At 48.0% G+C, this 276,087-nt stretch overlaps 6 protein-coding genes and 1 long non-coding RNA gene across 8 annotated transcripts in view; 2 read left to right on the forward strand and 5 right to left on the reverse strand.

The window, feature by feature from the left end:
* The window catches only part of LOC133349604 (uncharacterized), a 10,130-nt gene extending 6,627 nt beyond the window's left edge, over positions 1–3,503 (reverse strand). Inside the window, exon 1 of the long non-coding RNA XR_009755964.1 lies at positions 509–3,503. This is a non-coding gene — a long non-coding RNA (uncharacterized LOC133349604). The remainder of the gene's footprint in view (positions 1–508) is intronic.
* A 56,549-nt stretch (positions 3,504–60,052) lies between these two features.
* On the reverse strand, positions 60,053–145,623 carry LOC133349554 (calcium-dependent secretion activator 1-like). The gene is made up of 27 exons (XM_061563117.1): positions 145,455–145,623; positions 140,758–141,129; positions 134,993–135,106; positions 130,186–130,515; positions 129,619–129,699; positions 116,153–116,395; positions 113,082–113,203; positions 105,950–106,061; positions 104,741–104,880; positions 95,153–95,219; positions 93,741–93,849; positions 93,150–93,344; positions 91,135–91,268; positions 89,770–89,957; positions 88,139–88,240; positions 86,865–86,928; positions 84,895–85,039; positions 82,676–82,800; positions 80,576–80,732; positions 79,191–79,332; positions 75,698–75,853; positions 73,609–73,747; positions 72,966–73,043; positions 71,291–71,374; positions 67,012–67,119; positions 66,458–66,562; positions 60,053–64,051 (listed from the first exon to the last, which is right to left on the reverse strand). Exons 2-27 carry the CDS (start codon positions 141,115–141,117, stop codon positions 63,911–63,913), a joined length of 3,741 nt encoding a protein of 1,246 aa, XP_061419101.1. The 5' UTR covers positions 141,118–141,129; positions 145,455–145,623; the 3' UTR covers positions 60,053–63,910.
* A 5,318-nt stretch (positions 145,624–150,941) lies between these two features.
* Positions 150,942–175,170, reverse strand: WDR3 (WD repeat domain 3). Its single transcript, XM_061563118.1, is given in 27 exon segments — positions 150,942–151,939; positions 153,152–153,245; positions 153,814–153,942; positions 154,144–154,187; positions 154,881–154,931; positions 155,469–155,561; positions 156,180–156,245; positions 156,569–156,619; positions 158,411–158,545; positions 159,790–159,901; positions 160,298–160,398; positions 160,597–160,653; positions 161,639–161,789; positions 162,078–162,163; positions 163,091–163,192; positions 163,945–164,038; positions 164,234–164,461; positions 167,645–167,755; positions 168,826–168,923; positions 169,869–169,970; positions 170,090–170,287; positions 171,425–171,503; positions 171,850–171,968; positions 172,265–172,513; positions 173,810–173,845; positions 173,847–173,996; positions 175,142–175,170. Coding segments are annotated over 26 exon segments (2,886 nt in total). The 5' UTR covers positions 173,982–173,996; positions 175,142–175,170; the 3' UTR covers positions 150,942–151,774.
* A 1,005-nt stretch (positions 175,171–176,175) lies between these two features.
* Positions 176,176–181,930, forward strand: SLC35E3 (solute carrier family 35 member E3). The gene is made up of 6 exons (XM_061563121.1): positions 176,176–176,947; positions 177,085–177,474; positions 178,423–178,533; positions 179,547–179,705; positions 179,950–180,032; positions 181,255–181,930. The coding sequence occupies exons 2-6, from the start codon at positions 177,091–177,093 to the stop codon at positions 181,442–181,444; spliced, it is 927 nt and encodes a 308-aa protein (XP_061419105.1). The 5' UTR covers positions 176,176–176,947; positions 177,085–177,090; the 3' UTR covers positions 181,445–181,930.
* A 1,656-nt stretch (positions 181,931–183,586) lies between these two features.
* On the reverse strand, positions 183,587–220,782 carry DDX20 (DEAD-box helicase 20). 2 transcript variants are annotated; one of them, XM_061563120.1, is made up of 12 exons: positions 219,310–220,782; positions 219,153–219,198; positions 210,072–210,166; positions 200,501–200,669; positions 199,997–200,111; positions 197,976–198,118; positions 196,470–196,608; positions 195,428–195,486; positions 194,022–194,104; positions 192,379–192,484; positions 188,271–188,372; positions 183,587–187,294 (listed from the first exon to the last, which is right to left on the reverse strand). In XM_061563120.1, exons 1-12 carry the CDS (start codon positions 219,394–219,396, stop codon positions 185,799–185,801), a joined length of 2,640 nt encoding a protein of 879 aa, XP_061419104.1. In that variant the 5' UTR covers positions 219,397–220,782; the 3' UTR covers positions 183,587–185,798. The 2 variants fall into 2 exon arrangements, with proteins under 2 accessions (XP_061419104.1, XP_061419103.1); XM_061563119.1 differs by having other exon boundaries at positions 219,153–220,782.
* Positions 220,783–224,460: 3,678 nt separating this feature from the next.
* TSPAN12 (tetraspanin 12) lies at positions 224,461–251,855 on the reverse strand. Its single transcript, XM_061563122.1, is given in 8 exon segments — positions 224,461–228,614; positions 228,616–228,861; positions 232,519–232,662; positions 232,955–233,062; positions 233,363–233,431; positions 244,101–244,236; positions 245,041–245,123; positions 251,688–251,855. Coding segments are annotated over 8 exon segments (993 nt in total). The 5' UTR covers positions 251,754–251,855; the 3' UTR covers positions 224,461–228,473.
* MDM1 (Mdm1 nuclear protein) lies at positions 251,073–274,336 on the forward strand. Its single transcript, XM_061563123.1, is given in 17 exon segments — positions 251,073–251,125; positions 251,314–251,410; positions 251,668–252,099; positions 254,512–254,566; positions 258,680–258,732; positions 258,734–259,057; positions 259,059–259,169; positions 260,315–260,449; positions 261,100–261,221; positions 262,217–262,319; positions 264,221–264,259; positions 266,702–266,880; positions 267,379–267,711; positions 268,354–268,472; positions 270,932–271,042; positions 271,679–271,861; positions 274,066–274,336. Coding segments are annotated over 15 exon segments (2,376 nt in total). The 5' UTR covers positions 251,073–251,125; positions 251,314–251,410; positions 251,668–251,715; the 3' UTR covers positions 274,191–274,336.
* The last annotated feature ends 1,751 nt before the right edge of the window (positions 274,337–276,087 follow it).

A 276,087-nucleotide genomic window follows, 5' to 3' on the forward strand; every position in this document is an offset into this window, starting at 1 on the left:
GGCCAATTTTTTGTGGTCACTCTTTTTTTAATGGCCATTCTTTTTTAACCGGTCACTTTTTTTTATGGCCACTCTTTTTTTAACCGGTCACTTTTTTTGATCGCCATTCATCTTTTTTACCAGCCAATTTTTTTCACTTTTTTATGACCACTTTTTTTTTTACCAGTCAATTTTATTTTTGCTGGTCTCTTTTTTTACGGGCCACCTACCTCCTCCTCCACCGCCTCCGCTTCCGCCGCCTCCGCCTCCACCACCGCCTCCACCGCCTCCGCCTCCACCGCCGCCTCCGCCGCCTCGGCCTCCACCGCCGCCTCCGCCGCCGTCGCCTCCACCTCCGCCGCCGCCACCTCCTCACTTTGTGTGATGGCCAGTTGTTTTTTATTGACCAATTTTCTTTTGACTGGTCTCTTTTTTTACGGGCCAATTTTTTGTGGTCACTCTTTTTTTAATGGCCATTCGTTTTTAAACGGTCACTTTTTTTACGGCCACTCTTTTTTTAACCGGTCACTTTTTTTGATCGCCATTCATCTTTTTTACCAGCCAATTTTTTTTCACTTTTTTTATGACCACTTTTTTTTTTACCAGCAATTTTTTTGTTTAATGGCCACTTTTTTTTAACCCGTCACTTTTTTTGATGGCAATTTATCTTTTTTAGCGGCCAATTTTTTTACTTTTTTTTACGACTTTTTTTTTACCAGTCAATTAAATTTTTTTACTGGTCTCTTTTTTTTATGGGCCACCTACCACCTCCGCCGCCACCGCCTCATTTTGTGTGATGGCCAATTATTTTTTCATTGATCAATTTTTTTGACTGGTCTTTCTTTTTTTACGGGCCAATTTTTTGTGGTCACTCTTTTTTTAATGGCCATTCTTTTTTAACCGGTCACTTTTTTTATGGCCACTCTTTTTTTAACCGGTCACTTTTTTTGATCGCCATTCATCTTTTTTACCAGCCAATTTTTTTCACTTTTTTTTATGACCACTTTTTTTTTTACCAGCAAATGTTTTGTTTAATGGCCACTTTTTTTTAACCCGTCACTTTTTTTTATGGCAATTTATCTTTTTTACCGGCCAATTTTTTTACTTTTTTTTACGACTTTTTTTTTTACCAGTCAATTAAATTTTTTTACTGGTCTCTTTTTTTTATGGGCCACCTACCACCTCTGCCGCCACCGCCTCACTTTGTGTGATGGCCAATTATTTTTTCATTGATCAATTTTTTTGACTGGTCTTTCTTTTTTAACGGGCCAATTTTTTGTGGTCACTCTTTTTTTAATGGCCATTCTTTTTTAACCGGTCACTTTTTTTATGGCCACTCTTTTTTTAACCGGTCACTTTTTTTGATCGCCATTCATCTTTTTTACCAGCCAATTTTTTTCACTTTTTTTTATGACCACTTTTTTTTTTACCAGCAAATGTTTTGTTTAATGGCCACTTTTTTTTAACCCGTCACTTTTTTTGATGGCAATTTATCTTTTTTACCGGCCAATTTTTTTACTTTTTTTTACGACTTTTTTTTTACCAGTCAATTAAATTTTTTTACTGGTCTCTTTTTTTTATGGGCCACCTACCACCTCTGCCACCACCGCCTCACTTTGTGTGATGGCCAATTATTTTTTCATTGATCAATTTTTTTGACTGGTCTTTCTTTTTTTACGGGCCAATTTTTTGTGGTCACTTTTTTTAATGGCCATTCTTTTTTAACCGGTCACTTTTTTTATGGCCACTCTTTTTTTAACCGGTCACTTTTTTTGATCGCCATTCATCTTTTTTACCAGCCAATTTTTTTTCACTTTTTTTTATGACCACTTTTTTTTTTACCAGCAAATGTTTTGTTTAATGGCCACTTTTTTTTAACCCGTCACTTTTTTTGATGGCAATTTATCTTTTTTACCGGCCAATTTTTTGACTTTTTTTTACGACTTTTTTTTTACCAGTCAATTAAATTTTTTTACTGGTCTCTTTTTTTTATGGGCCACCTACCACCTCCGCCGCCACCGCCTCATTTTGTGTGATGGCCAATTATTTTTTCATTGATCAATTTTTTTGACTGGTCTTTCTTTTTTTACGGGCCAATTTTTTGTGGTCACTCTTTTTTTAATGGCCATTCTTTTTTAACCGGTCACTTTTTTTATGGCCACTCTTTTTTTAACCGGTCACTTTTTTTGATCGCCATTCATCTTTTTTACCAGCCAATTTTTTTTCACTTTTTTTATGACCACTTTTTTTTTACCAGCAAATGTTTTGTTTAATGGCCACTTTTTTTTAACCCGTCACTTTTTTTTATGGCAATTTATCTTTTTTACCGGCCAATTTTTTGACTTTTTTTTACGACTTTTTTTTTACCAGTCAATTAAATTTTTTTACTGGTCTCTTTTTTTTTATGGGCCACCTACCACCTCCGCCGCCACCTCCTCACTTTGTGTGATGGCCAATTATTTTTTCATTGATCAATTTTTTTGACTGGTCTTTCTTTTTTTACGGGCCAATTTTTTGTGGTCACTCTTTTTTTAATGGCCATTCTTTTTTAACCGGTCACTTTTTTTATGGCCACTCTTTTTTTAACCGGTCACTTTTTTTGATCGCCATTCATCTTTTTTACCAGCCAATTTTTTTCACTTTTTTTATGACCACTTTTTTTTTTACCAGTCAATTTTATTTTTGCTGGTCTCTTTTTTTACGGGCCACCTACCTCCTCCTCCGCCGCCTCCGCTTCCGCCGCCTCCGCCTCCACCACCGCCTCCACCGCCTCCGCCTCCACCGCCGCCTCCGCCGCCTCGGCCTCCACCGCCGCCTCCGCCGCCGTCGCCTCCACCTCCGCCGCCGCCACCTCCTCACTTTGTGTGATGGCCAGTTGTTTTTTATTGACCAATTTTCTTTTGACTGGTCTCTTTTTTTACGGGCCAATTTTTTGTGGTCACTCTTTTTTTAATGGCCATTCGTTTTTAAACGGTCACTTTTTTTACGGCCACTCTTTTTTTAACCGGTCACTTTTTTTGATCGCCATTCATCTTTTTTACCAGCCAATTTTTTTTCACTTTTTTTATGACCACTTTTTTTTTTACCAGCAATTTTTTTGTTTAATGGCCACTTTTTTTTAACCCGTCACTTTTTTTGATGGCAATTTATCTTTTTTAGCGGCCAATTTTTTTACTTTTTTTTACGACTTTTTTTTTACCAGTCAATTAAATTTTTTCACTGGTCTCTTTTTTTTTATGGGCCACCTACCACCTCCGCCGCTACCGCCTCACTTTGTGTGATGGCCAATTATTTTTTTATTGATCAATTTTTTTTTGACTGGTCTTTCTTTTTTTACGGGCCAATTTTTTGTGGTCACTCTTTTTTTAATGGCCATTCTTTTTTAACCGGTAACTTTTTTTATGGCCACTCTTTTTTTAACCGGTCACTTTTTTGATCGCCATTCATCTTTTTTACCGGCCAATTTTTTTCACTTTTTTTATGACCACTTTTTTTTTTACCAGTCAATTTTATTTTTGCTGGTCTCTTTTTTTACGGGCCAGCTACCTCCTCCTCCGCCTCCACCACCGCCTCCGCCTCCACCGCCGCCTCCACCGCCGCCTCCGCTGCCTCTGCCACCGCCACCTCGGCCTCCACCACCGCCTCCGCCGCCGCCGCCTCCACCTCCTCACTTTGTGTGTGTGTGTGAGTCTGAGAGTGTGTGTGTGAGTCTGAGAGTGTGTGTGTGAAGCTGAGAGTGTGTGTGTGTGAGTCTGAGAGTGTGTGTGTGTGAGTCTGAGAGTGTGTGCTTGTGAGTCTGAGAGTGTGAGATGTGAGTGTGTGTGCGAGTCTGAGAGTGTGAGAGTGTGTGTATCTGTGTGTGAGTCTGAGAGTGTGAGGGTGAGTGTGTGTGTGTGAGTCTGAGAGTGTGAGAGTGTGTGTATGTGTGTGTGAGTCTAAGAGTGTGAGAGTGAGTGTGTGTGTGTGTCTGAGAGTGTGATCGTGTGTGTGTGTGAGTCTGAGAGTGAGTGTATGTGTGCGAGTCTGAGAGTGTGAGAGGTGAGTGTGTGTGAGTCTGAGAGTGTGATCGTGAGTGTCTGTGTGAGTCAGAGAGTGAGTATGTGTGTGAGTCTGAGAGTGTGAGAGGTGAGTGTGTGTGAGTCTGAAAGTGTGAGTGTGTGTGTGAGTGAGAATGTGAGCGTGAGTGTGTGTGTGAGTCTCAGAGTGTGAAAGGTGAGTGTATGTGTGAGTCGGAAAGTGTGAGAGTCTGAGAGTGTGAGAGGTGAGTGTGTGTGTGAGTCTGAAAGTGTGAGTGTGTGTGTGTGAGGCAGAGTGTGAGCGTGAGTGTGTGTGAGTCTGAGAGTGTGAAAGGTGAGTGTATGTGTGAGTTGGAAAGTGTGAGGGTGAGTTTGTGAGTGTGAGCGTGTGTGTAAGTCTCAGAATGTGAGAGTGAGTGTGTGTGAGTCTGAGAGTGTGTGTGTGTGAGTCTGAGAGTGTGTGTGTGTGAGTCTGAGAGTGTGAGAGTGAGTGTATGTGTGTGTGAGTCTGAGAGTGTGTGTGTGAGTCTGATAGTGAGTATATGTGTGTGTGAGTCTAAGAGTGTGAGAATGAGTGTGTGTGTGAGTGAGAGTTTGAGTGTGAGTGTGAGTCTCAGAGTGTGAGTGTGTGAGTCTGAGGGTGTGTGTGTGAGTCTGAGAGTGTGAGGGTGAGTGTGTGTGTGTTTGTGTGAGTCTGAGAGTGTGAGAGTGTGTGTGTGAGTCTGAGAGTGTGAGAGTATGTGTGTGTGAGTGTGTGTGTGCGATTCTGAGAGTGTGAGAGTGTGTGTGTGAGAGTGAGAGTGTGAGTGTGCGTGAGTGTGTGAGTCTGAGAGTGTGAGCGTGAGTATATGTGTGAGAGTGTGTGTGTGTGAGTCTGAGAGTGTGAGAGTATGTGTGTGTGAGTCTGAGAGTGAGTATATGTGTGTGTGAGTCTAAGAGTGTGAGAATGAGTGTGTGTGTGAGTGAGAGTTTGAGTGTGAGTGTGAGTCTCAGAGTGTGAGTGTGTGAGTCTGAGGGTGTGTGTGTGAGTCTGAGAGTGTGAGGGTGAGTGTGTGTGTGTTTGTGTGAGTCTGAGAGTGTGAGAGTGAGTGTGTGTGTGAGTCTGAGAGTGTGAGAGTATGTGTGTGTGAGTGTGTGTGTGCGATTCTGAGAGTGTGAGAGTGTGTGTGTGAGTCTGAGAGTGTGAGTGTGCGTGAGTGTGTGTGTGAGTCTGAGAGTGTGAGCGTGAGTATATGTGTGAGAGTGTGTGTGTGTGAGTCTGAGAGTGTGAGAGTATGTGTGTGTGAGTCTGAGAGTGAGTATATGTGTGTGTGAGTCTAAGAGTGTGAGAATGAGTGTGTGTGTGAGTGAGAGTTTGAGTGTGAGTGTGAGTCTCAGAGTGTGAGTGTGTGAGTCTGAGGGTGTGTGTGTGAGTCTGAGAGTGTGAGGGTGAGTGTGTGTGTGTTTGTGTGAGTCTGAGAGTGTGAGAGTGAGTGTGTGTGTGAGTCTGAGAGTGTGAGAGTATGTGTGTGTGAGTGTGTGTGTGCGATTCTGAGAGTGTGAGAGTGTGTGTGTGAGTCTGAGAGTGTGAGTGTGCGTGAGTGTGTGAGTCTGAGAGTGTGAGCGTGAGTATATGTGTGAGAGTGTGTGTGTGTGAGTCTGAGAGTGTGAGAGTATGTGTGTGTGAGTCTGAGAGTGAGTATATGTGTGTGTGAGTCTAAGAGTGTGAGAATGAGTGTGTGTGTGAGTGAGAGTTTGAGTGTGAGTGTGAGTCTCAGAGTGTGAGTGTGTGAGTCTGAGGGTGTGTGTGTGAGTCTGAGAGTGTGAGGGTGAGTGTGTGTGTGTTTGTGTGAGTCTGAGAGTGTGAGAGTGAGTGTGTGTGTGAGTCTGAGAGTGTGAGAGTATGTGTGTGTGAGTGTGTGTGTGCGATTCTGAGAGTGTGAGAGTGTGTGTGTGAGTCTGAGAGTGTGAGTGTGCGTGAGTGTGTGTGTGAGTCTGAGAGTGTGAGCGTGAGTATATGTGTGAGAGTGTGTGTGTGTGAGTCTGAGAGTGTGAGAGTATGTGTGTGTGAGTCTGAGAGTGAGTATATGTGTGTGTGAGTCTAAGAGTGTGAGAATGAGTGTGTGTGTGAGTGAGAGTTTGAGTGTGAGTGTGAGTCTCAGAGTGTGAGTGTGTGAGTCTGAGGGTGTGTGTGTGAGTCTGAGAGTGTGAGGGTGAGTGTGTGTGTGTTTGTGTGAGTCTGAGAGTGTGAGAGTGAGTGTGTGTGTGAGTCTGAGAGTGTGAGAGTATGTGTGTGTGAGTGTGTGTGTGTGTGCGATTCTGAGAGTGTGAGAGTGTGTGTGTGAGTCTGAGAGTGTGAGTGTGCGTGAGTGTGTGTGTGAGTCTGAGAGTGTGAGCGTGAGTATATGTGTGAGAGTGTGTGTGTGAGAGTGAGAGTGTGAGAGGGAGTGTATGTGTGTGTGAGTCTGAGGGTGAGAGTGAGTGTGTGTGTGAGTCTGAGAGAGCGAGTGCGTGTGTGAGTCTTTGAGTGTGAGTCTGAGAGTGTGAGAGTGAACGTGTGTGTGAGTCTGAGAGTGTGAGTGTGTGTGTGAGAGTGAGTGTGTATGTGTGTGAGTGAGTGTGTGAGTCAGAGAGTGTGAGTGTGTGAGAGTCTGAGAGTGTGAGAGGGAGTGTATGTGTGAGTCTGAGAATGTGACATTGAGTGTGTGTGAGTCTGAGAGTGTGATAGTCAGTGTGTGTGTGAGTCTGAGAGTGTGTGTGTGAGTCTGAGAGTGAGTGTATGTGTGTGAGTCTGAGAGTGTGAGAGTGAGTGTGTGTGAGAGTCTAAAAGTGTGAGAGTGAGTGTGTGTGCGTGAGTCTGAGAGTGAGTGCATGTGTGTGTGAGTCTGAGAGTGTGAGTCTGAGAGTGTGTGTGTGTGTGTGTGAGTCTGAGAGTGTGACAGTGAGTGTGTGTGTGAGTCTGAGAGTGTGAGATGTGAGTGTGTGTGTGAGTCTGAGAGTGTGAGATGTGAGTGTGTGTGTGTGAGTCTGACAGTGTGTGTATGTGTGTGTGAGTCTAAGAGTGTGAGAGTGAGTGTGTGTGAGTCTGAGAGTGTGTGTGTGAGTCTGAGAGTGTGTGTGTATGTGAGAGTGTGTGTGTGTGATTTTGTGAGTGTGAGAGTAAGTGTGTGTGTGAGTCTGAGAGTGTGTATGTGTGTGTGAGTCTAAGAGTGTGAGCGTGAGTGTGTGTGTGAGTCTCAGAGTGAGTGTATGTGTGAGTCTGAGAGTGTGAGTGTGTGTGTGAGTCTAAGAGTGTGAGAGTGAGTGTATGTGTGTGTGAGTCTGAGAGTGTGAGAGGTGAGTGTGTGTGTGAGTCTGAGAGTGTGTGTATGTGTGTGTGAGTCGAAGAGTGTGAGTGTGTGTGAGTCTGAGAGTGAGTGTGTGTGAGTCTGAGAGTGTGTGTGTGTGTGTCTGAGAGTGTGTGTGTGTGAGTCTGAGAGTGTGTGTTTGTGAGTCTGAGAGTGTGAGATGTGAGTGTGTGTGCGAGTCTGAGAGTGTGTGTATCTGTGTGTGAGTCTAAGAGTGTGAGAGTGAGTGTATGTGTCTGTGAGTCTGAGAGTGTTAGGGTAAGTGTGTGTGTGAGTCTGAGAGTGTGAGAGTGTGTGTATGTGTGTGTGAGTCTAAGAGTGTGAGAGTGAGTGTGTGTGTGTCTGAGAGTGTGATCGTGTGTGTGTGTGAGTCTGAGATTGTGAGAGTGAGTGTATGTGTGCGAGTCTGAGAGTGTGAGAGGTGAGTGTGTGTGTGAGTCTGAAAGTGTGAGTGTGTGTGTGAGTGAGAATGTGAGCGTGAGTGTGTGTGTGAGTCTGAGAGTGTGAAAGGTGAGTGTATGTGTGAGTCGGAAAGTGTGAGGGTGAAAGTCTGAGAGTGTGAGAGGTGAGTGTGTGTGTGAGTCTGAAAGTGTGAGTGTGTGTGTGAGGCAGAGTGTGAGCGTGAGTGTGTGTGTGTCTCAGAGTGTGAGAGTGAGTAAGTGTGTGTGTGTGTAAGTCTGAGAGTGTGAGAGTGAGTGTATGTGTGTGTGAGTCTGAGAGTGTGTGTGTGTGAGTCTGAAAGTGTGAGAGTGTGTGTGTGAGAGTGAGTGTGTGTGCGAGTCTGAGAGTGTGAGAGTGAGTGTGTGTGTGAGTGTGAGAGTGAGTGTGTATGTGTGTGAGAGTGAGTGTGTGTGTGAATCTGAGAGTGTGAGAGTAAGTGTGTGTGTGAGTCTGAGAGTGTGAGAGGGAGTTTATGTGTGTTTGAGTATGAGAGTGTGACATTGAGTGTGTGTGTGTGAGTCTGAGAGTGTGATAGTCAGTGTGTGTGTGAGTCTGAGAGTGTGTGAGTCTGAGAGTGAGTGTATGTGTGTGAGTCTGAGAGTGTGAGAGTGAGTGTGTGTGTGAGTGAGAGGGAGTGTATGTGTGTGTGAGTCTGAGAGGGTGAGAGTGAGTGTGTGTGTGAGTCTTAGAGTGTGAGTGTGAGTCTGAGAGTGTGAGAGTGAGTGTGTGAGAGTCTGAGAGTGTGAGGGTGAGTGTATGTGTGTGTGAGTCTGAGAGTGTGAGGGTGAGTGTATGTGTGTGTGAGTCTGAGAGTGTGAGAGTGAGTGTATGTGAGTCTGAGAGTGAGTGTGTGTCTGAGAGTGAGTGTGCGTGAGTCTGAGAGTGTGAGCGTGAACGTGTGTGTGAGTCTGAGAGTGTGTGTGTGTGAGTCTGAGAGTGTGAGAGTTTAGATTCCAAAGAACACAGGATGAGATGTTACTATCCTTTGTGCAAGCACTTCCAAGAGTTCATGAACAGTGAGCCTGGTGAAATTTGGGGAGCGCATCGTCAGTAGTGACCCTTTGGTTCCTAGGGTGTTTCGGCCTTTCATACTATACACCCTCCCCAAAGGCGGCCAGCGACAGGGTGATCAATCCTACGCTTGCGTCCCATTCCCAATTAGTCATAGGAGTTGCCTTGTTGTTGGTAGCCAACATCCCATGGGACTATGCATGGCAGGGGCGTCCTCCTCCCTGAGTCAAGCATTGTTGACTGCATACCTCCTGGCCCTCTCACTTTGGGGCCCAGCTGGGGTCTTTCCTCTTCATCCAGAGCCACTGACTGCTGCCTTCTGCCGCCTCCGATACAGCTCTGAGAGTGTGAGAGTGAGTGTATGTGTGTGTGAGTCTGAGAGTGTGTGTGTGTGAGTCTGAGAGTGTGAGAGTATGTGTGTGTGAGTCTGAGAGTGAGTATATGTGTGTGTGAGTCTAAGAGTGTGAGAATGAGTGTGTGTGTGAGTGAGAGTTTGAGTGTGAGTCTCAGAGTGTGAGTGTGTGAGTCTGAGGGTGTGTGTGTGAGTCTGAGAGTGTGAGGGTGAGTGTGTGTGTGTTTGTGTGAGTCTGAGAGTGTGAGAGTGAGTGTGTGTGTGAGTCTGAGAGTGTGAGAGTGAGTGTGTGAGAGTCTGAGAGTGTGAGGGTGAGTGTATGTGTGTGTGAGTCTGAGAGTGTGAGGGTGAGTGTATGTGTGTGTGAGTCTGAGAGTGTGAGAGTGAGTGTATGTGAGTCTGAGAGTGAGTGTGTGTCTGAGAGTGAGTGTGCGTGAGTCTGAGAGTGTGAGCGTGAACGTGTGTGTGAGTCTGAGAGTGTGTGTGTGTGAGTCTGAGAGTGTGAGAGTTTAGATTCCAAAGAACACAGGATGAGATGTTACTATCCTTTGTGCAAGCACTTCCAAGAGTTCATGAACAGTGAGCCTGGTGAAATTTGGGGAGCGCATCGTCAGTAGTGACCCTTTGGTTCCTAGGGTGTTTCGGCCTTTCATACTATACACCCTCCCCAAAGGCGGCCAGCAACAGGGTGATCAATCCTACGCTTGCGTCCCATTCCCAATTAGTCATAGGAGTTGCCTTGTTGTTGGTAGCCAACATCCCATGGGACTATGCATGGCAGGGGCGTCCTCCTCCCTGAGTCAAGCATTGTTGACTGCATACCTCCTGGCCCTCTCACTTTGGGGCCCAGCTGGGGTCTTTCCTCTTCATCCAGAGCCACTGACTGCTGCCTTCTGCCGCCTCCGATACAGCTCTGAGAGTGTGAGAGTGAGTGTATGTGTGTGTGAGTCTGAGAGTGTGTGTGTGTGAGTCTGAGAGTGTGAGAGTATGTGTGTGTGAGTCTGAGAGTGAGTATATGTGTGTGTGAGTCTAAGAGTGTGAGAATGAGTGTGTGTGTGAGTGAGAGTTTGAGTGTGAGTCTCAGAGTGTGAGTGTGTGAGTCTGAGGGTGTGTGTGTGAGTCTGAGAGTGTGAGAGTATGTGTGTGTGAGTGTGTGTGTGCGATTCTGAGAGTGTGAGAGTGTGTGTGTGAGTCTGAGAGTGTGAGTGTGCGTGAGTGTGTGTGTGAGTCTGAGAGTGAGTATATGTGTGAGAGTGAGTGTGTGTGTGAGAGTGAGAGTGTGAGAGGGAGTGTATGTGTGTGTGAGTCTGAGAGGGTGAGAGTGAGTGTGTGTGTGAGTCTGAGAGAGCGAGTGTGTGTGTGAGTCTTTGATTGTGAGTGTGAGTCTGAGAGTGTGAGAGTGAGTGTGTGAGAGTCTGAGAGTGTGAGGGTGAGTGTATGTGTGTGTGAGTCTGAGAGTGTGAGAGTGAGTGTATGTGTGTGAGTCTGAGAGTGTGAGAGTGAGTGTCTGTGAGTCTGAGAGTGAGTGTGTGAGTGAGTCTGAGAGTGTGAGAGTGAGTGTATGTGTGTGTGAGTCTGAGAGTGTGAGATGTGAGTGTGTGTGTGAGTCTGAGAGTGAGTGTGTGTGTGTCTGAGAGTGTGAGAGTGAGTGTGTGTGTGTGAGTCTTGGTTACCTAGAGTGTTATACAGGTAGGAACAACAGGTTCCACACTGCCTACCAGGGATTATGTGTCTGTCTGTCTGTCGTGCATATCCCGAATTCCGCCCACCCATGCACCCCCCCACCGAACACCAAGCTACGCCGCAATTGGTTGACGATGTCGGGGAGGATGGGGGGGAAGGGTCAACATGCCCACTCATCCAACTGCCCCCCCCCCCCGAACGCCGCGCTGTCCGACCAAGTTCCTTACTGTCCACTCCGAAGGAACGTGTTTAAAGCTTAGCCAGAGATAATAATCTTCCATAAGAGGGCACACGCACGCCGTCGCACACCATTGTTCCAAGACATTATGTTAAATATATATGTATAATCTTGCCGATGAATCTATTGACGTATACTTTTGCCTTTGGGGTATAATAATTTGTTTTTATTGCCTTTCGTATGAATATCATTGCATGCCTGTTTTAAAGACTCTACCTGTCGCTGGATATGCTCGCGTTACTCCGTGGAATTAATTGATTGTTCTGATTACCCAGTTTGACAACGTAATCACTGAGGGTTAATTGCACGGATCAATAAGGAGAACATCTCCAGGAGTACTGTGTTAATAATTCCAAGCATGAAAGTTCGCATATTAGAGTGTTATATTTTTGTTTATAATTAAAATTGCTTAACACAGAAGTGTTTGAGTGTTTCTTTCCTAAGTTCATGCATAACATCTTATTTATTAGAACGGTATCCTGCGTTGAGATATGAATTTGGAGACCTAACATAACACACTAAGATATCTAACCTATATAATTAATTTTACAGGTAGGAACAATATGTTCCACACTGCCCACCAGGGATTTTTTGTCCGTCTGACTGTCGTGCATAAATAACTATCTTAAATATTAACGTCACTTTTTGTCTTTCTGTCCGTCTGTCTGTCTGTCTGTCCGTCTGCGTACGCTCGCTTCCGGGGGATTTAGCTCTCGGACCGTGGGGTTCGCCGAGATTAAATTTTGCAGGTGGGCACGCCCCCGGCCCCGCGGCAAACTTAGGTATTTACAATTTTTCGTCTCTAAACTTTAAATCGGACCGATTATCTATTGAGTGCGATTTCTCTTTATTTATTTACTATTGCCGACCAGCACGTAACGAAGCACGCCGTTGCGCATGCGGGAAGGCGGTTGCCCCTGGCAACGGGCGGTTGGTCCCTGGCAATGGGCAGCAACGCTGTCGCTGCGGGGTGGACGCCATTTTTTAATCCCGTTAAAAATATGCGCACGCATTAACACGCGACTCTGAGGTAAATTCATCAAAGTTTCACGTCCTCTTCACTCCCCCCCCACCCCAATGTGTGCAATTACTATCATAGGGTCGGTAGAAAATAAAATTATAGCGATTAGACAGTATTATTGATCGCACAAAAATTATGGATATCGAACAAAAAATCCTTGACAAAGGGAAACCCTCACAATTCGAGAGAAGGGATGGAGAGATACATATGCAAACAAAAACATGTGAGGCTGACAACTTCACAGATAGAGGGAGGAAAAATGTTAAAGTAAAGTCAACAGGACATGCTTCACTAAGGGCAGAGGCAAAAACTGAAGGGAAATGGCAACACGAGCGACACGGCACTGGGTGCGCACACAGAAAATGCACACCGCTTAATCATGCCCGACACAGTACAGATCAAAGTGACAGATTGCCTGATGATGACTTGTTTGATGATGACGCTGTCGGCAATCAACTTTCGGAATACCTATTCACCAGTAAACCCCTTAAATTGATGGACAAGGCTCTAGTTAGAATTCCCGATTTTGATCCACACAATAAGTCCATGGATATATACACACATATCGCAACAATAGAAGAGGAGGCAATGATTAGAGGGCTGAGGAGACGGGATGAAAAAGCGAGTTTGTTGAAACGGAGCTTACATAAAGAATCTATCCCATGGGTAAAGTCACTGCCACACAAGGTTAGAAATGATTTTAAACAACTGAGCCTGGCAGTGATTCGGAAGTTTGGAGAATATTCGACACTCACTGAGGGGTTTTATGCTGTAAAATCGATGACCCAGGGCATGGACCAAGATCCACGTGACTACCTCGTCCAATTTAAAAGAGCGTATTACGCAGGCGATGTGAATCAATACCACGAAGGAGATAAAATGTTCAAAATTATGTTTTTTGAATCCTTGAGCCCAGAGATTACAGAAAGGGTGAGAATGGTTTTGAATCCAGAAACCGCATCCTTACGCCGCATAGAGAGCAAGGCGTACATGGCATGGTTATACAGAGCTAAGAATCATAATTCGGATCCAGAACACAGGGAGAGGGATAAGGAACCCAGCCTCTCAGAGAGGAATAAAAATCACCGAGCAGTCCCACAATGCAGGACGGAGCAAAAACGCACGCACACATGGCAAAATAACCCAGAGAGAGGTTGGCACGAGAATGAGAGCGGCACAAAGCCGAACCTTCAGAGGAATCGCAGGAGGGGGAGGTTCAGAACAGAACCATACCAACACCCCATGCCACGACACACACAAGATCAAAATTACCCACAAAGATGGCGAGGTAACAATCCAGGAAAAATTTGGCACCCAAATGGGAGAAATACTGGGCCAAAAATGTACGAGAATCGCAGGAGGGAGAGGTTCAGAGCAGAACCATATCAACACCCCATCCCACGACACACGCAAGGTTCAAATTACGCACAGAGATGGGAAGATAACCACCTAGCGGGAAGGTGTTACACAGACCGCGGAGGTATGGATGCGAACATTCAGGAGAATCGCAGGATGGGAGGTCAAACACAATCGATCCAATTCCGACCAATTCCTCCACCGGCTATACCAGGAGGGAATAGAGGAATAACACAGAATGTGGTCCAAATACGTGATGAACCATCCACAGTGATTGAGAGCAGGCAGCCCATACGCGCCACGCACGCTGAAGTTTTGTTAAACCCTGAGCTCATTGGGAAATACAAGCAGGCTGCAAATGACAGGGCTGAATTGAAGTGTGATCGAACAGTGGATAACAGACAGCAGAGACAAAGAGAGAACACAGAGACACGCCCTGAGGAGCGCAGGCGTGAGCCTTTGAATGAAAAATATCCAAGGGAAACCAAAATCTATGCGGATCGGAGTGCTAAAATGGAGACGAATGTTCATGACATATCAGGAATGGTGTTGGAATCTAACACACTCGTAAAAACAAAGAGGGCAACATTACGAGGCACAGAATTAAGTCGACACACTGACTCGGCAAATGTGCATGTAATCGCAGAGAGAGCGAATGCCACGAACCAAGTGTCAAAGTGGGTCGTGTGCGCGAATTCTGGTTACGTGCAGCACAATTTTTCACCACACACTCCCACGACGCGAGAGAGTGAGAGAGGAAACTACAAAAACGAACCCGAAAACCGTGATCAAATTATCAAAGTGATAAGTGGTAAACCAGGCAACATGAGGAAGGTAACGCATAAATGCGTTCGAAACCGCTACCTAGCGTTTCCCAGGATTTAACAAAAACAAAAATTAATGTTCGTCAGAGTTATGATGTATGAGAACCGATGTAACGCAATATCGATGTTAACGTGTTGTTATATTCTTTGCTTAATTCAAATGTAACCAGGATTTAACAAAAACAAAAATGAATATTCGCCGTAGTTATGATGTATGAGAACCATGTAACTGATGATATCGATGTTTTAACGTGTTGTTATTTTCTTTGCTTAATTCAAATGTAACCATGTTAAGCAAAAACAAAAATGAATATTCGTCGGAGTTATGATGTATGAGAACCAATGTAACGCAATATCGATGTTTAACGGTTGTTTATTTTCTTTGCTTATTTCAGATGTAACCAGGTTAAGATTGTAATACGTGCACGCGCGTCGTAAGAAATAACTGCCGAGAGTAAGGGCGGCTGATGGGATTCATGACATAAAAAGGGGGCATTACTTTGTTTGAAAATTCGCCAGTGGCCAAATCGACCCCTGATAATTTTCAAACGGGCGGACTGTTGTGTATGTACCCCCTTTTTATTTTTTTTAATATTATTTTTTTTAAGAATTATTCTGCCATCATATATATTGTTTTTTTAATAGACACGGGGCAACGTGGAACGAACACGCCCCCACACTTCCACAGATGCGCGCATACCTCAATTCAAAGGAAAGACGGCATGAAAGAGGGTAATCAAGGTCATAAACTCCCCGAATTTCACACAAGAGGAACAAGGGAGGGGGGAATGGCAGGCAGGGGGGTCAGCAGGACATCCTTTTAAAAAAAAAAAAACCTCAAACCAGGCACCATAGAGGAAGAGATAATTATATTCTGAACAAAGATAAGCCGGGATATCAGATTAAATAATCACAAGAAGTCAAATAATAAGTACGGAATTAAAGTAGAAGAGGAATCAAGGGCGGAGAAGGCTCTCAAAATTAACCAAACACAACAACCCATGGGAAGCGAGCAACACGGCCGTCTTTGTCTTTCCGAGAGGATCTCCACACGCAGGCACAAAGCTAGGAAATGACACCCATAAAGGGGGCAATGGCTCAAAGGAAATTAACACGTCTTCGAAGATCAATAAATAAAAGCATGCGCCGGGTGCTTCCACCGTGGAAACAACCGTCTTTGTCTTCCCACAACACGGACAGGAAAAAAATTGCACACGCGAGGAAATAACATTTCCATGAGAGATCGGGTCACGATGAAACATCGTGAACACGGTTTCGGCATAACTGTGCAGATGGAACCAAGCAGCAAATAAGTTGCATTTCAACTTCCAAACCAAAACAACTTAAGCTGTGTGAGACAAAAGATATGATCCCCGAGCAAGGGAGAGAACAATTAAGCTCGCTTAACGCGTAGGTTTTCGCGACAAATATTATTCAGTAACAAAACATGGATTCGAATGTTTTTTTTATATATAACTCGACGCGAATCATCGGTCTGGCTAATGGATAACTTCGGTGGCGCCGTCACGAGGCACCCCCACCCCTTTCTTCCAGAACGACACAGCTGTGTCTTCAAAGCTAATAAACACACGGACAAACACGCACGCGAAACACACGGACGGACACACACACAACGAACACAGATGGTTCAGCCCACAGGAGGGTTTTATGACAGCCTTTGAACAACTCGGGAAACTGAGTGGAATTTCCAGATATAAACCGAAGAAAAATCCATTCAAAGCAGATCTCGTCCGGGCTTCGGCTCCAACACAGATCATCCGGGCCACGAGCCCATCTCGTCGCCTGGGCTTCGGCTCCACCACATATCTTCACGAGCTCCGGCCTACATCTCATCTCGTCTCCGGGCTAAGGCCCCACCAGAGTTCTCCAGGGCGACAGCCATCTCTCCTCGTCGCCGCCAACGAAGAAGCTCCTGTCATTCAGAATGGCGAGGTTCGCGGAGTAGCGACGCGTAGCTACAAGCCGAGGTCTGCACCACCTGAGAAGAATCGCTACCCTGAGTCGCAGAGCTGCGAGTGAAGCCAACAAAGACGCCAACGTCCACCCTGCCACGAACGAAGCATCGCTCCTCGTCAGAGTGACGACCAGCGAACAACCCGCAGGAAAGGCGGAGATCGCTGAACGAGCGCCACCGTGCGCCACCGTGCGCCACCTTGCGCCACCGTGCGCCACCGTGCGCCACCTTGCGCCACCGTGCGCCACCTTGCGCCACCGTGCGCCACCGTGCGCCACCTTGCGCCACCGTGCGCCACCGAGCGACAACGAGCGACACCCGGATCGACCAGCATCAACCAAAACCGACTCGTCATCCCGCCGTGGAGAAAAAGAGTCAAAGTCTTCTGAACGAGCGCCGCCGCTCATCTCACAGCGGAGAAAGTCTCAGCTGCCGCTCGCACAGACAGCAGAGAGGTCGTATCGCTCCCCACATACAGACTCAAGGAAACAGAGAGAATCTTGTCAAACCGGTTCCTTTGTCAAAGAGTCTCGCTGAAGAATTAATTAAAACAGAGTCAGATTAGCTCTCCCGCAACACGCCCTCACCCACCAGTATATACATACACTTTCGCCTCTTGGGTATAATAAGTGCTATATTGCCGCCATAGGAAGTGTGTCATGCTTGTTTTCAAACTCGACCAGTCGCCGATTGTGATCGATACATGGGCGAACTAATGAGATGCCTGGTAGGAAAAGTAGAGGTTACAATTGATAGAAGTGTTTTTAGTCATTCAATTCGTTAAATGCATAAGTGTTTATTCATTCATTTTAGTCAAATGCATAAGAGTTTTCGTTATTCATATTGCATAATTGCATAATTTCGCAACTGCATAAGTTTTGTCGTTCATATTAGTTAATTGCATAATCTTGCCCATGAATTATTGACGCATGTTTGACCTGCATGATAGAATGTCACGTGTTTGTTAGAATAAAATTGTTATCACAGAAGCATATCGAGTGTTCTTTCCAAGTCCATGCAAAACTGTCTTATTCATAAGAGCTGTTACCTGCGATGAGATATGAAAATGGAGACCTAAAATATTATAACACACACTAGGATAATCGGTAAACGTTTAATTGATGATAATCGTGTTATCCTGATTGATATAACTCTGGATAAACGAAGCTGAGCCTAATTATCACAACTGCACACATTAACATAATCGCAAGCATCCGCATAATTACTACGATTATCTCCGTGATTATCATAATTTATGCATATAATTACACGCATTATCATAATGTATGCATATTATTACACACATTAACATAATTAATGCGATTTGCACATTTTTTGGAAAATTATTAATTTTTATTATTTTTATCAAATTTCATAATCCAACACATACAACAGACCGTCACAGCCGGATTAGCTGCATCAAGTGAGGCAATGATTCAATATGTAATCCCTGCTGTCATCATAGGTAAAAATATATACACCTTCACCACTCTCCCTCACCACTCTCCCTCACTCACCATCATCACTCACCCTTAACACTCACTATCACTCACTATCACTCACCACTCACTATCACTGACCACTCACCACTCACACTCACCCTCACCACTTACCCTCACAAATCACCCTCACCACTATTCCTCACTACTTACCCTCACCACTCTCCCTCACCAATCACCCTCAAGCATACTTTGCGACACGTAAGTAAGTTTTTAAAATGGGAATAGGGTGAGTGGTGGTGGTGAGGGTGAGTGTTGAGGGTGAGTGGTGAGTGGTTAGGGTGAGTAGTGAGGATGAGTGGTGAGCATGAGTGGTGAGCATGACTGGTGAGGGTGAGTGGTGAGGGAGAGTGGTGAGGGAGAGTGGTGAGGGAGAGTGGTGATTGGTGAGGGTGAGTGGTGAGGGTGTGATTGGTGAGGATGAGTGGTGAGGGTGAGTAGTGAGGGTGAGTGGTTGTTGTGAGGGTGAGTGGTTGTTGTGAGGGTGAGTGGTAAGAGTGAGTGGTGAGGGTGAGTGGCGGTTGTGAGTGGTGATTAGTGAGGGGTGAGTGGTGAGGGTGAGCGGTGAGGGTGAGTGGTGAGGGTGAGCAGTGAGGGAAAGTGGTGAGGGAGAGTGGTGATTGGTGAGGGTGAGTGGTGAGGGTGTGATTGGTGAGGATGAGTGGTGAGGGTGAGTAGTGAGGGTGAGTGGTTGTTGTGAGGGTGAGTGGTTGTTGTGAGGGTGAGTGGTGAGGGTGAGTGGCGGTTGTGAGTGGTGATTAGTGAGGGGTGAGTGGTGAGGGTGAGCGTGAGTGGTGAGGGTGAGTGGTGAGGGTGAGCAGTGAGGGTGAGCAGTGAGGGTGAGTGGTGATTGGTGAGGGTGTGATTGGTGAGGATGAGTGGTGAGTGGTCAGGGTGAGTGGTGAGGGTGAGTGGTGAGCGGTGAGGGTGAGTGTTGAGGGTGAGTGGTGAGTAGTGAGGGTGAGTGGTGAGCGTGACTGGTTAGTGGTGAGGGTGAGTGGTGAGGGAGAGTGTTGAGGGAGAGTGGTGAGGGAGAGTGGTGAGGGTGAATGGTGAGGGTGAGTGGTGAGGGTGAGTGGTGAGGGTGAGTAGTGAGTGGTGAGGGTGAGTGGTGAGGGTGAGTGGTGATTGGTGAGGATGAGTGGTGAGGGTGAGTAGTGAGGGTGAGTGGTTGTTGTGAGGGTGAGTGGCGGTTGTGAGTGGTGATTAGTGAGGGGTGAGTGGTGAGGGTGAGTGTGAGTGGTGAGGGTGAGCAGTGAGGGTGAGTGGTGATTGGTGAGGGTGTGATTGGTGAGGATGAGTGGTGAGTGGTCAGGGTGAGTGGTGAGGGTGAGGTGAGGGTGAGTGGTGAGGGTGAGTGGGGAGCGGTGAGGGTGAGTGTTGAGGGTGAGTGGTGAGTAGTGATGGTGAGTGGTGAGCATGACTGGTGAGTGGTGAGGGAGAGTGGTGAGGGAGAGTGGTGAGGGTGAATGGTGAGGGTGAGTGGTGAGGGTGAGTGGCAAGTGGTGAGGGTGAGTGGTGATTGGTGAGGGTGTGATTGGTGAGGATGAGTGGTGAGTAGTGAGGGTGAGTGGGGAGGGTGAGTGGCGGTTGTGAGTGGTGATTAGTGAGGGGTGAGTGGTGAGGGTGAGGTTGAGTGGTGAGGGGAGGTTGAGTGGTGAGGGTGAGTGGTGAGCGGTGAGGGTGAGCAGTGAGGGTGAGTTGTAATTAGTGAGGGTGTGATTGGTGAGGATGACTGGTGAATGGTGAGGGTGAGTAGTGAGGGTGAGTGGTGAGCGGTGAGGGCGAGTGGTTGTTGTGAGGGTGAGAGTGGTGAGGGTGAGTGGTGAGCGTGAGTGGTGAGGGTGAGTGGTGAGTGGTGATTGTTGAGGGTGTGATTGGTGAGGATGAGTGGTGAGTGGTGAGGGTGAGTGGCGGTTATGAGTGGTGATTAGTGAGGGGTGATTAGTGAGGGGTGAGTGTTGAGGGTGAGTGGTGAGTAGTGATGGTGAGTGGTGAGCATGACTGGTGAGTGGTGAGGGAGAGTGGTGAGGGAGAGTGGTGAGGGTGAATGGTGAGGGTGAGTGGTGAGGGTGAGTGGCAAGTGGTGAGGGTGAGTGGTGATTGGTGAGGGTGTGATTGGTGAGGATGAGTGGTGAGTAGTGAGGGTGAGTGGGGAGGGTGAGTGGCGGTTGTGAGTGGTGATTAGTGAGGGGTGAGTGGTGAGGGTGAGGTTGAGTGGTGAGGGGAGGTTGAGTGGTGAGGGTGAGTGGTGAGCGGTGAGGGTGAGCAGTGAGGGTGAGTGGTAATTAGTGAGTGTGTGATTGGTGAGGATGACTGGTGAATGGTGAGGGTGAGTAGTGAGGGTGAGTGGTGAGCGGTGAGGGCGAGTGGTTGTTGTGAGGGTGAGAGTGGTGAGGGTGAGTGGTGAGCGTGAGTGGTGAGGGTGAGTGGTGATTGTTGAGGGTGTGATTGGTGAGGATGAGTGGTGAGTAGTGAGGGTGAGTGGTGAGGGTGAGTGGTGAGGGTGAGTGGTGGTTATGAGTGGTGATTAGTGAGGGGTGATTAGTGAGGGGTGAGTGGTGAGGGTGAGCGTGAGTGGTAAGGGTGAGCAGTGCGGGTGAGTGGTGATTGGTGAGGGTGTGATTGGTGAGGATGAGTGGTGAGTGGTCAGAGTGGTGAGCGGTGAGGGTGAGTGGTTGTTGTGAGGGTGAGTGGTGAGGGTGAGTGGCGGTTGTGAGTGGTGATGGGTGAGTGGTGAGTGGTGAGGGGTGAGTGGTGAGCGTGAGTGGTGAGGGTGAGTGGTGAGGGTGAGTGGTGAGAGAGTGGTTAGTTTTGAGGGTGAGTGGTGAGGTTGAGTGTTGAGGGTTAGTGGAGAGTGGTGAGTGGTGATTGGTCAGTGGTGATTGGTGAGGATGAATGGTGAGTAGTGAGGGTGAGGTTGTGTGGTGAGGGTGAGTGGTGGTTGTGACGGTGAGTGGTGAGGGTGAGTGGTGAGGCTGAATGGTGAGGGTGAATGGTGAGAGTGAGTGGTGAGGGAGAGTGGTGAGGGTTAGTGGTGAGGGTGAGTGGTGAGGGTGAGTGGTGAGGGAGATTGGTGAGGGAGATTAGTGAGGGAGATTGGTGAGTGGTGAGTTGTGAGGGTGAATGGTGAATAGTGAGTGGGAGTGGTGAGTGGTGAGGATGAGTGGTAAGGGTGAGTTGTGAGTGGTGAATGGTGGGGTGAATGATGAGTACAGTCAATATGCACTGCTGTAATCATAGCAGGTACCACCACCACAGAATGTACTGCTGTCATCATAGCAGGTACCACCACAGTATGTACTGCTGTCGTCATAGCAGGTGCCACCACACTCGGTATGTACTGCTGTTATCATACCAGGTACCACCACCACAATATGTACTCCTCTCATCATAGCAGATACCACCACAGCAGTATGCACTGCTGTAATCATAGCAGGATGCACTGCTGTAATCATAGCAGGTTCCACCACAATATGCACTGCTGTAATCATAACAGGTACCAACACAGCAGTATGCACTGCTGTAGTGATAGCAGGTACGACCTCAGTCGGTATACACTGCTGTAGCGATAGTAGATACTGCTATCGAGTTGGTAGATACCCTTTTGGCCCCGCCCCCCTCCCTCCCGATACGTTCCATTCATTGGCTACCACATTCTGATGAGCTCCCCCCCCACTCCTCCCCCCTCAACTCGCTTTTAAGGGATTACATCTTGAATCATTGCCTCACTTGATGCAGCTAATCTGGCTGTGACGGTCCCACCTGATGACGGAGACTTGTGTTGCCTCCGAAACGTCGTGATCTTTATTTTATTTTTTATTAATTTTGATGTTTAACCTACGTGACTTTACCGAAAAAACCTAAGAATATGGTAGATACCGCTATAGTAAATACTAAAACAGTCAGTATATACCACTAGTCAGTCAATACTGCTACAGTCAGTATATACTACTATACAGTCAGTACATACTACCACGGTGAGTAGCTACTAGAGTCAGTAGATACTATTATATAGTGAGTAGATACTGCTATAGATTTTGTAGTTACTACTATAGTCAGTGGATACAACTATAGAGTCAGCAGATACTATACAGTTAGTCGTTACGAGTATATAGTTGGTAGATACTACTGTAGGCCCAGTAAATACTACTATGGTCAGTAGTTATTACAGTCACTAAATACTACTACACAGTCAGTAGCTACTACTGGCTCAGTAGATACTACGGTACAGTCAGTAGATACTACTACAGAGTCAATAGATACCACTTCCTCTGTTGTATGTAAGGTGTTGTTAGTATATATACCTACGAGGGTAAAGATATTTTTTGAGGGGGGGGGGGGGAGACCACAATTTTCAGAAACCTTTTGACATCAACTATTTACCCCACACTTTCTACAACTTTTTGGACTTGTGAAAGCCTCTTATATATTTGTTGGTGGAGAAATGTACAAACAGCCCACCGGGCTTTGACAATACCTTAGTATCTGTATATATATGTAAGGTTTTTAATAAATATATTTTTCACCCGGGCAAAGCTGGGTACTTCCGCTAGTGTAATATAAATAGCTCTTTGATTGGTGGAGACCTACTGCCGGGTACGGAGAGGGGAGGTGCCTAAGGGAGGAGGGTCAGGGGAGGGGCCTAAGGAAGGGGGGAGTCAGGAGAGAGGCCTAAGGGGGGGAGGTCAGAGGAGGGGCCTAAGGATATGGGGGGTGGTCAGGGGAGGGTCCTAAGGATATGGGGGGGGGGGGGGTCAGGGGAGGGGCCTAAGGGAGGGGGGGTCAGCGGAGGGGCCTGATGGAGGGGGGGTCGTGGGAGGGGCCTCAGGAAGGGGGGGTAAGGGGAGGTGCCTAAGCAAGGGGGAGGGGCCGATAGTTAAGGGGGCTGGCTACCTGGCTGGCTGCCTGGCTACCTCAAGCCAAGTTATCTTTTATACAGGTAGGAACAACAGGTTCCACACTGCCCACCAGGGATTATTTGTCTGTCTGTCGTGCATATTTGTCTGTCGTGCACGAATGCGCTGTCCAACCAAGTTCCTACCTGCCCACTCCGAAGGAACGTGTTTACAGGTAGGAACAATGTTCCACACTGCCCACCAGGGATTTTTGTCTGTCTGACTGTCTGTCGTGCATAAATAAATATATAATACAAACAGCTCTTTGATTGGTAGAGACCTACTGCCGGGTACGGAGAGGGGAGGGGCCTAAGGGAAGGGGGGTCAGGGGAAGGGCCTAAGGATATGGGGGGGGGGGGTGGTCAGGGTAGGGGCCTAAGAGTGGGGGGGTCAGCGGAGGGGCCTGAGGGAGGGGGGTAAGGGGAGGTGCCTAAGCAAGGGGGAACCGATAGTTAAGGGGGTTGAGGATGTCGGGGAGGGTGGGGGGAAGGGTCAACATGCCCACTCATCCAACTGCCCACCCCCCCCGAACGCCGCGCTGTCCAACCAAGTTCCTACCTGCCCACTCCGAAGGAACGTGTTTGTCTGTCTGTCTGTCCGTCTGTCTGTCCGCGTACGCTCGCTTGCGGGGGATTTGGTTCTCGGTGGGGTTCGCCGAGAGAAAATTATGGCCGGGAGGCACGCCCCGAGCCCTGCGGTGGAAATAGGGATTTCCGTTTTTTCGTTCCTAAACTTTAAAGCGGTCCGATTATCGATTTAGTGTGATTTCTCTTTTTTATTTATTTACGTTTGCCGACCAGTGCGCGACGAAGCACGCCATTGCGCATGCGCGAGACGCCAGACTCTGTCTCTCCAGCCACCCTCAGGCACTGCGCGGACCAGCTGTCTCCAGTGTTCACCAACATCTTTACCACCTCCATGGAGACATGTCATGTACCAGCCTGTCTCAAGTCCTCCATCATCATTCCAGTGCCCAAAAAGCCAAGGCCAACAGGATTAAATGATTACAGACCCATCGCCCTTACCTCCGTGGTAATGAAGTCTTTTGAGCGCCTGGTCCTGGCACACCTCAAAGCCATCACAGACCCTCTACTGGACCCCCTTCAGTTTGCCTACAGAGCCAACAGGTCTGTGGATGACGCAGTTAACATGGCCCTCCACTTCACCCTACAGCATCTGGACTCCACAGCATCCTACGCCAGGATCCTGTTTGTGGACTTTAGCTCGGCTTTTAACACCATCATTCCTAGCCTGCTTCAGGACAAGCTCTCCCTGCTGAACGTGCCAGACTCCACCTGCAGATGGATCACAGACTTCCTGTCTGACAGGAAGCAGTGTGTCAAACTGGGATCACAAGTTTCTGCTGCCAGGTCAATCAGCACCGGATCTCCTCAGGGCTGCGTCCTTTCACCCCTGCTATTCACCCTGTACACCAACAGCTGCACCTCCAGTCACCAGTCCGTCAAACTCTTGAAGTTTGCGGACGACACCACCCTCATTGGGCTAATCTCTGATGGGGATGAGTCTGACTATAGGAGGGAAGCTGACAACCTGGTGACCTGGTGTAGCCAGAACAACCTGGAGCTTAATGCTCTTAAGACCGTGGAGATGGTTGTGGACTTCAGGAAGAATACAGCCCCACTCACCCCCATTACCCTGTGCGACTCCCCAGTCACCAGTGTTGAGTCCTTCCGCTTCCTGGGCACTATTCTTTCCCAGGACCTCAAGTGGGAACTGAACATCAGCTCCCTTATCAAGAGAGCTCAACAGAGAATGTACTTCCTACGGCAGCTGAAGAAATTTAATCTGCCAAAGACAATGATGGTGTGCTTCTATACAGCCATCATTGAGTCCATCCTCACTTCCTCCATCACCGTCTGGTACGCTGCTGCCACTGCCAAGGACAAGAGCAGACTGCAGCGTATCATCCGCACTGCTGAGAAGGTGATTGGCTGTAATCTACCAACCCTTGAGGACCTGCACACTTTGAGGACCCTGAGGCGAGCAAGGAAGATTGCGGACGATTCCTCGCACCCTGGATACTCTCTGTTCCAGCTACTCCCCTCTGGCAGAAGGCTGCGGTCCATCAAGACCAAAACCTCACGTCATAAAAACAGTTTTTTCCCATCCGCTGTTGGCCTCCATAACAAGGCCAAGGGCTTAAAATGACTTTTACACTTAAAATGACTGTTACACTTACTATAACATTTTATCTACATAATTACACCTTTCCATACTTACAACGTGTAATCTTATTTGTATTTTAAGATTGTTTAATACGGCTAATTAACATTTTACATTTCGCATTTTATAAGGTCTACTTATTCATAATTTTAAAGATTTTAGCCCTTTAGTATTACTTATACTTTGTAACGTTAGTATAGTTAGAGTGTATACCTTTTATATAAGTTAAGATTCCTACCTGTTCAATGTATGCACCGTCCCACCATAGTGAATTCCTTGTTTGTGCAAACTTACATGGCGATTAAAACCGTTTCTGTTTCTGTCCTGACCGAGGGTTGCCCCTGGCAACGGGCAGCACGCCATCGCTGCAGGGCGGACGCTATTGCTCATTCCCGTTCCAAATGCACAAAATGTACACGCGACGCCGAAGTAAATTCATCAAAGTTTCACGTCCTCTTCTCTCCCACCCCAATGTGTGCAATTACTATTATAGGGTCGGTAGATAATAAAATTATAGCGATTAGACAATATTATTCTAGCGGGGGGGGGGGGGGGGGGGGAACGGCCCAGCACCCAGCCTCGGCTGGCTGGGCAATCTAGGCGAGACCGGAGGCTCTGCACGGTATTAGGCCTCGACACCCCACACTTGTCAGGCGAAGATTTTGTGCTATAAACTCGACATACCCAGCGTTGCCCGGGGGGAAAATACATTCAAAATCTTCTTAAAACTTTAAAACATAACATAGCAATGAAAATAAAACTCTGTAATTAAAAATTTTAAACCTCACGCTCACCCTCACCACACCCCTCAATGCTCATCAGTCACCCTCACCACTCGTGAACACGACACACTCGTGAACGCGACACAAACACGATCATAACATAGGGACATAAACGAACTGTTGACCGTCGGTCGAGTCTTCGCGCCGGCATTCCTAGCAACGGCTGGCCATAGCAAGTGTTGTGGTAAAGCGGTGTGGTCGTGGTGGAAGTGTACAACGTGTTAATAGTCGCGTGGTATAGTGCAGTCGTGAGGCGGCGCGCAGTTGAACCTACTTGAAATTGATGTCGCCTTAAATTTGACCACAACCGCACCTGCTCCCCGCCACTCATCGGACGTCAGTCGTCTCGACTCTCGGTAGACGCGAAAACCGCGTGCGTGCGGCGAGGCTGAGAGACTTCGCGCTGCCGCCGCGACCGTGCCGATTCGTTGCTTGGCGGTGACATTACCCGCGCGTGACGTAATAAGGGGGCGTGGCTAGTCACGCACCCGACTTCCCCCGCGCGTGACGTAATAGAAAACGGGGCGTGCCCAAGCACGCCCCGGACCCAGTCGGTCGATTGACCGTTGGTCACCCGCAGCGTGACGTAATAAAAGGGGCGTTCCCTTCCTTAACCGCGCGTGACGTAATAAGGGGGCGTGGTTAGTCACGCACACCTGACTTCCCCCGCGCGACATAATAGGAAAAGGGGCGTGGTTAAGCACGCTCCCTTATTACATCACCCGCGCGTGACGTAATAAGAAAAGGGGCGTGGTCAAGCACGCCCCCTTATTACATCACCCGCGCGTGACGTAATAAGAAAAGGGGCGTGGTCAAGCACGCCCCCTAATTACATCACCCGCGCGTGACGTAATAAGAAAAGGGGCGTGGTCTTCCTTCACGCCCATCGACGCAAAGGGGCGCTGGAGCCACTAGAAAACGTTGGAGCGGAACCACACAAGTAGACGTAACACAAAAACACTAGACCCCGTCGGTCGATTGACCGTTGGTCCAGCCTTAGCTGCGGCGTCCCTAACAACGGCCGGCCATACCAAATGGCCTGGTTAAGCGGTGTAGAGCACAAGTCGCAGTGGTAGCGCAATTTCACCTACTTGCAATTAATGATGTAGCCTTCAACTTGACCTGAATCACACTCACCCGAATCTGCTCCGCCACTCGGATGGCTGTCGTCTCGAAAGTCGATAAGAGCTTGAAACCACGTCCGTGCGGCAAGATGACTCCGTGCTGGGAGACTTCGTGCTGCCGCCGCCACCGCTGCCGCCACTTGTTGTGCCTTTAGTTGCTAGGCGACGCGTGACGTCGTAAGGAAGGGGGCGTGGTGAACAGAGGCCACGCCCATCGACTCGCGCGATGGTCACGTGGCCGCTTATGAATGCACTACCGCCATTCACCACTAGATGGCGGTGACCATAACCATGGCGCTTGTGTAATGCTAAGTGCACTTGGCCAAGCGAAGTGTTCAAGATCCGCTGGCAGGTTACAGAAACATACCCAGGTGCCATGGGCTGAGATGACTGACTGGAAGATGCACCGTGGTCACAACTGCTAACCTTCTGGGTTATAGCCGTATAGCGCTCTGCTAGTGGTCGCTGGAGGGCGACTGCCTCCCAACTCCACAGCAGCGTCCTTCACGAACTTCCTACAGTGGCCGATCTTGACATCGCTGGTACCAGTAATCGGCAAGTCCAATCAGCTCCGCATTCTTCTGTACCACTGTATTCCATCTCCCTAGTATGTGCCACACCCGTTTAGCCCTATCCGGCCAAACAGAAGCTGGCATGCGGTGGCTAGGTATGCAGGCGACATGTCACCGATGAAGTGTCCAGATCTTTCAAGGTTCTGCGAGTTCCTCGCACAATCCAGTCTGGTTAAATCCAGAATAGATCGTATGGATAGCCTGAATGTTTAAAAGTAGCGCAATGTTCCATTAAGAGGGCTACACGTTTCACAAGCATAGAGGGCATAACTGTGACCGAGAATTCCCGGAGTATGTATCAATAAGCCAGGTAGCTTCTACATAGCGTTACACAGCTGATGAAAGGATGTCGCTCGACTGATTCAGCGAGACCTCGGCTGCCAAACCAGAGCTGGTCACAAGCACACTGCCCAAGTACAGAGACTTATCTACTCTCCCCACAACTATCTCATCACTTGAGTTAATGGAGGGGAGCATGTGATGACATAAAATACTCAGGCCGGTGCTTTGTTTTTGTGGGGCCAATGGTAAGGCGCTATTTCTGAAGTAGCATGCTCCAGGTTCAGCAGCAGGATCTGCAACTCTTTCTCAGTGGGCAGCAATTGCCAGATAATGCGCATACGTATGGTTGACAGACATGCAAAGATTCTCCCAACTCGTGTACTGTACCACTAGGACTGCACAAAACATGATCTTATATTAAATACAATTTTGTACCAAATTGTGTTGCCTTTAAGGACTTGCCTTATTCAAAAGCAGTCAAATTCACTAAGGGGTTGCACAAAACTTTCAAGATGCAAACCATAGGATATTGATACTATTTGAAAAAATGCAAACACGTTGGAATGTATCACATAATCCACATCCATAACTCTTAATAATTTGTTAATACTCAACTGAAAGTCTGCACTATTGACTTTTTAGGATGAATTTGAATATCCTGACAGCAGGTTGCTGGACGTATGTTGAACGTATTTCGCACCATTCATATCCAACCATGCTTAATAAGTGCCGGGAAAGAAGTAGAAAAAGCAGTTCTAAATAATGTTAGTTAATGCTGGAGCTCCTGGATGTAACATCTTTCAAAAACAGATATCTTGAGCCGTCATCATCCTCTTCCACACAGAACAGAATGAGGGAATAGTGCGTGAGCAACATCTTCCATTTTTAAACCATGAGACTTTCTTTAAAGTAGCCATCACAGTACACACGTGTAGGGACTGTGTTGGATACCGTCTCCTTTACTAAACAGATGCTCCCTGCTTCCCCATCTCAGTCTCTCCACTGTCAAGTGGTTCAGGTGGACAAGCCTCTGAAGGAACCGGAATGACGCAAGGGTCACACGTGCAGCTGCACCGAGCCCTGCTGCAGTGAACATGTGAGCCCTCGTCTGCAGACTGGCTGCTCAACACTTTTAAGATGTCCGGCGCTTGCTGTACACCTGTGATCACGCCAATCATGCGGGTTCCAAGGGTGAGGGGATGGGAGCGATCGCATCCCCCTTGAGACGCCAAAATTGCTATTCTATTGTTAAAAAGACCCAAATATTTTATTGATATTTACCAGTAAGACATGTTTTAAGCAGCTTAAAATGTCGGCACTACCGTCTCTCTCCTTACGAAGTTTATAGACCCGCCTCTGCACTACTGTGCACTGCAACTCTATTCCAGTGTTGTTGCACTGCAAGGCGTCATTCAGTTGGCAGGCAGTAACATCCAGACGTCGCTGCTGGGGTTCACTCGACACGCGGCTCATGTGCAGCGCGTGTGGTCCTCGGTGGAGAATGTGGGTCTGGGACAAGTCCGTCGTCCACATCTTCACAGAAGAGGAATACTGTTTGGAATCTTGAGACGTCCACATACGAATCTGCCAGCATCACAAAACAAATATTGGCGAGGAGTCAAATTCCATCTTTGATCACAAATTTTCTTTTGAAATGTGAAATTAAGTACATTTAACTTAGCATTGTTTTAGTGTAAGTGCTCATCTCAGAAATATCAACATGCAGCCGATTGCTCGCACCACTGCCGGCAGAAGGAACTCAACTGGGGGAGCTCTGGAGAGCTCCTCGAGGATTATAACTTATCTTTCAAGATGGCCAGGCCTCTTGGAAAGGAAGTACCCACACTTTACCTCACCACATGCGTATTGCCGATCAACTCGTTGCTGGGTGGACAGGCACCGTGAATTTAGGAAACTTGCTTTCACCTTTAGGTCAACTCAGCCTTATATTAGTCTGAACCTATACTAGGTCTCCCCTAGGTCAAATCAGCCTTAAGTTAATACAAACCTATATTGGCCCTCCCTTATGGTTTACTTTGGATAAATACAAGGCACAATTAGTATAACTAATACTCATAACCATACTATCCCTACCCCTAAATCTATTCATAACATTTGCTCCTGTCTATAGCCAGGTTACACTTCATATGAAAGTGTATGTGCTTGGATTTTAGATGTAAATTTGCAGCATGGGTCTTGCAACGTTGTGATGTACTCAGTGGGGAGAAAACTCGCCACACAGGAAGTTGTCCATGGTGGAAATGGAACGGTGAGATGGGCTGTGTGCAGGGGACGGGTCCTGGCATCACAGGACAGTGCAGGGTGGTAAGTAGCCTTGATCAGTGACCATCATGGCTGCTGATTGAGAGCATACAGTAATGTTTCACGACGGATGACCACAACATTTTTTTCTTCATAGTAGAGTTTTGTTATGGATATAGTGCAACAAAACATTCCGTAAGAATAATCTTCCTACAATATATACATTGCAAGCAATAATTAAACATGACATTCACTTATTTGGTACAAACTTATTTTGTGTTTAAACAGGAAAACATTTCATTTCAATGTGTTTGTTTGCAATCTGTTCCCTTTGAATATACGTGTGAAAATGAACCAAAGAAAGCCCACAGAAACCACAGGATAACACTCAAGCGAAGTCATTCAGTACTACGTCGCATATCTGACTTGCTGGGGAGTGTGGTATAGGCAGATCGGTGAAACCTTTGGATATGTAACAGAACATGCATATGCAATGACAGTCAAAACATGCAAAGATGCTGCACTGGGTGTGGCCGGTGAATTGATCAGGACGGATATGCAACATACTCCGTCAAGCATACTTGCTGTACCAAATCCTACAGGTACCATCCCATCACCCTGCAGGCGCGTGCCCCCAGCAAACACGATAGCTCCATCTCCACAAAATCCACCTAACCTCAACTACAAACCACTGGTTCACAGGCTCATGTCACAGTGGTTATCATGGTGATTTACCCAGCAAAGCGTCATTGAGCACATTGACTATTTTTCAGAAGAGTCTTGCCAGGTTTACACAGGAGGGGGTTACGATTGCTATGTACATCCCCAATTGAATCATTCAGGCACAATTTCTCATGAGAATAACATGGCTCATGATACTGCCACACAATGGCCTAACCTTGCGAATGACGTCATGGGATCTTTAATGTCCACTCTGAAGCAGACTGAGTGTATGTTTACAGCTAATAAACTCGCAGTATTAAATCCGAGCGGCCGCTGGATTCTAACCGTGCACCTTCGTAATAAGCGGCAAACGCACGACTGCTAGGTGGCCACCGCCCATTTGATGATTTTCGACCTCCCATTATCTCTCCATGAAATAAAAAAAAATAACTTTGTTGACGTTTGTTTTCGTCACTAATTTCACGAACCAAATGAACCGTGGCCCGGTGAGTGTCACCGGAGCGCAGTGGCGACAAATGAGGTCTCTGCCAGAAGCGCGGAGCGCGTCCCGTGAGCCAGGCCGGCTCCAGTGCGGTCACTTTCCTCACGAAGCGAGACATCTGCACCATCTCGTTCAACAACACCTAAACGCACGTGCACACAAGCACACAGATAGTGACCCTCGTTTAGAATTAAATACTGGAGGGGGCTGCTGTGGTGCAATGCCTAGCACGCTGGCCTGGCAACAGCGAGGTTGCTCGTTTGACCCTCTGGCACAGCAGTTGAAACAAATGGTCAAGTAATCTTAAATTCCCCTGCCTATCTACCAAGCAGTAAAACATCTGACCAGTGTGGAAGAGTAGACCAAATACTTTGTAAAGGGGCTCTCACACGAGCATCCTCTTGTGGAAATTATTTCTGCCAGCAGAGGCATGAGAAAAAGAAACGTCATGACTGTGCCACATCTCCACAATCCCAATTGTTTTGGCAAAGTGTTCAAAGAATGTTGCTAATTAAAAAGGTTGCTTATGTATTTAACACATGGGTGTTTAGAGGCCAGAGCACCGAACTGGCACCACCGAGTACCTGAGTTCGAGTCCAGGCAGCTGCCTGTGATTAAAGCGGGTTCTCAAATCGAGTGAATTAATGGTCTCAGTCCGGTCGTCAATGACTGCACAAAATAACGCATCATATTACTATTAATTCTGCACGACTAACATTACTCTCATATGAGAAACGGGTGGGCAAGTCCTACCCTTTACTATGTGGACGAAAGGTCAATTAAAGGGTACAAAGTAGCTGTTACATCAGATTTATTGGGCTATGATCTAAAACAAGGCTAGTATTGCTCTGTAAGACACGAATGAATACTTGGGGACCCATGACATGATAGCGAGAGCACAATCGCGGTAAATTGGGAAAATATGGAAAAAAAATGCAGGTTTACAAATAAAAAACATTGCGGGTTTATTACCACTACAGTGGCTTCTCGGCATTGAGCACGGAGGTGGTGTGGATGTGGGGCTCAAAGTCATCTCCTACCGTCCTATTTCACGAAAAAGTGGAAATACAGAGTACTAGTCAACAGACGTCTACTGCCATTAATATCAACAAAAAATATATAACACGCACATTTGCATGAAATTGTCCACGTCTCCAACATGGCCATGATGAACCCAGTGAGACAGTCAAAGCTGGGGACAGCATGAAGAATCTCAGCACTGTTAGATCAGTTTCTCTGACAAAGACACTGACCCAGAAGCATGTACACATACAAAGACACCACATATAGCCTCTACGAAACTTTTGGAACAAGTGGTGTTTGCAAGAACCCATGAAGTCCGGTTGGCATACTAGGAGCTGGGTAGTCAGCACCATGCCCGGCCGCCTTTGTCTCCCAAGTGGTTATGTTTACACACCGCACCAGGTACTGATTTCAGGTTGAGTCGACATAGAGGAGGCCGAAGACCGGTTCCGATAATCGTTACTGATACTGGCCATGAGCGGGACCGAACTCGAGTCACCATTTTCGTAGTGCAGCTCGCTAACCGCTACAATACCACTCCCCACCACTACACACATACGTACACACACACAAAACAAAACACAAAGAGTCACAGTTTATACAGACTGCCTGGCACATGCCAGGCAAGTGCTGCTATTTGGAGCCGAGTCTACATATAGGAGACTCGAATTGGTTCAGATATCACTCACCACTGATGCGAGCCATGGCACGAAATCAAACTTGGGTCGTTGGATTTGTAGCCACTAGCGTCCTGCAACACATTTGCCAATTTCTACACACGTACACTCAAACCCCTGAAAAAAAAACAGAAAATACCAGGGATCCAGTAGGAGGTTTTTACCCTTTTAAACTGGTACAAAACTGACACCTTTATTCAAGGCATCATGTTTGCAATAACCACAACACAAGTAGTCAAAAAAGCAAACAAATAGAAGCAACTCTGATAATGATAATATGCACTGTCCTTGAAGTTGATTGGTCCACACCCGAGACAGCTTTCTTTAGAGCCTAGTCCCCATTGGTGTTCGACCAGATGACACCAGAAGGCGTACAACCCAAACACAGTGCAATATCAGAGTATTGAGAGCTCGGGGTAAGCATTTTTTGCTTTTTTGACTACTTGTGTTGTGGTTATTGCAAACATGATGCCTTGAATAAAGGTGTCAGTTTTGTACCAGTTTAAAAGGGTAAAACCCTACTACTATATTTTGCCACTGGTAAAAGAGATCTCATAGTGTAAATGCTTACCCCGAGCTCTCAATACTCTGATATTGCAATGTGTTTGAATTGTACGCCTTCTGGTGTCATCTGGTCCAACACCAATGGGGACTAGGCTCTAAAGAAAGCCGTCTCGGGTGTGGACCAATCAACTTCAAGGACAGTGCATATTATTATCATTATCAGAGTTGCTTCTTTTTGTTTGCTTTTTTGACTACTTGTGTTATGGTTATTGCAAACATGATGCCTTGAATAAAGGTGTCAGTTTTGTACCAGTTTAAAAGGGTAAAAACCTACTACTATATTTTGCCACTGGTAAAAGAGATCTCATAGAGTACCAGGGATCCAATGTCAGGTCTCAACAGTGCCAGCATAGTGTCTCTGCCTCTGGCCATTGTAAACTATTTCAGAGCAACAGGTAGATACCCCTCATAATCCAGGATCTCAGCAGTGCTCATCACTTCATGTAGGACATAGCCATTCTGATTGCCCTGAACCACACAACCAACTTTTCTTATTCTAAGCAAAACGTTCCATTATTGCAAGGGGTCAGCTGCTTCTATTTCCTTTCTCCACGAGCTTCCATTCCATGCCTCTTTTCTCGTCATATCCACCGTCCTCGTGTCACCGCAGCCTCCCATCTCCCCCTCGGTCGCCCTCTACTCCTTTTGTGCTGCATCGGTAGCATCTCCATAGCACCTGTCCCTTACACCTTCTTTGTCTCTTCTCAACACAAACCATCAAAGTCTCACCTCTCTAACCTTCGTGATAATCTCAATAACCCCGAAGGCACATGATCACTTCGTCACATTAAAACAGGAGGCAATATGGAGAAACTGCACCTGTAAGATTCACGGTGGTGCAGTTTGGCAGCATTGGTGAAGAAACCGGACACAATGTACGGAGTTGGCATCTCCTGCTCATGCAGAGAGTGGAAAACAAGACACGCAACACACACATTGGGAATAGTGACTAAAATCCAATTCTTTGGTTCTTTCAGTAGTCACGTAGGTAGAAAAATAAAACAAAAATAATATATCACGACGTTTCGATCGCAACACAAGCACTGGTTCAGCAGTGCCACTGCAGTATTATTTTTTCCGCCTGAGGACGACTGCTTGTGTTGCGATCGAAACATCGTGATATATTATTATTTTTCTGTGAATTTTCTACCCACGTGAGTTTACCGAAAGAACCAAAGAGTATCGATTCCTGCAGTCACGAAAGCTTCAAATCAAGATTAAAATCCAATTATCTGTGATTACATTTTTGCCTTATCTGCATTTGTCCACAGGTAAGAGCAGATAATGAGAAAGTTGGCAATGTGAGAAATATCCTGGGTCAGCTGGGGATTTAATGAAGATAACTCTGCAAAGAAAAATGGAAAGGAAACGGGGAAGAGGGAGGCACTGATCAGTTGGTGGCAAAATGTGAACAGTTAGACGGGACTCTCCATGAGAGAGCCTCAAGATCACGAAAATTGAAGAGCATCGTCCTTGGGCATCAACCCTCGGTTATGACGATGACAAGAGATGGACAGGAGAAATGAGATAAGAGTTGTCATGCAACATTTCACATTATAATTGGTTTTGCACTTCAGCCAGGCGGAGGTGGCGCAAGCCTGTGATCCAGTACTGTGGAGGCAAGAGTTGGTAGATCACACAAATGTTTGTTTAAATGCAGCACAGCACAAATCTTTATGCCACCTGTTCCATCTGTATGGGAAGGAATGTTGCACTCCTCCGCACTGAGAGACTGATCTAGCCAACCGTACTAAAGGAAAGTGTGCTAATCTAAGGTGAATTGCGAACAAAATTACGACGAACGGTTACAAACCACTGCATTGACAGTTGGGAACCCAGGTAACTGCAACTGGTAGTCAACCCGGTATGTTTACCTGTGACACTTGGATCGGACTCGCACGAGTTCAGCCCGTGAGCCTGTCACTCCACGTGGTCTCAAAGTGCCCCTAGCCTGGGCAGAAGCATACATCGTCGGGAAGTCATCTGTACTTGTAGAACATTTCTCAGAGATAGTTACATCCCTCCATGGTTAGGACGGTGCTCGTGTACTTGTGGTTGAAGAGCTTTGGAATTTCTGTATTAAAAGTAGAAAGTAATGGTGCAGTTCTACAATTACTTGCTCGTGTCACTGCTGGCAGAAGGGTCTCCACTAGAGAGACCGTGCAGTGGCTGGTGCACCAAGCAGTGGCGAGGCCTTTGTGTTCCTGAGGTTGGTGATGATCAGTGTTGATTTCGTGAGCATTTCACTCTTTTAGTATTAGTCTACAATAACCTGCAACATTTTAGTCAACCCATCATCTGTTTTATTTAGTCATTAAAATAAATATGCCAACTAAAATAAATCCACAGAATAAGACTTGAGGTAAATTCCACAGGTTTTTGGTAACCAACAAAATTAACGCTCATGTTGATACATCAGAAGCCACCGACTACTTTTGGTCAGAGTTGACCTACAATCAGAATGGGAACAAAGCAGCATGGGTCAGTATAACCATAGCACTGAAACCCAACACCGCCTGCTCATCACATGCAATAGCACGGTATCGATACTTGCATTTTAAAGCCACGCTAGCATCAACCACACACAATCAACTCAAACCTCTGCATTAAGAGGAGCAGATGTAATAATAATCCTCAGCTCTTCTCTCTTCTTCTGAATTTGCCAAGAAAAATATATAATACCATGTGTACGTATGTATGTTTAACTTCTTTTGCACCATTCAAAGTCAACTGTGCTAATCGGAGGTGTGGTAATTGAAGGTGAATTGTGAATAAAAGTATGAAATAAAGAAGACAATTAGGGCAGGAGAGAGTGTTTTTGGAATATCGATTTGATCATCAACAACAGCATAACAAAGTGCCTGAATAATAAAGGTGGTTTTCAATCGGTACACATTACCCACTGTGACAAAGATCAGAAAACAATGAGACTAAGCTGAAACGTATGCAAAGAACAGAGTTGCATTCTTGGGATTGCAGTGAAAGACAGATAAGGGAACACGTGAATCAGGGACAAACACAACCAGATCAATCTTATTGTATGTATGTACAACTTCTTTCGCACAGTATAAAGCCATCCACGCTAATCAAACTGTTAAGAAAAGCAAGAGGGGGCTTAGGCTGGACACCACTCGATGGGATGATAGCCGATGGACAAAACCGGTGCCGGAATTGCAGCCAAAGGAGAAAGCAAGGGCAAGACAGAGCGATGAGATTAGTTCAAGAGCGCGATTGATTGTGGCAGCGCACAGGGCAATGAGGGATGCCGATGGCATGGGGATCTGTTCATTCAGCAGTGCAGATACCAGGGCTGATGTTGACAATTTGCATTACACATACAGTACATTGACGATTAAATTTAATACAGAGAGTACAGCTGTTCTATTATTGTCAATCTTAGCTCATTACACTGAGGTTAAAACTTTCCTTTATAAATAAGGTAAATGGTTCCAACTTTCTCAGCAGCCCAGGAGGAATATTGGTGTACAGTGTCCATTCATGGGCTTCATAAAATATAATGGCATAGCGGACACAAAAAACTAAACTCAATGAACCCTTGCACAGCGCTCACTAAACACTATACCAGGGACCAGAGTGCATTAGACACATTGTTTAAGGGAGGATGAGATACAATCCTGAAATATATGATTGAAGCCACTGCTGGGTGAAGAGGTGAACGGTCTATGTGTGGCAGTGAGATAGACTCGGGTGAGTAAGTGTGGGTAGAGAGGTGAGTATGAGAGTGAAATAGACCAAGGGGAGTGAGCAAGCTGGCGAGTCGCGAGCGAGGCGTGCGTGTGCAGCGTCGCTCTCACCCTTGCGTGGGTCGGGCACGACGCTGTGGCTGCCACTGCAGGAGGTCGTCCACCCCCACGCATAGCTCCATCGTGTGGCTGGCAAAGATAGTTGTCACCGATGCTGGCCGTGAGCGGAAATCCACCTACACCCTACACATACACAGACCGGGTTGTGATTCAAATGGATCCTCAAGTTGTATTGATTTTATGGTCTCAGCCCAGCCACCAATGATTTACATCGAGACCCAGTGAGTCACACATGGCACCCATAGGATCAGAGAGACACACAGACTTCCACTGAGTTGTGATTAAACCTGGTCCTCAATTTCTGTGAGTTGATGGTCTCAGCTCGATCACCAATGACTTACGTAGAAAACAAGACTATTCTGGATATACAATGACTCCTCTACTTAGCCTGGCACCATCAGTAAACCCCATGGCACCTGGGTTTCCCCTGTGACCTCCTGCATCTAGCCTGGCACCATGAGTCAACCCCTTGGCACCTAGATATGTAATGTGACCTCCTGCACATAGTCTGGCACTATCAGTCAACCTCTTGGCACAAGGGTCTCACCAATGACCTCCTGCACCTAGCCTGGCACCATAATTAAACCCCTTAGCACCTGGGTCTGTCATGAGACCTGCTGCACATAGCCTGGTAACATCAGCTAACCCATAACACCTGGGTCTGTCACGAAACCTCCTGCACCTAGCCTGGCACCATCACTCAAACCCTTGGCACCTGGGCCTGCAGAATGACCTTCTGCACCTTGCCTGGCATCATCAATAAACCCCTTGGCACCTGTGTCTGTCCAATGACCTACATTAAGCATGTCATAATCAGGCAACCTAAAGTACCTGGGTCAATCATGTGAGCTGCAGCACATAGCCTGGCATTTTCAGCAACCCCTTGGCACCTGGGGCTGTCCTGTGACATCCTGTACCTAGCCTGGCACCACCAGTTAACACCTTGACACCTGGGTCTGTAGCGTGACCTCCTACACATAGCCTCACACAATCTATAAACTCCATGGCACAAGGATATACCAGTGACATCCTGCACCTAGTCTGGCACCATAAGTCAACCCCTTGACACCTGGGTGTGTCCCATGATATCCTGCACATAGCCTGGCACCACCAGTCAACCCCATGGCACAAAAGTCTGACATGTGACCTTCAGCACCACTTTTCTTCCTGTACCCTCTCATCTCACTGTACCCCCCTCCACACACTCACCTGTCTCTCATCTCACTTTACTCCCCTCCACAAAGTAACTCGTCTCTCATCTGTAAAATCTCACTCTTGTCCACTCACCTGCCTCTCCCCTTTCATTCCACTCTAGTCAACACACTCACCTGCCTCTCCCCTGTTCTCAATCTACTTCCCTCCACAAACTCATCCGTCTCTCCCAACTCACTCTACTCTACTCCCCTCCATACTAACCTGTCTCTCCCCTTTCATCTCTCTACGCCCCTCCACACATTCACTGTCGCTCCCCTCTAATCCTACTCTACTCCCTCCACATACTCTGCTGCCTGTCCCCTCTCATCTCAAGCTACTCAACTCCACATACTCAACTATCTCTCCCCTCTCATCCCATTGTACTCCCCTCCACAAACTCACGTGTCTCTCCCCTCTAATCTCACTCTAGGCTACACTCACCTGCCTCTCCTCTTTCATCTCACTCTACTCCGATCCACACACTCACCTGTTTCTCCCCTCTTCTCATTCTACTCCCCTCCACAAACTCACCCGTCTCTCCCCACTCATCTCTCTCTACTCCTCTCCACACACTATCCTGCCTCTCTCCCCTCTCTTCTAACTGTACTCCACTCCACAAACTTACCTGTCTCTACCCTCTCGTCTCCCTCTACTGAGCTCCAGACTCACCACTCTCCCCTCATTTCAATGTACTCCCCTCCACACACTATCGCTCCTCTTGAACTCCCCTCTACGCCCCTTCACACAATCTGCTTCCTCTGTCCACTCTCATCTCACTGGACCCCTCCACACAATCCGCTGCCTCTCCCTTTTCACCTCCCTCGACGCTACTCCACACACTCACCTGTCTCACCCTCACATCCCAATCTACTCCCTTCAATAAACTCACCTGTACTTCTCCTCTCATCTCACTCTACTGACCTCCACACACTAAACTGCCTCTCCCCTCTCATCCCACTCTACTCCCCTCCACAACCTCAGTCACTAACCTCTCATCCCACTCTACTCCCCTCACACACTCCCCTGCCTCTCCCCTTTCACGTCACTCTACTCCCATCCACACACTCAGCTGTCTCCTCCTTTCATATAACTCTAGGCCACTCAGCTGTCTCTCTTCCCTCTAATCTCACTCTAAGCCACACTCAGCTGTCTTCTCTCCTTTCACCTCGCTCGACTCCACTCCCCACACTCACTGTCACTCCCCTCTCATCCCACTGTACTCCTGTCCACACACCAACATGTCTCACCACTCATCTCACTCTAGGCTACAATCACCTGCCTCTCCCCTTCCATCTTACGCTACTCCTCTCCACACACTGACCTGTCTCAACCTCTCATCCAACTCTACTCCACTCAATAAACTCACTCGTCTCTCACGCTACTCCCCTCAACAAACTCACTTGTCTCTCCCCTCTCGTCTCACTACTCAGCTCCACACTCACAAGTCTCTTCCTCATCCCAATGTTCTCCCCTCCACACACTCAGTCACTCCTCTCTCATCCCACTGTACTCCACCTCCACACACTCATCTGCCTCTCCCCTTCCATCTTACTCTACTCCTCTCCACACACTCACCTGTCTCGCGCCGATCATCTAACTCTATTCCCTTCCACACACTAACCTGTTTCTCCCCTCTCATCTCACTCTAGGCCACACTCAGCTGTCTCTCTCCCCTCTCATCTCACTCTAGGCCACTCACCTGTCTTTCTCCTTTCATCTCATTCTACTCCTCACCCCACACTCACTGTCACTCCCCTCTCATACCACTGTATCCCCTCCACACACTCCACTGCCTCTCCCCTTTCATCTCACTTTAATCCCCTCTCCATACTCACCTATCTACCCCTCTCATCCCAATCGACTCCCCTCCACAAACTCACTGTTACTCATTCTTTGGTTCTTTCGGTAAAGTCACGTATAAAGAAAAAAGAATAAATAAAATAATAACATACGACGTTTCGATTGCAACACAAGCAATCATCATCAGGTATAATGAAATAGCGACATAAAATCTAACCAGAAAAAATTATAGACAGACATATAAGCAGACAGATATCACCAAGATACACACAGCGGGCAACACAGGTACAGGGAGGGGTGATCGTCTCTGTGGGGTGGCCTTAAATAGACAGAGGGGGGCGGAGGCAGCGAGAGGGAGGGGTTAGAGACAAAATTTACATGTCAATGAGTGCAACAAAAAGGAGTGAGCAGGCTTAGGGGGAGAAAGAGACACACTAAAATTAAATAACCTAGCAAAGTATCGAAATGTTATGTAAAACGACACAGAAAGTCGGTCAACACACAATTAACGCATAGCCTGGTCGATTACGTATTTCAAACATTGCTAAGTTAGAATTTAAGTGTGAAAATTTCAAAGAAAGACAAAACATAAAAACAAGAGAAACGGAGACAAAGCAGAACCTAAGAACGACAAAAAACGAGTGTAGACAGAAAAAATTACACTAAATAAACAGGCAGAGAGAGAGAATAAAAACCCAGAGAGAGAGAAAAAAGGTAAACTTGGAACTTCCCCGTAGAAGTGGTTCAATCTTAACTTTGGAGCTTTCGTGACTGCAGGAATTATTCTTTGGTTCTTTCGGTAAAGTCACGTATAAAGAAAAAAGAATAAATTAAATAATTACATACGACGTTTCGATTGCAACACAAGCAATCATCATCAGGTATAATGAAATAGCGACATAAAATCTAACCAGAAAAAATTATAGACAGACATATAAGCAGACAGATATCACCAAGATACACACAGCGGGCAACACAGGTACAGGGAGGGGTGATCGTCTCTGTGGGGTGGCCTTAAATAGACAGAGGTGGGCGGAGGCAGCGAGAGGGAGGGGTTAGAGACAAAATTTACATGTCAATGAGTGCAACAAAAAGGAGTGAGCAGGCTTAGGGGAAATTTTCACACTTAAATTCTAACTTAGCAATGTTTGAAATACGTAATCGACCAGGCTATGCGTTAATTGTGTGTTGACCGACTTTCTGTGTCGTTTTACATAACATTTCGATACTTTGCTAGGTTATTTAATTTTAGTGTCTCTTTCTCCCCCTAAGCCTGCTCACTCCTTTTTGTTGCACTCATTGACATGTAAATTTTGTCTCTAACCCCTCCCTCTCGCTGCCTCCGCCCCCCTCTGTCTATTTAAGGCCACCCCACAGAGACGATCACCCCTCCCTGTACCTGTGTTGCCCGCTGTGTGTATCTTGGTGATATCTGTCTGCTTATATGTCTGTCTATAATTTTTTCTGGTTAGATTTTATGTCGCTATTTCATTATACCTGATGATGATTGCTTGTGTTGCAATCGAAACGTCGTATGTTATTATTTAATTTATTCTTTTTTCTTTATACGTGACTTTACCGAAAGAACCAAAGAATAATTCCTGCAGTCACGAAAGCTCCAAAGTTAAGATTGAACCACTTCTACGGGGAAGTTCCAAGTTTACCTTTTTTCTCTCTCTCTGGGTTTTTATTCTCTCTCTCTGCCTGTTTATTTAGTGTAATTTTTTCTGTCTACACTCGTTTTTTGTCGTTCTTAGGTTCTGCTTTGTCTCCGTTTCTCTTGTTTTTATGTTTTGTCTTTCTTTGAAATTTTCACACTTAAATTCTAACTTAGCAATGTTTGAAATACGTAATCGACCAGGCTATGCGTTAATTGTGTGTTGACCGACGTTCTGTGTCGTTTTACATAACATTTCGATACTTTGCTAGGTTATTTAATTTTAGTGTGTCTCTTTCTCCCCCTAAGCCTGCTCACTCCTTTTTGTTGCACTCATTGACATGTAAATTTTGTCTCTAACCCCTCCCTCTCGCTGCCTCCGCCCCCCTCTGTCTATTTAAGGCCACCCCACAGAGACGATCACCCCTCCCTGTACCTGTGTTGCCCGCTGTGTGTATCTTGGTGATATCTGTCTGCATATATGTCTGTCTATAATTTTTTCTGGTTAGATTTTATGTCGCTATTTCATTATACCTGATGATGATTGCTTGTGTTGCAATCGAAACGTCGTATGTTATTATTTAATTTATTCTTTTTTCTTTATACGTGACTTTACCGAAAGAACCAAAGAATAATTCCTGCAGTCACGAAAGCTCCAAAGTTAAGATTGAACCACTTCTACGGGGAAGTTCCAAGTTTACCTTTTTTCTCTCTCTCTGGGTTTTTATTCTCTCTCTCTGCCTGTTTATTTAGTGTAATTTTTTCTGTCTACACTCGTTTTTTGTCGTTCTTAGGTTCTGCTTTGTCTCCGTTTCTCTTGTTTTTATGTTTTGTCTTTCTTTGAAATTTTCACACTTAAATTCTAACTTAGCAATGTTTGAAATACGTAATCGACCAGGCTATGCGTTAATTGTGTGTTGACCGACGTTCTGTGTCGTTTTACATAACATTTCGATACTTTGCTAGGTTATTTAATTTTAGTGTGTCTCTTTCTCCCCCTAAGCCTGCTCACTCCTTTTTGTTGCACTCATTGACATGTAAATTTTGTCTCTAACCCCTCCCTCTCGCTGCCTCCGCCCCCCTCTGTCTATTTAAGGCCACCCCACAGAGACGATCACCCCTCCCTGTACCTGTGTTGCCCGCTGTGTGTATCTTGGTGATATCTGTCTGCATATATGTCTGTCTATAATTTTTTCTGGTTAGATTTTATGTCGCTATTTCATTATACCTGATGATGATTGCTTGTGTTGCAATCGAAACGTCGTATGTTATTATTTAATTTATTCTTTTTTCTTTATACGTGACTTTACCGAAAGAACCAAAGAATAATTCCTGCAGTCACGAAAGCTCCAAAGTTAAGATCACTGTTACTCCTCTCGAATCCCCCTCTACGCCCCTCCACACATTCTGCTTTCTCTTCCCTATCATCCTACTCTACTCCCCTCCACAAACTCACTGTTACTCCTCTCGAATCCCCCTCTACGCCCCTCCACACATTCTGCTTCCTCTTCCCTATCATCCTACTCTACTCCCCTCCACAAACTCACCCATCTCTCCACGCTCATATCTCTCTACTCCTCTCCACACTATCCTGCCTATCTCCCCTCTCATCTAACTCTACTCCCCTCCACAAATTCACTTGTCTATCCCCTCTCATCTCACTCCACTCTGCTCCACACTCACCAGTCGATCCCCTCATCTCAATGTACTCCCCTCCACACACACTCACGAACCTCTCATCCCATTGTACTCCCCTCACACACTCCCCTGCCTTTCCCCTTACACCTCACTCTACTCCCCTCCACATACTCACCTGTCTCCCCCTCTCATCCCAATCTATTCCCTTCAACAAACTCACCTGTACCTCACCTCTCATCTCACTCTACTGACCTCCACACACTCAACTGCCTCTCCCCTCTCATCCCACTGTACTCCCCTCCACAACCTCACAGTCACTAACCTCTCATCCCATAGTACTCCCCTCACACTCCCCTGCCTCTCCCCTTTCACGTCACTCTACTCCCATCCACACACTCACCTCTCTCCCCCTTTCATATAACTCTAGGCCACACTCAGCTGTCTCTCTCCCCTCTCATCCCACTCTACTCCACTCCACAAACTCACCTGTTTCCCCCTCTCATCCCAATCGACTCCACATCACACACTCACCAGTCTCTCCCCTCATTTCAATGTACTCCCCTCCACACACTCACTGTCACTCCTCTCGAATCCGCATCTACGCCCCTCCACACACTCGGCTTCCTATGTCCCCTCTCATCCACTGTACTCCACTTCCACACACTTCCCTGCCTCTCCCCTTCCATCTTACTCTACTCCTCTCCACACACTCACCTATCTCTCCCCTCTCATCCCACTACTCCTCACAACACTCTCCTGTCTACCCCTCTCATCCCACTGTAATCCCCTCCACACACTAACGTGTCTCTCCCCTCTAATCTCACTCTAGGCTACACTCACCTGCCTCTCCTCTTTCATCTCACTCTACTCCGATCCACACACTCACCTGTCTCTCCCCTCTCAGCCCACTCGACTCCCCTAAAAAAACTCACGTGTCTCTCCCATCTCATCCCACTCTACTCCGCTCGACACTCACCAGTCTCTCCCCTCATTTCAATGTACTCCCCTCCACACACTCAGTCGCTCCTCTCGAATCCCCCTCTCCGCCCCTCCACACACTCTGCTTCCTCTGCCCCCTCTCATCCACTGTACTCCACCTCCACATACTTCCCTGCCTCTCCCCTTCCATCTTACTCTACTCCCCTCCACAAACTCACCTGTTTCTTCCCTGCGAGTTCGCGTTGCATTGTAGCCATGCCAGCAGCCCCGAGACCGGCGCGCAGTTCCAGGTAGGAAAGTGGCGCCGCTGGTGTTAAGTTCCCGCCACACTCGCCGCGCCACAGCTGGGTGCAGACCCCAGCTGCGCTCTGGGGGCGGGGGGCAGACACAGAGAGAAGCAGACGCTCGCAAATTGATTCGCTGCTGGGTGGACGATGTGGCAGCGCATCGAGGTGCAGCGGGGGAGCACAGGAGGGAGGAACAGGATCATGATCAACCCGAGCAGACTCCCACCACAGGGAGTTCATGGAATATTCTTGATTCCTCACGGGATGCGGTTGTTCTTGCTCTATTTCACCCTTGCAAATGCGTCCAAGCTCCTCTCTCGAGTCCTCATCTGGTGACATAAAATCAACTCTGGGACACTTAAGAATCGTATCTGGTTCACAGGTGTGTTTCTGGGTCGTGCCGCAAGGCGTGGTTCAGCACGATGACCGACGTCTTGCTCCACGTGTTGGGAGCTCGTGCAGGAACTGTGGGGAAGGTGGTGTTGGTGGGCGGAGACAGTCAGGGTGGGACGGCTTCACGACAACAGCTAACCTCCCCCTTGGAGTAGCGAGACAACATACGATGAGGACGCCCGTCTCCACGGCTACGTCACTCTCCATCGTAACAGCAATGCCAGTGATTTAACTCGGACACCGTGAGACGGGTGCTGCCACACTTGTATGTTTTACGACAAATTCCATTACTCGTCACAGATTAGCATCATGTGGGATGAAACCGGGAGAAAACCTGCCAAGTGTAAGTGGAGATAAGATGCTGATATTTAGGAATCCACTGCACACGTATCACGTGTCGCTGTGCACCACCTGCCTTTCCCGCACGCGTTCTGGGAGTGGCCAGTGAGCCGGTGGCTCTACGCGCCGGTGACGAACGTGCAGATAGACTCCCTACCACCAGGGGGTCCTGGTCCTGTAACAACAACAAACACAAAGATTCCCCCATAGCCTCAATGCTACGTTGGAGCAAGTGCTGAGTTGAAACCACGTGCTGAGTCTGTATGTTTTGCAGAGTGTAGAGTGTGAGCGAGTATATGTGTTTGGGAGCGTGTCCGAGTGTGTGTGTGTGTGATAATGTACAAGTGTTTACGAGTGGGGAGCAGTAGCGTAGTGGTGTGAACCCAGCGAACTGAGTTCTATTCCTGCTCACGGCCATTATCAGTGACAAATATATAAACCTGTTCCGGGCCTTCCCTAAGTCAGCCTTAAATGAGTACAGGCAGTCCCTGGGTTCGGGAAGACCCGACTTATGGAAATCCGACTTTATGAAAAAGCTCCGATAAATGTAAAAAAAAAATTAAGATGCGGAAATGTTTGCATAAGTTACGCAAGCGCAAATAGTGCAGCGCGGTGAGGTTGCGGATGAATACCGCGGAGCGACGCATAAGGCACGCCGCCTTATGCCTCACTCCACCAAAACGCCTCCCTTCACCAAGCCCAAGCTTCACCAGGATTATGGTCAATTTAATTGTTTTGTACCATTACGTAATTGTTTGATATCTATGCTTTGAACTATCTTTTTCCCCCATGTTTCTATTGTTAGGTTTTTACTGTATTTACTGTGTGTGCATGTGTGTGCCTGTGTGTGCATCTGTATGTAAAGTCTAGGCCTAGCCTAATGCACGGTAAAAGAACATTCGGAAGTGACTGCTTTCTAATAACAATTTTTATTAAAATGTTTCGTTGTATTCATAAACAATTGGATCCAGTACATGTTCCATTAGTTTAGTTATGGGTAGTGTTATTCGATTAAATGAAAAAATCATAGCAAGTGCAGAGTAAATTTTGATTTAAAGCTTTCGTGACTGCATGGATTCATATTCTTGGTTCTTTCGGTTCTTCACCTGAGGACGGCTGCTTGTGTTGTGGCCAAAATGTCGTGAGAATTTTATCTTATTATGTTTTATTTTTTATTATTTCCCTTCTACGTGACTTTACTGAAAGAATCAAGAATAAGTGCAGAGTATGTACAGCAATAGAATATAGGTAGCAATAGAAAACAGATGACAGCGCAATACAGTCCGGAGAGAAAACAAACTAGTATTCGGGTAGGGGAGGCACAACTATTTTTGGCTATTGGATTTTATCTTTATTTTAGGGTAAAATTGTTCAGTTACCGACATACGGAAAATTCGGGTTACGGATCGTTCTCAGGAACATAACCCTTCCGTAACCCGAGGACGACCTGGACCTGGCAGCACTGGGGAGACTAAGCCAGGTGTGGTGCTGGCCACCCACCCTCTCGTGTGATGTGTCGGCCTTCATAGGTGCTCTCGAACAGCACTTTTCCCAGGTAGCGTTTGTCTGCAGATTGCCCGATATGATATAATTACAACTTTCTGGACCACAGAGGACGAGTGCTGCAGGATTGGAAGGATACCTTAGTGGTCCCCCTATATAAGGGGGACCCGTACTACCAGAGCATCTTCCTCCTCAGTGTGCCGGGAAAGGTCCTAGCAAAAAAATGTTCAACATCGCCCTCTTGCCAAACACACTGAGGAAAGGCTTGCAGTGCCCCAGTGTAGTTTCAGGCGGGGCGGTCTGCATGGACACAGTATTCTCTGTCCGTCAGCTATAGCAGCAGCAGATGCAGCCAAACCAGCTCCACTTCTCAGGAAGAAATGCGAACTTGGCTTCCGATGAGGTGGACTCGCCGTGTTCATGATGCAGGTGGCGTCCACCTCCGTGAAAACAACCCCTCAGTGTATATTGGCAGCAGTAGTAGAGGAAGGCACGCCATAAAGAAGTGCGCGTTACAGAGGGGAGCATAGAAATTGCTATAATAGTTTATTCTAGTCATGAATAATGTTACCATCTTCGAAATATTATCGTTGTTTATAAAGTAGAATGCAATGTTGTTTATGTTATCATAGTTTATTGTTCTAGTCAATGTTAACGTTAGAAAGGTTGTCAATCTTGATATACAAGAATGCAATGTCGTTAATGTCGATTTAGTTCATAATACAGTTGACTCGATTACCCGCATGCGATTTATCAGATTTGAGGATTAACCACGCACCTGATATTTACACAAATTAATAACTCATGAATGTTTCCCTTAATCCCAAATTAATAATCTAAAAACAGTGATACACTTATTCATGAAAATGTTTATTACAAGTCACGTGCTTAAACCGAACAACTATGTGCTCCGGTTAATCCGAAATCCACGTGATCGCCGCTACAGTACAGTAGTTGCATATCTTTACAACAGTGGGTGGAGTGTGATTGATTTTGATTGGCGTGGCCATGCTTCTGTCCACTTAGTGGGCCGAGTCTTCTGCGCGGGAGCAGGAAAGTTATCACTGAGCATGCGCATCATTCGGTCGATCGTTATCATTCATTCTAAATCAAATACTTTTGTTCATTAACAAACTCAATTTCCTTAACTTAAACATCATTACTGTTTTTTGGCAAAGAGATCCAAGTAAAGTAAAATTGATATTTTTGGATGATCCACAATTTTGAATTATCCGCGGCTGTCCTCATCAGCATTAGCACAGATAATCAAGAGGCTACTGTATTGTAATATATGTTACCATTTATCAATGTTGATATGGTAAAATGCAATGTTAATGGGGGAGAACATACCAACTCCACACGCTCTCTTATACCCACTCTTATATTCACTCACTCACACTCTTGCATACTCACACTACAGAATAGCGGGCGAACATACAGAATTCACACGCTCTGATACTCACTCGCACACACACACGCTCTTACCAAATAAATACATACATTTTGAAAATGTAAAGGTGCAGCCCTAGAATTGCTTGCTCACGTCACTGTTGGTGGAAGGGGCCTCCAGTTGAAGGAGCTCTAGTAGAAGGAGCTCTAGTAGGAAAGCCCTGATCCAGCAGTACATTGAAAATCGCTGTAAATAGAAATGTGTGGCACCCATGAAATCATAGAAGTCATGTTACCGGCTTCCTGGACGACCTGGGACAGCTTTTCCCTGACACTCCCCAACGGCTCGCAGTTGACGACGCACTGACAAACGAGTGAATATACTAATATAGTAAACCTTCTCTATTCACGAGGGGTACAGCCGTCTTAAAAAGTCGAGAATCCAGAATTCGCAAATGTAGAAATCTTGTTCAACAGGAAAAATGGGATAAGTTCTTGATACGAGAAGATAGCACTGGGGGGCACTAGCCGCAACACTTTCCCTGATTGCATTCGTCTTATTCTTAATGGATCTCACAGTCGACGCCAAAATGTCGCCCCATCACAAACGTACTCTCGAGTGCTAAAATGATAACTGTGTATTGTTAGCAAACACCTGCATCTCCCAAGGAGTCGTCCACATGAATTCCTCACCATCTCCATTGTCATCAAATCATCATCATGAAAGGGAATAAAAAAACATTGTCATTCATATTTTATTATTTATTGCAGTCAGTGTTATTAAACTTTTACCATTCCCCCTATGTTCACTCGTGCCAGGAATGTAACCCCATGTTTCCTGTTGAACAAGGTTTCTACATTCGTGAGCGTTTTCAAGAACATAACCCTTGCGGGTTGAGAGGGTTTACCGTCGATATTTTATCTTGGAAAAAACCAGTGTTATTGACGAATGCGTCCATGTATTTGTTGTTGTGCTTGTCAGCTTGTGTACCACTGCCAACGTAGAAACACCAAGTCATTTGCTGTGCGGTGTGTAGATGAGACCAAACAGTCGGTGTGGTAGACCAAATTTGTTAACATGGGTGAGGGAATGAATCCGACTGCTCACCTTTCATTTAATCATCGATTGTGCATTTCATATAGTGTACCGTCAAAATACACGACTGCATTCTTCTTCAGGGTCATTTTCAGTTATGCGACCCAACTGTGTGGGATCGTTTTGCATAATTTCATCGATTTCAGGCTCACATCCTTGCAGGTCAATGCCGCGCAAAGAACACATTGGAATTTCAAACGTATTTGTGCATTCCATGTAGCCTTGGGTCTCATAAAGCCATCCTCATTGTCAATGTGATGGTAATGTCTGTCACTAATGGCTTCTCTAGGCCAGTGGTTCGCAACCGGGGGTACGTGAGGTGATTTATAAATGTGTGAAATTACAGCATACATGAGACTCACTGGTGAATAATCACGTATGAATCTGCCAAAAGATAATCACGACGCTAACATTTAAATCCATATCGTAACTTAAAACAATATAAAATACCTTTCTAAATTCATTCATTATAAACAATGTTGTTTCCAAAAGTAACCAGAGAGCGCGAACAAATGACGTCGTTGACTTTTTATTCGCTTACAAGTTACTGGCTAGTTAGAAGAGATATCTCACAAAATGGAGAACTGGTTAACATATCGTGTGGCCATTAGTCAAACATTTATTTCTCAGAGCCATGATGGGTCAGGCAAGTGAGGGTAATCGGCTGAAACACAATTCTACAAGAAGACTAATAGTAGCCAGAGAAGGTTGAGAACTACTGCTCTGACAATCGGGTAAATATTTGCCCGACGGACGCGAGGATGACAACACAATGGGGAGGTTAACACGAGGCAGTTTATATTTTGGACATTCGCTAATCCATGTATATAGTTTAAAGTGAAATCTTTGGAAGGCTTTATACCCACGTCATATTGGGCACTTTATTTTACCATTCTGAATGCCATAAGTCACGCTCTTAAAATAAATATCAGCACGGAGAGGAGGGTAGAGCGAGCAGCCGATTGCAAACTGGACGTCTCGTAGTTCCATATTTTTAAACGAATCGAGACAGAATATATTAAAATCTACGAACAAAAATATGCAAAAGACACTTAAATTGACGACTTAGTTAAGTTTGACTTTTAAACGCTTAACACTTTTTTCGAGAGAGAAAAGTGCTCATTTTGCAAAATAAACATTGAGTGAACCTAACGCACAAATCGATTCTGTGATATTTCCACGAATGTTAGTACAGTCGTATTTTTACCGCCAAAATATTGTACACGTGAATTTTACTCAAACTTGCGGCTACCAAAAGTGTAGCCCTTAAGCGTCGGGCACAAAGAAAAGAAGAAACTTGTCTTTGTGCGATATAAAATATATGTAACACAACAATAATATAAGTATAGTAAAGAGCTCACTTACCCACCGCTGTTGTTTGAGGGCTGGCAGAGTTTGCGATGGCGGCCCCGCCCGCCGATCCTCGGGTGTGGGTGGGGTGTCTAACACCACGCCCGGCCGCCTTTGTCTCCCCGGTGGCGATGTTTACACGCCGTACTAATTTGATGCCGAGTCGATCTCGGAGTGTCCCAGGACCACTTCGTACAATCGCCACCGGTGTTGGCCGTGAGCGGGAGTCGCGAGTCGCTCCCCACGCGCCGCCATGACAGTGCTGCTACCGCCACGTGGCCCCCACCACGTGGCCCCACCTGGGTCACGTGTTCAGGCGGCGTGCGCAGGGCACCGCCTCACGACGATCACGTCGTTGTAGCGTAGCGCCCCTTGCCAACACGCCACGCGTTTGATTGATCGGTCTCCGCTTGTTTTGGGAACATTTTCTCGTGTTGCGAACAAATTGGGCTAAATTCAAATTGCGGGTTCTAGCAGATTCTAGTGAAGAACGCTCGTTAAGCGAGACGCGCCTGTGGTTGGAAAACGAAACGACGTGAAAGCAAATATGCAATGAAACCACAAATATACAAATGAGCGATCTAATCACAGCATCCGTGAGAGATAGTGTGTGGAAGATGAGTTTGTTGAAGTTGAGCTGCCGGCTCCACTCAATTTTCAAAGTTTCTTTCAGACGACGAAATTGACCAGTGCCCCCACTTGGGCGAAGACTGACCACCTCAGCTGCCTGGAAGCACACTTCGCAACCAATGTCCCTGATTTTGACGTGAAAAGGTGTGATTGGGTACAAAAATAATTTCAATGCCCAGCCTAAAACAATGGATGTGACCGCAGCTGAAACGAAACTCATTGAAATGTCACGTGACAAGTTTTTTCCTCACGGAAAAGAAAGAATCCGCAAAACCCCGACATTTATCGCGTGCATTTTGTAAGCATGTAGTGTACACGTGAGAGAGCGCACTGACTTTGGATGTGACAACTGAAGAAGGTGGGATGTGCAATGTCAGCCACACCGCAAGATTTTAAGAAACTGTGTCGCATGACTCAAGCCCACGCGTCTCACCTGGTGAGTCCAAATTATTGCTTCATCATTTCTTTATCCAAAATTGTAATATTAGTTGTTCTGCAATACCGAAACATAATGAACGTACATAATATCCTGTCACTTGAAATGTTTTTTGTTTATTATTATTGGTTATTGTCCAGTTTAAGAGGAATTTTGTATTAAAACAGGGTCATATTGGAAAATTGTTTGGAAAGTGCTGCTATACAATGCGGTTAAATTGCAATCTTGAGAATCTAATATTAGTGTAATTGATCAAAAATTTCAAGTTTATCTGTGCAGAGTCCCAAAAACGCCAAGCGTCCAGCAACAAACAGCACCATCATATGTCAAAGGAAAGAGACCCACGTGAGTATTGAACACTGATGGATAAAATCATAACAAACCGCAGCCAATCGACAGCATACAGGACAACCATCCCAGACACTTGAGGTAACATTTTGTAATTGTATTTCTCTTGAACAAGAGTAACACGTAATATTGTGAAACACCTGAGCCAGATCTCTTCTGAAAAAGATCTACATAGCTCAATGGGCCTCACCTGGTAAAATAAAAAGTTTATAGTTTTAGTTTTTATAGACTACCTCGATAAAATGTCAATGTTTTCCTTACAGAGTCTTGGAATGTGGTTGAATTGCATTGTATTGTATCTGATAGATACCAATTACAATACTGCATTTGATGGAATGGATGAATCTAAGGTTTACACTTAAACGGATGGACCATTTAACATGGTACAGGAAACCAGATTGGCCCTGGCTTACTGGTAATTCTGGACAAACCGTTGCTGACATTGTGCTAGAATGCTACACTGAAGGTCGGAGGTTTATAAAATAAAATCCATTGTGTGGAAATGCAGAAGTGGTGGTTCCATTGAGTCCCCCTTCCCAAAGGAATGTGGAATATTGACCACCTTGCTGAGAGCTGCATACTGAATGGAATTTCACCCCATGCTCGTTTGGAGCAGCAAGACTCATATTTTTCAGTTTATGGCAAAATACGCTTTTATTTACAAATGCAAACATTACAGCTCATTTGCCAGTCCACTGCTGTAGAAGGGCCTCCACACACCGTGTCGGTCATTTGGGTTGTTCGACCATACTTTACCATGCTGCTCGGTATGGGTTGGGGGTGGGTACAGGATCTGTTCAGATGTCACTTGTCACCGATGTCAGCCATGGCCAGGAATCAAACTCAGATGGCACAGTGCATAAACCACTGCATCATCACTACATCCATTATCTTTGACCCTGCTAAAGGTAAAAACAATTGCTATAACGTGTTTTTGTTGCAGCAGGAAACCATGAATAGTGAATACTATAAAGACAAAATCGGTAGCACACGGATACCTTGAGTTTGCTATTTCGCAGGTGAGTTCATTGTCACATTCTGTTTGATATGCCGTTGTGACACGCACTTGCGAGATCATATGAATTTGTTTTACTGAAATCATGTGTTTTTATGGTGAATTCCTTATTTAGATCCCACCCTGCCCTCAAGCTGGGCGATAGGTCTTCATCTTCCTTCGCATGGCTAATGTAGACGCAGAGCAACAACTGCAATCTCACATTCAGGTGGTCAAGCCAGACAACCGCGCCAAGAGCAGTGGAGTGTATCATCATCATTGAGATGTCCCTTTCGTATTTGTGGATCGGGCGTTGCATCATTGTATGGTGTACGGTCTGTTCTGGATGACCACAGTCACACACTACTGGGGAGTTTTTCATTTTCCACTTGTGCATCAGGTATCCGAATCTACTGCCGTGGTTTGTGCAGTGAATACAGTTTAGGGTGGGCCATGAGCTTCGTGGAAGATCAAACCCAGGGATCTTCTTGCGTTGGCTCTTTCACAACAAGGCGGTGTTGGTGGGCGATGGTTGAGGGGCATGTCGAGTATGCGAGTCTGAGACTACGAGCGCAAGACTTGAAACGCCTCCTCATGGTACATGCAGGCAGTAGTGGTGCTGGCCTATTTGGTGGCCCCGAGCAGAAATAATTTTGCCCCCACCCCTTTCCTATCCATAAACTCATTGTGAGACGACAGAAGAGATAATGACAAGAGACGAACGATATGGAAGATGTAGCAGTTTTATATTGATTCGCTTTTTTAATATTCCTTCGAAATTGAAATCGAGCTTAAATTTGGTCGACCTCTAGTGTCCTGAGTTTGAGACCCTGCATGATTATACAGTCTGCTCTCCTGTAACGCAGTAGTTGCGTTCCTGAAGAACACCACGTTATGGAAAATCGCGTTACAATAAATAATGTACAGGGTGCTTCAATTTTTTTTTATACTTGTGAGAATTTGCAGCAATACCACAAGAAATGCGCCTCCGGGCTCTGGAGACCACCTGGAGAAGATTCTAGGCATGTGTTGACAATGATGGCGAACAAGTGGAGACTCTTTGACTTTTTGAAGCTATTAACGTACATTTGTTTTTATCATGTTACAGTGTATTATCCGTTCTTTATCCCGTAAAAACGATAGTCCCATATAAGTGTTAAAAAAATGTTGAAGCACCCTGTACAATATAGGGTAAGCCACGGTCTGCGATAACACGTGATGTGCGTACGCAGGCTAAACAAAGACTGAGGTGTGTGGGTAGCATCAAGAGCATCCAGCAGCATCCCACCTTGTGACGCTACACCGAGGTAGCCTTACAACTGCTTATTCCTACTCGCGCAACGTAGTTCTGTTCACTCGATCGCCTTATAACCAATTCGCATGCGCGTTATAAAAATGTGTTCCCTAATACATTAATCGAATTATATCCAATTCGCCTTATGAAAACACGCAGCATTACAGAATAGGGGTTGCGCAATCAGAGGGGAGGCTGAGCACGTCCTGCCTCACCTCTCGTCTCTTCCTGTATTTGCAGCGGAGCTCCGCAAATTTGGCGATTTTGACTATAAAAATGATTGGAATCGTACAGAAATTACATTTATAACACAGATCAGTGGAAAATGAAGTGTTTTAATTGATTCTTTTTTTTTCGTAACAGCTATTTTCATTGGAGTATGACAGGTGAGGCTCTGCCTCGCCTGACCGCACGTCCCTGCGCTACACGCACATACAAGTGTATTTTGTTTTACATTGAGATATGCTGTATATATGTTGTTGATCCTTGTTATGGAGGTGGTTTTATTGGAGACTAAAGAGAAGCCATTAAGTTTCAACAGCTCTCTGTGCCACCCCGCCCTCTATAACCCTATCCATTGTACGAATTTACAAGAGTTTGCCATCACATGCCAAGCTATTGTAAATGATAGAATAGCTAAGCAGATTTATCAGGTAAAAAGTATTTGTATTTTTTAATATAATATAAACTACTTTAGTTTTCAAAAGACTCCTTGTTAATTGAATTTCGTGGAGAGTATAGAAACAAACATACATCAAAGCATACAGATTAGCCGCGTATAGAGTATATGCTCTCCAGTTGGCCAGTGGACCTCCACTAACCGATACATTTCAAATAAACCACCCCACAGAAACAATTACGGCGTGTTTCAAGGTACCTACTGAATTTCCATCTGACTACACAGCACGATAGCATGATGCATAAAAGAGCCATTGTTATCACGTCTCACATGCCGACTGCAAATACTTTTTTTCGGAACATTTTCACCTCGTGCACATCACTGTTTATAATGTGAATAAACACAAAAAGTTCAAAACACGGTTCAAAACAATTACAAGAGCACTTTAAACAGGAGGAAAAAACCTCCAGCCTGCCCTGATAAGTCCAGTATGCCCGATACCTTCGATGCCCCTTGGAACTGCTGCCCGGAGTGTCAAAATATCGCAATGTATGATGCAAGGGAGGATGTGGAATAAAATATTTTTTTAGGAATAAAAATTTGGGACAAAAAAGAAATGGTCAAATATCCTAAAGCAGTGTTGTTCACGAGGAATGTTTAACCATACTTCACTCAGCTTGTCAGTGCGGTTTAACAAAGGGGGCATCCAGGACCAGTTCAGATACCACTCCGCACTGCTTTTTAGCAGTGGCCGGGGATCGAACTTACTTCGCTAGGTTCACAGCACAATGCACAAAAACCACCGCACAGTCCATCCACCCCCATCTTCGATAAACAAGGGCGTTGGGTTTATAAACTTGTATAGCTCGATTTAAAAACACGACCCAACGCAAAGGAGCGGAGGAGGCTCGCGCGCGACTCGTGTTCGATCCCCGCTCACGGCACGGTCAGTGGTGCCAATTCTCGTCCTCCAAGAGGTCCTGCTCGATGAGGACGTCCTCGTGCTCTACGAGGCTGCCCTGGCTGATGCACGTGGCCACCGTGGAGGGGGTGCTGATGTGCGGCTCGCTCGCGTGCAACACGCGCCGCCGGCGCCTCGCCTGCAAGGTGCGCGGGTGCACACAGTGCGTCCCGGGAACCCCGGGGCCTGCCACGCGCGTTCATGGTGCACGCAGCACACCGATGTTAGCCTCTCGCCGCACTACCACCATCGTATCGCAGTCATCTACGGTTGGCCACGTACGGTGCGAAAGAAGTTCAACGTACGTACATCTCTACTATCCTCACCACTGCCATCATTGCAAAGATGCTCACCGCCATCGTCGTCAGCCAATTCCTATCGTCCGTTCTCACCACCCCCATGATTAGGCAGCCAATCTCATAATCGTCATCCATCATCATCAGTTGCGTAACGCTGTGTGGAAGCTACCTGGTCTGTCGCTCTGGCAGGAAGCTTCAGGTCTTCTCGGCCACAGTCATTCCCTCCCTTCTCTACGCTTGTGAACCGTGGACCCCCCTAATGGAACATCTTCGCCGGTTAGAAACATTTAGGCTGGCCTGCCTACGATCCATCCAGCAGGTTTGGCTGCGCCCTGCAGCCCGCATGCCCAGCCACCGCATGCCTTAACAGCTTTTGTTCGGCTGGATCGTGGAGGCTAAACGGGCGCGGCATGGGCTAGAGAAGAGATGGAGTGATATGGTACAGGATGATGTGGAGCTGAATGGACTTGCCGATAACTGCTACCAGTGCTGTCAAGATTGGCCTCTGTGGAGGAGGCTCGTGAAGGACGCTACTGTCCAGTTGGAGGTAGTCGTCCAACAACAACAGAGGGCGGAGGAGCGACACTCACAACAACAAGCGGAGCACCCGGTGGCTAAAGCACAGTAAGTTGGCACAGTAGGGGCACATGTGGTGCATCAGCCAGTTGTCTGTCGACCTGTCGCATCTGAGTCTGCCCTGTCACCTGCCAGCGGGCGTTCGACACTTCACGTGGCCTCAAGGTGCGCATAGCCTGGCATAGCCTGGCATAAGCGTCGTGGTGACGTCACCGCCACTTAGTGCCGAATGACGGTTGTTATATGGTATTGATATTTTTTACACTTTTCATGATTTTTCTATCTACGTTACTTTACCGAAAGACACAATGAATGTAGATAACTGTTTGTTTGCAGACAACTAATTTTTCTATTCCTTCTAGATTTGAAGCTTTCGTGACTGCAATGATTCATATTCTTAGGTTTTTTCGGTAAAGTCACGTATAGGTAAAAACATTAAAAAGTAAAATAAAATAAAAATCACGACGTTTCGGAGGCAACACAAGCTTCAGTCTTCAGGTGGTACCGTCACAGCCACGACAGCTGTATCAAGTAAATGAGAGATTGCAGAAGCTACCACTCCGTTTATATAATGGTTGGAGAAGGTGGTGGGGCAAGGGCCGCATACTTTTATTAATATGGTAAGGTGAGGCTTAAGACTAAGAATAGACTGCATAACAAAGGTTGAGCCTTTGTTATGGAGAGGTGCGGTTTGTGACTCAACCTGTAACAGGGAGACCACCACTAAACATGGTAAAACTGTGCTGGTTGTCTGTCAAATAAGATTGGCAAATAAGTGTAGTTAAATCTTTTTTGCATGGTTAATCACATCTTTCCAATGATTACTCAGTTTGTAACCGTCATCACGGTTGAAATTATGTCTGTTTGTATATTTGTATGGCTTCGTGTACAAACCTTTGATGGTAGCCAGGAGGTTTGCAGAGAACCTTGGTCTCGGAAAATACAATTTCATGAGAGCCCACCGAGTTGTAGCAATGATCGGCAATGGCCGAAGAATCAGTTCTGCCGTGTTTCAGATCTGACTTGTGCTCGCGGACACGATCAAAAACATGACGTTTCGTTTCTCCAATGTAGCAATCACCACAAATGCAACTCAATTTGTAGACTCCAGGATACTGTAAGTCAGGAACGACATCCTTCACAGATGGAATCAAATCACGGATTTTATGCACTGTACTGAATCGCACTTGGATCTTATGTTTGTTTAGAATTTTGGAGATCTTTTTGGTCACGCCTGCTATGTATGGCAACGTGATAGTTTTGGTCGGAGTTTCATGTGGCTGTTTCTGTATGGTGGGAGAAACAGCTTGGCGGATAGTGCGGTCAGAGTATCCGTTCATCCTGAGGGCCCGATGTACATGTCTTAATTCACCGGCCAGGTGGTGTTGGTCAGAAATGCCATGGGTTCTGTGGTATAGCGTTTTGATGAGAGAATTATTTTGAGATGGGTGGTGGTGGGAATCCGGTTTCAAGTAGGAATCTGTGTGGGTGGCTTTCTTGTAGACAGAATGTCCCAAGGATCCGTCAGGCCTCCTCTCAAACAGAATATCCAAGAATAGTAGTTTACCGTCTTTCTCCACTTCCATGGTGAATGTGATGGATGGGTGTCTAGAATTGATGTGGTCCAAGAAGTGGTTCAATGCTGGGAGGCCATGTGGCCAGATGACGAAAGTGTCGTCCACATACCTCTTCCACAAGGAAGGACGCAGGGTGGATGTCTGGATGGCGTCTGATTCAAACTTTTCCATGAACATGTTGGCTATAACTGGTGACAAGGGGGAGCCCATAGGGGTACCCTTATTCTGTTTGTAGAAGGTGCCATTCCAGGTAAAATAAGTGTTGGTGAGGCAATGCCTAACCAGCGCAGGTACATCAGAATTCAATTCATGTTGGACTAAGTACTCAATTATTGTTAGGGTGTCCGGTACTGGGACTTTGGTGAACAAAGATACTACATCAAAGCTGACGAGGATGTCATCAGGAGATAGTACCATGTCCTTAACCATAGAGACTAATTGGGTTGAGTTGAGTACTGCCGAAGAGGTCTTGCCTGTGAAGGGGAGCAGAGTATCTGATAGAAAACGGGCTAGTTTGTACATAGGAGAGTTTATCGTCGACACGATGGGTCCGTAGCGGGGTGCCTTCTTTATGGATTTTGGGAAGACCATAGAGTCTGGGAGGTCTAGCCGCCGATGGTTTTAGAGAGGGACGTTTGCTTGGTTCGATTAGGCAAGTTGAACTCGTGATGATACTGTTGGTTTTTGTCGTTAGGTTTTTAGTGGGATCGTTTTTAATTTTGGAGTAAGAAGGTCCAGGATTTTGTTGTTGTATGAATCTTTAACCATGATGACCGTGGCATTGCCCTTGTCTGCCGAGCGGATGACTATATCATCTCTCTTTTTTTTTAGGTCCGCGAGTTCAGAGCGTTCGTTTTTGCTGATGTTACTAGTGGGTTTCTTAGCATTCTTAAGAATAATAGCTATTTCAGCTCTTGCCACATCCGCATGGATGTGTCCTATGCCTCTGAGGGCTACATCAATCTGAGAAATCATATCCTCTACTGGTATATATTTAGGGGTGACGGCGAAATTTAGTCCTTTGGCCAGTACCGTTTTTAGATTGTCAACTCATGTACACAGAAACCTGGTATTTAAAAATCACCTTGCAAATATTCACATTTTCGTTTGTGTGCTCACAACTAATAATGTATTTATACCTTGCTCTGCGTTGATATATTTGTTATTGTGTCAAATCACGTTGATAGAAACCTAGTTTTTAAATAATCACCTGGCAAATATTACAATAATTGTTTGTGTGCGGACAAATAATATTTCTGTTCCTTGCTTCTTCCGCTAAACTCATGTACATTGAAAGTGTGTGTAAGTTGACCGGTTATTGCTTTAATAGACCTCTTTATTGCTTAAACGTTTGTAAATGGAATATTTTTCAGTGCAGTAAAACTCTGGCTGGCCGCACTAAAAGTGGGGAGCCCTCGTCCAGCGAGGTCAGCATTCCGGCTGGCCGAGATATCAATAAAATCTACATGGAAAAAAAACAATACGCAAAGATGTAAGTGAATTACATACATATATGCATATTTGCGCACCCGCTCGCTCGCACCCGCCTGCTCGCTCGCACTCGCCCGCTCGCACCCGCCCGGTCAAGAAATTTGAATTTCCACGCTTGTAGGACAGACCAGGGGGTACAAATGCACATCGATAAATTGCCTCAGACAATTTTTCTTTTTAATTGCAGGTATTTTATTTATAAAATAATGTTAAACAGTATTCTCATACACTAACCACACCCAATATTCTGCAAGATAAAAAAAAGTATTAAAATAATTTTATTTCAATTCAATGCAAAAAAAAATCTAATTTACCTTTTACATTGATGGAAATTCCAATGCAAGTGCATGAAGTTTGATTTGTAAGCTCTTAACAGCACCTGAATGACACCAACTAGAAAGACATGGACATTTACAACCATTCAAAGAACTGCATAGTGCCTGTATTATACTCATGACTCGTGGGCTGGAAAACCACTGTGAATACACTGGGCATTCACATGACTCCAGTATCGTCTGAAGGTTAGGTGCTCAATGTATGATTGCATAATAGCTTCAATGGCAAAGCAAAGGAAGGCAATACATTCCATAGATATGGTCGATGGTGGTTGAAGGCCGAGGACCAAATCCATCACTAATCTCTAAAGCCGCCCGTGGTGGCTGAACACACCGGGTAAATCGCTCCTCTTCCGATTCCCATTCGTGGCCACGGCTGGTGCGTTAAACGCTGGAGATCATACACAGTTTCATCATTGACTTGGACTGTTTGTTAATTCAGCTGCCTTAACTACAGAACAATTAGACATCACCATGGCACTGCGCAGCTTGACCTAAGAGACGTTTGCAGAACGCTTTGTCGATGCACTGCGATATGATGCAGGTCTCCCCAAGCATGAATTTGTAATAGATGCGACTGGTTTATTAATTGCAACTTCTACTTTCCGATCACAAACAATACCTAACACCACGTGCACGTGGACATTAAAGTGCACAATCTTCACGACAGTTAGTCCAACAAGTAGTCCCAGGAGGGGAAGATTATTCCAACACTCTAAACACTAATACATTTAACAAGACACTTAAATACAGTGATCTGAATATGTATATTTTTGCTGTGTGTCAAATGTACATAAAAGTCGACACTACTGTACACGCATTAATGCGTACATTCTACTCGCACTGAGAACACATTTTTACCAGGCTTACCAAAACGTCTCTCTGTATAGAACCACTCGCCCATTTTTGCCAAGTTCGAGCAGTGTCCCTTATGCGAATGATGTGAACAAATCCCACTAACGCACCCACATAAAACCATAATTCTCTAATAAAAAACACATTTGCAACATTGCAATGTCACGTTTACATGTTAAAATATTCATGTTTAAGTGCAGGGATCCTCCTGTTTTGGCACCTTTTTCCTGTCATCTCTTTAATTCCCAAAAAGACTCAACACACATTCGTCATTAACACTGGCCTTGAAAGGAAGAATACATACCTGTCAACGCCTTATTAGTGCCTACCTTATTACAGACCAATTCAGACCTTATTGGTCACCCGGTGCCTTTATAATTCTCAACGTTCATCTTACAACGTCCCATCACAAGGGAGAAATACAAACAGACAAAAAAATGCCCATATTGAAATGGCTGTACGCCATATTGAACCTGAAAACTCAATTTTCCTGTACAAGAATACGGGTAAACTGTATGGATTGACAGGTATGAGAATATACAATATTTGGCCCTTCATCATAGCACGGGCACCACTGTCCAAAACTAAGCCTGTGATATATTTGTTTTTACATTGTTATTAACGAATGTGTTGAGTTTTTTCTATATTGCTTGTGAACCACTGCCAACACAGCAGAAGCAGCAGCAGCATCACCAAATAATTTCTCAACATTACCAGACACTTCTTCCGCCTTGCTGAACAGGTCAACAGAGCAGTCTGTACTGGGCAGACGTTCAAACGTTCACCCCTTTAGGCAGCGATTTAGGGACGAATGCTGCCAAGGCTGGGCACAAGGTAGAGTAGCTAAAAATATTCCAATCAATGAAGAATATTCCACGACAGTCTTTAAAATCATGATGCAATTGTATGCAAATATACTAAAATGTCAGGTGAAATACTGAGGCTGAATTAATAAGCTGCATGTTATTGCAATGGAAATGTCTACGATGATAACGACTCGAGTCTTTAATCAATCACGCTAAAAAAGGTACTAAACTGCTTTGAGTCCGTGAGCCCAGACCAGGTATTTCACTCGTCGGTGCCAACTAAGGTGGCATCGATTAAGTGGTTCCCATTTCTCTAGGTGGCCAATGGCAGTGAATTGCGCGATGACCATTTTACATGAATGTGATTATGAATAAATGCACCTCTCGTATTGGCCATATAAACAAATGGGTACAAAATACATTTTTTCTACCTCGTGGAACCGATTTCTGCTCTGGCCCATGGGCTACATTTGCACACACAGCCTATTTGCGGAAAGTATGATGTTAAATTCAAGGAGTAAATATCACTCCCTTGGGAGGGTTGCCTATTAAGTTGGAAACACAACCGCAGAGATTGAGAAGTGTGTGCACATCGTCTCGGCAGATCATGATGTTTCCTATTGACCAACAACATTCCCATAATTATATATAAAAGCGTTCAATCCCATACAACATGAAAACAGTGTGTAATCAATTACATTAAAATGGCAAATAATATCGACTTTGTAAGAAAATCCACAGTTTTTAAGTGCAAAACTTACGATGTGCGGGAGGCGGCAGTGGTACGTTTTAAATGATCAATAACCTACTAAAGGTCATCGGCACTCGCTGAACGTAATCATGGGTGGCTATAGACTTGGCAAACACGAACCTCATGGAGTACCTGACTGGGAAGTCCCAGCCTTCTCTCTCCCACGACAACTACGGACATCGACACACAGAGCTTGAGCGCAGCGTGGGAGATGCGAGTCCATCTTCCACAAACGGGCGATCACAGAATTGCTGTACTGTGACTGCGGTGAAGGCCAAACCGTCAAACACATCACCGACTAATGCGCCATCCACGTGCACCTGACCGTGGTCACTGCAATCCATGCAGCGTCTCACACCTCCTTAGATTGGTTGAAAAAAATTAGCATGCAACTATAATGTTTAAAAACGGTTCCTTTTCCCTCCTGCCATAGGAAATATAGAGAGACCTATTAAAAGTTTAGCATGAAGGTGCTAAAGGATTGAATAGTCAGTGCTGCCAAAGTTTTGATAATACGATGAGGTAAGAGTCGGCATAACTTGGTTATGTGACTCGTGGCAGGTTAGTCAGTGGGTACGGGGGTAGATTGTGGACGATTGTCGAGTTTTATAATGTCGTGAGCTATAAATCAGGCGGTGTCACCCTGAGATACAAAATGTATTTCATTTTTAAAGAATACAACTTTTATGAAAACCAAAGGATTATTCTTACAGTTCCCATGACGTAGCTTCAGCTACTTTTCAAATGTAGCATCTGGGATGACATTGGTATTATAAGAGGCCAGCATTTGCATAGTAACAGTGCAGGAATCCAACTGTGGTTGTTGTAAGTGGACCAGTGGTTAGTGTACCATGCGTCAGGTTAATACACATTGCCTCTTGTAGACACTGGCTAGTGTGGGGTAGGTGTAGAAGGCGAGGACAGCGATACGGCGTATGTTGAGGTGGCGACGCTAACCCAGCTATAGCGCGTTGCTACATGTCCGCTGTTTCACGGTGGACGTTAAAGCTCCCCTGGTGTCATCGAGACGAGTAGGCATGGCGTCAAGGTCCAAATTTGGCCAATTCAAAATAATCGCCCCCTCCCCCCAAACACTAAAATGGGATACAGAGAGATCATCACCACCCACCGGCACCGCAGACTAATTCTCGATTGGCAGGCCAGGTATGCGTAAAGCACTGTGAAATGGCCCCAGCATAAACGGCGGTCTACCAAAAAAAGGAATCGCGATCCTTGTCATTGTGTTGTGGGTGGTAGAAACTGGTTGGTGTGATGCTAGTTAGAGTCGTGAGAACTGTCATCCTGCACGGCCATGGACGTCTCCTCCATGATGAGCCGGTTCTGCACATCCACATGGTTCGTGCACTTGAGATATTTTTCCGGGACGCCCTGCAGCTGGAAGTCCCTATACCCCATCTGTGCGGAAACAAATTTCACGAGCGACGTTGCATGAAAGTGTCTGCGAGCTCTTCATTGAAACTCCCATATCTTTTATTAAAATGGCTTGCTCTCTTTAGTATTTTCAAACATCTCACTTTTTATTGGTTGTTCCGCCTTTCCATGCATAGTGCCTTCAAAACGATTGTTTAAGGGTGCTTTATAAATTTAAATTATTATTAGATGGCTTTTCCTGTAGTTATTAGATATTTACTGACACTGCGAGTGTATTATCATTGTATTGTTATCGTAGTGTGTTCTTCATTCTATCTTGCAAATAAAGTCATGGCTGTTATCTTCAGTTTTTAATGTATTTCTGTTGTATTTTATTTATACTTGTTAGTATAGTTTATTTAATTCTTTATTTTTATATACAGTGCTTTGATATATTTTGATGCGAAAGAGGCACTTTATAAAATAAAGTTAATAATTATTATTGTTGTAGAAACAAATTTACAGAATAGTAATTCAATGGCATGTGTTTCATGATGGATTGATGCCGAATTCGCTGGACAGACACAAACCCCACAGTTAACGTGACCAAATGTACCACTTAAACAGGACATGTACCAACTTAAACAACGGCATTTACAAAAAAATATATAATCTGCCAATTCTGAGTGGATATTTTACCCTATAATGCGGCAAACAGCTTTGTGCCAAGTGTTTTGGTAGAGCAGGCGTAAGGTTGGGAGGTGAGCGGCGGTGGGGGGTCGCACAGATTTGTAAAACACTAAAAAGTCCGTGAGGTAGTCTGCAGATCGCAGTAGAGCAAGTGGATTCATCTATCGGTACCGCCCTTTGTGTGTTATCCCCTCTATTGCAAGGGGTTTCTCTCGGTACTCTGGTTTTTATAACGTGAACATTTCCCTTATAAAAGGAATTATCTAAACATCTAAATGCAGTACCATTCCAAAAAAAACCTCATTGAGGCATCCTGGATGAGTCAATTACATTACTTATAGATTATTGTACACAAAACCTTGATATTACATTGAGTTAAATTGCCAACACACACCTGTGCCCGTTTGCCTGACGAACTTGTTTAGTACACGTTACAGTGTAGAATAGAAGATGTATTTTAAAACTATTAGAATATGACAAAGTCTGAAATAACTTAGACGACACCTGATGCCTGAAAATGGCATTGACTTGGCTGTGAGTGGCCGAGTGGCCTATTTCCCCAACCCTGACTACTCTTCAGTACTATAATGGGCTTTCAGACTCATAACAAAGAGTGTAAATAGCACAAATAAATGATTCATACTTGACATTTAGGTTTCATACACGTCACGATCTTGCCAATTTTTGTGGGAAGACCCTCCACAACCTAACACGGCCAAACAAATTCAACCGTCGTGTTTAACAACGTGCCGATTATTATTATTATTTTTAGCTCAATTCTCACTGCCTCTGAGTCGAAGGACGTTATTAACCAGGTAAAGTCTTAACTGACTGTGATGTTTCCATCCTACCTGCCTATGTCAGCTGTTATTTCCGACTCTCTGTGTGTCTTTATATCTCTCTCTGTGCATCTCTCTCCGATCTCTACTCCAGTGACCCGGGTGCTGCTGCAGGGTCCGCTTCCTGCCCTACCTCTTCCCCCCTTCTCTCTCCCCCCCTACTGCTGAGGCCGATATAACCTCGTTCCACGGCAGATCTCTCGACTACTTCAGCAGTTTTTTCTTGCTGTGGTTGTCCCACCTGATGACGATTTCTTGTGTTGCGATCGAAACGTCGTGATCTATTATTTTTCTACCTACGTGACTTTACCAAAAAAACCAAAGAGTATGGATTCCTGCAGTCACGAAAGCTTCAAATCAAGATTTAACGAGATTGCTAATTAGGGATGACTTTCTGCTTGAACCAGCATGAAGCATCTTCAGGTATTCATATTTTGGACATCTATATTTTGAGACGTTAGGAAATGTAGGTTTGACCATATCACTGCCTGCATACGCTTTTATTGCTATCTTTCAGACGGGGCGCTGTGGCGTTCGTGGAAATGTGCAGATTAGAGTACAAGCAGTAGCATCAGATTACAGGTAGAAGCAGTAGCATCCGATTATGGGTACAAACAGTAGCATCAGATTACAGGTAGAAGCAGTAGCATCAGATTATGGGTACAAACAGTGCATCAGATTACAGGTAGAAGCAGTAGCATCAGATTATGGGTAAAAACAGTGGCATCGGATTACAGGTAAAGCAGTAGCATCAGATTATGGGTACAAACAGTGGCATCAGATTACAGGTAGAAGCAGTAGCATCAGATTACGGGTACAAACAGTGGCATGAGCAATGACCAGGCCCCCACCCCCCACCTCCTAATCTCCCCCCCCTCAACCCCCGTGGTGGGGAATATGGAGTAGACGAGTCATCACTCACCCTTGTCATGCTGTTCAGGATCTTTAGTTGATGAGGGTGGAGTTGCATGTCTTTTCTCTCCTTCAGCCACTGGTCTATTGCTCGAACATTGCTGATATACCAGTCCTGGCAATGGGCAAAACGAAACGTGCTTTCATTACTCTTTCACGCTGAAATGAAGCATTTTAGCGACTGTTTACATTCACGGTCAAGTTTCATTTGTTTACCCAGGTTCGACCTTCAAGAGACCAGGAGGAGTGACGTAGCATTATGTACGCTTTGTTATCTGGACATGAAATATCAACAATTTTGAGTTAGGATAGTTTATCAAGTAAAGTGGTATGTTTACCCATTGTTTTGGCTTTTCAACAAACCAGTTACGTTGAAAAGGAAGCACAATTTTGGACAATTCTTCGACGTTGCACTGAAGATTACACCCGGCATCATCAGGTGTTAACAAGAGCTCAGCTCTCAACATTATACCTCCACGATCCAACCCCAAATAAACGATAAAGCTGAAACTGTACTTTGTTCTTTGTAGCAAGAATAAGTCGCAGATTTGTTGTCACACTTACCGTACATATCTGTTGAATGTAATCGTCTTCTATAAGCTTTTCACGAAAGATCTCCTGGTTCTGACGCACGAACGTGACGTAGGAGTCTGCCAAATCCATTCCCGGTTTCTGAAAATCATAAAAGGGACCAATTTTAAAGTTGAATGTCACACGGCTCGCTGTGAAGCAAGCAATGTAAGGTGTGCTGCACAGAATACTAAAGCATCTGCACCCGTTCGGGCTAGACATGACCACTGGGATGCGGATGTATGCCGGGAAATGCTTTGTACGCCAGTGTGAAATTGATTACGCTGCTCTCGCGACGCAGTCAACCAAACTTGACACTTTTTACGTCAGTATAGTTGGTACGGAAATAATGATGAGTTTTTCGCGACCAATATTATCCATAAGAGTTTTTTGGGTTGGATCTCGTAAATTTATCATTAAACCCGCCACCACCCGACACAGCCAATTAGTAAGGAATTGTCACGTAAAGAAAACATGCCACATGTATACGTGACAAACCTTTTAATTCTTCACCTTGTAATGTGCACAATGGTTTTCACTCACTCTCCACAAGTGGAGGAACGCAGAGGCACAAGGAACCAGCAGACAAGGGGGAAGGCAGCGGCCAGGCAGTGAGCCGACGGTAGCAACTGCCCAGCTCTGCCATCCCATGGAAATCAAGATGTTGTCAGCTTATTAATGATGAGTGTTTACATCAGAATCTTTATTTAGACTGTAGGAGGAATCCGATGAGCTATGAAGCTCTTTTTCACAGATGTCCAGTAGGGACATGGGGTCCGAAAGTTACAACAACCGGAGAAAAATACAACAGGAGTGCAAAGTATAGGAAAGGTAAGCAAATTACTACAAAAACTTTTTCTTTTAAAAAGTAAGGCCCATTGAGCTATTAGCTGATTTTTCAGAAGCAACCTGGCCACAAATGATCACTAAACAAGCGATCATTCATTTCTAAACATCTTGAGCCACTTACATATTTTCAGCCAATAAACAAGTCTTTTTCACCTAATTAAAATCCATGCGAGCAAGGGTGCAACACTCTATCCCAATCAGACCGAACATGGTGAAGTTCACATTGTTGCTGTACTGCCTTCTCTTCGCGAGTCATAATATGAGCACCTCCTCGACGCCCACAATAAAGGAGTCTCACACTGTCTCTGCTCAATCCACCAACTCTTCCATCCACAGTGCTGAAAATGTCACTGATAACTCAATATAAACACGATGGGATAACAATAATAATGGTGACGTGGCACACACTGGGAAACCGCCAGGAAAAAAGCCTTGTTATGCATGACAACACCAAGGCTCAGTAATTTAGCAGATTTATTACAAATATGTAATGAGCGACTTCCGCGGCACGTCGTGTAGAGGGTACTTCATTTATTCTTACACGGGCACAACACAGGCCAACCTTATCTTCGTCACTCTGAGTACAACACTTAGATATTAGCATCTCTCCTGGCTACACACACATGGTGCGGTTCCACCGTCCAAACTCGGCTACACCACTGGCTGGCAGTGTGACGAGGTTGATGGAATCCCGCAGGAGATCTTCCATGTGGCCGGACGACGGAGAGAGATGACGTCGAGCAGCGACGCAGTCCGGACCCAAGAATCCACACACGAACCCCGAGCCCTGGTCCACCCCCGCTGCTTGTATCTCCCCAGGCGCGGCTAGGCTCCGCCTCTGGCCATACCCTATCGTGGAACCTTCGAGCAGCTTCCCGGAGCATCTCGGCCAACCCGCCTATTACCTTTACCCCAGATACCTCTCCTTTTCAGATTTAATGTTGTCTTAGCCGTGCCCGTACCCGTGCTTCCCTTTTCCAGCAAGCAGGTGTCATCACGTCATTACAAATATATAAGCTCCTTTTCACTGAGTTGATGGTTATGCTGTCTACCATGGCTACTGTTCCCATGAACTTCACTCATTGATTCATTCAGCCGTGTTGCAAGTCTATCAGACTGTTTCTTCTCATCAATGTTGTAATCAACCAACACACTCACTCCCTTACCTACTTACCCACCCACTCACCACACTGCAGATCACAACACCCTCACTCCCTTACCGACTCACTCAACCACCCACCCACTCACCACACTGTAGGTCACAGCAACACAACAACAACAACCGCCATTCACCACTAAGTGGCGGTGACGTCACCACGACGCTTGTGCCAGGCCAAGTGCACCTTGAGGCCACGTGAAGTGTCGAACACCCGCTGACAGGAGGTCACAGGGCAGACCCAGGTGCCACGGGTCGACTGACCGAGATGACCGAGATGACTGGCTGATGCACCACCTGTGCCCCCTACTGTACCAACTTGCTGTGCTTTAGTCACCCGGCGCTCCGCTCGTTGTTGTGAGCGTCGCTCCTCCGCCCTCCGTTGTTGTTGGAGGGCGACTGCCTCCAACTGCCCAGTAGCGTCTTCACGAGCCTCCTCCACAGAGGCCGATCTTGACACCGCTGGTACCAGTCATCGGCAAGTCCACTCAGCTCCACGTCCTCCTGTACCACATCACTCCATCTCTTCTCTAGCCCGTGCCGCGCCCGTTTAGCCCCCTCGATCCGGCCGAACAAAAGCTGTTTAGGCATGCGGTGGCTGGGCATGCGGGCTACATGACCCAGCCAACGCAACCTTGCCTGCCGGAGGAGCTCACCGATGGGACTTTGCCCAGATCTTTCAAGGATTTGTGGGCTCCTCACACAATTCAGCCTGGTTAAACCCAGGATGGATCGTAGGCAGGCCAGCCTAAATGTTTCCAACCAGCGAAGATGCTCCATTAGGGGGGTCCAAGTTTCGCAAGCGTAGAGAAGGGAGGGAATGACCGTGGCCGAGAAGACCTGAAGCTTCGTGCGAAGCGACAGACCAGGTAGCTTCCACACAGCGTTACGCAACCGATGAAAATATATTGCCGCTCGACTGATTCGGAGTGAGACCTCTGCTGATAAACTGGAGCCGGTCATAAGCACACTGCCCAGGTATGGGAAACTCTCCACTCTCTCCACAACTGCCCCATCACCGATTGGGAGTTGTGGGGGTGGAGTGTCCGATGGTACAAAATACCCAGGCAGGTGCATCGTTTTGGTGGGACTGATGGTAAGGCTCCACCTCTTAGTGGCACGCTCCAGTCTCAGCAGCAGCGTCTCCAACTCCTCTTCTGAATGAGCAGCTATTACCAAATCATCGGCATACATAACATGGCTGACTAATAGGGAGCCATCCCTTGATCGTACCCGGGCGTCGATCAGCCTCCCATTATATCTGTACCAAATGGAAATTCCCCCGGTACAGCTATTGAAGCCTTCACGAACTACGCAGTCGAAATAGATGTTAAATAAAGTGGGGGCCAGAGGACATCCCTGTCGCACCCCAAGGTGTACAGGGAAAGGCTCCGACTCCCGGCCACGTAGTTTTACCCGGGCCCGCTCACCATCATGAAGGTCCTTAATGATCGTGAGCAGAGGGTCAGGGACTCCGAAAGCACGAAGAACAACCCAGAGCCCAGGCCTACTGATGGTATCATAGGCCTTGACCAGGTCAATAAAGCAGAGATGTAGGTCTTGTTACCCACACTCACTCACTGACCCACCCACTCACCACATTGGACTTCTTCTCTCACACTTTGGAATTCCCTCCGATCATCCATTTTCCCAAACTCTCATAACATTGCTCAATCAAAGAAATGTGTTAACCGTTATCTATTACAACGTTGATAGTGCTGTTTGACACTGGATATTAGCTCACTAGACTAAACTCTGTTAATAACAATGTTTATGACATAAATACAGAGAACTGTTCACAGGTGATCTGCCAGTGTAGGCTTCACACGTTTACTGACTGAAGCTGATCCATGCAGCTGGGTCACATACACAAACATATTTAAATGGCTGAAACACTGTCCGTGAAAAAAAACACGCTGAGACGCACGCTTGGAATTATAGTGAGAGACAGAAAGAGGAACACATGGATACAAAATTAATAAACACAAAGCAGAGATGTGGAATTGGCTGTGAAGGATAGTTCGTAGACTCATGGGGCAGGGCTCATCATCGCGAGAAGGGACGATGATAGATGGATGACACTGGTGGCGAAAAGGCAGCCAAAGGAGAGAATGTAGCTATCGGGACAACGACGGTGGAGGTGGAGCGACGGGAGAAAGTTCACGTGCAGGAGTGAGATGGATGGTGGCTTTGCGAGATCATCAGAGATGGTGATAGCATGCAGAACGCCTTCATCCTGCAGCGGATAGCACTGGCGTTGCTCCCTACCGTGAGTGAGAGGAGCGTGCTCAGGAACGTCCCCTCGTCAAATCGCGCCAGCTTCTTCAGAACGCCTTTCAGAACGGCCACAAACTAGGAGCGGAAACAAAGACAAAGATCTCCCATATAGCATTAGCAGACTGTTGGGGCAAGTACTGTTTAGCGGGCTCCTATGACGGCAGGCACGGTACACGAGGGGGTGGGGTGGCCAGCACCATACCGGACCGCTTTTTTATCCCCATAGGCGATGATTTTACACACCGTACCAGATACTCATTTGAGGCTGAGTCAACCTAGCAGAGGCCCAGGACTGGTTCAGATAATCGTCACTGGTGTTGGCTGTGAGCGGGAATCAAACTCAGATCGCCAGATTCACAGCACAGCGCGTTAACTGCTTACACTACCGCCGAAACACACACGCTACACACAGACATATGCTACACACACATGCTAAACATACACACAGCCGCTGTGGTGCCACCATCACCACTGGGTAACGGCTCACGACTCTCACAGCCATGCGTCTGTAAACTACCATCCAAGTGCACCGCGTGACATCATATAATTATTTTTCATTTCGCAGCTATATGCAAATGAAATGAACAGATCGACAATTTTATATGGTGTCAACGTTCGGTCACATACGCATGCCATAGCTCTCATAAAACTACGCATGCACAGCCTAGACAGGAAGCACTCGACCATGATAATAAACTGCTTGCTCAGAGGCTGAAGTGGTTGGTGAAACGCTGGAGGATACACCAGTGTCTGTACTTGAGCCATGAGGATTGTATTAAGATTGTAATTAACGGTCCCATCTCGCATTATTAACGATCCCATGTGACGTAATTCCATTGGAATGATTACCTGGATTTAAAGCAGTGTACACGTTCTTTTTAAATCAAAGTTTAATTAAGCACGTTTTCAAATTTGTTACTTATAATTATAAACACATACCTGTAAACCCATACGGTTTATCCATAATCGTGTACAGGGAAATTGAGTTTTCAGGTCCATACAGCGTACTGCCGTTTTAATACGGGCAACATGTTTTCGTCTATTTGTTTGTTTATCCTTTGTGATGAGACTTTGTAGGATGAACGTTGCGAATTATAAGGGCACGGGGTGACCAATAAGGTCTGTAATAATGTAGGCCCTGATTAGGGGTTGAAACGTCTACAATAATCACTATTCACAGGGGCATGTGGCTCGTCGGTCGAGCAAGTGGAGACTCCCGAGTCCACACCGTTCCTCTTGGGTCGGTGTAATAAGTACCAGAGGTCAATAGCTGCGTGTGCTGTCTCGTCTCGCCCCTGCCATAGCGACGTGGGGATTTTGTCAAAACTGACTCGGTGCTGTACACGTGCAATGAGTCCACCAGACGAAGATTGAGACGACACAACTCCTCGTTATTTTCCGCACGAGCTCACGCCACGTGCAAACACTCCACTCCGAATCCCACCAGGAAGCGCCACAATCGCCCTGCCTCATCCGGTGATGTCACCACTTTCTACCTGGGCATTCTTTTTTTTCCTGACATCATCTTAACAGTAACCTGGGATCCAGTGGGTATTTCTACCCCCGAATTCCGTGAGTATTAACACTAGACATATAAGATGAGCACAGTGCCACGTGCTCAGCTGAGCAGGGAATCGCTTTGGAAGGTCTTATTTGATTGCAGTACCTTATCAATGAGCAGGGCGCTGACTTCCTTCCGCGTTTTCCGAATCTCGATCTCAGCTTTGGAGTGGCCAGGCAGCTCCTGTTTGAGAAATGAGGGAACTCACCCATGGGCTCATCGCTCACAACAGACTGTAAGATACCAATACACCGCGTCACGCAGCTTATCAAAACCCAAATAAAAAAATCGTAAACTATGTTAAAATTACAACGACTCTAGATGTATAATTTTCAAACACTTCCCAGTTACAATGCACAATTTGGCATTGTATGAATATGAAGCTAAAATGAAAAAAAAACCTCTCGCGACGTCACTCTTGTGATGTCACTCTCACTAGCGTGGAGTCAATCTCACTAGCATGGAGTCACTCTCACTAGTGTGGAGTCACCCTCACTGGTGTGGAGTCACCCTCACTGGTGTAGGAGTCTCAGACACGACGTTACTCTAGAGACGTTACTCTAAAGGCGTCACTCTCGCGGACGCGGCGTCGCTCTAGGTGCCTCACCGTCGCGACACATTGATGCTCTCACGAACGCCGCGTCACGTTCCCAAACCGTACGCGCAAAACTTTGTGAACGTCGCGGCCCCGCACCCGGGGGAGGGGGTGTGGGGAAGCGGTGACACAGCCCCTGGTGCGTGGCCGAACCTCGACGTGGCAGCACAGCTTGGAGCTCTGCTGCGTCGTGTCGATGAGCACGTTGAGCATCGTGCAGAGCGCGTCGTTCACCCTGAGGTCCGTGGACGCGCTCAGTTTCTTCACGCGCACCTGAAACGCCTTGCTCGTTCTGATTCGGGGGGGAGAGGCGCAAGGACAATGGGGGGGGGGGGCGCTCTGCTTAGAGCGCTCACGCAGCTTCACAATCACTCAAGTTTCCCAACTTTCTGCAAGTGATGAGGAAACATAATGATACATAAAATCCATAATAAACCACATCCTCAAGTTGTACAAATTGTAAATGTTGCAGCGGATTTACTCTCCACCACACAGATGTGCCGAAATAGTAACTAACTGGCACGTTTTGTTCACGTGACAAACCTTCCTAATTGGCTGTCAGGTGAGGACGGGTTAACTCATATTTACGCAATCTAACCCAAAACACCTTTATTATGGATAATATTGGTTGCGAAAGCCTACTACTACATGCAGGAAGGTATGACTCCCATTATGCCTTGCATGCCATGTGACCACCAAATTGCAAAATGCTCTCAGCCTTGTCCAGACCTCCAACCCCAAGAGAGGTGAACATGCAGCCGTTTGATTGTGAAGACCACCAACTCAAAGTATTATTCTTTGGTTCTTTCGGTAAAGTCAAGTCGATAGAAAAATGATTAAAAAAAAAAATAATACTTTTAAAAAACACGAATGTAGATTGTAGCCTGGTTTTTAATCAGAGTGTACTGGCAATCTATAATGTGGACTGTAGCCTGGTTATTAAGTTTGGTGAGTGTACTGGCAGCCTATAATGTAGAGATGTAGCAATGGTTACTAAACTGAGCTCACTCAGCAATGGTTATTAAACTGAGCTCACTCAGTTTAATAATCATTGCTACAGTCTACATTATAGACTGTCAATATGCTCACCAGCTTAATAACCAGGCTACAGTCTACATTATAGACTGCCAGTACACTCACTAAGGTTAAGAACCAGGCTACAGTCTACATTATAGACTGCCAGTATGCTCACCGAGGTTAAGAACCAGGCTACAGTCTACATTATAGACTGCCAGTACACTACCAGGCTACAGTCTACATTAGTGTTTTTTTTGTTTTTTTATTTCAATTTGTATTCACTTTATTTTTTTACTATCTACGTGACTTTACCGAAATAACCAAAGAACATAAATTCCTGCAGTCACGAAAGTTTTAGGTCAAAACCAACTCAAAGAGTTGAAAATGTGTCTGTCCCATCAGGCAGCAGTGAAACAGGGGACAACTGTACACCAGTCTTGACCTCAGCACCCATTAGTAGAGTATAGCCGGCAACGTCCACTGCTGCCTTGTGCCTCTGGGAGCCCATAGATGGAGAGGGCTTTACCTTTACACCATGGGGGCCACCAGTCGTACTCATCTACAGGCAACAGTCACTCTAAACTAAACGATTTTTATGTTATTTTCATTTTGCCAGGTAAGGCCCACTGAGCTATATAGCTCTCTTCAGAAGTGAGCTGGCAACAAATGATAGCCCCATGAAGTGGCTTATCATGTGGAAATTTATAGCAGCCAAATGCATTCAACGCATGTTGATTCTAAATGTGGAGGGAAAAACTGGAGGACCCGGAGAAAAATCCACGAGACCATGGGGAGAACATGCAAACTAGAAATATACAGGCGTAAGTGTCGGGATCGAACCCATGACCTCCTGTATACCAACGATATATTTAGCATCTTGCCACCGCGGCACCCTCAAATCCACCACTCTGTGTAAACGATGACATTGATTACTGTACTGTTTAGTACGTTTATTTTAACAAGGATGAACCAGGAGACAGTGGGGTGATTTGCTACATGAACCATGCACCAGATGTTTTGATGCGCGTTTAAAGGTATTTGATAATAAAGTAGCTCAGGTGCAAAGCTCACCAATTTGCACATCCCATGCCACCTTAAGCATGTTATTCGCAAACTAATGTTGGTTGCTGTTGACCTTCTCAGCGCAATGAAATGTGATATATTTATTTTTAGAATGCAGACGATGTGGCGTTTGCTCATTTTATAGCATGACCAATGGACTCACCGACTGACACAGCAGCCAATCATTTCGTTAGCCATGAGCTTCAGGCGCTGGTCCATCTGGTAGGAGAACTGCACCTCTGGCCACTTTAGGTCCTGGATGAAGGCCTGCAGAGCATTCAGCTTCCACAGGAGTTCGTTGGAAGTTGCCGAGCCACCCCTGCAATGACACAAAACAACATTCACCAATGTAAAATTCCGTGGTAGTATCTAACAACATTTTGGTAACTTACTTTAAGACAATCTAGTTTTGAAGATTTCGTGACTGCAGAAATCCATACTCTTTGGTTCTTTTGGTAAAGTCATGTAGGAATTGAGACAGATGCCATCCAGACATCCACCCTACGTCCTTCCTTGTGGACTAGATATGTGGATGACACGTTCGTCATCTGGCCACATTGGCCTACCAGCACTGAACCGATTTCTCGACCACATAAATTCCATACACCCGTCTATAAAATTCACCATGGAAGTGGAAAAGGATGTCAAGCTACCATTCCTGGATGTTTTGATTGAGAAGAGACCTGATGGCTCGGTAGGACATTCGGTCTAGAAGAAAGCCACACACACGGATGCCTATCTAAAGCCTGACTCTCACCACCATCCAGCCCAGAATAATTCCTTCATCAAAACACTACACCATAGGGCCCGTTGCATCTCCGACCAGCACCACCTAGCCAGTGAGTTGGAGCACGTACACCAAGCCCTCAGGATGAACGGATACTCAGACCGTACAATCCGCAAAACTATCTCCCCAGCCATGCAGAGATAACCTTCTGAAGATCCAACCAAAACCATCACTTTACCGTACATAGCAGGGCTTACCAAAAAGATTTCCAATATCTTAAACAAACACAAGATCCAGGTTCGTTTCAACACAGTACACAAAATCCGTGATTTAATCCCATTTGTAAATGATGTGGTTCCTGACATGCAATACCCCAGTGTCTACAAACTAAGCTATGTCTGCGGCAGTAGTTACATTAGGGAAACTAAGCGACATGTCTCGGACCGCGTTCATGAACACAAGGCAGATCTGAAACACGGTAGGACCAATACTTCTGCCGTTGCAGATCATTGTTTTAATGTTGTGGGCTCACACGAAATAGATTTTTCCAAGACAGAGGTACTCTGCAAACCTACCGGGTAACTTCAGAGATTTGTTCCTTAAGCCATACAGATATATAAACACAGACACAACTTCAACCGAGAGGATGGGTACAAACTGAGCAATCATTGGAAGGGCGTTACTAACCAGGTAAAGTCTTAACTGACTGTGATGTTTCCATCCTACCTGCCTATGTCAGTTGTTATTTCTGACTCTCTGTGTGTCTCTCTCTCTATGTCTCTCATGCTCACATGTCCTTTGCATTGCACTCTCATGCCTTTGGATTGCACTCTCATGCTCACATGTCCTTTGGTTTGCACTCTCATACTCACATGCCCTTTGGATTGCACCCGTTGGGTTGCACTCATGCCTTTGGATTGCACCACTCTTCGATTTTACATTAACATGCTAATATCTCACATTAACATAGCCACTTCCGTGCCATCATTGAGGAGGCCGCTCTCCCATCTTACAGTTCCATGCTAATTTCCCACATTAACATCATGCTAATCTCTCACATTAACATAGCCACTTCCGTGCACTCGTCGGTGGAGGCCGCTCTCCTCCTATCTTACAGTTAAATCGAAAGTTACATGCTAATTTCTCACATTAACATCACCAGCCCCGGCCACTTCTTTATGACCCTTGGGCTACACCCATTTCAAACCTTTTAAAACAGTCTGCCTCAGCAGCAGACAAAGCTTTCACACCTGATGACGGACGCTTGTGTTGCGCCCGAAACGTCGTGATTTATTTTATTTTATACCTAGATGACTTTACCGAAAGAACCAAAGAGCATGGTTTACTTTAGTACAGTATACGGAGATTTTATAAAAGTAATAACAACAATAGGTATGCTTGAATAATAATATATATAGCCTCTCCCCACCAAAGCAGTATAAATGGGTACACCTCAATTAATCAATCAATAAGTTGTGTGAGGTGGGGTAAAGCGTGGCTACTCCAACCTCTCCCAAGACATCAGACCACCATGTAAAAGTAGGCCAAATATCCTCTAGTGTAGCTCTATAGAACTCCCTCTAGTGAAGGCCCTTCTACCAGCAATTGCACCAGTAACAAATGGCAACCCTGCACTTTTATCTCCGGTCTTGAGAACCCTATGCACATTACTGTTGGCCCACTATCAAGCTTCATCTGCAGAAGTGCAAATATCCCGATTATCGCTATCCCTTGGTCAGGAACGTCATGCCCATCATCCAGAGGCAGTGTCCTGAAGGACTGGGTGTCGTGTATTTTGACTGGAAGGACCACGGTCCTGGAACTCAATGACTTTCTGTTCCCTCAAGCTTTTGGTGAAATGATGTGTGTCTAAAAAAGTAAAAATTGTATTACATAACTTATCAATACCACCTTGAGTCCACAAAACAAGAAACACCACAACAATGCTTTAGCAAACGCTGTAATGGTGTCATGATATAATGTTTGGTCAGCAACACACATATAAAAGGCAGACAATACATCTCCTTCAATATCTGCCACTCCACATAAAAATTATATTTTACACATCCCCTCAACCACACGGCTTTCTGGGAGTGCATAATTTCAGCTGTATAGGTTCAATGCAATAAAACTTTGGACCGGTTTTGATTATTCAGCCATACAAACTTCATGAGCACTGGAGCATGGCACACCAGCTTGGTTGCCCTATGTGTCGGAGTTGCCGAGGTTGTGAGGAATGTGTTTTGGATACTTGTATAACCTACGCACAGATGTATATAGATTCGTATCTCATGATTTTGCAAGCCTATCACAAGCCTATTTCCTGCACCTCTGATTAGCACGGTTGGCTACGTACGGTGTGAAAGAAGTTCAACATACATTCACGGAGCATTGCATGAGTGGCTCATCTAATGTACTGAGTATGTGCAAAGACAAAACAGAGATAAACAAAGACTATGAGGAAGAAACATAGACAATGAGAGAGAGGGATAATCAATCAACTTAAAAAAACATTGATTTATGGGTCAGATTGTATAAGTAATATGTGTGTCGCAAACCCTCCTACACCTGAACAATGTAGCAATGTATTACTGCTTCACGCGACAACTTTATTGACCTCATTAATTGGCTGTCGGGTGAAGGAGGGTTAACGACACACATTTTACTTACGGCAATCCGACCCAGAAATCAACTTGTGAATCATAACATTGGACGTCAAAAAAACCCTGCTACGTCTTAAATGACGAAGACAGATGAGATGTGCTCACTCGATGAAAAAAGCTCGAGGGGTGTAAAAGATAAACGGAGTAAAGGGACGAATGGTGTGAGGTTGAGACACACAGAGCAGCGTGAGAGGTTTTCAAAATAGCAGCAACACAGATGCACGGAGGTGGGGGGGCACTGGAAAGGGAAAGGGGGGCTCCCTCACTGGACGAGCGCCCACGTCTCCTGGGCGAAGCCGCTGTGCACGGACTGCGCGATGGAGGCCTCCATGAGGTCCACGTAGCGCACCACCATGGGGGAGAACTTGGCCTGCACATCCTCGTGGAACTTGCCGTTGTTGAGCGACGCTGCGGCACAACGCGTCAGTGTTCACGAGTCAGCGAGTTCCCCCAACAGCGCTGAGGGGGCCGAACCTCAATAACACTGCTAGAGGTGTGGATAGAAAACGTTTAGCGACATGTCTCTGAACGTCAACAGAGCAAGGAGCATCCTAATAAGACTAGTTGTAATTACCGGTGAAACGTTGTTCTCGAATTGTAAATGCTGTAGGTTTACTCTCCAACACACACCGGTGTGCTGAATGAGTAACTAATTGGCACGTGCTGTTTACGCGACAAACCTTATTAATTGGCTGTGTCGGGTGGTGGCGGGTTTAACGACACATTTCTATTTACGCAATCTATTGGTCGCGAAAGCCTCCTCCTTCTACTACTACTCTGTGTTAAACAGAGCAAGGAGCAGCAGAGTGCGGAGTTCACAGAAACGTCCACGATGGCTGCGAGGCGCGTCAAGCAATTTACGTGAATGTTGTCTCTCTCTATCTCACTACGTGCCACGTCCTTTCAGAACGACATCGGCGAATGTGGCCTCCTTACATTTTGCTCTCTCCAAGATTCTACACCAAGAACTTTGCATTAGACACCCCCAGTTGCATCCAATTGCTCAAATTGCTTATGTAACCTAATTCGAGGTCTTCCCCGGCTTGTGGTACCGATAATTATCCAAGTTAAAAACATTTATATTCAGTCTCCAGTTTTCTTATTACATGTCCAAGAAATGTAACTTGCCTTTCTCTAATTATTCTTATGAATGTTCTTGTTGTACCTGCTACCAATTATGTACGTTGAACTTCTTTTGCACCATGCTAATGTTTTAATTATGACCAAACACGGCAAAGTGAACCACATGGCTGGCTCATCAAATAGTCAATGTGTAGCTGCTGTGAGCGAAGAAGCGATGAGGTACATTGCATGACGACATGGCCAGGCAACACAGCGGCTCTGGCCGTGGAGACGCCCTCCTGGGCTGTCGTGAGTTTTTTTATTTTATTATGTTTTATTATTATTTTATTATTTCCCTTCTACGTGACTTTACCGAAAGAACCAAGAAGATAGATAAAAGACTTTCGAGTCTCTTTCAGGAGGAGTGAGTACTCAATTCAGAGAGCACAGCAACTACTAGAGCACCACGGCAGCGTGCCTGAAAGGCAATTTTAAGCCTTTTTAATTATCAATGACAAAGGTTAAAACTCAAATCGTACAACCATGAATGTGTCTACCAGATGAGTGTTCATGTCTCTGCTTTACATACGGGTTTGCCTGAGGTAGTCGTTAAGAAGCTGGAAGAGCAGCAGGGCATCCCAGTTGTCTTCTGGCTGCTTATCCAGCACATCATCCATGTCCACGGAAAACAGCTTCCAGAACATCTCGGCGTGTTCCTCAAACAGTTCACTCGCCAACGCAAAAGCCTGCACAGCAAGAGGGGAGTGAGTAACACTGAATGACCAAGTTAACTTCATGAGCATATTCCCCGCATCGCTATCCTCCGGAGATCGCAACCACCACCCTAAGACCTGACATGGTGCTCTGGTCCCGTTCGCTCAAGAAGGTCTTCATCATTGAGCTCACAGTACCCTGGGAGGACTCAGTAGATGAGGCTTATGAGCGAAAACATCTGCGCTATGCAGATCTAGCTGCCGAAGCACGGCATCATGGCTGGAACACAGAAGTCCGACCAGTGGAGGCGGGCTGCAGAGGTTTTGTGGCAACATCTACAACCAGACTGCTTAGAGACCTGGGAATTAAGGGCCAGAGCCAGCGTTCGGCAATCAGAGCTGTATCGGAGGCGGCAGAAGGCAGCAGTCAGTGGCTCTGGATGAAGAGGAAAGACCCCAACTGGGCCCCAAAGTGAGAGGGCCAGGAGGTATGCAGTCAACAATGCTTGACTCAGGGAGGAGGACGCCCCTGCCATGCATAGTCCAATGGGATGTTGGCTATCAACAACAAGGCAACTCCTATGACTAATTGGGAATGGGACGCAAGCGTAGGATTGATCACCCTGTCGCTGGCCGCGTTTGGGGAGGGTGTATAGTATGAAAGGCCGAAACACCCTAGGAACCAAAGGTTCACTACTGACGATGCGCTCCCCAAATTTCACTAGGCTCACTGTTCATGAACTCTTGGAAGTGCTTGCACAAAGGATAGTAACATCTCATCCTGTGTTCTTTGGAATCCGCAAACCACAAACAGTTTTTTAAATCTGTAAATGAGAAAATCCCATTGCAACAGAAATTAGAGTGCAGGCTCGGAAATAAACCGTACGTTTCCGACAACATGCAAACGTGTAAAAAGCACACGTCCTTTGTGAATTATGCAAAAAACATCAGAGTTTCCTGAATAACTGCATTGTGGTCCTCTCATATTAGGGCACCATCCAAATAAATTTGAGCAAATGTGACTGACTGACGGGCATGTGGAAGTGGGGAGAAATTTGAGTGTGGATGTAGTAGAGACTGGGCGTGTGTGGTTCTCAGAGGCAGACTATGCAGCAGTGAGCATTGGTAATGATACTCAACTGGCAACCAGCCCACAGTTGTTTGACACTGCATTACTGCTGCTGTCAGTCGGTCACATTGGCTCACGTTTATTTTGATGGTGACCTAAGACAAGAGGACCACAACGCTGATGGATTTTTCAATAATGTGCGTAATTGACAAAGGCTTTCTTTACAACCAGTTTATATTTCTGGAAAACTTGTTCATGAAAGTCGTCGTCGTCGTCATCGTCATCGTCGTACCCCCCCCCCCCCCAGTGCTGCTAGTTCTGTCCTTTTCGGTCATCCTCATCCTCGCAGCGGCTTTACGATACCCATCGAACAAAGACAATCACTGCATCGCACACTTTCAGATGCGCTTATGTGGCCATCTGGAACACTCTAGGAAGTCACTGGAGCTATGCATTTTAAAATCTAGATAAAAAACTAATTTCTTCCAAATGGCCTTTTGTGTTTAGTTTGTTGTCCTTCCCCCACACCTCTGATTGACTACATATGGTGATGTGAAATAAGTTCAACATACATACATGCATGTGGAGTCGTCTCTGTGCTGAATGATGAGTCACATGGGCAGCTGCACCCAAGACATCCTTCCTTAAAAGTTCATCTCAAGTGTGGCATTTATATATCTATTCATCCCAGAGTAATTGAGTCAAAGTCAATATGGCCATCGTTAACAGTGAGATTAAACAACATCTGCAAGCCCCTTCAATTTGGTTGTCTTTCTGTTATGACGCAGGAACACAGAATGGGCCAAAATGTATCTGTTTACAATCGAGAGTTAGGGTAGCTACAAGTGTACAGATATTTTGTTTGTTTGTGGGAGTACGGGCGCGGTGGGCAGGCTGTGGTTCCCACCTCCGCGTGGTAATCGTCGTTCTGCTGCAGCACGTCGATGCACAGCTCGGCCAGGTTGATGAGCCCCTCCAGCTTCTTGCTCGGAGTGTTTTCCTCCTCCCCTTCCTTCCCCTCCAGGGAGTCGACTGCAAGAGGCAAGACGCACGTTGCATTTTACAGCTTTGCTGGGTGAACCCAATGTTGCCCATGTCCAGTAAGGGGTAAAGGTGGAGCCCTGCGATTGCTTGCTCACGCCACTGCTGGCGGAAGAGCGGCCTGATAAGCAACGTTTATGATCCCCCATTCGGCCCTATGAACCGCAGGGGTGGTCAGTACTGTCACTGGGCCCATTGGTAGCGTGTTTGCCACATATTATTGCAGAGGTTCACCGTTACAATCAGACGGCCACCCTGGTTTTTTTTAGTGCGGGTGTAATAATAACAACCATGAGACTACTACGCACCCAAGATTCCCCTGATGTAATTCGCAAGAGTAGGCTATCGTGTGCCGGCGTTAGGGTCCACATTTGCCAAATTCAAGGATTACACTGAAATTTTCTCAAGGAGTATACATGGCAACCGCCCTCTGCTGGCAGACTACGGCTCCAGGCCACTCTTGCAAATGAGCCTCATCCTGGTCTCCCGAGTTCCCACCTGGTTAAACAAAATAAATTTTACTAACTTAACCTATTGTATGTATGTTGAACTTCTTTCGCACTGTACGTAGTGAACTGTGCTAATTGGAGGTGTGGGGGAAGGACAATATACTAAACACAAAAAGCCGTTCGAAAGAAATGTGTTTTCAATCTAGATTTTAAATTGCCTACCACCAGTGGCTTACTAATATCAGAAGGAAGAGAGTTCCAGACGGCCGCAGAAGAGCACACAAGGAAAATTGGTTTCGCCAGAACACAATTCACATTTGACTTTGTCTATCCAGTGCTGATAATCACACACAGCACCAGGTGATAAATTAAGGTTAGATAGGCCTAGGGGGATCAGCGAAAAGGTTTGGAATTTATTTGTCATGAATGCTAGGCTTGGCCTGGACTCGCACTGAGTGAGCTGAGAATGTTCGATTATAAGTTAAACATTGCACCACCACCCTGCGCATACACACACAGGGTCAATTCGATAACACGGATCGTCTACATCCTCACTTGAAGACTGCATGACACGCACATCACTACAAACTAATGATACTGGAGTTGTGGTCACAGACAGCTCAGGAGCATGGAAGAAGTTTTGTAGTTGGGGTGGGAGGCCACGTTGAGTAGCCTGGAAGGCCTAGGAAGGATACTAATTGAGGAAGGCACAACAATATGATTTCCCAGGCCAAAAATCTGTGACAGGGGGTGGGGCACCGCCCTTCTGAGCCCTATGGCCCCACACTCATATGAGAGCCGATCTGCCCAATCCTGTAACCGTCACGTACCCTTAGTTACATGACCCACGATCACGGAAAACAAAAACTAGTGATTCGTAGATGATTCTTGAGTTAGGCCACATAACAATCTGGCCACATTCGTATTCACCCTTTCCCTGTTCTTATAAACCCTTTCCCATTCCGATGACATACGTGTACATCAATTTTTCTACCGACCCCGTTCCGATGACGTACACACGTACGTAGAATCGTAAGTAAAAGGCCATGCGGGAGGGCATGTGGCACAATTTGTTGCCAGCTATCACAGAGTGTGGTCGTGTCGCGACAGTTCTATGCAGTGAGTACAATGTCTTTTAAAAACAGCAACGCCACGCCTCTGTAAATAACATAAACGCTAACCACTTGTATGTTCAGCAGTGAACGGGACCCCACCCTGTGACTTGCAGTCGTCTCGAAATGGGAAAGGGTGAAAACCCTCTACCACCCGACGAAGAAAAAAAATTGCCACCTGTAGAAGTGGCTAACTATCGAACAAAGAAGGTCACTGCATCGGGTGCTTTCAGACGAGCTTCTGTGGCCATCTGGAACGCTCTTCCTTCCAATATCTTGAAGCCACTAAAGCTATGCACTTTCAAATCTAGATTGAAGACTCGTTTATTTATAACTGATATTTCTGTTAAGTTTGTTGTCGTTCCCCCGCACCTCTGATTAGCACAATTGGCTACGTATGGTGAAATTGAAGTTCATAATATGTACAAACCTAAGTTACACAGTTGCCCTATGTTGGTAACCAAGACATTTCTGCTCATTGCTGTGCTCGGGCAGGTTAGAGGGTGACGGTTTGGGCACGTTACCAGTCGGGTCGGCTTGCTTATCTTCGATCTGTGCATACTCCGACAGGCGGGTGTAATTGACGAACGCCGCATTCTCCAGGCAGCTTCTCAGGACGGCCTCCATCTCGGCAGGAGGAACCGTGGTGGCCATGTCCTTCATCAACACCTGCACGGAGCCGCAAGCACACCACATGCACACGTGCCCGCGGGGCATGCAGCTTCCAAAGGTAATAGCCCAACGCGCGTGGCTGTAATTGGTTAATTCGGGCAGTGAACTCGTAACCCTCGCATTACAATCATTTATAGTAATTGTATTACCTAACTTTCTTTCATTTATTTAAAGATGGCATCTTGTGACTGAAACTTGACGAGTCTCAAGGAGCCCACCTGTATTATCGCGCTGTGGAGACAAGGACTGGCGCATCACTTACATTTTTGAACCTGTGAGGTGGTCAGGATATGGTAGTACAGCAAGTGGGTTCACGAGTCTGACTACCTTTCAAGGGTATTTCCCCCTTCACACAAGTGTGTTTTTGTCTGGGTACCCTGGTTTCTTCTCACACAGTAAACACTCCTTAGAAAATAATTGTCTACACAACCCAATGCAGGAACCTTCTGAAAATGAATCTCAAATCCAGGAGAGGTTTTCTTCAAACGAGATATAAAGGCTTTCACAACAAATATCATCCATAATATAGGTTTTTTGGGTTAGATCGCGTAAATATGTGTCGTTAAACCCACAACCACCCAAATTAGTAAGATTTGTCAAGTACAGAACAAGCCAATTCGTTACTAGTACAGCACACTGGTGTGTTGAAAACTATTGTAAATGTTGTGGATTTGCTCTCCAACACACCGGTGTGCTGTACTAGTAACGAATTGGCTTGTTCTGTACATGACAAATCGGACTAATTTGCTATCGGGTGTTTGTGGGTTTAACGACACATTTATATTTACGCGATCTAACCCAAAATAACTATATTATGGAAATATAAAGGGTTATCAATCAGTGTAATTGTAACGGATGGACATTGATTGTCGTGATGGTTCGAACACCGTATTTGCAATGCAGAGGTCGCCTGTTCATTTCAATTTCCCGGCACGGCAGTTGGATCAGTGGTGAGAGACTCCTAAATCCTTCAGCCTCTGTCCACCCAGCAATATAAATTGGTGCACCACCAGGGCTACCTGATTGGCAGGTCACGTGGTGGGGTTAATGGTGGGTACCCTTACCTCTTCCAACACTTCTGGTCAAATGCGCTTTAGAGGGGCTCGCTGTCAAGCACCCTCTCGTGAATTATAATGAGAAAAAAGTAATGGGAAAAAATAAGAGGTTTTACCATTTCTGGCACTAAGAGAGGTCCCATGGATATAAGGAGGTAATTGTAAGACTGCACCCTAATCTTTTACATTTGAACAATAAACATTCATCTCAGCCATTTAAGAATTAATATACAACTATCCTGTGCCACTTATATTGCCATTTTAATGTTGTACGTTTACTCTTGTAAGTTTGCAACGAGGGCTCACAGGCTTCTCGGGGATATATGACCATACTTCACCGCGCTGGTCACTGCGGATTGGTGAAGGCGGGATGCCTAAACATTGGAGCGTGGGACAGTACAACAACAAGATTTGATGCAATGCCCTCTCGGGAACATAACACCCACAGCGCCCTTACTGTGCATGGTGGTAGCTACCCAGGCTCAAAAATACTTAGCTTCCGAAATGTGACAACAAAAGCGAGTACATTGCGGGTGACTCACAGAGTCAAATGACGTAACATTGCACTCGTCACAGCCCCGGCAATTACAATTCTTGCGGTCGCCTTGCCCACGATAGGCGGCAAATGAGCAAAGGAGATTTATCTGCGAGTGAGGAGCACGGCTTCAATAGTGGTCGCCCGAGACAAACACGCTGGCTGGCTGTGTGCTCCCGTGCACGAGCAGAGCGCAGTGCCCAACGTTGCTCCGATGGGTTCACGCTCTCACCCGCTCCAGCAGGGAGATGGTCGCCTTCAGAGCACCCTCCGGTCTTCCAAATGGGAAGCAGTACCTGTGTGCAACAGCAGGAGTGCGCCCGAGAGACTGTCATCGCCGCTCCTTCTGAAAACATTTCGCCGGCCCAAAGTGTTCAAGCAGTGGTTCTGACTCCACTCGCAATGACTCCCCCAAAGTCCAGATTTCAACATCAACAAAATCATTCGTGGTAAGCAGCCCACGTTGGGGGGAAGCGGTGATGCGGTGGTCACCACGCAGCGCTATCAATCCGGTGACGAGTTGGATTGTAATCCCAGCGACCTGTGAAATCTGAACCGATCCTGGGCCCCTCGACCTTCACCACCCCACCACACTGAGAAGCATGGTGACATATGGTCAAACATCCGAACGTCATTGCAACAGATTGACAAAGTGTAAATATATACTTTTAGTTTGTTGTCCTTCCCCACACCTCCGATTAGCACAGGTGGCTATGTACGGTGCGAAAGAAGTAAAAAATACATACATAGCAGACTGTCCAACTGAACAATCCAATTTATCAACTGTACAGAGCCAAAACACAATCAAATACTACCTTGAGGACAATATGCAGTAGTAATTGGGCAGACTGGTGCCTGCCATAGAAATGTGGAATTTAGATAATTGGTTTAGGACTGCCAACAGAGCTTGACCAGGGTGTTTAAAGCTTATGTGAGCATGAACACAGCAACTCTTGTTAATACACTTGTACACGCCTATTAAACAACATCCACGAGGTAAAATGTATTTTACAATGTGTTTATGCATGAGTAATTCATATTATAATTGGTTTTTTACCCTTTTATCTGGCAACAAAACTGACACCTTTTTTTTACAAGGAGTCATGTTTGCATTGACCACAATACCTGCGGTCGGAATGCAAACAGAAACACAACTCTGATAATGTATGCACTGTCCTTGAAATTGATTGGTCCACACCCGAGACAGCTTTTCTTAGAGCCTAGTCTCACATGGTGTTGGACCAGATGACGCCAAAAGGCGCACAACTCAAAGACAATGCACCATCAGAGTATGAGAGCTCAGGGTAAGCATTTACACCATTGGAACCTCCTTTGCCAGTAGCTGTACCATTCCCGTTCTGCTGTAATGTGTGCGGATGCCGAATTTATTGAGGGTGATATTGGCATGTAATATAAAGATCAATCAGTTGATTCGTATCGAGCAGCGTTAAGAACATCACAGGGCTGCATAGTGGGAGTGTAGACCGTGTGTCAGGCGGTGCGAACCTGAAGTGAGCGATCTGGTTCTCCAGCAGACTTCTCAGCCGGCCTCTCAGTTCATTGTAACGCTCCATCTCATCCACAGTCACAGAAGAAAACCCGTCTGGCCTGCGGCACAACATATAAATGTATTATCAGCTTTACGAGTAACATCGTTTTTTCTAATATAAATCTTCCTCGATGTTATCCCAGTTGTGTTATCAGCATCATGTCGTGAGATGCAGCATCAATTTGAACAGTTCGCAGAGTAGGTAAATCCTTCCATGGTATGATGGAGCAACATCCCTTCAAGCGGTCCCCTGTTCGACGCAGTAAGGGGCAGCACTTTCCAGCACTTTCCTGTCCTGATACTAAAGGTCGTCGCACGGCAGTCCAACCTATATTTAAATTTTCAGAGCTGAAATTTATCAAAACCAAAGTTAATGTGATCGTCTTTTTGATTAGTCATTGGTGATAGGGCTGAGACCCATCAACTTACTACACTTGAGAACACGGTTTAATCACAGGCAGTGGTTAAAGCCTTGATTCGAACCCAGGATTCAGAGGCGCCGGCTCAGTGTTCTGACCTCTAAGAAGCCCGGCCACATCCTGCAGCGATCGTTTTTCAATGACCAAATATTTTGTCCTGAAGTGCAAAACATATTTTTGTGCCATTTATATGAATCATCATTCACAAAATGCTTCAAGCTAAATGATTATTTTTATACATCTGCATGTAAGTAGAAGAGTATTACACATCTTACACAGGATTGCATGGCACTGCATGTTCTTCCACGCTCATTGGCAAGAGTGTCAGTCATAGGTACAGCTGTGTTGGACTGAATCACCACCAGGGGTATCGTATTATATCGCATTGTCCTGTTTTACAATAACTTTTTCCACAATTGCCGTTTCACTATAATATATGGATTGATATTAGAATTCCGATTTGTAGTTTCCAGTCTCATTTGAAAACGTTTCATCTCGAGAAACTTCACCTGGTTACAACAGACTATATGACTGGAAATCATATTTCTAGACGAACACAGATTATCAAACATCTATTCTTTTGCCCTTTCGAGCATATTTCTCCTCCGGATATCAATTTTAAAATGCCTGCTATACTGTACACGCACGCAAAACCTGGGAAATTGTGCAGCCCTGCAATTGCCCAGTCGTGCCACTGCTGGCAGAAGAGCCTCCACCAGTGCGTGCTCTATAGGGCCTATATAGAGTATGTTGGCCTACTCTTCCACGCTGAACACACAGTCTAGGAAGAGGTGGGAGTAACCACACATTACCCCACCACACGTGACCTGCTGCGTTAAACCCATTTGTACTGCTGGGGTGAACAGGCGGAAGAGTTCAGAAACCTTTCCCATTTGCTTCAAGTGTCACGCCGGGGGGTTCGGAGCGGCGACCTCTGTCTGGACTCACCATCACACCGCGTAACCTACTCAATCAACGAGAGCAATTCACTGAGCTGAGCTCAGGGGCTGATCTAGAAACTTCCCAACGGTGGGTGGGGGGCGGTTCTCAAAATATCAAGCTTTGTTATATAGGGCCCCGCATTAATAAACAAACATTCAGCATGTTTTCTACGGTCAATATCGATAAAACACCAATTTTTCAGATCCACCAGCTGCTGCTGACCGGACCTGTTGCCGAACACGTGAGAAGCACAGAAGGCGAAGCTGTAGTGAAGCAGCGTGGGGTCGATCATGGTGCCACTCTCGGCCTTCTCCAGCAGGTCGTTGAGGAAGCACAGGTGCCGGTGGCAGCCACGCACGCCGTAGCGGGCGCAGTACTCGTCCAGCACGAACACCTGCCCTGGGCTCAACCAGCCCTGCCATTCAACACGCACCTCCGATTTAGCACGGTGGGCTACGAACGGTGTGAAAGAAGTTCAATATACACATATACAACCACACACACCCTGCGTAGTGCATACACAGAGTCATTAATCAGACAAGTGACTACACAAGGGCAGCAGGGTGGCACAGTGGTAACACTCGTGTCTCACAGCAGAATCTCCTGGGTTCGATTCCCGACTCAGGCGCCTTTCTGTGCGGAGTGTCCGCACCTTCAATTATCACAGTTGACTACGTATGGTGCGAAAGAAGCTGAACATACATACACACATATACGAGAGTTAATGTCCTCTCCCTGTTCTGCATGGCTTTCCTCAGGGTTTTCGTTTCCTTTCATAGCTTTTAACAAAACATACAATATAAACGGTTTCGGCTAAACATCCTCCCCATAAAATGCACTTGCAAATTACTCAATTGAGATTACACCGAGCAATTCTCGCCCCTGACTGCAAAATACTTCACAGGACCCTCCTATGAAGTTTTCATCCAGTGAAGTGTGTACTGAAGGGTTACATGTATATGTATGTTGAACTTCTTTTGCACCATACGTAGCCAACCACACTAATCGGAGGTGCGGGGGAAGGACAACAAGTGGGATAATGACAGAATTACACTGCACGATATACACTTATAGACCTTTTGCCCCCCCCAAAATGCCGGGGCAAATCAGAGTGCCTTACATATGATAAATTATTTAGGTCTCATGTTTTTAAACATTCGAATGGGCACCCCCAGTGGCAGCTGTCCCTGCTACGTGTATGAAGTTTTAAAACCTACCACTTGTAGCACAAGGTATCTCGGCACCTGGCCTGCAATCAGACAATAGTCTGCCAGTAGGGGGGCGACGCTGCTGTGTCGAATCCCAATTGAGTAATCTGCAGGTAATTTGCGAGTAATTTATAGAATTTGGCAAATTTCGACCGTGACGCTGGCCCACAATGCAAGACTCATTTCGAATATCATGGGATTTTAACAGCCACTGTGAAGCAGACGGCGCATAGTATTTTCTTATTTATACACTCGCAGGATTAACCAGGGCCTCCTGCCAAATTCGAAACCGCCAACCTCTGCAACAAGCAACCAACGTGCGACTGCTGGGCTGCTGCGTCACCGCCCCCCCAATTCACGCGCGCTTCACGCATTGCGACTTGCTAGGCAGGAGATGGAGTCGCTGAGTCGGTGTTCGAGGGTGCTTCGCTGGAGCTGCTCAAAGAAGGAGTCGTGGTCAAAGTCGCTGGGGTTGGCCCAGATCAGCTCTTCGATGCCGTACTTGGAGGCTCGATCAGCTGTGGGTGTACCAACACAAACCATCTGCATTTCAGTTTGGGTGTGTGTGGGTGTGTGTGCATGGAAAAGTGCCAATGCACTGGGTTTATTTCTAGTCAGCATATAGCTCAGCTGGTAAACCGGCAAGCTCCCAATGATGATTTACTCACCTATGCCCAAATGTGCCAGAACTTGTCAGATCTAAACCGAGAGTACCGAGTGTCATAGGGATTGGCTTTGAGGTGGGGAAGAGATGGCAGTAAAGTCATTATTTTACAAATCTATTTGTGCAGGTTTTTGTGTGTTGCCTCCTTATATGTGTTTGATTTGTCCAGGTACTCGGGTTTCCTTCAACATAGCATAATAAACCAAAACATGGAATTGGCCAATACTTCCCGTTGAGGACTTCCTGAAATAAAAACAAGTCTCGATGCATAGTGAGGCTTCTCTGGGTACGTGGAGGGCAATATGTTGGGTTTAGCAGTTGCAATCAGAGTGTGTATGGTCTGGCAGCGGCCACAACACGAATGATCAGCTGTTTTCCCCGAGTTCCAGCCATGCAGGGACGCATCCTCACCGGCTGGTTCCACCTCCTCACGAATTACTCCTGATGAAGTTTTAAAAGCTACTACTTGTATCTAGACATGTTTTGCAATTTTTAAACAATATATCTCCCACCATTTAGAATGCATAGCAGTATATAATATATTATTGAATAGCACTCAAATCAAGTTCACGTAATTATTAGATTCCAGACAATTTCAACTCCTAAAGAGCACACCACAGTAATGACAGGACTCACTGACAGGGTGGGGCACCACAAGATTTTCAGCAAAGCAATAACATCCACTCATCCATTACGAGCCAATCACTGCAGTGCAAGGACTCTGTGTGATGAGAGAGCTCTGTCAAAGCTTCACTGCACATGTGTCTATATACCGAGGCACAGTGCTGGTGAAGGACAATATTTGTATATCAGAGGCCACAGGCCCTCATCCTAGAGAAGGAGCTCACTAGGATCAGTCCCACACTCCAGGTATTCCCAGGAATCCACAACAATGGACCTAGTCAGTGCCATGGTTCCCTGGAATTGGGCCAAAGGTACAATAAACTGAAATTTCAACACCAAGTCTAATGTCTGCATTGAACTTTCATTACGTTTGCGTGGAACAGCCCACATGAACCTATGTATGTAATTCCTAATACCTATTACGATAAAGTAACTACGGTCTACACGTTTGCATTTACTGTAGAAGCACGTTGTGGTCGTTGCCCTATGGAGAGGGGGCACAACCACGGCCCCCCGAGACATCCCCACACCGGCTGGGGATTGTCCATGGCCCGTGCTCATTCGAGCAGCAAGAGACACTGGCTTCAACGTTTTATATCATGCTCATTATTTACAGCTAATTTGTAGAATATTAAACCTGTACTACAGTTAAATGGTCGAAGAGAAATTACCATGTCACTGCGTGGCTGCGTAGTTCCCACAGGGAACACGGGGGTACAAAGGGGGAACAATGGGGAAACAGGTATGTATCTGTCCATAAATACTTAAGTTCAAGTTTATTTTGTTTAAGCAGGTGAGAACTCAAGAGACGAGGACAGTCTCGCTTTTGAGAGTGGCCAGGGTGAGCTGGGCATCGCGTGGATTTTTATCCAGGTCCTCCGGTCTTTCCCCTCCATATTTAAGAATCAACATGTGTTTCAAGTATTTGGCTGCTATGAATTACCAGGTGATGATACGTCATTTCATAGAGTTATCATTTGTAATGGCCAGGTCGCTTCTGAAAAATAACTACATAGCTCAGTGGGCCTTACCTGGTAACATAATTAAAATAGTTTAAAGTTTATTCTACAGTGGGCGTGGTGACGGCGAGCGCCGTGTTGAGTTCACGTGCATTCTGACGGCAGCAGCGTCCCTCCGGGTGCACTCAGCTTGCCGCCCTGGGATGGGTGTAGGGGCTTGTGAGACTGTCCGGTGGCACGGCAGAGCGCCTGCACCCACAGCACGCAGTCCTGATCGTCGTCACTCGCCAGGTGCAGGGAGTCACCCTCCTTCACGGCGCGGAAGAACGCACGCCCTCCAGTCACGTCTGCGGTGAACGTAAGGCGCGACGTACAAATTAAAATAAAATAAACACAGCAAGGTACTCAATAGGGATTGCACAACAGCAATCATTGCCCAGCTGACAGGCTGCTGGCTGCTGGCCGATAGCTACTGGCTGCTGGCTCTTGACTGATGGCCGCTGGCTCCTGGCCGCTGGCTCCTTGCTGCTGGCTGCTGACTGCTGGCTGCTGGCTACTGGCTCCTGACTGCTGGCTGCTGGCTGATGGCCGCTGGCTGCTGGCCGCTGGCTGCTGGCCGCTGGCCGCTGGCTGCTGGCTGCTGGCTGCTGGCTGCTGGCTGCTGCTACTCGGTGCGATGTGGTCGTGATTCCCCATGGCAGCCGTGGGGCTCCACCACGGGGGCCGCACCGCAGTGGCGTTACCTGCAAGGGGCTCCGTGTAGTCTACGGTGAAGCCGTCCGTTAGCATCAGCTCCTGTGGCTCCGCCTTGCGCTCACGGTAGCTGCAGATGGCGAACGTGCATTGGCTGACCTGGAAGCAGTCAAACGACGGAATGATGCACTTTCTCCCCTCTAGGGCTCATGGTGGCAGTCTTACGAAATCATTTCAAATACTGTGATTGTTACTTTTCTCGGGTCTCGTATCAAACCGCCTTATATCGCCAGCACACATCACTTGTGCATAGGGCCCAGTTATCCAGATTGCCTTGTATCAGGCTTCATAGACTGGAATGTGGCTATGAGCACTCTGCTTTGGCACCAGTTTTGGAACCAATTTTCGCACCAGTTTTGGAACCAATTTTGCCATCGGTTTTGGCACCAGTTTTGGCATGGGTGCCAGCCCTCCTGCACACGACCGCGGAGCTGCACAACAATCGACCATGCGCATAATCGACGACTGCCCCTCAACGGCGGCGACAAGAAGGGGCAGAAAGAGAGAGCGAGAGTTGATTCAAGTCCATGACATGAAAATCGAGCATTTGAGAGATGCTGATATTAAGAGTTTGAGAGATGCTGATAGTGAGCGTTTGAGAGATGCTGACAGCGAGAGTTTGAGAGATGCTGATTGCGAGCATTTGAGAGATGCTGATATTGATCATTTGAGAGATGCTGATATCGATCATTTGAGAGATGCTGATATTAAGAGTTTTAGAGATTCTGATATCGATCATTTGAAAGATGCTGATAGTGAGTACTTGAGAGATGCTGATATTGAGCATTTGAGAGATGCTGATATTAAGAGTTTTAGAGATTCTGATATCGAGCGTTTGAGAGATGCTGATATCGACCATTTGGGAGATGATGATATTGAGTGATTGAGAGATGCTGATATTGAGCATTTGAGAGATGCTGGTATTGAGTGATTGAGAGATACTGATATCCAGAGTTTGAGAAATACTGATATTGAGCGTTTGAGAGATTATGATATTGCGCGTTAGAGAGATGCTTTTTCGAGCGTTTGAGAAATATTGATATGCAGCCGTGATAGCGAACTCAAAAGGAAGACGAGTATGGAAAGAAACACTTCACCGCAGATGCTCCATCGCTATGAGGAACACAACTTGCTACAGCGGGTAAGAGGGTTCTCTGCTGCATGCCGGCACGCTGAGCTGCTTGCATTGCCTCGACGAGGAACCCATTCATTTAGGGCAAACACAGTTTAGGAGATTCGCGTAAGTTCAGTACAAACTTAGCATCAACATGGGTAGACATTCAAAATGCAGATGCACTGAGGCAAAAATAAACGGGAGAGCAGTCAGGTTTAACCTTAATACATCTCCGTTGTAAAAAAACAAAAACATTCACATGACCCTGTGCATTCACACGATCCTTACCTGCACCAGGACAAAATATCTTTTCTTCCATTTTTTCCAAACATTTTTCCCTTGGGCCCATAAATATCTACAAGCAGGAAAGCACAACAATAATTAGGCGCAATACAATGTGCAAAGTCCAACCTTACGGTAATCGTATACCCATGCGTGCATAAATGGTTAAGGACGACGGTAGCCATCAAACCGCATGCAATTGTAACTTTTGAGAACTATTTTATTGAATATCAACAATTTTTTAAATCCAGGAATATTAAATCACGCGGCATAAGTTTAGGAAAGAGACTACACTTGCGATAAGCATACTACAACTCACACTACCACACAGCAGCGTCCTTACAGTGTGCTCTGCGGGAGGTGCATGGAGCACAATAATAATAATAATACATCACACGCACAAAACACACGTGCAGTGCATATAAAGTCGGAAGAATTAATGATGAATGCATGACACTGAGTCGTTCAATTTCACCTGATCATGAGTACATGGAACAAAATACAGAAGCAGACAAAACACCTTCAAATATCTGACCCTCCACGTAAAACAGCAAAGTATTTTCTTGACACATCCCACGAGTCGCACATGGCCTTCTTGGAGTGAATAATATCAGCGTTGGTTCAACACAAGCACCACTGGACCAATTTCGATACACACAGTGTCTCATCAGCAGAATCAGGATTGCTAACATCAATTTCGGTGAACAGAAAGATGTTTATCGGCAACAGCCTCTCCGTTAGATATGGGTCCTAATTCGCCGGAAAATTACATTTATAACACAGAATAATCACTCACGTCATTGACTGCTTATTATTTTGTTACTTATATTCTCCATAATGATGCTAATTATTAAGTACGTGGAGTTGTCAATGCATTTTAAGTTGTACGAGTGATTGGGACGGCTAATGAATATGTAGCTGGGAACACAGTGCCTTGTGGTCAGTCGTGAGGAGGGCTCATGCATGAGTGTGAATGTGAATGGGGATCGATTAATAAATCCATTCCTACTCTTAACCCTGCCCTCTGATTGGCTTATCAGGAAATTTCTACATGCCATGCGTTCCTACCTGAACCTTGAGAACAGCACGGTGACGAGATGTTAACTACCTCACCTGGCATACAGGAGTGTGTAGGTACAATCCCTACCCTGCCGCCTCTATATTTGGAGTTTGCATGTTCTCCTTGTGGTCACGTGGATTTGATATCTGTCCTCCGGTTTTTCCCTCCACATTTAGAAACATCCCTTTAAGAGTATTTAGCTGCTATAGATTTCCACAATATTTTTTCCTGCCTCAACAGTCCACCTGCTGTACTTTTTTTACCTGAAGACGATTGCTTGTGTTGCGATCGAAATGACGTGATTTTTATTTTTATATCTACATGACTTTACCGAAAGACCCAAAGAGTATGAATTCCTGCATTCACGAAAGCTTTAAGTCAAGATTTATTTCCAGAAGATAAGCCACTTTATTGGGCTATCATTTGTAACTAGCTCAGTGGGCCTTACCTGGTAAAAATAAAAGTTTAGTCTTAATAGAAATAGGTCGCACATTGTACAATAGGGGGTCAGTGTTGTACAATGTTTCAACAATTGCAATCACTGTGCAAATTAATGCAGGTTACACGTGTTACCCCTGCGCCACCCGGCTGCCCTAACTGATGATCATATCAGTGGAATTACGTGAATGGTGATCAAAAAACCTTGGTCTGGTGATCAGGGTGTGCACGTCGTTTGAAATGCGTAAAGCACAGCCCGCTGGAAACTTGCCAACCAGCAACCATCTAATCAAGCATGATGTCATTTTAAATCTATATTAAAAACGAATTTCTTTAGAACTGCTTTGTGTTTCGATTTAAAGCTTTCGTGACTGCAGGGATTCATCTTCTTGGTTCTTTCGGTAAAGTCACGTAGAAGGGAAGTAATAAAATAATAAAAATAAAACATAATAAAACAATTCTCACGACGTTTCGGCCACAACGCAAGCAGCCGTCCTCAGGTGAAACAGCACACATGCTTGGAGCATATATAAGCTGGGTTGGAAGGGGGGAAAAGAGCGCCTTGATAAAATAATATGCATATCAAGAGGAATTTAGCATATTTATGGGAAATGCAGGTATGTGATTAGTACTACTCATGCCCGTGCATTATGCAGGATTAGCAGCATCAAAGGGAAGGGATATGGGAAATGCAGGTATGTGATTAGTACTACTTATGCCCGTGCATTATGCAGGATTAGCAGCATCAAAGGGAGGGGATAGGGGTAGCATTGATAAAGGGAAGGAGTGTTAATAGTATGTAGCTGCAGTAACTAAAACCACCACGTAAACAACTAAAGTATAAACTACATAGTATCATCAGTATACTAAATATACTCTACAATAAGCTGAGTTACTAACAGTAAGTAATACATTACAATTCTACGTCGTAAAAAAAAAGATATGATATGCTTCCATCTAAACTTTATTCTCTTACATACACGAGTCTACACCGTACTATATACTGCCATAGACAAACCCAACATTAAATTATATACTGTATTGCTATAAACCACCTTATGCATTGTAATATTGCACTATGTATTATTCTACCCACCCTAATGTATATCACACTGCTGTATATTGACTATACAATTACGATACTATATATTACTTTGTACATTGTATTAAGCATATAAATGTTATACTATTTGTTATTATACACTGTACCATCGACCGTCGTGTGAAAGGTACTAAGAGGAAGCAACGAAATATGTCAATGGGTGAGTAGTGGTGGAAACTTGCAGCGGAGCAAAGAATCCATTCCCTGCAGAGAATACAATGCCAGTGAGTGGAACGTGGTCTGAAAGTCACCGTAAACGTGAACACAATCAGTTAAGATCCAAAATGGTTTATTACGTCCTTCCAATGATTGCTAAGCCAGAATCCATCTTCTCGGTTGAAATTATCTCTGTGTTTGTATATGTGGATCGCCTCATGAACGAATCTCTCATGGTAGCCAGATGGCTTGCAGAGAACCTCTGTCTTGGAGAAGTCAATATCATGTGAGCCTACTGAATTGTAACAGTGATCTGCCACGGCTGAGGTGTTTGTCCTACCGTGTTTCTTACAAACTGGCTCGTTTTTTGTCTGAAATCCTACGGCCTTTCACTGGAAAAACCACCTCTGCGGTACTAAACTCTACTGACCTGGTATCGACAATCAAGGGGATTTCCCTGTCCCCAGACGACCTGCTTGTCAGTTTTGATGTGGTTTCCTTATTCACCAAAGTTCCTGTACTTGACACCATTGAAATCATTGAAGACTTGGTTCATCAAGGACTGAACGCTGGGGTACCCTCCCTGGTGAGACACTGCTTAACCTATACATACTTCACCTGGAATGGAACTTTCTACAAACAAACTGAGGGCACCCCAATGGGCTCCCCCCTATCTCCGGTTGTAGCCAACGTGTTCATGGAGAAATTTGAGACTGACGCCATCCAGACTGCCACTCTACGCCCGACCTTATGGAATAGGTACGTAGATGACACTTTTGTCATCTGGCCACATGGCCGGCCTGCTCTAGACCAATTTCTCGACCACATCAATTCCATACACCCAGCCATCAGATTCACCATGGAAGTCGAAAAAGATGGCAAGCTACCCTTTTTGGATGTCCTAATTAAAAGGAGACCTGATGGTTCAATGAGCCACTCTGTCTACAGGAAAGCCACCCATACGGATGCTTACCTAAAACCGGATTCCTACCACCATCCATCCCAGAAGAATTCCCTCATCAAGACTCTATACCAGGGGTCCTCAAACTACGGCCCGCGGGCCACATGCGGCCCGCCGAGGACATTTATCCGGCCCGCCGGGTGTTTTTGCCGCCGCTGCCTGTCTGTTACTTTTTTTCTACATGAGATGGACGGTCATTGGTGGAAGAGGGAGAGGGGGCGGAGTTCCCCCCAATCAGACTGCATTGATGGGCAGTGCAGTCTGTGTCTCTGTGTGGGCATCGTTATTGCTGGTATATTGTTTTTGTAGCGCTGTATATATATTGGTATTTTACTAATAGCAATTTTGACTCCCTAGGAAACAATGATGTCAAGAAAGAGAAAAATTGACTCGGAGTGTAGGATATTCAAAGAACAGTGGACTTATGATTACTTTTTCATGCAGTACAAGGAAAGAGCTGTGTGTCTGATATGCCAGAATATAGTGTCTGTGTTCAAAGAATACAATTTACGTCGACACTATGAAACTCAACATAAAGATACATATGATTGTTTGGTCGGAGAAGTGAGAAAAGATAAAATATTAAAACTGAAAAATACATTAACAACTCAGCAAAATACTTGTGAAGCAGAAGCAGCTAAATATTTCATCACTACGAGCAAGTTTTCAAGTTGCCAAGCTAATAGCGTGCACTGGCAGACCATTCGTGGAGGGAGAATTTGTTAAAGAATGCCTTCTTTCTGTTGCTAAAGAGATGTGTCCAGAGAAGGCCGATTTATTTAGTACAGTGAGTCTTTCAGGACCTACAATTACACGGAGGATTGAAGAAATGGGAGACAATTTGCATCAGCATTTGCAAAACTCCACAAAAAAACTTTCCTATTTTTCCTTGGCACTCGACGAAAGCAATGATGTTCGTGATTCTGCACAACTTCTAATTTTTATTCGTGGGACGAATGACTATTTCGAAGTCACAGAAGAGCTTGCTGCACTGCAAAGCATCAAAGGAACAACTACAGGAGAGGATATCTTTCGATTTAAAGCTTTCGTGACTGCAGGGATTCATCTTCTTGGTTCTTTCGGTAAAGTCACATAGAAAGGAAGTAATAAAATAATAAAAGTAAAACATAATAAAATAATTCTCACGACGTTTCGGCCACAACGCAAGCAGCCGTCCTCAGGTGAAAACCAGGTCTGTCGAGGAGACAGCGTCTGAATGAAACAGCACACGAGCTTGGAGCATATATAAGCTGGGTTGGAAACGGGGGAAAGAGCGCCTTCACAAGAATTTGCATATCAAGAGGAATTTAGCATATTTATCGGAAATGCAGGAATGTTATTAGTACTACATATGCAGCACGGGCTCCAAGCTCGTGTGCCGTTTCATTCAGACGCTGTCTCCCCGACAGACCTGGTTTTCACCTGGGGACGGCTGCTTGCGTTGTGGCCGAAACGTCGTGAGAATTATTTTATTATGTTTTATTTTTATTATTTTATTACTTCCCTTCTACGTGACTTTACCGAAAGAACCAAGAAGAGAGGATATCTATGAAAAGGTTTGCCAAACTGTGAATGGTTTGGAGCTGAACTGGGCTAAACTAGCCAGTGTGACAACCTATGGTGCTCCTAGCATGGTGGGGTCTAAGAAAGGAGTAATTGCTCGCATTAACCAAGAGATGGACAAACATAACCATTCTCATCCAATAGCCATACATTGCCTCATCCACCAACAAGCGCTGTGTAGTAAATCACTGAAGTGAGACTCTGTTATGAAATTTGTGGTATCTTGTGTTAACTTCATTAGAGCTCATGCACTAAACCACAGAAAATTTCAGGAATTTCTGTCCGAGCTAAATGTTGACTATGAAGACGTTCTGTATCACACAGAAGTCCGTTGGCTGAGTCGAGGGAGAGTTTTGAAACGTTTCTATGACTTACTTCCACAGATTACAGCTTTTTTGCTTTAAAAAAACAAAGAAGTACCAGAGCTCAATGATGCAGAATGGAAATGGCACTGCCTTTCTGACAGATGTAACAGAGCTACTCAGCAGTTTCAATGTGCAACTTCAAGGAAAGGGGAAGCTCATCTGTGATATGCAATCACATGTCAAAGCATTTGAAGTAAAATTAGGCCTCCTCATCAAACAAGTGAAGGAGGAAAACTTCTGCCATCTCCCTACAACTCAAAATCTGTTAGCGGAAAAACGATTGGTTGCATTCCCAAACAAAACATGTGTGGATTCACTGGAAAAATTGCAAAAGGAGTTCCAATTTGGATTTAAAGAGCTTCATCTCCATGAACAGGACATACAGCTTTTCCGCAACCCATTTTCTATTGACATTTAAAATGTGGATACAATTTACCAAATGGAACTGGCTGAACTACAGATTTGTGACTCTCTGAAAGACGCATTCAAGTCAAGCAGCCTTCATAATTTCTATGCATCTCTCCCCTCTGAGACATATCCTCATCTCAGGAACCATGCACTCAAAATGGCAACCATCTTTGGCAGCACTTATGTCTGTGAACAGACTTTTTCCAGAATGAAACATTTGAAATCTCCAACCAGATCTAGACTAACGGATGCACACTTGCATAAACTTGTTACGACTAGCAGTGTCAAATATGGAACCGGACATTGACCATCTCATTAGCCAAAAGCAGGCCCATAGTTCCCATTGAAATACTGGCAAGTTTGTTGATTTAACTTTACTTGTTCTTCATTTTAAATATTGTATTTGTTCCCGTTTTGTTTCTTCACTTCAAAATAAGATATATGCAGTGTGCATAGGAATTTGTTCATAGTTTTTTTTTTAACTATAGTCCGGCCCTCCAACGGTCTGAGGGACAGTGAACTGGCCCCCTGTTTAAAAAGTTTGAGGACCCCTGCTCTATACCATAGAGCCCAATGCATATCCGACCATGAACACATTGCCAGTGAACTCAAACACGTACGCCAAGCTCTTAAGGCTAATGGTTACTCCGACTACACAATCCGCAAAGCCATCACTCCAACCATCAAGAAGGATCCTGTTGAGGAGCCTTTAAAGACCATCACCTTACCCTACATTGCTGGGGTCACAAAAAAGATCTCCAAAATCCTGATTAAACACAAGATCCAGGTCCGATTCAACACAGTACATAAAATCCGTGATCTGGTACCGTCTGTAAAAGATGTGGTTCCAGACATACAGTACCCTGGCGTCTACAAACTAAGTTTCCTCTGTGGTAGCAGTTACATTGGAGAAACCAAACGACATGTCTCGGACCGCATCCGTGAGCATAAGGCAGACCTGAAACACGGTAGGACAAACACCTCAGCCGTGGCAGATCACTGTTACAACTCAGTGGGCTCACATGATATTGACTTCTCCAAGACAGAGGTTCTCTGCAAGCCATCTGGCTATCATGAGAGATTCGTTCATGAGGCGATCCACATATACAAACACAGAGACAATTTCAACCGAGAAGATGGATTCTGGCTTAGCAATCATTGGAAGGACGTAATAAACCATTTCGGATCTTAACTGATTGTGTTCACGTTTACGGTGACTTTCAGACCACGTTCCACTCACTGGCATGGTGCAGTGTGCAGAGTAATGTATGGTGTCGTAATTGTACAGTAAACATATAGCAGTATGATACACATTAGGGTGGGTAGAATAATACATAGTGTTATATTAAAATGGATAAGGCAGCAACTGCAGCAGCAGCAGCAAGTGCAGCAGCAGCAGCAAGTGCAGCAGCAGCAGCAAGTGCAGCAGCAGCAACTGCAGCAGCAGCAGCAACTGCAGCAGCAGCAGAAACTGCAGCAGCAGCAGCAACTGCTGCAGCAGCAGTAACTGCAGCTCCCTTTGATGCTGTTAATCCTGCATAATGCACATGCATATGCAGTACTAATCACATTCCTGCATTTCCCATAAATATGCTAAATTCCTTTTGATATGCAAATTCCTTTGTCAATGCGCCCAGCTTATATATATGCTCCAAGCTCGTGTGCTGTTTCATTCAGACTCTGTCGCCTCGACGGACCTGGTTTTCACCTGAGGATGGCTGCTTGCGTTGTGGCCGAAACGTCGTGAAAATTATTTTATTATGTTTTATTTTTATTATTTTATTACTTCCCTTCTACGTGACTTTACCGAAAGAACCAAGAAGATGAATCCCTGCAGTCACGAAAGCTTTAAATCGAAACAGTACATAAAATCCGTGATCTGGTCCCGTCTGTAAAAGATGTGGTTCCAGACATACAGTACCCTGGCGTCTACAAACTAAGTTGCCTCTGTGGTAGCAGTTACATTGGAGAAACCAAACGACATGTTTCGGACCGCATCCGTGAACATAAAGCAGACTTGAAACACGGTAGGACAAATACCTCAGCCGTGGCAGATCACTGTTACAATTCAGTGGGCTCACAGGATATTGACTTCTCCAAGACAGAGGTTCTCTGCAAGCCATCTGGCTACCATGAGAGATTCGTTCATGAGGCGATCCACATATACAAACACAGAGATAATTTCAACCGAGAAGATGGATTCTGGCTTAGCAATCATTGGAAGGACGTAATAAACCATTTTGGATCTTAACTGATTGTGTTCACGTTTACGGTGACTTTCAGACCGCGTTCCACTCACTGGCATTGTATTCTCTGCAGGGAATGGATTCTTTGCTCCGCTGCAAGTTTCCTTCACTACTCACCCATTGACATATTTCGTTGCTTCCTCTTAGTATCTTTCACACGACGGTCAATGGTACAGTGTATAATAACAAATAGTATAACATTTATATGCTTAATACAATGTACAAAGTAATATATAGTATCGTAATTGTATAGTCAATATACAGCAGTGTGATATACATTAGGGTGGGTAGAATAATACATAGTGCAATATTACAATGCATAAGGTGGTTTATAGCAATACAGTATATAATTTAATGTTGGGTTTGTCTATGGCAGTATATAGTACGGTGTAGACTCGTGTATGTAAGAGAATAAAGTTTAGATGGAAGCATATCATATCTTTTTTTTTACGACGTAGAATTGTAATGTATTACTTACTGTTAGTAACTCAGCTTATTGTATATTATATTTAGTATACTGATGATACTATGTAGTTTATACTTTAGTTGTTTACGTGGTGGTTTTAGTTACTGCAGCTACATACTATTAACACTCCTTCCCTTTATTAATGCTACCCCTATTCCCTCCCTTTGATGCTGCTAATCCTGCATAATGCACGGGCATAATAAGTACTATTCACATACCTGCATTTCCCATATCCCCTCCCTTTGATGTTGCTAATCCTGCATAATGCACGGGCATAATTAGTACCAATCACATACCTGCATTTCCCATATCCCTTCCCTTTGATGCTGCTAATCCTGCATAATGCACGGGCATGAGAAGTACTAATCACATACCTGCATTTCCCATAAATATGCTAAATTCCTCTTGATATGCATATTATTTTGTCAAGGCGCTCTTTCCCCCCCTTCCAACCCAGCTTATCTATGCTCCAAGCACGTGTGCTGTTTCATTCAGACGCTGTCGCCTCGACAGACCTGGTTTTCACCTGAGGACGGCTGCTTGCGTTGTGGCCGAAACGTCGTGAGAATTGTTTTATTATGTTTTATTTTCATTATTTTATTACTTCACTTCTACATGACTTTACCGAAAGAACCAAGAAGCTGAACTGCTTTTTGTGTTTAGTTTGTTGTCTTTTCCCCCGCACCTCCGGTTAGCACGGTTGGCTATGTGCTGTGGTGCGAATGAAGTTCAACATGCATACGTCACCGTTTCATCTGATATTGCAGCGGCAACAGCAACTCGCTCAAGAGAAATTCAGCGAGGCTAGAGATGGAAAGACTCTCCTCACCCACTGTGCTTCATGTTCTGCGGCTTGTCCATGCGCAGGCCCAGTTTTATCTTCATCCCCTGGTCCACGCTGTTCTTGGGCACCGCCAGAGCATGCAGCTCATTGACGCGAGTGGCTGTGGCCATGGGCTGAAGGATCACCTGCCAGTGGAAACACAGCCTGGTTAGGACTTGCGCCGAACATATCGGTGGCCCTCTTCAACGTGGGAAGATAAACTCCAGCGGAAAGTTAAACATTCACCGATGTTTTACTGCGACTGATTAAACACCATAAAGGAATATTACATCATAAGTTTAACACTACACCGCATGACTAAACAAAACCTTTAAAAAGCCGGAAGTTGTCATGGATCAATGCTACTGATGCTAATGCTCCTGCCATAGCTTCCCTTTCTTATGCTCGATCCGACAGCTGTTGCATAGTCAACATCGACCTTCGATGCTTGTTATTACAATGTGTCCCGCCATCTGAACTTAAGTCTTGATCACATCGGTTGTGACTTCCTTTTCCTTATTACATCATCATTGCTTTCCATATTTCGTTTCAACCGTCCCTGTTGTGGTTTAACCATATGTCAATCTTTTGGCTGGGAGTACAACACGCTCCAGGAACAGAAAGTCACAATACCATCTTGGAAGTGAATTATTCGGACTTCCTGGATCTTGTCCTTAAGATACTTGGCATAGTTTCAAATGAAACGTCGCGGATCTAATTACTGAATATGGTTGTGATAATTGGACTTCCACTCAACAGTAAGTGAGCTGATACAATAATAAATGGCACATTAAATGCTTGGTCTCGTGATAATTTAATTTAGTGGCTATGTTAGGTGAAAGAGGGTCTTACGATAGACATTTTACCAGATCATGAGGTGACATAATAAAAATACATCGATCATGAATCACAAAAACTTGCTGCAAAAACGTATATGTTAAATGTACAATGTTACCCCGCACTAACACAAAACCTGACCTGAGATTAAACCATCATGAGAGCTTGACCCTACTGATGCTACATCGTTACAATCGCAATATACACATGTTATTTACCATAAAAAGTATTCTGCGTGATCCAAACACGAATTAGTATTTGATGGCAAGAAATATATTGTCTGATAATCTACCAGGATCCGAGTTCGAAACTGGCATTCATGAATGTAATGCCACATGCAGGAATGGAACTGCTTTGCAGTCTGAATGCCAGACTCACCCGTCCCAGCTCCTTGTCCTCCAGGGCCAACTTTCTACTGTTCACTGCAAACAACTTCACCTTCACCAGGGGCAGAGGGACATTGATCCTGAAATCCCCCTGCGTGTCCCACCTGCAGCCACACCACAGCCACGACAGGTGAACACCCGGACACTGCCGTGCACACCTTGACACGTTAGGTGCGATGTGTGAGAGTGTGTACATAGCCAACCGCGCTAATTGGAGGTGCAAGGAAGGACAACGGTGAGTATTTGTGTGATAAGTATGGACATTTGACATTACAGCAAATACAATTATATTAAAATTCCTCTTTCAATGTGGAATGGTAACGAATGCGGAATTTTTGATGAGAGCGATGTCTTTCGGATTTAATTTTTTCAGATATAGTGTCCTGGAATGTTTAGGCCCAATTTCATATTTATTTAGTATTTCCAGATTTAAATGTGCTAAGTTTAAATAACTTTCATTGTTTCCGCACTACATTTTATCCCCTTAAGAATTGTAAAAATCGATAATTGAATGTAAAGTGTGAACATATAGTTCCATCAGTTACACAATTTTACATTTTAATTATGCAAGTGAAAGTGACGTTAAATATATTGTCAAAATAGAATCACGTGACGGCACTGTGGCAGGAAGGGCAAAGGAGCGACGCCACGGGACATCACATTTCGGATTATTCCAAAACTACTTGTGATCATCCGAAGTTCAATTGTTAGGCCAGATTTTTGGACAACCTGGAAATCGAAAATATGTAACAAAATTTTTTACGCGTAAGGCACTGTGCATGAAAAGGGCAAAGATAAGTAAATAAATAATGCTAGAGCCAACGAGAATCAAAATTGATGTGGAAATGTTTTTTTCAAAATATGGGTGTTTAGTGGGGACTTAAGAGATATCAAACTCCCTTGTATGTCAATATCTGCACATAGGAGCGCAGTGATGCAGTAGTTAGTGTGCTGTGCCATGAACCTGAGTTTGATTCCCTGCCCCGGGTAACATCAGTGGTGAGTGATCTCCAAACCAGTCCTAAACACTCACTTCCCCAACCTGCCCTGACCAGCGTGATGAAGTACGGTCAAACAACCCTCCCATGACCAATAACAGCATGGAAATACCTTCATTCAGCGGTGGATTTACAAGGACTGTGTTATGATTATTATTATATTAGCTCACAACAGAATACATTATAAACAAAGACAATTATTCATGTCTAATGATTATTAATACCAAAATAATAGATAATTGTACGAATGTGAAAACTGTAATGTTTACATTTCATGAAAAACAGTCAACTCACATTCTGCACTACAGGGACTCCTCTACTTACGAACATTCGACTTACTAACTTTCAGAGATACGAACAAACCTGTCCGTATGTCCAGTTGCCTGTTCGGACCGAGAGTCGTAAGTTCAACCACCGCGCAATAGATGGTGGTGGTGGCATCTACGTCTGCAGAACATGAAAACCAGTGGCATCTATTCTAGATTTGAAGTTGCTTATAACCCCCCCATGGCCCATCCTGGCTCCTCCCCCCTCCCCTTAACCAGTATATAAGGTCGTGTCTCTTAGAGCTCTCTTCACTTGATACAGTAATTTTGCTGTGACGGTTCCACCTGAAGACGGAAGCTTGTGTTTCCTCCGAAACGTCGTGATTTAATGTATTTGTTTTCTTTTTTAACCTACGTGACTTTACCGAAAAAAACCAAAGAGTACAGTGGCATCTACATCTGCTAGTCCTTGGGCCAGACCAGCTATCGGTACCGCCAAAGGTAGCAAAACTTCAATGGTGCCATTTTATTTGTTACACCAACAGAAGTAAAATAATACATGATAACCTTTCCAAATGAGCAGCTGTTTAATTTTTCTCACAGGAAACCTGTTTTTGCACCTATCGCAATTACACTTAATTGCCCGGACGTTACAAATAAAACATTCCAACACCTCTGCTGTTAATTAAGACAATAAAACAGGACCCTGTGGGGTGGGCTGGTAGGAACGAATAACCAAAGAATATAAACATAATGTATTATTACACTTGTTTAGCCAGGAAAGCCCCACTGAGTCTAAAGGTGTTTCTAGGGTCCTGCCAAGTGTTTGCAGTAGGGGGCGATGTTGCTACACCTAATCGGACGATACGAAGGGAGAGTTTGAGGCCTACTTCTAGGCTTTAGGCCTAGCTGTAGGCTTTAGGCCGCTGTGAGTTAATTTTTAATTTAAATGTTTTAATTATTTATGTAAAAGCTTTAAATGTAAATGTTTCTATTTAAAAACATCAGGGAATGTAACAGTGTTAAACATTAACTCCCTTTCACACACGCGCGGGTACGATACGAAGGGAGAGTTTGAGGCCTAGTTCTAGGCTTTAGGCCTAGCTGTAGGCTTTAGGCCGCCGTGAGTTAATTTTTAATTTAAATGTTTTTATTATTTATGTAAAAGCTTTAAATTTAAATGTTTCTATTTAAAAGCATCAGGGAATGTAACATTGTTAAACATTAACTCCCTTGCACACACGCGGGGGTATGATACGAAGGGAGAGTTTGAGGCCCAGGTCTAGGCTTTAGGCCTAGCTGTAGGCTTTAGGACGATGTGAGTTAAATTTTAATTTTAAAGTTTTAATTAAAAGCTATCTCAGGGAATTATAAGGGAATGTTACACTTGTTTAGCCAGGAAAGCCTCATTAATTTAAATATTTTAATTAAAAGCTATCTGAGGGAATTATAAGGAAATTTTACACTTGTTTAGCCAGGAAAGCCTCACTGAGTCTAAAGGTTTTTGTAGGGTCATGCCAAGTGTTTGCAGTAGGGGGCGATGTTGCTACACGGACGGATGGACGGACAAACGGACGGACGATATAATCTATTGTAGGCTGGTCCACTTCGTTCCTACCAGTATAATTTACAAATAGATGTTGTCACCAAGGCATGCATTTCTTACATATTATTGCATTTATTCACGCTTGTTCTTCAATTTCAGTGACTTAGTTAAGTCTGGAATAGATTGGCGCTATCCGTTTTCCTTCTGTTTCTAGCAGCTCGGAGTTCCACGATGCCTTACCACCATAGGCCTCTATGGAGATGGTGTCCTCAAGCTGCCCCTCACCAGTCTAACCGAGGAATTCAAGTGTGCAAAAACCAGGCTCCAGATGACACTGAATGAATCTCGAGATCCAGTGGTGAGCAACAACGCGCCGACCTTGGCAACTGGGCGCAAATGGAGGCCAGGAAAAGCAGTCCAGGAGGCAACAGCAGCCCTCAGACATGCTGACATTGTGGGTCATGTTCAGCAAGGGAGAGGAGGCCTTGGGCTAACTAGCCGTGCTGCTTGGAGTAAGGCCACTGCACCAGAGCGGCGGAAGATGGTAGTGCAGGAAGTACGCCATCAGGAGGAGGCTGCAAGGTGGGCCAAGGCAGTCTCTCTTGCCAAACAAGGACAGTGGACTCGATGGGACAGTGTAGAGAAGAGGAAAATCAGCTGGAAGGATCTGTGGGCCACGGAAGCGAGGCGGTTGAGCTTCTCCATCAGAGCAACATATGACATCCTTCCAACACCAGTTAATCTTCACCAATGGTATGGTGAAGATCCGGACTGTGCCCTCTGTTCCATGCCAGCCAACCTCAGGCACATTCTCACAGGGTGTAAAACAAGCCTCACCCAAGGACGCTACACTTGGCGTCACAACCAAGTCCTTAAAAACCTTGCGTCCACCCTAGAGGACAAGCGAGCTGCCACCAACTCCCTACCACCCCCAGCAGCATCACACCCCTTACGGACGACCTTTGTCCGCGAAGGGGCTAAACCACCGAAGAGCGGCTCTACACCAATAGAGCGAGACCAGCTGCGCTTGGCCCGCGACTGGAAAATGCTAGCTGACATTGGCCGGCAACTTGTGTTTCCTCCGGAGATCGCAACCACCACCCTAAGACCTGACGTGGTGCTCTGGTCCCGTTCGCTCAAGAAGGTCTTCATCATTGAGCTCACAATACCCTGGGAGGACTCAGTAGATGAGGCTTATGAGCGAAAACATCTGCGCTATGCCGATCTAGCTGCCGAAGCACGGCATCATGGCTGGAACACAGAAGTCCGACCAGTGGAGGTGAGCTGCAGAGGTTTTGTGGCAACATCTACAACCAGACTGCTTAGAGACCTGGGAATTAAGGGCCAGAGCCAGCGTTCGGCAATCAAAGCTGTATCGGAGGCGGCAGAAGGCAGCAGTCAGTGGCTCTGGATGAAGAGGAAAGACCCCAGCTGGGCCCCAAAGTGAGAGGGCCAGGAGGTATGCAGTTAACAATGCTTGACTCAGGGAGGAGGACGCCCCTGCCATGCATAGTCCCATGGGATGTTGGCTACCAACAACAAGGCAACTCCTATGACTAATTGGGAATGGGACGCAAGCGTAGGATTGATCACCCTGTTGCTGGCCGCCTTTGGGGAGGGTGTATAGTATGAAAGGCCGAAACACCCTAGGAACCAAAGGGTCACTACTGACGATGCGCTCCCCAAATTTCACCAGGCTCACTGTTCATGAACTCTTGGAAGTGCTTGCACAAAGGATAGTAACATCTCATCCTGTGTTCTTTGGAATCAAAAGCTGATGATAATTTCCTGGCAGGTGAGGAAAGTACTGGTGGTTCTGTATTATTTCTGTTCAGTAAAGATATCTCAAGTGCTAACTTTACCCTCAATGTATTGTTAATGTACCTGTTAAGATTATTAGTTAAGGCCAGGTACTACAGGCAAAAAATAATTATTTTTGTTCAGTTTTTTTTTTGCTTCTATAAATTGTGAACTTTCATAACATGCACACAATTATTACCAATAACTTGATTATTAAAATCAGAAAAACTAACTATTTATAACTTCGAAATAGTTAGTTTTTACGATTTTATAAAAACTTCGCCAAGTAAACAAAGCCTTAAATTAGCGTTTTTTAGCATCTTTCATCGCAATTTGTCTCCGCATTTTAAGAAATAACCTAGTTGAATTGCATATCATTGAAAAGCTTATTCTCTGGAGCAGATGTCTCGCTTAGTCATATATGGCTATTTACCTTGCTTTCATGGCAATACGAAGGAGAACACAAGTAGAACTCTCAAATCTCATTGCTACGAGAATCACAATTCCAGAACTGGCATTGCGATATTCTCAAAATTACATTTTGCATGCCGAGTTTAACAACTCATGTTTCCTAATAGGTAAAGCCACATCATTCTACATACTGCTTCCTACTTGGAATAGCTAGAAATGTTCAGACGGATTTTTTGATATATTTTGTCATTTTCATTTTATGTGGTATTATATCTTTTAAAAAATTGGCGAAAATCTTGTTTTCTAACATGTGTGAAGTGTATTTTAACATCATTAACTGAAAGAACAATATTTTGACAAAAGCCTCTGTAGATTACCAACCGATAAGTTATTGATCACATTAAAACAAACCAAAAAGATCTGACTTCATCTACTAAGTCAATATTGTGTTTTATATAATATGCAAATTTGTGCATATTTAATGAGATAACACCTAATATGCATAAATGAATGGGGGGAAAGTCACAATACAAAAAAAACCTTAAATTTGGGTGTATATTCATATGGTCATTTTTCATTCTGATTAAAGGACAGGAATTTTTGTTTGCCTATTCACCTGTAGTACCTCCCCTTAATTTAGTTAAGATTAGTTCAAATTAATTTTACCCTTAATCAATGTTAGTTTTGCTTTTGGGTTGTAACTCTCTGCTTCTGACAATGTCTAACCAAAGTACTGACGGATTAATTCAGGTTTTGCACCAAAGTAATGATGATTTCTGATTGTACTGTATGGTGCAGGTGAAAATTGACTGAATATGGCCACCGGTGAAACAAGCAAGTAACAACCCACTACCAAAGCGACCATGGTTGGAGTGCATCATCAACTGTTCTGATGATACAGATAAGCTGGTGTCACCACAAAGTGTTGACTCCTGGAGAACTCTGCTCAGGGCAGCTCAGATACGAAATCATGCACCAGTTTTGGAACTGGCAAAAGAGATTCCAGAAATCTACTACCACAGAAAGTGTCGCAGTATCTTCACTATGAAGAAAGTTCTTGATGGCATCCTTGAAAAAGAAAAGCAAAGTGCCAGTGGCTCTGCTGAAGAGAAATAAACTAAGAGAACAGCTCGACATGCCCCAAACACGTCGAGGACTTATGACACAGAGTGCATATTTTGTCAGAAAACCAACAAATATGCCAAGAGAGAGAATATGAGCAAAGATCGGGAGTGCAGCCACAAATAAAACGAACAGCAGAATCCTTGCCATTGAGTAGAAACCTTGTAGTAGCTGAAGGGCACTACCACAGGCCATGCTCTCCACTGCACACCAAAGATGAGGTTTCCAAAGAAGAGGTTGCCAGCAATGAAGATAATGATGCTGCAGCCCAGTACGAAGCTGCTGTGAATCAGTCATATAATGAGCTGTTCCTCTTCATCAGGGTGGAGCTTTTTGGCAATCCTCAAGTGATGATAATGACTGATCTCACTTCTAGACTGGTTTCTTCAATGAACTCCCTAGGCATTGTCCAAGTCAAGGAATCAACCAAGAAGCACATAAGGCAAAAGCTGGGGAGTGCGTTTGCTGGAGCCTTGCACATCTTCCCTAATGGGAAAGGAAAACTCCTCCTCTATCCAGATAGCCTGTCTATGAGGGAACGCTTTTTTTATGCCCAACTTTATAAATTTCAATTACATTCTGTGGAGCCATTCCAATGATTGTAGGAAGTCGCTGGTAAGCATAAAGCAAAATTCAAAATCACACTTACTATGGATTTGAGAAATCCTCACAGAAATTACTAATTAATTGCCCTGCCAATTTAACAGTACATCTATGCATATAATACTATTAATTAAATTCTTGTAGTGGAGCAGTGTCAATGATGAATGTGGTGAGATCGTTTTTGATATGAAAAAGAGGAATTTGCTCATAAAAATAACAATAAGAGTAGTCTGTCCAGGAAATTAAGCATTTTCAGAGGTCCCTGCTTGTGCTGAGATTTTCCTTGCCGAGAGCTGCAACATAAGCTACAGTGCAGGGGGACACGGATGCAAGGAAACGTGTGGTTAGATTCAAGAAAGGAGAGCACATTTATCTTACTTTGGTGTGGAAGCTTCGGCCTGCTCAGTCTGCAGCTTCTCCCCTCCCTCTACCTCCATGGTGCAGTACACGGTGCGGTTGGCTGTGAGCGACCGCAAGCCCAGCACCTCCATCACCACCACCTTGCACAGCAGAGGCACACACCGTCCAAGTACAGCGTCGCAAATCCTTGAGACACTGCGCCAGGAGTGAATGGGCCATCACCCATGGTAGTCGGAACAACTCTCGGCATCCCTTCCGCAGTGAACGTCCCGGGCCCACTAACGCGGCGGTTTCCCATAGCAATCCAGATACTTCACGTGCAAAGTTGAAGGTAATTTGTTTATAACTAAATTCCACCTTATTTTATTACATTTTGCACCATGTTTTTATAATAGCATTGAGTTTGCATTTGTTAGTGCAATGGTAACAATCTGCCTTTTCATGAAACCTACTGTGAGTGAACAGCAGAAGCCAAGCATGAGCGGCATTACTTTGTTGTATGGATATACAACCCAACGCCCGCATTCCTGTTTGCTCAAAGGGAAAGTGTTTTGCGATAAGTAATTCGTGCTGCTGTGCTTTGCACCGGTTTGAAAAAGACTCTCATCAGCTGTTGACCCAGGTCACCCTTAAAAAACGAGACTTTTTGTTATCTCCATTGGTCCTCACCTGGTGAAATGAAGTCTATTGTTCATTATCACCCATGGGATTACATCAGAACATTTCAGAATATATCTTTATACTGGAGGAATCTGATGAGCTACAACGCTTTTTTTTCACAGACGTCTAGTACATTGAAAGCAGCGTATAAAAATCAATCGTTATACGAAACTATGCTCTCACCATCTATGGATTCCTGCTTCACCAACCAGCGTGGTGAAGTATGGTCAAATATAACACCATGACCGTACGGCATGGGGAAACCCTTATACAGCAGTGGATTGACAAAAGGGCTGTAACATGTATATGTTAAAGTATCAGTAATTCAATAAACACTGGGCAATCTCAGAAAGATGGTGTATGTATGTATGTTAAACTTCTTTCAAACCGCACGTAGCCAACCACTCTAATATTATGTTGTTGTAGCAACAAGCAGATAGACTAACACTTAGTAATTCTGTTATGCTAAAAAGACAAATTTATAGACATTATAGCTGTGAACAAGTTAAAAATAATAATTCATAGTTTAGTGAATTTGGTATTCATGCAAATATTATAGCGTGAGGCTATCGTGAACAAAGATGCTACTGTATGTGGAACATAGTCCACAATAGTTTCACACTAGGGGGCAATGTTGCGATGTGTCATCCCAACTGAGTAAACGGTGGTGCAATTTTTTCAAATTTGGATCGTGAAACCGGCACACAATTGCCGACTCGTTTTTTAATAACGTCAGGGGATCCTTGACGTCACGGCGAAAACCATGCAAACCGCAAGTGCACAATGGCTGGGCCACGTCACCGCACCAAAGATCTGTCACTTTCTACCTTCGCTGACTTGGCGGTAATTAGCACTGCCCCCCACTGATTAGCCCACAGTTGGCTACATCCGGCACAGAAAAGTTCAACATGCACACGTGTCGTGGTTCAGCGCGCGCATATTCGGGAACGACTACATGTCCGCGCTGGGTGGCCAGAAGAGGCGGTTGGTGAGCATCATTGGGGGGATGTAAGAGCAGCTAAGGTCAGGACGACCGTTGGGGTAGTTCTGTTGGGATAAACAAGGGGGAAGGTGGACCGGGATTTGATAAGATCAGTATCCACCAATCATAGAGGGTCCTCTAGAGAATATTCTGGAAGGGGTCGCGAGGAATATATAAGACGGGCAAAACGAGCCTGGGAGTTGAGTTGATGAAGACAGAAGATGACAGAAGCTGAAGCCGGACCCGCCAAGCTAGTTAGGCTGAGAGTAGTCCTGTGTGGACCTGGGCAGGATAGAATAGGGTCGCTAGGGGTAAGCGCAGTACGTCGGCAAGCTTGACCCCCTGGGCTGCCGTGGTGTCAATCCGCTGAGACAGCGAGACACGGCAGCCGGGAGGGGTGAAATGGGGCGAGTAGAGAATAGGATAGGGAAGGAGAGTAGGGAATAGGATAGGGAAGGAGAGTAGGAAATAGGATAAGGACGCGGTGAGTGAGGGAGCGAACGAGCGATGGGCGGTGAATCCTCGGCTTAGCTAACAAGTGTTATGTAACGAACTGTAATAAAGTGGCCCGGACAGAAGGCAAGAAATCGTCCGCCTATATTTACAACACTACATGTCTTGCCTCACGGCAGATGTGGAGCGTACGTTCACAGGAAGTTCCTGTTTTTTTATGCTAATTTTGGTCACGTGACCAGGAAGTTACGATTTTAGATTTCCACTGTACCACGCGGGCGTTGGCCATTACACAGATAAGTCAAGATGGCGGCACGCATCGCATCTCAGTGAGACCACAGCCGCACTTGTCCATTGTGGGAGCTTAAGAAGCATTGTCTGTAAGTTGTTTATATTCCTATAATATTGGCAATGCTGTTGTAATGTTGGAATGACCGTTATAGTGATGTAAATGCCTTTATGGTGCCGTTAAGTTGTTGTAGTAAATACGAGGCCTAGTTAGTAACGAAGCCTGCGACTTTCCTTATTGTGGATGTTACTTGTGATTTAGTAGGTTGAGTCAGACTTGTGCCTATGTTTGCGATCCTGAGAGTAAAGATGACGAAGTATCTCATCCACAGTTTAGTGTTATGTGTAATGCTGTACATTTGGGGTACAGTGAGATGAATACACGATGTGCCTGTATGCAACGCACCGGCTTGTGCTTTGTCTAGTTGTTCAGTGGTAATGTAGGGGCCCGGTCCATCCAGGATCTATTGTTATCTAAGACAATGTTCTGATGCTGTGGTGTTCATTGTGTTGGTGTTTCCGGATTATAACAGATGCTGTATCTGTGTTTTCTCACCAGTTTTACCTTGTTACAATCAATAAATGACGATTAGAGTTGGACGTTCATCTTGGCTCCGAGGGTTTATTGAACGCAAGGTTATCTACTCGACTAGCGGTGCAAGGCAGCGCACAGCGAGGCCGAGATACTACACATGTACCTACGTACCTCGAGGGTGAATGACAGTGCAATCTCGGACTTGAGGAGGGCGCTGCGCGAGTCCTCCCCGGGGTCCAGCAGGGATGAGGGGTAGTAGCGCTTGAGCGGCTTCTGCAGGCGGCCCGTGTCGCCGTGGCCGCGCGACACGGGCAGGCTCTCCAGGTTGGACACCAGGAGGTTGATGCTGGAGCGCTGCTCGCCCACGTACGTGCTGCTCGAGTCGGCGCGGACGAAGGCGGGGAAGTCTCTCCGCTGCTTTCACAAAGGCCACACATGTGGCACGGTGTAGGGGTGTCACAACAGGGTTTCCATACTGACAAGACAATTTGGCGCCAGAAACTGGCACAACACAGAGCATCAGTGTCGTACAACCCTGGCTCCAGTTTTTGGTGCAAGTCTTTATTGTCTGCAAACTTTTAGGGGGCAATGTCACAAATAAGAAATTGTGTTGATAAAAGGGATTTCCATGGATTGGCTTGAATGATGTGTAGGTCATGTTATCAGAACTCAGTGGTAAAAATGTATGGGGTGTTCTCTAAATAATGTGAGTGGATATAACGCATTCCGCAGTTAGTAACAGTGTTTCTTGGGGAACTGCAATTGCAGGGGAAACTAAAACATTGCACTTCCAATGTTGAAAACTTGAACAGCGTGCAAAGCAACGGTGACTTTTTATCTACTCTGAATTAGCGAGGAATTGCACAACCACAGTATACATTGGACATTTGCAATGCAACGGGATGGCTAAAAACACTGAATCTACATAAACCCCTTGCTTCATGCCTTGCGAGTTGGGGGGGGGGGTGAGAAAAGTAGTGCGGCGCAAAGTTGCATCCACGTTGAGTGAAGTGAAACGCGGAAGAGTCAGTGAAACAAATAGCGGTGACTTGGCGGCCGAGGAGTAACGATGCCCAGTGGTAGCGTGGTCCAATGGTAGCGTAGCCAGGCGCTTGGCCCGGCCCAGCGGTGATGCGGCTCAGTACTGGCACAGCCCAGCGCTAGCACAGGTGATGCGTCCCAGCGCTAGCACGGCCGAGCGGTGATGCGGCCCCGCGCTAGCACAGCCGAGCGGTGATGTGGCCCAGCACTAGCGTGGCCCAACGGTGGTGTGGCCCAATGCTAGCACGGCCCCGTGGCAGCACGGCCCAGCGGTGACATGGACCAGCGGTGATGCAGCCCAGTGCTAGCACGGCCCAGCAGTGATGTGGCCCAACGCTAGCATGGCCCAGTGGTAGCACGGCACAGCGATAGCATGGGCCCAGCGCTAGCGTATACGCTGCTTGTTGCAAAGGGTTCGTGGTGTAAATGCAGCAGGCCACCCTGGTTATTACTGTAGGTGTATTAACCGCAGACACACTACGCGCTGTCTGCTTCGCAGTGGACAATAAAGATATCCTGGTGTCATTCGAAATGAGTGGGCCATTGTGTGCTGCCGTCACGCTCCAAATTGGTCAAATTTGATCAATGACAATTGGAATTACACACAACAACATCGCCCCCTACTGGCAGACTATGTTCTTCTATGAAACACAGCACCTTCCTTCGTGATTGTCCTCCACTGTAAGAATGGTACGAATACCAAATAGATTGAACTATTATTATTGCTATGAATGAAATACAGCTGCGTAAGGGGCGGCCCGGGGGCAAGTGCCTGGTAGAGCTCCAAGGTATGAGGCGGAAATATAGAGAGAGTGGCCAATACGTGAGCGACACAGGGGGAGGAGGCGATGGGTGGTGGGCCGCGTGCGTGCCGCCACGCTCGACTGCACAGGACGAGTGGTAACCGCGTCCATTGATCCTGCTGTTTGATGTTTACCTCTATGTTGTTGTGATGCGTAAGCCACAAAGACGCACGCGACAAAGATCCCCAGTATAGCCTTAACAGACTATAGGAGCAAGTGCTGTTAGCAAGCACCTATGAAGGCTGGCACAGCACACGAGGGGGTGGCGGGTGGCCAGCACCAAGCCCGGCCACCTTTGCCTCCCGAGTACCGATGTTTACACACCGCACCAGGTACTCATTTGAGGCTGAGTCGACCTAGGGGAGGCCCAGGGCCGGTTAAAAAAATCGTCACTGGTGGTGGCCGCGGCATACATCTAACTCAGGTTACTGGGTTCGTAGCGCTGTGCACTAACTGCGACACTACCGCTCCCCAAAGACGCACACGCACACACCCTCACCATGACCTTTCACGTGTGGATGCATGCATATTTTTCTTTTAAAGTAAAATAAGGTTTAGTAGCAAAGGGTATTCCCCATCATCAGCAGCTACCATCAATCCACTGCTGCATGGAGGCCTTGAAAAGCCGCCACCATCTCTCTCACAATGCTTCAATGCTAACAATCAACCCAGCACCTGCACACGTAACGAGGGCATCGCTCCGCACCCCTGCTGGATGTGTTCATGGTCAATTCCCATTCCTTGGCTGCCACTCCGTCACTGTTCTTGAACCTAGGCCATCACATGATTCCTCCAGAATAAATAAATATTTTTACTCTTTGGTTCTTTCGGTAAAGTCAAGTAGAAAGAGAAAATAATAATTAAATGATAGCATACAACGTTTCGAACGCAACACACGCAATCATCATCAGGTACAAATGAAAGAGAAAACAAACCTAGTAAACTTATAAATATAATGTAATACAATACAGATAGTCGGCTAACATAACAGTCAACAGGTTTGAAATGGGTGTGGCCTAAGGGTCATAAAGAAGTGGCTGGGTCTAGTGATGTTAATTTAACATTATAAATCGAATGCAATACAACACAGATAGTCGGCTAACATAACAGTCAATTTAAGAGAGAGACAGAACCGGAGACACATAGACAGACACATAAGCAGAGAGAGATAACACAGAGACACAGAGAGACACACATAGGCACACAGAGAAACAACGCCTCTGTGTCGAGGCCTTAAATAGAGAGAGAGGGGGGCAAAGAGAGAGGGAGGGGGGTAGAGAAATGTCAATGAGAGACTTGGCGTAACTGCAGGAAATAAGAGCAACAAAACGAGGGGAGACAGAGAGAGAGAGAGAAACCACACTAAATCAAACAAACTTAGTACAATTTGGAAATGTAATGCAATGCAACACAGACTCGGTCAACACACAATTAACGCATGGCCTGGTTGGTTACGTTCTTCCAAGGATTGCTAAATTAGAAGTTAAGTATAAAATTTGAAATAGAGACAAGACACAGACACGGAGACACAAAGACAGACACACAGGCAGAGAGAGACAACAGAGACACAGAGAGAGAGAAAACAAACTTAAAACCTCCACGGAGAGGTGGTTCAAACTTGATTTGGCTTTCTCTGTGTGTCTATGTGTGTGTCTCTGTGTGTGTCTGTGTTATCTCTCTCTGCTTATGTGTCTGTCTATGTGTCTCCGGTTCTGTATTTTATCTCTCTCTTAAATTGACTGTTATGTTAGCCGACTATCTGTGTTGTATTGCATTATATTTCTAAGTTTAGTATGTTTGTTTTCTCTTTCATTTGTACCTGATGATGATTGCTTGTGTTGCAATCGAAACGTCGTATGCTATTATTAAATTTATTATTTTCTCTTTCTACATGACTTTACCAAAAGAACCAAAGAGTAATTCCGGCAGTCACGAAAGCGCCAAATCAAATTCTAATTTTGATTCTGATCTCTCCCAGCGACGTGTCCCTGCCAAGCCCACTTACTTTTCTTCACAGTTACAATATGAATCCTGCAGTCACGAAAGCTTTAAATCAAAAAGTTACAATGGTGTCTTTCACCTGCAATACATTATCTTATTCACTTCTCTTGATTTCATTTCCAACACCCATCTCTCTACGCTTCCTTGCACACTTTTTCGTTTTTGTTATATCCTCTTTGTTACTGCTCAATGAAGTGACTTATGTGGAAATATATAGCAGCCAAATACTCTAAATGCATATTTCTAAATATGGATGGAAAAATCGGAGGACCCGGAGAAAAATCCACGTGACCACGGGGAGAGAGACAAGCAAACTCTAAAGGATCGAACCCACGACCACCCCCATACCAAGCGATGTAGTTAACATTTCACCACCATGGTGCCCAAGATGGGTGACCTAAATGTATAAGGAATACCAGGTACAAAAATAAAATGTAAAATAATAATGATAGAAATGCAAAGTTATATATTTTGGATATGTAATGAAAAAGCAAGACTGAATTTAATGTTTTGACTGGTCCCACAAGAAGGCAGAATAGAAAATTCAGTGCATAACACACATCGAGAGAGAAGCAATGTAAACAGAACTTGTGTTACAACACTGGGAGGACATAAAGTGAACACACAACAGCAGTTAAAATCACCTCCGCACATTATTGTCTAGCAAAGGAGAGGAGGGAATGAGGGCTGATGTTTCACACAGACACACGTGTGTGTGTGTGCACCAGCGGCGACCACACGCCAGCAGTCTATGGAATGTGGCCAGGTGGACTCGCCTCGGTTGTCCTGCCAACACAGTCCGGTACGAAGAGCGAAATGTCACACCTACCTCCCAGACATTCACGGCATACAGAAGGAGCCTGCTACTATTATTAGTAGTTTCCAGAACACGATGAGAATTCTCGAGATATGTGACACGCAAACACATTCCTGCAGAGGGAGCTGGTAGGAACGTTGGGTTGCTCGGTCAATGGCCAGGGTCAACGGCGGCGTGGTGTATTCCGCAAATATGCCCACTGTGAGGGCGGGCACAAGCTGGCGTGAGTAGGTTAAACGTTGAGTTTTATAAGGGGACCACGGGGTGACCAGCCCCTCCCCACCCAGCCCCACCCCTCCCACCCCCCACCCAGCCCCTCCCCACCAGAGGTCGCAATCGGGTACCCGATACCTCCCTCCCCACCCAGCCCCTCCTGGTGCGGCCGGGTACGGGTACGGTAGGCCGTGAGTCACTGGTGAGTAACCGTTTGTCACTCATTTCCTAACGTCTTGTCTCTTCTCACAACTCAAGTTCCTAGAATCAACCCACCCGCGCCTGCAACATGGCTTCATCCCAGAGGTCGCAATCGGGTACCCGATACCCGTACCCTACCCGATACCCGGCTACCCGTACCCGGCCTCCCGTACCCGGCCGGGTATCGGGTACGGGTACTGGTACCCGTACGGGTACACGTACCCGTACGGGTACTGGTACCCGTACCCTACCCAGCCGGGTACGGGTACCCATTTGCGACCCTGGTGCGGCTGGGTACGGGTACGGGTAAGGAATCAAAACTCGTTTGCGACCTCTGCTCCCCACCCACCTCCCACATCCCCTCCCAGCCCCTCCCCACCCAGCCCCTCCCTCCCCACCCTCTCCTCTCCACCCAGCCCCACCCCTCCCATTTTTGGATGCACGACGGACGGACACAATAATCCCCTGTGGGCTGGTGTAACCAGGAGGTTCCTACCAGTACGAAAACATTTAAATATTGTGCTCCTGATCAATTAAAATGTCTGTCTTATTTGGCAAGTTTGCAAGATCAACATTTGGCCACTGGCAATTGTGCAACATCAGAGACTTGGACAGGTTTTCATCATCGTAAGCACTCAAGTATTTAACCTGTAATGTAATAGCCAAAACATTTCAACACATTTACAATATTGTATAACTGGCTCTTACCACCACCATCAATCAGTAATAATGATTCAATAATAACACCGCCTCTTCTTTTCTTTGGAACAGAAGGGGATGATTAATCGTTGTATTTAAGTGGTAGAACAGCGTTATTGAAGTTGGTGACGATGCATTTTCAGCTGATGCCTATCCAGATAAACATAAGCTCTCAACGTAAATTGAAATGTTTCCCACAGGTAGCGTTGATCATTGCTGTCTCCCATTGATTCCGTTCTGGAGACACAGGAGGGCATTTGTGTGAAATAGTTTCTGGATATAGTTGCAGCAGTCTGAATAAGAATGTTACATGTGAAACAGGAAAAATTCCAACTTCCAAAGTCAAATATTTAGTTATTTATTATTAACTAGTGGGAAGTACCCGGCATTGCCCAGGGGAAAAATATATTTCAAAACTTCTGTTAAAATCATACCAGATACTTACACAAATACTAAGCTATTGTGAAAACCCGGCGTGCTGTTTGTCTGTCCATTTGCCCATCAGCAAAATTATAAGAGGCTTGCAGAAGTCCAAAAAGTTATAGAAAGTGGGCGGTAAAAAGTTGATCTAAAAGGTTTTCGAAAATTGTCGACCCCCCACCCTCAAAAAATATTTTTACCCCCGTGTGGGCATATATACCTACACAGCCTAAATACAATACAGCGAGTAGTATCTAGTGACTCTATAGTAGTGTAGTGTCTTGTAGAATCACTCAGACTGACACGTTGTAACAAGTCACCTGCTTACACTTCATTAGCCTATTCTTGCACCAGTTGTAGGCACTCATATCACTGTCGCTACGATCACTTCTGTTTACCAATTCCCACTCTTATCTACGCTACACCTCACTAACCTGCACACAGCAATCTCTCGCTCTCGGCAGCTCCACACTCAAGGCTCCGCACACAGCAGCGCTCACACAGAGACTTGCACGCAGCTTCGCTCACACAGAAGCTTCCACACAGCTTCACTCACACAGAGGCTTCCACACAGCAGCGCTCACACAGAGGTTTGCATACGGCAGCGCTCACACAGCCGACACGTTCCCTCAGACCCACTCACTAGTCTGACTCAGGTGGGGGTATCAACCATCACCCGCCCGGCGACTTGTGAGGATTGAGGTCCGTTCCCGGCTCGAGCGGCAGCGGCGAGACGTCTTCTCTCTCTTGTCCCCAGCAACACGAACTCTCGCTCCGCTCTCACGCACCTCCATATATCCCCCTCCCAATTGTCCAGCTCCTCCCTTGTGTCTCTTTAGGGCCACACAGGCTGGCGCCTGTCAGGCCATCAATCACCCCTTACCGCAGTCTCCCTGGCAACAACTCTGGTGTCAGCTTGCAACCCCGGCCAACCCCGTCTGCACCCGATTCTCCCCTTAATGAAGTGGAGGTTTGCTCGTGCAACCACACGCGCACTTGCCTGCCCATGGTTGCCCTCGGCCAACAGTGCACACCGCGTATTTTACCACACTACAGTAGTATCTGGCTCTACAGTCGCATCTACTTACTCTATAGTAGTATCTACTGACTCTATAGTAGTATCTGCTGACTCTGTAGTTGTACAGTGAGGGAAAAAAGTATTTGATCCCCTGCTGATTTTGTACGTTTGCCCACTGACAAAGAAATGATCAGTCTATAATTTTAATGGTAGGTTTATTTGAACAGTGAGAGACAGAATAACAACAACAAAATCCAGAAAAACGCATGTCAAAAATGTTATAAATTGATTTGAATTTTAATGAGGGAAATAATATTTGACCCCTCTGCAAAACATGACTTAGTACTTGGTGGCAAAACCCTTGTTGGCAATCACAGAGGTCAGACGTTTCTTGTAGTTGGCCACCAGGTTTGCACACATCTCAGGAGGGATTTTGTCCCACTCCTCTTTGCAGATCTTCTCCAAGTCATTAAGGTTTCGAGGCTGACGTTTGGCAACTCGAACCTTCAGCTCCCTCCACAGATTTCCTATGGGATTAAGGTCCTTAATGTGCTTCTTCTTGAGCCACTGCTTTGTTGTCTTGGCCGTGTGTTTTGGGTCATTGTCATGCTGGAATACCCATCCACAACCCATTTTCAATGCCCTGGCTGAGGGAAGGAGGTTCTCACCCAAGATTTGACGGTACATGGCCCCGTCCATCGTCCCTTTGATGCGGTGAAGTTGTCCTGTCCCCTTAGCAGAAAAACACCCCCAAAGCATAATGTTTCCACCTCCATGTTTGACGGTGGGGATGGTGTTCTTGGGGTCATAGGCAGCATTCCTCCTCCTCCAAACACGGTGAGTTGAGTTGATGCCATAGAGCTCCATTTTGGTCTCATCTGACCACAACACTTTCATCCAGTTGTCCTCTGAATCATTCAGATGTTAATTGGCAAACTTCAGACGTGCTTTCTTGAGCAGGGGGACCTTGCGGGCGCTGCAGGATTTCAGTCCTTCACGGCGTAGTGTGTTACCAACTGTTTTCTTGGTGACTATGGTCCCAGCTGCCTTGAGATCATTCACAAGATCCTCCCGTGTAGTTCTGGGCTGATTCCTCACCGTTCTCATGATCATTGCAACTCCACGAGGTGAGATCTTGCATGGAGCCCCAGGCCGAGGGAGATTGACAGTTCTTTTGTGTTTCTTCCATTTGTGAATAATCGCACCAACTGTTGTCACCTTCTCACCAAGCTGCTTGGTAATGGTCTTGTCGACCATTCCAGCCTTGTGTAGGTCTACAATCTTGTCCCTGACATCCTTGGAGAGCTCTTTGGTCTTGGCCATGGTTGAGAGTTTGGAATCTGATTGATTGATTGCTTCTGTGAACAGGTGTCTTTTATATAGGTAACAAGCTGAGATTAGGAGCACTCCCTTTAAGAGTGTGCTCCTAATCTCAGCTCGTTACCTGTATAAAAGACACCTGGGAGCCAGAAATCTTTCTGATTGAGAGGGGGTCAAATACTTATTTACCTCATTAAAATGAAAATCAATTTATAACATTTTTGACATGCGTTTTTCTGGATTTTGTTGTTATTCTGTCTCTCACTGTTCAAATAAACCTAACATTTAAATTATAGACTGATCATTTCTTTGTCAGTGGGCAAACGTACAAAATCAGCAGGGGATAAAATACTTTTTTCCCTCACTGTAGCTACTGACTGTACAGTAGTATATACTGAGTCCAGTAGTAGCTACTGACTGTATATTAGTATCTACTTACTGTAGTAGTAACTACTGACCATAGAAGTATCTACTGACGCTACAGTAGTAACTAACTCTATCATAGTAACTTCTGACTCTATAGCAGTATCTACTGCCTCTATAGTCGTATCTACTGACTATGTAGCAGTATATACTGACCATAGTGGTATCGACAAACTGTCGTATATATACCGACTCTATAGTAGTATCTACCGACTATAGTAGTAACTACTGACCTTACAGTAGTATCTACTGAATCTATAGTAGTATGTATTTACTCTATAGTAGTATCTACTGATTATAGTCATAAAACCAAACGGGTTTCCTTAAAACCTTCTGCTGCTAGACCACCCAGACTATATGGCTTACCAAAAATCCATGAAGAAGGTACACCCCTTCGTCCCATCATCCCATCGTCTCCACCATTGGTTCACCCACCTATAAACTGGCTCGATATCTGTCTGAGACCTTGCAGCCATTCACTGGTAAGACCGCCTCTTCTGTTCTTAACTCAGCTCACCTGGAATCCCCAATTAAATACATCTCACTTGTCCCCAGGTGATTTACTCGTTGGTTTCAATGTAATTTCTATGTTCACCAAAGTTCCTGTGCCCGATACCATTGCAATAATTGAAGATTTGGTCCAACAAGGACTGAATACTGACGTACCAGCCCTGGTGAGACACTGCCTCACCATTACATACTTCACATAGAATGGAATATTCGACAAACGAACTGAAGGCAACCCAATGTGTTTTCCATTATCTCCGGTTGTGGCCAACATTTTCATGGAAAATTTTGAGATGGACGCCATCCAGGCATCCACTCTACGTCCGTTCTTGTGGAAGAGATACGTGGATGACACGTTTGTCATCTGGCCACAACCACATCAATTCCATACACCCAGCAATAAAATCCACCATGGAGGTAGAAAAGGATGTCATGCTACCTTTCTTGGATGCCTTAATCAAAAAGAGACCAGATGGCTCATTGAGCCACTCTAAGGAAAGTAACCCATATTGATGCCTACCAAAAACCTGATTCCCACCACCATCTATCCCAGAAGAATTCCCTCATCAAAACGCTACACCATTAGAGCTTCGACCATGAACACCTGACCAGTGAACTCAAACACGTACACCAGGCTCTCAAGGCGAATGGATATTCTGGCTACACAACCCACAAAGCCATCACCCCAACTGTGAGGAAGGAGCCATCTGAAGATCCAATCAAAACCATCACCTTGCCTTACATCGCAGGGATAACCAAAAAGATTTCCAAACTTGAACAAACACAACATCCAGGTCCGATTTAACACAGTGCATAAAATTCGTGATCTGATCCCATCTGTGAAGGACAAGATTCCTGACATGCAATATCCCGGCGTCTACAAACTAAGCTATATCTGCGGCAGCAGTTACATTGGGGAAACTAAATGACATGTCTCGGACTGTGTTCGTGAGCATAAGGCAGATCTGAAACACGGCAGGATCAATACTTCTGCCGTGGCTGATCATTACTTTAATGCGGCTGGTTCACATGAAATTGATTTCTCTAAGACGATGGTACTTTGCAAGCCGACTGGCTATCACCAAAGATCAATTCACGAAGCCATCCATTTCTACAGACACACACAATTTCAACCGAGATGACGGTTAAAAACTCAGCAATCATTGGAAACATATCATCAACCACTTTGGGTCATAACTTGATTTGTGTTTTCTTGTCAACCTCTACTGTCAGCAGTCTGGATGTGTGTAGTGAGGTGCAATACCCCCCCCCCCCCCCATATCTCTACTCCCCCCCCTCTCTCCCCCTATCTCTAACCCCCCCCCCTCTCTCTCCCCCTATCTCGACCCCCTTCCTCCCCCCATTGTCTACTCCTACATTAGCACTTTCTGACTTACGCCACGCAGCTTTCCTTCTCCCAGCTCTCATCCCCGCCCGCTCACTTTGGAAACCCTTATAAGCAGTTGCATTTGGAGGCTTGCCCCCTCTTTTCTCTACGCCTGATAAAGACCGCTTGTGTTGCGATCCAAACGTCGTGGGTTTTTTGGTTTTATTATTTACAAAAAAATCATAATTTTTTTATTTTTATTTTCTATCTTTGTGACTTTACTGAAAGAACCAAGAATATCTAAAGTAGTATCTGCTGACTCTATAGCAGTATGTGTTTACTCTATAGTAGTATCTGCTTACTCTACAGCAGTATCTATAAAACTACAATAGTATCTACAGACTCTATAGTGGTATATACCAACTCTATAATAATATCTATCGACTCTATAGTAGTTAGCTACTAACTTCACAGAGTGCCGTGGTGAGGCCTAGTCCCGTGCAAAGCCCCCGGCCTCGCCTAGATTGCCCAACCAGCGGAGGTGTCACTTTCGCAGGCATAGTATCTAAGGACTATAATAGTAGTATCTACCGACCCTATAGTAGTAAGTGCACACATTGGGGAGAAGAGGCCATTACACTGTGAAGAATTTACCTCAGCGTTGTGTATTTTTAATTGTATTTTTTACGCGAATGAGAATTCCCCCCCACCGATCACGTGTGTGCGTTGCTAGGGCAACCACCACGCAGAGCCAGCTTTCTCGTGCATGCGCAGATGCATGCTCTGGTGCCACCCTGTGTTTATAAAAGTGAATACTTTGTTAATTTAACTAATTTAAACTTGACAGATGTGATATACGAATAGCGCTTTTTCGTCCCGGGGCATACGGCGTGGTATCCATGTACTTTTCCGATACGTAAACCCCACAGTCTGTCAGTTTAAAACGTCTCCAAGGTAACCGCACAGACAGACGGACAGACACACACACACAGACAGACAAACAAAAAAATACTTATATAGGTAAGATAATAGTTATTTAGCCGGGAATACTTTACTGAGTCTCAACTCTTTTTTAAGCGGGTCTTGCCAAGTTTTCTCAGTAGGGGGCGATGTTGTTGGGCAATTATTGTGATACTTTACTTTTTTTTACAGCTATGGGAGTAAACCGGCGAAACTCGGAGGAAACCCATGCAGAATTGGGGGAGAAAATACAAACTCCACACAGGAAGGCATCCAAGTCGGGAATTGAACCCAGGTCCTTCTTGCTGTCAGGCACGAGTGTTACCACTGCGCCACCACCCTGCCGCGTTTCCACACTTCACTGAGGCTCCACGAAATGGTCAAAAGCATGAAACACAAGCATGAAACACATGCTTTTCTAAAAGCATGTGTTTCATTCTAGATTTGAAGCTTTCGTGACTGCAAGGATTCATATTCTTAGGTTTTTTCGGTAAAGTCACGTAGGTAAAACATCAAAATTAATGAAAATAAAATAAAAATCATGACGTTTCGGAGGCAACACAAGTCTCCGTCATCAGGTGGGACCGTCACAGCCTGATGACGGAGACTTGTGTTGCCTCCGAAACGTCGTGATTTTAATTTTAATTTTATTTTCATTAATTTTGATGTTTTACCTACGTGACTTTACCGAAAAAACCTAAGAATATGAATCCTTGCAGTCACGAAAGCTTCAAATCTAGAATGAAACACATGCTTTTAGAAAAGCATGTGTTTCATGCTTGTGTTTCATGCTTTTGACCATTTCATTCCAAATCGTAATTACAAGTGGGAATTCCCAGAATTCATTAACAAAACTGTGATTTGTCACCTGGATGTTTGAGAAAACTAAATGTCGGACCTTCATTGAGTTGCACCATTAATAGGGAAGCAGAATATGAGAATTTATGAAGATGACGCAATCAGCTCTCTCCCATTTGGCAACAGTGACTAGAACATTGAACTCCGTTTTTGGGTCCAAATTATGAGATAAGTCCTGCCCATAGCATCACGCTACCTATCTTATCCTGTTAGACTGATGAGATTCTGCGAAGTCCACTATGGCTGTCAGTAACCTGGTACCAGGGCATTGCAATTTTATTTCGGTGATTAATAAAATATTTTAACTACTTGTTTATTTTTTTGCAATTTATTTTTAATACAATAATTTATCGATATAAAAGTTTGCTATCTTCTTCATGCACAAATTATCTACACGTAAAAGGTTTATATCAAATGGTAGTCCTGATGTCTGGGTGACACGTGGACATCACATCAAACCACGAGCACACGTTGTTGTTGTTGTTTAAAACAAAATCACGATTTAAAAATCCCCATTTTACACACTCGCCTGTTGCAAAAGAAGCCACAGTGCCCCTCCATTAACACTGCCACATCACAACCTCCCCATCACCATCCTCACGGCCAGCGATCCCCACATCACAACCTCCCCATCACCATGCTCATATCCAGCGATTCCCACCTCACAACCTCCCCATCACCATCTTCACATATAGTGATCCCAACCTCACAACCTCCCCATCACCATCCACACCCCTAAAGCCAGTGATCCCCACAGATTGTTACACTTAGTGACCGGTGGCTCGATGGTAAATGATTCACTCCACCAATCTCACCATTCAGGGTCGCAATTTTATACAGAATAGATTTTTGTTTGCTTTGGTACTGCCTTTTCGATTGTATGGTTTGCAGTGTGGTCAGTATTTGGTTGTGCGGTTTTGCTTTGAGTGGATAAGAATTGTTGATGATGATCATGATAATAATGATGCACACAGACACGCATCACAATGAGGCTCTGGTAGGTGGGTGGGGGGGGAAGGGGTCACCAACCTTAGCGATCAGCTCCACCACCTTCTGACGCTGGTCCATCTCGCGGCGGATCTGGGCTACCTGCTCGTCTGGGTGATCCAACTGCACAGAGAGAGGAGACCAGACAGGAGGCCTCGGTGGTAAGCAGTGGGGTAACACCCCCTAAGTGGGTGACAGTGCAACTGAATTATCTGGGGACAAGAAAACAAATTGGCAGCAGTGATTCCTGCTCAAAGGAGCATTGAAGCATTGGTGCCATTCTCATGCTTGCAGACCTGCTAAGCCAGTGGTGGAAATTCCACAGGAGTTTGTCTATCGTTCAAAAAAATCTGTTGGGAGTCCCCACAAACTGGAACCAACTTTATCGACCCCGAAGTGATGATGGGCTGAGTCAACCCCCAATCAGCAGCTCACTCTACCGTCGAGCCAGCCGTACACGTGGAGCAACGTGCCAAGTCAGGTGTTGTGCAGTGACCGTACAATACAGCTTAAGGAATACAGCACACATGGCAAACGTTCAACATTTATTTCCAACCTCTGAAGAAGAACAACTACTCCTTCCTTATTCAATCAGAAACTCCTACTCACCTGGCTGGCATTAAAGATGAGCTGGTGCTCCAGCTTCTTGATTCCCAAGATGTGCTGGAACATCTCATACAGCTGATCCTTGCTGAGGATGAGATCCGAGAAGCTGCTGGCTGTTATCCGTGTCGACGGCCTCGGTGCCTCATCACCCATGAAGATCTTGTCAAACTTTGTCATCCAGGAGCTCAGCACGGTCTCCTTGGTCAGTCCCGCAATCTCGGGCATCTGACGAACGCGCTTCTCAATGTAGTTCTTGAAGACTTCCCTGAAGTCGTTGGCGGACCAGCCACCGCTCTGCACGATGCGCGCCACGCGGTCGCTCTTCAAGTAGTCCTGAAGTGGCAGGTCACAGTAGCGGGGGGGGGGGGGTCAACCTCAGCTGGTAAAGTCCCCACAAGGTCACGCAAAAAGCAAGCCAACATCAACACACTCACGTGCTTCACCAGTGAATGTACAAGGATCATAAATGTTTTGCAGATAACCACGTAAATATAGACAATTAGTAAGGTTTGTCACGTAAACAAAACATGCCAATTAGTTACTACCGTATTTTCCTGCATATAGCCCGCATACGCATATAACCCACAGGCGTATATACCCTGCAAAAATAGCGTTTTGTGTAAAACAAATTTCAGATAGTCCGCATCGTCATATACCCCGCATGCATTCATATCTTTAAGGTCGTTACCGCAGCTTAATTCCATCATATTACTACAAAGTTTACATTTGTAATACATTGCACTATCAATTGTTAACATTAAAATCATAACGTGCACAAAGAAAACAAACTAACCGGAAACGAGTGAACTTAAAACAGTAAATAAGTAACAAAAGTAAATATCCAAGAAATAAGTAACACATAACTGGTAGATAAGTAAGCGTACTGTTAGGCTTACCAGCATTCGACCTCATCATATTACAGCTACTGGACCGGTAGTTACCCCTGTACAGTTTTAGCACTGGTAGATTGCGCACTGCGCAGACAACAGCGGCACTACGGTAACACCATTGCCTCCTGGCAACAAAGCCATTGGAAGTTTGAAACAAAGCTCAGCCAATAGCAGCGGCCTATGCTGTTTACAGGCCATTACGTTTGGTTACTGCTCTATTCATATTCATATCTAGGGTTTGGCCGCCATATGTTTAATTTATGGGCAAATGTAAACATTGTACAAAAAATTCTAATAATTTAAAACGTGATAACACGTGCAATTTTTGTGTTAGTGGTTAATTCAGCAATGCTTTAGTCAAAGGTAAGTGTTGCATAGTGGATAGTCCTACCATGACATGTCACACGTGAAAAATATTTTTGGGATAGCCCGCACCTCCATATGCCCTGCAGGGTCTTGTTTCGTTTGTAAAAAGTGGTCTACCCTGCGGGTTATATGTGGGAAAATACGGTAGTTTAGCACACCGGTGTGTTGGAGAGTAAACCTACTACAACATTTACAGTTCGAATTCCGTGAAATTTCGCCAATAATTCCCACCAGCCTCATCAGGCGACAGCCAGAGTTGTGGAGAAATCCTCCTCCTGTTTTGGTCTTAAACAGAGGAGTAAATGTGATGTCGTCACTTGTGAGCCAATCAGGTGTGAAGACCAGACAGGGGGGGGGGGGATTAATATATGTGTAGGACTTGAGTTATAGCGCGCCACGCATTCCCTTCCACTGTTGCTATGCGAGCGAGCAGAGTACAGTGGGGTGTATGTGAGGACATGGTTGTTGTTGTGGCATTAGGTGAGAGGGTCGTTAAGCGTTGAGACAGGTGTTCGGGGTAGCCGGGGGGACACAGGCCAGCGATTGGCTAAGAGGGTAATTGGTTGTTAGCTGGCGTCGCTCTGGCAGCAATAACAAGGTCACGTGAGACCGGGGGCCAGAGGGCGAGTGATAAGCGGGAGGTTGAGATAATTAATGGGGATTAATTGGTGTGGGGATATAAGCCACAGCGCGTCGGAGAGAGGGTCTTCTTGTCTTGGTCGGCGTCTTGGATGGAGCTGCAGTGACGGTGCCCGGGGAATCGCAAAGCAGGCGGTGGCGGTAGTAGAGCAGAGACAGAGTGGGTTAGCGGCGACAGACGGAGTAGAGTATAGAGAGACAGTGATAGCGAGAACGCAGTATGCGAACAGGGGTAGCCATGCATCTGAAGGATGCAGTGTAGAATAGCAGGGGAGTCGACAGACCTAGAAAGAGAGAGAGAGACGCGGAGGAGACGCGGCGCGGCGAGAGAGAGAGACGCGGAGCGACGCGGAGCGGAGTGAGGGCACGGAGAGACGCGGAGCGGTGGCGCTGCAGAGAGAGACGCGGAGCGGAGTGACGTCGCGCCGAGACGCGGAGCGGTGGCGCGGCGGAGGTGGACTGTTGAGCGGAAAATAAAGAGAACAGAAAGAAAGCCGAGTACGAGTCCTACATATGCATATAAATTACAATGGATATCCATTACCGGTTGTGTTATTCATAGGGTAAGCAACATACACCATGAATGCACACCATTTCATGCATATCCTGCCCTTTTTAGGTGCAAGAAATCACAAAACCCTCTATTGGCTGCTCACAGTTAATCACGATCGACGTATAGTGGCCTGTATAGGCATGCAGTTAAACAGTGTATTACTTGATAATTCGCTTCCAAGCACCACTAAGCCTGTAGCTATTTGAATGGTTAAAATGATTTTATTTCTCTCAATTTCGATAGATTCTCTAATTAGTCTTGGCTAGTAGTAGCTAGTTTTGCACGGAACTTCAACATTATCAAAATAAATTGAGTGTCCTTGTTGGCACGAGTGTTCTGCCATTGTGGACAGGTGTGTTTGGGAGTATTTAATATACCTTTGGTGTTCCTTTAGCCTGATGCTGATCATTTGCTACAGGAGCAATTAATCCGGGACACACCTTCTGCTGATAACTTTAGTAATATATTTATCCCTTTCTTTAAGACAAAATCAGGAGGATTTCTCCGCAACTCTGGCTGTCGCCTGATGAGGCTAGTTGTAATTACTGGTTAACCGGCTTACTTGAATTGTAAATGTTGTTGTAGATTTGCTCTCCACACCGGTATGCTGTATTTGTAACTAATTGGCATGTTTTGTTTACGTGACAACCCTTACTAATTGTCTGTCGGGTGGTGGTGGGTTTAATTATGCATTTATATTAATGTGATATAACACAAAAACCTCTATTATGGATAATATTGGTCGTGAAAGTCTACATGTTAAACTGGTAGAAACCTATTTTTGGTTCTTTCGGTAAAGTCACGTAGAAGGGAAATAACAAAATAATAAAAACATAATAAAAATTCTCACGACGTTCCGATTGCAACACAAGCAATCATCATCAGGTGTGAAAACTACAGCAATAATTTTTTTGGCTGAAGTGGGAGAGATGCTGTGAGAAGGGGTTTTATAAGTTAGAGAGGGGGGAGGAGCAAGAAAGGGGGAAGTAGGGGGAGGGTAGCGTTACGTGGTGGGGGGGGGGAAGTGGGCGGGGCTAGAAAGGAGCAAAAAACAAATGCCACTGCAGCAAAGCCAATGAAAGACAACAAAGCAACAGTAGCAGTACTGCCAAACGCTGGGGATGCAATTAACTCGGCAGAATAGATTAGTGCTCGGTAAATATGATGGAACAACCATAGACAGTTAACGTTTTTACCTGGTTAATAACATCCTTCCAATGATTGCTCAATTTGTATCCATCTTCTTGGTGAAGTTATGTCTATGTTTATGTATCTGGATGGCTTCATGGACAAACCTTTGATAGTAGCCAGAAGGTTTGCAGAGCACCTTAGTCTCATTACACTATTATACTATTTACTATTATACAGTCTACTATACACCATACCATTGACCGTCACGTGAAAGGTACTAAGAGGAAGCAAAGAAATATGTCAATGGGAGAGCAGTAGAAGGAAACTTGTAGCGGAGCAAAGACTCCGATCCGTGAAGAGAATACAAAAGCTATATAGTCAATGCCAGCGAATGGAATGCGGTCTGTACAAATAATAAATAGTATAATAGCGTAATGAGACTAAGGTGCTCTGCAAACCTTTTGGCTACTATCAAAGGTTTGTCCATGAAGCCATCCAGATACATAAACATAGACATAACTTCAACCAAGAAGATGGATAGAAATTGAGCAATCATTGGAAGGATATTATTAACCAGGTAAAAACGTTAACTGTCTATGGTTGTTCCATCATATTTACCGAGCACTAATCTAACCTTACTAATTGGCTGTCGGGTGGTGGCGGGTTTAACGACACTTTTTAACATAACGCAATTTAACCAAAAAAACCCGGTATTATGGATGATATTTGTCCTAAAATGTTTGTCAGGCAGAATATGGTTTCATTGATGTGTGGGAGGTGTAGTTTAGCGGTTAGCATGCTGCGCTACAAACCTGGTGACCCCGAGTTCTCTTCCCGCTCACGGCCAACACCAATGACAATTATTAAATCGGTCCTGGGCTTCCCATGGTCGTTTCAGCCTCTAATGAGTACCTGGTGCGGTGTGGAAACATCGCCACTTGGAAAACAAAGGTGGCCATGCCTGCATTCATGGGTGATTCCTAACAGCACTTACCCCAACAGTCTGTTAAAGCTATTTGTCTTTTTGGTTTCCCTCTTCAATACTAGGAGCTGGGCCATGACAACGCCACAATTTATATTTTTTAAAGATTCGACAAAAAATGCTAAAATGCTCTTTTAATCATAGCTCTCCTGTGCTAACTCATTATTATCTGTGGGGTGCAGCTGATAAACACATTGTTCCCCAGAGAGCGGCTTCTCCTATAAAAGTGCATATTTACGGAGAACATACCTCGTAGTAAAACTTGACAACGCTGACAAATGCTTCGTCGGTCACGATCTGGGAATCTCCTTGCAGGAAGATGGTGAAGCGCTCCTTGATGGACATGAGCTGCTGCTTGTTCACCTGCAATATTAATGCGCCACACACTGCTGCCATCACATCACAGCCATCGCACCTCCGATCAGCACAGTTAGCTACGTACGGTGCGAAATAAGTTTAACGTAGATATATACTACGATGCGAAATTCACAGACCGAGAGCCGCGACTAAGACTTCATTCAGGTGTGAGCATAAACTGTTTCCACCCAATTCAGTGAGAGAGTGGCCAAACCAGCAGGAAATAGCAATCGGCAGTTATTATTGCACTTTCAGGAGGGTCTTAATGCTGTTTTAGGAGGGTCCTGGTAAATTTTCAAAGGAGGGGGTAAGGATTGCTTTGTGTGTTTCCCAATTAAGTAATTTACAACTGATTTTTTTGCGTGGCAAATTTGGACGATGATGCCGGCACACAATGGCCTAATCTTCCACGATTTACATCGTGGGATCTTTTACGTCCACTGTCAAGCAGACGGAGCAAAGTATTCTATAGTCATTAGACCCACAGTATTAACCAGATGCGAACCGTGAACCTCTGCAACAATCACATCATCATCATGAAGTGTCACGACCAGATTATTCTGCCAACACAAGGATTATGAGCAGCACCTATTTTTTTCCAAAACTCAGTTCTCCTGCAGCGCTGACGACGGTCACACATTCTCACATCTGTATCGTGGCACACCTTTCGGAATAAGCTATGGATGGACATGTTTACCTCTGAGATTAAATTACATTCCGAGTATATGTTTACAGGGTGCAGCCATGGAGCAGTGATGGGAGGCCCTGTGCTGTGAACGAGCGAGTGGTATCTGAACCGGGCGAGGGTTCACATGAGCAGTATCTTAACCAGGCCAGGGTTCACGTGAGTGGTATCTGAACCGGCCAGGGTTCACGTGAGCAGTATCTTTGAGTTGTGCGCCTTTTGGCGTCATCTGGTCCAACCCATGTGAGACTAGGCTCCAAGGAAAGCTGTCTCGGGTGTGGACCAATCAACTTCAAGGACAGTGCACATTATCAGAGTTATGTCTTTTGTTTGTATTATGACTGCAGGTATTGCGGTCTATGCAAACATGACTCCTTGTAAAAAGGTGTCAGTTTTGTTGCCAGATGGAAGGGTAAAAAAACAATTATCATATTTTTACTGGCAAATGAGGTTCCCATAATGAGTATCTTAACCAGGCTGGGGTTCACGTGAGCGGTATCTTAACCAGGTCAGGGTTCACGTGAGTGGTATCTTAACCAGGACAGGGTTCACATGAGTGGTATCTTAACCAGGACAGTGTTCAAATGAGTGGTATCTTAACCAGGTCAGGGTTCACGTGAGCAGTATCTGAACCAGGCAAGGGTTCACGTGAGTGGATCTGACCCAGGCAAGGGTTCACGTGAGCGGTATTGAACCGGCCCAGCGTTCATGTGAGCGGTATCTGAACCAGGCCAGGACTTCGGCTTTACCAATCCCCACGAATCAGCGTGCAGTTTGGTCAATAACATTTACGATTGACATGGCCTTCACGGAGAGGTCTCCATTCAGCAGTGCATTGACAAAGGCATGAGTCTGTCGAATTTTTTGAAGGTTTAAAGCTCGACTCGAAGCGTGTTCAGATACCTATGTTTCTTAAACTTCAGATAATTCAGCAAATGGCTTTCAGCATTTTCTTTAATGTATTATTTTGACATGTCTTAGTTTAGTTTCATGAGTTATTGAGTTAATTAATGAAGAGTGCTTGATAAAAATAATTATAATTAAATCAATATTTATTTGTAAAACCACGTATGAATTACTCTCGATGAAGGTTTTTTTTAGACATACAAATAATATCTACATAAATGGATTATGAGTACACTGTTACACAGGAGTCAGCCATGCAAACTGACAAATGCTTCGTCGGTCACGATCTGGTGAAGTCTGAGGGTGAGATAGCCCCAGTGAGTGCATTGCCTCACATTTGCAAGATAAAGTGCAGAGTGTCCCATATCCACAGGTGTGACTGCAAGATAAAGTGCAGAGTGTCCCATATCCACAGGTGTGACTGAAATAGCATGCATCATGACATTATACACAAATGTAATAATAAAAACCTATCCCTATTGACACACCTGGCGACCCATACGGTTTACCCATATTCTTGTGCAGGGAAATTGAGTTCAGGTCCATATGGCATACATCCATTTCAATACAGAATTTAAAAAAAATATATTTGTTTGTGTTTCTCCTTTGGGGTTGATAGGTATGTATTGCATATAAATGGTTGTAGCACATTGGCCTATGGGGCTGATACATGAAGGACGATTTTCACCTCTGTGTAAAGTTCCATGGGCGGTACCTTTCTGAAAAACTCGTTACATGTTATTCATGACTTCAGCTTGCTTTGAATTTGCCTGGAGGAAATGGAGAGGCGCCATTTCATTCTATGAATGACAGCTGATTCCAGGTTCACAGTCGGGCTCGAGGGTTCTGCCATGACACCACGACCCCATACCTGCTCTTGAACAAAAGCCAACCACAATCAGGCCTCAATCTGTCTTACACATACATACGAAGACAAAGATCCCCTGTATAGCCTGAATAGACTGTTGAGGCAAGTGCTGTTAGCTAGCACCAATGAAGGCCGGTAAGGCACACAAGGGGGTGGCCAACACCACGCCCGGCCGCCTTTGTCTCCCCAGTGGCGATGTTTTTAGGCACCCATCAGGTACTCATTTGAGGTTGAGTCAACCTCGGGAAGGCCCAGGACCAGTTCAGATAATTGTCATTGGTGTTGGCCGTGAGCGGGAATCGAATTCGGTTCACTCACACACAAACACACGTGTGGTATGGGCTTTGCCTTCTGTTGGGCCATTTCACAAAGGCAGAGGCATTGAGTAAAGCACTGAAGGGCTTCCCACGCTGGTGAACCCGCTGTGCAACGTGCGGAAGGGCTTGAACGGGAAGGAGCAGTGGGAAGGCTCTCATATAACAAGGTCAAGATGTTATCATCATGGCCAGAGCCAATGATACTACCAAACTCAGACCATTATTTCCTTCACTGTGCAAGGCCACGCAACTGCTGCCCTAACTGCACTGTACCTCCCAGGTCTATCCTAACAGTATCCCACTATTGGGCTTCAAGTCCTGCCCTTATCTCAGTAGCCTTCTTCACCCCATTCTGCTCATATCGCCCATCAATTGCAAACCTCCACTTCCCAATGACGTCCACAAAGCTTGCTTGCCACGCTCCTTTTAGATGCCATGCAGTGACCACCATCTTCTGCAATGCATTACACTCTTGAGATAAGAAGCTTTTGTATTTTAGTCATTATTTTGTTAAAGTACAATTGTGACATCAAAGCAGTAACAGAGACGATGCTTCTCTCTCTATTGCCCATCGCTAAAAGCTGACATTGTCCTCTCTACTCTTCCAAAGCAGTTCATGCAGACTTGACCGACATTAATGCATTTCAAGAATATAATAAATAGACCCATTTGTGATGGACCTCACTGTGGGAAGATTTAAATGCAATAATTTGGTGGCAGATTTCCGACCCATGAGCAGGTGCACTAGATGGGGGTGTGTGGGAACACACTCGGGTCGACGCACAAAAGCAGTGAGGAAGTTGGTCCCATCATCGACTCGACACCTCACCAGGAGGTCACGGCCACGGTACGGTACGGTGCTGCCACTGCAATTTCAGACTACGCTTTTACAAAATATACAAAGTATATAGACACAGGTCACAACATTGAGAACCGAACGTGAGTCTCACACTAAATGCGTTTAACACTTGACAGCTCTGTCCATAACGTCCATGAAAACAGCCTCTCTATGAATTCACTGAAAGCCATCAACTAGCACATACGTGTGCTGCAATTTGTGGCTCCTGCATTGAGCACGAGGATTATATTTCTGTTCCAGGGGTAGTATATATTTTTGTTAACTTACTGCTATAGGGTGTGTACACAGATTGACAATTTTTCAATTTGGTGGCTACAGGAATAGAAAAAAAATCATTTAATTCTACTTTGTATGGCACGGTGAAATATCCGACATGATGTGTGTATACTGTGGGTCTGCGGAGGCTTGGGGGATTGCGGGTGATATTGATGGCAAATCGGCGGTGCGAGCAGTGCCAGATCATGTGATTGATGGTTTAATTCTAGTTGTGACCGCAGCAGTCACTGTGGGGACTGTTCTTCAATTGCCATCGATGAATGACGTGATGGGATCTGCCGTGCAATGTTCTGCAGCAATTTAGGGCTGACCACTTTTTGTCCAGCAAAATACATAGACCACAATCGCTAGAGTATTCTTCTGAACTGGAAACCACCAAATCCCAACAAAAAACACATCACAGGAAGTAATTTCAACATATGATAGTCATCCCCCATCGCTTTTCTAGGCTTACTTGGGATATCCTGGGACCCATTGAAGGGCCACAGCCTCGGACAACCGAGAATGCCCTGGGACACAAGTGGAATCCACAACGCAGGTGTCACCTGCCACACTGGTGGCACCTGTCATACATGTGTAGTGGAATAATGCGCGCGGGGGGTTGCAAGCGGTGTGCACGCATGTGTGGGTTATGGACAGTGAGGTCGCATCAGGATGAACAGGCGCGGCGAGAGGGAGCAACGGAGAGGAGACGGCCAATTAAGATGCATAGCAGGGATTGGCTGGCTGCAAATGCAGGCGAGGAACAGGCGCCAGGCTGACAGGAGATCGAGGCAATAACGGCGGAAGCCTTGGGCGTGAGGAGACGGGAGGTCGCCAGCTTAATTAATGAGGAGTTAATGAGGAGGGGGATATGTAGGGGCACGTGGGAGAGAGAGAGAGGGGTTGAGTTGTTCGGAGTGAAGGCAAGAGGAGAGACGAGAGAAGTCCAAGGCCCTGCTCTCCACACCTCGCCCTCTCCAGCGGTGATGGCTAAACCCCCACTGGATGCAAGGGCGAGGTTGGAGAGGTGAGGGTAGAAAGGTTAGCAGTAGAGAAGCTAGCGGAATCCTAAGTGTGAGTGTGAGAAGGCTAGCAGTGGAGGAGCTAGCAGAGTATATAGCGGTAGGTTAGCAGTAGAGAAGCTAGCAGAAGATATAGTGAGAGGCTAGCAGTGGAGAAGCTGCCAGAGTGTATAGTAATAGGCTAGCAGTGGAGAGGCTAGCAGAGTGTACGGTGGGAAGCTATCAGTGTGTAGTGGTAGGACCAGCAGCAGAGAGAGCGAATTCAGCGGAGCATGGCAGACAGGTTAGCAGTGGAGAGGCTAGGAGAGTGAGAGAGAGAACAGGCTAGCAGTGGAGAGGCTAGGAGAGTGAGAGAGAGAACAGGCTAGCAGTGGAGAGGCTAGGAGAGTGAGAGAGAGAACAGGCTAGCAGTGGAGAGGCTAGGAGAGTGAGAGAGAACAGACTAGCAGTGGAGAGGCTAGGAGAGTGAGAGACACAACAGGCTAGCAGTGGAGAGGCTAGGAGTGTGAGAGAGAGAGAAGGCAAGCAGTGGAGAGGCTGAGAGAGAGAGGGGGAGCGGAGCGAAGCAGGTGAGCAGCGCATGCGGGAAAATCACGACGGAGCTACGGGTGTCGAACATGAGGAGTTTTGTTCAATAAAAAGTGACACAGGAGAAAAAGAAGAAGTTGTCCGCGTGAAATAAAAACACTACACATGTGACACCAAGCACACGGGTGACATGCAGCCGATGACCATGGCTCACCTTGGGCTGGCGCCGGGCCATGTCGGTCACCTGCTTGGCGTTGAAGGGATACGCCACGCAACGTGACACGAACACATAGAGCTGCATGCGGCGCCTCCTGTCCTCATCACCGTCGTCGCGGAAGCAGCAGCTGCTGCTCACCGAGGGGCTGGGGCTGCTAGAGCGCAGGCTGCTGGAGCGGCTCACCGACGCCGAGGGCAGCTGGGGAAGGCGGCTCGGGGCCGGGCTCGCCGAGCGGACGGGGCCCCCCAGTGACGCGCAGTCGCTCGAGCAGCCCGCATCCCCCGCCTCATCCAGGTCGACCCTCACGAAGTCTGAGAGCTCCGATGACTCCTCATCGCTTGACGACGGCTCCAGCATGGTGACGGACGGCTGTGGCAAAGGTTAAGGGCACCATTGAGCGGTGGTGGTGGTGGATGATGAGTGGTATTATTAGTGCACAGTCTGTTCTCCTATTAGATGTGTTTTCATAACGCGAATCGGATATATAATGCGATGAATGTATTAGCGAACACATTTTTTAGAAAGTGGATATGAATTGAATGTTACGCGATTCAGTAAACAGAACTACGTCGCACGAGTAGGTATAAGCGGGTGTACGGCTGCCTCAGCATAGCAACACACAAGGCAGGATGCTGCTGGATGCTTTGAGATGCTACCCACGTGCCTCAGTCTTTGTTCAGCCTGTATACGCAGCTTACGTGTTATCGCGGGCTGTGCTTTACCCTATATATTTGTAGTGACTCTTAATGTCACTGTGTGGTGCTGGCCTTGCGAGGCCACGGCGGATAATATGTTGTCATTATGTGCAGCCCGGTTACTGGGCGTAGTACCAGCCCCAGCGGGGCTTGGGCGAGCGCTGGTTCGTGCAGAGGCACCACGTACAGTGTGCAGTGCGGGCTCCCGGTGAGGGAGCGAGAGAGAGTGTCAGCCAGCCAGGGTTATGTTGGGGCATGATACGCTGGTTGACCTGCCGACACGTGACCGGATGATATTGGAGCGGGGCCACCGGTGGATGGGGGCTGCTGGGTGGTCACGTGGTATAGAGGAGCTCTCGGGAGCCTTCGGAAAGAGCTCGAGAGATCTAGAAGGTGGGCGGGGCGAGAGGCGGAGCCAGCCCCAGCCCGGGCCGATATAACGGGGCCCCGTGTGGGGCTCGGGGTTCTTGACTGTTGGGTAAGTGAAGATCCACGTCAGGTTGAAGAAGCCTCTAGCCACGTGGTCCGGGACCCAGCTCGTGGGCCAGACCGGGAGAGTGGGACCGTGTCTAGTTCTACCGTAGCATGGTTAGATGGGCGTTCAACACCCGAGTGTAGGTTACGTTCTGTTGTGTTGAGTTGATGCAATAAATTGTGTTGCTCCCAAGACAACGTCTGCGACTCAGTTGGATTCACTACATATTTATTAAAATGCAATATTTCTATAATGCGGTGTTCTTCAGCAACGCAACTAACGCGTTATAGGAGAACAGACTGTATTAGTAGTCAGTACGCTTGTCAAACCAAGGAAGCCACACTGCTAAATTGTCGCCGGAGGGGGAGATATTGCTGCTGTGTGCACATATTTTTTTGTGCATTGGGATGTTTGGCTAACACCAATCACGTTGCATTTGTTCCGGGCTGCTCAACAAATAAATTACTGATTTCGTCAAGGAGAATAGGCCATCGCACTAACTCCGGTCATCCTCGCAGCGGCTTTTTAAACCATCCACCGAATGTAGACAGTCATGGCATGGTATGCATTTATCTGTGCCATTGCAACTGTCAGGAACACTCTTCCTTCTCACAATCGAAGCCCACTACAACAGTGCACTTTCAAGTATAACTTAAAAACAAATTTATTCAGGACTGTTTTATTCGTATAGTCTGTTGTCCTTCCCCCTCATCTCTGATTAGTGTGGCTGGCTAAGCACAGTGCGAAAGAAGTTCAACATACATACATGTCTTCAGGTTTGGGAGAAAACCCAAGAAACTGTAAGAAACCCATGCATATATATATACTCCACACAGAAAGGTCCCCTAATGGGGAATCAAACCTAGGGCCTCCTTGACGAGACACAAATGGTACCACTGTGCCACCCTAGCACCTGAACTATTTTAAACCTTTTTTTCTTTATCAGGTAAGGCCCACTGAGCTATACAGCTCTTTTCATAAGCAATATGGCCACAAATGATAGCTCAAGCGGCTTATCTCGTGGAAATTTTAGCATCCAAATACTGGGAGACATGCAAACTCCAAATATACAGCAAGAGTCTGGCTCATGATCGAACCGACGAACGCCTGCATATCATGCAAGGTAGTTAACATATTGGCGCCCTGTTATTGATGATGACTACATCTCATCAAATTCCCCAGATGTTATCAGAACCTGATATCTGATGAGTGATGGGCTTTGTGTCTCACTGTCGCGACCACCGGTGCGGTGGTTCTCTTGCGTGGACGCGCTTGCCTCACAGCGCAGTTGGCAGCGCGCAGCTTGTGTTACAATCTCCCTGCCTAATCTCCCATGAACATCGTGCTAATCTCCCATTAACACTGCTGTATGCGGGGACGATACTCTTATATGGCGACGGAAGCTCATTTCATGCTAATCTCTCTCTCCCTAATCTCCTCTATTAACACAACTGACGTGCTTGCGTCCAGGGATGGAATTCCTTTCCAGCTCAGGCCCGCACGCTTGCCCATCGCCACATAAATAACCTCTTGTTGTAACAGCTCTCTCGCTGGTTCAGCAGTTCTACTGCTGGATTATTTTTTCTGCCTGAGGACGACCGCTTGTGTTGCGATCGAAACGTCGTGATATATTATTTTTTATTTTATTTTTGTACCTACGTGACTTTACCGAACGGACCAAAGAGTATGGATTCATGCAGTCACAAACGCTTCAAATCAAGATAGTACAAAGACTATGCAAGTATCAAAACACTTATAGCTCGGGTATAGCGGTCATCTATGGGGCTTTTTGCCAGTTTCGAAAATGATAAAAACTAAGAATAGATTTTACCCTTTCTGGCACTAAAACAGGTGTTAATATGTTCAATCACCAAATAGATACCTTTTGCAAGGCATAAAGTCTGCATTAACCACACATACTTGTGGCAACACATGCAAATATGCTCTGATAATATATGCAGTGTCGGATTATCTTAGTGGCAAAAGTAGAATCTGCTACGGGCCCCACACTTTCAAGGAACCCGCGCTAAATGCTTTCAAGCAATCAATTCCGGTTCAGTGATTCGGCACTTGCTCTATTACTATTGTACTATACTGCCTTCAACTTTTATTAACGACTGGGTGTTTAAGGTTAGCGATTTGTCGTAGTACCTGCCTGTATAGCAAATTAAATTACTTTACTATGCAAGTAAAAAGTTTGTGTTTTAATATTTACGTGTTTTTTTAGGGCCTACACTACCACATGCTACAGGCCCCGCACTAGCTTAATCCGGCACTTAATATATGCATTCGCCTTCTGGTGTGGTTAATCCATACTTTGACGATGCCTTCTAATAATGGGTGTCTATTTGGTGTTTGAACGTAGTAACACTTCCTGTATTCTTACCCGGAAAAGCTAAAAACCATAATGTGTTTTTTCTCATCATCTTGATTCTGACAAAAACAGGTTCCGTGGACAGTAATAATGATTGATAATTAATAAAAGCGGTAGAGATGCGAGATGATGGTGGTGGTTGTTGATGATGACCGTGGGTGGTGGTTACGGTGGCTGCTCTGGTTAATGGATGTGGATTTTAACTGCGGGGTGTGAGCCACTCGCACCGCATGTCCGCTCAACGTTTAAAGCGACTTCTTGTGACCATGTGCGTCTTGCTCTGTACAGATGCCGTCTCTGCCACTGGTACCCAGCATTGCTTATCAATTAGTCAAACGAATCTATTGTTATTTTACCAGGTAAGGCCCACTTACCTGACCACAAATGAGAGCCCAATCAAGTGGCTTATCACCTGGTAAAATTATAGCAGCCAAAGACTCTAAACCTGTGTTTCTAAATGTGGAGGGAAAAAAATAGACGAGGAGAAAATTCACGAGACAACGGTGGAGACACGCAAACTCCAAAATATACAGCAGCAGGTGTCAGGGTCGGGATCGAACCCACGACCTCCTGTAAACCCGACGAGGTAGTTAACATCTCCGAGCCACCGTGATGATGATGATGATGTCACCATTGACCTCTTATGGGGGGGGGGGGGGGGGCTCTTAAGGAGGAGCGGTGGTGGTGGTGCAGTGGTTTGCTGCGCCATGAACTTGGTCACCCGAGTTCTATTCCCGGCCAACATCAGCGGCGTCCTAGGGGGAAGAGGGTGAGGTGGAGGGAGAATAGCCCCCCGCCCCTTTCACCGACCCGCACTGACAGGCGTGGTGAAGTATGGTCAAACAATCCTCACGTGGCGGCGTTGGGGGAAGGCCGCCATCCAGCAGTGGATTGACAAAGGGCTGTAGGTTGGATGACAAAGTCTCGGTAGCAGAGGTCTCGTGACCCTCAATAAATTGACCCATAACATTGTTTATCTCCTTTGCACATTCGTTTCCAAATACAACCTTACTGACAAAAAATATAGTTTTCCACCTAATTAATTGGAGGGGGGGGGGGTCACAAGACATCTGGACCCAGTCTGTACAATGGTCATGATTATGAGAGTGCCGTGAGTGGCTGCTGTCGGCCCGGGAACCACTGTGCGCACCTGGCTCAGCTGCTGCTGCTTGTGCCGTTGTTGTAGTCGCTGTTGTTGTTGTTGGTGTAGTCGCTGTTGTTGTTGGTGTAGTCGCTGTTGTTGTTGTTCAATGGTCGCACTCCCCGTCCCGCGCGCGGTCGTTGCCGCTCACCTGTTCCGCGTGACGTCACCGCGACGCGGCCAGGTGAGGCGGGGGCGGGACGAGGGCGGGGCGGGGCGAGGGCGGGGCGGGGGCGGGGGCGGGACGGGGGCGGGGCGGGGCGGGGCGGGGCGGGGGCGGGACGGGGGCGGGGCGGGGCGGGGGCGGGGCGAGGGCGGGGCGAGGGCGGGGCGAGGGCGGGGCGAGGGCGGGGGCGGGGCGAGGGCGGGGGCGGGGCGAGGGCGAGGGCGGGGGCGGGGCGAGGGCGAGGGCGGGGGCGGGGCGAGGGCGGGGGCGGGGCGAGGGCGGGGGCGGGGCGGGGGCGGGGCGGGGGCGGGGCGAGGGCGGGGGCGGGGCGAGGGCGGGGCGGGGCGAGGGCGGGGCGGGGGCGGGGCGGGGCGAGGGCGGGGCGGGGCGCCTCCCCCTCGCCCTCTCCCACAAAGACAAAGATTCCCCGTGTAGCCTGTAACAGGCTGTTGGGTCAAGTGCTGTTAGCGAGCAGCACCTATGAAGGCCGGCACGGCGCACGAGGGGGTGAGTCATGTTTTGCAGAGGGGTCAAATACTTATTTCCCTCATTAAAATGTAAATCAATTCATATGATTTTTGACATGCGTTTTTCTGGATTTTGTTGTTATTCTGTCTCACTGTTTATATAAACCTACCATTAAAAGTATAGACTGATCATTTCGTTGTCAGTGGGCAAACGTACAAAATCAGCAGGGGATCAAATACTTGTTTCCCTCACTGTAACCCTCCCTATCACCCATTATCCTCCTCTCAACTCACCCCATCCACGTCAACCCTCCCCCCTCTCACCTCACTCATCTACCCCTCCTTTCTCTCACCCCCTCCCACTCAACCTCCCTCTTTCCCTCAACTCCCACCTCCCACTCACCCCTCATCCTCCTCCTCACACCCCCGATCGCCTCCCTCTCACCTCCTCACTCCACCACAACTCACCCCATCCCTCTCACCTCCTCACTCCACCACAACTCACCCCATCCCTCTCACCTCCTCACTCCACCACAACTCACCCCATCCCTCTCGCCTCCTCACTCCACCACAACTCACCCCATCCCTCTCACCTCCTCACTCCACCACAACTCACCCCATCCCTCTCACCTCCTCACTCCACCACAACTCACCCCATCCCTCTCGCCTCCTCACTCCACCACAACTCACCCCATCCCTCTCACCTCCTCACTCCACCACAACTCACCCCATCCCTCTCACCTCCTCACTCCACCACAACTCACCCCATCCCTCTCGCCTCCTCACTCCACCACAACTCACCCCATCCCTCTCACCTCCTCACTCCACCACAACTCACCCCATCCCTCTCACCTCCTCACTCCACCACAACTCACCCCATCCCTCTCGCCTCCTCACTCCACCACAACTCACCCCATCCCTCTCACCTCCTCACTCCACCACAACTCACCCCATCCCTCTCACCTCCTCACTCCACCACAACTCACCCCATCCCTCTCGCCTCCTCACTCCACCACAACTCACCCCATCCCTCTCACCTCCTCACTCCACCACAACTCACCCCATCCCTCTCGCCTCCTCACTCCACCACAACTCACCCCATCCCTCTCACCTCCTCACTCCACCACAACTCACCCCATCCCTCTCACCTCCTCACTCCACCACAACTCACCCCATCCCTCTCACCTCCTCACTCCACCACAACTCACCCCATCCCTCTCGCCTCCTCACTCCACCACAACTCACCCCATCCCTCTCACCTCCTCACTCCACCACAACTCACCCCATCCCTCTCACCTCCTCACTCCACCACAACTCACCCCATCCCTCTCACCTCCTGACTCCACCACAACTCACCCCATCCCTCTCGCCTCCTCACTCCACCACAACTCACCCCATCCCTCTCACCTCCTCACTCCACCACAACTCACCCCATCCCTCTCACCTCCTCACTCCACCACAACTCACCCCATCCCTCTCGCCTCCTCACTCCACCACAACTCACCCCATCCCTCTCACCTCCTCACTCCACCACAACTCACCCCATCCCTCTCGCCTCCTCACTCCACCACAACTCACCCCATCCCTCTCACCTCCTCACTCCACCACAACTCACCCCATCCCTCTCACCTCCTCACTCCACCACAACTCACCCCATCCCTCTCACCTCCTCACTCCACCACAACTCACCCCATCCCTCTCGCCTCCTCACTCCACCACAACTCACCCCATCCCTCTCGCCTCCTCACTCCACCACAACTCACCCCATCCCTCTCACCTCCTCACTCCACCACAACTCACCCCATCCCTCTCGCCTCCTCACTCCACCACAACTCACCCCATCCCTCTCGCCTCCTCACTCCACCACAACTCACCCCATCCCTCTCACCTCCTCACTCCACCACAACTCACCCCATCCCTCTCACCTCCTCACTCCACCACAACTCACCCCATCCCTCTCGCCTCCTCACTCCACCACAACTCACCCCATCCCTCTCGCCTCCTCACTCCACCACAACTCACCCCATCCCTCTCACCTCCTCACTCCACCACAACTCACCCCATCCCTCTCGCCTCCTCACTCCACCACAACTCACCCCATCCCTCTCGCCTCCTCACTCCACCACAACTCACCCCATCCCTCTCACCTCCTCACTCCACCACAACTCACCCCATCCCTCTCACCTCCTCACTCCACCACAACTCACCCCATCCCTCTCACCTCCTCACTCCACCACAACTCACCCCATCCCTCTCACCTCCGCCTCCCTCACCTCATCCCTTCCCACTTCACCTCTCCCACTCTCATTCACACCCCCCTCTCGTCCTCTCACCCCCCTCACTATTCTCCATCATCACGACATCCACTCACCACTCAACCTCTCCTCGCCGCACCACAGGAGAATTGGTTGGAAGTTCGATATATGTACATAAGAGGTTTTTGGGTTAGATCGCGTCAATATATAAATGTGTCGTTACACCCGCCACCACCCGACACAGACAACTAGTAAGGGTTGTCACGTCAACAGAACGTGGCCAATTCGTCACTAGTACAGCACTAGTGTGTAGTGTATAGTGTAGTGTATAGTAGTGTATAGTGTAGTGTACTAGTACAGCACACCGGTGTGTTGGAGAGCCAAGCCACAACATTTACAATCTGAGTACGACGTTTCGCCAGTAATTACACCCAGCTTCATCAGGCGACAGCCAGATTTGTGGAGCAGTCCACCTGTTTCGTTCCTCATATCGAGGCGTCGATGTGGTCACCACACTTCTGCGCTCTTGCGCAATGGGGGGATTAATCAGTCAACATTATGCATGTGCATTATGGGAGTCCTTTGATGTTGTCCTTCCTGTCATAGATGTGGTTACCACATCTATGCCGTACTCAGATTGTAAATGTTGTGGCTTGGCTCTCCAACACACCGGCGTGCTGTACTAGTGACGAATTGGCACGTTCTGTTGACGTGACAACCCTTACTAGTTGGCTGTGTCGGGTGGTGGCGGGTTTAACGACACATTTATATATTGACGCGATCTAACCCAAAAAACCTCTATTATGGATGATATTGGTCGCGAAAGCCTACGTGTTAAACTGGTCAAAGTTATTTTAATTACTTTCAATTTCGATAGATTCTCTAATCAATCTTGGCCAGTCGTAACTAGTTTTGCACTTAACTTCAAAATTATCAAAATCAATTAAGTGTCCTTGTTGGCACGCGTGTTCTGCTACTGCTGATAGTTGTATTTGGGATAATTTAATATTTATCTCTTGTTTTTAGTCTCGTGCTGATCATTCGTCCTGTTTGCCCAACGTAACATTTACCACACGTGCAGTTAATCATGTACACACCTTCTGTTGATAGCTTCGGTAATACATCTTTTGTTCCAGATATTAATTTCTGTATTTTATGTACCGTGCCAAATCTGACTCAGATGTTTTGTTTTTCCAAACAGCTGGCGAGTTCATCAGTTACTCCCGCAATGTACGGTTTTTTGATCGTTTTAATTACTTGGGCAGTTTCGATGCTCTTGTTATTTGATTTGGTTTTGGTATTCCATGCCCTGTTGATTTGTGCATCATTGTAGCCGTTCATTTACAGTGCTTCTTTAACATGTTGAATTTCACTTCTCAGACTGTCACCATCTGACACTTTCTTAGCTCGATGAATGAGCGTCTTGGTAAGAGCAGATTTATTTGCGGGGTGATGGTGTGACTGCATTCAGATAGGCGTCAGTATGCGTTTTCTTTCGGTAAACACTGTGTTATTTTACCATTTCTACCCCGTTTGAGCAGAATATCCAGAAATGGTCGACTTCTGTCAGCTTCCACTTCCATGGTGAACTGGATTGATGGGTTTTGCGAGTTGAGATGATTTAGAAATGCGTTCAGTGTATCTTTGCCGTGTGGCCAGACCACCAAAACTTACGAGAATATCATTAGGGTTAAGCTTAATATCTTTAATATTTGAGATGTTCAGAGTTTTTGATGAACGAAGAGGTCCTACCGATGTAGGGCTGTATTTGTTTCGTTACGTATTGTGCTAATTTGTACATGGCAGATCCTATTGTACTATCTATGGGTCTTAATGGGACATCAGGTTTGTGAATTTTTGGTAGCCCATAAAGTCTTGGTGGGTTTGATCATGTATTGCTCTTCCTTGGGAATTGATGACTTGGCAATGATTGCCGTTGTTTTACGTTCCAAGGTGCTGGTTAGGTCTCGTTTAAATTTAAGGTAACCTCTATTATGGATATTGGTTGCGAAAGCCGATCTGTTAAATCTATATATGTAGTTCGTATTTGCAACCACACCACCTGCACTTCGCAAACCAGCAACCACACCGTCTATACTTCTCAAACGATCAACCACATACACTTTAAAACCAGTAACCACACCGCCTACACTTCTCAAACAAGCAATCATACTGCTCAAACCAGCAACAACCCCCCCTACACTTCTCCTGCCTGCATGTATAAAGACAGTACGGAGCGAGAGGGGCAGTATGGTTCTCCGGGACCATGGTTACTAATGGACGTGCTAATGATTGATGGGACAAGCGTTGACAGGGTCACGTGATGGGGAGCACGGGATCCAATGGCGGGAAGGTGTAACAAGGGCGGAGATTGACAGAGCCAGGTGCGGCGAGAATTCGAGAATAGGGGTGTGGCCGGACCGGGCGAGGCATAAGAGCCTGGCGCGAGCCGGACCTGGGGGCTGTTAGTGTGGGGAATCGCCGTCGTCGTCGTTGTCGCTGCCTTGGAACGGGTCGTGTCTCCATCTGGCTATCGAGAAACAAACATTTGTCCGAATAACGACTGTCGACAAAGAAATGGAAGAAAAAATAAAACCACAGCATGATCTAAAAAGGTCAAAACTTTATTCCACTGAAACATTGCTATCTCAGATGCTAGTAAGACTTTGTACCCATCATTAGGGGACACAATCTCATGACTGTTCAACATTAGCAAAGGTTATTCTAACACAAGTGTCCCGACTGCTGGGAGGTCGGTTCTTGTGATTATCTGTAAGTATGTCATGACAAGAGGTAATTCCAACACATGGAATATTGTGACCAACATTACCACCTCCGATTAGCACGGTTGGCTACGTACGGTGCAAAAGAAGTTAAACATACATACATTTCGCAGACATATAATGCAACAATGTACTGATGTCACAATCATAGCTTACTTAGTTCACTGCTATACAAATACAATGTGACTTACTTATGTTAAAGATGCAAATCAAAACAGCTGTTGTTCTGTAGGTACTTGTATCACGGACCAAAGGAAAAAGTTTGAACCTTCCTTACGGAGAAAAGAGGGCAACAGTCAGAGCCGTGTGACTTGGAGGTGCACCGCTTTACCACAACTCATGACGTCTCACAGCCACGCTGGAATCAGCTCGCCTGTCTACCATGAGTCTCCATGTGGTCTATGTATTATAGTGTGCAAAGCAGACTTTAAACGGAAGTATTCACAGGCCTGTAGCCAGGAAACAGGATATGAGGTGCAATTAGTCTTTTTTTTCGCAGTAGATTTCAACCGCGGTAATCAATGTCGCACTCATAATCAACTAAACAAGATCTGGTTATGTTGGTTTAAACGTTTGTGGGAAACACTTAACCTGGTCAAGGGTGCGGGCGAGAGCTAATGACGCTCGTGGCAGGCCCGGCAGCGCGTCTCTCCTCCCTTTACAGGGCGAGCGCCAGCACCGCACGCTGCTTCTCCCGCACCTTGCGCTTTCGCTTCTTGTCCTTCATCTTCTGCGTCGCGTCGACAAACAGGGCCACCTCTTGCTTTGCCTCGATCTCCCTGTGCAGTAGTTGCAGTGCGGCCATGTTGAATCCCACCAAGTCCTACGAGGGGTGCACGGGAACGAGGGGAAATGTCGATTCGTTAATGCCCAGTGAGCAGCGAGGACTGGCATGGTAACACGACTTGGATCGCGTTTACCAATCGCTGAAGCCAGAATCTGAATATTTATTTATACTGGAGGAATCCGATGCGCTATAGAGCTCTTTCACAGATGTCCAGTAGCAGCTCTGATCCCCTATAAGGAATTGTAATATGTATTATTTAATAATACGCTTCCAGGCCGCACTAAGCCTGTAGCTGTCTGAGCGATTAAAGTTATTTCTGTTTCTCTCAATTTCAATGAATTCTCCAATTACCAATCTAGTATATAATTAAAATAACCCCCCCTCCACCTCAAATCGTTGCACCTGATGAGTTAAATGATGACGTCACCCTGCTGCTGCTCTATTTAAGACTGGGAGCAAGAGCAGAGCCTCACCATTCTGGCGAATTGCCCGATGATGCTGGATGCAATTACCAGCAAAACGTCGTACTCAAAAATTGTAAATGTTGTGGTTTGACTCTTCAAAACACCGGTGGACTAAAGTAGTAAACTATTTGTCTTTTGTCAACGTGACACTTTTTTGCTGATTGGCCGTGTCGGGTGGTGGAGGGTTACGACACATTTATAAATAACGCGATCTAACCCAAAAACGTTTATTATGAATATTGGTCGCGAAAGCCTACGTGTTAAGTAGTCCTTCCATTAACGAATTTAATCCATTCCATGAAAACTAATGTTAACCAAAATAAATGTTAATCAAATATAGGAATTGCATGTTAAAAGCATTAATCCGTTCCAAGACGATCGATAGTTGACCTTTTTCACCCTAAAAACATAGTTTACAACAATTAAACACTTCTAGAAGTTCAGAAGTGGTGGCTCCAAAGCCAGTCAAGGTCTAAATGCTCATAGATGGGCGTCGCTGATTGGCTGAGGCATGGCTGAGCCCACTTACGAGCACTTGGATTGGCCAAAATTGGCGCCCATGTGCATAATGTAAACGTACCGTTTGTCAAAATGTGAACGTTAGTCGAAACCATGAGGTCCTGTGGGAGGCGAAACGTTAACCGAAAACCCGTTAACCACTGTCACTGTTAACGAAGGGACTACTGGATGCATATGTTGAACCACTTTCGCACCGTACATAGCCAACGGTGCTAATCGGAGCGAGTGGGCTGCTGCACGTGACACCACACGAGCACAGACTCACCCTCATCTCCCTGACCCTGAGCAGCGAGCTCTCCCTCAGCTCCGAGATGACTTCAAGGAGCATCCCATTGCTGGTGATCTGTCCGTGATGGATCCTGCCAGAACAAAACACACACGGCACCAGTTTTACTTGGAGTGAGCTGCTAGCGAGCCCCTGTCAACACACACCACACGCCGCCTCCACTGTGTGGAGTTTGTATGTTCTCCCTCTGTTCTGCATGGGTTTCCTCTGGGTTCTTGGGTTTCACCTAAAGCTAAACACATACAATGTAATTGGTGTTGGTCAAACATCTCAATGTGGTGGGACCTTTTTGAAAGAGTCTTCGGTCCCAGGCTGGCTTTTCCTGGGTAAAAAGACGTGATGTTACCGGCACTCCGCCTGCCCACCCAACTTTGTTTCACCAGTGCCGATCTCAACCACACTGCATCAGGTGCTCATTGTTGACCGAGGGAAGGCCCGTTTTACAATTGGTTTCAACGAATCGGATGCAAATGACACAGCCAGGAATCTGGATCCCGGTGCAATTTTAAAAGCACTATACCGGCGCAGCGTCCCAGGCAGAACACAGCAACAATCATTTGAATCGTCGCTGAGTATTGCTGATTGGATATCAGATGTATAAACCAAACTAAACACGGAATGACAGTGAGTACAGCCTCTACCTGAGGAGGAAGAAGAGAGCTCGGCAAATGAGCTCCACAGCTCGGCCTTGGCGCAAGAAGAGGAGGAAGAGGGCGAGGAGCTCCGGGACATAGGAGAAGGGCAGCACTAGCAGCGCCTCCTCCAGCTCGCTGTGTCACCCAGCAGACAACAAGATATCAGCACAGCACTCACTCGGCACACAAAGAGATGCCAGCACTCACCTGGCACACAACAAGATATCAGCACAGCACTCACCCGGCACACAACAAGATATCAGCACAGCAGTCACCGATACACGAGCTATCAGCAGAACGAGATAAATAAACAACAGAGTATGGATATCTCCTCACCTGGATTTCACTTTCTTGATCACCTCCAGCACATACTTCTCTGGCTAGGGGAATATGACACAGACGCACGGAGGTAGGCCTTCAGTCCAAAATCTGTGTGAAGTGAAAAAAACTTAACTATTTGATATTTTAGCAGGTAAGGCCCACTGAGCTATAAAGCTCTTTTTCAGAAGCTGTGTCGTGGTAGAGACCCAGCGGCAGTGAGTCTACCACTTGGTGTAGAGGTTTGCGGTTCTTACCCAGCAGGCCACACCCTGGTTATTACTGCGGGTGTGTTAGCCATAGAATACTACGTGCTGTCCTGCTTCACGGTGGACATAAAAAATATTTTGTGAGGCCAATAGAAGGTCCAAACTTGCTAAATTTGAAAGAACCACTAGAAAATGGGTTAACACGCGGCAGCAATCATTACCCCCTGTTGGCAGGCCAATGCCCACGTGAAGGACTTAGTGCGAACTCATCTTGTGCCGCACAGGGACAGCTGCCACTGGGGTTGCGCCCTTGAAATTTTGAGATGAGATGTACGGCGCTCTTTAAGTTTTTCCAAAGCAACGGCGTACAAATGTGAAGGATTGCGGCCGTTATCGAACCGATTTCACAACGGTACAAACAAGCGCGCAGGCGCCGCTGCCTCCCGCGTGCCTCGCGCACGGCAAGCGACCGCAGGGAGGACGAGCGGCACCCCTCACGGCCGCTTGCCCTACGAAGCTCCGCGGGTGAGCAGCAGCCACGCTTACCGTGACACTGCCGGACGCCACGAGCACCGGGTCGAGCACGGGCGGCGGCAGCTGGGGGAGACACGAAGGCAGCGGAGTAGAGGTCAAGAAAGCGCGGAGAAACACAAGTGCATGTTTGTACGTACGGGGAATACGCCTGCAGATTCCACGCTTGAGGAACATGGTTAATTAGGCATCGCTGCAGCGGCATCGCAGGGAGGAGGCGAGGGCACAGAGATGCGAGTGCAGGGCTGTGCTCTCGTCAGGTGTGCGCGTGTATGTTGGGTGTGTTGTGTGTGCATGCCCACATTGGGTGTATTGAGTTTGCATACGCTCGTTGTGTGTGCATGTTTACGTACCGTGTGTGTGCATCTGCGTGCACATGCATAGTGTTGGTATGTGCCATGCCGGCCTTTCTAGGTGCTCGCTAACAGCACTTGCCCCAACAGTCTATTAAAGTCTAAGGGAGGGATGTTGAACTTATTTCGCACCATACGTAGCCAACCGTGCAAATCGGAGGTGCAGGGAAGGACACACAGAGCTGGTGGTGTGTGTGTGCATATGTAGTGTTGGTGTGCTGAGTCGTTCCAGCTCAGTACGGAGCGTTACCTGCTTGTTGGCCGCTTTACATGCTTGCTTGTGCTCCTCCAGTTTCTGGGATTCAACTCGGTACAGTTCCAGGGCTTCCATGATCCGTTCAGCCTGTACAACCGAAAAGCGATCGCCGCAGCGCACGTCAGCCAACGGCAACAACCACTCTGCACCAGCACCGCGACATAGAGACATTCACTGCGTTGGCAACCGAAAGGGAATATACCTTTCAATCGTCACGGTTGGTCATTGTCATCCGTGTAGTCCATCGGTGATTGGACCGAGATCATAACCTGATCCACCTCCCTTAAACACGCATTTCATAGCACGTCCGAGCTAGAGACTTCTGCACCACTCACGCAGCCCAGCGATGACATGGTCCCTTATCCCGCAGGAGGTTTTACCATGACTGCTGACGTTGCTAGACTATGAAGGTTTAACGTCTTGTACATTGTCGTATGCGAGTAACAGGTGCAGCAGTGTGCGCGAGGGGCCGTGGCTCCCGTGCACGACGTCCGGCGGTGTCGACGTAGCACGTTGTGTCCTCGCAGCCGACGCGGCGGTCGCGTGACATCGGTCGAGTGGTTCGTGTTCCCAGGACAAGATCACCGCATGCTTGGTGAACGATGCTCCCGCGCTGTACAGCTGCAGCAGCTGCACGGCGGGGGAGCATTGCCGGGGCCCGATGCAGAACCGAGCGCAGAGGCTGCGCGCATGCGCGCTACTCACAGCCTTCACGGTCTCCATCGTCTTCCTCGCAGCCATCCCCGCCTCCCCTTCCGTCTCGCCAGGCACCTGGAAACAAAACCATATACCGCACATCGTCAGCAGCAACAGCAGCTCGCAATGAATGTTGAAGCCAGATGTTGCATAAACAAAAGAAAACAGAGTTGAAAAACACTAGATGCTGAAAAGTTCTACAGGCACAGTGCCCGAGGGATGTCGTAAGGCTGAGATGGAAGTGTTGAGGAGGTGCCACATCCCTGTGAATGCTCTGTGTGGTCCATTGCCACTACAGGGAGGAACCGAAACTCCGCTCAACACTGCGCATTTTTTGCAATTTAATGAGCCAATGGAGGCGTCACTTGTGGGCGATGATGAGTGGAGGCATCACTCACGATCGGCTCCGCTCCCTTGGCCACGCTCTCCTCGTACTCGGCCTCCCGCTCCTGCCGGCAAGAACCGCAAAACACCAAGGACGCAACGTCACTCAAAAACAAACGGCACGCGCGACACGAGCGGGCACAGTGCATCACCGCGACACACCACGACACACGCACACCCGTGAAACAAAAGCCAGGCTCGCACAGACCAAATGGCGACACAACACGAAGCATTCGTCCTGCAGGTGAGGTCTGCATCGGGAGACCTCAGCGTGGCCAACCGCCACGCCGGCATGGCTGACGATGGATCCTCCCGTGCCTATGAGCCAGCGTACGACTCGGGCAATGGCGGAGGCAAAATTTTCAGGTAGAGGGGGCAACCCCTCCAGCAATGAAAAATTATAGGAGTTGTTAGTAAGTAAGGACTTGTCCCCCTTGCTTTTTATTCGACGCGTGTGCGGCGTTGGCGCGGCCATCGATTGAGGGTCGAATTCGGACTGTGTGTGATCGGCATCGCACTCGCTGAAGGTGAATGCTTTCAGGGAAGTCGTGTACTGTATACGCAACTGCGCACAATTCTGAGTCACTTATAACTGCTTTGCCATTACTTATTGCCAATTATGGACTCAGACTATTGTCCTATCATCTCAGAGTCCCTGGCACATAATAATATGCTACAAAGTGGCATTGGGGGTCGCAAAATGCCGATTTATTACTAATAAACCCCAATGATCTGATCGAAATTGGGAATTTCGATCAGATCATTGGGGGGGCTCGTGCCACCCCATCCGCCCCCCCCCCCCCACTTGCTCCTCCAGTGGACTCGGAAGATTCGCTAAAACGTCTGCTGAACCGGCGAGAAGCTGGATGGTCCGAGCGTTCTCCACAGCTGACCGTGTAAGCACACGGTACAAGGCGCCTGCGTATGAGCGCGCCGTCCTGGCCCCGCTAGGATGCATCGGGCGGCTTCCGTTTCCTCCGAGGTTTGACGCCGACGGCAGCACCGCTGGGACGAGGGAGATGCTGGTAACTCGGAGTCACATCTAGGCTCCATTAATTAATCCGCAAACAACTTTACACTTCCGAATTACGTGACAGGCTCTTTAACGTTCAGTAGGTGGCGGCGCTTTGGTAATTCTGCGGACATAACGATACGGCTGCAGAAGGTCAGCCAAGGGCTCTGATGCAGCAGTTGGCGATGGGGTTCGTGCTGTAATCGGCGAACACCCACGGGTCATATTTTATGGATTCGTTCCCCCAGCATGAACCAAGGAATAAAATCACCACAACCTAAAGCGACAACAACCACTTCTAAATCCGCACAAAGTTAATGCAAAATGGAACACACGTAACTCCTTTTCCACCATCACATATGACCCGAGCTGGCGTGGGGCCCTCATAGCATGGTTGGTTTCCCACTGGCCGTTTGCCAAGACAGAACCAAAGCATGATATACTGGCCTCAGGTGACATGCGAATCTGGTTTGGGGCCCAGCAGGGACATGGGGGTGAGCCAATGACTTTCTGACAGCATGTGACCACAGCCAGTACACCGCAAGGTCAAAACGTCACACCACCATCGTCAAGCGTCTCGAATCATCCGTTGCGTGTGACGTTGGTGGCTAGCAGTAGAAAAACCTTGCGCTTCCCGAGCCAAGCCAGGCTCCGTCAGCGTGGCCCTAGTACAGCTCGTTTGTACAGCGGAAAAGAGATAACGGTGAGCATTGTGCGGGGGACGCACGCACAGAGCACCACAGGGCCCGAGGAACACGGCGAGTTTGTCGCGACGATTGCGATGCGGAGCTGAGCCCTCGCAGTGCCCTCAAGTCCACCGCCTTGCTCGCGACACGGATCGCACCATCTCGCGTTCGTCCTCCAGCACGAGCGGCTCGCGCGTTCGCTCCCACAGGCGCAGGGACTTGTCGTGCGCGGCCGAGAGGATGTGGTCTCCGCTGGGGCTCACCGCCACGCTCCACACCTCTCCGTGGTGGCCCTGCATGCACGCACGTGACACAGCAGCGCACCACCACTAAGCTCACGGTTCTGGCGTAAATGCACGCCCCGTGGGGGTGTGTGAGGGATCATGCACGGTACTCACGGCACTCCGAGCAGCAAGCGTGCGTGCATTCACTACGCAATGCCCCACGACAACTCACGATCATGCAAACCGTCACCATGACAGGCCAAGCACCCCAGTTGGACTCCCCACTGCTGCACACACATGGACCAGGCTTATCCCCACGGTTAGCTTGCAAGACAGTGCTTGGGAGCCCCGAGTCGAACCTGTGCTGTCCCCATCTCAAGAATTTCCCTCAATTCCCTTTCGCAAGTGGGCATAAACCACTATGCAGTGGAGCTGGACCCTAGCTCGGCCTAGCGAGGCCTGAAGCCCATGGATTACTAGAATGCATCTTTTTACATAAATGGTCATACTTTGTTTAGATTTGGTTACACGGTACAAACACATCACATGCTGTGAAAATTTAAATCTTTTTTTTACACGGTTGATGAGCACAGGGCCCAAAGGAACTAGCAGCACTATCACAGTTGTAATGCATGCAAGCTCACATGTTTCCCAAATGAAGCAAAGTTATTCTAAGAGCTTGGGAAAAGAGATGGGAGTGAATGACAGAATTGAGCAGTCTGAGAATTGAATGTGGTAAATAAACACAGTGTGGTGGATGAACACAGTGTGGTGGATGAACACAGTGTGGTGGATGAACAGTGTGGTGGTGAACACAGTGTGGTGGATAAACACAGTGTGGTGGATGAACATAATGAGGTGGTTGAGACGAAACTGTCAGCGTCTTGTAGACCGAGTTCTCAGCACAGGTAGAGGAATCAACGAGTGAAGCCCACGGGAACAGTAACCATGGTAGTAGCGATAAAAGAGTGATGAGGGGGCGAATGACTGTAGGTAAGCGAGCGAGCGGAGTGAATCCGTGAGTGCAGGATCATCGATCACCCCGACTGCTTTACATTGAAATCTCTCAAGCACAGCGACATGGGAGCCGGGTGCTCCGCCCCAGATATGACAGAAGGATTTGGCCCACATGTGCTTTGTACAGCAGTAGTAATTGTTTGGAGACCGTGACGCGGAAACGAAAGCCGATCAGAGCTGCCAATCGCTGCTGGGAATTTGCGGCGCGTGCGGGGAGGGGGGGTGACTAACGGGAAGGGTAGTATTCGGGCTGGGTACTGGAGGCCAGGCCGGTGAGGGGGGGGGGGATGCCTCACCTCCAGGGTCTGCACCAGCTCAAATTTGTCAGCATCCCACTGCTTGATTTTGCCGTCCTTGCCGGCGGTGAAGAAGAGGTGTGTCTTCGGCACAAACTGCAGGCACATCACGCTGCACACATACGCACGCATGCGCGCGCTTCAGCCACGATCGGGCTTCTCCACTCATCGCAACGATTCGTGATTGAGTTTTAGTTTAGGCCAAGTAATGAGCTGGCAACATTTGTGTCGTTAAGACCGTGCACCACCCGACACAGGGCAAACAAACAAACAATTCCGGTAGTCATAGATCTGACTGATGTGATATAATGGGCACTACACATTATCAACGTACGCCACTGACATCTACATAATTTATATTGTCACCGCTTACAAGCTATGTCAAGCACCTTGAGCGAAGGCGCTCTATAAATAGACATTTGATTAGAATGAAGACGTGTCGTAGTGTCAAGACTAATGGGGGGGCCCCTCATCCCCTCCCTCATCCTCCCCGCCCCGCGGCCCTCACCTGTCGTCGTGGGCAAACAGAGAGCGATGGCAATCCCCAAAGTCCAGCCCCCAGATCTTGACGTTCCGGTCAGATGAGCCGGTCGCAATCAGGCGGCTGTCCTGCGTAGCGTGAGAGGGGGTTACGATTCGCATAGCGCCGTTTTATTCTGTGGAACACCGCAACATTTGGCTCGATTCGCAAAGCCCAATGCAACGTCGCTGCCGACGAGGGCTGCCGGTGCCGACGCCAAGTTGTTGCGGCCGCGTGGCGAAGGGGTGGGTGGGGCATGTGCGCGTGTAGAGAAGTGGGCGACTCACGTAGGAGATGTCCATGCACAGCACGGGCAGCTTGTGGCCGAAGAGGTTGAGGAAGAACTGAGCGGGAGGACGGCAGACAAACGAGCAAACGTTAGAGCCGAGGTGCAGACGGAGAGATGGCCACAGACAATGTTGTTGTTGTTGTCCACCACCGCACTCGCCACCGCCAACACCGACGTTATATTAAATAATTAAAAACATCGCACTCTGTTGTGTTTCATATTGAGGAGAGTGAAGTTATCAAATATAAATCGTTTTCCTGAGAGGAAGATGCATTCAAGATACAATTAGCTCTCATCTCACGGACGGGGACACGGGCTGTGTGTCCATGGCTGTCCAAAACAGGCCCGAGGCCTCATTAGCGAGAAAAAAAACTTCAAGTGACTTTAAGACGTACCGCCATAGTGCTCCAGACATCACTAAATTAACTATTATTTATTTCACCAGGTAAGGCCCACTGAGCTATGTAGCTCCAGATATATAAACAGACATAACTTCAACCGAGAAGATAGATACAAATTGAGCAATCATTGGAAGGATGTTATTAACCAGGTAAAACTGTAACTGCTTTATGGTTGTGTCCATCATATCTGCCGGGTACTAGTCTATTTTTCCGAGTTAATTTCCCCCCGCATCCCCAGCTTTCTCGGCCTCCCACTTCCAGCCCCGTCCACTTCCCCCACCAGCCTCAGGTCCTCTCTCCTCGCGTTCACGCAGCGCTCCCCCTCCTCCTACCCCACACCCCCCCCCTCTCTCTCTCACCCCTTGCCCCTCCCCCTTCTATACCTATATAACCTCTTGCCACGGCAGCTCTCTCTCCCACTTCAGCAAAACTAATTTTCTTTCTGTGGTTTTCCCACCTGATGATGATTGCTTGTGTTGCAATCGAAACGTCGCGATTTGTTTTATTTTAATTTATTTTTAACTACGTGACTTTACCGAAAGAAACAAAGAGTATAGTAAGGCACCTGTTTAATGCTGTGTATCAGTGTGCTGTGTTAGTAAGGCACCTGTTTGAGGCTGCGTATCGCCGCGTTCTCACCTTGAGCGAGTCAGTGTAGAAGGCCTTGACGGTGCAGTCGAGCAGCGACACGCACAGCAGGCGGTGGTCGGGGGTGAAGCGGACGCACAGCACCTCCTCGTCCAGAGACAGCGCGCGGCTTGGCGTCAGCGTCAGCCCACTGCTGCTGTTGCTGCATACACGGAAGGGGGGGCCCAGTGTTGACAACACGCGGTGTGAGCGGTGTGAGGGGTGTAGGAATGTGAGAGATGTGAGGGGTGTCAGGGGCCCAGTGGTGTGAGGAGTACGAGGTGGTCAGTGTGGGTCGGTGAAGGTGGGAAGTGCAGAGCAATGGACTTCGCCGCACTGTCCTCTGCTGCCCACGATGCCGACTATGCCGGGGCCTTGCTTACGGCCCGACGCGGGCTCGAGCCTGCCTGGCGTGCGAGGTGTGCGATGGGTGATTGTGCGAGCGCCTCACCTCGCTTGGCCTGCATCGGCGCTCTTCACCAGCTCAAACTCCCAGAACTTCACAAGCTTGTCCGCCCCTCCACTCACAAAGCCGCGCTGGCAAAGAGAGTGCACGGATTATATTAAGGTGTATTATTTTGATTGTAATTGATGATAGTTCTTGTCAAATTTACCTGTTGATAAAATCAGAATCAAAATATTTTTTATACTGCAGGAGGAATCCAATGAGCTCTCAAACTCTTTTTCGCAGTAGGGGCGGGTCAGAATGTTACAACAACAAACAATATAGAAACACGATAGGAGTGCAAAGTATAGGAAAGGTAAACAAATCACTTTAAAAATATACAAATAAAATTAAACTATTTTTTACCTTAGCAGGTAAAGCCCAATGAGCTATTCACTTAAGTGACCTGGCCACAAATGATAGCTCATTTGTGGAAAATTATAGCTGCAAAATAATAAAATCACCGAGGAGTACGGCATAAGGCATAATGTATTATAATTGAATCGGCTAGGCAAGTTATCGCGAATTCGCGATGGCTATTCGAGTGAATTTTGGTGAAGGATTTGTCACGGAGTTGCCCTGCCACCCAAACTCCCCGATCACGCCGGAGCAGCGCCACCGATTGACACGGCGCCCGCTCGATCCAGAGAGGAGGCCACCCACGAGTCCAGGCCAGGAAGTTCGTTGCGAGTGGTTAACATGGTTTGCTGTATGTAAAGGAGCAATTGGTTTAACCTACAAAGCCAGAGTTATTTGATACGATAGTCAATTATTTAACAAGATTAATGAAATCCGCATTCTAAAGATAATTTTAGTTTTAAAAAACTCCTTTTTGTGTATCCGCATTATTACTGCTGTTTAGTACGTATGTGCATATGTTGAACTTAGCCAACCATGCTAACAGTACCACTCTTAGCGCCGCTCCTCTCAGTACAAGAGGGACAGAAACCATCCTCATTGCGGGGCGGTGAATGTCACAGCGACTCTCGCGAGGCCACACAGAGGAGACGTGCGGGTACCTGATCAGGAGCCATGCAGAGTGACCACACGGCGCCGTCATGCGCGTCCACGCACTCCATCTGCAGGCCCGAAGCCAGGTCAAACAGCTGCAGCTTCCCCGTCTGGTGAGACACACACACACACACAAGATGAAGATCCCCCGTAGAGCCTTAAAAGACTGTTTGGGGGCACCTATCATGGCCGGTGCAGCACACGAGGTGGTGGGTGGCCAGCACCACCAACCTGTGCAACGAGTGGCGAACGCGCTCCTGCTGGGCTGAGTCACTGCAACAAAACCTGTCTGCTGTACACAATCCCTCCCCGATCAACACTCAGGATGCGCAAAGACCCCGAGCACCCGTCTGCACCTTCACACCGACTCGAGGGCGAGTTTCCTGTTCCACTCCACTTATCAACGTTTTGCACGGATAACAGACACGCAGCGCCCACTGGCACAACTCTGAGGCAATATGTAGAGTCACCACCGCACGGTCACCGCCGTGCCATCACCACCGCACCGTCACCGCCCATCAGCCTTATTGTTATCCTCACAGTCCAGCGTTCGCTGCTTGGAGCAAGACAGTGCTACAAAGCAAACGTACGCCCATCGGCTTACCGACGACAGCTTCGGGCTGCCTTTACATGGCTCAACAGGACCCTCGTCTACTCTTCTGTCACCCAAAACCCACCAGGCAGACAAGACACAATGTATCTGGACCAATCATTCATGTCACGCCTCGGACTGAGAGCGCTGCTACCGTCCATGGCGACGCAGGGTGGAGGCGCATCGAGTGGCGTCCTTCTCCAACGGCGAGAGACCCGGGATGGCACGCCGCGGAGGATTAGTCTCAGTGCACCGCAAGATGGAGCTCACCTTGGAGGCAAGCACGACCTGCCGGTCGCCTGGCACGAAGAGCGAGGAGAGCGCATACTGGCAGTCCATGCTGCGCACGCACTGCAGCGAGGCCCTAGCCGAGACAGCGCGGAGACAACGACAGCTCTCATGCAAAAAGACAACAACGGTGCACATCCTCACACGCTACAGTCGGTTTAACCATAGACGCACACCACCGCACAGCCACACCAACTCACAATACATTCAGCGTAGCACTGAGAGGCTGTGTGCTCTGCGTGCTCCGCGTGCTTCACCCCGCGGGCCCCACCGGTTCCAGATCTTGGCGCTCTCGCCCGAGGCGGAGAGCACGGCGGTGTTGTCGGAGCTGAAAGCGACCGTGCGCACGTCCGAGCGGTGGCCCGGTGTGACCACGCGCCCGGCGCGCCGCGTCTCCGCCGATGCCACCACCACCACGTGCGTCTCCAGGAGGTTGTTGGCGAGGACGAGCACCACCCGGAGCTCGCGTCCACCACTCTCCACACGCACGTCCACACTCCTGCACCACACGCACACCACCGTGCGTCACTGTCACAACAACTCACCAAAAGGCCCCTTAACCTCACCGGGCACCTCAGAATCCATTCAGACTCAGAATCTCTCAGAATCAAAACCTTTTATCCGATGAGCTATTAAGCACTTTGCTCAGATGTCCTGTAGGGTTGAGTCAGAAAGTTACAGCAACAAGCAATAAAAAAACGCGATAGGGGTGCAAAGTATAGGAAAGGTAAGCAAACCACTCCAAATAAACTAAAACGAAACTATTTTTATTTTACCAGGTAAAGCCCACCGAGGTATTAGTTCTGTTTTAACCTCCAGGATCCCTCAAGACAGAATGGGACACAATGCCACGTGGAGGTAGTTATTACAATACACAGCTCATTAGGGCGTAATGGATTATTTGTCTGTTTTTATCGGCTACCGTAGACTGGTTAATGCAGTCATTCCACTTAAACAAGCACTGGAAAATGGTCATATTCACGAATGGTCCTGGGCCAGTCATTGAAATTCCACATTCATACGATGGGAACAAGTCTACCCCAATTTTTTGTAATCTATGAAATAAACGCAGGAGACATGATGATCCTAGGAAATTGTAATGTTAATGCAACATGTGCACTCTGAACGCTTAATTATAGATTACGCATAGTACACTCTACATCACATCTCAATACACTGACAGAAAAAGTACAAGCCTCCATGCCTATACAGGCAGCTCTCGCATAACGTCTGCCTGTTTAATGCTGTTTCGCTACAATGTCGCCGATGAATCACTACCCATATACGCGTTTAACGTCGCATGGTATCGGTATCGCTATAACGTCGTTGCCGGCGGGCAAATACTTTATACGGTGGAGAGCGTGGCAGCTGCACAGCACAGACGTTGCTAGGCAACGCCCCCTACCGGCCCAGTGTATCTCTAAGCGACCATCTTGTACGGCGCCAGTCCTCGCTTAATGATGAACTACTATCTTGAGCTGCGCGGATGAACGGTATGATACAGTATGCAGAATTATACAGCACGCGGTGGCGTAGTACCCTCATCTCAGTTCTCTGTGTACTGTATTTATTTTGATTAGGGGAGGTCATTTTTCACTGCATTCCTCATTGACATGAGTGAGATCTGACTGCTTCAAGTGCCAGGAAGTGTAGCAAGGTGATCACTTTACAAACCAAATCATAAGTGTCCCGGCACTTTGCAGCAGGAGATAGAGCTGTGGACATTGGCGCTGTGCTTGGTCTGTCACGAGTGTCAGGATTACCGGGGCCAACGAAGAGACAAATCAGAAGCAGTGCACAGTCAGCAAAACCTTGAAGTGCTGCTCGAGTGAAGAGCTCAAGAGTGAAGAGCTCAAGAAGCGTAGAGAATATGGAGCGCCCGTAATCAGTGTGGATCGATGATCAAAATCATTGCCACATTCCTCTCAGTTTACTGGCGATCCAGGCAAAGGCACGGAGTTTGTTGAAGAACTTAAAAGGCCAAGGGGGTGGTGAATCAAGCTAAGAGGAGACGCTCACAGCCAGTCTTGGGTGGTTCGAGAGATTTAAGCGCCGCAGATGCCTGCACTACATGAGAACGATGGGCAAGGAGGTGAGCGCAGACACTCCCAACACCTCACTCCACTTCTAGCTCCACAACCATCGCCGGTGAGTGTTAACCTAACCAAAACTTTTCTCTACTCATAGCTTTAGTTAATCACCAAAGTGATAGTATTCGTTTAAGCATCAAATATGTATGTATTTTGAACTTCTTTCGCACCGTACATAGCCAACCATACTAATCATGTAATCGGAAATTTCCCAGGGACCTAACCTCCCCTATTTCTGTTGTTTCTTATGGGAAAATAGGTTCCGCGAAACGTTGCTTCACTTAAAGTCATATTTTCCAGGAACGCAAGAGAGAACAAGTGTCTTTGCTTATAGAAAAACCTATTGGTCCAAGTGTGGACAAAGATGATAAAATTTTCAGCACTGGGATTATTTGGCTGATACCAGTTGTGTTTTTTTCGCTATGGTAGGAAAGCGTAGAATCCGCAGAAGAATGGGAGAGAAAGAACATACAAACCCCACTCAGAAAGGCACGGAAGTTGGTAATTGGACCCAGGCACTTCTTGCTATGAGATGCGAGTGTTACCACTGCGCCACCGCCCTGCTGCCCACTGGGGTAGATGCGTCCGTGTGTCACAACCACACGCTCACAAGAACCGAGGGGTTGGTTCCCATCTCCTTCCGCAGTCCCGAGCTAGTGATGGCAATTACACATTCTTAGGCTGGGGAGCGGTCTCTTCATAGGATACCCACTGTTGCCTTTTCACCGCGTGGGGTTTACCGAGTGGTACTCATTTTACTGACTCCCAAAGGATGATGATGGCTTCTCACAAGGTGAGGGCCCACTGCGCCCCCGAGATTCATAGAAAGCGTTTGCGTGCAAGGACGGAAAATTTACATCGCCGTTCCATGACAACGGTTATCTGCTGCTGCTGCATTGGCAGCGGTGTGCAAGCACAAACAATGACAAAACTCAACACGAAGAAACATCTACAGCAATCCCTCGCCAACCGCTTACTTGCTAACCACAGAATTCATAAACACAGGGTTCACAATCTGTATACAAATTCACCAAATGTGGCCTGGACAGTTTGAGTATCTACAGGTAAAGCACGGGGCCCGCAACACGCAGTTACAAATTTCACGGGGCCACGATTCTCCTCTGCGCCAACGTGCCACCCGTGGACACGTGTGGGCAACCAGGGCCGCCCGTGGCCACGCATGGCGCTGCGTCGTAGCTTATCAGCTGTCCGTCTATTTTGTTGTGATTCTGGCAGCGCCACACAGAGAAACAGTCAACTTAGTGAAGTTATACCGAGTCTGACCGTGGCTGTGGTTCCCCTAACCTCCTACTTCCCATCGGCCCCCTGTACTTCACTAACCGCGGATTTGCCTACCACGGTCTTTTCCAGGTACCCAACCCCAATGGTTGGTGAGGGATTTCTGTATTCTGATCCTGCCCCATGGTGTGTCGTGCAATCCCCAGCTATAATTATCCACCATCTCTCCAGCCTCTCTATGTATCGGGAAAACCATTGCCAGAAATGTAACTTATTCTATACGTCTCCTCATTAAGGCCCCATGCACGGTGTTATTATTGACCAAGCGACGAGGGCAGTGGTGCAAGACAAACCGGATCTTTGCAGAGGCTCTGATGTTTGCGACGCGGACGATTTCATCCTGCACAGTCCTCTCCACCACCTCCTCCTGCTGTTGCATGTCGTTCCCAGCCTCGGCATTCCGCCTACACCCAAACACACAAATACCCAATCACACAAAAACCCAAACACACAAAGACCCAAAGACACAAAGACCCAAACACACATATACCCAATTACCCAAACACCCAATTACCCAAACACACAATCACACAAACACCCAATCATACAAGCACCCAATTACCCAAACACACAATCACCCAAACAACCAAACACACAAACACACGCGCAGGCCAGGTGAGCGACACGCGCCGCAAATGCTGGGTAAGCGTAATGCATGCAGGGCTCTCGCGGCCAATATTATGACTCACAGTTGATTTTTGTGTCAGACCGCATTGGGAAATTGTGTCGTACACCCTCCTCCACCTTACAAAGTCACGTGAACAAACGTGCCAATTTATTACTGCTTTAGCAGCAGCACCGGTCGGTGTTAGACAGCGATCCACACATCTTTTAATAATTGAGTACGACCAGCATCATCGCCACTGTGTCAAGATGTTAACTACCTCGCTTGGTATACAGGTCGTGGGTTCGATTCCGACCCCCACGCCTGTAGATTTGGAGTTTGCATGTTCTCCCTGTGGTCGGGTCCTCCGGTTTTCCCTTCCACATTTTAAAACAAGGGTCCAGAGAATTTGGCTGCTATACATTTCCACAAGATAAGCCACTTCATTGAGTTATCATTTTTGGCCAGGTCGCTTCTGAAAAAGAGCTACATAGCTCTGTGGGCCTTACCTGGTAAAATAAAAGAAAATAAGTTTTTTACTTAGTTTGACTGTCCATAATATTTTAACATCCTTTAAAAAAATGTATGTTGCTACTAGTTTGCTTGGTGTTGTAGGGTCCTGGTAAAATACGTTTAGAAACGTTTAGAAAAAAGAAAGAGTTTAGCCTACCATCTGGCAGTTGCCAGAATTTGACGATAAATCGGCATGTTTGTTCTTTATGAACTGGCCTTGTCGTGTGCAGGAGGGTGTACGACAATATTACATACGCGACCCAATCTGAACATCTATGGGGCTGCTCGGCCAGTTCCCCTCTCCTGGTCGAGAGGGTTTGTTGTTTGTGTTCCGCCTGCGCGCGACGCTCGACTCACGCGGCCCGCTTGCGCTGCTTCTTCCTCCTCTTGTCGAGCACCTTCTTTATCTCCTCTTCCGTTTGGATGCGGAAAACCTCCAGTGTCTGATCCAGGCCCTGCGAGTCCGGCACAGCGCACATTCCGCATCGGCGCCAACCAGGGTCAATCCACCGCCGGATGAAGGCCTCCCCCCCAAGCGGCCTGCGATGTAATAATCCATTCAGCGCCAGCACCCTACGAGCTGATCTCAATCGCTCCTCGATAGACGTCCTCTGGGATGCATTGCATCCCTTGGCTGCCGCTCCGCTATTATTCTTGACCATCGCCCCCTCTTATAACTGTGATACATCCTGCCCAAGCCCGCGTACTTTTATTAAACTTTGGATCACGTCTTAAACCTGCGGGAATTCTCTAATCCGCATGTTCCTCTATCTCTCATTCGAACTCCAAGAGCTCATCACTCCTCGCTTATTTCCATACTTGTCGATTTTTTGTGCTCTATACATCCCACACACCTCACAGCGCACACCTCACCCAGCATCCCACAGAGCACGATGCACACCGCACTTCCCAGAAACACACAAACGGCAGCATCCCACACACAGATCTCACTGCACGCATCTCACAGCTCACGACACTGAGCACACCCAATGTTCCAAATCACATTTCTTCATGACGCACCTCGAACCACGCTGTGCGCACACATGGTTCGGCGCATGCCCCACGCACGGCCCCACGCACAACGCATTCACTCTGCCAGCACTGCCACGGAAGCTGTCGGCCCAGTTACCCCACCTGGTGATGCAGCACTTGGGTATTTTCAGGGTTTGCCATCCTGAGAATGGGACTCGTGCATAAAAACAACACTGTACCAGGGACTAACACGCAAAGCAAGTAATGAAAACCTCTCAACAGCTCCTAAGCAATCACTCTCAAGGGCCACCACTCCAGTAAATGCAGCAGTGAGGCTTCTCTGTGATTGGTCACTCTGGATAGGGGGGGACCTGACATGTACGAACACGGTGGGTGGGGGGCCACGCCCTGCAGGCTGTGCGACTCACGTGACAGACCAGGAACCTCCCCGTCGGGTCTGTCGCCATGGAGACCACACGGTCTCTCCCCTCCCTGAGCAACGATCCGAGCTTGTGAGCGGCGACGATGCGCTGTCGACAGAGTAGCAGAACCGCGCGCGGACAAGCAGCAGCGTCAGCAGAGTTACATCAACGGCACTTTGGTGTTTCACCGCTGCGTTCGTTTGCCTCGCCGTGGAGCGAATAGATACCTCTTCTTCCTCCTCCTCCTCGGCGTTCGCATCGTCGGACAGCTCCCCGTCTTGTGTCGCGAGCCGCGGCACCGCGGCGCGCGGCCTCTTGATGCCTGCGTCGCTGTCGGGGCACAAAAGCTCCCAAACGCGCAGTTCGCTGTCGGCGGAGCCCGTCACGAGCCGCGTGTCCTCGCCAAACGTCGCCAGCGACCACACCTGCGGGCAGCAGCATCGCATGAACACCGCAGCGGCGGGCAGCAGTCAAACGGCAACAATGTAAACGCCAACAGAACTGCAACACGGCACGGTCTGAAAGAAACCCGATATCGACTGCACCATGCCACAGGCAGCCATCACAGAGCAACAGACACAGACAGCATATTAACCCTTTACGAGACGTCTGCAAATTGGATCCCGCTCAATGCTGAATCTCGGAACGCGCAAGCAGTTAGCGTTAATTTTATTTAGAGAGGCAGAGCGCCGCTGTTTTTAAAGACATTGTACTCCCCGCAGAGAACTGTAGCGACACGACCGCACTCGATGATAGCTGGCGCGAAACTGCGCACACGCCCTCCCCGCATGGCCTTTGACGTGTACGTCATCGCAACAGAATCGAAAGAACTGATAATGTACACGTACGTCATCGGAATGGGTTAACATGAACAGCAAGAGGAGCTTTACAAGAACAGTGATTGCAGTGCTTTAACCTTAACCCACACTGCCATCGCTCAGAGAAGCCACAGGATGCGAATGTTGCTCATGTCCACAAACTCAGTGGAGAAGGATGCAGAGAGTGTCTGGGCTGGACAGAGAAGATGCCCAATGAAGACATCTTGAATGGCATGAAGTAAAGAAGACCGATAGAGGAAGTCATTGGGAGGAGAGAGGAGATCTGGACTGGACGCATTCTATGTGGGCACCGGTTGATGACGAAGGACATTATTGAAGAACGGAAGGGAATAGAATGCGAGGAAGGCCGAGGATTGGAATGGAGGAGCTGTACAAAGACTCGTACACATTCAGACACACTCACACAGATCCCCAGTATAGCCTTTACAGACTGTTGGGGAAAGAAATGTTAGCGAGCACCTATTAAGGCTGGCACGGCACACGAGTGGGTGGGTGGTTAACACTACGCCCGGCCACCTTTGTCTCCCCAGTGTTGATGTTTACACACCGCACAGGTACTCATTTTAGAGTCGATATAGGGGATGCCCAGAACCTTTTAAAATATTTGTCACTGTTGTTGGTCGTGAATGGGATTTGAAGTCAGTCCGCAGGGTTCGTAGCGAAGCACACAAAACGATGCACCACCGTTCCCCGCGCCTGTACAGAGAGTCACACTCAACACACCTCGGAGCGGTGCCCAACCAAGGTCTTGAAGCAGTGCTGGGTGTCCAGGTCCCAGAACTTCACAAAAGAGTCTTTGGAGCTGCACAAGAAGAGAAAGAACCCCCCCCCCCCCACAACCCGCGTTAGTCCACGCACCGACAGAGGAGGCGGCCGAGTCATCACCCGCGTTTCCCTTGACAGCGCTCGTTTCGTGCACGCGGCAATCCCCGTCTCTCCACTCACACTCACACGAGGCTTGGGCGGTCCTCATGTCTACTGGTGGAAATTCCACATTCCTGTGGCACAGACTGGTCGCTCTGTAAACAGCCGATGCTGACTACCCACACAAAAGCCTGGGGACGCGGCATCTTGGGTCTCCTGGGCCTTCGCCTCCCCCTAGAGACGCCGTCCTCCATGCCACTGCGAGCTGCCGGCGAGCGCCTCACCCGGTGAGGAGCACGTTCTTTGTGGAGAAGAAGCGCGCCGAGGTGACGGCATCCTTGTGGCCCTTGAGACGGTAGAGGCCGCATTCCCCGACCACGTCCCACACGATGACATCCGTGTCCTGCAACGAAACGGCGGCGGTCATCGACATGGCGCTCGCGGGCATGCCGATACGATCTTAATATGTGCGGAGGACCGCAGAGCTTTGGCCATTGTTGGAGCCGGCTAGCTGCGTGGGTGAATTACCCGCTCGTCTGTGGTTCCACCTCGCGCCTCTAGTTGTCCTCTCTCTCTACGTGTGTATTATCTGCACAATACTCATAACCCGAACCCCAAGTATGGTGACCCGGCGTGGGGTCGCGACCCCCAGATCCCCCACGCCCACCCCCACGAGCCCCCCCCCACCAGCGGGCATACCTGCGAGCCGGAAACGAGGCGCGTGCCGTCAGGGTGGTACGCCAGCGCCGTGATGGCAGTGCGGTGGCCCGTGAAGGTGACGCGCTTCTCGCCTGTTATCAGGCTCAGCAGGCGCACGGCCCCATCCACGTGCCCAGCAGCCAGCTCCACGCCCGCGGCGTAGCCCTGCTCCTCCCCACCGTGCCGACCCCGGCAAGGGGCAGCGGCCAGCCGCGTAACCTCCGACTTGTCTCCCGGGATGACGAGCACCTGCACGAGCACGCTTCGTCAGCCCTGCTGCAGCTGGCAGTGCCACCGCCGCTGGCAGTGCCACCCTGGTGCTACTAATGCCACGTGGACTACAGTGCCGGTGACACACGGCCTCCTGGCAGCGCGTGTTAGCTGCTTGAGCCGACCCTGATAGGTGTTCGGAGTGAACTTGCCAGCGACAATCCAAGGATCATGAGGAACGCGTCAGTACTACGGGGAATTCACCGTACAATTTCATGCTGTCCGCTTCACAGACCATGTTCAAAATCCCTTAACGTCATTTAAAGCGAGTTGGCCATTGCGTGCCGGCATCACGGTGCAAATTTGATATTTTTACCCTAATTACCCAGGATTACACATAGCAACATCTCCCCTGACTGTGAAAGTACTGTCGACTGCGTCTTGTGAAATGTGGCGCCTACGTGATAGCCTTGCGCTATGAGAATGGCGCAAATACCAAACGTGCTAAATTATTACAATAGGCACCGTGCCCAAGAGTGTCAGCGGGTGCCATCACCCACGGTGTGCCTGGATGCACTCGCGCTTGTGATGTTAAACCCTGGCGAAACTTTTGCTGTATTTCCAGGGCCAGCAGGAAGCCGTGCCGAGCTGGCCCATCCACCCACGGCCACGAAAACATGGCCCGTGCCTGAACACGCAGCCCTCCTGTGCGTTTACATTGTATAACGCGATTTTTACATAACGCAGTGTTCTTCAGGAACACAACTATTACTTCGTAATAGAACACATACATACTCCGCGGACCCCACGTGGAGGTGTGCGGAGGGCCGTGGAGTAGGGTGGGGTGCCGCGGTGTCGAGATGTTAACTACCTCGCCCAGTATGCAGGTCATGGGTTTGATCCTGACCCTGCCGCCTATACATTTGGAGTTTTTCCCTCCACATTAAGAACAAATGTCACGCGTTTAGAATATTTGGCTGCTGCTATGCATTTCCACCTGTCGATAAGTCACTACTTCACTGAGCTATCATTTGTGTTGGCCAAGGTCCCTTCTGAAAAAGAGCTATAGAGCTCAGTAGTGGGCCTTACCTGGTAAAAATAAAAAAATAGCTTAGTTTTGAGTATAGCCCTATGTACACAAGCGTGTGTAGATCTCAAAGCTGCCGTTCAGCCTCGATTATTTTGGTGCTATAAAGTCCAAAATAATGGGCAACTTTCGAGCTATCATTTGTGGCCGGGTTGCTTCTGAAAAACAAGTAAATACCTCAGTGGGTCTTACTTGGTAAAATAAAATAAAGTTGTTTGTTTGTTTGAGCGGCGCCGTCACCCTCTCACCTTCTCGCCCTTGCGCAGGTCCCACACGACCACGTAGCTCGCACGTGGCCACGGCGGCGAAGCGGGAGCGCTCCCCGCGCAGCGCCACGAAGACGGCGTTGGCGCGGGCCGACGCCACCAGCCCGAACACGGCGCCCGGCGCGTAGCGCAGATACTGCTTCGTGAGACCCATGCTGGAGCCTCAAAGCTGTGGTGGTGTCATGGAAACCACACAACAACCACAACAACCACACAACCACCATTAGAAACCCCCCATGGCCAGCGTGAGAGGTGGCGCCGCAGCGGTGGCTCACGCACAGCGCAGTGAATATGCTTGGTGTTGGCACGACCCTCCCCTGAACATCAACAGCGCTTGTTGCGATGGGGGTGGCCGTGAACTTCCGCACCGTTGAGACAAACGCAGCGGATTCCACTCTCGGCACACGCGCAAAGCCGAACCCGGTGATGGGTGCCAACCCTGAGGGTCGTCCGTGCGAGTTCACCAAAGGCGTCTCCATCCGGATGTAACGCGCACGGCCCCAGCTGTGACATCCACGTTCTCGACAGCATTGCGCGGCGTTCAGCCGTTTGCGTTTACAGACCAGTGGTGGAAATTCCACATTACTTTGACGGGGGCGGGGGTGACAGTTTATCCAAAAGCCAATCGATGCCGACTTCACAAGTGGCTGTGGCGATGTGATCAGTCCCGGGGGGTGCGTGCCCGGTTGTCGCTGTCGGTGCGATCGACAGCGGCGCCTCACACAGCAGCAGCACTGCGCCGTTTGCCAGAACTCTCAGTTGCATCCCGGCTCAGGTTCGACTCCGGCTCAGGTTCGACTCCGGCTCAGGTTCGACTCCGGCTCAGGTTCGACTCCGGCTCAGGTTCGACTCCGGCTCAGGTTCGACTCCGGCTCAGGTTCGACTCCGGCTCAGGTTCGAGCGCGTCACGGCTCCAGGCCACGCGCTTAACGCGAGCCGTCCTAACCTGAGCCATGATCCCAGGAGCCGTACTCTAAAGGATTTCCACGAGCCTGAGCCAAGCAACGGGGGAGCCGCTCACTCGCGCGCGTCCGTGGAAGCGGCTGAGGGCCTCTCGGCCGAGCCGCACTTGAGGAGACCGCGGGGACCGGCGACTCGCACGCGGGGAGCGCCCCGCGGGCTTCGCGTGCGGCCCCGCGGCCGCGCTAGGCCTCTACAGCAGCGCACCCCCCCCACCCGCTCAGCGCTCCTTCACTCCCCGGCAGCAGCAGCAACACGCACCCGCCGAGCACAAACCAGTGAGTGAATGAGAGTGAGTGAGAGTGGATGAGAGAGTGGGTGATGGTGAGTGTTAATGAGTGCCCGGAGTGTTACCCGCACCACGAGGCCGCTGCACGTGCTGTGCTGCCAGGCCGAGCAGTCGATCGCCGAGCAGCCTGGGGGCGGGTGGGGGGGCGGGGCGGGTGGGGGGGCGGGGCGGGTGGGGGGGCGGGGCGGGAGGGGGGGCGGGGCGTGAGGGGGGGCGGGGCGTGAGGGGCGGGGCGCGGGGATCCCCAGGCCGCAGCAATCGACCGCCGAGACAGCAGCTCGGGATGAGCCGGATGAGACATTTAAGCTGCAGGAATCCGAAGAGCTCCGAAGCTCTTCTTCTTCAAAGCTGTCCGGTGGATGCACGCACACGTTCACCACGGGTACACGGCCCGCGACAAACAGCACCGTCGCAGCTGTACAAAGACAAAGATCCCCCGTGTAGCCTGTAACAGGCTGTAGGGGCAAGTGCTGTTAGCGAGCAGCAGCTGTGAAGGCCGGCACTGTGGCACACGAGGGGGGGGGGGTGGCCGGCATCACGCCCGGCCGCCTTTGTCTCCCCAGTGGTGATGTTTTTACACCGCACCAGGTACTCATTTGAGGCTGAGTTGACCTAGGGGGAAGAGGCCCAGGACCGGTTCAGACAATCGTCTCCGGTGTTGGCCGTGAGTGGGAATCGAACTCGGGATGCCGGGTTCGCAGCGCAGCGCGCTAACCACTACACCCACCGCTCCCCGCAGTCACAGTCTCTCTCCGTCTCGGGATAATTCGACGTTCCGCACGCGACCAGCAGCAGGAGCAGCAGCGGCGGCGATTCGCCTCTGAATGGCGAGATGAGTGGATCGCAACCGCGACGCCGAACTGCGTTTCCCACCTCCCTTGGGGTGAATGAGTTGGGATGGGGGGTGTTTCCTGAGCTCAGCCCCGGACAGCTCCGCCTGCCACGGCGGGGAGGGGGGAGGAGGGGGGGGAGGAGGGGGGGGGGAGGAGGGGGGAGGACGGGGGGGTGGGGAGGGGGTGGGGAGGAGGAGGGGGGGAGGAGGGGGGGAGGAGGGGGGGAGGAGGGGGGGAGGAGGGGGGGAGGAGGGGGGGAGGGTGCCCCGCGTCATCAGAGCGCGCCCCCGACTCCCATTGAGGTGGCGGCGCCGGGAGCGCCCCGATCCTCACTCTGACACCAACACCACGAACATCACCACGAACATCACCATCACTCCAACACCACTAACACCACCACGAACATCACCATCACTCCAACACCACTAACACCACCACGAACATCACCATCACTCCAACACCACTAACATCACCACGAACATCACCATCACTCCAACACCACTAACACCACCACGAACATCACCATCACTCCAACACCACTAACATCACCACGAACATCACCATCACTCCAACACCACTAACATCACCATTACTCCAACACCACCACTAACATCACTCCAACACCATCACCAACATCATCCCAACATCACCACCACTAACATCACCACCACCAACATCATCATCACCCCGTGAGATGCGCCCGCGTCGCGCTGCTCCGCGGCGGCTTCGCTGCGCATCCCGACGGGAGCCGGCGCCCTAGAGCGGGACCCGGGGACCCCCCCCTCCTCGTCCTCCTCGCCGAGCCCCCCACCCCCCTCGCCCTCCTCGTTCTTCTCGCCGAGCCCCCTACCCCCCCACCCCCCTCGCCCTCCTCCTCCTCGCCGAGCCCCCCCCCTCTCGCCCTCCTCCTCCTCGCCGAGCCCCAGGCTCCCTCGCCCCCCACCCCACGAGGTCCTCCCGCGATCCGCGGCACCCGGAGTCACGGGGCTCCAGGTCCTCGCCACGTCTCCTCCGCGTCCCGAGGATCCGGACACGCAGGTTCGAACCCCACGCCTCCTCCTCCTCCATCACCCACCTTCTCTACCATCTCATCCATCACCCATCTCTATCACTCATCTTCTCCCGCACTCCTCCCATCACCGAGTATCGCCCTGGCCGCTGTGATCTCCACGCAGGAGGAGATGCCTCCGACGCCGAGGCGCGTGGCGTGCGCCATGCTGTGCAACTTCGCGTCGTCCGTGGCCGTGGTGTTTCTCAACAAGTGGCTGTACGAGCACCACGGCTTCCCCAGCCTGAGCCTCACGCTCCTCCACTTCGCCTGCACGGCGCTCGGCCTCGAGCTGTGCCGCCGCATGGCGCTCTTCGCCCCCCGGACGCTCTCCCCGCGCCAGCTGCTGCCCCTGGCGCTCAGCTTCTGCGGATTCGTGGCGCTCACCAACCTGTCACTGAGGAGCAACACGGTGGGCACCTATCAGCTCGCCAAGGCCATGACCACGCCGGTCATCGTGGCGCTGCAGACCGTCTTCTACGGGAGGCGCTTCTCAGCCAAGGTTCAGCTCACGTTGGTGAGTGGCAGATCCTCTCAATGCTTCCCCTCCCTAACCCAGGTCTCCCTGTCCCAGGTCTCCTCGGTCTGGTCTCCCTGGGCTCGGTCTCTTTAGATCCCAGATCTCCCTGTCCCAGGTCTCCTTGGTATAGGTCTCTTTAGATCCCAGATCTCTCTGTCCCAGGCCTCCCTGTCCCAGGTCTCTCTGTCCGATTGGTATTACATATTGTGTTGTATTCCAGTTGTGCCCCTCCATAAATGTTTTCCCTGTGTTTGTGAAAACATCCACGACTTGCATGTAGTTAACCACTGTACTGTTAACCATTTATTATTAAAATAGTGCACCTTAAGGAATGCATATTAAGGGAAAATGCTCACACATGATTTTACTTGTCAGCACCAGTGGACGACTGTCACTTTGCTCAAGTTGTCAGCCGAAGACTTGTCTGTGAGGCTCACTCTTCTGGGCGTACGAGTGCCATCGCCTGCATCCAGTGACACCCCGTGTGTGGACGCGAGTGCGGGGTTTTCATTGCGTGTGCGCTTCCTCCTTGAGGATGTGCACGCCTGTGTGTATGCTTGTGCACCACCGTGTAGAGGTTCGCGTAGCGGTTAGCGCGCTGCGCTACCAACCCGGCGACGCGAGTTCGATTCCCGCTCATGGCCAACACCTGTGACGATTATCTGAACTGGTCCTGGGCCTCCCCTAGGTCGACTCAGCCTCAGATGAGTACGTGGGTACGTGGTGTGGTGTGTAAACATCGCCACTGGAGAGACAAGGGCGGCAGGGTGTGGTGTTGGCCACCAACCCCCCTCGTGTACCGTGCTGGCCTTCATAGGAGCTCGCTAACAGCACTCGCGCCAACAGTCTGTTAAGGCTACACGGGGTACCATTGTCTTTGTCGTACATCAGTGAGCTCAACCACGCTGACTTTGCCGCGTTTCCTGACACCCCTCTCCATGACAGGTCCCCATCACAATGGGCGTTGTGCTGAACTCGTTCTACGACGTGCGGTTTAACGTCCTGGGGAGCGTGTATGCTGCCCTGGGTGTCGTCGTCACCTCTCTCTACCAAGTGGTGAGCTTTGGGCAAACGCGTGGCGAGCGACTGCGCGTGGGGCCCCGCTCACCACCCACCCCTCCCCTCCTATTTAACGTCCCTGCCTTCTACGGTTGAAAATTGTGCGACCGTCCCTCCGATCAGCAACGGAGAGAGTTACCAAGAAAGTGCGTGCCAAATTGTTTCTCGAGCTGCGAGTCTTGTCTCAAGCGGGGCCTCCTCCCTGTCGAGCACGTCATCCCGCGAAGCGAGCACGGTGAACGTTTCTGCTCCGTGGCAGCTCCCTCCTCTCGCACTGCGCCGCACACATCAGTGTTTGTTGGAAATTTTCATTGATTCTCCCGCGCCTCTAAAGTTCAATTTCTGAGAGAAAATAACTTGGTCTGCACCGGCACTGCATTTTAAATGTGGTCATCATCGCAGCTGTGTGAGAGGCCGCGTATTTACCCGGGCGCTGAGGCACAGGGCAAGCCTTTGTGGTCCATCGCACACGTGCACACACACGGAGGCTATGTGGTGGCCCGTGCCAGGATTTGCGCGTGAAACACCATGTGTGTACGTGGCCGCCACGCCTCGTGCCACGTGGCCGTGTTCACGCCTCTATGTGTGTGTGGTCTGTATACTTTCTATAACCAGGAGATGAAATGTACCTATTGAGACCCATGAAACAATTTCCTCTTGAGCAAGAGCAACCTTGCAGCACCAGTCGTGGCTTGCTGCTCTCAGTGGTAGCGCCACCTAGTGGTGGTGCATTTACTGCTTGTGGCAGAGGTTTGTGATTCGGAGCTGGCAGGTCGCTCTGGTTAATACTGCATTAACCCTAAATACGCACTGTCTGCTTCACGGTAATTTGGTGGGCTAATTTTAAAGTTGACGATGCTGCACGTAATCTCCAGCGAAGCGTCGCACAAGATTTTTGAAAATGTTTGTTTGCTTTTCAACATTCCGTCGTTTCTCTGAAAAACTGGTCCGTATGTCATCGTCGCCCAGCAGTGACTAACGGCCACTACCGTTGTTGCGTGCGCACGCAGTGGGTGGGGGAGAAGCAAAAGGAGCTGCAGGTGAACTCCATGCAGCTGCTCTACTACCAGGCACCCATGTCGTGCGCGATGCTGCTGTTCGTCGTGCCCCTGGCCGAGCCGCTCACGGGGCCGGGCGCCCTCCTCTCCCCCTGGTCCCTTGGCACCGTGGTGAGCCACCGCCCCACCAAATGTACTTCATTATTATTCGTTACGAGTGTTACTGATACCCCACTCATGATACTTCACTAAAGATAGTCCACAAGTGTAGCTCCACTCATAATACTCCACTAAAGATAGTCCACAAGCGCAGCCCCACTCATAATACTCCACTAAAGATAGTCCACAAGTGCAGCTCCACTCATGATACTCCACTCATGATGCTACCTGGCTCACAGTCTGGCATCGCCCACAGGTGCTGGTGCTGCTGTCGGGAGTGGTGGCGTTCTCCGTCAACCTGTCCATCTACTGGATCATTGGCAGCACCTCCCCCGTCACGTATCCTCCGCCAGCAGCCGCTCTCCACTTTGTTGTCGTCTGCAATGGGGTTCCTTGCGGGTTTGTGCAGGGGGTGGCCCTGGATCGCTTCAGATGTTACCTGCCACTGGTGTTATCCGTGGCATACAGTCAAACGCAGTTTGCTGGGTTTATTGTGCAGCGTGCGAACCACTATGCCTCCATTGTATCTACATTACATGTATGAGGATACTGTGGATTTGAAGTTCATCATTCTCGTCAATGGTTCACCTGAGCCTATCATCCTTTTAAGGGCCGATAAAGTGAGTACCAGATTAGTACCAATTTTTTTTCGGAAGCCAGCACACTTGGTTTGGGGCTGTGAATGGGAGATGAGCACGGCTATGTGCTCATTGAAACTTGACTGAACAATTTTTTTTAAATTTTACCAGGTAAGGCTAACTGAGCTATGTAGCTCTTTTTCAGAATTGACCTCGCGACACATGATAGCTTAATGAAGTCACTTGTCACGTGGAAATTTCTCGCAGCCAAATGCTCTAAACTCACGTTGATTCTGAATGTGGAGGGAAAATTCCACATGGTCACGGGGAGAGAGAACACGCAAATTCCAAATTTGCAGATGTCAGGGTCGGGATCAAACCCACGACCTCCTGTATATCCGGCGAGGTAGTTAACATCTCGCCACCGCGGCAAGTATTTGAGTGGGACACCAATGCCCGCGTCGCTCACGTACCTAGACCGGTCCAGTGCGATACATGGACAATGGGGATTGTCCGTGTCAATTTCAGCAGGAAATGTACTGCATTTGCAGCGCTGCATTGTTTCTCGAGCACTGCTGGTATGGGGCCAATGGAATGCACCTGACCTCGTCAGATCTCGGAAGCGAAGCAGGATGGATACTTAATTTGGAGCTTTCGTGACTGCAGGAATTACTCTTTGGTTCTTTCGGTAAAGTCACGTATAAAGAGAAAATAATAAATTAAATACTAGCATACGACGTTTCGATTGCAACACAAGCAATCATCATGAAGCAGGATGGAATCGGAGAATGCAGAGGAAACCCACGCAGAACATGTGGAGAACATACAAACTGCACACAGAGAAGGCGCCCGAGTTGGGAATCCAACCCTGGTGCTTCTTGCTGTGAGGCACGAGTGTTACCGCTGCGCAACCACCCTGATTTATCAGGTTAACCACCATGCGCGCCGAGACATTGGCACATTTTCCTGAGTCCTGGAGCCAGGTACAACATGTTCGGGCACTTCAAGTTTTGCGTGACGCTGCTGGGAGGGTACCTGCTGTTCGAGGACCCGCTCTCCGCGTACCAGGCGCTCGGGATCCTGTGCACGCTGGCCGGCATCGCGGCCTACTCGCACATCAAGCTGTCGGAGCAACGCGAGGCAGCGCGTAGCCGCCTGGGACAGAGGCCCTGACCACGTGTCTGCCTGCCACGTGTGTGTCGGTGTGACCGGGGCCAGCCGGGGCCATCAGGGGTCAGCCAGGGCCAGCCAGGGCCAGCCAGGGCCATCCAGGGCCTGCCAGGGTCAGCCAGGGTCAGCCCTGGGCTTAACTGCCGCTCGCTGGAGTGCGCATGCTGGCAGTGGGGCCCTTGGAGAATAAAACCCAAATCTTCGTATTTAAAATGACCCTCAGTCTTTGAACTCTAACCTAAACAAGTAAATCAACGTGCAAATTTTGTTTTGTAAAAAGATAGGTTTTAAACGTTTTCATTGTATTTAAGTCCATTTATGACCACACCGTTTCTAGCCGCTGCCGCTCCCTGTTGAGCCGGTAGCGAGTGATGCGTAGATGCGTAGTGTGGAGCGAGGATGAAATTAATCACGCGGGGGTCACAGTGCTGACCGGGCAGCGTCTGCCTGCATCGTGGCCACGCTCTGCCATTAAAACCTAAGCCACGATCCCTTGTGTTGTCAAATTCTGTCTCGAGTTTTACGGAACTCGTGGTCAAATCGAGTTGCTTTGAAAAGTGGAGTGGTCAAGCTGCGTGACCTGGAGGCATCGCAAAGGGCAGCTGGCCAGCATTGCTCGGGGGTGATTCCTATGTTCAGAATTCTCCAGTCTCGAGCATTTGATCTTAGTTCTGCATTGAGCCCTCGGGCCCAGAAGTTGCTCTCGCCATTGCCACTTGAGGTGGCATCGCTTCAGCGGTTCAAATTTCTTAATGTGCCCAATAACGGGCGGCGCCAGGGTCGCGAGATGTTACCGCCTTCACCTGGCATGCAGGACGTCGTTGGTTCGGTCCTGACCTTGATGCCTGCTCTATAGTTGGAGTTAGCATGTTCTCCCCGTAGCCAGGTGGATTTCCTCCCGTTTATCCATACACATTTAGAAACATGCTTTTAGTGTATTTGGCTGCTTGAAATTTCGACATGAGCCACTTCGTTAAGCTACCATTTGTGGCCAGGTCGCTTCTGAAAAAGAGCTATATAGCTCAGTGGGCCACACCTGGTTAAATAAAGAAAATAAGTTTAATAGTTTGTTTTAACACTGAATTACGTGATAACCACATGTGTGTGCCACTCTATGGAGAAGTTAACAGTGAGTGGATTACCACCTTGCCGCTCACTTGAGCAGGATTCCCCAACTCCTTGGCTTGTCCTGTCAACTTTTAGGGTTGTTCCTGCGAGGTTTCTCGTTTAATCCTCCTCGAGGGTTTCTGACGAAACACGGCAGCCGCCGTTCAGTTGTTGGGAACGCTGCACTCGGGCTGGGCGCGTTTCTCCTGCAGCGAAGGGCCGAGACCGGCCCCCGGTGGCGCTGTGCCCCCAATTCCTGGTGCCCCCCGCTCAGGTGGCTGGAGCTGGCGTGTGCAACTTTTTCCTACCTCCCCCAACCCATTTAGTCCAGTCCTGCAATTTTCACATCAGGGCTCTACGACACATTCGACCACTATTGAGTGGTGACATAGCCAACAGTGGCGTGTAGTATAGTATCGACAAGGCTCAATTATTGCAACTCACTCTGTGGGATGTTTGGCAAAAACATTGCCAAGCTGCAGCATGTACAAAACTCTCTGGCACATGTTGTGACGGGTTATGCAAGATCTGACCATGTCAGTCTAGTGTTCGCTGAGCTACATTGGCTTCTGGTTGCCGAACGAATACATTGAGGTTGCATTCATTCCACACGAAGTCCTTACCACAAATTAACCACAATAGCTTGCTGATCTTGTCAAGGAGCATAAACCATCACGCGAACTCCGGTCATCCTAACAAGCTTTTGGCTGGCCATCGAACAAAGACCGTCACTGCATCGTGCGCTTTCAGATGCGCTTCTGATGCTGTCTGGAACGCTCTTCTGATATTAACAAGCTAATGGAGCTATGCACTTTTAAATATAGACTGAAAACTCATTTCTTTAGAACTGTTTATTGTGTTTAGTTTGTCCTTCCCCCAAACATCCCATTAGCACGGTTGGCTACATACGGTACATATGTAGTGGGTATTGTTAGCGTTACATGCGGTTACCACTACTCGCCACTGGTCAACAGTGGGCAACGGTGGGCAACGGCGAGTACGGCCTGTATCAAGTAACGCCGTTAGGCCAGGGTGGTTGGGAACCAGAGGTACACACCCCAGGCCCCCAGTGGGGGCTGGGGGATTACGCAATAGTCCAGGTCCCTCCAGAAGGTTCTCGAGAATAGGCGTGGCCAGGGGCGGAGTGAGCCTGGGGGTGTATATAAGGGGGACCCCTGAACGGGTTTGCCAGTCAAGCTGAAGACCCGAAGAGCCAGCCTAGCATAGGATCCTGGGAACCCCCGGACCCAACGACCTTCCAAGAGCCGGAACCGAGCGGGCCAGTGGCTGGGAACCGAGGACCTTGGCTGGGTCGGGTCAGCTAACCTCCCCAAGGTCCGCCTAGCCGGAGGGCTGATATAGAGGAAGTGGTCCCAGTGAGTAGGACACGCGAGCCCGGAGGCTATACTATACTTCCCCAGGGTACCGGGCGGAGGGGCCGATAGCCCTTTGTGCTAAGGACCTCATGTTATAGTTGTTACTGTTAAATAAACGTGTTGCCTCGAGAAGAAGACTCTCCCTCATTACCACTACACATACATAAATTTGGATCTAGAATTCCAGGCCATTTACCTCAACGCTTAGCTCATTCCCACATAGGTATATTTCCCCTCGCGCATGTGAGTTTTCTCCAGATTTTCTGGTTTCCTCCCACATGTTAGCACTAATTAATTGACGATAACACCTTCATAGATGGAAGACCACAGAGCTTGGGCAATTGTTGGCAGTGGCTCATTGCATGGATGCTGCTGCTGCTGCTCATCCGTGGCTCCTCGTCAAACCTCCGAGTCGTTCTGTCTACAATCTACAACAGCCAGTGAACACACCGAGTGAAAACTGCGAGCGCATACTGAGTGAACACTGAATATCGTGAGTGAACACCATGCGGCGCCACACGTTTCATTGACTAATCACTTTATTTCAGTTCCTTCGCAGATATAGACACAGAGGTTGCCCAACACACCATCTGCATACGCTTTTCCATCTCTTTTGTCCTTTATGAACAACCATCGTGCGGACCGCAACCCGGTGAGCTCTGCCTTGCACGCGGGGGGCTCCCAGCCACCCTCGCGCTGCCCACGTCGCACCGAGAGAAGTCGTGCGTGAGTGGGGATCGTGTGGGGAGCTGCAGGAGTGCGGATGCAAAATGTGCAGCTCTAAGTGTCGGGGCTGCAGAGGGACATGGTCCCGAAATGTCATGGTGTACATTAAAACAAAGTACACGACACTTTCCGCGTGTTTACACCGTGTCAATAAAACAAATGTTTGCAGGGTTTCATCCATCACCTCATTTGACCCCCCTCTGCCCACCCCTGCTGTAGCTATGCTGTGTCGGTGTGCTGTAGGTGTGCTGTGTAGGTTTGCTGTAGCTGTGCTGTAGCTATGCTATGTAGCTGTGCAGTAACTATGCTGTAGGTGTGCTGTAGCTATGCTGTGTAGGTGTACTGTAGCTATGCTGTGTAGGGGTGCTGTAGCTATGCTGTGTAGGTGTGCTGTAGCTATGCTGTAGGTGGACCGCTGTCAACATTCCCACCACATTCCTCCTAGAACAAGACAAGCCCCACTTCACGAAAGCAATCGTCACTTTGTGCCTGCGCAATAAGTGACTCCCAACACATCTCAAACATTTGAAAGGGACACCCCCAGTGGCAGCTGTCCCTGTGCAACATGAGGCGACTCGGGCACCTGGCCTGCAATCGGAAGTTTATTCTGCCTGTGGAGGGTGGGGGGGGGCGAAGATCGTGATATGTACACCAATCACAGTCAACTCACCTGCGTTGGTATTTTTAAAATGTACGTGTGTATGTTGAAGTTCTTTCACAACCGTAAGTAGCCAACCTGGCCAATTAAAGGCCCGGGTCACTTTGCACAGTGAAACCGGCAACAAAAGTTTACTCCTTTCAATCGACGTCAGGAGATCTTTAACGTTCAACATGAAGCAGAAGCCGCATATGTAAGGGTAAAAAAACAAACGCACAAAGTATAAACCAATATCGGCCCAAAACATCCCAATTGTGAAAATTAGCCGCAAACACTCAATTGAGATCACTCAGCAGCAGCAGAATCACCCCCCTGTGACAACTCGGCAGGACCCTCCTCAAATATGAGTATCGCCAGCCCTGGCGAGGCCTTCCCGGATAAACAACAATAATAACAATAACAACGATAAGAACGACGGGCGGCGAAGGCGCAATCGCTGGGCCGCCACCACCACACCGCTCCCCCCTGCAAGCACCATCGCAGGCGCCCGCTAACAGCGCTTCACGAGCTCCCTCGTGTACACGGCGTTGGCATAGTACCACCACTGCCAGTAGTGCCGGTACCAGGCACTCCACCCGCCGCCGGCCGCGTACGCTGCATGGCGACCGTGAGGGTCGGCGTCATCTCCCGCCGGCCACGCTCCCTCTGCGGCCCCTGCTGGCCACGCTCCCTCTGCGGCCCCCGCCGGCCAAGCTCCGTCAGCGGCCCCCGGTGCCGCCCGGTAACCCACCGCCGCCCAGGGCCTCGCTTCTGTGGTTCTCGGCCGGGCAGACGCCGTGTCTCGCTCAGCCGCGGCCTTTTGTTTAAGCGCAGGCCTCGTGGCGCTCGACGGGAAAGCGTCGCGCTTCGCGTCTCTTTTTGGACTGGACGGCGGATGCCTGCCCTTGGCCTCGTAGTTCTTCGGGAAGAAGTACGAGTTGTAGTCTAAATGGCTCCCACCGGCGGCTCTGCTGGCTGTCGCGCCACCCGCCCGCGCTGCCGCGTCCGAGCCCGACCTCCGCTCGGCTCGCTCGGCCCGGATTCCTGAAGCGGTTCCGTCCCCGCGCACGGCAGTGCGTTCCAGCCGCGGGTCGTCGTGTCGTTTGCTCGGTGCAGCGTCGTCTCCACCGGCCTCGCGCACCTCCTCACTGTCCATCGTGTCTGTGCTGCCCTCCTCCTCGTCCGCGTCATCCATTTCCTCGTCGCTGCTCTCCTCTTGCTCCTCCTCCCGCTCCACCTCTCTCTCACTGTGCCTCCTCGCGTGAGTGCCAACGCTCTTCTCATCGTCGTTGCTTTCGTCACCCGCCGACTGAGGAGCAGTGCTGCCTTCCGTCCTGCCGGTGCACGCGGGCTCACAGGAGTCCGACTGCTGGGGGTCACTCTCCCCACGGGACGTGGGCTGCTTCTCCGCCTCCCCCACGCCGCCGTCGCCGACCGCCGCTCCGGCCTCGGGGGGCTTACCGACGCCGTGGCACAGAAAGTATTCGTAGTCGGCGAGCGCCTCTGCGAAATTTCCGCTCTGCGTGGAGGAGCTTCGTTTAAACAAAGCCAAGGGAGGAACTTGCGGTAAGTTACTCTCCGATGAGCTGCCGGCTTCTCGCAGCCGATTTGGAGGAAGCGGGTGGAGTGAGGCCGGCTGCCATGACAGGCAACCACCACCGCCGCCGCCGTTCTCAGCCACACGAACCTTGGTCGCGGCCTGAGCCGGCCGTGCGGCCTCACTCGAACCCCCTGCGCCAACCCTCCTGTAGCTGGGTTCGTCTTCCTCCCAGGGCCCGGCCGGGTGAGGTGCCCCACCCTTGTGCTGCTTTCGAGCTGAGGCCTTCCCGCTGTGCTCGGCCCGCACCCGTTGGGCCGGGACTTGCGGTCGCGCCTTGTGCTTCGCCGAGGAGGATCGCGACGAGGCCCACGCGGGGGGCTGCACAACGGCTGCCACTGGAAGATCCCCGGGAGCGTCCTCCTCCTGGTCAGCGAACGCCTCGGCCATGAAGTCCGACGAGATGGTTTCTAGGAGAACGGCACGAACGAGCGCTGGTTACACACACTCAGCCATCGGAAACAATGACAGGCGGCCGGGTGGCACGGCGGTAACACCGGAGCCTCACAGCAACAAGGAGCCTGGGTTAAATTCCTTACTCGGCCGCTTTTCTGTGTGGAGTGTGCGTGTTCTCTCCCTGTTCTGTAAATGGTGTTGACCAAACATCCCAGAGTAGCAGGACGCTCTTTCCTGGGTCATAAGTAATTATGATTCGTATACAAATGTAATGATTCAATGACGTATGTGTACGTCATCAGTACAGACCCGGAAGAAAAACTTAAATAAAATAACTTTATCAGTACCAAGGCTCCCACAAGGCCATGCGGGAGGGCGTGTGGCACAGTTTGGCGCCAGCTATTATAGGGTGTGGTCGTGTCGCTATGGTTCTCTGCGGTAAGTGCAATGTCTTTTAAAAACAGCAGCGCTATGCCTCTCTAAATAAAACTAATGCTAACCGCTTGCGCGTTCCGAGATTCGGCTAATGCTAACCGCTTGCGCGTTCCGAGATTCGGCGGTTATCGGGACCCCACCCCCCAACTTGCAGTCGTCTCGAGAACGAGTGAATGTAATGCAGGTTTCCTTTGCTGTAATTGGCTTCATCGGAAGAAGGGAACTTGTTTCTCCAGTGGCGCACGAAGCCACGTCAAAGTTTACTCTTGACTGCAAACACCGGAAATCTCTTTCTGATCAGGCTGTTTACGGAATTGACACCGGTTTACACAGCGGTGTAAATGGGTGCACCGCAGTCGGGCGACCAGCCAGCGACGGCTCGTGGAATCGCAGCTAGGGTCGGAGGTCGGTGCCGTGTGTCGATAAACAGGGGCGACGTCGGGCTGCTCCTGGCACGCGTTTGCATGTGTGCGTGTACCCAGCCTGCCACAAGCGCCGTCGTGACGCCACCGCCACTTAAGTGGTGAATGGTGGTTGTTGTTGGGAGGCACACACCGGGCAGGGCCTGCAGCTGGAGGTTGCACTTTGCAGCGATCTTCATGAGCAGGTTCTCCTCCTCGCCCTGGCTGCAGTACGTCACCACCAGCCCATATGTGCCTGCATCACACACACAGCTCACTCAAACCCCTCTCCCAACGGTCCCACACGTGCCTACATCATACACACAGATCACACGATCCCCTCTCGCAACGATCCCACAGGTGCCTGCATCGCACACCGTCACCACGGCACTTGTGCCAGGCTATGTGCCATAGGTCGACTAACTGAGATGACTGGCTGACGCACCACCGATGCCTCCCACTGTGCCAACATGCTGTGTTTTAGCCGCCCGGCGCTCTGCTCATTGTTGTGAGAGTCGCTCCTCTGCCCTCCGTTGTTGCTGGAGGGTGACTGCTTCCAACTGCCCAGTAGCGTCCTTCACGAGCCTCCACTGAGGCCGATGTTGACACTACAGGTACCAGTCATTAACAAGTCCACTCAGCTCCACATCCTCTTGTACCTCATCACTCAATCTCTTCTCTAGCCTGTGCTGTACCCATTGAGCCCTCTCTCTCCGGCCGAACAAAAACTGTTTAGGCATGCGGTGGCTGGGCATGCGGGCTACATGACCCAGCCTTGCCTGCCGGAAGAACTCACCGATGCGACTTTGTCCAGATCTTTCAAGGATTTGTGAGCACCTCACACGATCCAGCCCTGTTAAACCCAGGATGGATCATAGACAGGCCAGCCTAAATGTTTCTAATCGGCGAATATGTTCCATTAGGGTGGGTCCACTTTCGCAAGCGTAGACAAGGGACGGTATGCCTATGGCCGAGAAGACTCGAAGCTTCGTGTGGAGCGACCGACCAGGTAGCTTCCACACAGCATTACGCAACCGATGAAAAGATAATGCTGCTCGACTGATTCAGAGTGAGACCTCTGCTGTCAAACCGGAGCCGGTCATGAGCACACTGACCAGGTATGGGAAACTCTCCATCCTCTCCACAATTGCCCCATCACCAATTGGGAGTTGTGGGGGTGGAGTGTCTGATGGCACAAAATACCCAGGCAGGTGTTTGGTTTTGGTGGTCTTGATGGGAAGGCCCCACCTCGTAGTGGCATGCTCCAGGTTCAGCAGCAGCGCCTCCAACTCCTCCTCTGATTGAGCAGCAATTATCAGATCATTGGCATACATTACATGGTTGACCAATAGGGAGTCATCCCTTGACCGCACCCGGGCATCGATCAGCCTCCCACTGTATCTGTACCAGATGGAAATTCCTCCGGTACAGCAATCGAAGGCTTCACGAACTACGTGGTGGGAATAGATGTTAAATAATATGGGAGCACTCCAAGGTGAACAGGGAATAGCTCTGATTCCCGGCCACGTAGTTTTACCCGCTCATTATCATAAAGGTTCTTAATGATTGTGAGCTGAGAGTCAGGGACTCCAAAAGCACGAAGAATAACCCAGCGCCCAGGCCTACTGATGGTATGATAGTCTTGACCAGGTCAATAAAGCAGATATATAGGTCTTGTTGGAATTCCCTACACCTCTGCTGTAGCAGACGGACAGAAACTTTGCCATCTGTGCAGGACCGCCCTTTCCTGAAACCATATTGGCGCTCTGCAAGCCTCTCCTCAGCGTGCCTGGAAAGGCGATGTTGAATAATCCTTGCCAGGACCTTTCCTGGCACACTGAGGAGTGAGATGCCCCTGTAATTGTTACAGTCTGTGCAGTCCCCCTTCTTAAAGAGGGGGACCACCAGGGCATCCTTCCAATCCTGCGGAACCTGTCCAGTGGTCCAGACTGTTATTATGATGTCATGTAGGGCAGTCTGTGCACAAATGCCACCCCTCCATCAGCATTTCGCTTGGGAGATCATTTCTGCCCAGTGCCTTTCCTCGTCTCAGACTCTGGATCGCCTTCATTACTTCCTCAACAGATGGCACCTCAGCCAGCCGCTCACAGGGCTGGACAACTTGTAATATTTGAGCACCATAGCCTCAGCAGGGTCATCCCCCCACTTTGCCCCATGATGTTTTCCAAGCTGACGGATATCCCCTCCCTCAAGACCTCACCGAAATGCTCAGCAAATCTGCAAACCTGTTCCTGGGGGTCGGAGATTGGATCATCGATGGTGATAGGTGTGGCGCTGCAAGTTACTTTTTTAATGGAATTAAACAGTGATTTGTGATTTCAGCCCACGTAGGCAGATTCCATCTCCTCAGCAACCCGCGACCACCATCCATCCTTGCAGCACCTCACGGCTCTCCGAACCTCCGAGTGAAGGCTGCGGTAAGCCTGTCAGACAGGGTCTCTGGGGAGATCTGAACCATGTACCCAACCCATCTATTGCAGCTGCATGAGCAGCAGTCCTAAACCTCGCCCATTTGCCCTCGGCATCAGGAGGAGTGGGGGACGATGCCAACCCCAGCTGCAAGCGATGATGAAATTCTTGCTTGCAACTTTCATGAGCTAGCTGAGACCAGCACACTATGGGTTTGAATGGGGTCCTGGGTGTACACCCACCACCGGAGTAGAAGAATGGCAGGTGCATCTTACAGATGACAAATCAATGGTTAGTGGACAGATCAGCTCCACAGTAGGTCCTGGTGTCAAGGACATGGGCCCGCATCCGCTGTTCCATCACTATTTAGTCCAGCAGATGTTCTTACTTGGATCCGGTGTGAAACCATGATGTTGTGTGGATGCGCCGATGCCGGAACAGCGTGTTGGTAACTACAAGCCCATGGGCTGCACAATAGTTTAGCAGCCTCCTACCGTTGTTATTGAGCTGATCTGGCCCATGCCTTCCAATAACTCCAGACCAGGTGCCAGCATCATGACCAACTCAGGCATTAAAGTCACCCAACAGGATGACTATCCCGATGGGCCACTTTAGCTAACACCTGTGACAGGAGGTCATAGAAGGCATCTGACTCATCGGCCTTGCCTGCATCGCTCCACTGATGATCATCTTCGGTGGGGGGCATAAGCAAACACGACAACCACTCCTCACCTCTGGTTGATGGGAAGGCAAGCCCAAAGTAGCCTGGGGCTTACAGCTTCCCACACCTCACCGCGACGCTCCCACATCCCCTTCATTTTTTTGTTCAGAAGAAGAGCCACTCCCTGTTGGTTGTCTCCTGCCCCGAGTAGAGGACTGTCCAACCCCCGCATGGTGTAAGGAGCCAGAGCCGGTCCTCTGGACCTCCTGAATACTGCAGAGATCTGGGCAGTATGGGTCCAGCTCCCAACAGAGTAGTGGCAGCTTCTCCTCCGCAGTGAGCATTTGAACATTCCATGTGGCCACCCGCAGTGGCTTTTCGCTGTTTCTGGAGGAACCCCGAGAGTAAAAATTCAATCTCTTGGCTCCACCAAATGGGGTTTGGCCAGGAGACGCCATAGACGCCTGTCCACCCGGGGCCTCTGGCACAAGCTTAGTTGGATATTTTTTTCGTAATTTAGTGGTAATTAATTGAAGGTGGAGGGGTTACCAGCCTCTCGCACCCGTCACACACACAGCTTACTCGAGCCCCTCTCCCAACTATCCCACAGATGCCTGTATCACACACACCACACTATGAGACCAGTTGAAGGGGTAAAAACCTATTACTATATTTTGCCACTGGTAAAGGAGGTCTCATAGTGTAAATGCTTACCCGAGCTCTCAATACTCTGATAGTGCGCTGTTTTTGAGTTGTACGCCTTTTGGCGTCATCTGGTCCAACACCAATGGAGACTAGGCTCTAAGAAAAGCTGTCTCGGGTGTGGACCAATCAACTTCAAGGACAGTGCATATCATTATCATTATCAGAGTTGTTTCTTTTTGTTTGCTTTTTGACTACTTGTGTTGTGGCTATTGCAAACATGATGCCTTGTATAAAGGTGTCAGTTTTTTGTACCAGTTGAAAGGGTAAAAACCTATTACTACACACACCACAGTTCACTCGAATACCTCTACCAACATCACACTCGTATGGTGTAGATGGAATGTCCACCCCCCTCTTGTTCTTAGCCCAGCGCCTGGGCCCTCCAGGGGTCCCATGGGTCCCGGAGCAGTTGCACCGCCTGCGCACCCGACAGCGACGCCTCCCCCCTGGTGAGCGCCTAACTCACCAAAGCGTCCGGCGCGCCCCACGCGGTGCATGTAGGTCTCCCAGTCATCGGGCACGTCCAAGTTGATGACGAGGTTCACCTTCTCGGCGTCGATGCCGCGCGCCATCTGCAAAGATGACGGAACAGCTGTGGCAGGTGTGGCAGCGTCCCCTGTCCGCCGCGCAGCATTACGGCTGTCGGGGAAACGCTCCCCGGTTCCCGGTCGTCAACCAAAAAGCCGAAGATTCTCAACAAGACTCTCAGCCAACCTGGCCGTCCTGACGATCGGTTCCTGCGTAGGAAGCGAGATGGACTGAGGGCAACGCAGAGTCATGTAGGGATGGCGATGAACGATGATGGTTATTTAGTAATGTTAGGTTGAGTCCACGCAGATGCCACAGCATTTGAATGTATTGACACGTTCACACCAGCAATATCTCTGTGGGTTTAATACGCCTCTACTGGACATCTGTGAAAAAAAGCTTCATTGCTCATCGGTTTCCTCCCGTCTAGATGAAGATTCTGATTGTTTTTGGTGGCATTGTTCAATTGAATTACTGCTGTGGACTCTACCAAGTCCTGCGGTGTCATCACAACACTGAAACTTAATTCTACACAGTGCCACAAGGCCTCACTGCGCTTTGCATAAAATAACCCAACCCACAACAAACCTTTCACAGATAAAACTGAAGAGTGCACAGCATCAGCACTCACGACAACACCAGCAGTAGCAGCAGTCCGGTTCATGAATCCTCATTTGGCATTAGAATCGCCTGATATGCTTCAGGCTTCTTCAGGCTGAGTGAGACTTGGTTGTTTGAACTTGTCTGAATGAATTCCAAGTGCATTTCCCAGCACAATTAGCACGGTTGGCTACATACGGTTTGAGAGAAGTTCAAAATACATACATATAATCTGGCCGAGGTACGGAGGGGGTAAAAGCAAAGATTTTCAGAGCTGCGCGGCAGTGGCAATGGCCCCAATGAGTGCTGTATTGCGACGACATCTCACACATATGCACGCATGCGTTCAAAAGCCAGTTGAGCAATGGACGCCCTGCATTGTGCTGTGTACACCTGGGCACAATGATAATGCGCTTCTAGGTGAAACAGCACAACCGCTAAACACCGGTCGCTCTCCTCCTGTCCCTGCTCCGCGTGTGTGGAACTTCCTGCCTGCGGATGAACCCAGCAAGCGAGCGGTCCGCTGCGGTCTTCGAGAGGCACGCACCTGGGCAGCAGGCACTCGAGTAACAGCTGGGCTTTGGCCCGCGCCTCTGAATCGTGTTGGCGACTCGCTGTGTGAATTATGCACGTGCTATGAATCTGGCTCATTATATTCACCAACCTGTTTCCATTCTCCCCTAGCTCATCCTGCTACTGCTCCTCCCTGCCCCCCTCCCCCCAGCTCCGAGCAGGCCTAACACTATGACTACCCCATTCACTACCCCTATCACTACTCCAACCCCTATCACTACCCCAGCCCCACTCACTACCCCTCCTTAAGCTATCCCACCTGTTCTCCTGTAACCATAACTATACCGCCACGTATAATCCCCACTATTTATTTCAACCGCTATCATCTTATGTACAATTTTCAAATTTTCGTAAGGCGCTGTATAAATGTAAATAAGCTAAGCCTGTCGTCGATGTTGCCGTCGTTACCAGGTCAGTGGAGATGAGGACGCGGCACTGGAAGTGCTTCAGCTTGGACATGGCGTCAAGGCGTTGGCTTTGGGTCATGCCCCCTGCAGCAAGGAGACAGACGGAATCGCGGGCTTCATCGCCACCGCATCGAGTGACAGGCGATCGCACACAGCGGGAATTATCAGCCACTTTTTTTTTGTCTTGAAACCCTCCACCGCCCGACGTAGCCGAAGGAATAAAATGTCAGGTTTCGGCACGTTAAACGACGCGCCAATGATGATCGTTTCAGCTCACTCACCGGTGAGTTGAACAACGGATCCTCACACCCCGATTCACCAATGACTAACCCATGCCAAATGCGACGGTTATTCTGACTGCCTGGTTTTAATGACCTGATGACGCTTGATGCAGTTTCAAATTAAACGATGTGTATCTAGTTGCCACGCTTGGCTGTGAGAACCGTTCTTCAACTCGCTGGTGAGCGCGCTGAAACGATCGTAATTAGCGCATCGTTAAACGCTTGAACACCGCGTGACAATTACATTTGTTTGGCTGTGTTAGGTGGTGGAGTGTTTCCTGACAACAAAAATTGGCCAGATCTTAGTCTGGCCAAACCCGAAATCTATTATGAATGATAAACTTGGCTGAGAAAATCCACTCCACGTGAAGAAATGACTGTAATCACTCTACTGTTATCCGTACTGTAGGCCGACAAGTAATTGTGTACATTAGCTGTGCTTAAAAAAAAAACGAAACTATTTTTATATAACAGTTAAGGCCCACTTGAGCTACATAGCTCTTCAGAAGCAACCTGGCCACAAATGAAAGTTCAACGAAGTGGCTTAACATGTGGAAATGTATTGCAGCCAAATACTCTACAACGCATGTTGATTTTAAATGTGGAGGAAAAAACGGGAGGACTCGCAGAAAAATCCAAGCGACCATGGGGAGAACATGCAAACTCCAAATAAAAAGGCGTCAGGGTCGCGATCGAACCCACGATCTCCTGCATACCAGGTGAGGTAGTTAACATCTCACCACAACGTTGTCAAATTGCAGCTACCTCGAGGCGAGGTGTACGGCGGCTGATGCACCCTCACAAGACAAAGATGCACTTTATAGCCTGAACAGAATGTTGGGGCAGGTACTGTTAGCGACCACCTATGAAGGTGGCCAACACCATGCCTGGCCGACTTTGTCTCCCTAGTGGTAATGTTTACACACCACACCAGGTACTTATTTGAGGCCAAGTCGACCTAGGGGAGGCCCATGACCGGTTCAAACATTCGTCACTTGTGTTGGGCGTGAGCAGAAATCGAACTTGGGTCTACCGCTACACTACCGCTTCCCACAATAACCCACACTGGCACCAACAGCAACACCTCCTAGAGCGTGCGTGTGCTGCGTGTGCTGCGTGTGCCTACCAGAGATGCATGCAGCTGGGAAGCCACGTGCCGAGAGAGAGTCCGCCAGGTGCTGTGCCCTGGACACAACACACGCACCACACAAAAAAAGACAAAAATCCCCTGTATAGCCTTAACAGACTGTAGGGGCAAGTGCTGTTAGCGAGCACCTATGAAGGCCGGAACGGTACACGAGGGGGTGGGTCAGCACCACGCCATGTTTACACACCGCACCAGGTACTCATTTGAGGCCGAATCAACCTAGGTAAGGCCCAGGACCGGTTCAGATAACCGTTACTGGTGTTGGCCGTGAACCCGGTTCTCCGGGTTCATAGCACAGCGAACTAACCACTACACTACCGCTCCACACACCATGTGCACACACATACACACACATCAAGTTCAAGTTCATTTATTAGGTATAGCCCTGTGAGCCATTCGGCTCTTGAATCGGGTGCAACCGCAACAAACAGAAAACAAAAACATGAACAAGAAAACATCTTAAAATGACTATGTGCAAATAGAAAATCCAAGAAAAGACAGCAAAATATTGCAGAAAAAGCACCGTACACCAACACTGTGTGCAAAAATCCCAGTGGGATGCAAGTCAAACAACAACCACAAGACAACTTAGATTAAGGCCATCAGTCTAACTCTGTACTACAACAAACAAACATGGCCAAACAAACAAACATGGCCAAACAAACAAACATGAACATACACGCACACACCAAGAACACACCGGCTCAAGGTGAAGATGAGTCACGTTACCATGGTGTGTCTGTGGGGTATATGGTACGTGTCGTGTGTGTGTGGTGTGTGTCCTGTGTGATACGTGTGTCTGTGCTGTGTGTGCGTGTGGATGTATGTGGCATGTGTGTGGTATGTGTATGTAGTGCATGTAGTGTATGTGTATGTGGTGTGTATGTGGTGTGTATGTGGTGTGTGTATATGTGGTGTGTGTGTATATGGTGTGTGTACTGTGCAGTGTGTGTACTTTGTGGTGTGTGTGTGTAGCGTGTGGTGTATGTGTGTATGTGGTACGTGCGTGTGTGCGCGCTACCTGCTGTGCATATTGGAGAAAACCAGCGCCTGGTTGAAGGGAATCCGTGACAAGAGCTGCAGCAGCTCCTGGGTCTTGTCGCGCAGGATGTGGTGTGAGATGGCATGGCATGGCACGACCTTGTAGAACTGCTTCAACCCTGTGTTGTGACAGGGGTACAGGACACCGATCGTGTTCATGTGCTACCTGGTGCACACCACAAGCTACCATGCGCTGTCGTAAAAATCGTTAAAATTTTGGCGCCACAGTGGCGAGATGTTAACTATTTCGCCTGGTATGCAGGAGGCCCTGGGTTCGATTCCGACCCTGACGCCTGCTTAATATTTGGAGTTTGCATGTTCTCCCCATGGTCCCCTGGATTTTTGTCCGAGTTATCCGGTTTTTCCCTCCAGAAACATGCGTTTAGAGTATTTGGCTGCTATAAATGTCCACATAAGCCACTTCGTTGAACTATCATTTGTGGCTGGTAAAGTATATATTTTTAAAAGTAGTTTTAGTTTCAGGAACATAATAAATGGTGCCCCCTTTCCATAAACATTCGTCTCTCCATTTAAACAAATTTAAGATTTTTTACACAACCCATCGGCACGGCCTTCTGCGAGTCCATCTCATCATCTGCATTGCTTCAATGTGTAATAAAGGTCGTGGAAGCGACTTCTGGAATCCGGTCTTTATTTGTCTTTCGTTCACAACACTCCTATCTTACTCCTTCACACTGCTGACAGACAGCGTGAGAGGGAGAGAGAGACACGCGCGGCCACGTGGCAGCCTGGACCCCGCTCCAGCGTGGCCTCACCCTCCGTTCGTTCCAGATCTGACCACGTGTTGTCCGTCTCCACCCCTTTTAATACCCGGGTCACGTGGTACCTTTCCACCAATCCTGGTAAACCTCTATGGAATCTTCTAGACTCCATCGTATGTTCCCAGGACCGCGCCCCTGACTCGTCCCCCCATTGGCTGTGGCTAAAGCCAGCAGATCCAATCCTCTACTTACAGATGTCACCTTCCCATTACGTCAGGGCCACGCCCTAGACTTCCCCCCATTGGCTATGGGCCAGGACTGGTAGAGCCAATCATCGTAACGAGGTGTGATCCATCAACAGCCCGGATATATCCTCACATTACATCTGCAAGAAAACTTGAGTCGAAACCGGTCCAGAGTATTGCTTGTGTTTAAACCAATGCTGCTGAGTGAGTTTGGAGAGGCACAGTATCTGTGAGTGAGGCTCTCTGAGCGAGTGAGGCTCTCTTGAGAGAGTGAGGGTCTCCGAGTGAGGCTCTTGGAGTGAGCACGGCTCTCTGTGAGCACGCCACACCAGGCATGGGAGGGACAGTACATTTTAAATGTACGTTGTCATTGTATTGTTTGTTGCGGTTGCACCCGAATCAAGAGCCGAATAGCTCACAGGGTTATTCCAAATAAATGAAATAAATAAATGAAATAAATAAATGAAACTGAAAAGGCTGCTCCTGTGAGTGAATGAGTGAGCGGGAGGATCTGCTCACCGAGCAGGGCCATGTCGCTGGGGTTGAGGCGCACATAGGTCGGCTCGCGCATGTAGTGGGTGAGGTGTGACGCCAGCGACTCGGGGTAGGTGGCTGACAGCGCCAGCACCTGCTTGTTCGCCGGCAGGCTCGAGTAGATCCAGCTAAGGGGGGGAGGGGGTGGGGCGCAGACACCGGTCACTTCACCAGGCGGGCAATCGGGATTCGCCCAAAACGTTCGTTACCCTGATTCTTATCTCACAATTGACGAGGAAATTCAACATTTTACGCAATTATATGAGTAAGGATCCTCACGGTGCGACGATCCTCACGGTGCAACGATATTGTGCAAGGCGGACGACATGAATACCATGGTTCTTATATCGTACAGTACAGGTAGTCCCCGACTTACGATGGTCTGACTTACGATATTTCGATCTTACGATGGCGATAGCGATATGACAAAATTGTAAAATATTTTACATTTTGCGCGGCAGGCAAACGCAGCAGCATACGAGGTACGACATTGTACGTTGGGACGCTGCCAGGATGTACTGTACGCATCTCCCGCCTTGTGTGATGCCTCACTCTCACCAGCGGTCGACGGAGTTAAGTTGTCATGGTGTTAGAGCGTGTATTTTGTTCTGTGTTTTTTGTGTTTTAAAGCCCAATTTTTGTGAGAAAGCATGTCTTCCAAGTGCTTTATCATCGCCATCCTCCTCTTCCGACAACTAAGTCAATGTGGCCATCAACAACCTAACATCGTTCAAGTATGCAGACGACGGACAAAATCTTGGTGAGTACAGTACAATATGATACGTTACGATACGTTCAATGCATGTATGATACGTAGCTTAAGCGATTTCATTTTAGGGTTACCACGATACGATACATACGTTCAATGCATGTTAAAAGTTTTTATAGCAAATAGGCTAAGAATTTACCTTGTAGTTTACTTTAAGTTTTACTGTGCTATACAGTATTGTAATTAATAAATATGTAGTAAGTTCGAGGAGACGATGTCGAAGTTGAGGCACACTCTGTTTATTAACTCCGGGACAGGTACAATAGTTGAAGGGGTATCGGCCCCTTCACCTGTACTATGGGAAACCCACCCTAGTACTAAGCCCTCTGTCCTGTCCCCCAGTCCTCCTCTACTGGGCTACGGGAGGCTGACTGATCTGGCCCTGGCAAGCACAGATCTCGGCACCAGCTAACCAGCCTTGCCCTGATAAGGGCAGCGGTCTGGAAGCTCTTGGGCCGCGCCACTGGCTTACCCGGCTCGGCCCTTATAAGGACGGCGAGACCGGGGAGTCCCAGGGCCTAATCTCCGAGTCTTGGATCTTCACTGGTCAGCTTCGTGTCGAACTGCCTCGAGCTCTTTGGGTCTCCACCTTTTATAGGGATCGCCTCCGAGGGCTGGGGGCGTGGGCAATAACTGATGCGGACGTCGGTGTGACCACCCGTGTATGTGAGTGCCGACAGCCCTGTGTTTGTTGTCCGCCGTTTCTCCCGTAATAACCCCTACAAATACATACAGTATATAGTTTATACAGTACGGTACTGTAAATTGCTCTGTTTTGCTAAATTATCACCATTCTTTAATACTCCTGGGTAGGCTAGGCCATTTTCGACTTACGATGAAGTCGTCGTAACGCATCTCCATCGTAAGTCGAGGACGACCTGTATATTGTAGTAGTAGAAGTAGTATTGTGATTCCGCTCGGTTACTCAGGAAAGCCTCACTGAGCCTCAAGACTCTTTTTCAGGAGGGTCCTGCCAAGTCTTCCAAGTCGGGGGGGCGACGATCGCCGTTTATCAATTAAGTCATGTGGTGAGTTGTCAAATTTGAACCGTGACACCGGCACACGATGACCGACTCACAGGACCTCTCGACCGTGTCCCCCTCCAGCCCGCGAGGCAAGCAGATGGCGCCTCGCGGTTCACGGCAAACTCGCCCAACAACATTCACTAGGGCGGCCCGCCAGACTCGAACAGCGAACCCCCCAGCAACTCGCAGAACGGCGAACCCCCCGTGCTCACTTGATCTGCTCTTGGAAGCTGCCCTGCTCCAGCAGCTTGTCGGCCTCGTCCAGCACGAAGAGACGCACCGCACCCACAGAGAGGTGGCCCAGCTCAATCAACTGTTTGACTCGGCCTGCACGCCGCATGCATATGCCCCAAAACTACTACAGGACTGCGCGCACACCTGCCCGCGCTCACAACTGCAAAAGAACACGCGTCATCACTAAACATCAGCAGTTTAACACGTAGGAGGCTTTCCGACCGATATTATCCATAAGTTTTTTTTTGGGTTAGATCGCGTAACTATAAACGTGTCGTTAAACCCACCACCACCCAACACAGCCAATTAGTAAGGTTTGTCACGTAATCAAAGCATGCCAATTAGTCACTACTTCAGCACACCGGTGTGGAGAGTAAACCCACAACATTTACAATTGAGTACCCGTGACGTTTCGCCGGCGATTACAACAACTACCAGCCTCGTCACCACGGCACTCACGTCACCACGCGCAAAGCACACACCGGGAGAGCCGATGGCGATGTGGCACTTGCGCAGGCGCTGCTGGTCGAGGGAGAGCGGCGTGCCGCCGATGAAGACGTGGCACTGCAGGCCCTCGACGTGCGCGCCGATGGCCAACATCACCGAGTGGATCTGCACCGCGATCTCGCGCGTCGGCGCCAGCACCAGCACCTGCGGCGTGCGAGCACGGCGGCGGCACCAGTGAGCGGGTGCGGCGTAAGGGTCGTGGGGTCGTGTGCCCATCGCTCACTCACTCACTGCTCACTCACTGCTCACTCACTGCTCACTCACTCATTGCTCACTCACTCATTGCTCACTCACTAGTCACGCACTCACCGGTCACTGCAGTGAACAAGAGCAACAACAGCACAACAACAACCACAACGATTCTGCAGTGAAACCACGAGTCGAAGCATTGCCCTCCCTGCCACCACCTGAACCAGTAGTGAAAATTTCACCACTCACTGCTGTCTCCTCACCACGTACTGCCTTTCTCACCCCCACTCACCACACACTCTCTCCTCACCACTCCCCACACAGCACAGACTGCCTTTCTCACCCCCACTCACCACACACTCTCTCCTCACTACTCCCCACGCAGCACGTACTGCCTTTCTCACCCCCACTCACCACACACTCTCTCCCCACTACTCCCCACGCAGCACGTACTGCCTTTCTCACCCCCACTCACCACACACTCTCTCCCCACTACTCCCCACACAGAACACACTGTCTTTCTCACCCCCACTCACCACACACACTCTCCTCACCACTCCCCACACAGCACGTACTGCCTTTCTCACTCCCACTCACCACACACTCTCTCCCCACTACTCCCCACACAGCACACACTGTCTTTCTCACCCCCACTCACCACACACACTCTCCTCACCACTCCCCACACAGCACATACTGTCTTTCTCACCCCCACTCACCACACACTCTCTGCTCACCACTCCCCACACAGCACGTACTGCCTTTCTCACCCCCACTCACCACACACTCTCTGCTCACCACTCCCCACACAGCACGTACTGCCTTTCTCACCCCCACTAACCACACACTCTCTGCTCACCACTCCCCACACAGCACGTACTGCCTTTCTCACCCCCACTCACCACACACTCTCTGCTCACCACTCCCCACACAGCACGTACTGCCTTTCTCACCCCCACTCACCACACACTCTCTGCTCACCACTCCCCACACAGCACGTACTGCCTTTCTCACCCCCACTCACCACACACTCTCTGCTCACCACTCCCCACACAGCACGTACTGCCTTTCTCACCCCCACTCACCACACTCTCTCCTCACTACTCCCCACACAGCACGTACTGCCTTTCTCACCCCCACTCACCACACACTCTCCTCACTACTCCCCACACAGCACATACTGCCTTTCTCACTCCCACTCACCACACACTCTCCCCACTACTCCCCACACAGCACATACTGTCTTTCTCACCCCCACTCACCACACACTCTCTGCTCACCACTCCCCACACAGCACATACCGTCTTTCTCACCCCCACTCACCACACACTCTCTGCTCACCACTCCCCACACAGCACATACCGTCTTTCTCACCCCCACTCACCACACACTCTCTCCTCACTACTCCCCACACAGCACGTACTGCCTTTCTCACCCCCACTCACCACACACTCTCTGCTCACCACTCCCCACACAGCACATACCGTCTTTCTCACCCCCACTCACCACACACTCTCTCCTCACCACTCCCCACACAGCACATACTGCCTTTCTTACCCCCACTCACCACACATTCTCTCCTCACTACTCCCCATACAGCACGTACTGCCTTTCTCACCCCCACTCACCACACACTCTCTGCTCACCACTCCCCACACAGCACATACTGTCTTTCTCACCCCCACTCACCACACACTATCTGCTCACCACTCCCCACACAGCACGTACTGCCTTTCTCACCCCCACTCACCACACACTCTCTCCTCACTACTCCCCACACAGCACATACTGTCTTTCTCACCCCCACTCACCACACACTCTCTGCTCACCACTCCCCACACAGCACATACCGTCTTTCTCACCCCCACTCACCACACACTCTCTCCTCACCACTCCCCACACAGCACATACTGCCTTTCTCACCCCCACTCACCACACACTCTCTCCTCACCACTCCCCACACAGCACATACTGCCTTTCTCACCCCCACTCACCACACACTCTCTCCTCACTACTCCCCACACAGCACATACTGCCTTTCTCACCCCCACTCACCACACACTCTCTCCTCACTACTCCCCACACAGCACATACTGTCTTTCTCACCCCCACTCACCACACACTCTCTCCTCACCACTCCCCACACAGCACATACTGTCTTTCTCACCCCCACTCACCACACACTCTCTGCTCACCACTCCCCACACAGCACATACTGCCTTTCTCACCCCCACTCACCACACACTCTCTCCTCACTACTCCCCACACAGCACATACTGTCTTTCTCACCCCCACTCACCACACACTCTCTCCTCACCACTCCCCACACAGCACGTACTGCCTTTCTCACCCCCACTCACCACACACTCTCTCCCCACCACTCCCCACACAGCACATACTGCCTTTCTCACCCCCACTCACCACACACTCTCTCCCCACCACTCCCCACACAGCACATACTGCCTTTCTCACCCCCACTCACCACACACTCTCTGCTCACCACTCCCCACACAGCACATACTGCCTTTCTCACCCCCACTCACCACACACTCTCTGCTCACCACTCCCCACACAGCACATACTGTCTTTCTCACCCCCACTCACCACACACTCTCTGCTCACCACTCCCCACACAGCACACACTGTCTTTCTCACCCCCACTCACCACACACTCTCTGCTCACCACTCCCCACACAGCACATACCGTCTTTCTCACCCCCACTCACCACACACTCTCTCCTCACCACTCCCCACACAGCACATACTGCCTTTCTCACCCCCACTCACCACACACTCTCTCCTCACCACTCCCCACACAGCACATACTGCCTTTCTCACCCCCACTCACCACACACTCTCTCCTCACTACTCCCCACACAGCACATACTGTCTTTCTCACCCCCACTCACCACACACTCTCTCCTCACTACTCCCCACACAGCACATACTGTCTTTCTCACCCCCACTCACCACACACTCTCTGCTCACCACTCCCCACACAGCACATACCGTCTTTCTCACCCCCACTCACCACACACTCTCTGCTCACCACTCCCCACACAGCACATACCGTCTTTCTCACCCCCACTCACCACACACTCTCTCCTCACTACTCCCCACACAGCACGTACTGCCTTTCTCACCCCCACTCACCACACACTCTTTGCTCACCACTCCCCACACAGCACATACCGTCTTTCTCACCCCCACTCACCACACACTCTCTCCTCACCACTCCCCACACAGCACATACTGCCTTTCTTACCCCCACTCACCACACATTCTCTCCTCACTACTCCCCATACAGCACGTACTGCCTTTCTCACCCCCACTCACCACACACTCTCTGCTCACCACTCCCCACACAGCACATACTGTCTTTCTCACCCCCACTCACCACACACTATCTGCTCACCACTCCCCACACAGCACGTACTGCCTTTCTCACCCCCACTCACCACACACTCTCTCCTCACTACTCCCCACACAGCACATACTGTCTTTCTCACCCCCACTCACCACACACTCTCTCCTCACTACTCCCCACACAGCACATACTGTCTTTCTCACCCCCACTCACCACACACTCTCTCCTCACCACTCCCCACACAGCACATACTGTCTTTCTCACCCCCACTCACCACACACTCTCTGCTCACCACTCCCCACACAGCACATACTGTCTTTCTCACCCCCACTCACCACACACTCTCTCCTCACCACTCCCCACACAGCACGTACTGCCTTTCTCACCCCCACTCACCACACACTCTCTCCCCACCACTCCCCACACAGCACATACTGCCTTTCTCACCCCCACTCACCACACACTCTCTGCTCACCACTCCCCACACAGCACATACTGCCTTTCTCACCCCCACTCACCACACACTCTCTGCTCACCACTCCCCACACAGCACATACTGTCTTTCTCACCCCCACTCACCACACACTCTCTGCTCACCACTCCCCACACAGCACATACCGTCTTTCTCACCCCCACTCACCACACACTCTCTCCTCACCACTCCCCACACAGCACATACTGTCTTTCTCACCCCCACTCACCACACACTCTCTGCTCACCACTCCCCACACAGCACATACTGTCTTTCTCACCCCCACTCACCACACACTCTCTCCTCACTACTCCCCACACAGCACATACTGTCTTTCTCACCCCCACTCACCACACACTCTCTGCTCACCACTCCCCACACAGCACGAACTGCCTTTCTCACCCCCACTCACCACACACTCTCTGCTCACCACTCCCCACACAGCACATACCGTCTTTCTCACCCCCACTCACCACACACTCTCTCCTCACTACTCCCCACACAGCACATACTGTCTTTCTCACCCCCACTCACCACACACTCTCTGCTCACCACTCCCCACACAGCACATACCGTCTTTCTCACCCCCACTCACCACACACTCTCTCCTCACCACTCCCCACACAGCACATACTGCCTTTCTTACCCCCACTCACCACACATTCTCTCCTCACTACTCCCCATACAGCACGTACTGCCTTTCTCACCCCCACTCACCACACACTCTCTGCTCACCACTCCCCACACAGCACATACTGTCTTTCTCACCCCCACTCACCACACACTATCTGCTCACCACTCCCCACACAGCACGTACTGCCTTTCTCACCCCCACTCAACACACACTCTCTCCTCACTACTCCCCACACAGCACATACTGTCTTTCTCACCCCCACTCACCACACACTCTCTCCTCACCACTCCCCACACAGCACATACTGTCTTTCTCACCCCCACTCACCACACACTCTCTGCTCACCACTCCCCACACAGCACATACTGTCTTTCTCACCCCCACTCACCACACACACTCTCTCCTCACTACTCCCCACACAGCACATACTGTCTTTCTCACCCCCACTCACCACACACTCTCTCCTCACCACTCCCCACACAGCACGTACTGCCTTTCTCACCCCCACTCACCACACACTCTCTCCCCACCACTCCCCACACAGCACATACTGCCTTTCTCACCCCCACTCACCACACACTCTCTCCCCACCACTCCCCACACAGCACATACTGCCTTTCTCACCCCCACTCACCACACACTCTCTGCTCACCACTCCCCACACAGTACATACTGCCTTTCTCACCCCCACTCACCACACACTCTCTGCTCACCACTCCCCACACAGCACATACTGTCTTTCTCACCCCCACTCACCACACACTCTCTCCTCAATACTCCCCACACAGCACATACTGTCTTTCTCACCCCCACTCACCACACACTCTCTGCTCACCACTCCCCACACAGCACGTACTGCCTTTCTCACCCCCACTCACCACACACTCTCTGCTCACCACTCCCCACACAGCACATACTGTCTTTCTCACCCCCACTCACCACACACTCTCTCCTCACTACTCCCCACACAGCACATACTGTCTTTCTCTCCCCCACTCACCACACACTCTCTGCTCACCACTCCCCACACAGCACATATCGTCTTTCTCACCCCCACTCACCACACACTCTCTCCTCACCACTCCCCACACAGCACATACTGCCTTTCATACCCCCACTCACCACACATTCTCTCCTCACTACTCCCCATACAGCACGTACTGCCTTTCTCACCCCCACTCACCACACACTCTCTGCTCACCACTCCCCACACAGCACATACTGTCTTTCTCACCCCCACTCACCACACACTCTCTGCTCACCACTCCCCACACAGCACATACTGTCTTTCTCACCCCCACTCACCACACACTCTCTCCTCACTACTCCCCACACAGCACATACTGTCTTTCTCACCCCCACTCACCACACACTCTCTCCTCACTACTCCCCACACAGCACATACTGTCTTTCTCACCCCCACTCACCACACACTCTCTGCTCACCACTCCCCACACAGCACGTACTGCCTTTCTCACCCCCACTCACCACACACTCTCTGCTCACCACTCCCCACACAGCACATACCGTCTTTCTCACCCCCACTCACCACACACTCTCTCCTCACTACTCCCCACACAGCACATACTGTCTTTCTCACCCCCACTCACCACACACTCTCTGCTCACCACTCCCCACACAGCACATACCGTCTTTCTCACCCCCACTCACCACACACTCTCTCCTCACCACTCCCCACACAGCACATACTGCCTTTCTTACCCCCACTCACCACACATTCTCTCCTCACTACTCCCCATACAGCACATACTGTCTTTCTCACCCCCACTCACCACACACTCTCTCCTCACTACTCCCCACACAGCACGTACTGCCTTTCTCACCCCCACTCACCACACACTCTCTGCTCACCACTCCCCACACAGCACATACTGTCTTTCTCACCCCCACTTACCACACACTATCTGCTCACCACTCCCCACACAGCACGTACTGCCTTTCTCACCCCCACTCACCACACACTCTCTCCTCACTACTCCCCACACAGCACATACTGTCTTTCTCACCCCCACTCACCACACACTCTCTCCTCACCACTCCCCACACAGCACATACTGTCTTTCTCACCCCCACTCACCACACACTCTCTGCTCACCACTCCCCACACAGCACATACTGTCTTTCTCACCCCCACTCACCACACACACTCTCTCCTCACTACTCCCCACACAGCACATACTGTCTTTCTCATCCCCACTCACCACACACTCTCTCCTCACCACTCCCCACACAGCACGTACTGTCTTTCTCACCCCCACTCACCACACACTCTCTCCCCACCACTCCCCACACAGCACATACTGCCTTTCTCACCCCCACTCACCACACACTCTCTGCTCACCACTCCCCACACAGTACATACTGCCTTTCTCACCCCCACTCACCACACACTCTCTGCTCACCACTCCCCACACAGCACATACTGTCTTTCTCACCCCCACTCACCACACACTCTCTCCTCAATACTCCCCACACAGCACATACTGTCTTTCTCACCCCCACTCACCACACACTCTCTGCTCACCACTCCCCACACAGCACGTACTGCCTTTCTCACCCCCACTCACCACACACTCTCTGCTCACCACTCCCCACACAGCACATACTGTCTTTCTCACCCCCACTCACCACACACTCTCTCCTCACTACTCCCCACCCAGCACATACTGTCTTTCTCTCCCCCACTCACCACACACTCTCTGCTCACCACTCCCCACACAGCACATACCGTCTTTCTCACCCCCACTCACCACACACTCTCTCCTCACCACTCCCCACACAGCACATACTGCCTTTCTTACCCCCACTCACCACACATTCTCTCCTCACTACTCCCCATACAGCACGTACTGCCTTTCTCACCCCCACTCGCCACACACTCTCTGCTCACCACTCCCCACACAGCACATACTGTCTTTCTCACCCCCACTCACCACACACTCTCTGCTCACCACTCCCCACACAGCACATACTGTCTTTCTCACCCCCACTCACCACACACTCTCTCCTCACTACTCCCCACACAGCACATACTGTCTTTCTCACCCCCACTCACCACACACTCTCTCCTCACCACTCCCCACACAGCACGTACTGCCTTTCTCACCCCCACTCACCACACACTCTCTCCCCACCACTCCCCACACAGCACATACTGCCTTTCTCACCCCCACTCACCACACACTCTCTGCTCACCACTCCCCACACAGCACATACTGCCTTTCTCACCCCCACTCACCACACACTCTCTGCTCACCACTCCCCACACAGCACATACTGTCTTTCTCACCCCCACTCACCACACACTCTCTGCTCACCACTCCCCACACAGCACACACTGTCTTTCTCACCCCCACTCACCACACACTCTCTGCTCACCACTCCCCACACAGCACATACTGTCTTTCTCACCCCCACTCACCACACACTCTCTGCTCACCACTCCCCACACAGCACATACTGCCTTTCTCACCCCCACTCACCACACACTCTCTCCTCACCACTCCCCACACAGCACGTACTGCCTTTCTCACCCCCACTCACCACACACTCTCTGCTCACCACTCCCCACACAGCACATACTGCCTTTCTCACCCCCACTCACCACACACTCTCTGCTCACCACTCCCCACACAGCACATACTGCCTTTCTCACCCCCACTCACCACACACTCTCTCCTCACCACTCCCCACACAGCACATACTGTCTTTCTCACCCCCACTCACCACACACTCTCTCCTCACCACTCCCCACACAGCACGTACTGTCTTTCTCACCCCCACTCACCACACACTCTCTCCTCACTACTCCCCACACAGCACATACTGTCTTTCTCACCCCCACTCACCACACACTCTCTGCTAACTACTCCCCACACAGCACATACTGTCTTTCTCACCCCCACTCACCACACACTCTCTGCTCACCACTCCCCACACAGCACATACTGTCTTTCTCACCCCCACTCACCACACACTCTCTGCTCACCACTCCCCACACAGCACACACTGTCTTTCTCACCCCCACTCACCACACACTCTCTGCTCACCACTCCCCACACAGCACATACTGTCTTTCTCACCCCCACTCACCACACACTCTCTGCTCACCACTCCCCACACAGCACATACTGCCTTTCTCACCCCCACTCACCACACACTCTCTCCTCACCACTCCCCACACAGCACGTACTGCCTTTCTCACCCCCACTCACCACACACTCTCTGCTCACCACTCCCCACACAGCACATACTGCCTTTCTCACCCCCACTCACCACACACTCTCTGCTCACCACTCCCCACACAGCACATACTGCCTTTCTCACCCCCACTCACCACACACTCTCTCCTCACCACTCCCCACACAGCACATACTGTCTTTCTCACCCCCACTCACCACACACTCTCTCCTCACCACTCCCCACACAGCACGTACTGTCTTTCTCACCCCCACTCACCACACACTCTCTCCTCACTACTCCCCACACAGCACATACTGTCTTTCTCACCCCCACTCACCACACACTCTCTGCTCACTACTCCCCACACAGCACATACTGTCTTTCTCACCCCCACTCACCACACACTCTCTGCTCACTACTCCCCACACAGCACATACCGTCTTACTCACCCCCACTCACCACACACTCTCTGCTCACCACTCCCCACACAGCACATACTGTCTTTCTCACCCCCACTCACCACACACTCTCTGCTCACCACTCCCCACACAGCACACACTGCCTCCCTCCTCACCGCTCAATGCCTCGCTCGGCACACTCCTCACGCTGCACTCGGCACACTCGGCACGTTGCCCTCGGTGTGCTGCCCTCGGTGTGCTGCCCTCGGTGTGCTGCCCTCACCTGCACGGCAAGGTTCTCGGAGACGAGCGCCTCCAGGGCCACGGTGGCGAACACGCATGTCTTCCCTGTGCCCGACTTGGCCTGCACGACCAGGTCTGCACCGCCACGCAAGGACACAGTCACCCGCACACGGGGACCACACGGGGAGACAGGACTGGGTGAATGTGACAGAAACATGACAAACGCAATCACACCGAAGGGATTTAGTTGGACGTTTGATATTCGTGTGACATTCTCAGCACTTTGCCACAGCATTACACCTTGATTAGGATGCCAAGTGCTGCCACCACGTGTGGCACCACCACTGGCTTCTCTATCTGCTGTCAATCAACACTCTCAGCACCATCACTCACGGTGTCCCCTGCTGTGCCCCCCACTGTGTGCCCCCCACCATGTACCCCCCACTATGTTGTTGTATGTGTTGTGATTATGAAATTTTGATGAAAATAATAAAAATTAATAATTTTCCGAAAAATGCGCAAATCTCGTCAATTATGATAGTGTGTGTATTAATACGCATAAATTATGATAATGCGTGTAATTATATGCATAAATTATGATAATCGTAGTAATTTATGCGGAGGCTTGCGATTATGTTAATGTGTGCAGTTATGATAATTTGCTTAGTTTCGTTTATCCAGAGTTATCAATCAGGATAACACGATTATCATAGATTCATTTACCGATTATCCTAGTGTGTGTTATAATATTTTAGGTCTCCATTTTCATATCTCATCACAGGATACAGTTGTCAAGAATAAGACAGTTTTGCATGGACTTGGAAGGAACACTCGATATGCTTCTTGATTACAATTTTATTCTAACAAGCACGTGACATTCTATCATGCAGGTTAAACATGCGTCAATAATTCATGGGCAAGATTATGCAATTAACTAATATGAATGACTAAAAATACTTCTTCATTGGCGAAATTATGCAGTTACGAAAATGAATGACTAAAACATTTCTTATTCATGCAACTCGACGGCAGCAACTGCTTTGCACGATCAGTTGATATTGAACGCACCACCTCGAAATGGCAACCCTTTTGAAACGCAAAGATCACTTTTTGAAAGTCTTATTCGTGTGCGTGCTGTGTGTGCGTTGTCCCCTCGTAATATTAATTGTGTCGTTAGCTTGTGTGGTGTGGGAGGATACGAACAGCTCCTGCTGCTCCCTCGCTCGGCGTGTCGCTCGGCTTTTGCTCTCTCTCTCTCTCTCTCCACTGCTGGATTGAGCGGCGTTGGCACGATGTTCCTTGAAGAAACTTGCTTGCTTGGCGCTTGATGGTTCCGGGGGCTTGGTGCTGCTCGTGCGCTCTCTCTTTCTACTGCTAGATGACGAGTTGGCACGATGCTGTCCTTGAAGATGCTCGGTCGCTCGTGTCGCTCGGTGTCGCTCGGTGGCGCAAGGTGTCCTCGTTGTCGCTCGTTCAGCGATCTCCGCCTTTCCTGCGGGTTGTTCGCTGGTCGTCACTCTGACGAGGAGCGATGCTTCGTTCGTGGCAGGGTGGACGTTGGCGTCTTTGTTGGCTTCACTCGCAGCTCTGCGACTCAGGGTAGCGATTCTTCTCAGGTGGTGCAGACCTCGGCTTGTAGCTACGCGTCGCTACTCCGCAAACCTCGTCATTCTGAATGACAGGAGCTTCTTCGTTGGCGGCGACGAGGAGAGATGGAGCCACAGCCCTGGAGATCTGTGATGGGGGCCAGAGCCCCTGTCGATCTCTGTGATGGGGGCCAGAGCCCCTGACGATCTCTGTGATGGGGGCCAGAGCCCCTGACGATCTGTGGTGGAGCCGAAGATGGGCTCGTAGCCCGGATGATATGTGTGTTGGAGCCGAAGCCCGGACGATATGTGATGGGGGCCAGAGCCCCTGACGAACTGTGATGGAGGCCAAAGCCCCTGTCGATCTGTGTTGTATGGATTTTCCTTCGGTTTATATCGGAAAATTCCACTCGGCTCCCCGAGTTGTTCAAAAGCTGTGTCATAAAACCTTCCTGTGGGGGTGGACCATCTGCGTCCGTTCGTGTGTTTCGCGTGCGTGTTTGTCCGTGTGTTTATTAGCTTTGAAGACACAGCTGTGTGTGTCGTTCTGGAAGAAAGGGGGTGGGGGCCTCGTGTCGGCTGCTTCAGAAGTTATCCATTAGCCAGACCGATGATTCGCGTTGAGTTAAAAAAAAACATTCGAATCCATGTTTTGTTACTGAATAACATTTGTCGCGAAAACCTACGCGTTAAGCGAGCTTAACTATTCACTCCCTTGCTCTGGGATCACATCCTTTGTCTCACACAGCTTAAGTTGGTTTGGTTTGGAAGTTGAAATGCGACTTATTTGCTGCTTGGTTATGCCGAAACCGTGTTCACGATGTTTCATCGTGACCCAACCTTTATGGGTGTCATTTCCTGGCTTGGTGCCTGTGTGTGGAGATCCTCTCGGAAAGACAAAGGCGGTCGTGTTGCTCGCTTCCCATGGGTGTTGTGTTTGGTTAATTTTGAGAGCCTTCTCCGCCCTTGATTCCTCTTCTATTTTAATTCCGTACTTATTATTCGACTTCTTGTGATTATTTGATCTGATATCCCGGCTAGGAATTTGTTTTGGAGCGAAATAGATGCCCTAATTATTCTTTGATGCTTCGGCCCGGCCGTGTAGATATTCTTTAAAGGTAAATAATGTCAGTACTTAATTAACAATGATGGGTCGCGATTCTGGTGCAGATTGTCTTTTGGTTTTCAATTGGAGTGAGGATGGATACTGTTTGCTTAATCTTTATGGTTGAGTTGGTAACTTGTGTATTTAACATGGTTCAAAGACCCATCTGTGCTTTTTGTCGTCGATGCTGTTTCTTTGTTAAGAATATAATTATCTCTTCCTCCGTGTCTCCTGGTTCTGCAACCCCCCGCCTGCAATTCCCCCCTCCCTTGTTCCTCTTGTGTGAAATTCGGGGAGTTTATGACCTTGATTACCCTCTTTCATGCCGTCTTTCCTTTGAAATGAGGTATGCGCGCATCTGTGGAAGTGTGGGGGCCTCTGTGGAAGTGTGGGGGCGTGTTCGTTCCCACGTGGCCCCGTGTCTATTAAAAAAACAATATTATATATGATGGCAGAATAAGCCTTAAAAAAAAATAATATTAAAAAAAAATAAAAAGGGGGTACATACACAACAGTCCGCCCGTTTGAAAATTATCAGGGGTCGATTTGGCCACTGGCGAATTTTCAAACAAAGTAATGCCCCCTTTTTATGTCATGAATCCCATCAGCCGCCCTTACTCTCGGCGGTTATTTCTTACGACGCGCGTGCACGTATTACCATCTTAACCTGGTTACATCCGAAATAAGCAAAGAAAATAAACAACACGTTAACATCGATATTGCGTTACATCGGTTCTCATACATCATAACTCCGGCGAATATTCATTTTTGTTTTTGTTAAATCCTGGTTACATTTGAATTAAGCAAAGAAAATAACAACCCGTTAACATCGATATTGCGTTACATCGGTTCTCATACATCATAACTCTGACGAACATTCATTTTTGTTTTGTTAAATCCTGGGAAACGCTAGGTAGCGGTTTCGAACGCATTTATGCGTTACCTTCCTCATGTTGCCTGGTTTACCACTTATCACTTTGATAATTTGATCACGGTTTTCGGGTTCGTTTTTGTAGTTTCCTCTCTCACTCTCTCGCGTCGTGGGAGTGTGTGGTGAAAAATTGTGCTGCACGTAACCAGAATTCGCGCACACGACCCATTTTGACACTTGGTTCGTGGCATTCGCTCTCTCTGCGATTACATGCACATTTGCCGAGTCAGTGTGTCGACTTAATTCTGTGCCTCGTAATGTTGCCCTCTTTGTTTTTACGAGTGTGTTAGATTCCAACACCATTCCTGATATGTCATGAACATTCGTCTCCATTTTAGCACTCCGATCCACATACATTTTGGTTTCCCTTGGATATTTTCCATTCAAAGGCTCACGCCTGCGCTCCTCAGGGCGTGTCTCTGTGTTCTCTCTTTGTCTCTGCTGTCTGCTATCCACCGTCCGATCACACTTCAATTCAGCCCTGTCACTTGCAGCCTGCTCAGGGTTTAACACCTCGGCGGGTGGGGCGCGTGTTGGCCGCTCGCTCGCCCTCACTGTGGATGGTTCATCACGTATTTGGACCGCATTCTGTGTTATTCCTCTATTCCCTCTTGGTATAGCCGGTGGAGGAATTGGTCGGAATTGGATCGAATGTGTTTGACCTCCCATCCTGCGATTCTCCTGAATGTTCGCATCCATACCTCCGCGGTCTGTGTAACACCTTCCCGCTAGGTGGTTATCTTGCCATCTCTGTGCGTAATTTGAACCTTGCGTGTGTCGTGGGATGGGGTGTTGATATGGTTCTGCTCTGAACCTCTCCCTCCTGCGATTCTCGTACATTTTTAGCCCAGTATTTCTCCCATTTGGGTGCCAAATTTTTCCTGGATTGTTACCTCGCCATCTTTGTGGGTAATTTTGATCTTGTGTGTGTCGTGGCATGGGGTGTTGGTATGGTTCTATTCTGAACCTCCCCCTCCTGCGATTCTCCTGAATGTTCGGCTTTGTGCCGCTCTCATTCTCGTGCCAACCTCTCTCTGGGTTATTTTGCCATGTGTGCGTGCGTTTCTGCTCCGTCCTGCATGGTGGGACTGCTCGGTGATTTTTATTCCTCTCTGAGAGGCTGGGTTCCTCATCCCTCTCCCTGTGTTCTGGATCCGAATTATGATTCTTAGCTCTGTATAACCATGCCATGTACGCCTTGCTCTCTATGCGGCGTAAGGATGCGGTTTCTGGATTCAAAACCATTCTCACCCTTTCTGTAATCTCTGGGCTCAAGGATTCAAAAAACATAATTTTGAACATTTTATCTCCTTCGTGGTATTGATTCACATCGCCTGCGTAATACGCTCTTTTAAATTGGACGAGGTAGTCACGTGGATCTTGGTCCATGCCCTGGGTCATCGATTTTACAGCATAAAACCCCTCAGTGAGTGTCGAATATTCTCCAAACTTCCGAATCACTGCCAGGCTCAGTTGTTTAAAATCATTTCTAACCTTGCGTGGCAGTGACTTTACCCATGGAATGGATTCTTTATGTAAGGTCCGTTTCAACAAACTCGCTTTTTCATCCCGTCTCCTCAGCCCTCTAATCATTGCCTCCTCTTCTACGGTTGCGATATGTGTGTGGATATCCATAGTCTTATTGTGGGGGTCAAAATCGGGAATTCTGACTAGAGCCTTGTCCATCAATTTAAGGGTTTTACTGGTGAATAGGTATTCCGAAAGTTGATCGCCGACAGCGTCATCATAAAACAAGTTATCATCAGGCAATCTGTCACTTTGGTCTGTGCCGTGTCGGGCGTGTTGCCATTTCCCTTCAGTTTTTGCCTCTGCCCTTAGTGGAGCATGTCCTGTCGACTTTATTTTAACATTTTTCCTCCCTCTCTCGAATTGTGAGGGTTTCCCTTTGTCAAGGATTTTTTGTTCGATATCCATAATTTTTGTGCGATCAATCCCTGGACTCTGTCCACGTACCCAAGAGTGTGATTTAATGTCACTTCCATATTTATTCTGTGGATCCACGTCTGTGAGTTTCGCTGGTGTCGCGAGCACTGATTTCTCTCCCGTTTCCTTTCCAAACTTTCCCTCATTCCACAATCCCTGTCTGTATGCCTGTGTGAGAAGGCATGAGTCCTGTCCTGCCTTCTCTGCAGTTTTTGCATCGTGTTCGCCTTCGTTACATTTTATCCAGTCAATTAGTTTCCCCCGAGGTGTGTTCGTGTTATCGATACAGCTCCCTTCCCATATGTCTCTCTGACTGTACTGCTTTGTAACAGATTGGTCGGTACGTTTAAATACGAGCTCCCCGTATCCCGTAACCCATTCAAAAATTATTCTTAATCCCAGCATCTCAAGGTGTGGCGGGAGTTACTTTGACATTCCCTTTCAGAGTGCATATAAAACAATTATCTCACAGAGTGTAGTCAATTCGACTCGAGCTATCTGTTATTTTCCGATTCAGAGTGCGTACCTCTAACACCATTTATCACAGGATGCAATTGGTTTGATACGATATTATCTTAATTCCACTGTCTCTGTTTTAACCTGCTATTCTGGGTTTTAACCTTAGAGGGCGTTTTTTGTTTTCCGCCCGTTCACAATTACCATGCAATGTTCGATCCTGATATTCTGGTTAACACGAAGTGATTCATTCCATCATCCATGCAAAACACTGTCTGTGAGAGATCCCGGACGACGCCACCCATTATGTTGTATGTGTTGTGATTATGAAATTTTGATGAAAATAATAAAAATTAATAATTTTCCGAAAAATGCGCAAATCTCGTCAATTATGATAGTGTGTGTATTAATACGCATAAATTATGATAATGCGTGTAATTATATGCATAAATTATGATAATCGTAGTAATTTATGCGGAGGCTTGCGATTATGTTAATGTGTGCAGTTATGATAATTTGCTTAGTTTCGTTTATCCAGAGTTATCAATCAGGATAACACGATTATCATAGATTCATTTACCGATTATCCTAGTGTGTGTTATAATATTTTAGGTCTCCATTTTCATATCTCATCACAGGATACAGTTGTCAAGAATAAGACAGTTTTGCATGGACTTGGAAGGAACACTCGATATGCTTCTTGATTACAATTTTATTCTAACAAGCACGTGACATTCTATCATGCAGGTTAAACATGCGTCAATAATTCATGGGCAAGATTATGCAATTAACTAATATGAATGACTAAAAATACTTCTTCATTGGCGAAATTATGCAGTTACGAAAATGAATGACTAAAACATTTCTTATTCATGCAACTCGACGGCAGCAACTGCTTTGCACGATCAGTTGATATTGAACGCACCACCTCGAAATGGCAACCCTTTTGAAACGCAAAGATCACTTTTTGAAAGTCTTATTCGTGTGCGTGCTGTGTGTGCGTTGTCCCCTCGTAATATTAATTGTGTCGTTAGCTTGTGTGGTGTGGGAGGATACGAACAGCTCCTGCTGCTCCCTCGCTCGGCGTGTCGCTCGGCTTTTGCTCTCTCTCTCTCTCTCTCCACTGCTGGATTGAGCGGCGTTGGCACGATGTTCCTTGAAGAAACTTGCTTGCTTGGCGCTTGATGGTTCCGGGGGCTTGGTGCTGCTCGTGCGCTCTCTCTTTCTACTGCTAGATGACGAGTTGGCACGATGCTGTCCTTGAAGATGCTCGGTCGCTCGTGTCGCTCGGTGTCGCTCGGTGGCGCAAGGTGTCCTCGTTGTCGCTCGTTCAGCGATCTCCGCCTTTCCTGCGGGTTGTTCGCTGGTCGTCACTCTGACGAGGAGCGATGCTTCGTTCGTGGCAGGGTGGACGTTGGCGTCTTTGTTGGCTTCACTCGCAGCTCTGCGACTCAGGGTAGCGATTCTTCTCAGGTGGTGCAGACCTCGGCTTGTAGCTACGCGTCGCTACTCCGCAAACCTCGTCATTCTGAATGACAGGAGCTTCTTCGTTGGCGGCGACGAGGAGAGATGGAGCCACAGCCCTGGAGATCTGTGATGGGGGCCAGAGCCCCTGTCGATCTCTGTGATGGGGGCCAGAGCCCCTGACGATCTCTGTGATGGGGGCCAGAGCCCCTGACGATCTGTGGTGGAGCCGAAGATGGGCTCGTAGCCCGGATGATATGTGTGTTGGAGCCGAAGCCCGGACGATATGTGATGGGGGCCAGAGCCCCTGACGAACTGTGATGGAGGCCAAAGCCCCTGTCGATCTGTGTTGTATGGATTTTCCTTCGGTTTATATCGGAAAATTCCACTCGGCTCCCCGAGTTGTTCAAAAGCTGTGTCATAAAACCTTCCTGTGGGGGTGGACCATCTGCGTCCGTTCGTGTGTTTCGCGTGCGTGTTTGTCCGTGTGTTTATTAGCTTTGAAGACACAGCTGTGTGTGTCGTTCTGGAAGAAAGGGGGTGGGGGCCTCGTGTCGGCTGCTTCAGAAGTTATCCATTAGCCAGACCGATGATTCGCGTTGAGTTAAAAAAAAACATTCGAATCCATGTTTTGTTACTGAATAACATTTGTCGCGAAAACCTACGCGTTAAGCGAGCTTAACTATTCACTCCCTTGCTCTGGGATCACATCCTTTGTCTCACACAGCTTAAGTTGGTTTGGTTTGGAAGTTGAAATGCGACTTATTTGCTGCTTGGTTATGCCGAAACCGTGTTCACGATGTTTCATCGTGACCCAACCTTTATGGGTGTCATTTCCTGGCTTGGTGCCTGTGTGTGGAGATCCTCTCGGAAAGACAAAGGCGGTCGTGTTGCTCGCTTCCCATGGGTGTTGTGTTTGGTTAATTTTGAGAGCCTTCTCCGCCCTTGATTCCTCTTCTATTTTAATTCCGTACTTATTATTCGACTTCTTGTGATTATTTGATCTGATATCCCGGCTAGGAATTTGTTTTGGAGCGAAATAGATGCCCTAATTATTCTTTGATGCTTCGGCCCGGCCGTGTAGATATTCTTTAAAGGTAAATAATGTCAGTACTTAATTAACAATGATGGGTCGCGATTCTGGTGCAGATTGTCTTTTGGTTTTCAATTGGAGTGAGGATGGATACTGTTTGCTTAATCTTTATGGTTGAGTTGGTAACTTGTGTATTTAACATGGTTCAAAGACCCATCTGTGCTTTTTGTCGTCGATGCTGTTTCTTTGTTAAGAATATAATTATCTCTTCCTCCGTGTCTCCTGGTTCTGCAACCCCCCGCCTGCAATTCCCCCCTCCCTTGTTCCTCTTGTGTGAAATTCGGGGAGTTTATGACCTTGATTACCCTCTTTCATGCCGTCTTTCCTTTGAAATGAGGTATGCGCGCATCTGTGGAAGTGTGGGGGCCTCTGTGGAAGTGTGGGGGCGTGTTCGTTCCCACGTGGCCCCGTGTCTATTAAAAAAACAATATTATATATGATGGCAGAATAAGCCTTAAAAAAAAAATAATATTAAAAAAAAATAGAAAGGGGGTACATACACAACAATGTGCCCCCCACTATGTACCCCGTGCGTGTCGTACCGAGCCCGCAGCGCGCCAGGGGGATGGCCTTGAGCTGGATGGGCGAGGGGGCCCTGAACCCCGCGGCGCTGAGCCCCGCGAGCACGCGGCCCGACAGCAGCAGCGCCGAGAAGCTCGCGGTGGGGGCCGCAGAAGAGGGGCCCCCCTCGCCCCCCTCGGGGTCCCCGGGGTCCCCGCGCACCCCCAGCGCGTCCCGCGTGCGGCGCCGTGACGAGGCGAGCGAGTGCGCCGTGCCCGGCCTCATGGCACGGCCCTCTCACGAGCACCGACTTCGCGTGCAGCCCCGCACACTCTCGTGTAGTCACTCACACTCTCGTGTAGTCACTCACAAGTACTCTCGCACACTCTCGTGTAGTCGCTCACACTCTCGTGTAGTCACTCACAAGTACTCTCGCACACTCTCGTGTAGTCGCTCACACTCTCGTGTAGTCACTCACAAGTACTCTCGCACACTCTCGTGTAGTCACTCACACTCTCGTGTAGTCACTCACAAGTACTCTCGCACACTCTCGTGTAGTCACTCACACTCTCGTGTAGTCACTCACAAGTACTCTCGCACACTCTCGTGTAGTCACTCACACTCTCGTGTAGTCACTCACAAGTACTCTCGCACACTCTCGTGTAGTCACTCACAAGTACTCTCGCACACTCTCGTGTAGTCACTCACACTCGTGTAGTCACTCACACTCGTTCACTCACGCACTCTCGTGTAGTCACTCACAAGTACTCTCACGCACTCTCTCACGAGCACTGTACCCACTCACACACTCGCACACTCACACACGAGCACTGTACCCTCTCACTCACTCTCACACACGAGCACTGTACCCTCTCACTCACTCTCACACACGAGCACTGTACCCACTCACACACTCGCACACTCGCACACCAGCACTGTACCCTCTCACTCACTCTCACACTCGCACACCAGCACTGTACCCTCTCACTCACTCGCACACTCACACACCAGCACTGTACCCTCTCACTCACTCACACACGAGCACTGTACCCACTCACACACTCGCACACTCGCACACCAGCACTGTACCCTCTCACTCACTCGCACACTCACACACGAGCACTGTACCCACTCGCACACTCACACACGAGCACTGTACCCACTCGCACACTCACACACGAGCACTGTACCCACTCGCACACTCACACACGAGCACTGTACCCACTCGCACACTCACACACGAGCACTGTACCCACTCGCACACTCACACACGAGCACTGTACCCACTCGCACACTCACACACGAGCACTGTACCCACTCACACACTCGCACACTCACACACCAGCACTGTACCCTCTCACTCACTCACACACGAGCACTGTACCCACTCGCACACTCACACACGAGCACTGTACCCACTCGCACACTCACACACGAGCACTGTACCCACTCGCACACTCACACACGAGCACTGTACCCACTCGCACACTCACACACGAGCACTGTACCCACTCGCACACTCACACACGAGCACTGTACCCACTCGCACACTCACACACGAGCACTGTACCCACTCGCACACTCACACACGAGCACTGTACCCACTCGCACACTCACACACGAGCACTGTACCCACTCGCACACTCACACACGAGCACTGTACCCACTCGCACACTCACACACGAGCACTGTACCCACTCGCACACTCACACTCGCGTTCTCTCTCTCTCTCTCTCCCCGCCCACGTGCGCGCCCCGCCCGCCGCTCTCGCCACGTGGCCGCGCTGAGTTCGCGCGCTGCCGATTCGCGACTCGAGGCACCGCGGCGAGCGCGGGGGAGGCGACGACGGCGGCGGTGACGGGGGTGGAGGTGGTGGTGGGGGTGGAGGTGGTGGTGGTGGATGCGCCTCGCCCCGCCTTTCACGGTTCCGTCTCTTGACGGGGGGTGGGGCAGCTTCAGCGCCTCCACCAGCCACCCTAGACGAGACTGGGCCCTGGAGAAGGCTGCTGCTGTCTGGTGGAGACCAATCAGTTTTAAAGTCAATGTCATGCACTATGAGAGTGTGTTCTTTAGTTTGCGCGTTCAACACGAGTACGGTGTGGTTAATGCAGACATGATTCCTTGCAAAAGGTTTCTGTTTGGCGTTTTAACATCATCACACACCCCGTTTTATTATAGCCAGAATAGGTGAAACCTATTCACCTAAGAATAGGTGAAACCTAAGAATAGGTGAAACCTATTCTATAAGAATAGATGAAACCTCTTCTTACACCCGAGTCTTGTTTTAAATTCCCCCTCTCCTGCCGCGCGGCGCAGAACCTCTCGCGAGTGATGAACTCGCGAGAGGTTCCCTGCCTGGGTCCACATGGGCACCGCTCAGAATATTTATTCTGGAGGAATCTGATGAGCTGTCAAGCTCTTCTCACTTGCCCACGGCTCAGCCGCACCGATCGGATGCTCGAGGGCCATTCTCGTTAAGGTGACACGAGGCGTTGCCACCTTTTCCAAAGCCCAAACCGGGACACGTTTTGAGTTGCGCGATGCCACGGTCACTTCAGCTCCTGCCCACGGGACAATTTCATCGCTCCCAGCTCCACGGTCGATGATGACCACTTAGGAGGCCATCGGCACACCACTCGTGGCCGTTCAAGAAATGTCCTGCCCAAGCCTCGCTTCTCTCTCAGCAGTGTGACCCCGATCTTGTACGGTATGGAGCGCCAGGTACACAGAATGTTGTGGGCTCCATCCCGACCCTGACACCTGCTGTATATTTGGAGTTTGCATGTGTATCTCCCCATTGTCGTGGGGATTTTTCACCGGGACCTCCAGGTTTTTCTCTCCACATTTATAAACATTCGTTTAGAGTATTTGACTGCTTTAAATGTCCATAAAAGCCACTTCATTGGGCTATCATTTGTAGCTATGCCGATTCTGACATAGCTTTATAGCTCAGTGGGCCTTACCTAGTAAAATAAAATGCTGCTGTTGCATTGCCCACGCTTCTCATACGTGTCACACAGCTTGTAACATGTCCATGAGGCACACTGGTACGTATGTAGTGTAGCAGCGCCGACTGGCGACCAGGAGTAGCAACTACGGGTGTACCCACCCAAGGGGAAGATCCTGAGCAAGGGTCATGGAAGGGATAATAACTGGGCCAAGGGTCATGGAAGGGATCCGTCTTTAAGTTCCCAGAACCAGCTATATAGTTCCAGAAGGGTGGACAGGACCGGGCCCCGCTGGAAGGATAAAAGGGGGCGAGAGAGGGAGCTCGGGGCTGTCCATGGGAGTCAGGGTCGTCTCGTCGTCACCGTCGTCGCTTCCGCCTTTGTCATCGCTCGACGTCGCCATTGACTAGATAGCCAGCTATAGCCAGCTATCTAGTCAGTGCTGTCGTTGCTAGGTGGTCAGTGTTGTGTTACGTGCTAGCGAGTGTAACTGCAAGTTGAGTAATAAAAGTGTCTCTAAGGTGCCTCTACAGTCTATTGTCTTCAAAGTCGTACATTACATGTGCAAAAACATTTTTCATTCCAGAATCCCTTCAGCATCTTCTCGCCTCGATTAATTTCTATTTGCCAGGGTTACGCGGCCCGCCGCTAGCGCGTTTACCGCTCGTGGCAGAGGCTCGCGTGTGAATACCAATGGCCGCCCTGGTTAATACTGCGGGTGCATTAGCTGTAGAAATACACGCTTTGTGCTTCACGGTGGTTATTAAACATCCCCCTGATGTCACACGAAAGGGCAGGACTCGCGTCAGGATCCAAATTTAAAAAAATGTACCTCAAATTACTCGATTGGGATTGTACATAGCAGAAATCATCACCCACCTCCCCCTACTGGCAGACCAATACCCCAGGTGGATCGGGTTCGTTTCACCTTGTGCACATCTCCCCAACCACTCATTACCTCATCCTTGTTTTGCCGTGTTTATTTGTAAATATTGTAATTGTTTCGTTATTTTCTCATGATTTCTGCCTGTACTTTTGACGAGTTCGGTTCTGCCGCTGCCTGTTCCTCTGCGCGCATCACTTTGATGTTTTTTTTTGTTCTGTGCCGATGGACTACGGCTCTCCCTGACAAACTAATGGGGGAACTGGCTAAACGCGACTTTCTATGTAACCAGAGTATTTGGCTGCTTTAGATTTCCACATGGCAAGCCACTTCGTTTAGCTATAATTTGTGGTCACGTCGTGTCTGAAAAGGAGCTATAAATCTCAGTGGGCCTTACCTGCTAAAATAAAAAATTGTTAAAAAAATAATAGTTACCAAATAAACATTGATTGGGGGTCACCCTTGCAAATGAAACTCACCCTGGCCTGTTTGAGTATTCACCTGGTTAAGCAAAATAATCTTGATCTTCATTGTCCCTAAATGTACACATTCTGATATGTTTTGACATGTGTCCCTTCCAATAATGACTTGGTAAAAAAAAAAAGACACGGCCATGAGTCTGCTTGAACTCGAGATGCTTCACTCCGGCATATATTCTGCACTGGCACACCGAGTGAGTAGAACTTTGTAAACCAGGGGGCAAATTCCTAGAGACATCAGAAAATCCCTTTGATAGTGGGATTTTTAAAAAAAATTGTATTTCAAACGGACGTCGTTCAATAATAATAGAATTTTAAGAGAATACCGCAGGTGTCAATGTTCTGATTCACGAAGCCCTATTGACAGTCACACACAAATACGATTCAACACAATACAATAGTCTTGCCTTTCATTCAACATTGCTATATATTCACTTTCACGCTTCATTTAACTTGCTTGTTGTCAGTATGACCCATCATACAAATCCACCTCCAGCACTTTTGTCATCCCGCTGCTGGATTGGGGGGCCTCCCCATACCGTGAGGGTCGTGAAGGTTATTGGACTGCACTTCACACTGGTTCAGTGCGGCTTAGGGAAGACAGGGAGCATAGATGTACTGCACACCAATGGATGGAAAAGAGCTATATAGCTCAGTGAGTGTTACCTGGTGAAATAAAAAGGGTTTAGTTTTAGTTCGTTAAGTGAACTGGGCAATGTGACTTTGGTGTATATATACTCTGTGGTGGTCATCTCAACGAAACGCATTCTAAAAACCGAGCACAAAAATTACCCAGCTGGGTACACACGGTGTGGGCACTACATCACTGGGATGTTACAAACTTAGTTTTAAAGGCACAGCATAACTCTCTCAATGCGATCCAGTCGTAAAGACACGTAATACGGTGTGTTTTTGCAATGCACGTTAACCGTAGGCGAGGTGTTAATTTCACATCCATAGTTTTGATCGCTGCAGCTCCACATCGCTCGCTGCATGCCTCGTCACGCGACGCATCTTCACAAGGAGCACTCTGCTTGGGTGAACATTTCATTGGCAATGTTTTATTAACGTCGGTGCGGCTATGAAAAAAAATCACAAACCCCTTCATACACAGCCCAAAAGGAATGGTGAACTTCATGTCCTTGCGTCGTGAGCACACCCTAACGCCGCTCGGCATGCCACAGAGGGCATGAACACTGCCGTTTGTAAACCAGTAAACAAAGCAAGGAAACCACTCGACTGAGTAAACCCAACCAACCCTTGCTACTTTGGCTCGCATTGTGCTGCATTGTTGTTTAGAGGTCTGCAGCTTTCTAAAAGATCCTGCTTTTATATGTAAAGGGTTAGTCCCACGATATTTGAAGGGGTTAGTCCCACGATATTTGAAGGAACGGATCCATTTTTAAATCCTTTATATTAAGTTCACTTGCTTGCTTGCACGCTTACGACCGTGCAAATCTTTAGGTCGTTTTTAACCCACTTCCCGTGATCCAATCGAGCTGACATTTTGCACACAGACTCGTTGTGCGTGACAACTAATTTTCGTGAAATTTATTTTCCAAATTTTTACACTTTTTAGGATTTTTTTTTATATTTAATTACCAATTGCTTAATGGTGGCAGGCAATCTTCTGACCCATAGGTGGCAGCCATCTCAAGCCAGAGGATGAGAGGACTCTAGCCGCCACGCATATAAAGGATTTATAGTGAAAAACTTTGTTTTTACGGGTTAATTTTTATACTCCCGACGATGCCTTTGAGATCTTCGTGTTGCCTTCTGAGCACTCCGAGGTCAAGACTCTGTTCCTGGGGTGATCGGGGGCTTTTTGCCAGTGCAGCTCCCATATAATGGAACGCTTTGCTGTTAAAGCTATTTAATTCTGTCTTGAAATCTCACCTCTTTGAATTGGCCTGGACCCTCGAGTTCTGGCCGTTTACCCTGGTTCTGTTGATTTCATGATTTCCATGCATGGTGCATTGGGATATATGGATGAAATGCTCCTTACACCTGTAATTTAATTTTCCGACAGACCTGTTCTTCGCCTGAGGAAGGCTGCTTGCGTTGTGGCCCAAACGTCGTGAGAATTATTTTATTATGTTTTATTATTATTTTATTATTTCCCTTCTACGTGACTTTACCGAAAGAACCAAGAAGCTGTAATTTATTATTACGATTTAGCTTTCCAATGAGACACGGGGATAATACTGGTAAAGGGAAACTGTTGTACAAAGTGAAAGTTTTTGTCGAAGATATGCGATTTTGTTCCAACCCATCAGTATCGTCATCGCGAGCCTTTCCTATTCCGCGCTGTTGGTAATAATAACCATCGCTGTTCGCTACTATGTGGCGGTGACGTCACCAAGACACTTGTGCCATGCTAGGTGCACATTAAGTAATGGTGCTCATGACAGGTGCATTTGCATCTACACAACATTTTAAATATATATTTAGGGTTTTTTTGGTCAATATGGTAATTGGGTGATAATATGGCTCATTGTTAAAACAAGAAAAAACCATTGCATTAGTGCAATCTTATGAAAAAAATATTTTACAAAACAATTACTATTTATGAACATTTCAGAAGAAAACATTGCCAGATAGTTCTAAACAATTTTTAACTTATGTGATGGGGACGTTAAATATTACAACTCAAGAGGCCATTACAACCTATAATATCATTCTTCTGAGATGTATCAGCCTAATAAAACCATCAGCAACTCCATCATACCAAATAACGCGGAAAATCGTAAGTTGCCCACAGACCCAAACGTGGTTTTGTTGAAGCGCCATGGTGGCGAGATGTAAACTACCTCACCTGGTATACAGGAGATCATGGGTTCGATCCCGACACCTGTATATTTAGAGTTTCCAAATTCTCCCCGTGGCCGCTTTGATTTTTCACCGGGTCCTCCATATTTAGAGTATTTGGCTGCTATACATATTCACACGAGTAACCACTTCATTGAGATATAACTTGTGGCCAGGTCGCTTCTGAAAAAGAGCTATATAGCTCAGTGGGTCTTACATGGTAAAATTAAAGTTTTTAGTTTAGTTTTAGTTTGTTAAATGAAATGGGCAATGTCACATCGATGTATACATACTCTGTAGTAGTCACCTCAACGAAATGCATTTTAAAAACTGAGCACAGAAATTACCCAGCTGGATACACGGTGTGGGCACTACATCGCTGGAACGTTACAAACGTAGTTTGAAAGGCAAAGCATAGCTCTCGAAATGCGATTCAGTCATTAGCAGATGATGGTACACTTCAATCACCATGCTCATGTAAATCAAAATCTGAAAGTAATAGTTTAGCTGCCCAACGCTCAGATGTGACTTGAACGCAGTTCTTCGTTGGAGTGACAACACCCTGTCACGTTCAACGGAGCCAAAAACAGTCACTCCCCTCATATTTTTCAACGTTATTTTTATCCATAGTGAAACAACTTATCTGGTTTTCACAACAGTCTCATCTGAGCTGTCCTGGAACGGACTGTTACCAATTTGGCCAAGGAGGCATTAAAAGAAGCGTGGATTTATTTTCCGTGTCAACGTCTCTTACATTCCGAGCAATTGTTACTGCTGCTGTGCAAAGCACACATTTGGCTAAATTTGAAATCCTGCTGTCATGTCTGGTATGGAGTACCCAGACCTCGCTGCAGTTCATATAATTTAATGTACACCAGTTAGATAATCCAGAACTCACTGATTAACTCATCACCCACTCACTTTTCTATCACTACTACCACGTATACTGTACCCTTGAATTTCACTCATTGAATCCTCCATCCATCTTTTTGGTTCTTTCGGTAAAGTCACGTAGAATGGAAATAATAAAATAATAGAAATAAAACATAATAAAATAATTCTTTTATTATGTTTTATTTAATAAAAATAAAACATAATAAAAATAAAAATAATAAAATAATTATTTTGCTGTTTTTATTTTGATTATTTTATTATTTCCATTCTACGTGACTTTACCGAAAGAACCAAGAAGATGGATCCCTGCAGTCACGAAAGCTTTAAATCGAAATCCTCCATCTATGGTAAGGACTCGGTCGACTAGACTGATTTGTCGCATCCACACTGCAGGTCACAACAAAACACTCAACTACACACCCACTCACCCCAATGCAGATCAAATCACTCTACCCACCCACTCACTGACTCACCACACTGCAAATCAAATCAATCATCAAAGCACCCACTCTCCATACTGCAGATCAAAACACTCACCTATACACCCACTCACCACAATTCCCCTATGCTTCTTCCCTCCCACTGCTCGACGTTTGAACTTCCCTCCAATCCTCTCTTTCCCCGAACTCGTGCAAACCTTTCTCCATCAACATTAATGCATCAACTCTTTGTCTACAACGCCTTCAGCGGTGCCGTTTGCTTCTGGCCACTTGGGTCTTTGCACCTGTGCTCGGGTAGGACTGTAACCACTCTTGCTGGGCGCTAGACATCAAGCGGCCATGGCTACTGGCACTGCCCACCACGTGGCACAGCTTAAGGCTGTAGCATCCTGCTCGGTGGTCGACTGCCACACAATCCCCTCGGGGTCGATAAAATAGGAACCGCTTTATAAGAATTTGCCACTGGTCCTGAAGAGAATGACCCCTCTGCGGCAGGAATATGGAATTTCCACCAGGAGCTCAAGACTGCCAATGGAAATGAGCACCGCCCAATGATTGTTGGGAAAGGAAGGCTGTTATGCGTCACGATTGATTAATACGAGGTACCTCTTACAAATATACTTTATAAACAATGTAATATTTAAAAGCAATATTAAAACCAAGGCTGACATTATGCTTGTGGGACTACTTTGGCTCTCACTTGCATCGCTTGGTCGACCACTCTGTGCAGTGTGAGCACAGGGCAGCATCGTCTTTCATGGCAACCGAGTCCCAGTTGGATTCTCCGTGTTTAGTGTCAATCAGAGCCACAGGCGGCTCAGTGAACTCCATCACTGGCCGAGTCCTGGCTGGATTCTCTGTGTTCTGTGTCATGCAGAGCCACTGGGAGCTGTTAAACACCTTCACTAGTTCAGTCCCGGCTGGATTCTACTTGTTCTGTGTCAACCGGAGCCACAGGGGGCTCAGTGAACTCCATCATTGGCTGAGTCCCGTTTTGATTATCCTTGTTCTGTGTCATCCGGATCCACTGGGGGCTGTCAAACTCCTTCACCTGGCCGATGGCGGTGGCCCCGGCGTGGACCTGCATGGAGCCCGGGTGCTGTGCGTCGGCTCGAGTGGCGTGGGAGCCGCGCAGTGGTCGGCCTCCCGGGAGGCTTGGGAAGCTGCAGCAGCCAGAGGAAGAGTAGGGCGGCCACCATGGCCATGATCTGCGCCACGCTTACGGAGACGTCCAGCAAGCGCAGCGTGTGCAGCGGGTCGCAGCCCTGCAGAAGTCGCAGCAGCGTGGGCTGGCAGCCCTGCAGGGGAAGGCGGGGGAGGCAGCCGATGCTCGAGCGTCACGCTCCTGGGAATGCTCACCGATTCAGCGGTGGAACTCAACCGCTGTTTGTCAAGTCGCCGTATTTGCCTCCTATATGGCGTGCACAGTAGTAGCGTAACGAGCGTAGGGGGCAGGGGTGCCTTGCCCGCCCCTGGTGGCCAAAGCTACGAGTTTGGGCTCCCTTGACAACCACCATAAGATGCGTTTTCAACTACGGTGTAAAAGAACAAAACCTGATTTAAAACGCGGTTTAAATACATTTTCATGAAAATGCTTTCATTAGTAGTGGCTGCATTTTGAAAAGAAGGAGCGCCCCTACAGCGTTAAATGTTCGAGACCGCGAGCGTAATGATGTGATTAGGCAAGAGGAGCTACGATATATATCCGACTAGCAGGAAGTACCCAGCTTTGCCCGGGGGAAACATTTCTATTAAAACGTGTCTTCTCTTAAAAAAAACATAACATATACATACACACATTCTAAGCTATTGTGAAAACCCGACGTTCCGTTTGTCCATTTGTCCGTCAACAAAATTATAAGAGTCTTTCAGAAGTTCTGGAAACCCCCTCCCCCTCCAAAAATCTTTTCACCCCCCCCTCCCATCCAATTTTTATTTTGTAGGCATATATATCTACACACCCTATATACATGAGAGTCAGTAGTATCCAGTGACTATAGTAGTATCTACTGACTCATTAGTAGTATCTACTGTCTCTACAGTAGTAACTGCACACATCAGGATGGTGGGGGCAGAGAAGAGGACATCACACTATTCAGGATTTATCTCAGCGTGTGCTTGTGCAGCAGTAACTGTGGTTGTTTGTTTTTATTTTTGGCATTTTGAACGCGAAGGAGAAGCTCCATCCCGTTGCCGCTCAGCGAGTTCGTTTGCGTTGTTCGAGGCAACCACGAGTCGGTGTTTCCGCGCATGCGCAGATGCGTGCTTTGGCACGCTCAACATTACGATCAGCGTACATTGTTACAAAGTGTGATTTTCGTAGTTTACATTTGAGCAACGGGGAAAAAAACTAATCCCAAGATTTAATCCTGGGGCTGAGTTTGTTGTATCTGTGTACTTTGTTAAAATGTAAACACAACAGTTTGTCAGTTAAGGATAGGCATCCACACACACAGGCAGACACAAAATACTTTTATAGGTAAAAGGTGCGACCGTGCAAGACAAATAAAATATTGGAAGGCCCCACTTGACAGATTGCCACACCCCCCGATCTTATAATGTAGCTACTAATGCCACTGGGCGTGCGGGACACGTCCACACTCGCAAACAACTGGTGGAGTCGATGCCTCATTCGCACACAGGGCCTCTGGCAATTGTTAGTGTCCCAGGCACAGGAACATAAATATGAAATGAGCACGCTTTAAAAGCCACAGAGGTTGGCGATTAAAAAATGTGGGAGGTAAGATTATAAATGACGGCCTCAAGCCTATGGAGGTAGGCGGTGAGGTCGTGAAGCCTGTACAAGTACAGACATTCAGACAGTGCCTGGCCATGAAGTGTTATCTCACTGTGAAGAAGCTATCAACTCAACTTGGATTGAATGAAACTTGATTTCAAATGAAGGAGCTATGCAGTGTTACGCCTGACATTGAAATAAATGGTCCTCACGAACATCATGCAAAGTATTGTGATATTCACTAAATTTTATATTAAGTTTAATTCCTGGGTGGAGTGGTGGCACAATGGTTCACGCACTGCGCTAATTGAGTTGAATTCCTTGCCAGGGCTAACGCCATTGGCGATTGATATCTAACCAGTTCCTGTATTTTTCTCCACCAATCCAAACTAACCAGCGTGATGACGTATGGCCCAACAACCACTGTGACTTACATGGCATGGAGAGGCTTTCACCCAGCAGTGCCTTATTTTCATGATGTATTCCACATATTAAATTAGATTGTATATTATTCGCAGCCATTAGACAAACCAGTGAAATGTAATTCCTGAATTGCCAGGCACCCTTGGTAATGACGCTGTATTGATAGTTTCCACACGTACGTCTCTCATTTGTTACCCACAGGCCACAGGAGAGCTCACACATTGTAATTCAGTTGCTGTATCATTCCCTTGAGGGATTTGTGTAATACGAGCAGACAAAGCCTACGTAACCATTTTTACCAAGTCGCAGAGTCGTATGTTTATGTTACAGCAGAAGCACTCATTCGCATTGAACTATCGCCGCCGAGCCCTTGATGACTACTGAACCATGAATGCCACAAACACTGCGGGTGCGCCAGTGGCTACGCTGCATATTAATCTACAATTAGTGGTCAACACTGAAACTGATGTGAGTTCCCCGGCTCTCTGTTCGAGTCAACATTCTGCCAGCAAATATCCGCAGGGAGTTTACAGGTTGTTTTTCTTGCCAACGACAATCGAACTGCAGGCATTGACAAATACCTCAACGATACCATTTCTGGGATCCCGCTGCTACTGTCAACCTCGTAGAATCTCAGCCTGGATCCGGAAGAATGCTGGCGAATTGAGTGGAACGACGCAGACATCCACAATAATCACACCTTGTTCGAGACCCAAAACATGGCACCCCCCGGTTTAGGCATTTCTCCTCGAAGACACCGGTGGTGTAGCCATCAATCGCATTAGAGTATCAACAGGCCGATGCGCACATCTTCATAAAAAGACAAGTCACAGTAGTGCAAATGTGGCCATGGCAACCCAAACTATGGATCATGTAATAAACCCATAGAGACCCATAGAGATATGTACGGATGCATTAAAGACAAGTCACAGTACGATTGTGGCCATGCAACCCAAACAATTCACCATACAGTAAATCACTGCAGTCTGTGCTCCTTCAGCGGAGGAATAGAAAAAGTACACAAACTCTTTCCTTAAGCCCTCCTGTGGCCAGCAGGCCTCGATATTGGCATTGAGGTCCTAAACGTAGCCATGCGCAATACTTAGAGTTGTGGTTAAGTGCCAGGATTTGAGGTCGAATGCGACCGAAATATTATTCCTTCCTTAGAGCGTCACCTGTTTACGCGTGGCACCTGGTGAATTCAGGTGCTCTGCCCTTTACCTCGGAATTCCAGTACCGTAAACTCTCAATTATCTGCGTGTGGTTTATTCGATTTGCGGATTAACCACACAGCTGAGATTTTGATTTAAATGAATAACATATTGATTTTCCCATAAGCCCAAATTCATAATTAAAAAACTGCTACACGTTGTTATTCTTGGAAATGTTTATTACAAGTCACACGGTGCTCAAACCAAACAAATATGTTCTCCGGTTAATCCAAAATCCACGTGATCACAGTGCACAGAGTGTGCTTTTTTTTGGATTATCCGCGATTTTTAATTATCCGCGGCTGTCCTCCCCGCCATTAGACGGATAATCAAGAGTCTACTATACCTCCATCCGGGCAGCACTGGGAACACGTGCTGCCCTCAACTAGAAGGTCACGAGTTAAAATCCTAATGGAAGGCCAAACCGTTCGGTCAATGTCCTCCATGGGGGTTGATACCAAATATAGCGGTACGTTGCAGGAAAATTTAATGGTGGTTGTTCATTGGAGAAGACTGGCCCTTGCCTGAGGAATGTGGAATGTCACCTAGTGGCTCGGTGCCGGCGGGTGAAGGGAGCGCCGCACCTGCTGGAAGACGCGCATGAGGTCATGCTGGCTTGCGAGGCGCCCGCAGCCGGGCATCAGGCGCAGGCAGCACGAGTCCGGAGGCCATGGCAGGCCCGGGCCCTCGAGCCAATCGGTGAAGTCACTCACCCCACAGCACTTGTGCTGCTCACTCACACACACGCACAGCGAGGTCACTCACCCCACAGCACTTTCACATATAGATCTAGATTGAAAACTCATTTATTTAATACAGCTTTTTTTGTTTAGTTTGTCCTTCCCCCGCACTTCCAATTAGCATGGATGCTCCGCAAGCTTCTCAGCAAAAAATGTTGAACGATTCTGACCACACAGTAGATGTACAAATGCACATGCATACAATGATCACATGACCATCCAGAACATCAAGCAGCGTGCCACACGTCACTACGGACTTGGCAATGGGGTGACTTAAGACCTGTTGCTGAAAGACATCCCAGGCTTGGGTGTACGATGTATGATTGTCTTGTCCATAGAGTTGCATTTTCGTCTGAAGACTGAGGACATCCTGGTCAGTGAAGGAAACCTGCGGACATGCCGTACATGTTATTACATGCCACGTCTTTCCATTTAGCTCTCTCCATGATACAACTAAAAAACTCTGCATTGGATATTCCCAGTTGTAGTCAGTTGTACAATTTACTTACGTACTTACTTCACTGTCTTCCCTGGCTTCCTATACCTATGATTTTCTCAGTCGTAAAATTATATTATCTGTTTTCTCATTACATCAACAAGAAATCTAACTTACCTTTGATCTTAATAATTCATGAATAAACATCAACTTTTTAAACGTGATCCCCTTGGTTACACGTGCCAGGGGTACCTTGTGATGCAGGTTCCAGATGCCAGTGGCCACCTCCACACACAGCATCAGCAGCAGACCACCTCCATACTGCCGGGGGCACGTGTGGAAGGACACAATCCACGGCAAACGTATGTTTGTATGTCATATCTGTCAACCTATAAGGTTTACCTGTATTCTTGTACATGGAAATTGAGTTCAGGTCCTTAAAGCGTATAGCCGTTTCAATACGGGCACAAAATAATTATCTATTTGTGTTTCTCCCCTATGATTGGACTTTGTAGGATGAACGTTGAGATGTACAAGGATGCGGGGTGAACAATAAGGTCTGAATTGGTCTGTAATAAGATAGGCACTGTTGTATGTGTTGTGATTATGAAATTTTGATGAAAATAATAAAAATTAATAATTTTCCGAAAAATGCGCAAATCGCATTAATTATGATAGTGTGTGTATTAATACGCATAAATTATGATAATGCGTGTAATTATATGCATAAATTATGATAATCACGGAGATAATCGTAGTAATTTATGCGGAGGCTTGCGATTATGTTAATGTGTGCAGTTATGATAATTTGCTTAGTTTCGTTTATCCAGAGTTATCAATCAGGATAACACGATTATCATAGATTCATTTACCGATTATCCTAGTGTGTGTTATAATATTTTAGGTCTCCATTTTCATATCTCATCACAGGATACAGTTGTCAAGAATAAGACAGTTTTGCATGGACTTGGAAGGAACACTCGATATGCTTCTGGATTACAATTTTATTCTAACAAGCACGTGACATTCTATCATGCAGGTCAAACATGCGTCAATAATTCATGGGCAAGATTATGCAATTAACTAATATGAACGACAAAAACTTATGCAGTTGTGACATTATGCAATTATGCAATATGAATAACGAAAACTCTTATGCATTTATGTAACTCGACGGCAGCAACTGCTTTGCACGATCAGTTGATATTGAACGCACCACCTCGAAATGGCAACCCTTTTTGAAACGAAAAGACAGTTTTTCTTTTAAAGTCTTATTCGTGTGCGTGCTGTGTGTGCGTTGTCCCCTCGTAATATTAATTGTGTCGTTAGCTTGTGTGGTGTGGGAGGATACGAACAGCTCCTGCTGCTCCCTCGCTCGGCGTGTCGCTCGGCTTTTGCTCTCTCTCTCTCTCTCTCCACTGCTGGATTGAGCGGCGTTGGCACGATGTTCCTTGAAGAAACTTGCTTGCTTGGCGCTTGATGGTTCCGGGGCTTGGTGCTGCTCGTGCGCTCTCTCTTTCTACTGCTAGATGACGAGTTGGCACGATGCTGTCCTTGAAGATGCTCGGTCGCTCGTGTCGCTCGGTGTCGCTCGGTGGCGCAAGGTGTCGCTCGTTGTCGCTCGTTCAGCGATCTCCGCCTTTCCTGCGGGTTGTTCGCTGGTCGTCACTCTGACGAGGAGCGATGCTTCGTTCGTGGCAGGGTGGACGTTGGCGTCTTTGTTGGCTTCACTCGCAGCTCTGCGACTCAGGGTAGCGATTCTTCTCAGGTGGTGCAGACCTCGGCTTGTAGCTACGCGTCGCTACTCCGCAAACCTCGTCATTCTGAATGACAGGAGCTTCTTCGTTGGCGGCGACGAGGAGAGATGGAGCCACAGCCCTGGAGATCTGTGATGGGGGCCAGAGCCCCTGTCGATCTGTGGTGGAGCCGAAGATGGGCTCGTAGCCCGGATGATATGTGTGTTGGAGCCGAAGCCCGGACGATATGTGATGGGGGCCAGAGCCCCTGACGAACTGTGATGGAGGCCAAAGCCCCTGTCGATCTGTGTTGTATGGATTTTCCTTCGGTTTATATCGGAAAATTCCACTCGGCTCCCCGAGTTGTTCAAAAGCTGTGTCATAAAACCTTCCTGTGGGGGTGGACCATCTGCGTCCGTGTGTGTGTCCGTTCGTGTGTTTCGCGTGCGTGTTTGTCCGTGTGTTTATTAGCTTTGAAGACACAGCTGTGTGTGTCGTTCTGGAAGAAAGGGGGTGGGGGCCTCGTGTCGGCTGCTTCAGAAGTTATCCATTAGCCAGACCGATGATTCGCGTTGAGTTAAAAAAAAAACATTCGAATCCATGTTTTGTTACTGAATAACATTTGTCGCGAAAACCTACGCGTTAAGCGAGCTTAACTATTCACTCCCTTGCTCTGGGATCACATCCTTTGTCTCACACAGCTTAAGTTGGTTTGGTTTGGAAGTTGAAATGCGACTTATTTGCTGCTTGGTTATGCCGAAACAGTGTTCACGATGTTTCATCGTGACCCGATCTCCCATGGAAATGTCATTTCCTGGTTTGTGCAATTTTTGCTGTCCGTGTTGTGGGAAGACAAAGGCGGTTGTTTCCACGGTGGGAGCACCCGGCGTGTTTATTTATTCGAAGGCGTGTGTTAATTCCCTTTGAGCCCTTGCCCCAACTTTTATGGGTGTCATTTCCTGGCTTGGTGCCTGTGTGTCGTGATCCTCTCGGAAAGACAAAGGCGGCCGTGTTGCTCGCTTCCCATGGGTGTTGTGTTTGGTTAATTTTGAGAGCCTTCTCCGCCCTTGATTCCTCTTCTACTTTAATTCCGTACTTATTATTTGACTTCTTGTGATTATTTGATCTGATATCCCGGCTAGGAATTTTGTTTTGGAGCGAAATCGATGCCATAATTATTCTTTGATGCTTCGGCCCGGCCGTGTAGATATTCTTTAAAGGTAAATAATGTCAGTATTTATTAACAATGATGGGTCGCGATTCTGGTTTTGATTGTCGTCTGGTTTTCAATTGGAGTGAGGATGGATACTGTTTGCTTAATCTTTATGGTTAAGTTGGTAACTTGTGTATTTAATATGGTTCAAGGACCCATCTGTGCTTTTTGTCGTCGATGCTGTTTCTTTGTTAAGAATATAATTATCTCTTCCTCCGTGTCTCCTGGTTCTGCAACCCCCCGCCTGCAATTCCCCCCCTCCCTTGTTCCTCTTGTGTGAATTTAGGGGAGTTTTTTTTTTATTACCTTATTGCCCCCCCTTTCATGTCCTCTTTCCTTTGAAATGAGGTATGCGCGCATCTGTGGAAGTGTGGGGGCCTCTGTGGAAGTGTGGGGGCGTGTTCGTTCCCACGTGGCCGCGTCTATTAAAAAAAACGATATTATCTATGTTGGCAGAATAATTCTTAAAAAAAAAATATTTAAAAAAAATAAAAAGGGGGCATATACACAACAGTCCGCCCTTTTGAAAATTATCAGGGGTCGATTTGGCCACTGGCGAATTTTCAAACAAAGTAATGCCCCCCTTTTTTTTTTGTCATGAATCCCATCAGCCGCTCTTACTCTCGGCGGTTATTTCTTACGACGCGCGTGCACGTATTACCATCTTAACCTGGTTACATCTGAAATAAGCAAAGAAAATAAACAACACGTTAACATCGATATTGCGTTACATCGGTTCTCATACATCATAACTCCGGCGAATATTCATTTTTGTTTTTGTTAAATCCTGGTTACATTTGAATTAAGCAAAGAAAATAACAACACGTTAACATCGATATTGCGTTACATCGGTTCTCATCCCTCATAACTACGGCGAATATTCATTTTTGTTTTGTTAAATCCTGGGAAACGCTAGGTAGCGGTTTCGAACGCATTTATGCGTTACCTTCCTCATGTTGCCTGGTTTACCACTTATCACTTTGATAATTTGATCACGGTTTTCGGGTTCGTTTTTGTAGTTTCCTCTCTCACTCTCTCGCGTCGTGGGAGTGTGTGGTGAAAAATTGTGCTGCACGTAACCAGAATTCGCGCACACGACCCACTTTGACACTTGGTTCGTGGCATTCGCTCTCTCTGCGATTACATGCACATTTGCCGAGTCAGTGTGTCGACTTAATTCTGTGCCTCGTAATGTTGCCCTCTTTGTTTTTACGAGTGTGTTAGATTCCAACACCATTCCTGATATGTCATGAACATTCGTCTCCATTTTAGCACTCCGATCCACATAATTTTTGGTTTCCCTTGGATATTTTCCATTCAAAGGCTCACGCCTGCGCTCCTCAGGGCGTGTCTCTGTGTTCTCTCTTTGTCTCTGCTGTCTGCTATCCACCGTCCGATCACACTTCCATTCAGCCCTGTCACTTGCAGCCTGCTCAGGGTTTAACACCTCGGCGGGTGGGGCGCGTATGGGCTGCCCGCTCTCAATCACTGTGGATGGTTCATCACGTATTTGGACCGCATTCTGTGTTATTCCTCTATTCCCTCCTGGTATAGCCGGTGGAGGAATTGGTCGGAATTGGATCGATTGTGTTTGACCTCCCATCCTGCGATTCTCCTGAATGTTCGCATCCATACCTCCGCGGTCTGTGTAACACCTTCCCGCTAGGTGGTTATCTTCCCATCTCTGTGCGTAATTTGAACCTTGCGTGTGTCGTGGGATGGGGTGTTGATATGGTTCTGCTCTGAACCTCTCCCTCCTGCGATTCTCGTACATTTTTAGCCCAGTATTTCTCCCATTTGGGTGCCAAATTTTTCCTGGATTGTTACCTCGCCATCTTTGTGGGTAATTTTGATCTTGTGTGTGTCGTGGCATGGGGTGTTGGTATGGTTCTATTCTGAACCTCCCCCTCCTGCGATTCTCCTGAATGTTCGGCTTTGTGCCGCTCTCATTCTCGTGCCAACCTCTCTCTGGGTTATTTTGCCATGGGTGCGTGCGTTTCTGCTCTGTCCTGCATTGTGGGACTGCTCGGTGATTTTTATTCCTCTCTGAGAGGCTGGGTTCCTCATCCCTCTCCCTGTGTTCTGGATCCGAATTATGATTCTTAGCTCTGTACAACCATGCCATGTACGCCTTGCTCTCTATGCGGCGTAAGGATGCGGTTTCTGGATTCAAAACCATCCTCACCCTTTCTGTAATCTCTGGGCTCAAGGATTCAAAAAACATAATTTTGAACATTTTATCTCCTTCGTGGTATTGATTCACATCGCCTGCATAATACGCTCTTTTAAATTGGACGAGGTAGTCACGTGGATCTTGGTCCATGCCCTGGGTCATCGATTTTACAGCATAAAACCCCTCAGTGAGTGTCGAATATTCTCCAAACTTCCGAATCACTGCCAGGCTCAATTGTTTAAAATCATTTCTAACCTTGTGTGGTAGTGACTTTACCCATGGAATAGATTCTTTATGTAAGGTCCGTTTCAACAAACTCGCTTTTTCATCCCGTCTCCTCAGCCCTCTAATCATTGCCTCCTCTTCCACTGTCGCGATATGTGTATGTATATCCATGGACTTATTGTGGGGGTCAAAATCGGGAATTCTGACTAGAGCCTTGTCCATCAACTTAAGGGTTTTACTGGTGAATAGGTATTCCGAAAGTTGATTGCCGACAGCGTCATCATCAAACAAGTTATCATCAGGTAATCTGTCACTTTGGTCTGTGCTGTGTCGCTTGTGTTTAAGTGGCGTGCATTTTTTGTGTGCGCGCCCAGTGCCGTGTCGCTCGTGTTGCCATTTCCCTTCAGTTTTTGCCTCTGCCCTTAGTGTACCATGTCCTGTCGACTTTACTTTAACATTTTTCCTCCCTCTATCTGTGAAGTTGTCAGTCTCACATGTTTTTGTTTGCATATGTATCTCTCCATCCCTTCTCTCGAATTGTGAGGGTTTCCCTTTATCAAGGATTTTTTGTTCGATATCCATAATTTTTGTGCGATTAGTCCCTGGACTCTGTCCACGTACCCAAGAGTGTGATTTAATGTTACTTCCATATTTATTCTGTGGATCAACATCTGTGAGTTTCGCTGGTGTCGCGAGCCCAGATTTCTCCTTCCTTACGATGGTGTGAGGACATTTTTCCTCGTTTATTAAAGACGATTTCTCTCCTGTTTCCTTTCCGAATTTTTCCTCATTCCACAATCCCTGTCTGTATGCCTGTGTGAGAAGGTATGAGTCCTGTCCTGCCTTCTCTGCAGTTTTTGCATCGTGTTCGCCTTCGTTACATTTTATCCAGTCAATTAGTTTCCCCCGAGGTGTGTTCGTGTTATCGATATAGCTCCCTTCCCATATGTCTCTCTGACTGTACTGCTTTGTAACAGATTGGTCGGTACGTTTAAATACGAGCTCCCCGTATCCCGTAACCCATTCAAAAATTATTCTTAATCCTAGCATCTTAGGTATGGCGGAAGTTACTTTGACATTTCTTTTCAGAGTGCATATAAAACAATTATCTCACAGAGTGTAGTCAGTTCGACTCGAGCTATTGTTTTTTCCCGATTCAAAGTGCGTACCTCTAACACCATTTATCAGAGGATGCAATTGGTTTGATACGATATTATCTTAATTCCACTGTCTCTGTTTTAACCTGCTATTCTGGGTTTTAACCTTAGAGGGCGTTTTTTAGTTTTCCGCCCGTTCACAATTACCATGCAATGTTCGATCCTGATATTCTGGTTAACACGAAGTGATTCATTCCATCATCCATGCAAAACACTGTCTGCGAGAGATCCCGGACGACGCCACCCATTATGTTGTATGTGTTGTGATTATGAAATTTTGATGAAAATAATAAAAATTAATAATTTTCCGAAAAATGCGCAAATCGCATTAATTATGATAGTGTGTGTATTAATACGCATAAATTATGATAATGCGTGTAATTATATGCATAAATTATGATAATCACGGAGATAATCGTAGTGATTTATGCGGAGGCTTGCGATTATGTTAATGTGTGCAGTTATGATAATTTGCTTAGTTTCGTTTATCCAGAGTTATCAATCAGGATAACACGATTATCATAGATTCATTTACCGATTATCCTAGTGTGTGTTATAATATTTTAGGTCTCCATTTTCATATCTCATCACAGGATACAGTTGTCAAGAATAAGACAGTTTTGCATGGACTTGGAAGGAACACTCGATATGCTTCTGGATTACAATTTTATTCTAACAAGCACGTGACATTCTATCATGCAGGTCAAACATGCGTCAATAATTCATGGGCAAGATTATGCAATTAACTAATATGAACGACAAAAACTTATGCAGTTGTGACATTATGCAATTATGCAATATGAATAACGAAAACTCTTATGCATTTATGTAACTCGACGGCAGCAACTGCTTTGCACGATCAGTTGATATTGAACGCACCACCTCGAAATGGCAACCCTTTTTGAAACGAAAAGACAGTTTTTCTTTTAAAGTCTTATTCGTGTGCGTGCTGTGTGTGCGTTGTCCCCTCGTAATATTAATTGTGTCGTTAGCTTGTGTGGTGTGGGAGGATACGAACAGCTCCTGCTGCTCCCTCGCTCGGCGTGTCGCTCGGCTTTTGCTCTCTCTCTCTCTCTCCACTGCTGGATTGAGCGGCGTTGGCACGATGTTCCTTGAAGAAACTTGCTTGCTTGGCGCTTGATGGTTCCGGGGCTTGGTGCTGCTCGTGCGCTCTCTCTTTCTACTGCTAGATGACGAGTTGGCACGATGCTGTCCTTGAAGATGCTCGGTCGCTCGTGTCGCTCGGTGTCGCTCGGTGGCGCAAGGTGTCGCTCGTTGTCGCTCGTTCAGCGATCTCCGCCTTTCCTGCGGGTTGTTCGCTGGTCGTCACTCTGACGAGGAGCGATGCTTCGTTCGTGGCAGGGTGGACGTTGGCGTCTTTGTTGGCTTCACTCGCAGCTCTGCGACTCAGGGTAGCGATTCTTCTCAGGTGGTGCAGACCTCGGCTTGTAGCTACGCGTCGCTACTCCGCAAACCTCGTCATTCTGAATGACAGGAGCTTCTTCGTTGGCGGCGACGAGGAGAGATGGAGCCACAGCCCTGGAGATCTGTGATGGGGGCCAGAGCCCCTGTCGATCTGTGGTGGAGCCGAAGATGGGCTCGTAGCCCGGATGATATGTGTGTTGGAGCCGAAGCCCGGACGATATGTGATGGGGGCCAGAGCCCCTGACGAACTGTGATGGAGGCCAAAGCCCCTGTCGATCTGTGTTGTATGGATTTTCCTTCGGTTTATATCGGAAAATTCCACTCGGCTCCCCGAGTTGTTCAAAAGCTGTGTCATAAAACCTTCCTGTGGGGGTGGACCATCTGCGTCCGTGTGTGTGTCCGTTCGTGTGTTTCGCGTGCGTGTTTGTCCGTGTGTTTATTAGCTTTGAAGACACAGCTGTGTGTGTCGTTCTGGAAGAAAGGGGGTGGGGGCCTCGTGTCGGCTGCTTCAGAAGTTATCCATTAGCCAGACCGATGATTCGCGTTGAGTTAAAAAAAAAACATTCGAATCCATGTTTTGTTACTGAATAACATTTGTCGCGAAAACCTACGCGTTAAGCGAGCTTAACTATTCACTCCCTTGCTCTGGGATCACATCCTTTGTCTCACACAGCTTAAGTTGGTTTGGTTTGGAAGTTGAAATGCGACTTATTTGCTGCTTGGTTATGCCGAAACAGTGTTCACGATGTTTCATCGTGACCCGATCTCCCATGGAAATGTCATTTCCTGGTTTGTGCAATTTTTGCTGTCCGTGTTGTGGGAAGACAAAGGCGGTTGTTTCCACGGTGGGAGCACCCGGCGTGTTTATTTATTCGAAGGCGTGTGTTAATTCCCTTTGAGCCCTTGCCCCAACTTTTATGGGTGTCATTTCCTGGCTTGGTGCCTGTGTGTCGTGATCCTCTCGGAAAGACAAAGGCGGCCGTGTTGCTCGCTTCCCATGGGTGTTGTGTTTGGTTAATTTTGAGAGCCTTCTCCGCCCTTGATTCCTCTTCTACTTTAATTCCGTACTTATTATTTGACTTCTTGTGATTATTTGATCTGATATCCCGGCTAGGAATTTTGTTTTGGAGCGAAATCGATGCCATAATTATTCTTTGATGCTTCGGCCCGGCCGTGTAGATATTCTTTAAAGGTAAATAATGTCAGTATTTATTAACAATGATGGGTCGCGATTCTGGTTTTGATTGTCGTCTGGTTTTCAATTGGAGTGAGGATGGATACTGTTTGCTTAATCTTTATGGTTAAGTTGGTAACTTGTGTATTTAATATGGTTCAAGGACCCATCTGTGCTTTTTGTCGTCGATGCTGTTTCTTTGTTAAGAATATAATTATCTCTTCCTCCGTGTCTCCTGGTTCTGCAACCCCCCGCCTGCAATTCCCCCCCTCCCTTGTTCCTCTTGTGTGAATTTAGGGGAGTTTTTTTTTATTACCTTATTGCCCCCCCTTTCATGTCCTCTTTCCTTTGAAATGAGGTATGCGCGCATCTGTGGAAGTGTGGGGGCCTCTGTGGAAGTGTGGGGGCGTGTTCGTTCCCACGTGGCCGCGTCTATTAAAAAAAACGATATTATCTATGTTGGCAGAATAATTCTTAAAAAAAAAATATTTAAAAAAAATAAAAAGGGGGCATATACACAACAGCACTGATACGGAGTTGATAGGTATGGTATGTATGTTGAACTTCTTTCGCACAGTATATAGCCAGCCGTGTTAATCGAAGGTGCGACAATGCAGAGCAGTGGCAACTTGATCAAAACTGGAGAAATTTACCAAAATACAAAAACCTGAATTTGCAACTTGCGAGTGTTTTTTTTCGTAAGTGTATAACTATGAAGAAGGGTCCAACCAGCTGGAATATCAGAACCCCCAATTAGTGCTGCAAAGAGGAGCAGTGATTATATGTATGCATGTTGAACTTCTTTCGCACCGTACGTAGCCAACCACGCTAATCGGAGGTGGGGCGGAAAGGACATAAAATAAACACAAAAAGCAGTTAGAAAGAAACGTGTTTTCAACCTAGACGCCCGTATATTTGGAGTTTACATGTTCTCTCCCTGTGGTTACGTGAAATTTTCAGCAGATCCTCTGGGTTTTACTTCCACATTTAGAAACATGCGTTTAGAGTATTTGCCTGCTGTAAATTTCCACATGATAAGCCACTTTGTTGAGCGATCATTTGTGGCCAGACCGCTGCTCAGTGGGCCTTACCTGGTAAAAATAAAATAAAAATTCGCTTGGCAAACAGTGGCATTCAATGGGGCTGGGGTGGGTGGTTACATAAAAACAATACTCACCTGATTGGTGGGAAAGCGCATGCGTTACATACGTGCCTGGGTAACTGGCTCAGCTGCTGCTGTATAAAGAGGCTCCAGAAGCTAGAAATCGAAAGGAAGGCAGGAAGCTGTGACTACTGATGGTGGTGATAATGATGATGCCGCTATTGCGAGCCTGAGAGTTAGAGACAAAACTTGCACAATTAACCCTGTGTTGTATTATATATGTTCGGCTTCTTTCGCACCACACTAACTAAGCATGCTAATTGGATGTGCAGGGAAAGGACAAACTAAGTGACAAAATGCAGTTAAAAAGAAATTTGTTTTAAATCTAGATTTAAAAGTGCATAGCTCCGGTGGCTTCCTAATATCGGAAGAGCATTGCAGACGGCCACAGAACACCTAGAAAGCGCACGATGCGGTGACCGTCTTTGTTTGATGGTTAGCCAAAAGCCGCTGCGCTGCGAGGACGACCGGAGTACGCGTGATGATTTATGCTCCTTAACGAAATCAGTAAAGGCATTGCGATTCATTTGTGGCAAGCACTACGTGTGTAATGAGTGTGACCTTGGAGTTCACCTAATGGCACTATTAATGGCCCCCCTTTTTACACCGAGGTGGGGTGAGGGCTCGGAAAATCCGGGCACTCCCCCAACCCCCCTCGGATTTCCGTGGATGTGAGTGGGGTCCTGCCGTTGTGATGGACAACATGCACTGCAAAGAGGCCTCACCACCACGAGGATTGCGGTGCGGCCCTGCACCGTGCCCCAGCAGCCCAGGATACCCAGGGGGATGAGTAGGCAAGAGACGGCCACCATCACCATCTGCAGGGTCGACGAGTAGGTCTCTGCAAACGCACCTGCCAGGCTGCCACACCACGTGATGTTATTCGCACTTCGAGCGCAGCCCCTTGTCAGTCCACTGCTGTGTGAGGGCCTCCCCATGCCATGTGGGTTGTGGGAGGGGGTAGTATTTGATCAAACTATCGCCACATTGATCGGCGCGGGGTTGTGAAGACGGGGAGGCATAGACTCGCGAGCAACAATGCGCAGTAGAATGGAGTCTGCTGCACTGCTCTCTGCAGCCCACCACGATAGCCGCACGGCCAGTAACAACCTATGCGTGGTGGTCAACCACCCACGCACTACCCACGATCAACTGTACGCCCTCGTGGCACCGCGTGCATGCCATTTGCTGCGGTATTTGGTGATGATCATCACCGTCAGCCCGGACAGAGCTTCCATCTCATTGTCAGAAGGCTGCCTTGAGCTTAAGCCCTTTCCCATTCCCATTCTGATGACGTACACGTACGTCATCAGAACAGAACCGGTAGTAAAACTAAAATAAAATAATTTGATCGATACCGATTCTCCCACAAGGCCATGCGGGAGGGTATGTAGCACAGTATGGTGCCAGCTATCATAGAGTACGGTCGTGTCGCGACAGTTTTCTGTGGTGAGTACAATGTCTTTTTAAAACAATGGCGATGCCTCTCTCTATAAAACTAACAGGAACCGCTTGCTGCGTTCCGAGATTCAGCGGTGAACGGGACCCCACCCTGCAACTTGCAGATGTCTCGGAAAGGGTGAACTTTGTCGTGGAACAGAGGGCGACGGCTCGACAATTGACACTGCAAGAGCTGCGTGTGTCGGGCATTCATCGCAGCCTCACCTGGTGTCCGCGGTGAGGATCAGAGCTCCGTTCACCTGCCATCTCAGTTTTGCAGTCAGGCACAGCACTGCGAGGGACAGCATCTGCAACAAAGTCACCTGGTGGATACCTCACGAAGCAGTGGGCACAGCAAACGCTGCTTACTTAGCTCTTGTTGTTATTGTGTTGGAGAGGGTCAAGGTTCGACACGTTGTCTTTTTAAATCCCCTCCCCCGAACCCTTAAATTTTTGTCCACACAGCACTATACAAGGGTACGGCACAGTTAGTCGATTGGCAGGTCGTGTGTGGCAGTGGGGTAAAGTGTGGGTACTCCCACCTCTTCCAAGGCATGAAAAAAACATAAGAATAGGTTTTACCTTGTCTGGCAATAAAACAGTTGTCAAGATGTTCCAACACCAAATAGCAACCTTTTGCTCACCCAAGCTATAAATGCCCTGATGGTGCATTTCCTTGTACTCTTCGCCTTTTGGCATTCTCTGGTCTGACACTGGTAAGACTAATGTCCTAAAGAAGGCTGTCTCTGGTGTGTACCAATCAGTTTCAAAGACAATGCAGAAACACTACTATCAGAGCATGTTTTTGTTGGCATGTTCGCATCAAGTACAGTATTTGTGGTTAATGCAGACATGATTCCTTGCAAAAAGGTTTCTATGCGGTGTATGAAGAAAAATAATAGATCGTGATCTATTTTTTTTCCACCTATGTGACTTTACCGAAAGAACCAAAGAGTATGGATTCCTGCAGTCACGAAAGCTTCAAATCAAGATCTTAACGCCTCGATTTAAAGCTTTCGTGACTGCAGGGATTCATCTTCTTGGTTCTTTCGGTAAAGTCACGTAGAAGGGAAGTAATAAAATAATAAAAATAAAACATAATAAAACAATTCTCACGACGTTTCGGCCACAACGCAAGCAGCCGTCCTCCCCCCTATCTCCGGTTGTAGCCAACATCTTCATGGAGACGGACGCCATCCAGACTGCCACTCTACGCCCGACCTTATGGAAGAGGTACGTAGACGACACTTTTGTCATCTGGCCACATGGCCGGCCTGCTCTAGACCAATTTCTCGACCACATCAATTCCATACACCCAGCCATCAGATTCACCATGGAAGTCGAAAATGATGGCAAGCTACCCTTTTTGGATGTGCTAATCAAAAGGAGACCTGATGGTTCAATGAGCCACTCTGTCTACAGGAAAGCCACCCACACGGATGCTTATCTAAAACCGGATTCCCACCACCATCCATCCCAGAAGAATTCCCTCATCAAGACTCTATATCATAGAGCCCAATGCATCTCCGACCATGAACACATTTCCAGTGAACTCAAACACGTACGCCAAGCTCTTAAGGCTAATGGTTACTCCGACTACACAATCCGCAAAGCCATCACTCCAACCATCAAGAAGGATCCTGTTGAGGAGCCTTTCAAGACCATCACCTTACCCTACATTGCTGGGGTCACAAAAAAGATCTCCAAAATCCTGATTAAACACAAGATCCAGGTCCGATTCAACACAGTACATAAAAATCCGTGATCTGGTCCCGTCTGTAAAAGATGTGGTTCCAGACATACAGTACCCTGGCGTCTACAAACTAAGTTGCCTCTGTGGTAGCAGTTACATTGGAGAAACCAAACGACATGTCTCGGACCGCATCCGTGAACATAAGGCAGACCTGAAACACGGTAGGACAAACACCTCAGCCGTGGCAGATCACTGTTACAATTCAGTGGGCTCACATGACATTGACTTCTCCAAGACAGAGGTTCTCTGCAAGCCATCTGGCTATCATGAGAGATTCGTTCATGAGGCGATCCACATATACAAACACAGAGACAATTTCAACCGAGAAGATGGATTCTGGCTTAGCAATCATTGGAAGGACGTAATAAACCATTTCGGATCTTAACTGATTGTGTTCACGTTTACGGTGACTTTCAGACCGCGTTCCACTCACTGGCATGGTGCAGTGTGCAGAGTAATGTATGGTGTCGTAATTGTACAGTAAACATATAGCAGTATGATACACATTAGGGTGGGTAGAATAATACATAGTGTTATATTAAAATGGATAAGGCAGCAACTGCAGCAGCAGCAGCAAGTGCAGCAGCAGCAGCAAGTGCAGCAGCAGCAACTGCAGCAGCAACTGCAGCAGCAGCAGAAACTGCAGCAGCAGCAGCAACTGCTGCAGCAGCAGCAACTGCTGCAGCAGCAGTAACTGCAGCTCCCTTTGATGCTGTTAATCCTGCATAATGCACATGCATATGCAGTACTAATCACATTCCTGCATTTCCCATAAATATGCTAAATTCCTTTTGATATGCAAATTCCTTTGTCAATGCGCCCAGTTCATATATATGCTCCAAGCTCGTGTGCTGTTTCATTCAGACTCTGTCGCCTCGACGGACCTGGTTTTCACCTGAGGACGGCTGCTTGCGTTGTGGCCGAAACGTCGTGAGAATTGTTTTATTATGTTTTATTTTTATTATTTTATTACTTCCCTTCTACGTGACTTTACCGAAAGAACCAAGAAGATCTTAACGCCTGTTTTATTGCCAGAAAGGGTAAAACCTATTATTTTCATACTCTTCCAAGGCGTTTGTCCAGTATGTGAAAGTAAGCCTAATACAGGTTTCCTTCGCTGCACCCTGTAGTAGTCGTAGTAGTAGATGCGTTCCCAAAAAAATGTAGCATTAAGTGAAACCGCCCGAGGAGACAGCTGTCTGCCGAGTAGCGCTACAATACACACACAGTACACATACAGTACACATACAGCGCACATACGGTGCGAACACGATACACACACGGTACACATACAGTACGCACACAGTGTTGTCCTACGTTCGACCGCATAGCCGCATGTGGAGTGAACTTAATTCTACGTAGAAGAGCGAAATTGTTTTGGTAGAAATAGTTCAGCTGCAATCATATACAGCGCAAAATCGCACATAAACCTAACCGGGCGTAGAGCGAGGGAAACCCACACCCTCTCAAGGTGCTGTCCGGAGCTCCCTCCAGTAGACGCGCTTCTGCCAGCACGGTCGTGGCGTGGGGCGAGAAGATATTTCAGTGCTGCGCCTTTACCTCCTACATACAGCGAACGTTGCGAATCGAAATCGTACGCGTCTCAGGAACCTGGAGTCGTTCGTTATCTCGGCTTCTCCGTTTTGTAATCGCCCGGGTGGAAGGTGCAGAGGATTTTTGGGGCTTGGTTGCTATGGTGACGAAAGGGGCACCACACCACAGTCGTTGTGTTGCTGGCGGCGAGGGGGATGATAGCGCAGTGGTTAGCGCTCCGTCACTCGAAGACCCGAGTTCGATCCGAGCTCACGACCAATATCGGTGGTGAATATTTGAACCAGTCGTGGACCTCCCCCTAGGTCGACTAAGCTCGAAGTTAGTGTCTGGTGTGTAAATATCAGAACTGGAGAGGCAAAGGAGGCCGGGCGTGACGTTGCCCACCCATCTTTTCGTGTGCCTTCCCGGCCTTCATAGGCGCTCGCTAACAGCACATGCCTCAACAGTCTAGTGGAGGCTATAGGGGGGATCTTTGTCATTGCTATCAAATGGTCGTGACTTAAACACATTATCTGGTGATGCTTCCTCGTTGGCAGTGGTGCACAAGCAACAATAAAAAAAGATACTCCCTCAACACACCTCAATAACATTGTGGCCTTCAAATGTAAAACTACACACCTATCAACCCATACAGTTTACCCGTATTCTTGTACAGGGAAATTGAGTTTTCTGGACCATATGGCGTACAGCCGTTCCAGAATGGGCAAAAATAAAAAAAATGTCTAATTATTTGTTTCTCACCTTTTGAATGTTACTTTGTAGGATGAACGTTGAGATTAATAAGGGCACGGGGTGATCAATAAGGTCTGAATTGGTCTATAATAAGGTAGGCACTGATAAGGAGTTGACAAGTATAAAACTATATAATAGGCGACGTTTCGGGCAATGGTCCTTCTTCTTCATAGAAAACACAATGGCGACACGTCAATGTGTCGCACCGATTAGCACGGCTGGCTACGTACGGTGCGGAAGAAGTTCAACATGCGTGTACATACGTATGCATCAGGCTGGATTCGAACTGAGCTCATGTTGCTACACTGTATACTTGTGTAGTGACATAGAATCGGTCACGTAGCAGCATAGCACTGGCTGCTGGCAGGGAAGGGGATCTGCAGCTTACAGGAGCCCTGACCGACAGCAGGCCACGTGATAGACCAGAGAGGGATCTAGGGCAGGCATGTCCAAAGTCCGGCCCGCGGGCAGATTCATACGGCCCGCAGCTTCGGTCTTATAATGTGTTATTTATGGCTCGCCAGCTCTGTCAGAATAAATACATCTTCTTGGTTCTTTCGGTAAAGTCACGTAGAAGGGAAGTAATAAATAATAAAAATAAAACATAATAAAATAATTCTCACGACGTTTCGGCCACAACGCAAGCAGCCGTCCTCAGGTGAAGAATGAAACACCACCAAGCTTGGAGCGTATATTTAAGCTGGGTTGGAGGGGGGAAGAAGAGCGCCTTGACAAAAGAATTTGCATATCAAGAGGAATTTAGCATATTTATGGGAAATGCGTAGGAGGTGGGCGGGGGGTTTCAAAGTCATATTATGCCCGTGCATTATGCAGGATTGGGGTAGCATTAACAAAGGGAAGGAATGTTAATAGTATGTAGCTGCAGTTACTAAACAACACGTAAAAAACTAACTATTTTATTACTTCCCTTCTACGTGACTTTACCGAAAGAACCAAGAAGATGAATCCCTGCAGTGACGAAAGCTTTCAATCGAAAAATAAATACATCATAACACTCATGGAAATGTAAGGTATTCTATACAGTTTGTTCAATGTTATCTGACTGAATGAAAGGTAGAATTGCGTTTTTAGAGTTGTTCACGTCTGCCTGAGTGGCTTATATTTGGTTACATTGTCATTAAAAAATAAAGGTAATTGTGACAATGAAAATTGTTTTATAACGGTGTGCATTCCCACGTAACTTTTGTGGTTAAAAAAATGTCAAAAGGAACTATTGGCCCCCGGGCATCTTCACTTTATCAAATGTGGCGCTCTTTGCAAAAAGTTTGGACACCCCTGATCTAGGGAAAGAGTCACGGAAGGGGAACATCGAGAACCCGCGGGTAGGTTCCAGAAAGGGGGCGTGGCCGGGGGCGGAGCCAGGCCACGCTGACAGTATAAGAGGGGCCCCTGGAGGGGACCTCGGGGCTGTCGTGTGGAGGGGGATCCCCGTCGTGCTGCTGGAGATGTCACCGTTCTTCTCGTCGTCTCAGTCTTCACCATCTCGGTGTCGTCAGTCAGGCAGTCTACCAGCTGTCCTGACTGGGAACCGTAGTTACAAAGTGTTAACTGTGAGGCCGTGTTAATAAACAGAGTGCCTCCTACTCTTAGTGTCTCTGAGTCAGTCACGACACTTGCACAACACGTGACGATGCGCGTTGGACTCGCCGCTGTGCCAGGTGGGCGGAACACGGAATGATCGGCAAGCGGCAGAGGACTCCAGGTGTCAACCCCTGGGGGGAGGGTTGGTGACGCGACCGCACCAGCCCCCCGCCACTCCTCTGCACCCCCCACTCTCCTCCTTCACACGCGAGCATATCTCGGAGGGGGGGCGGGAGAGCCAAGCTAGCGGCAATTGTTTCAAAATCGATGAACCACCACCGAAGATAATCAGTTCTCCGGATGAGACGCCGAGCGTCGAAACAGATTTGATCCAGAAGTTATTTTTCCTCCTCCCGCTGCGGTGAACCACTGCCATTGAAAACTGTGCACTTCACTGTGGCTGATGGGATGTGTAAAGAAATATTGGGGTTTCTCTCTCCCTCTCTCTCTAGAGGAGACGGCCCATGGCAAGGGAGTTCGTGTTGCTGCCCGCTCGTGCGCGCTCTTGCATCACGCGGACTGTGGCCGGCAGCTCTCACGAACGCGCGGTCCCCTCCTCTGAGAACGGAGAATGGAGGCCGGTGGAGCCGAGTGGGGAGGATGGCCTCTTTCCTTGAAAACGCAGCAGCAGCATCGGAAACTCGCTGCCTCCTCCACTCTTCAAACGAGGTCCTTGAACAGAGCTCGTGGCCATGGTTTAAGCCTGGCTGCCAGGGCTAACCGGGGTTCAATTGTTGGTTAACCATTACACCACCACCGGCAGTATAACACGGCCATTTGTATGGGCAGAAAGTGAGCCTGTGTACTCGCTTGTTTACTCGCTTGTTTACTCCCCTGTGTACTCAACATGGATCAAGGCGAGACGCACAGCAGCAGCAGTGGAGAGAGACTGCTTCTGTCGTTACGGAGGGCGCCATAACCTGTCCAGCCTCGCTCCCTCTCTCTACCTGCCAGGTGTGTTGCCAAGTCCGTTGTGTTCAACCAGGCGAGAACTCGAAAGAGACGAGAATAAGACTCAATTGAAAGAGCGATCACAACACTAACAAAAGCAATAATGCACAAACGACGTACAAAACAACGAAGCAAAATAGAATCTGCCCAAAAACAAACCGCGTATCGTTAAAAACAATCGATAGAAGTTGCCCACCTGTACCCCACGTGTGTCCTCACCACAACCACCACCTACGTACGGCGTGTGTGCTCCATCGCAGCGAGCGCGCTGCCCACTTACCCAGAAGAGGAGGTTCACAGCCAGCAGGATGTACTTGGCACACTTGAGCAGGTCCTTGGAAGCCATCGCGAGCCTCAGCGCAGCCTCCGCGTGCGGTGGAGTAGATGGCACGCCGGGCAGGATAAAGATACCAACCGCCCGCCCAGGTGCCACGGATACGCCCAGGTACGACGGGCCCGCCCAGGTACGACGGGTCCGCCCAGGTGCCACGGATACGCCCAGGTACGACGGGCCCGCCCAGGTACGACGGGTCCGCCCAGGTGCCACGGATACGTCCAGGTACGGAAGGTCCACTCAGGTGCGACAGGTGGGCCCAGGTGCCACGGACCCGCCCAGGTGCGACAGGTCCACTCAGGTGCCACAGACCCGCTCAGGTACGGAAGGTCCGCCCAGGTGCCACAGACCCACCCAGGTACGACACAAACAACCCGGCCATTCGCCTCCTTTCCACGCCTGCGTCTCTCCACACAATACAAATACTAGTTTAGCTTTTCGTTTTAGCACAGGTAAAACCCAATGGACAGCAAGTGCTCATTTTCTGACTTGTGTGGTTACGTCAGAGACTACAGCTTAAAAAATATAACACACGAACAAGATGAAATAAAAACAACTGTACATTGTCCAGTTACGAATGGCACGGTCATGCATTCAACGTGACGGTACACAGCCAGCAGCACAAACAACAACACAGAGGCCGATTCCCGTGGCGAGTGGTTCGTGCAAACCACGTCAGCTCACACAGGCCTTGTGGGAGCGCATCATGTCAGCAGTATCGGTTCAACTCAAGAAAGGGAGAGAGAAAAACCCACCACACACACTCAGTCACTCTGAACCCGTGTGGACACTCGACGCCTCGGGGCCGTCAGGCTGCTCAGAGTCCGTGGCGAGCGATGCCGTTCGGGAGCGCAAAACCAACGCGCGTCTCGCGGAGCCACACAAAGACAACGACCCCCCTCCTCCCGTATAGCCTTCGCGTACTGCTCGGGCAAGTGCTGTTAGCGAGCACCCTCCTCCCCCTCCTCCTTCTTGCCCCCCCGCACCGCTCCCCGTGTCGGTGTCAAAGGCGCGAGCGTTCGGAACGTTGCAGGCGCTGCGGGGTCACGGAGCCGGTTCGTCACGCCGGCGGACCGAGATGCCGAGTGGATGCGAGTGATTGGGTGGGTGGGCGGGAGAGCGAATGGGAGAGTGGGTGGGAGAGTGAACAGGAGTGCGTGGGTGAGTGGGTGGTGATTGGAAGAGTGGGTGGGAGAGCGGGTGGGAGAGGGAATGGGAGAGTGGGTGAGAGAGTGAACAGGAGTGCGTGGGTGGTGATTGGAAGAGTGGGTGGGAGAGTGGGTGGGAGAGGGAATGGGAGAGTGGGTGGGAGAGTGAACAGGAGTGCGTGGGTGAGTGGGTGGTGATTGGAAGAGTGGATGGGAGAGCGGGTGGGAGAGCGGGTGGGAGAGTGGGTTGGAGATTGAACTGGATTGCGTGGGAGAGTGTGTGGGATTGGAAGACTGGGTGGGAGAGGGAGTGCAAGAGTGGTTGGGAGAGTGAATGTGGGTGGGTAGGAGAGGGAATGGGAGAGGGTGTGGGAGTGAATGGGAGAGTGACGGGGGGGGGGGGTAGGTGGGAGAGTAAATGGGAGTGGGTGGGAGTGCGAATCGGAGAGCGGGGTGGGTGCTCTTTGGACACAAAGCCCGGCACAGCGCGGGGAGTATCGAAGGACGCGGCGCCAATGGTAGCCAAGGCGACCCAGCCTGCTTGCTACTCCTCACACAGCCTCCATGCTACTCCTCACACAGCCTGCCACACACACACAGCCTGCCACACACACACAGCCTGCCACACACATACAGAGCCTGTTGCTGCTGCTGCTCCTCCTCACAGGCTGCCGCAACACACAGGGAGGGAGGGAGCCGCTGAACGTCTCACGTCGCATGCGAGGTGAAGTGAATCCTGCGTGCGATAGCGTGTGTCATGTGTGTCACGCGTAGCCATGGTGTATGTGTCGCCATAGTGTACGTGTCATGTGCAGTCAAAGTGTGTGTGTCATGTGTAACCATAGTGTGTGTGTGTCATGTGCAGGCAGGCATAGTGTGTGTGGAGTATGGTGGCGCAGTGCTTGGCACACTGCTCTCCCAAACGCAGCAATTTGGCACAGTGGAGAGCACAGATGGGGCATTGGTCCCGTAACCTGCTGCTACCAGCGATGCGTAAAGACGACACGAGGGAGTCAAAGGCCGTCGGACGTTGTGCTGGCCACCCACCTCGCGTGCTGTGCTGGCCTTCATAGGTGCTCGCGAGCAGCACTTGCCCCAACAGCCTGGGAAGGCTCCACGGGGGATCGTTGTCTTTGTAGCCATGGAGTGTCAGGCAATCTGCCCTGTCGGCGTGTGAATCATGCAAATGCTTCACTCCGTCGGCTTCACGGTGGAGGCGAAAGATCCCCCCCTCGTGACATTTGTAAACGAACAGGGACATCGTGTGACGGTGGTGCGACCCAAATTGGCGTCGTTAACAAATCAGCAGCAAATAACTCAACCGGGATTGCGTGCAGCATCATCACGCCCTGTCGTCAGACTTTTGCCAAAGATGCCCTTTCAAATGCTTGAGCTGAGGTGTTGATGTAAGTCAGTTATCGGCGTTTGAAGCTTTCTCTGAGAATGCCCTGGCGGGAAAGCAAGGCAGCCGTGATCGTACACAAATCATTGCCATCATCATTACGTTGCCACTGTTATGATATTAACCAAGCAGGTGTCCTTTGAAAAGGACATTTCTGATCTCAATCTTTTTTTCCCCAGGAGGGAAAAAAAGTAATCTTGTCTTTTTCTTTGCAATGAAGGGAACAAACATGACCAAGAAGGTGGCTTGGGCTGGCCTCCGCTCGGATGAGTTGGGTACGTGGCCCGTATGCGTCGCAATCTACGTTGCGGGCAACATCGTTACGCGCAACATTGTCATGCGCGACATCGACACGCGTAATATAGTCACGCACAACATCATCACGTGCAACATCGACACGCGCAACATCGTCACGTGCAACATCGTCACGCGTAATATCGTCACGTGCAACATCGTCACCTGCAACATCGTCACGCGCAACATCGTCACGCGCAACATCGACACGCGCAACATCGTCACGCGCAACATCGTCACGTGCAACATCGTCACGTGCAACATCGTCACGCGTAATATCGTCACGTGCAATATCGTCACGTGCAACATCGTCACGTGCAATATCGTCACGTGCAACATCGTCACGTGCAATATCGTCACGTGCAACATCGTCACGTGCAATATCGTCACGTGCAACATTGTCACGCGCAACATCGTCACGTGCAACATCGTCACGTGCAATATCGTCACGTGCAACATCGTCACGCGCAACATCGTCACGTGCAACATCGTCACGTGCAACATCGTCACGTGCAATATCGTCACGTGCAACATTGTCACGCGCAACATCGTCATGTGCAACATCGTCACGTGCAATATCGTCACGTGCAACATCGTCACGCGCAACATCGTCACGTGCAACATCGTCACGCGCAACATCGTCACGTGCAACATCGTCACGTGCAATATCGTCACGTGCAACATCGTCACGTGCAACATCGTCACGTGCAATATAGTCACGTGCAATATAGTCACGCGCAACATCGTCACGCGCAACATCGTCACGTGCAATATCGTCACGTGCAACATCGTCACGCGCAACATCGTCACGTGCAATATCGTCACGCGCAATATAGTCACGTGCAACATCGTCACGTGCAACATCGTCACGTGCAACATCGTCACGCGCAACATCGTCACGCGCAACATCGTCACGCGCAACATCGTCACGTGCAACATCGTCACGTGCAATATAGTCACGTGCAATATAGTCACGCGCAACATCGTCACGCGCAACATCGTCACGTGCAATATCGTCACGTGCAATATAGTCACGCGCAATATAGTCACGCGCAACATCGTCACGCGCAATATAGTCACGTGCAATATAGTCACGCGCAACATCGTCACGTGGAATATCGTCACGTGCAATACAGTCACGCGCAATATAGTCACGTGCAATATAGTCACACGCAACATCGTCACGTGCAATATAGTCATGTGCAATATAGTCACGCGCAACATCGTCACGCACAACATCGTCACGCGCAACATCGTCACGTGCAATACAGTCACGTGCAATATAGTCACACGCAACATCGTCACGCGCAACATCGTCACGCGCAACATCGTCATGCGCAACATCGTCACGTGCAATACAGTCACGTGCAATATAGTCACACGCAACATCGTCACGAGCAACATCGTCACGCGCAACATCGTCACGTGCAATATCGTCACCTGCAACACACGACACGGGCAACGTCGTCACGCGCAACATCGTCACGGGCGTCGTTGTTGCGGAGATTGCAATGAACGAAATAGCTGTGCCGATGGAGCTGCGTGAGAAAAAATACATGTACAGTAATAATGCATTTTATTGATATAGTGCTTCCCTGCTCAAAGCACTGAACAAAAGTATTCAATAATATACATACTAAACAAGCTATTACAGTAAAAAAAATATGTATCTATATATATAAAATATAAGAGCAACATAGAGAGCATTCAATGGACGGAATATACAGGAAATGCGCGTTGTTGTGGAGACGCTGATGTTCCGTGCTGGAGGAGACGTATCCATCCACTTGTCTATTTTGTGCAGGTGTTTCTGTAAACATTTATTTTTTTAGCGTAAAGAAGCCGATAATCATATTACCACATCAATGAAAGGCACCCGTATAGGCCACGGAGAGAGATTGCGTGCACAATTGCCCTTCACGATGTAGTGAGATCTGTGGAATTAAACAGCGACTCTGTAATTTTGAAGTCACACATATAACCGATGGGTTAGTGTAGGAGCAGTGAAACAGTATAAAATCAGAGAGTCTGACCGAACCGAAATTAACTAGAAACAAATATTAACCCATAATAGAGGTTTTTTGGGTGATCGCGTAAATATATAAATGTGTCGTTACACCCGCCACCACCCGACACAGACAACTAGTAAGGGTTGTCACGTCAACAGAACGTGGCCAATTCGTCACTAGTACAGCCCGCCGGTGTGTTGGAGAGCTAAGCCACAACATTTACAATCTGAGTACGACGTTTCGCCAGTAATTACAACTAGCTTCATCTTGTCCTTCCTGTCCATTGTGTGTATTAAAATAGCCGTACCAACAGTAATCCCTATTGATCTATCAATGGGCCCGCATAATGTGCATGCATAATGTATGTTGACTCAAGAGCACAGAAGCGTGGTCACCACATCGACGCCTCTATATAAGGAACGAAACAGGTGGACTTCTCCACAAATCTGGCTGTCGCCTGATGAAGATAGTTGTAATTACTGGCGAAACGTCGTACTCAGATTGTAAATATTGTGGCTTGGCTCTCCAACACACTGGCGGGCTGTACTAGTGACGAATTGGCATGTTCTGTTTACATGACAACCCTTACTAGTTGGCAGTGTCGGGTGGTGGCGGGTTTAATGATACATTTATATATTTATGCGATCTAACCCAAAAAAACCTGATATTAGTCGCGAAAACCTACGTGTTAAACACAATATGAACTACTTATTTTAATGAACTGAATCTTTTTTTGGCATCAATGTCATAAAAATAAGCTTTATCCTTTGTGGCAATAATATAGGACTTGTTAAGATTGTGAAAGATCAAATAGATACCTATTGCAAGGCATCAGGTCTTCATTAACCACACATACCTCTGGCAAAACTTGCAAACAATCATGCTCTGATAATATACGCATTGGTGTTTGAACATCTTAACACCTTTTTTTATTTCCAGAAAGGGTTAAAGCCTATTTATATTTTGTCATCGTCTTCATACTGCCATAAAGGTCCCATAGGTACATCAATCTCATCTTTACAATATTCATTTTCATCATCACGAGCTGCAGCAGCAGCAGCAGCAGCTTCATCATCGTCTGTGTGCGCTGTGCCCCCATTCTGCCGCGTGCACCCGGGTCCCCAGGAGCTTCTAGTTGCAGCAATGCTGTGCCAGGTGTATGGCGCTTGTCCGATGAATGCACGGTTAGCAAACCGGACCTGCAATCCAGAGGCCATCGGTTCGATCTTCCTAATCTGAACCCTAATATCCCCCCCCCACTCCACTTCCACCACCTCGGTCCACCTAGCAGCAGCATACGTGAGTTCACCACAGTCGGTTGAATCGGCAGGTTGCGTGTGGTGGGGTAAGGTGTGGGTACGCCCACTTCTTACAAAACGTCTGGCCGGTGTGGAAGAGTAGGTACAATATCCTCTAGAGCAATGGTTCTTAACCATTACTACCTTTCGGTAAAGTCGCGTCGAAAACAATCTGGCACGTCTCGCACCCTGAAAATGGAATCTCGCACCCCCAGGGGATGCATCTCCCCCAGGTGAAAACCCGACAGCTCTAGATGATCTCTCTTGAGCTCCCTATCGTGGAGGCTCCTGTGCCAGCAGTGGCAGAGAGAGCGAGCACTCGCAGGGCTGCTGCACCTTCACATTTTTACCTTTCAGGATGACTTGGATTTTTTTTGTCATGTGACGATCACTGCATCGCGCAGCTTTCAGATGTGCTTTTGTGGCCGTTAGTAACTCTCTTCCTTCCGATATTAAGAAGCCACTGGGAGCTATGCACTTTTAAATCTAGATTGAAAAGAATTTATTTGGAACTGCTTTTTGTGTTTAGTTTGTTGTCCTTCCCCCAGCACCTCCGATTAGTATGGTTGGCTACTTACGGCGCGAAAAAATGTCGCCATACATACGTGCTGTTGTTTTTGCTCTGAATTCTATTTGCTTCGTTTCTGTACTTTATTTGTTTTGCTTTTGTGATTTTGGTGACCCAAGTCACTCTGGCGAATGAGACTTATCTTGGTCTCTTGACCTCTCACCTGGTTAAACAAATAAACCTCAACTTGACCGGAGGCCACCGTGTTCTGTTCCGCAGGAATTTCCCGGGAGCCTGGCTTCATTTCTAAGCGCAGGGTGCCCTACTACGTTTCCCCGGGTCGGAGAGTCGCTGCAGTGGAACGCTGAGAGCCACGACCTCTCGGGCCGTGACCTCTCAGGCCGCGACCTCTCAGGCCGCGATGCAAACAACAGAGACATGAAATTCACGGTGGCCTCGAGTGCACGTCCGGTGTCGAAGGCAGAAAGGAAAAGCGCCGTTTCAGTTCCCATAATCACCTCGCCCAAAGGACAGAGGGTTAAGCGTACGGAAGACAAGGCGGCTGCTGACATCACACCCGCTGCAGAGAGCTTGTCAAACACGGCTACGCGTGCGACTCACGAGAGACCGGCAGAGAAGTCACTTACCGCAATGGTGCCCTGCCGCTCAGACAAGTCTGGTCATCCTGTCCCCACCATCTCCCAAGCAAGCACCGAGCGCGCCGGATTTTCAGGCAGCTCGCGCAGTGGAGGCCAATGTGTCCGAAGGGGTGAGTTCGGCTGGGTAGCGAGTGCTGTGAGCGGTTTTGATGTTTCCAGAAAAGAGCTAAAAATCATGTGAATTCATCATTGCTGCTGTTTGTCGTATGTTGCACCTCTTTCTCACCGTATGTAGCCATGCTAATCGGTGGTGCTAATGTTCAAATTATAATATTGCAGATAACTTTGGTGACACGAGTATATAAAAAAACATTGATATATTCTCATCTCATGAAGCACAGTGTGGTGTTAAAATAGCTTTGGTGGTGGAGATATGGCCCTTGGTTATTGCTGCTGTCTGCACTGACCACACGACATTCTACGGCGCTGTCTGCTTCACGGTGTATGTTAAAGATCCCGTGACGTCATTCGAGATGAGTAGGCCGTTGTGTTTCGGCATCAGCGTCACGTTCCATATTTTCCAAAAGTTGAAAAATTAAACGGCAAATTTTTCAGTTGGGATTAGGCGCAGTAACACCGCCCCCGCTGGTGAAACGACTGCAGACTACGTCTGTGCAACACAGTAGCGCCTTCCTTGGTGATAGCCTCGCGCTATACGAATGGCGCGAATACCAAATTAACTATATTATTAGTATAATTATTAACGAAGCCGTGTTTTAAGGATGGATTTTAAATGAGTTACGGAGGTGCCTGTCCAGAATTTGTAATGTAAGGCTGGAGGAACCTTTTGTGTGGGATCGGTCCAGGTTGGGGAGTGTACTCACATACTGGATGGACTGTGGTGTGTGCCCTCATAATCAAGTTTCACGTTTGTTTCATGTAATCAGGTGAGGACTCAGGAGACAAGGAAAGTCTCATTTTGCAAGAGTGACCTGGGGAATTCGATCTGCTGGTAGGGGGCGATGATTGCTATGTGTGTAATCCCTAAGTGAGTAATTTGCGGGGCAATTTTTTTAATTTGTCAAATTTGGACCCTGACGACGACACACAATAACCTTCTCTTGCAAATGACATTGGGCGTTCTTTACCATCCACCATGAAGCAGAGAGTGCGTAGTATTACCACGGTTGTTATCATCACACCCGCAGTAATTACCAGGGCTACCGATGGATTCAACACTCCAAACTTCTGCAACGACAACGGCCACCGTGGGGTGGCGTCGCCTGCTGATTAGTCGCGTCGGTGTCTTTGCAAGGTGAAGCACGTGCTGAAGAGGAAGGCTGGGATGAACGTTGCACCGAAGCGCAGCTTCCAGCGAAGCTCCGAGTACCAGCACCGCTACGGCGGCAGGACGTACACCAAGGTGGCGCCAGTGCTGCTGGCAGAGCAGGTGGGGTCAGACGGTCGCGCAACCTTGCTCGCTCGCTCGCTCGCTTGCATAGATGCCCGAGCGCTCACTAAACTATGGAGCTTCGCCTGGCTTTCTGGATGGCAGTCAGCGCCTGCTGCTATGATCTCGTCCCGATGATGCTTGGCCCAGCTTATAACGAAAACGTTGCATTTCATTTGTTCTCAAATTCACTCACCAGTGTGCTAATAATAATACGAATAAAAACCTTTATATATGTGACGATTAAATTCGTTCAGAGCCCACCCCAAATATCAACTGTGCGTCCTCACGCCTTGTGGAGACTCGCGAACAGAGGTCACGGATGAACAATTTCCAACATTGTCGAGCTTTGTGATTTCATTTGACTCCATTTGGTCGTTCACAAGCACGAGGCGACCTCCGGTGGGACTCGATGCAGTCGCTGTGGAGTGGCGTCCCCGCGGTGTTGACGGAGCTACGGCGCTGTTTCATGGCTCGTCCTATGGCAGCCCTCTCGACCTCCCCCAAGAGGACGCCGTGACCCCTGTGGGTGGTACTGTGACCCCTGTGGTTGGTGCCGTGACCCAAACTCTGGGAAACACTGCTCTAGAGGAATAGCTTTTCTCAATTCTACTTTTAAAGCCAATTACACTAATGAATTATTGTTGCAGCTAAAGAAAACAAAAGCTGACGCCCTGATCAGTAAACGGCGCCCACTGTTGGAAACTCGACCTAGGCCCAAGGATGAGCAGCCGGCGGAGGTGGCGCAGCAGAGAGACGCAGTGAGGATCAGGTGGGTGTCACAGAGCATCCCGGGCTGCGAACACTGCACTACAGTCTGCAGAGCCTCTGTCTCTCAACTTATGATCTGTGCTCCAAACCTGGTGACCCGAGCTCAATTCTCTCTCGCGGCCAGCATCGTGACATTTATCTGAACCAGTTCTGGGATTCCTTTAGGTCGACTCAGCCTTAAATGAGAACACATCAGCGCTTGAGAGAAAAGGTTGGCTGGCTGGGCGTGGTTTTGGCCACACCACCCCCTCGTGTGCCCTGCTGGCCTTAATAGATGCTCGCTAACAGCACTTGCCCCACCAGTCTGTTAAGGCTCAATCAAGGGGGATCTATGTCCTTGAAATTTTTTATGATCTTTTATCTTGTCATTATCGTTTTAAAATCCAAACTCAGTATACAACATGTGGTGTATATCTGCGTGTGAATACATCGCTTTTAAAAATATTTATAACATTGGAAACATTTAAAATCCACTGACAATTGGTTTACAGTCCATTGACTTTCAACACTGCTGTCAATGTTCATAAAAAGTAAAAGTGCCTCCCTGCTGGAATGCGCCACAGTGGGGCTGCAGCCCTCGGCCCACCGTGGGAACTGAACGTTCGCACGGCGAGGGCCGGACAGCATTTGGAGGGACGCCATTCACTCGGAGCGAGACCGTTCACTCGGAGCGAGACCTTTAGCGGCGGGTCCAGTGGGGGAGGGCAATAGGGGCACCCCACCCCCTCACATCCCCACCCCCCACACCCCCACCCCTCCTCCTTGAGACCCCGAACATTGATATTTTATTTATTTACCAGAGAAAATCCACTGTTTTTATTTTATCAATGCAGGGCCCTATTTAAGAAGCTTGAAATGTCAGGACCACACCCTCCTTCGGATGTTTCTAGATTGGCCTATGATAAATTACTCTTTAAACGGACACACTGGGTACTTGAGTCTCTATGGAGTTTCCTAGTGCGTGGTTCCAATGCACGACATCTCTCCTTCCCCCAGGAAACTCAAATCTGAGTACATGGAAAACTTCCGAGCCCCTTGCCACTACAAGTTTGGTGATGGAGGCTGGGTGGGCATTCGGAGCCAGCACTCAGCATTAAAGGCATGCATCTACTTTACAATCTAAATTAACGTCTTGGTGGTACACCAATGTGCAGGATAAAATAAGCGAATCTTTTCCAATAATTACTTATTTTCCTGCGATTCGCAAACCCCGGCCAGAAAATCTTGCAGAGTGGTGCGTCAAAATCAGCTCTCGTGTTGTCGAAGCAGTCGGAAGACGAATGTCAGTTCAAATTCTGATTATAGAATGTTTATGTAAACCGGTGTGTTATGCTGCACTGGTGTACACCGCCAATACGTCCAAATACTAACCTGTGACTCTATATGGTGGCGCTTAAATAACAACTCAAAGCAAACACCTTACAACCTAAATCACACATCAAAGGCCCATTACTTCCTCTCATCTATTTTATCCACATCATCTTCACCATTACATTCATATGTGCCATTGTTAATTCTCTCTAAAGCGGCTTAGTCATTTTTACATGGTGCATTAGTCAAGGCATTATATAAAATTACGGTAAGATAAGATAACAATAACAACCGCCATCCGTCACTAAATTGTGGGGGCATCACCACGGTGCTTGCGTCATGCTAGGTGCACCTTACATCACAACTCATCTCAAACATTTCAAGGGCACCCCTCGTGCTGTCCCTGTCCGGCACATGGTAATCACCTGGCCTGCAAGTGGGTATTATTCTGCCAGACGGGGCCGATAATTGTTGCTGTGTATAATCGCAATTGAATCATTTTCAAATATTGGATATTTGTACTCTTTGGTTTTTTCGGTAAAGTCACGTAGGTTAAAAAAGAAAACAAATAAATTAAATCACGACGTTTCGGAGGCAACACAAGCTTCCGTCTTCAGGTGAAACCATCACAGCAAAATTACTTGATACAGCAATTTTGCTGTGACGGTTACATCTGAAATTGCTGTATCAAGTAATTTTGCTGTGACGGTTTCACCTGAAGACGGAAGCTTGTGTTGCCTCCGAAACGTCGTGATTTAATTTATTTGTTTTCTTTTTTAACCTACGTGACTTTACCCGAAAAAACCAAAGAGTATGAATCCTTGCAGTCACGAAAGCTTCAAATCTAGAATTGGATATTTGGATTATGACACCCACTGATTTCAAATCATTGCACGGGATCTTTACCATCCCCAGTGAAGTAGATGGCACGTAGTATATTATGGTTAATGCACCCACAGCTTCAGCCAGGGTCGGCTGCCAGATTCGAACCGCGAACCTCTGCAACAAGCGGCAAATGCACTCCCACTGGGCCATTGTCACCAACCCACGCGATGTGCATGAGTTACACACTGTAATCCTTCCGATAATAAGAAACCACTGGATGTATGCACTTGCAAATCTAATTTGCAAATTTATTTCTTGAGAACTGCTTTTTGTGTTTAGTTTGTTGTCCTTCCCCCGCACCTCTAATCAGCACGATTGGCTGCATATGGTGTGAAAGATGTTCAACATATGTATGTATGTACGCACGTACACACAACCTACGCGGCCTTCTTCAGGGGATCTCAGGGTCATGCCCAATGCAGTGACGGCCATTTATCATTATCATCATTATGAGCCATGGTCTATCCACTGCTGGTGGAAGGTCTCCCCATGCCATCCTCCATCTGTCACGGTCCTGCAATGCTACAATCCAGCACACTCCTGCAAACGAGCTGATCTCATCTCCTCGGCTGTCCGGTCCCTGACCCCGGCACGTGGCTAAATCATACACAGCCTCCTCACCCCCAATTATCCTCACGCGGAAGCCATTGGCGCCGTCGCTGTTTGCGGGACAACACATGTCTCGTCCCGTCTCGCGTGTGCGGTGTGCCTGTTGTGAACGAACTTGACGCACGTTGTCCGTGTTTGTCCACGCCCCGGTTGTGTTGGAATTGCCTTGCACGATTGGCTATTGTCGTTGTGCAGGGTGCAGAGCAGAGCCGGAGCAGCGGGTGGCTTGCTGAGGTGAGTGGCTGTTGCTGGCAGAGGCTGGTCTACAAACTTCCGAATGGGGGATGATGAGTGGGGGTGCCGAGGGTGGAGGCGATCCTGAAATTTCAAGCTTTTTAAATACCGTAGGGCCCTACATCTCAGCGTATAGAAACATTCAGTGTTATTACTCTGATAAATATCAACAAAATGGAAATTGTTAGAGATCTCACCGAGTGGGAGATTTTCCCTATCGCCTAACTGGTTGTCGGTTGTTAGTTTTACTGCCACAGTGAAAGTGAGGAAGTTTGGCCTGAAAGCGACATGAGTTGCAGTCAGACATCGCTGATGACCTCTGTCCAGAGGCCACACGGACAGAAGGGTCGTCGTACAGTCTCAATGGCAATCAGAGGCACGGATTGGGTCCATTTTCTAAGCCACCCACCCTAACCTGTGAGGTTGGCTTGGGGGTTCACTGTAGGGAACTCTGGGTGCAGATCCAGGCTTCAGCCGCTCGTCATTAAACTGGCTTGTATGTATGCACGTTGAATTTATTTCGCACCATACATGGCCATCCGTGCTAATCGGAGGTGCGGGGGAAGGGTAACAAAATAAACACAAACATTTGCTCAAACAAAATGAGTTTTCAGTCCATATTTAAAAGTGCATAGCTCCAGTGCCTTCCTAATATCAGAAGGAAGAGGGCTCCAGACAGCCACAGAGGCACATCTGAATACACGTGATGCAGTGGCCATCTTTGTTCGATGGCTAGCCAAAAGCCGCTGCTGCGAGGATGACCGGAGTTTGCGTGATGGTTTATGCTCCTTGATGAGATCAGCAAGGTATTGTGGTTCATTTATGGCAAGCACTTTGTGTGTAATGAGTGTGACCTTATAAATGAGTGTCACCTTATAAAATGGCTTCACACGTTGCAGAGATGTGATGGTCTCAGGCCCGTCACCAATGACTGCAAAGATAATAATCTGATTCGTAATTGATTTTTGGGTTTGGCCATGTAATCACCTGACCTAATTTGTGTCGTCAAGAGCCTTTACCACCTGACACAGACAAAAACGCACTCGTGCAAGCATATAACCACGTGCCGACAATGACTATTTCGGCTCGCTCACCGGTGAGATAAAGAAACATTATCACCGCCAAAGATGAGAATAATCGAAGGTGTACAGGCAGTCCCCGAGATACGATTTTCCGACTTATGAACATCCGCACTCACGAACGAACCGCCATGAGATGTTATTATGTTAACCATCCAACTTGCGAAACTTCACTCGTACTCACGAAGCGAACCACAGAACTATTTTGTTCCGTGGAACGACCCTCCATGATATGTAATGATTACCAGCATCCAACGAGATGCACACCCCTTCTGATACCAAGCCAGCATCAGGACTCAACGTAAGTGAAAATTACAGATTTTTTAAATGTTCATGTTACTTTATATTATGTTTTATTTACTATACCGTATATATTACAGGACTACATGTGTAGTGAGTTCAACCGAGTCGCAGATGTACTCTTTGGAGGCAACACATTTATTAATATCAACACAACGGGGTAACTGCCCCTTAACCAGATAACAACCTATGGTGGTGACCACCAGGCGAACCGCACTAGTTACTCCGTGACTAGCTACAATGGACCGGACCACAGCTCGTGTCCAGGTCCACGTGTTGGAGAGTCTGTAGGACGTAGAACGTAGATTATTCAGGATGAACAACAGCAGCCGGTCCCTCTCGGGGACCCGGCTGATATTCTCTGTGGCGTGGCTGGCTCGCCCTGAGCCACGACCACCTTCTAGAATCCTCGAGCAGGATCTCGACCCTGACACGTGACCACCCCTAGCCCCCACCTGGGGGCCCTGTGTAGACTTTACCAGTCACGTGTCCTTCAGGGTCAACCAGAGTGCCATGGCGCTTAGTAACCCCATGGCTGACACTCTCACACCCTATCCTGTAGGGGTCGGCACTGCACGCAGAGCGTGGTGCCATCCAGCACAGCCAGTAAGCGCTCACCGAGCTCCTCTAGGGCCAGTACTGCACCCACATACTAGTGGTGCTCGCGTTGTCAATACATCGCACGCCGTGCCTCTCGAGGGCCGGCATTACACAGTGACATCCGCGATGTCACTACACATGCAAATGTACAATAGTTATTCTTATTTATGAGTTTCAAATTGCTTCCTTTTTGTGTGGAACTGTAACACATTTTATAACGCTGACCAAACATATAATTAAATCTCTAATTCCAAAATACGAACAAATCGACTTATGCACGTGTCTCGGGAACGTAACCCGTTCGTTCGTAAGTCAAGGTCTGCCTGTACTTTCATTTGCTTAATTTTGGCTCGTTGCATGTACGTATGTATGTAGAACTTCTTTCGCACCATACGTGGCCAACTGCGCTAACCGGTTGCCTCCTTATGTGCGCTGCAACCGTGTGTCGCACACACGCGCGCAGGTGCGGGACCTACGGGAGAAGGCAGAATTGTACAAGCGGCGCCTGCTGGGCACGCACTTCTCCCGCGATCACCTCAACCAGATCCTGTCAGAGCAGAACGAACGCTGGGACCAGCAGAGCACCAGTAGCGTGGCCGCGGAGGACTTCAGCAGCGCCGTCGAGGCGCTGGACCTGGCCAGGTGACACCGCTGGGCCGATGGCCCCGTTCATCGTGAGAGAGACGTGCAGCGAGCATTGACTCGTAGCGCGAGCTTGTTTTGAAAAAGAAAGTCAAAAAGATCGACTGCTTCGATTGAGCATTAAGGTATTGGTGCGCATCTCCTGCTTACAGCCCTGCAGAGCCAGCGGTAGAAATTCCACATTCCTATGGTGGGCGAGAGGAAATCGAAAGGACAACCACTGGTGACTCCCCGCCTGAGTGATATTGCTTTTATTGACCACGGAGGGATGATGGGTTGAGTCAACGCTCAACCAGGATTTGGACTCGCGACCTTCTGATTGCGAGATGCTCGCTCTCCCGCTGAGCCACGATCATGTCGGAGAACAAAAGTCCCACACGGTGTGGTAGCAGAACCCCTCTACGAGTCACACTTGAAACGCCTCTCTGCTGTGTGGGCTGGCGAAATTGAGTTGGCTCACGAGGATGTTATTTGTCTTCTTGTGCTTTGTCCCAACAGAGTGAGAGATAAACAGAGAGCGTGGGCTCGGAGACCATGCGAGAAGGGTGGTGGAGTGGCCGGCACGGCACAAGAGCGACAGGTGGGTAACGGCCGTGCGGACAACTTCAAAGGCGGAGCGGCGGACGAGGCTGATGGCGCAGCTCGCGTGGCGACCGAGGCCTTCGGCAAGCCTCCGGCGGAGAGCGCAGCCACCTGGGAGGAGAACGCGAGTGGCGATGCCGCCTCTGCCGCCCCCACCGCCACGTTTGCCGAGACTCGGGAGCTCGTCGCGCATGGCACTCGGCCGCACACTGCGAAGGAGGAAGCAGACGACGCGCACGAGCGCTGGAGGTGACGCCGCCCTGCACCACCGTGCTCCGTGTATGCGAGCAATCTTAGCATAGCCACCTTTCTTTCCTCTGCTGTCTAGGGCCCAGCGTAGAAGGCAACTTTGGAAAAAGCTGTGCTTTCCAAAGTGGGTCCACAATAGAGCTCAGAGTGGAAATTTTATTTCTTGTAAAAAACACATTTCCCCACACGGATCACACAGCTTCACCCGCCCACGCTGTGTGTCCCAGACTGTCTAATGTGAATCGTAAGATTCCTTAATTCTTCTATTATATGACCCATTTCCTACGACAAGCAACGACAGTAAAACGCTGGCCAGCTGTACTAATTGGGAGATGGATGCCCTGCTCCGGCTGCTGAAAAATCCGGCTGGCTGCAAAACTAATTACGATCAATGTAAACAACAACGACGATGATGATGATGCTCCTGTCGTGTGATGGGCAGTGTCTAACGAGCTCTGATGTGACTGTCAGAAGCACACTCCAGGGACATTGCTGCACTGTACAGTGGTCACCGTGTGGTGACGTCGGCTCGAGTGGCACCGCGGGACTGAGAGGTTTGCTGCGAGTCGCTCGAGCGTGAGGAGCGGCATCTTTAAAGAGCACCCACAGCGTTCCCTTTGCAATTGTGAAATCGGAACGCAGCACCGCCTCGGTGGGGTCAGAGGCGAGCGCAGACGGAGGCGGCCGGTTCCCCACCCCCAGGCTCACGGCGCTCGGGGGAGCTCAGCGCACGCACCACGACCTCACCACCCCGGCGGTCGGTAAGGGCGCAGGACAGTCGCCTCGCAGGGCCGTTGGATTGGTCCACCTCACTGCCGCCCCAGTGATTCGTGCGCCGCGCTACATGGAGCGCGCCGCGTGAATCACTGGGGCGGCGGTGAATTCGGCAGGCCCGTCCCTGGTTGTTGCATCGTGTTAACCATACAAATACAAATCTTTAACGTGTACAATACTAATATTTTACGTGGACAAATACACGTTAAAGATCCAACCAATCTCGTTTAAAACAAGTGGGCCATCATGTTCCGGCGTCATGGTTCACCTTTCCCTCATTTGAAAATGACCCACGAATTATGCAATTGGGATTCCACACGCCAACATCTCCATTTGTAAGTTTTAATTTGGCTGTGAGAATTTTTAATCAACTTACTGGTAAGCCGAACCGATAATAGCTGCTGGTGATAATTGATTTATTTAACCGTGTCAGGTGGTGAAGCGTCCATAACGACACTAATTTGGCCGAATCATTGCGTGCCCTCAACCAACTACGAATCGTAAATACCGCCTGCAAAATGCTGCGCGTTACAAATACTTCACGAATGCCGAGTGGAGGCCTCTTGCGCATGCGAGTGGTCTGTTTGGGGAATTTAGGATCTCACGGATCTCCCGGACCCCCCCCCCCCGTGTTGTAGGAACGCGCGCTTGCTTGAGGAGCGCAGCGCGACACACGGGGGCAGAGGCGTCGTTAAACACGCGGTCGCCGCGCTTCCGCCTGAAGTGCCCACTTTTCCACGACAGTTAATCCCTCCGGCCGAACGGCACCCCCTGCTTAGTTTGCGAGCTCGAAGTCCGGCTGTGGTATGGACCCTGTCCCTCACAATTGAGGACCACCTTGTGTGAAGTTACCCACAGTTATGCTGTGGAGATGCTCCCAGGATATGAATCCATCATAGTTTTTTTTTGGGTTAAATCGCGTAAATATAAATGTGTCGTGAAACCCGCCATTACTTGACACAACCAATTAGTAAAGTTTGTTGCGTAAACAAAACATGCGTTTAGTTACTAGTTCAGCACACCAGTGTGTTGCAGCGTAAACTCAGAGTACCGTGGAGTTTTGCCAGTGATTACAACCAGCCTCATCAAGGGACAGCCAGAATTGTGGAGAAATCCTCCTGTTTCAGTCTTAAATAGACGCGTGTGTGAGCGGCGCACAGTGGAGTCAAACGGGTGCGGAGAGAGAGAGAGAGAAAGGCGACCAAAATAGAACCATAGCAGTGATTGGCTGGCTGCAAATGCAGACACGGTGTAGGCGTCTTGGAGTCTGCAGATGGAGGCGATCAGCGTGGCAGAGACGCTGCGTGAGCGGAAGCTTAATGAGGGCCACCTGGAGTCTTTAAATGAGTGAAGGGTTATAAGGTGATCTGCGGAGACACGCGGGGGAGTTGTGAGTTAAGTTGGTTGGAGTGAAGAGAAGAGTGAACACAAGAGATGCTCACAGAGTATATAGCGAGAGGCTAGCAGTAGAGAAGCTAGCAGAGTGTATAGCAAAAAGCTAGCCGCAGAGAAGCTAGCAGAGTATGTAGCGAGAGCCTATCAGTAGAGAAGCTAGCAGAGTGCATAGCGAGAGGCTAGCAGTAGAGAAGCTATCAGAGTGTATAGTGAGAGGCTAGCAGTAGAGAAGCTATCAGAGTATATAGTTAGAGGCTAGTAGTGGAGAAGCTTGCAGAGTGTGTCCTGATAGGCTAGCAGTGGAGAGGCTAGCAGAGTGAGAGAGAGATCAGGCTAGCAGTGGAGAGGCTAGGAGAGTGAGAGTAGGCTAGCAGTGGAGAGGTTAGGAGACTGAGAGATAGCAGATTAGCAGTGGAGAGGCTGAGAGTGGAGTGAGTAAAGCGAGCAGAGCGGAGGTTGCGATGGAGTTACGTGGTGTTGAAAGCGAGGAGTTCTGTTCGAATAAAAGTGGTATAGGAGGAAAATAAGAACTCTTTGGTTCTTTCGGTAAAGTCACGTAGGTGAAAATAAAATAATTTTTTATTTTAATTTTATTCGGTAAAGTCACGTAGGTGAAAATTAAATACAAATACATTTTTATTTTATTAATAAAATAAAAATTAATTTTAATAAAAGAAAAATACATTTTAATTTTATTTACCGAAAGAACCAAAGCGTATGGATCCTTGCAGTCACGAACACTTCAAATCTAGAAAAATAAGAAGTTGTCCGCGTGAAATAACACCACTACACATGCACATTATGTAAGTACATGAAGCATGTATATGAATGTTTCCAATTTCTTGTTGTGAGCTTGGAGACACATTGACCCTCATTTTACCGCATACAGTAGCACCACCTGCGACGAATAGATATCATTACGTATGGTGCGTATCCATCTACTGCAATAAATAAGTAAACAGACGTCGGCCCATGGGCTTTGTGAAGCATCGGCGCTTGTCGAGCGGCGTTAGTTTACCGGGCCCGTGACGTTCGCTTCCACCTGCCGCAGGGGGTGCCCTGCTGGTGTCTCCTCCCAAGGAGGGGCTGGGGTCCCAGCGGAGGGAGACGCCACTGGGAAAACCGTTCTCGCCGCACAAGTATCGCGATGGAGCCAGCGCAGGCTCCACCTCGCCCAAAGGTGAGGGCTCCTCCTCACACGCAGCTGAGGGCCTCGCTCGCAGGTGAGGGCCGCCCAAGGCCCACCGGGAGCGTGGGCTGGGGCTCCGGGCCCTCGTCCTGCGAGCGACGATCAGCAGGCTTGGCTGGGGTTGTGTCCTTCCAGAAAACAAACCCCACATGCTTTCTGAAGAGCGTGCCCAAAGTGTGCTTAAGAATGTAAATACAATTGGACGTAAAACAAACAAAAAAACCTACGCTGACTTTTCTCTCACGATATCAGGGAATGTTATTGACATTGCCAAGATGAATGCCTATATTGGTTCATCCGAATCCATCAACAAAAACCCAGTCACAATCTACATGCAACGATAACGTTGCTTAAGTAACACGCGCAGTCAGTCACACCCGGACGTAGATGAAGTGTGTAGTGTATGGCACACGCCACGGGAATGGGAGTCAACGATATCATTTATGGAAGCAAAATAAGGAACAAGGGGAGGGAACAGACAAGAAAGAGAATGGAAGAGAAGGATGGGAAAGGAACAGAGAAACGGAGCCAAAGGGTCAAGAGAGATGAGGAGAGGGAGGAAGAGGTTGCATTGCTTCGAGTCGTTCTTTTAACGGCGCAGCTCGATAGCGCCCACCCGGTCGGGTGACTCCCCCTACGCTGCCTCCCCACAGAGCGCAGCGCGAGCGCCGGACCTGCTACCGTGCGCGGGCACCAGGACGTTCGACCCGCTGCCCCTGCGCGAGGAGCCATGGCCCAGTTCCCCCGCGCGGGAGCCGCTCCTCCACTCCGCTCCTGCCAGACTCCTCCCGGGTGGGCTCTCCGTCATCGCGCCAACAACAACCTACAGCGCAACGGCCAGCATCGCCCTCACTGCACCCTGTCAATGAGTTTAGGAAGGTCTTTTATATCGTTGTAGGGTACCATGTGGATTTTAATTGTATCGTGGTTATTTTATATTGGCAGATTCATACATGATTAGTCACAAAATGACTCTCGTGTATGATATAATTGCACACACGTTTATAAATCACCTCACGTACCCCTCGGGACATTGCCACGTACTCCCAGGGGTCTGCGTACTCCTGGTTGAGAACCACTGGACTAGGGCATGAACCACCGTACCACCGCTCTCCAGGTTGCAATAGCTAATGGCCACTATGATGCGCTTTGTTAAATATCACCCCATGGGTTAAAACATTACCACTCTGTAAACAACTACCACTGATGCAGGAATGACTGGGCACAATGACAACAGTTATCACTTGGTTTTTGCTGAAATTATGCACACCCAGAAGCCCGTATGGATGACTGAATGTGTAAAAAAATACGTTGAAATTTGTACGTGGAAGGACAGGCATGTCATGGAGAAGTGTCTGCTTATTTATTTTGTTACTTATAATCTACACAACGACACTAATCGTTTTGTGTTGTTTATGAGAAGGGTCTTTGCCTGTAAACATCTCGCAGTTTACCAGCATGGGTCCAAGCGAGCCAGACTGCTGATGAAATAATGCGTGCAGAAACCGGTCCAGAGTTTGCTTGCATTAAACCAATGCTGCTGACATGATGCATTCCCGGAAGGCCTTTCGTCTGATGGGATGTGTACAAATTACTTTCTTTCAATGTGGAGGAACAGATATGTAAAGGAGGGGGTATTGACTGTTTATAGGTGTTGTTTCTCACATGGAGCAGCAGCTGTTTGGTTCTGCCAGCGCTCATGACCGTGTGCCACGGTGGCGAGATGTGAACTTCCTCACCTTGTATGCAGGAGCACGTGGGTTGGTTCTCGACTCTGTACTTTGTATATTTGGAGTTTGGATGTCTTTCTCCCCGTGGTCACATGGATTTTTTTCTGGCTCTTCTGGTTTTTCCCTCCACATTTGTAATCAAAACGCGCTAGAAGTTTCTACGTGATGATAAGCGACTTCGTTGAGTTTAGATGTAAAGCTTTCGTGACTGCAGGGATTCATCTTCTTGGTTCTTTCGGTAAAGTCACGTAGAATGGAAATAATAAAACAATAAAAATAAAACATAATAAAATAATTCTCACGACGTTTCGGCCACAACGCAAGTAGCCGTCCTCAGGTGAAGAACAGGTCTGTCAAGGAATGCATAGTCTGAATGACAACCCCAGGCTTGGAGCGTCTTTTTTAAGCTGGGATGGAGGAGGGGAGAGCGCCTTGACAAAATAATTTGCATATCATTTGGAATTTAGCATATTTATGGGAAATGCAGATATGCGATTAGTACTACTTGTGAAATGCGTAGGAGGTTTGGCGAGGGGTTTAAAGTCATTATGCCCGTGCATTATGCAGGATTAGCAGCATCAAAGGGAGGGGGTAGGGGTAGCATTAATGAAGAGTAGCAGCATCAAAGGGAGGGGGTAGGGGTAGCATTAATAAAGAGAAGGAATGTTAATAGTATGTATCTGCAGTAACTAAACCACCACGTAAACAACTAAAGTATAAACTACATAGTATCATCAGTATACTAAATATACTCTTCAATAAGCTGAGCTACTAACAGTAAGTAATACATTACAATTCTACAATGTATAAGGTATAGAGTGGTGTATTATAATAATACAGTATATAATTTAATGTTGGGTTTGTCTATAGCAGTATATAGTACGGGGTATACCCGTGTGATGTAAGAGAACAAAGTTTAGCTGGAAGCATATTACATTTTTTGCTTAAAAAAGACGCTCCAAGCCTGGGGTTGTCATTCAGACTATGTCTCCTTGACAGACCTGTTCTTCACCTGAGGACGGCTGCTTGCGTTGTGGCCGAAACGTCGTGAGAATTATTTTATTGTTTATTTTTATTATTTTATTATTTCCATTCTACGTGACTTTACCGAAAGAACCAAGAAGATGACTTCGTTGAGCTTTCATTTGTGGCCAGGTCACTTCCGAAAAATAGCTACTTTACATAGCTCAGTGGGCCTTACCTGGTAAACAAAAAAAATGAAGTTCAGTCGTGCTCAAGGAAGGTTCGACGTTGTCCGTGCTTCAGATGCCGAGGAGCGGATCGCGCTGTTGTCGGCTCGCTCCGAGGCGTCGAGCTCCGCGGCGTCGGAGCTGCTGGAGAGGGCGGTGCAGCGCCGGCGCGACGCGTGGACCAAGAAGACGCCCGGCTGAGTGGGACTCCCACGCGGACTCCACCGCGGACTCCCCCGCAGACCACGCGGACGGACGGCACCATGGGAGCGGGGTCGTTGCGTTTTGGCGTAGCGTGTGAAGCGATTCAACACATTTATGCCCGTTTTTGTTTGGATTTGGGTCATAATTATTTAAATATTCTCTTCTGACCATTATCGTGAGTGATATGGTTGTATAAGTATCCGTGTGTGCGGTGTGTAAATGTCAGATTCTACTCTTATGGAGTCACAGCACAAACCATCGCACCTGGTGAGAGATAGGTCGCCACCTATCCTGTGTCTGACCTGGACAGTTTGGGAATTGGCACCTGTGTTTGGTTGACTGGAATTGGTTTGTGTTACACCATAGCTTGTGTTACATCATAGCTTGTGTTACACCATAGCTCATGCTACATCATAGCTTATGCTACATCATAGCTTGTGTTACATCATAGATTGTGTTACATCATAGCTTGTGTCACATCATAGATTGTGTTACATCATAGCTTGTGTCACATCATAGATTGTGTTACATCATAGCTTGTGTCACATCATAGATTGTGTTACATCATAGCTTGTGTCACATCATATATTGTGTTACATCATAGCTTGTGCTACATCATAGCTTGTGTCACATCATAGATTGTGTTACATCATAGCTTGTATTACATCATAGCTTGTGTCACATCATAGCTTGTGCTACATCATAGCTTGTGTCACATCGTAGATTGTGTTACATCATAGCTTGTGCTACATCATAGCTTGTGTCACATCATAGATTGTGTTACATCATAGATTGTGTTACATCATAGCTTGTGTCACATCATAGATTGTGTTACAACATAGCTTGTGCTACATCATAGCATGTGTCACATCATAGATTGTGTTACATCATAGCTTGTGTCACATCATAGATTGTGTTACATCATAGCTTGTGTCACATCATAGATTGTGTTACATCATAGCTTGTGCTACATCATAGCTTGTGTCACATCATAGATTGTGTTACATCATAGCTTGTGTCACATCATAGATTGTGTTACATCATAGCTTGTGTCACATCATAGATTGTGTTACATCATAGCTTGTGTCACATCATAGATTGTGTCACATCATAGCTTGTGTCACATCATAGCTTGTGTCACATCATAGATTGTGTTACATCATAGCTTGTGTCACATCATAGATTGTGTTACATCATAGCTTGTGTCACATCATAGATTGTGTTACATCATAGATTGTGTCACATCATAGCTTGTGTTACATCATAGATTGTGTCACATCATAGATTGTGTCACATCATAGATTGTGTCACATCATAGCTTGTGTCACATCATAGATTGTGTTACATCATAGCTTGTGTCACATCATAGATTGTGTTACATCATAGCTTGTGTCACATCATAGATTGTGTCACATCATAGCTTGTGTCACATCATAGATTGTGTTACATCATAGCTTGTGTCACATCATAGCTTGTGTCACATCATAGCTTGTGTCACATCATAGCTTGTGTTACATCATAGCTTGTGTCACATCATAGCTTGTGTTACACCATAGCTTGAACAGCACATAGAGATTTGCCTTGCACAAGAGCCTTGTCCAGACCACCAGCTCAGAATAGCCGAATATGTGGCCATTTGCCATTTTACCAGTTCCAATCGCCGAGGCACAGTAGAGCGTAATGCGTGAGAGCCCAACTGGGGTGGCTGCTTTGTGCTTGTGGTTCTGTGTCTCTGTGGTGTAACTGAACAAACTTTCTCACATTGCTCTGAGTGGTGTAATAATTAGTTGTGACTTTTATTCCAATGAATTGACTGCTCTGGCTCATAACATGGTTTTGTACGTTTTTAAGGGTTGCTATGGTTCTGATATTTGTTGAAGAGTTGCAAACGTTA

Source organism: Lethenteron reissneri, chromosome 30 (assembly GCF_015708825.2).
Source record: "Lethenteron reissneri isolate LAM-NWPU_2019-01 chromosome 30, ASM1570882v1, whole genome shotgun sequence".
NCBI lineage: Eukaryota > Metazoa > Chordata > Hyperoartia > Petromyzontiformes > Petromyzontidae > Lethenteron > Lethenteron reissneri.

Bases quoted from the DNA above. Each gene is read 5' to 3' on its own strand.
- LOC133349554 (XM_061563117.1), bottom strand. From the start codon at position 141,117: ATGCTGGAGCCGTCGTCAAGCGATGAGGAGTCATCGGAGCTCTCAGAC. The intron at 116,396-129,618 runs GTTGGTGACCCC...TTGTGAAAGCAG, and splicing joins TGGTGGAGCTGATCGCTAAG to CGGAGAGACTTCCCCGCCTT. The intron at 64,052-66,457 runs GTGAGTGATGAC...GTTTCCGCACAG, and splicing joins TCCTGAACAGCATGACAAGG to ATGGGGTATAGGGACTTCCA.
- SLC35E3 (XM_061563121.1), top strand. From the start codon at position 177,091: ATGCCTCCGACGCCGAGGCGCGTGGCGTGCGCCATGCTGTGCAACTTC. The intron at 177,475-178,422 runs GTGAGTGGCAGA...TCTCCATGACAG, and splicing joins CCAAGGTTCAGCTCACGTTG to GTCCCCATCACAATGGGCGT. The intron at 179,706-179,949 runs GTGAGCCACCGC...CATCGCCCACAG, and splicing joins CCTGGTCCCTTGGCACCGTG to GTGCTGGTGCTGCTGTCGGG.
- DDX20 (XM_061563119.1), bottom strand. From the start codon at position 219,396: ATGAGGCCGGGCACGGCGCACTCGCTCGCCTCGTCACGGCGCCGCACG. The intron at 200,670-210,071 runs GTGAGGGCAGCA...CGCACGCCGCAG, and splicing joins CCGAGAACCTTGCCGTGCAG to GTGCTGGTGCTGGCGCCGAC. The intron at 196,609-197,975 runs GTGAGCAGATCC...GTCACAACACAG, and splicing joins CAGCGACATGGCCCTGCTCG to GGTTGAAGCAGTTCTACAAG.